The sequence below is a fragment of the Lepisma saccharinum genome, chromosome 7 (assembly GCF_977018435.1).
Source record: "Lepisma saccharinum chromosome 7, izLepSacc3.1, whole genome shotgun sequence".
In the NCBI taxonomy this organism is placed as follows: domain Eukaryota; kingdom Metazoa; phylum Arthropoda; class Insecta; order Zygentoma; family Lepismatidae; genus Lepisma; species Lepisma saccharinum.
The window spans coordinates 62984922-63260001 of NC_139235.1; the positions used below are offsets into that span (position 1 = coordinate 62984922).

The 275080-nt window shown below is 38.3% G+C and overlaps 2 protein-coding genes, 1 long non-coding RNA gene and 1 other non-coding gene across 5 annotated transcripts; all 4 read right to left on the minus strand.

The window, feature by feature from the left end:
* Nucleotides 1-924: 924 nt before the first annotated feature.
* LOC145990239 (uncharacterized) lies at nucleotides 925-22900 on the minus strand. Its single transcript, XR_014441950.1, has 4 exons — nucleotides 22845-22900; nucleotides 22606-22739; nucleotides 15478-15653; nucleotides 925-1315 (listed from the first exon to the last, which is right to left on the minus strand). It is a non-coding gene; the product is annotated as an uncharacterized LOC145990239 (long non-coding RNA).
* A 10873-nt stretch (nucleotides 22901-33773) lies between these two features.
* On the minus strand, nucleotides 33774-148688 carry LOC145990240 (uncharacterized). Its single transcript, XM_083125912.1, has 4 exons — nucleotides 148050-148688; nucleotides 83434-83542; nucleotides 80743-81549; nucleotides 33774-34145 (listed from the first exon to the last, which is right to left on the minus strand). Exons 2-4 carry the CDS (start codon nucleotides 83508-83510, stop codon nucleotides 34025-34027), a joined length of 1005 nt encoding a protein of 334 aa, XP_082982038.1. The 5' UTR covers nucleotides 83511-83542; nucleotides 148050-148688; the 3' UTR covers nucleotides 33774-34024.
* Nucleotides 148689-191044: 42356 nt separating this feature from the next.
* LOC145990566 (U6 spliceosomal RNA) lies at nucleotides 191045-191151 on the minus strand. Its single transcript, XR_014441984.1, has one exon. It is a non-coding gene; the product is annotated as a U6 spliceosomal RNA (small nuclear RNA).
* A 19003-nt stretch (nucleotides 191152-210154) lies between these two features.
* Nucleotides 210155-228292, minus strand: LOC145989871 (uncharacterized). 2 transcript variants are annotated; one of them, XM_083125339.1, is made up of 4 exons: nucleotides 227286-228292; nucleotides 224565-224704; nucleotides 222338-222420; nucleotides 210155-210557 (listed from the first exon to the last, which is right to left on the minus strand). In XM_083125339.1, exons 1-3 carry the CDS (start codon nucleotides 227691-227693, stop codon nucleotides 222342-222344), a joined length of 627 nt encoding a protein of 208 aa, XP_082981465.1. In that variant the 5' UTR covers nucleotides 227694-228292; the 3' UTR covers nucleotides 210155-210557; nucleotides 222338-222341. The 2 variants fall into 2 exon arrangements, with proteins under 2 accessions (XP_082981465.1, XP_082981466.1); XM_083125340.1 differs by having other exon boundaries at nucleotides 210155-210570.
* Nucleotides 228293-275080: the final 46788 nt, after the last annotated feature.

Below are 275080 nucleotides of genomic sequence, written 5' to 3' on the forward strand. Positions count from 1 at the left end.
CACTCTGTCCCCAGGGTAGAAGTGTAGAGCTGACCATCAACCTGGTGAAGATGGCAGACTAATTGAGAGCTGTGTCAGCACTGCTGGCCAAGCAATGTCCTGTGTTGCGACAGATTCTGCTTTCTCCCCAATCAGTGGCTGTTGCTGCAGTTCCAGTAATTTGTTGATGTGATGTGCAACAAACTACTGTGACCACATTATCAAAGAAGCGACAGTCATTTATTGGGGAGAAAGCAGAATGTTGCAACACAGGGATTAAACTGGACCCTGCTTGGCTAGCAAGTCAACCAGGAGACATTGCTTGGGATTTGTCTCAAAATTTTCCCTAGGTTGATGCCTCAGCACTTTTACCCTGAAAATCAGAGACACGTTAGTTCTTGAAAGATTTCTAGACACCTGGTTGATAGACATGGGGAGAATCTATTTATCATTCCCTACTTGAATATACTTCAAAAAATATTTTAATCACTATTATAATGGTGGCACTGGGTGGCTCAGTCGGTAACACGTCTGACTACCATGCTAAAGGTCCCGGGTTCGATCCCCGGCCAGTTTAAATCCGGGAACTTTTCTAATGTTGGAAGCGGCCCCGGCACCCACCCAGTGTCGAATAACATGGGTACCTGGGGGAAACCCTGGGGGGTAAAGGCGGTCAGGGACATGATGCTGATCACATCACCCCCACTCACGACCGGATCAAGAAAGTGTGGGGCGTTACCCTCTATACGCCTTCATGGTGTACACTTTACCTTTTTTTACCTTTTACCTATTATAAAAAAAATCACCCCAAAATCAAGAAAAAGACTTGGGTAAAAAGAAAATTTTTATTTTAAAAATGCAAGTAAAATATAATGTGGACACTGCTACATACAGGCAGTGTAGTAATACCATTTATTGACACCTGACTGGAAGGATGATCCCTGTATGCAACTGTATTCTATTTATGTCTACTTTCAGACCAATTGTATTAGTTTGAAAGCATCACAAATGGATGTTGCAAATCACACATAGCGATCCTCCTTCCAGTCAGGTGTCAATAATGGTATGTTACACTGTTAGTATTTAACATTGCAAGCTCAAGTTACAAAATAATTTACACTTTTCCCTTCCATGCTTAAAACCACATCTACTGGATAAGTGACAGCCTCTCTACAACAAAAACCTTTGAGGACAGGTTGAAACCAAGAACTTTACCATGCCCAAGTATGGAAGTTCCATTGTAATCAGCATTTCCACTCTTCCTTCCTTGGAGTGATGCTTCCAACCACTCTCCTTGCCAGGAACAACTCCTTGAATATGTTTTGATTCATATTACCTACAAAACAAAGTAGAAAAACATGTTAATAAATCTACAGTAAGTCTGCACTTTTGTGTTTTGTTTAATTTTATGTTTAATACACATGATATATTTCTGTTCTTATAAATCTCTATTTTGTAATGTTTGCAAAATGCTGAACGAATTAATATGATGTATAATTATTGATAATGTGAAATCACGATGTATAAATTTCTACAGGGTTAGTCAAAAGTATCGGGACAGGCCAGTAATAACAAGATGCATGGACGGAGGAAAATCACATGTTGCAAGTGGGTATGATGTGGAAACTGAAATGAATGGGGGTGTGGCCATCATGGATATCACACAATATTTTCAAATGAAAGGGGGTATGTATGATACATCAATTTAGGCTAGATCGTCCTACAAAGGACAATCCGAACTCATTTTGAACCTATTGCCATTCGTGAAAGAGATAGGGTGTGCTACGTTTGACTGCAAAAAATGAGATTTGTCTGAAAGAATTGTTTACTGTATTCCTGTGGGTAATTGTACACTGCAAATTTAGAGAGAGCATGAACAAGAAAACATGACATTGACTTACAGAATGCCTCAAAGCAAGTGCTCACACTGCTTCCCATTGACTGTCTGACAGTACGCCAACCTATCGTAACAACTGTAAAGTCCTCTTGTTTCGTCCACATAGATCATTCAGGGAATGTGGTTTGGTGCGATATACTTTGTCCTTCGTGTGCCCCCATAAAGTAATCTAGGGTTGATAGATCGGTTTTCCTCAGTTCCCCCAGGCGAATGCCGGAATGGTACCTACATCGAGGCCGTGACTTCTACTTCTCTTAGTTTCTTCCTTTCCTGCCTCTAGTCATTTTCCCAGGTTGTTTTGTTAGTTTGTTGAAAACAACATAATATCGCAACAAACATGGCAGTTTGTTTCGACCCAACACACAAAGGTTTAGAAGATGAACAGAAAGCAAAATGTCTTTTGAACTTCTAACTGGGAGCTTTAAAATGTAGACTGAAAATGGTGAAGTGTGTTCCAAACCCACAAAAAAATGAAGTTGAGATGTGGTGCGACAGTATGTTTCTAAAGCAGTGGCATTCCCGTAACGGGGCTTCTTGTGGCATTATTAGTGTTAATGTAAAATACACTATTGTCAATTCTTCCATTATGAATGCATAATTCATGAATTCTTTCATTATGAATTTATATGTATAAAACGTTGAGTCTCTTTAAATTCTTTTTATGCACAGAAAGAATAGCCAGGACTGGACCTACAGTTTAAAGTGAGTTCCTCAACACGATGTGCCTCTACCAGGTTTCAACCTCGGGACTCCTTGATTACAAGACGATGCCGTTACAACTATGCCATCGGGAAGGTCCACTAATAAATACATGATTACTAGCGATGACCAATAATATAAAGTTCAGTGTAACCAGAACCGGGTACATGGATCTGGATCCTAGAACCGAGTATCCATTGATTGACTGATTAATTTCATTATTATTCATTGCTTTCTGCTACTTTTGGATAATTGTGACAATGATGAAGAATGGGGATTAGATGAAATTGTTGAACGACCACTCACAAAGAACTCCTGTGTCTGGCCTGCTTTCAAACCCATGGCACCCGGCATTTTAGCATGCTATGGTAACCACTTCACATGCAGGTTGGCCCAAGTGTCCGGATATCGGGTTATGGATGTATGAATTTTACATAATTAGTTCATTAACACCAATTAACTATTGAATCAATCATTTCGAAAGCTCTTATTACTAACATTTCAGGCACAAAACACAAGTATTTTACCAATATAATATTTCAATTAAATTGCAAACACTATCAAAATGTAAAGTTTCCCATGCATGTAGCACAGTGCCATGAAGGCTCAGTTAGAGGATGTGAGGGTAGCCCCTTTTTCGTTGAAAATAGGCTGACACTTCATGATGGAAAATGTGTAAGAGTGGCAGTGTTGCCAGCTTACAGAAAATGTCTGGAATTTCACATCTAGCTTTGGCCCTATGGATGCTGGATACCAAATTTGGAGATAAGTGCAACAAAAGATCACTATTATATATATTGCACATACACCAATAGTGGGAAGAAAAAACCTAAGAATGCTGCAATTTCAGCAAATTTCGAAAATTGGACCCTTGCCCCAGGTTTCCCACTACACCCCCAATTGTCGCACGTTTTTAAAGTGTTCTTTTGTTCTCATTATTATATGTAAAAGCGAAATATATCAGGAGTTACAGCTCTTTTTATAAAATCTATCCCATAATACTCAATATGGGAACAAATGAATTTTTCAAACTCCTCTTCTTAATACTACTAATAATGGATATATTGTTTTGTAATTCCAGTATGTCATTCCTTTGTATATGCAAATATTGCATTTAGTTTTAAAAAAAATGGTTCATTAATTGCTCCCACATGGTGCTGTTGTGTGTATATACACAATCACCCATCTGCTAAAGATTAAAAAAGGTTTTTACTTGTTTGTTTTTTTAAGTCCATTTTAACCCTCTATTGCTCGCAAGGCATCTACAAGATGCCAGACAGTCTATCAGGAATGATAACTTCTGAAATGAGGTAGCTTGGGTATTCCCCAGCCTGGTACCTTTCTGGTATTAGGAAATTATTATTCAGAACAAGCTACGACAGTTCAAGTTTGTGGGGTGAGAAGTTATTAGTGATATTGTCTGCAGCCATGTGAGTACTCATGTTACAAAATCATACATACAACATCTGTTATAAAACAAGAGTTCATTTGTGCCCAAAACAAATAATGTGTTTTATCCAACTAAAAATGTAAGTTTTTGTTGTATTGCTAGAGTTTTGTATTTTTATTAAATATGTAGGTTTTGTATTTTAGAACACTCAATGAATATTTGTTGCATTTGTGCCCAAAACAAATAATGTGTTTTATCCAACTAAAAATGTAAGTTTTTCTTGAGTAATGTTCGAGTTTTGTATTTTTTTAATTAAAGATGTAGGTTTTGTATTGTTTTAATAAATATATTGTTTTGAAAAACAATTCTGTTCACGCTTTGGTTCATCTGAACCACAATAATCCTCAAAAAAATATGTTTTCAATGCAGATCATCAAGTGAATCTGTCAGATGCCACGTGAGTATCGGTGTTAGGAAATTGGCGCAAGCAAGAGTGGTTAAGCACAGATAGGTTAATCGGGACTGGGCCTACAGTTTAAAATGGGATCTGAACCACTGTACAATGTGCCCCCATGAGATATCAAACGTGGGACCCCTTGATTACAAAGTGACAGCATTACAACTACACAATTGGGAAAGCTGGTGTTCAGTCGTACATAATACACGAAACTGGCTTGTACATCCTGGACTAGGATGTGCTGTTGCCACATTTCACTCAAAACAGTAGCAACACATACAAAGTGTTGGATTGCAACATGGCCTGAACATGTTTAGTGTCAATGCAATTTTTATGTTACATGCAATAAAATAATTTTGGATATCAAATGGACATATCAACAAGTTCATGAACTTTGCAGTCTACTTCAGTGTATCTCGACTGCCAACCTCCTGGAAAGATGGCCTTTTGTTCAGATTTCCACTGTGAAAACAGGAAATGCTTTCTCGCCAATGCTGTTAGAATCAAAGCTGACAGGAGACCATCAACCATGCAGCCTCCAAATTTCAACCGTTAGGCCGTTCTCGAGTTAGGGAAAGATGGATATAGTGACTTGCACTCCGTACCTCTCATATAGTGTATACAAGGCCACATTCAAATTCCCAGTACAATTACATTGATAGGATCATCCAAAAGTGAAAGAAGGAACCTTTTCTGCCTGGGGTGCCACCTTCTAGGGGCATCCTTCTTGAGGAGTGTCAAAACATTATTTCTGATTACATAAGAGTGGCTATTTGTTTTCAAAAGCCTTGTTCCCATATTAAAAACACTAAGTTGCTGATCAAGGCAGTTTATTAAGATATAAAAACACTGTGTTTTTATATCTTAATAAACTGCTTTGGTCAGCAACTTAGTGTTTTTTGCAAAATCATGTAGCAATTTAATCTTAACCTCTTGAATCCCAGCCTGTAGATAGAGAGCATAATCCCACGACCTTGCTATACGGAGAGCATTAGGCAACACCCAGCGATAGTGCGAAAAAATCATCTATCACATTGATTACTAATTCAATAATTTTTGTATTCAATGATGATTAGAATTTTTGTTTTAAGTCCACTTTATGCACAGAAAGGCTAATCGGGACTGGACCTAGTTCAAAGTGGAATCCGAATCACTATGAAATGAGCCTCCACCAGGTATCGAACCCGGAACCCCTTGGTTACAAGACGATGACGTTACCACTATGTCATCAAGGAGGCCCTCAAATGATTAGAATTAACATTATTCAGTCTCCCACCAGACACATGTCAAGTGATGTTGAAAACTAAATAAACACACAAAAAAATGTGAAAATCTAAACTATATTGAGAAAACTGTCAATATTGGATGATCTGATTTAATGTCCATGTACACAAATATTTTGCAAAATGCAAAAAAAAATGTTTCAAAACACTTGCAGGTGTTGACAGTTCTTCAGCCATGACGGCAGGATGAAAATCATAGACACTTTCAAACTTATAACATGGATACTCACGTTCATCACTGAAAGGATCGTTCACATATGTCCAATTTCAGTTAGACTTTGCTTAGTCTTCCACATCGGATATATCTGAATATTCAGACTCACTACAGTCACTCTTCTCCTCTTCCGGAACGTAATCCGACAAACTACTGTCCTCCTTCTACATATTTTTCTGCTTTTGTTTTACAAAATATGCAACAAAACAAAACCACACAGGTCTCCTCAATAACACGGTTACGTACTTTCAGCAACAGATGGCGTAACAAGCATGCTTTGCTCATTGATCGCGATAGTCATGTGCTTGAAATGATGTCACAGCAACATGTAGACTTCGGTCCTTTCTGACCAGAGGCATTCGTACTTTTTCTTCGCCACTACCATGCAAGAATATTTCCTTTTCCAATAGTACCAGCTACGTATGGACCGTACGTAGTGGTAGGAGAGCATGGGGTAGTCAAAGAGGTTAAGAAATTACTGTCATTTTGATGTAATTATGTAGGTATTAAATAAGCACATGCCTACCATAATTGGAGGACGGAGGAAAGGTTAAAAATGGTCCACCAAAAAAATCCACCTCGGCTGGCTGAAAATTCTATCTTTCTGCCATCTTTGGCTTATAGCAACAATGAAAGTAAGATTAAATTCATGAAGGGTCACTCACAAAGAACACCCATTTCCAGGGTGGGAAACAGACCTGCAGCAAAACTTGCAGTCCAGCACAACTTCCATATTGAAGGCACACAATGTCAATGAAGACACTGCATTCAGCGTTTCTTGTAACAACTATAAGAAATTCTTCCAAGTTCTAATAACTATAAACACTGGAATATGATAAACCATAGCTTGCACCACATGCCAACACTTTCACGCTGCTGATGTCACTTTCTTCCTTGGCACGTAGTAGTTTTTCTTCAAGCTTTCACCACATCATGTAGCTTCCTCAGGCAGTTCAACATTGTGTTAAAACGAAACTGGCCATTTTGCAAGAAATTAGTAAAAACATCAGTCCGAGTGTACCTGAAGGCAATGGTAAAGCATGGTAGAGCTCTCTTTCAGCCAAACATGGAAGGAAAAACATCATGATGGCAACGACTTCTCTGTTAACTTCCAACCACCATTTTAATATTTTAACAATTTACCTACTACATTTTAACCCCAGCTTTGTTCAACTTCATCTAGTACTGCATGGGATCACTTTCGCTTGGTCATACTCATTGGAGTGCTATGCTCAAGCATTTTACATTCAAATATCATTTTAAAGGGAAAATAATAGTTCACACATATGTGTAAAATATTCATCCTGGCAACTTCAGCCCACAATCACCTGTTTCATTTTCACATATCATTATATTGGTAACATAGACTAAACTACATTTTAACATGGAGATAATGACTGTTCACTTAAGTTTCAATTTCACTGCGTCTTTCACTTCACAATCCATATTTCAGGGACCACTACCACAAATAAATTACGGTTGTACTGGGCTTTGAGCTTACACCACTCGTTTAGCCTGTCCGAGCGATATTTTCTCTAGTGAAGAAGCTGTCATTGGACATTTCCACTCTAACTTAAAATATGATTTTAACTGTATCGCTGCATGCCATTCATTTTATATCAACGTTGTGCAAAATAGTTTGTGTTAATTCGAAATAGTTTGCAAGAAATTGGCTTTAGAAGTTGTGCCAAATTGATGCTATACGTCACAAAAACCGAACGGCCTCTGATTGGATATTCCAGTTATGACGTTCTCGTTCGGCAGTGAACTCGGTCGTCTGCTTACCACTCTAGAAATCCATGCACGAAGGCATTCGTTGCTCCTTGTGTTTGTAACGCTGAATATTAAATAGGATTCTCTGTGATTTTCAAAATTAAAGTTTCAATTATGACATGCGAGACATGCACGAAAGCCAATTCCAGCAATCTAACATGTGGAGATGCATTCACAGTAGCTCCATATTTTGCACAACTCGTATTTGATGGAGCAGAGGAGCGAAAGCACGGAGTTACGTTTTGCATGGGAAATTTGACATGGTGTTTACTTTCATCGACAGCTTATTCAAGATCATTTAATATTATTCTGTTGAAAGATTTTTCTCAGTAGAAATCGTTCCTAATTTCCTATGCTACAGATGCACCTACTTGTACAAAATTGTAGTCCTTGGATGCAAATAAATCATCATCATCATTATTATTAGTAGTGCTGGTATTACGGCAGTGCAATAAGTTTAACTGGAGGAAAATGTCAGTGTCTCTTTGCTCGACGGTATAAACCAGCGTTTTTCTTTCTTTTTTCTTGCGTAGCTGAAAATAAATGTATGTAATACAAATGAGCATCCGGAAGGACAGGGATTCGAACTGGTCCGTTGACCAGCTCCTAGAAGTTGGTATCGTTCATTTCAAGTTACAGAAAACAGAAAGTATATTATTTTTATTGTAAATAATAATAACAAATACATTTCAGTTATATATTATTCCAACCATGGGCGTTTTCCATAATTTTTTGCTGGAGCTCAGGAAATGATAAAACTTGAATAGCTAGTAGAAATTATAACAATAATAAAAATTGATAGTAATAAAATTGTTATTTTACAATGATAAATATTATATACTAATAAAAATAAACATGATTGAATATCTATTACAAAGTTTTTTCATATTTTTTTCACATTTCACTCAGTGTACTAAGATTCACAGTTATTGTATTTGTTATTAACTTTTGCATACATCATTCGCGAAAAGGCTGTAAAAGGTAGGGAAAAAATTTACTCATAAGGTTTATGTTGTGACCTCTCCCATAAAACTATATTTTTTTGGAATATTAAAAACTGTGGAACCATTTATATCTTGGATTAAATAGTAGAACATGAAGATACAACTTGGTTCCTATATTTTCCTTTATTTTTTTTATCTAACACACTTTCTACTGTTGCGATATTCTGTTCAAATACTAACTAAATGATCATTAATTCTTCTATTAATAATAAAAATAACATGCTTTCTTCTTTTTCTACTTGAAATGAAGGATGCCAATTTCCAAAGGGGGTGACATAAAAAATTGGGTAGCTGGGAGTTACCATCCCCCTCACTCTGAGCACTAAATACAGGAAGAAATGTCCCCTAAGATAAAGAGACATTCAGGAATTGGTTGTCAATAGGAGCTCATTGAGAACAGTCTCCAGTCAAACGACCTACAATGGTCCATGGAAGTCCTGTCATTGTTGACAAAAACTGGTACACGAAGTGGAGGTCACCAACCTGCTCAAAGTGAGGAGGGATGATATCCATAGCTAGACAATTTTTTGCAAGGCATCACCCCAGTTATGTCATTGTCACCATGTTAAACCATAGGAGCATCTCCCCCAGCTAAGCTCAAGGCTCGACCAAACATCCTCCCAGCTAACATCTTTCACTTCAAGAGTTGATAATGACCTCCAATGTCTGAAGATATTCTTATCAGAATATTCCACCTTTAATTGTCAAGGTTGCCTGTCGTCAACAGTGATTAGTGCAGAAGCATGCCGTAAGGAAAGGCGGGGCAAGAGCTGCTTGCGTTGTTTTTTAAAACACTTTTGATATCTTAAGTTCGTATTTTTCAATGACTTTATACACATTAGGCAATACTTAATATATTTATTTGTGTTTATATTGTGTTATAGTTGTGATGTGTTTGTGTGTGTTTTGTGTAATAGTTGTGCTGTCTAATATGCTAATGTTTGTGCTCGTCTTGTGTAGTAATTATGCTGTCTAATGTGTTTGTGTTTGTCTTGTGTAGTAGTTCCTCCATTCATATTGGGGGTTAGGCGTAGAGCTGACAACTCTGCACTGTAAAACGACATGTCAAGAAACAGCAATATAAGGCCATGGATGTTCCCATGGTAAAATATTCCGGAGGTAAAATAGTCCCCCGTTCGGATCTCCGGGTGGGGACTACTTTGGGAGGTCCCTGGACTAAGGATAAGATCTACATTAGGAATAAGGATATTAAATTAGGCACCTGGAATGTTCTGAGCCTTTACCGGCCTGGGGCATTTCAGTGTACAGTTAATGAGATAGTTAAGTATAAATTAGATGTAGTAGCTGGCCAGGAAGTTAGGTGGCCAGGAGAAGGGAATTGTAAAACTAAAAATTATACTTTTTTCTATGGTGGTACTGAAAATCATAATTTTGGAACAGGCTTTTTCATAAATAATAGAAATATCTCGGCTCTTAAAACAGTAGAATTTATTAATGATAGGATATCATATGCAGTTTTACAGGGTAGGTGGTGTAAAATTATTTTAATAAACATAGATGCACCAACGGAAGATAAAGATGATATTACTAAAGATGATTTTTATACAGAGTTAGAGCAGGTCTTTGATAAATTTTCTCAGTATGATATGAAAATTCTGTTAGGTGACTGTAATGCACAGATTGGCAAAGAAGAGACATTTAAACCCACGATTGGTAAAGTCTTCATGAATTAAGTAATGATAATGGTATAAGATTGATTACTTTTGCAACCTCAAAGAATTTAATTGTGAAAAGTACCACTTTTAAACATAAAGATATCCATAAATATACCTGCTCTTCTCCAGATGGTAAAACTCATAATCAGATAGATCATATTCTCATTGATAAGAGAAGGCATACTAGTACAATTGACGTTCGTACACATAGAGGTGCTGACTGTGCCAGTTACCATTATTTAGTAATTGCTAAATTAAGAGAAAGACTCTCAGTGATAAATCATAAGCAACAAAATCTAAAAATTATAAAATTTGATACAGGAAAGTTTACTGATGAAAGAATTAAGAAAGATTACCAAATTAAACTGTCAAATAGATTTGATGTTTTGCAGAATTTAAATGAAGATGAAAATGTAAATGAGACAGACGTAAATAAGAATTGGGAGCACATACGTAATGCAATAGAATCAGCAGCTAAAGAAAGTATAGGATACCATAAACCAAGAAAAAGTAAGCCATGGTTTGATAATGAATGTCATAATCTAATACAAATAAGAGATCAGGCTAGACTTAGGTGGTTAAATAACTCTGATGATACAAATCTAAGCAATTATAATAGAATAAAGCGAGAAGTTAACCGCACGTTTAGAAGTAAAAAAAGAGATTACTTGAAAAGCAAAATTAACGAAATTGAAACAAACAGCAAAAATAAAAATATCAGAGATTTATATAAAGGTGTAAATGAATTTAGAAAGGGGTGGCAACCTAAAGTAAACTTGATAAAAGATAAAGACGATGATTTTCTAGCTGACCCAAGCGATATTCTAAATAGATGGAAGAACTACTTTAATGACCTTTTAAATGTCCATGTAGGAGATAAATCAGAAGTAAATGAAGTACACACAGCTGAACCTTTAGTTCCAGAACCTAACTTGACTGAAGTTAAAGATGCTATTAAAAGGCTAAAGAATAACAAAGCACCTGGAATTGATTTAATACCAGCTGAGTTAATTAAATATGGTGGAAAGTCATTAATATGTCAAATTAATAATTAATTTGTTTAATATGGAATAAAGAAGAAATCCCTCAACAGTGGAAAGAATCCATAATTGTTCCTGTGTTTAAAAAAGGTGATAAAATGAACTGCAATAATTACCGTGGAATTTCTCTACTCTCAACAACATACAAAATATTGTCTAACATTCTTTTAACAAGACTAACACCATATGCTAATGAAATTGTAGGTGATTATCAATGTGGATTTAAACGTAACAGATCAACTACAGATCAAATTTTTCACATCAGACAGACACTTGAAAAAAAGTGGGAATATAATCAAAATGTCCATCAGCTATTCATTGATTTCAAAAAAGCATATGATTCGGTCAAAAGAGATAAATTATATAATATATTAGTAGAGTTTGGAATACGTAAGAAGCTTGTTAGTATGATAAAAGTATGCACCAGTGAAACAGAAAGTAAAATTCGTGTGGATATTAATATGTCTGACAAATTTACAATTCATGATGGGTTAAAACAAGAAGATGCATTATCTCCATTGCTCTTTAATTTTGCCTTAGAATATGCTATGAGGAAGGTAAAAGAAACTAAAGAAGGACTAAAATTAAATGGCATGACTCAGTTGTTAGCATATGCAGATGATGTAGACTTACTGGGGGATGATGTGAATACAATTAAGAATAATGCTAAAATATTTTTCAAAACTGCTAAAGAGATAGGTTTGGAAGTTAACAAAGAGAAAACTAAATATATGCTTACAGGCCGAAACCAAGTGTTAGGTAATAATTGAAATCTAATTATTGATAACAACTCGTTTGAACCAGTTTCCAAATTCAAATATTTAGGAGTAATATTAACAAATGAAAATTATATTAAAGAGGAAATAAAAAGTAGGCTTAATTCAGGAAATGCATGTTACTTCTCTCTTCATAAACTTTTGTCTTCTCATTTAATATCTAAGAAACTAAAAGTTAAAATATACAAAACAGTCATTTTGTCTGTAGTATTATATGGATGTGAAACTTGGTCCCTTACATTGAAAGAGGAACATAAATTGAGAGTATTTGAAATAAAGATCCTTAGGAAAATATTTGGACCTAAAAGGGATGAGGAAACAGGTGAGTGGAGAAGGTTACATAATTTAGAACTACATAATTTGTATTCATGTCCAGATATTATTAGAATAATTAAATCAAGAAGACTTAGGTGGGTACGCTATGGGCCACGTGGCACGAATGGGAGAGGAAAGAAGAGTTTACAGGATTCTTGTTGGGAAACCTGATGGTAAGAGACCTGTAGGAAGGCCAAGACGAAGATGGAGGGACAACGTTGAGATGGACCTAAAGGAAATCGGTAGGGATGGAAAAGAGTATATAAATCTTGCTCAAGATAGGGACATATGGAAGGCCTGTATTGCTGCAGCCATGAACCTTCGGGTTTAAAAAGGCTAGAGAGTTAGTTAGTTAGTTAGTTAGTTAGTTTATACACATTAGAATGGAATTTATTTACTATAAGATATTTACTTTGCAGAATTTTCATTTCCCCTATTTTCTGTTCTTTTGGCTTGAGACATAAACCAGCTACACTCTTGATGACACTGGGCGATGCGGCACGACTGACCGCGTTAGAAGAAGAGGACTGCTTGCCTTTCTCCCTGCTTTTCGAGTGACTATGCAGTTCTTGCATTGACACTGTCCATCCCCGTTTACGAAGAAAAAAGGCCGAGGGCAAGCAACACCAAGACCGCATCTGTCTTTGGCAAGGGTGTTCGAAAGAATTTGTCCACACTGGCCACAAGTGTTGCTAACTTCCAGAATTTTCTGTGCATCCGTAGCACCACCTAACGCGGTACAATTTTCATGTTTGAAACTCTATAGTAATGAACAAATTACATTATGAAGTTAGCAAGTGATCACCAGTCGTTTGCTATTTATAAGAAAAGAGCACAGCCGGTACTTGAACATATTCTTCATGTGGTCAGTTACTCGGAAATATGGAGGGTATGTAACACTGCAGGTAGGGTGAAAAGGAAGGTTAATTTAGAAGTGTGGGTGCTGCGGATGCGTGTTATTTTTTACTGTGATATTGTGCTGTTTTTTTTCTGTTCTTTGTGTCGTGTTTTTGTACCTGGTGCAAAAGTATGATTCTACATTGAAAATTTCCACCATGGTTGACATACCAGATGAGCCATCGATTTGCAGTGCTGCAGGTAAGGACTTGATTAGGGAACTTCTTTCAAAACCATTCAGTTCGAGAACATATGGTGTAAAGTTGGAGCTTGTGATTGTGAATCATGAGCGACCGTGTCCTGAACTGTGCATAACCAAACCAACTAAGAAAGATGGGAAAGTTTTCATTAGGCAGTTTAAAACATCTCAGTACAACAATATTATGTGGCTATGTGGCAGCAATCATCTTAATAAATTATTTTGTTGTCCATGTGTTTTGTTCTATACAAATTTAGGAACATGGAACTATACAAACTACAGTGACTTGAGCAATTTTTATAATGCAGTGCAAAGACATGAACGTTCCCAGAATCACATCTGCGCTTGCATCCAACTGAAGACAAGTCATGATTCATAATTCTAGCCAAGTAAGAAACCGAAACCCATCCATTTATTTAAGATCAAAACTTTATGCTAATAGGATGTTCATTATTTTCAGGGTTAAAAAAGAACGTAATTTAATTTACAGTTGCCCTCAAATATCAAGTAAATCATTATTTTCTTCATGGTTGAAATTTACAAGTTTATATCGAGAGGTTGTTTTTCTTTTTTATAAACCATGCAGCGAAGATTTGATTTTACGGTATGTATGCACTTTTATGCACATATTGTAAGTAGGGATGTGTGTAGGCCTATATTATATTTTAAATTGTTATAATTAACCGAAACGAAAAATTAACCCATCGCTTGCCTATCACGAAAGGTCACGGCACGCCCCTGGATTAGTGTTCTGGTAGTTTTTACTTCACATTCATTTTCTCATTACAACTTGAATTTTCTATCGTGTAAAATCAGTGGATAAATATTTTCTGCAAATTGTGCATTTTGTGACTTTACTGTTAGTTTGTAGAACTTAGCAATTTATATTCTTAATGTCTCTCATAATACGGGGGGGGGGGGGTCGTTTTTTCTTCACTTCTTCCATGCCTGCAAAAGTTTTCCTTTGTGGACTTTTCATTCGGGCACATAAAAATCAAAGTTTCACTGATGGAGATTGGGTGAATATGGCAGGTGGCCATGCTGTTTTTGGTTAAAAATTGTTTCACACTCAAAGCTTTCTTTGCTGGCACGTTGGTGTGGTGAACCTACCACTCCCCACTTTGCCACAACTCGGGGCATTTTTGTCTCAACGCATCACGCAAATGTTTCAAAACTTGTGGTTAAAACTTCTGGTTAACAGTTTTACCGTTAGTAACAAATTCTGAGATCAGTTCACGAATTCTGGTGATGGTTGCCAAGAGCAAGGTTTGTCTGCAAGTGACAATTCACCATTCTTGAAACGGGAAAACCACTCTTAAACTCGAGTTTTCCCCAGAGCAGCTTCCTTGTAAGCTGTTTCAAGCATTACAACTGTTTCCCTGCCGTTTTTCCTTACATAAAACAGAACGTTGTTCAAATATTTCAGACATCAATTGACGAACAAGCAATAGGACCGTAACAAAAAAAAAAACTTTACATGTCACCACCACAACTTCACATGACGACTCCGGTCAGCAAACTGATGCAGAAGGCATCTAGCAGTGGAAGCATGTATTACAATGGGTACCCCTACGTAACTTGGCTTCTCTAGTGTGGACGAGCAGTGAACAGACTCAAAAAAGCCCAACCTACTACCTGCATATGTTTGATTGATTGATTGAATTGGTGTTTTAAGTCCACTTTATGCACAGTAAGGTTAATCAGGACTGGACCTACAGTTTAAAATGGGATCCGAACCACTATGTGCCTTCCTCGGGAAACCTGCATATGTGAGAAGGTAATAGTGTAGTGTAGAAATGGCCAAGGCAAAGTGTATGCAAAATGTAGTATCAATTTAGACACACGCTCTTCAAGATTAATGAAGTACATGTAACTTACCCAGAGCATCAACTGATGCAGAGCATTTAAAGCACACAGCAATGAACCGTTGATGGTGAACTTCTCTAGATGGCTGCTTACAATGTCTTTACCATGTGGTGTACATCATGAGTGCCTTGCTTCAAAGTAGAAAGAGCAGTCAGCATCCTATGCGAAAAGCAGGGACCATGAAGACCCTGAAAAATCAAGAAGTACAATCAACCACAATGGCTTGAAACACAACTGTTGGTTTCAATCAAATATTATGAACAAATTAACAGATGAGGCTGGTGGTCAACCATACATCTCAAAATTTCAACTTTTTTTAAGTTTACAAATTTCAGGGTTTGCTATAACAACATTTATTACAACATACTATAACCAGAGACATATTTAGGCCCAAAGTGTGTCCAGCATTTGTCCAATTCCAGATTTCCTGGAGCAGTTTGTTTTTTTAAAAAGATAAATATCATTGTATGGACACACAAAGTTAAAAAGCAAAACACTGAAATTCTATGTACTTCTAACATTAAACTTAACTCTCTCAACTAAAACTACCGTCAGTAGTGCTTTTGGTACCCTTGACCCTCTGTACCACCTGGAGAAATATTTTGCATGATTTATGAAAGTTTTCAGTTGATTTTTGCTTGAGGAAATGTGTTACTGTGAAGAAAAATGTGTTTGTTACCTTAGGGTCATTCAACGAGAAATCACCCAGAGCAGGTTGCTTCATAGTCATGTATTTCCTTCCAGTTTTTCTACTGATAGATACTTGGTCCAATATGACAAATATGTAACATTAGACTTGTCCAGCAAATATGTTGAAAATTTAAAGGTTTTCAGAAATTGGGTGGATGGACGAAAGCATCACATGACACAAAGTATGCAATATCTCGGAAACTATGTGGAATATTGTGATGATTCAGGTATTGTTGGAGAGAAGGACAGTCCTAACAGAAAATAACTGTGTTACCACTCTTACCTGCTCACAAAGTAGAAACATCTTTAAAGAAAGAAATATGTTGTGATAAAAAAAAACCACTCCACTTCGGGTAATCATTTGATAGGGGATCCCAGATTTTATCACAATGAAAATTGTTTAACAGCATAATCAATGTATGATCACAGTTTCACTATTCAATGTATGAACCATTATTTCCACTGGCACACAGTTATATTTTAGACAAATGGCCCTAAAACACTCACAAATTACCACTAATATGAGTACACACAATATTGTTAGAAATGTTGAATACATGGGAGAAGCATTACTATGATGTTTATCCACTTTTAGCTCACAGAAATTGTACGAAAACCAGAGTTTTTGTCCAGCATGCATATGGGTCAGTCCCTACCGAATGGTCCACCACTGTTCGCTTGACAATTTTTAAAGTTTTGTTGTTCTAACCCCTATGCAAAAGCAGTTCAAAGCAGACATAATTTTTCTAAAACTTGATTTTGTTTAAAAATGGTGGCCATTTTGTGTTTCTTGACTTCGGGTATTTTTGGTCTTTGCAGTCATGCGATAGTTATGATAACTCGGCTACAAAAAATAATAGGAAACTATGGTAAACAACATTGCTTTCAGTACATTTCAAGCTTTATTTTATGTCCTGTATCTTTTTTAACATTCACAAACGCAAATAGCTGGACAAGTCTAATATTACACATTTGTCATATTGGACCAAGTATCTACGAGTATCAGTAAAAAAAAGCTGGAAGCAAATCCTTGACTATGAAGCAACTCTGTCTTTCAATTGGGTGATTTCACGTGGAATGACCCCTAAGTGTGTTACTTTACCCTGTACAAAAAAAAAAAAAAGCCCCGAAGGCTTCACGCAAATTAATATAGCACCGAAAAAGGCTTTCCACAACAGCAGCTATAATTTTACATAAGTTAGGATTGCCAGTTTTGGTACTGATAAGTTACTTTTGACGTGTTCTTTCGCTATTTTTGTATGCATACAAAGAGTTTTTACTAACAAAAAGCTGCGAAAGTTCTCCGAAATTGCAGGTTTTAACTTACGTGTGCCATACTTTGGGATCAAATATCTCAGTTATTTGCACTTTCCTAATGCTGGAACTACTTTTATATTACGTAAAACACAGAAATCTGTCTATAAAAAAAAATCGAAGTGATCCTCAAGGGAGTACAGTGGGTCAACGTGGCCCCATGCTTTTTTCCTTGGACGAAAGGTTCCAGCACTCTCGGGAGTCTGTTCTTGTGTTCATCACAAGAACTACTCAAAACATTCTGGTATGTTCATAAATAATCATCTATAAAAATGTGCCAGTACAGTGTACCAATGCATACAGCCAGAAAAAAATCACTAACCAACATGTCATGATAAATAGTACCACATACAAACCATACATTATTTTTCTATAAAACATCCTTGCATGCTAAAAACAAAAAAATGTTCACATCAGTCAGGCCCGTACCCAGGATTTTTTTGAGGTGGTGGCCAAGCCTCAAACCTTGGTTGTTTTCATGATGGTGTAAATCTATTAATGGTCTCTCGAAAGGAAATATTTCCTTATGAGAGTTTGTAGCTAGAGATTTCAGCACCCAGGACGAGAATGGTTTTCGCACCCCTTGCACCGAATTAGACATTGTAGAAATTTTATGTACTTACTCTTTTCCACTGAAAAGAAAACTTAGCATTCAAGAAATGTGGCTAATAAAAAGACAGTCGGCTGTGCATCACCATTTTAATTGAAACAGTGTGTGTTATTGTTCACATCTGCAAAATCGCTTGCAAATTAAAGATAACTAGGTGGAGGGACAAAAAATGAGAAACTTTAAGAAGACATTAGTTTCATATTAAATTAACATGTAAATGCTATGTTTTATTCCCGACGAAAGCAGTGTTTCTTTCAGGCACCTTTCCGGGGGAGCAGAGAACCCCCGGAGGGAATCTACCACCCCCCTGGACAAAATTGTACAACGAAACCAAAGTATAAAAAAATTCTGCTACCGTTGTTTCCCTCGCATCAGACTGCATTACTTTGTGTGGTGAATATTTTTGCCTTTATATTTCCATCTGTAAATAAGAACACCCACAGTTGTCCAATCTTACAGAAGAAGCAGAATAAAACTGGCAACCGCACTAGCCTTATCTCCTCTCTCCCATCTAGAATGTGCAGTATTGCTTTCCACACAAAAAGCACCGACTCGTTGTCATCAAAGCCGATGTGGTATTTGCTTTGTAAGTGATACACAACATTATATTTGTAAACGATAAGAAAATCGATTCTTGAGTCAAAGGTGGACTGACTGAAAAGTGTTGAGTTAAAAAAATATATATTTATGCGATTGTTAGAATCTAGCTACCACATTGGTTTTTGTACCTTCCAGAATGTAAACGTTACAGACAAGTGATGGTCTACAAAAGACAAGATGGATTTGAGCTGCATTGCATTTGTAGCAGTGGGATATTACGGTTCTTTGCTGCATGAGGAATGAAGAGAACAGCAGCAGGACCTAGCAAGAAATCGCAGGAAGTTGTAGGCGCGTCTCCTTCAGCACAGTCTACCGTGGAATCTTCCAGTTCCAACCTGCATCCTTCGAAATCATCAGGTGCAAAAGAAGAACGTCACTACAACAAACAGTGGGCAGAAAAGTACAGTTGGCTGGAATATAGTGAAGAAAAAGAAGGCACGTTTTGTAAACTATGCCAAAATGTCATGAAGAATGATGCAAAAGTTCTGCAAAGGACAGGTGGCGTGTTCATAACTGCTCCTTTTACATCTTTCAGAAAAGCTATGGGAAATTAGAGAAACATGAACACTCTTCTGCTCATACTGTAAGTGTACAAACAGAGAACCTCAAAAGGCAGGCTATGAAGAAACCCGTTTATGCTCAAAGTTGTTCAACAGACTGAAAGTGAAAGAGTGTTAAACAGAAAAAGTTTGAAAATACTTTGCAGGGGCTTGTACTTTTTGGTGAAGGAAGAAGTAGCTTTCACTACTAAATACGAAAGCATCATTGAAAGTATTCTGGATCAAATGAGTTATGAATTTAAGGTGTGGAGAGAACCTCTGAGTGATAGATCGAATTACAGCAGCAAGGACACAGAATGTGAATTGCTGGTGTGTTTGGGCGAAGTATTGAGGGAGGAACTGAAGAAAACGTTGAAAAACAAGAAGTTTTCCGTTTTGGTAGATGAAACTGTCTCTTTCAGAAATGAAACGGAGTTAAGTATAATGTTCAGAATTGTTGAGGATAAGGTCCCCGTGGAAAAGATTTTGTCAATAGTCAAAATTCCTAATGGAAGGGCAGAAAGTATTGCAAATACTATTGACGAAGAGCTTGCTGCTCTTGAATTAACATACAATGATATTGTTGCTTCCAGCTTTGATGGTGCCTCAAATATGCCTGGAAATGTTGGAGGTGTGAGAAAGAAGCTTTCAGAAAAGGCTCACAAAGAGATGCACTGTAGAGCGCACATCTTGTCCCTTGCAGCGGCTTCCTGCAGGAATAAAAACCAAAAGGTAAAAAATATTTTTTCATGTTTTGAAAGACAGTTACAAGCTGTTTAGCAAGTCGCCTAAGAAGGAAAATATTTTGCATGATATTCAGGCAATAATCAATGACCCAGTTATCAAGATTCCAGAATGTATTGAAGTGAGATGGTTGTCGCATTACAGAATAGTCAACGCTGTCTCCAGAAGCTTGAAGTCAATCTTAATCGCTTGTGAGCATATCCACAATGAAGGGGCAGATCGTGCATCACTGGCAGCAGGCATCTTGCTGGATATCAGAAATGAAAGTTTCATTATTACCTGCAATATGATGAATGAAATCTTCAGTGCACTTTCTATCCTCAGCAATGATTTGCAAAAGGATTTGAGTCTGGCCAAAGTCATCCCTCTAATTACTTCAACCAAATTGCATTTGCAAGATATTGCAAATCAGTGTGAAAACATCAACAGTGATCTGCAAAAAAGTATTTGGACCGAACTGAAGGGTATCGGATCTGAAGCCCACCTGGTTGCTGATAAAGATGCTAAGAAAACTTTCTGTGGGATGAAGGAATACGCGGAAAGTGTAATTGAAGAAATGAAAAACCGGTTCAACGATCAATCTATTGATACCATGAGATTCACAAGTCAATTTGAAACCTTTCAGTCAGTAGTAGACTTGCAAGACACCGAAGTTAAAAGGTTTTGTGCTAGTTTTCCCATGCTTAAGGTGGAAGGCATTCTTGCTGACCTCAAGTCCTACAATTTTTTTGTCAAATCGATGCTTGATAATGGAATATATACAGAAGCTGACAATCCATTGTTGAAAATCTTAGGTGACGTGGGATATTACGAGTTGAAAAAAACTCTGTGAAATCCTTCTAACCATTCCCGTAACGACAGCTGGCATAGAAAGGTCTTCCAGTGCTATGAATAGGATACTAACTAGGACAAGGAGTTGAATAGGATACTAACTAGGACAAGGAGTAGAATGCTACCAGAAACTTTAATGCATTGCATGATAATAAGCATTGAGGGACCTAAGATTTCAACTGATGATTTTCTGGAGAAAACAGTAGATGTATATGCCACGAAGAAAGCTCGCAGAATAAGATTGTTGTAAATTCTTCATGCCATCTTAAGCTTTGCATGATATGTTCTATTGAGTTTAATAATTGCAATATTTTTCCTGGTTCACCATTGTGGAATTTGTTCTGGATGATAAAATGTAAAAGTAGGTGATGTTTTGAAATTTACTATTGTAATGCTAATTGACAATATAATATTTGTAACTGTTAGGCAACAGATTATTAAAAAGAAACAGAGACAAATAAAAAGAAAAATCTATGTCTTTCCACATTGAATTACTAAGTATACTTAGGTCACCGCATCCTACTTTATTTTTGTTACTGTACGTCATTTCCCACCTGTAACGCTCAGCGTCAAGTTCATTGACAAACCACGATCGACCACTGGTAATTCTCAATGTTAAACGCACATATGTTGTATTTCGCAGATGAGATTCGCAATGCCCTCCCAGCTCTCTGGAATGCCCCCACCCCCCACCCCCCAGAGCAAATTTTCTGAACGAAACACCTGACGAAAAGAGGTGAGAAATGGAGGTGAAATAACAGGTCAGACTAATTTCTATGTTCCAGGGGCCTAGGGTCACAATGACAAACACCTTCGCAGCTACGGCTTCATTTCTTACTAGTCCAATTTCATATAATTTTAAAATCTTATCTATGGCTGTACAAGTACATTTTTAACTCCCCCCCCCCCCATGCTGTTACCAGCCTTATGAGAGAGAGAGAGAGAACAAGAGATATATGCAACATTCACACACAGGCTGACATAATTCTTTGTTACTCCTTCTTTGTAAGTGTTTATGATGTTATTTTTGGTAAAGTATGTTTGAAGTCCAAACTAATTGCTTATCTTTGTTGTTATAACACAAACTCTTAACCTTGGAAAATTCTAATGGGGGAAAAAATTTAATAGAACAAGGGTTAGGTGGCAGAGCAGCCCTTGTTTATTATTATTATTATCGTTGGTGAGAAGGTGGGAGATCCTCTTCCGCCATGGGAATTCGTACCCTGATGCAAAAAGTCAAAACCAGGAGTAAATATGGTGAACTGTCCCAACAACATTTAGTAACTTCTCATAAATGGCTATAAAACTAAAATTACTAAATATAGTAGACTGCAGACTTCTGGAGTCTGCCTCTCTCCAGAGACAACCCATTCATTTATACAAAAGAAAATCTAAATTCTTGCAAAATCTTAAAAATTATCCAAGTTATTTTTGTAGGTTTGCATCAAAATATTTCATGACTCGAGGTAGGGGATGGCCCCCTTGCCCCTTCCCCCCTGGGTACGGGCCTGACATCAGTGATCGAAGTGGAAATTCCTAACTGGAGGATGATTGGTTGAGTTTGAGGATAGATGGTAACTTGCTATATCATCCCCTCCACTTCAAACACTGTTTCAATCCAAACTTCAACAGCAATACAAAATTTTCCGCTCTCACAGGTGTGCAGAGGATCACCAGTATCAGACCTACTCTACACAAAATTGTACACAAGTTACACCACAAATTAACAAAAAAACAATTCTGTTGTTACTCTGCAATTTTATACTGCCACAGTTAAAATTATGTATTCTCCTAAAAAAAATTGAAACTTACATCGCAAAAGGAATGGAAGAACACATCTTGTTTCCAGAAGGAATTTGAAGTTGCATCTTGTCAGAAGTCAATCCAGTGGCACACAATACATCAGAACTGTATACTTGGCCTTCTAGTATCATAATTTTATTGAGCTGCAAAAAATTGTAAAAAATAAACCTATTAATTTCGTTTTCAAGAAAACTACCTACGGTAAGATGCTAAGAACATCCAAAAAAAGCTTAGAAGCAAATAATTACGCAGAAGAGTTTACCAAAGTCCAGGTAGGTTTGAATCTTGGACATCAGCAGTATTGTTTCCAGGGATAGACAGGCAAGAATTTTTGGAAATAGTACTGCAGCCCGCTCTTCCAGAAAATTGCATCACATGTAAAGTTCACATTTATACAATGGCCTGCCAGTCAGGAAAGGAAGGCAGCCTCCCCCCTGGAAAATAAATGTTAGCATACATTATATATTAAACAGGAAAATTAATGTTAGCATACATTATATATTAAACATATGCATGTTTCATTTCAGTCACAGTAATTTATATTAACTATTGGAAGAGTGGGTAGGAATTTACAATACCGGACCTCATCCCGATTTTTGTAATATTTCGCATACTCACTAATTGAGGCCTCCTAATCATGAATTTAAAGTTAAAATTTGGGGGTCACGTTTAGGAATTGCAAAATAAGCTAAATTGAGTGAGGAAATTTTGCTGTTACAGTGCTATGAAACTAACATTTTTTTATCGGTCCGTGATTGCAATTGAGCCACGAACCATTCTCGGTAAGGTTAGGTTAGGTTAGGCAAACAGTTAAAATTTGGGGTCCTAGACCATTCTCTGTAATGTTAGGTTAGGCAAACAGTTAAAATTTGTGGTCGTAGACCCCAAATTTTAAGTATGTTTGCCTAACCTAACCTTACCGAGAATGGTTCGTGGGGCTATCCGTGAATAGTTTGTGGGTCAATTGCGATTTCTCTGAAGTTCTAGGTAGTGTGAATATGACAAGAATGATCTTTTTGTCCTCATTTTCTTCTTTCTCCATTCAAACGCCTATCGGGCTGGGTAGATTTAGATTTTGCTTTTCTGCTTTTATTTTACTCCAACTCCTCCTGGTGAAAGGTGTGAGGGTCAGTTTGGCGGCAGCGTTCACACTATCTATTAATGGTATCCCAGTTTTGTGTCTGTACTTGCAAAGAAGGCAAAAAAGTGGTTGTTGAATGCATTTGATGGCGCAGAAGATGATGTGCTTGAATCTCTTTCAAATCTTGGTTCTCCTGGATTCGATGAACAAGATGACAGAATGAAAGAATGAATTGAATTATTTTACTTCTTGTTTCTGCTACTTTTGGCTAATTTCAAAGATGAAAATTAATTAGAAGATGAAATAGATGAAAGGACAATCACAAACACATATGGGCAGCACACAACTCAAGTCCCATGAGTTCAGACGCCAGAGCATTGATTGATTGATTGAGTTGGTGTTTTATTTAAGTCCACTTTATGCACAATAAGGCTAATTGGGACTGGACCTATAATTTAAAGTGGGATCTGAGCTGCTATATGTGCCTCCACCGGTTAACGAACTTGGAACCCCTTGATTACAAGGCGACGACGATACCACTGTACCATCGGGGAGGCCCTAGACGTCAGAGCAATGTTAGTTTGCAAAATGCAGTCCAGGGTATACTTCGTGGAAGTGAGGTTGATATTTGGGTGTCTCTTACACCCCGAATATTTCGGCAAATTACCATGGTATCTGTTCGCGAAAAGGGATGTTCAAGGCTCACGTCTTACCCCAACCAAAGTTCCCTCACACTTTTTATCAGAAGGAGTTATTTTCAAGTATTGGAGTCAAATAAAGGCTGAAAAGGATCATCCAAATCTACACATCTCAATAAGCTGTGATGGGAAAAGAGAAAATGAGGATGACAAGAAGATGGTTCCTGTCATATTGACTCTGCTTAGAGCTCCAGAGCATGTTGAATGAGAAAGTCACAGCGACGTCATTACTCCTTTACCATGATACGGTAGTGTCCAAAAAGTAGAAAAACGGAAGGGGGAGACCTGCACGATCACCATAAATAATTACCAAGGAGTGTAACTCACCTTACGCGCATAGGCAACAGTACTGCTAGTATGAAAGAGGCCCGTGATTGAAAGGTAAACGAAACACAACAAGAGTGCCTCATTCTGTATCGAACGCTCATGGTGATCGGAGGACAATCTCTTGGTAAGGTGTTCAGTACAGTAAGAACATCTTACGAAGACGTCAGCGAAGAATCATCGAACGTCTGGAAGCAGGTCAAGCACAGACTGAAGTCACGGCAGCGTTGACTGTGCTACAGTCATTTCCAGGCTTTGGCGACATTTCCAAGACACAGTAGATGTTCATGGTAGACCATAACAAGGTTGTAAACGAGAAGCAACTCCACAACAGGGCCGATATCTAGCTTTAACTGCACGACGAAACCGGACGATACCTGCAAGACAACTGTCCTCTCGCCAAACTGTGTACCGGAGACTCAGGACAGCTGGTCTCTGTGTGTCCCGCTTGATCAAGTGCACAGAAGGGCCCGCTTACAGTGGAGTCAGCATAATCGAAATTGAACCCTGAACGAACGAAGGAACGTGCTCTTTCACAGATCAGTTCAGATTCAGTTTGCACATTTCTAGAGATAACCTCGATCACGATTTAATCCAAGGAATATCGTGGAAAGGGATCAGTTTGGTCGAGATGGAATACTGGTATGGGAATACATCATGCTCCATGGACGTACAGAGCCGCACGTCTCTGCTGGAGGTACTATTACTGCCCAGAGGCACAGAAACGAGGTACTCCAACAACATGTGCGACTTTTCAGAGGCGCAGTCGGCTCAGACTTCAACTTCAACGATGAAAAGATGATAATACATGTGCGCATCGAACCAAATTGTTAGATGACTTTCTTGAAGGTGGATAAATCCACCACATGGACTGGCCACCAAGGTCCCCAGACATAAATCCTGTAGTGTCTTAAGGAGACGAGTTAGCTCGCGATTCCGCTCGACCCTGTGGCCGAGTGGTTATCACATCGCGCTGCGAACGCCAAGGGTCCCGGGTTCGAATCCCGGTCGGGCTTGGTTGTTTGTCAGAGACCTGCACAAGACCCGGAGAAAACCCGTCTGCGAGGAGGCGCGCCTACAATAATATGCAACACGCACATCAAGCCCAGGTGTTCGACATCGCGCAAGCGAGCTTCACGTCACAGTTTTGCACAGGCATCGATGCCTGCCAGGTTTTTCTATTACCCGGGTCTTAAGAAGACCCGTGAGACTCAATGTAGTTCTTGCAGGTAGAAGGCGAGCACTACTGTCAGTGTTGCCAACGGCCATTATATTTCACTACGCATGGAAATATTTGAATTTCTGCTAGGCGCAGGTGCCTTGAGGTTGTAGAATCATTGGCGTAGCAAGGGGTGAGCGAAGTGGGCGACCACCCTGGGCCTCGCGCATATAGGGGCCTCGCGTCCTATGAGGTTGATACGAAAAACGTAATAAATGGAAGTGAGAAAGATAGAAAAGGCTAATTTTTGTGGGCAATAAAATTTAGAACTTTTTATCTGGCTTTATATTCTAGTTTAACGTTATAATTTGAATGAATACGTCAAATCAGAGGCGGGCGGGAGCTCTAAGCCTAAGGGGCCCCGAAAAAATCAAAATAATTCTCATTTCTCATGTGAAACATCAACGCAAAAATTGCTTGGACAATTTCATCCATTTTTCTTCTGTGTCGTCACCTTGCATAGCCTACCCGATTTTAATATGTTAACGGTAAAGCACCTCAAACTGCCACGGAGCAAAGTATGGGGCATTTAAATGCTTCTGGTGTTTTAAACTGAAGAAGGGTATGGATAATATTAGCAGTTCTTCCTTCGTTCCTACAACTTCAGACGCAGCTATTGCCCTCTGTAACGGGCACGAAGATGATTTATCTTCCGAATTTCCTGATCAAGTTCTACGTTTCAGGAATGTGCTTAAATCTGAAATCAAGTGCTTTAGGAAAGTTTCTTCTCCTTGATAGCTCTACACTAGCTTCCAGTGTTCTCTGTATCCTGTACCGCCTTCTGTTTGGGGGAAGGGATAAGTAAGTATTTGTATTTTCTTCTTTTGAATACATAAATGTCAAAGAAAGATATGTTGTAATATGTGAAAATTCAGAGTTAGAGCATCGATTTGTATAGTTATTAATGTAAGTGCAGCCACAACCAGCCATTCTAAGTAATTACGTAAACTTCCTGGAAGAAGCTGACTGTACTTGAGGGACCCAAGTTTATTTCTTGCGGACGCGTACTTTACGATTTTGTTACGCCACTGCGTCAAATATTTAATATTACAAGAACATTAAGACGTAACAACAAAATGAGATTCACAGTTATTATTATCATCTAAGTCCTAAAATTCAAAGTTAACTGGTACAATTTATGTGCAACAAAGTCAAAATTGCTAATGAAAAAAAGTCAAAATTGCTAATTTAAAAAAAAAGTCAAATTAGCTGTATCAGTTGATTACACCAAACATTTCACATTTATTGTGCAATTGACTATCGTTTTAAGATTTGCTGATGTTGAAACCGATTGTGTAGAAGAGCTTGTAGGTAGATACATTGGGCCCCTAGACAGGATTGTGGTTTAGCGCACTCCCTTCCCCCCGCTCTATCAAGCACTGACATTTTATGTGCGTCCTTCCATATTTTCTACTTAAGCCATGGTTTGTGACATTTACATCCTACAAACTTCGAAATGAGGAAACAAAGAACGACTCATTAAATAATATATAGGTTATATTTCAAGATTCTTAGTTTATATTTCTGATTTTTTAAAAAAACGTTTAGCACATTTAAGGATATTTCAGTTATCTTACTGCCTAAAGAACATCTTAAAAAACGTACTATTACTACTACTTTGGTTAATGAAAATTCCAGCAGCGTGTTACTGAAGCTCTGCCAAGTGTAAATTTCTCTGTCGCGTACTATTAAATATAATTTTCGTCAGAAATTAATTATTATTGTAGGCTATTATATAAATATGATAATTTGCTGACGTTTCCTTGATGACTGTGTATCGATTTACATTGATATTTCAAACTTAAAGAACGATGGGGCCTTGCATTCAAATCTCGCCCAGGACCTCGCGATATGTTGCTAAGCCACTGCACGTAAAATTTTGAAAATTCTCAAATTAGTGTCATTATTATGTCAAATCAACTACCACATATTTTCTAAATTTGTTTCGATGGTCTTTAAATAGGTTTGTGTGTCTTGTTCATTTTATGTCACCTTTCTGGTCTTGAAATGGTAAATCTTCTCTCGGTTTCATTTTTACGTTGTTTGTTTGTTGAAATGTGTAACTTGAGCAAGTAATTCGGATATTGAATTGGCAAAATTACACCAGAGAGAAAATCTGTTTGATTAATTGATTCATTTATTTGGTCAATTTATGCACAATAAGGCTAATCGGGACTGGACCTTTAGTTTAAAGTGGGATCCGAACCATCATGTGCTTCCACCGGGTATCGAACCTGGTACCCTTTTGATTACAAGGCGACGACACTACCACTGCGCCATAGGGCAGCACCCCCAAAAAAGTATAATGTAGAACAACCACCAGTCACACAAAGTTCCAAAGTATTTACGATGGCACTTTTTGCGAAACTTGGTTCGTACTCCTGTACAGGTGTCAGCAGTGGCAGCAATTAGGGGCGGGGCCGAGAGAGTGCAGTTGCCTCGCACTTTTTGCTACTTTTGCACCACGCTAACCTCATGTACCAAGGGAAATTAAATTATCCTTGCCCCCCGTACATTTGCACTTTGGCCCTCTAGTTTTGGAACCCAATCGCCGCCACTGGGTGTGAGTGATACAAATGTTTTTAGCAAGGAATAAATGTCTGCAATTTCAAATTGATAAAAGTGATGAACATTTTAAGTTCTCCTAGAACAGTTTAGAATCTAAAAGTTGGCAACGGTGACTGCGTGACTCATGTATCTGGAGACGGTGCAAAACCTGAATGAGCGTTCGCTGAAGATAAGCAAGCTTCGTCTTGCAAGGCCTTCCAGTTACCTGTGGGCTTTCGATGCTTGACGGGTCGAAACTCAGGTATATAGTTTTACTCGCCCGCCCGACCAGCCAGGCGGGCCTAGTAAGCGATTCTGGCCGTTGTGCAGCTTTCTAGTTTGTGAATATCCATTCATCAATTTCTTCATTTCATCACTCATCCCCATCTTCGCAAATTAGCCAAGAGGCACAAAACGCGAAGTAAAATAAACTAAATCAATCAATCAATTAGCTCGCGATTCTCCACCAAAGACATTTCCAGAGCTCCGCACTCCTCTTCATGGGAAATGGAACCAGCTGCCTGTAGAACTCTTGAACCACCTTGTAAATAGCGTGCTATGTCGTTGCAAGGTTGTATAGCTCTTAGGGTTAACTTCACCCCATACAAGCCCCTTTTTTTCGTCAAGGAAGTATCTTCTATTTTCTTATTTTTTGCATGTCTCTATTTGCACTAAAAAAAACAATTGTTAAAGTCATGCATTCTATTCTATTGTATATCATATAACGTTTTGATTAATTTTCACTGTTTTATGCAGTTCTGTCACATTATTAATAAAACATTTTCTCATATCTTAATTACGCTTAACTTTTGGACACTATTGTAGTTATAAAAAGTATAATAATATTTTCACTTTTTAACTATTAACAGAATATGCCTGTGGAAAAATCTGATAATCGAACTCTAAATCAGGATATGGACAGTAGATCATGTTCAGAATCTCCAAGGCGGCCACCTTGGTTTTCGGACGTCATGTATGGTCTCTGACACATTGTAATGCATGATTGCATGCCTCCAAATGAAAGCATCCTCCATACACATGTCTTCCCTTCGTGTAAAAACCCAACAAACTTACAAATGGTCAAACTTACTCCTAAAGGAGTTAAGGAGATAGGGTCGTTTTTGTTTGTTAATGTCTGCAGAGGCAGCCATCTTGGATGTATGATGTCACACAGGCAATACGCCACAATAGTAGGCATCAACAAAATATCACAGCCAGTAATTTTCCCTCTTTATATGCCAGAATGTCAAGTAAAGTGTAAAATATGCATAGAATCCTTGCAGCAAAGGAAACGAAATAGTTTCACCAGATATATCTCCATAACAGTGCGAGATATGAAAGAAACTGTAAGAATCAATTTTGTTCCGTTTTCAATTCTGAACAAAACATGTATCCATAAACATTTTTCCAAAACCACTATTAAAGGAGTTATTATGGATTAAATTAGTTAGTGCATGAAGCGATAGTCATCTTGGATTTATGACGTCACACAGGCCTTCTACCACAATTACGTGCAAAACACCTGGTAGATATTTCACGCTGCTTTCTACCTCGTCGACTAATCGCAACGATGTTGATGAACTGATCAAATTTTTAATTGATGTACTGTATTTCCTTAACTGCACTTGCCTGCACTCGGCTGATTGTGAAGTGAGGAAATTGTGATTGGACAAACACAATGATATATTAATGCATGGCCAGGGCTCGAACCAGGAGTCCTCTGTCCACATAACGAGTTACGTCTCCCCGGGTATCGAACCCAAGGTGGCTTAATCACAAGGCAACGTCAAAACTTCAAGTCGAGATCGTGAGTTGCTTATACAACGTGTGATGTCATCGCTGCCAGAGCATAATCATCGGTCTATCATACCCATTATAGTGCTTAATATAACGATAAATACAAAAATAAAATTGATATGTTTGCATACTACTAAATACTTTCTGTGACTGGCTTACCTATTGATTGAATCCAGGTGTAGTGAACTGAGAACGCATCTAACTCCAACATACCGTACTACTACTTCTTCTATGTAAATGTCGAATTGCGCCATACTATAACCGACTATAACCATATGCAAAGTGTACGAGTGTAAAAAAAGAGACATGTTTAGTTAGTTTGCCACCAGATGGCTTTGATTTGGAAAAAGGGGCGTGGCTAAGAAATACCGGAGGTCAGAGGAAAGCAAGCCTCGTGTGGGAACTTCACTTCCCACTGATTAGCTGAGGTTAAAGCACATTTTAAAGCACGTTAAGTTGAGTTATATTTGAGTGTTCAAAGGGGTCATCTCGGAATGGAACAAAGTACAGGGAGCAGTTGTTTTGTAGTAGTTTAGTATTTTAAGTTTTTATGTAGTGTATTTAGTTGGAATTTTTAGTTAAAGCACAGCACTCTTTGTTCAATTCTGAGATAGGTCTATTGGGGGGAAAATGAATATTAAAATGAAATTACTATAATCTCCTTTTGGTTAAATAAAGTGTAAGGAAGTCTTAGTTATGTAACAATTTAATTGTATATTTTAATTGTTTCTTTATTATTTATTGTATTTAGATTGGGGGTTTATATTCTTATTATTATCATTTATGTAGTCTCAAGCCCTTCAGGCATTATGTTGTTAAATAAAACTCTATACTGTCAAGCCTTTTATGTATAATTCCTCTAAACCTACAATTTTACGGCTTAAGCCTTCCACTGCCATATCTTTATATTTCTGCTAGGTTAATGTACCGACTTCATTTGCAAGCCTTGTGTCCTAATGAAGGACAATATTTATTAGTGAATAATTTTAAAAGACGTGCAATAAGAAGCTGGTCATAATACACATGACCACATATGAGCATACTAATTACGAAAACATAAAATATCCGCGAAAATTTCACCCAAGCACCAAAAACAAGATGGAATTCACAGATAGGTCCTTCGGAACTTTTTTATTTTCAGGTATCGGCTTATTCGCTTGTAACTTAGGTTATAGAAATTAGCTAAATTTGCACAATTTGCAGTTCTGGACTGCCTTTTTAAAATTAAGCCTTCTAAGGGATGACTGAAGATGTGAAATTTACACATGAAATACTATTGAAATTTTTCTTCACAAATGCACACACTTGATGTGACGTCACCTAATAGTCGACTAACTCTGAAGGTCCAAAGTCTAGGAATTCCAATCTGTGTGCATTGGATGTTGCCAGAACTTTACACTCGTAAATTTTCTAAAACCTGGAACTGTCGAGGCGTTTTCAGTTTGTTGTACGCACTTTGAGATCTAACGCTTCACCGGTATGGTGGAATTGTGTCAAGTTGGTAATGGTCTAGATATTCAATGTTCCTAAGCCCTTTGGTTCATAAGCAATTTCTGCAATATGATTACTTTCTATGTATACAAACCCGATGAGACATTTCTTACACGATATTATTTTTTGTGTATACTAAACATTTAAACCAATAAATATCTACTCGTGTAACAAACACATGATGTATTATTTTATCAATATTGTGATATTATACAAGAATTTGTTTCGTGAAGGGGAGGATATTAAAAGTAAAACAGATCGAAGGTTGCAAAGTAATGTAAAAAGTACGAGTCAAGCATCCCAGAATGGCAAGGCCATGCCATGAATGTACATAGGGCTCCACATATTCTCGATCTTGGTCATACTTGGAGGTGGTTTGGTCAGTGAAACACCCCGACCGGCTTTACGCCCCTGAGTTGCAGGTACCCATTGATTAGGGACTGAGTGAACCCCACAGACACTGAAACCACCCAACCAGGGAATCGAACCAGGGTCTCCCGCGCATGAGCCAGACGCCATACCGTCTGGACCACCACAGTTCACTATGGTTAATTATAATTTAATGCAAATTAGTTTTAGTAATATTTTTTAAAAAAAAGAACAAGTTACTGACAGTTTATGTCATGCAAGTTATTTCTTGCCTAAAGTAGAGCAAACCTAAAAGTAATTAAGTTGTTTTAAAGTTACTGTTGCTCAATTACTAACAAAAATTAATTTTCCGAAAACCGAAGTGGAAAGTGCATTAGTGGCGTATCCAGAATTTTCAAAGAAGGAGTTACGTATATTTTTTTAGTAGTCAGTCATTATTTTGCCATCTTTTCCTGCTTTTTTAAGGCGAGGAGTGCCATTTTCCCCTTGGTCTTTCTCGCTGGGGCAGCTGCTGATCACTGTTGCCAACTTCGCTCTTTTGAAGCCAGATCTGGCTCTTTCGTGCACTCGTTTGACTGTGAACTGTGGCACCCGCCCTCTGCCCCACTACGATGCCACCACTGGCTCCGGCCCATAAAGACCACCAACCTTTGCCATGAGTGTACATTTTGCACGTGACGTGATATTCATATATAGGCTGCGTCATCCACCCCCTCTTTCCTCCCCAGGTATTTTTATATGTAGCTCTGTGGCTAAGGTGAAGATGACAATATTATTATCCGGGAATACTTTATTTTTGATTTCATATGAGTGTCAATGGATTATTGAGATGGGTGATGCCGCCAAATCTAGGCGGTGAAAACTAAGAAAGCATAAATTGCCATCACTTTAAATCTAACGGTAATAGAAGAACCCCCACCCCTCTGACAATTAAAATTACCCTAGTAGGCACTTTATGCAGCCTTCGTTAATCTAGCTCCTTGAAAGTCCTCTTTAGCTATATTAATGGTGAAATTTAGCTCTATTATGCACATCAGGTTTGGCAACACTGCCAGGATGGCCGTAGGAGGCAAGGAGAAATGCACTAGGCTTATGGGACCATTATTTTATTCGTTCTCTCGGGAATATCAAACATCCGATGACGTAGAAAAGTACATGGACGGAAAAAGGACACGTAGAACTATGTCATAGCAGTAGGAAAAGTCGAAACTCCCATTTGATGAGCCGTAACTTGAAGTTGAAGTTGATGTCCCATAAGGAATACATGGGATTCGGTAAATACTAATTCATCATATTTTTCAAAAATCGTATAAGGCTTAATAATCAACTTAGGAAACCGCTTCCACTTGCCACATGGGGAGAAATTCATACTCTTCATTTCTGCCGGAGATCTTTTTAGTAGCATTGCTCATTCCGACGATATTGGAATAAATGCAATCCTGGTGCGTAATTGTCCCTCTTCGCCTTAAGAATACTGAGGCAAAGAGGAGAATATAACTCCCACCCACCCTTCGGCACGCCACTGGACATGGTAATTGGAGCCAACTGCCATCATATCAGGTTAAGTTGTAACAAAGGTATACTCTGACGCTATACCACACTAAAACTGGAAAACTATATTGCATAAATAATTAAAACCTTTGTGAACAATACTGAATATTTGGCACTATTTATTAAATCAGTGAAAAAAAAAGTCTGTCGTCTATTAAGACTGTACACTGTGCAATGAAAGCTGATTTCCACATGAAAGAACAACTGGGTACGAAAAATAGTAAAATTCTTTAAATAGATCTGTCCAGTGATGCTGATTCGCAATGTCAAATATTTAAGCAGTGATGTAGTTTCTCATGTCCTGAATTTGCTTTGGATATTTAATTGCGAATGTCAATGCTGAGTTTCAACTCAATGCTGAGTTTCAACTATGTCGGGCTTCATTTGTTTTTCTTGCCACCAGAATCTGTCTCTTCGCGATGCTTCCCTGCTTATGCCTGATTCCAGAAAGTCTCCGTGCCCTGCTGAAATTCTGCAAAGAATAGAAACAAGTCGTAAGTTAATAAAACATGTACATAATTGTTCGTCAATGCACAAACAATGTTAAAAATAATAATTATTGGAACATCAAGGTTGAACTGTTTCATAAGTCAGTTATAAGCAGACCTTGGATTTTAATTTTTTACCCTATTTTTTTCTTTGCAGGTAAATAAGAAATAACAAGTTGTGTCAGCGTTTCATTTATAAAAGCAACAACTGATGAAGTTTTATAGTGCCTAAAATAACCTATTTTGCTTGTTAGAACCTATTGTAGGTTTTTGTGCCTCCTTTCTTTTATGTATTTATATATTTTTTGAGGTTTTACAGGATTTTTATATCACACTATTTGTTGTGTCTGGTGACGAAAAAATCAATTGCTAACTTGTTTGAAACACACACACTGTCAATTTCCCATCCTTCAAGCCCATGGTGTTTTTTTTTAAAGTTCGAAACGAACCAAAATGTCTGGAGCCACTGTTGCCTCCACACCGTAGCATGTCTAGGATTTTCGAAATATGGTGGTGGGAGGTGTTATGTATACATTTTTTAGTTGTCAGTGCTCATCTCATTTTGTGATGATTTTCTGCCTTTGGTGTTCGTTTTTTTTTTTTCAATACTGGGCCAAAGTGGAATGCAGGGTTGTTAAAGAAAGGTCCAGGGTTGTTAAATAAATTCAATTCCGGTCCAGGAGAGAAAATCAGCAAGCGTAGATGGGTTCTGGACCGTAAAGAACCTCTTTATCTGTAATTCGGTCCAGGAACCTTTTCTCTCGATCGATTTAAATACGGTCCAGGAACCTTTTTTTTTTCTGAATGAATTTAAATACGGTCCAGGAACCTTCTTTCCGAATCAGTTTAAATAAGGTCCAGTTTCGTATTGAAATGAAACAATACGCAACTTGGATCGAATACGGATTTGACGATAAAGAATTATCCACTTGTGAGCATGAAAGACTAATCCAGGTGCTGGCTGTCTCCAGAATCTAAGGTACGTACAAGGTAGAAATGGGCGAAACGCAATCGCTGCAGTCACGTTACCACTCTCCATATAGCCCCATTCTCTTGCGCGCGTTCCTTCAATTGGTTGTAGCAGCACTGCCGTTCCCTGTTGTAATATCTGCTGGGAACACAGCAGCCTCACGTTACCTCATCGACGGCTCCTATTGGCTGCGGTTCCTGGATAGGATGCCGGAGCAACACGTGACGGGTTTGTTTGAACTCAATGTGACGCCATATAGTCCATTGCGTTATGTACAGTAACTCTTCGACAAGGGCGTTTTTGAATCTGGCCTACGAGAGAACAACAGCGTTTTGATTTATTCCCTGGGCTACGTTTTATACAATCGCAGTGTAACATTCCAATGTAAAACGTACTCGTGGAATTTTTTAGAAGGCAACTTTTAATCGGTCGAGCCTGGTCTGTAATTGTAAATAAATTCAATCCCGGACTGGGAGAGAAAATCAGCAAACCTGAATGAGTTCTAGACAGTGTAATAACCTTTTCATATTTAAATCATTTCAATTCGGTCCAGGAACCTTTTTCCGGATCAATTTAAATACGGTCCAGGAACCTTTTTTCCAGAATGAATTTCAATTGAGTTCAGGAACCTTTTTTACGGAAGAATTTAAATTCGGTCCAGGAACCTTTTTTCCAGAATGAATTTCAATTGAGTTCAGGAACCTTTTTTACGGAAGAATTTAAATTCGGTCCAGGAACCTTTTTTCCAGAATGAATTTCAATTGAGTTCAGGAACCTTTTTTACGGAAGAATTTAAATTCGGTCCAGGAACCTTTTTTCCCGCATCAATTTAAATACGGTCCAGGAACTTTTTCAGAAACAATTAAATACAGTCCAGGAACCATTTTTCAATGTAACAATATGCAACTTGGACCGAATTTAAATTGTACGAGAAAAAAGGTTCCGGTCCTGCAGCAGAACCCAATTGAACCCATTAGAATTTATGGGTTCCTGGACCTTTAATAACCCTGGTGGAATGGTTATTGCCTTTACCCCCTTGGGCACGCCACTGCCTGCACAGTCCAAAATGCAAACTTCTGATCCTTGTGATCTTGTTCCCTTTCTGTGCTTTGTGGCATTCACGATTTTCGAAGTAAAGTTTCAGCATTCAAATTTACACCACTGACTATGTTAAAAGGCGGAGTTTGTCTGTGGATAACGTGAAAAAGAATGTTTTGTATTGTGCTGGAAATTATATACAATTCATTTTTCATATCAACAAGTAACTTAACTTTTACTAACAACACAAGTATTAGTAGCCTATTACAATAACTTGTGGATAATTTTGAAACTGATGCACAGAAATGAAAATTTGGTTAGAAAATTAATAATTTGGTGGTTACACATTTCTTACGGTTCCTTTGAAATTTTGTTTTTTAACACTTGTACAGTGGGTATTACCGTGCAAATTGTCTATCACCATGTTCGTGCACATTATTTGACCCAATAAGAGCTTCAAGAATTCAAAACAAGCTGTTGACAACTTCTGCACCAGCATACATAAAAATCCATCGCTTAAAAGTACATAGGATGTAAGAGAGAAATTAATGAAAATAGTCATGGACAATTTGCACGGTAATACTCATGGATCCCACTGTACCTAATCAGTATTTTTCAGGAATTATGAACCTTTTTAAGTTTCTTGGAACCTCCAAGTCTAATTGGAGTCTAATTTAATATTTTTAGAACCTATTTTAGAATTTTTAGAGCAGATTTTAGGAACTTAAAACCACACTTTTAGAGGCTAAAAATTCGAGGTCTAGCTATAAGACGAGACAGGTAACAGGCAAAGGTTGTGCGTAAACAGCACAGAATCACATGCAACGCGCATGTATTGTTCGGCAAATTGTCCACGACCATTTTCATTAATCTTCTCTTCCATGCTATGGGACGCTGGTCATGATAAAAAAAAGATGTATTGTGTGTGTTCCGTTATTGGTAGAAGGAGTACTGCTGTGTCCGAAAGGTACAAAGTACTGACTTGACTTTAAGTATGGTCTTGACGCAAGTGACGTCACCTAGTACAGTTCGAAAGCGCCAAGTACAGAAGTACACAAGCGCACCGCTCGCAGCACAGATCGTTGCTCACTAGGTCACGTGATATCCGCACTCGTTGTTCATTTGTTTCAAATCAAGAGGTAGAAATCCAGCAACACAGGTTAAATATACGTTATAGGCTAGCAAGTTGTTGTTAAAGTTCTTCTAATGTGTGGAAATGTATGTAAGAACATTTGAAAATGCTATGTGATTTCTATGGTGAAAAACAAGTGTTTAAAAGGCGGGGGAAACAACGTATCCTCAGTTTTATCTCCTGATCGTATTTGGCGCTGCAGTCGAAGTGCAATTCGAAAGACTTTCACTTCCAGTCCACTACTTCAAGACCGAACTGCAATACCATACTCGGAGAATGCTCGCTTCAAGTACGGTCTTGCACATTTCGGACACGGCCTATAATGCAGTTTCTCTGCGGAATTGCAACTAGCAAAAGAAAAATCTAGAGTTGTGTGTCTGATATGTAGGCAAGGTTTTCGGGGAGATATATAAACAATTGATGAATAATAAAGCTGCTCGCAAGAAAATTGTCTCTTCTGCTAAATACTTCTGGCATTCCTCAACTTCAACCTAGGACTAACAACAAAGGTTGATCAGAAAGGGTGAGAAACGAGAAACTATATAAGTCATCCCAGATTGTAATAAATTATATCAACGGGAGATCCCGATTTTCAGGAGGTTGGGGAGGGGGGGGGGGGGGTAAACTGATCTCCTTAGGATGTCCCGTGGCTGAGCCCATACCACAATTTGCCGATACCGATACCCTGACCGATTCCAACCGATACCGATACTTGTATAATTCCAGTTAAAAATAACAAATACTTATTCATAAAGCTGATCAGATCACATTCTATTAGTGACATTTAAAAACTCCCAAATTATTCTCATGTCGCATTATACCATTTTAAAATGTCTTGTGATATTTTATGTGAACTTCTTTCTACCCCCACAGGATCCAAAAAAAGAAGAAGAAGTTTCTGAAATGTTGCAAGCATTTTAAAGTGTTGCAGTTACAGAGTAAAATCTGTGGATTACTGGTATAAGTGTCCATGCTTAATTTCATGACCCCCAATTTCATGTAAACAACCTTCTTGTCGTTTGGATTAGCCTGGAGAGGGAGGAAAACTACGTAAAACTATAAACAAATGCAGACATTGTAGATTAAGCACACACAGGAGATGTAGCTACTACGTAGAAATTTTCTGCGAAAAATGCAGGCTCTACCAGGACACGAACCCGGGTGGTTAGAGCAATGGCATAGTATGCCAGAGACCCGGGTTGATGTCCTGGTCGAGCCTGCATTTTTCGCTTAAAATTTCTACATAAAATGCAGACATGTTTATTAATGCTCATTTGGCCCGGCTCTGTATATGTTCTGCTGTCCATTATTCTCTGTCATTTGCAATAAAAGCAAGTCACTGTAGTGTCGGTATCCACCAGCGGTCACACATAAGGGTAGAGCACAAGAAGAACACAGCCCTCCCTCCCACAGCGACACTCATCCCTTTCCCAAGAACTCTGGAATGAGCTATCCCAAGTCACGACCGGATCAAGAAAGTGGGGACGTTACCCCAACACCCCCTATACGCCTTCATGGCGTGGTGCTATGCACAGGGGAGCACTTTACCTTTTTTGTTGTTACCCCACGAGTTTGCGAGCAAGAATTGGCAATGAATGGTTTCTTTTATTTGCGCATAGCTTTAACCACCACGTTTTGGCACAGCGCGTTCACTTTAGTCCTCCTGCCTTTAGTCTTGTCATCTGCTTCCCAGAAGGATCCAGCATATCTCGGAAATGTACATGGAATTCCTGAGGGACCCCAACGGAAAGGTGGACGAACCTTTGAAAAGGACAAATCTTGACAAATGAGTTGTTTCTCTTGGCCGCTGTAGTCACTCAAAAACCTTGGTATCGGCGATGAAAATTCAACCGATACTTACCGATCGACCGATACATCGGTATCAGCTCAGCCTCTCGTTTTGGAGTCAAAATATTATGGTCACCCTAGTTATACGGGAATTCAGTATCTTCCAGGGAAGATCGACTAAGGCGAGGGTGGAGTGTTAAATGAACTCAAGATTCCCTTTAACCAAAGAATGTAACGGGGAAAATACTGAAAATGTCATGAGGTCCACTACAATTATCCTAAGTTTCATTTACAGTAATACCTCGTTAATCCGGACTAATGGGGGGGGGGGGTAAGTTGACCGGTTTAAGGAAAGTCAGGATTAACTGAAATAATCTAAAAGAATAGTAGAAAGTCCTTTAAAATTCCGTTTATAGCAACAAAACACGTTTATTATAGTGTATTTAAAGGGTATAGACCTAAATACACTATACAGTACAGTAAAATTTAAAGCAATACGACAATGCAGTACGTAAGACATACGTTCTCCCACATAAGTTCTCCCATGGACGTTGGTTGTAGGCCTACGGAGCAATATGACGAATGCGATTGTTGTCTTCTAGCCACATTCTGCTTTCTTTTTTCCTTTTGCCTGTCCGGATTAAGCGAAGTCCGGTTTATAGGGGTCCGGATTAACGAGGTTTTACTGTACTATTATGTCAGATTTACACCTTTAAGGAAACTAGTGCCTAACTGCAGCTCGCTACAACTATGGTAAATCTAGGCAATCAATACACAAACACAACCTTTTAGGCAGATTTCCTGCCTGGTGATTCTCGTGCACACACAACAATGAATGAGAGCATTTTTCCTCAATAATGTTCGCACGGCTAACAATTGTCGGCGGGATTAAAAAAGGGGGGAGGGTATTATTGTTCTGCATCTGCTTTTAATTTCTTTATCCGTGATTTCCTTATCCTGCCATCGATAATACTATCCGTCGCGCTAAAGATACGAAGAATAAATTACAAAATAACCGATTATAATTATGCAAGACATTTACGAAATTACACAGGTATGTCTTATTACAAGAAAATTGAAGAAATATGTTGTAAAAACGCGAAACTGGTAAAACATGTCAAAACATGCCTTATCAAATTCGCCTATTTTGGGGGCCTCCCCGATGGCGCAGTGGTAGCTCTGTCGCCTTGCAATCAAGAGGTCCCGGGGTCGATACCCGGTGGAGGCACAAGTGGTTCGGATCCCACTTTAAACTGTAGGTCCAGTCCCGATTAGCCTTACTGTGCATAAAGTGGACTTAAAACACCAAATCAATCAATCGCCTATTTTGGCTGATTTGCATCAAATACGTAAAGATCTCTCCCCAGTATTCCATTCGATGCCAAATAAAAATGTTATAACTAGACCCCGGATTTTTATGTAATATCAAAGTACAATAAGTAACAATAATAGACAAAATATGTACCTAAATATCAAGGACGTATTTAGGGGGGTCCGGAACCCCCTCGAAAGATTTATCAAGTAATGAAAATGTTAGCATTTGTTGCATAATCGATGGTTATTAATTTCCTCTGATTTTTTTTAATCAGAAACTTGTTTTCTCCAACTACTGTAGATGTGGCATCATTTTTGTTATTCGATAAATAATCAATTATTCATCTACTGGACATTAAATTCATTGCCAGAGCACTTGCTGTTTTGTAAATTATTCCGATCTTAACTAAAGGTAAGCTACGTAATGAATATACGCTGTTATATCTCTATTTTTATAGCTACAGTCTTTTTACCTAATGGTGTAATAATAATATAATATTAATTTATGTATTGTAATTAGTATTAATTTGATTTAATATAATAATTTTAATTTAAACATTATTATTATTATTCCTGAGACACTTGGTTCAGACCCCCCGAAACATATTTCTAGATAGGCCTACGTGCCTGCTAAATATGTATTATCGAAAGGATATGTAAGGATATGTAAGGGAGTAAACCCTAACAGAAAATCCTGGTCCTCCAAAGAAATGGGGGTTGAGCACTAGGCCAGCACCCTGGTCTCATAAAAATAACCTTCCGCTAAAAAAGCTCAATTACAGAAAGCCGGATGGATTAATGGAAAACGACCTAGGCATATGAAAAGGAATAAGAAAGATATAATCTGTGTAGGAACATGGAATATCATGACTATGCTAAAACCTGGAAAAATGCAAGAAATAGCTGACCAAGTCTTAGCAACAAAGTTGCAGATAGTCGCATTACAGGAAGTAAGATGGAAAGGACAAGGAGAAATCAAGAAAGATAAATACTCTGTGTATTATAGTTGTAAAGAAACTACGGGTCAGCATGGAACTGGATTCCTAGTAAAGAGAGAAATGGTAAAACATATACTAGGATTTGAACCGTGTAGTGAAAGAATATCTAAACTTAGAGTGAAGGGAAGGTTCTGTAATGTGACATTTATAAACGTGTATGCTCCAACAGAAGAGAAAGATGATGACATTAAAGATAAGTTTTATGAAGAACTGCAAGTAGTGCAAGATAAAACCCCGAGACATGACCTGATAGTCCTGTTGGGAGATTTAAATGCAAAAAATAGGAAAAGAGGATGCATTTAAAGAAGTAACAGGTAAACATACATTGCATGAGATAACCAATAATAATGGAGAATTAGTATGTAACTATGCTATTGCAAATAATATGACTGTAATGAGTACACAGTATGAATATAAAAAGATACATAAAGGTACCTGGGTGTCCCCAGATGGGAAAACTACCAACCAAATTGACCATGTTTTAGTAAACGAACATAAAAAGGAAATGGTGCAGGATGTAAAAACAATGAGAGGTCTGAATTGTGATTCGGATAATTTTTTGGTCAAGGCAGTAATCAAACAGAAATTAATACCTGTACGAAAAAGTATTCCAAGACAACAGATAAAATGGAATAAAAGCAATATGCATAGTAAAGAAATTCTGAAACAATATAGGAAAAAAATGAGTCAAAATTTGGAAAACATTATTGATACCCAAGATATAAATGAAGATTGGAAACAACTCAAAGAAGCTATTCTGAAAACAGCAACTGAAGTAATACAAAAGCAAGATGGTAAACCAAGGAATGAATGGTGGGATAATGAATGTAAAATGGTAATAAATCAGAAAAATGCTGCACGACAAAGATGTTTACAGAGACACACAAGGGCAAATTGTGAAGAATATGAGAATAAAAGGAGAATTGCCAACAATGTATGCAGAAAGAAGAAAAAAGAATGGATAAATGATAGAATCAAAGAGATTGAGGAATACCATAGAAGAAAGGATTCAAGAAATTTTTTTAAGGCTGTGACATCTCATGTAAGGAACTACACTCATGCAACTTCATTATGTAAAGATGCATCTGGAGAAGTAATATCTGAGAAAGAAAAAGTATTACTCCGTTGGAAAGAGTACTTTCAGGAATTATTAAATTGGGAACACTTACCGTCTGAAGATGAAATACCCGAAAAATTGGAAAATGATACTGAAATTCCAATACCAACATATGAGGAGGTAAATAAAATCATAAAATCCTTAAAAATGAATAAGTCACCTGGTTCAGATAATATCACAGCAGAACTGATAAGACACGGAGGATATATGATAAGGAATAAAATTTATAATTTGATACTCAACATGTGGAATAAAGAGGAAATGCAGAAGAATGGCTACATGGTATCATTTGCCCAATCTTTAAAAAAGGAGACAGGTTGCAGTGTAATAACTACAGACCAATTACGCTTCTGAATGTCGCATACAAAATCTTTGCAATTCTTCTACAAAATAGAATCTCTGAAATTACAGAAAACAAATTGGGTGAATATCAAATGGGATTTAGACCAAATAGATCTACAGTTGATAATATATTCATACTGCGACAAATATATGAAAAATGTTATGAATATAATATTGAATTGCATAACATATTTATCGATTTTATGCAAGCATTTGACTCAGTAAATAGAAATATAATTCCTACATGTCTAAAGAAAATTAATGTCCCAAACAAACTAATAAGATTAATAAAGTTGACATTACAAAACACTACAGCAGTAGTAAAAGGAAACAATGATTTTAGTCAGAAATTTGCAATAAATAGAGGAGTAAAACAAGGAGACCCATTATCAGCAACTTTATTTAGCATAGTCATGGATGAAATAATTCAGAAGTTGGAAATCAGAGGAAACATTTCAACAAGATTAAGACAGATCTGTGCATATGCAGACGATATAGTAATTACTACAAGAACTAAGCAATCAATGGTGGACTCACTAGTGAAACTAAAGCAACAGGCAATGAAATATGGACTAATAGTGAACGAAAAAAAGACAAAGTATATGAGATGTACAAGAAGAAAAATCCAACAACAAAAAGAGGATATAGATACAATGCACATAGAGCAGGTACAGTCATTTAAATATCTCGGGTCAATAGTAAATGGAAACAATGAAATCGAAGAAGAAATTAAAGAAAGGATTGCAGCTGGAAATAGAGCATTTTATGCGAATAAGAGGATATTCCAATCCAAACTAGTTTCCAGAACAATAAAATTAAAGCTGTATAAATCCATAATAAGACCTGTGGTTACATATGGCTGTGAAACCTGGGTGCTGAAAGAAGATATAATTCGAAAACTAATGATATTTGAAAGAAAGATATTAAGGAAAATATATGGCCCAACGAGACAATCTAATAATATATGGCGAATAAAAACAAACGAAGAGCTTGAAACATTAATAAAGAGTAAGAATATAAGAAGATTTATCAAAACACAAAGATTGAGCTGGTTGGGTCATATTGAAAGAATGCCCGAAGAAAGAATTGTGAAACAAATTTACAATTGGAGACCTATTGCTACAAGATCACAAGGAAGGCCCAAAACCAGATGGATAGACGATGTCAGAAATGACATAAGAAAACTGAAGACACAGAACTGGAAGAAATGTGTGTTGAGTAGAGAAGAATGGAAGGATGTAATTGAGCAGGCCAAAGCCCATAAAGAGCTGTAGCGCCTTATAAGAAGAAGAATTAGTATTAATTTGATTTAATATAATAATTTTAATTTAAACATTATTATTATTATTCCTGAGACACTTGGTTCAGACCCCCCGAAACATATTTCTAGATAGGCCTACGTGCCTGCTAAATATGTATTATCGAAAGGATATGTAGCTAAATATGTAGTATCAAAGAATATGTAGTATAAATAATAATCGAGTATCCAAGCAATTTCAAGTATTCTGCTATATATTTATTTGAACATATTCAACATAATATTAAGTTCAAATTAAAATTTGTGTCAAATTTATAAACTCAAAAAAGAGCAGCAAAGTGTGCATATTTAAAAAAATGTCAACTATTAACTACTTTTAACATCGCAAATTATTGTAGAATATGTAAACATGTAAGAGAGCTCTTTGTGAATTTAGAAACAAATTGTAAAAAAAATACTACTGAAAGAATACTCGAATGAAAATAATACATATCTACTTTTGTATAAGGGAACATATTGTATAATTGATTGATTCATTCATTCATTTGGTGTTTTAAGTCCACTTTATGCACAGTAAGGCTAATCGGGACTGGACCTACAGTTTAAAGTAGGATCCGAACCACTATGTGCCTCCACCGGGAATCGAACCCGGGACCCCTTGATTACAAGGCGATGACGCTACCACTGCGCCACCGGGGAGACCCGTTCAACATATTGTATAACTTGCTACGTACAGAAAATTCGAAACATAAAGCGAAACGAAAATATGTATCCAGAAGGGAAGGGGGTAGAAACTTCAGCATCTTTCGATAAATAACAGTTCTCGCTTTTTTTTAATCTTCAGCCTGAATTTCCACTTGGCAGTCAATTTTATGTGACCATAAGCATTATGCATCTCATTGATTACAAAATATGACATCAGGTGAGCTACACATTTTTTTCTTCACGTTTCAGGGATCGAAAATATAGGGAAAAAGGAACAAGATAGGATAAAATTCTAAAATATGTTGTTTTATGTAAAGAAATTAGCAAGTATGTAAAATATGTAATATCCTGACAAATATGTGAAAATATGTAACATAAAACGTATGCAAAATCATGTCAGTTATATAATTCGTTGAAATATTTCTGTTCAATGTATGAATCAAGAAAGGCATAGAATATGTAATTACATACAAATCCTGGCTCTAGTTATAACAAAGTCCTGGCAGAAGGGAGTTTTACGTCACGAGTGCGGTGTAAACAATGTATCACTTCAGTTTTGCTTTTATTTGGTTTGGTTTATTTTACTTCGCTTTTCTGCCACTTTTGGTTAATCGCGAAAATGAGGATGAGTGATGACATGATGAAATTGATGAAAGAACACTAACAAAGAACAGACACACGCCCAGGAAAGAACCCGGGACCACATTTCACAGTTTTAAAATACGATAACCATTCAACCGAGAAGAAAAACGTTTCCTACCAAACTGTTTTAGGTACTACAAATCAATGGCGCTGCTTAAATACATAAATCACATCTCTTCTTCTTGAAATATATTATTTCCAGTGGCGGCGGTTATGGAGGGCAAGTGGGCGGGGAGTTTTGGCTTCGCAGTGAGAGAATATGACCCAATTTTTCTCCTGATACTGGTTGTCTGTAACACACTAAACAGTTGACAAAAATTGGATGAACTCAAAATTCCGAAAGATATGCAACATACAACTGTAATGTAATGTTCAGGGCCATAAACACATTTCAATTTCGAGTAAAGAAAACACAATACCAGAAGCTGTGTGTTCTTGTAATTTCAAAATTAGGAAGTGAGAAATCCACACGCATTTCAAATGTTACTCTTGAAAAAAAAAAAAAAACAATAATAATAATAAACTGTCCACCTTTGTCTTGTGTATTTCCATCTTTATTTATTCATTGTAAACCGGTTCTATCTACGCTTCCGCACAACAGATGTTAGTATCTTTTTTTACGACTTGGCAACACTTCGCAAACTTTTCTTCCTTTCTTCGTAAACTGCGAGAACTCAACTGGAAGTGACAACATGGACGACAAATGAGACGAACATCCGGTTTGGAAGCCGATTTTCGCCTTTTCAAAGGCATAAATTTCTTTGGCAGTTCTAATCCCCTTCTGTTGCAAGGCGAATTCTGTTTGGTGGGATAATTTTTCACTGAACGGATTGAAAAACATGTTGGAACTGCGTTTACTGCATGCATTAGCGCCCACATGTTCCGTGGGCGCTAATCACATCGGATTATTGGTTATGGATTTGTTAGCAAGGAAACAAAACTGACCAATGAGGATAAGTTATCTCCCACTCCTGTCGCCTGTCAGTGGCGTGCCCAGGATTTTAGAAAGGGGAGGGGGAAATTGTCGAGTATATAGCAGTGTTTCTCAACCGTTGGACCGCGGCCCGGTACCGGGCCCTGCATTATACCTAGCCGAAACTGGTTCTCCTGAAACAGTTTTTCTCCAGCCAACATAATTAAAATAAAATTAATAATAGCTATACGTTTTTCGAGTATAATAATATAATTATCCATTTCCCGATTAATATCGATTGGATTTCTTTTAGGTGTTGAAAGTGCAACGTGCCAATGAAAATTAACAAATTAATTTAGATGAAGTTGGTCTAAGGAAACTACAGGGTTTCATTACATTCAGTGGGAGAACCACTGGTACATCAAATCCGGATAAAATTTTATCGCGATATCGGATAATTTTTTATCTGGATTTCAAATATTCGGATATTCTGATATCGGAATTGTCTGGATATCCAATATCCAGATATTCGAATTATCTGAAATGTCCAGATTAGGGATGGTCAGATCCGGATCCAAAATGTTTCGGATCCGGTACCGTCGGCTCCGGATCCGGTACTTTTCGGATCCGGATCCGTTTTGCCATCCCACATGCGCTTCTTTGTAAAGTAAGAATGTGTTTATAACATATTGTTACCTGCAAATATACATACTATATATATAATATCATACATACATATATATATAGTGTGTGCGCGCGCGATTTATAATTAATTAATACACTTACAAGGGAGGTCTAAGTCTCCCCCTCCGATTTCCATGAAACTTGGCAGGTGTATAGAGGCCCCCCCCTCAAATGCCAAGATGAGGAGAGCCCGACCCTGTGGCCGAGTGGTTAGCACATCGCGCTGCGACGCCAAAGGGTACCGGGTTCGAATCCCGGTCGGGCTTGGTTGTTTGTGAATGTCCATTCATCAATTTCATCATTTCATCACTCATCCCCATCTTCGCAAATTAGCCAAGAGGCACAAAACGCGAAGTAAAATAAACTAAATCAAATCAAATCAAAATCAAATCAAGATGAGGAGAAATTGAAGTGGGGATCTGACCCCGAAACCACGTAAATATGGCATAGGAAGAATCAGGGGGCATAGGGCGCCTCTATACACCTGCCAAATTTCATGGAAATCGGAAGGGGACACAGGGGTCAGATGATCCCCACGTCAATTTGTCCTCATCTTGACATTTGAGGCGGGTTTTGCCCCCTAAAACAGTTTTTTAGCCGAAACAAAAAAACACGTATTTCTTTCTTTGGGCCCCTCTATAACCTGCCACGTTTAATGGAAATCGGAGGGGGACACAGGGGTCAGATCCTTACTTCAATTTGTCCTCATCTTGACATTTGAGGGGATTTTACCCCCTAAAACAGTTTTTAGATGAAACAAAAACACACGTATTTCTTCCTTTGGGCCCCTCTATACACCTGCCACGTTTAATGGAAATCGGAGGGGAACACAGGGGTCAGATCCCCACTTCAATTTGTCCTCATCTTGACATTTGAGGGGAGGTTGCCCCCTAGAACAGATTTTTAGCCGAAACAAAGAAAAAAACACGTATTTCTTCCTCTATAAATCTGCCAAGTTTCATGGGTAACTGTAGAAAAATTGTAAAATTTTTGTATAACATTTCTATCTTGTTATATGTGTTAAAGGTTTCATCCTGGAATGGAATGTCTCACATTTATGTGTGTTTCCATTTCCAATACATTCGAATGAATTCTTATTCGTTTCAATGGCATTTACAAAATCACCTCTGACATTTTATGTTAAACAAGTAAGATTATTTTTGTGCAAGAGTGTGTTAGCCGATGCGTAGCAAAGTATTTTAGGAACAACACTTGAAAAAAAATTCTTGTAGGACTAACTAATGAAAAATTTCTTTGTAATCGAAGATCATAATACCTTTTAAGGTGTGGTAATATTATAATGGGATTGAGATGCGAAACTCTCGGATCCGGATCCGGAATTTTCGGATCCGGATCCAGATCCGTAACTTTCGGATCCGGATCCGTTTGGCCATCCCTAGTCCAGATATCCGATGTGTGCAATATCCGTACAGTTTTATCGTTTATTCATTTTACGGGCTATCCACATATTATTTTATTCGTCATTTTCGTATTTCACTGTACGGATTTGTCCGGATATTCGGATTATCCGTTGCATCCGAAATCGGATAATTTGAAATCCGGATACCCGTTATCCGGATTTTGTGTTCATCCCTATAAACCACCACAGCATTTGAAACCATGGCATGGGAGCAGTGGCGCTAGAGACGCTAGGCCAGTGTTGCCACAATATGAGGACACAATTTACCTTTCCAAGGGGCAAAATTTCCCTTTTTGGACCAATTTTTCCCTTCGCCTAAGCAAATCATACAATAATAATAAGTATTATACGGCGTACGCTTTTAGAAGGAACATGAGTTCAGCCAATACGCAGAAAGTGCTGTCGCGCTGTTGCCAAACCAACTGCCAGCGGAAGGGAAACAGAGAATTCGTTGTGTCCAATATTCAACTTTTTATAGTATATAATGCATGCACGTAATATTTGAGTACAATGAAATATATACCTGAAAGAAGTTTGAAGGTATTTATTATAGAGGAACTGCAAGGCCATCATCGTTCTCGTTTCTGTTTTCTTGCATGTTTCCCAGGAGATTTGAGATAGGGGTTCACCGATTTCTGTGGTAGATATTTTACCCTGTTTTATAATATGCAACACAGTGTGCACACATACACCACACGCTTTAGCCGTAACGTAAGTTCTCGACTATGAGAAAACACTTTTTCAGCACGCATTTCTTCCGACGCCAATTCCTTGAAGTAAGAATAGACTTTAAAACTAAGATTTCTGTCTTGTGAACGTAATATTTTACCCCTGGTGCCTGTACTACTAGTACTAGGTTTCGAGAGCGACATTATTAATTTGATTTGATTTGCTTTGTTTTACTTCGCTTTTCTGTCACTGTTGGGTAATTGCGAAGATGGGAATGACTGATGATATAATGAAATTGATGAATGTGCATTCACAAACATCCATGTCCAAGCCGGGATTCGAATCCGTAACCCCTGGCGTCCCAAGCGCGATATGCTAATCACTCCACCATGTGACCGGCGCGACATTATGAAATAACACTCACGGAACACACACTATTGCACAACTATCGAACATAGGGGCTGTATTGCACAGCGCGCTACGACGCCAGGGGTTCCGGGTTCGAATTCCAGCCCGGGCATAGGTGTTTGTAAGTGTTCCTTCATCAATTTCATCATATCATCACCCATCCTCATCTTCGCGATTAGCCATAAGTGGCAAAAACGCGAAGAAAAATAAATCAAATCAATCAATAAGGTCTGTATTGAATCCTCCCACAACTGTTCTTCGTGGCGTACGAGCAAAATTATTTTACACGGCCCTTGTTACGAAAACGCTGAACTCAAACTGACATAACTGACTCGCAATGTTCGTGAACGCCCTCAACAATGAAGGGTCATTGTGCATATTCAGCCGAATTTAACACCCATAGTTTTACCAAGACGCAACAACTCAGCGGGGTCAACACGGTGGCAATGAAAAAAAAAAAAAGACGGAAGGAAAATGAAAGGGTTATTATGTGTGTGTGTGTGTGTTGAGACGTGATGTTACCCGCGTTTCTTCAAGAAATGATAACTCCGGCTGTAGGCGACAGAAATGCATGGGACTTGGACAGTCAGTTTCAAAATGTCGTGCCCCATCTTATGATGAACCTTACAGTGGCGAGTTATATGAAAACTTCTTGCGCGCAATAAAAATACAGAACACGGCGTTTAACTTGAGCGCCGCAGTTTCCTAACTGTACAACGTTGCACTCCTGCCATTGGCTGGTCGCCAAGGACACGCTCTCCATAGCTCCGCCCGACATCGCTTCTAAAACCGTGCGTCGTATATTAGTGGTAGTAGCAATAGCTGTAATTATTATTATTATTTGTGGTGGTGGAAGCAGTAGTAGTAGTATTTTCGTTGGTCCATGACAATTTTTTAACATACGTGTACATGTCACTTTTATCGCTTCCTGACCAGATGTCCCAGATTTGGATCCTGGTCAGGAATCCATTTAATCGTAAATCCTCACCATTACTATTATCCGAAGGTGCAGCAAAGCAATGTACTTAACAGAAATATAAAAATATATATAGAGGCTATATTCAAGGGAGCAGAAAAAATAACAGAAAATAGGAAAATGTGAATATGAAACTGGAAGTTAACATAAGCTGTAATAATGTAGTCTGTCTTAAAATTTCCCTGAAATTGTGGTATTTTTCATCGAAATTCCTTTTTGGCTAAAATTTCGGTCCAAATTTCCCTGTAAAAGGGAAATTCCCCTTCATGTGGCAACACTGCGCTAGGCTAAGTTACGCGGAAGCCTGTAGTTCGCATATTTTCCGCGGTTTCAAAAAGCTTAGCGATACTACCACTCGAAGCCAAGAGTGCAGCTCCAACTCCCTCACCTCCCACCTAAGCACCGACATGATTTACAGCAGTTGCCGAGTAGAACCTGCTTCCAGCTGCAACATGCATACTTCTGTGTCCCACGCTTTTTTATCTCGCCCAACTTCATGAACCAAGCGAAGAAGCATCCGGGTCGACTCACTTCATCCCTCGTCACCTCGGAGCAGATGCAGAGGGGATGCCTCTCGACATCTCCACCCCCGGACAACCCTGTCTGGAACCTAATGTCTTCCCTCTCGCTACCCAAAAGATATTGTGGGAACAGAGGAAAGGAAACGTATATATCGAACTTTTATGGGAGGAAAAAAAAAAATTGACTTCAGTGTTGACAGGAGCTGGTATATTTTATTACATTTTGTATATTTTTTAGTGTCGGAATTTGACCGCGTCTCCCTACAACATGCAGGAAACGAGTCCATGTGTGCTGTTTAAAAACTTCTCAATTACAGATCATGTTATTTTTCTAATGTATCATTGTCTCTGAATATGAAATAAAAAAAAATCCCCACAGCTGTTCCTAAAAAAAATGGTCACGCAATTGAATTTACGATTTCTAATGCCTTCCGCAAAGGCAACAAGTCAAAAAGTCACAAATCTGTAGCTTCAGTTTTTATTATTATTTTTAATTATTATATTGTAAACATTGTCGTGTAAGTTTAAATGTACATGAAGTTTTAAGTTCAAATAATTCTCAGGCAAATGTTGTAAACGGAAAGATTAAAATTCAAGAGTCTTACTTCATTCATATAAAAGTAACAAGCATCGATCCACTCGTGGAATGTCCAGTGTGTTTCAAAAGTCAAACAACCCTAAATTCGACTGATTATAAGATGAAACTAGGGTTTTCTGCATTATAAAGCTTCGTCATCTGAGATAAGGTTATTATGCACAGGAAACTTTAGAGATGGCTCAAGGAAGTTCAGCATGGCCATTTCAGAAAAGGAAAACGGATAAGAGATTATAGCAGGATCTTATTTAATGGTTTGGAATTGTATTCAAAATGTGTTCTAAAGCGAGACTTAGGGTGTAACTGACTGAGAAACGCTTGGCGTAAAGTTTACGGGAGCGAGAAAGCTAGAAATAGGTAGGGAAAGACAACAAAAGAGGAGGCAAGCAAAAAGAAACAGATTCTAAGGCATACGAAGGAAGGTGAAAATCTAAAGAAGTGGAAATTGTTAGATGGAGCTGGGGGGAGGGGGGAGATGTTCCACATATTTTTCCCCCATCAGGTGCAAGGACGTATTTAGGGGGAGAGTCCATGCTCCTTCCAAAAGACTTACTAAGAACTTAAATTAAATAATGAAAATGTACTTATTTAACATTTGTTGTGTGATCAATGGTTATTTATTTGAAAGCAAGGATTATATTGGGATTATCAGGCTTTGAAGGACAGTACATTGATTGATTGATTTAATTTATTTCACTTCGCGTTTTGTGCCTCTTGGCTAATTTGCGAAGATGGGATGAGTGATGAAATTGATGAATGGACATTCACAAACAACCAAGCCCGAGCGGGATTCGAACCCGGGACCCTTGGCGTCGCAGCGCGATGCGCTAACCACTCGGCCACAGAAGGACAGTACAAAAAGAAGACTTATGCACACTATTACTTATGATGATAATATGCATAAAATATTAATCAGGAACTTTACATTTCGCCAACTGGATCTAACATCATTTTTATTATTCAATAAATGTTCAATTCTTACCTGACATTAATTTCCTTCCCTGGACACTTGTTTCTATGCAAAATTTGGCGATCTTAAGTACACGAGTGGTGGAGGCACATAGTGGTTCGGATCCCACTTTAAACTGTAGGTCCAGTCCCGATTAGCCTTACTGTGCATAAAGTGGACTTAAAACACCAATTCATTCATTCATTCATTCATTCATTAAGTACACGAGCTAGATAATGGATACGTGCTGTTATAGTTCTATCCTTATACCGTCTTTTCACCTATTCACAGAATATTAAAAATACAATCTTAATTACTTTTCATATTTTAATTATTATTATTATTATTATTATTATTTCTGAGACACTTGGTTCGGGTCCCTTCCGAAATATATTTCTAGATACGTGCCTGATCTGGGAGGATTTTAACTATTAGGAAACGAAACTTTATAACTTATGTTAAGGTGACGTGTGACAATTTCGCACCAGGCATGCATTTATTTATATATCGTCGGAATGGGCATTGCTACTAAAGAGAATCCACGCATAATTTGAGAGTATGAATTTCTCCCCATGTTGCAAGTGGAAGCGGTATTTTTAAGTTGATTATTACGTATTTACAGAATCCCATGTATTCCTTATGGACAGACAACTTCAAAATGAAGTTACGGCTAAACAAATGGGAGTTCCGACTCTTTCTAGCGAAAATATCATCTTCAATAGATCCTCTAGCCGATCATTATGTTTTCCTGCCATCAGAAATTTGATATTCTCAAGAAAACGAATAAAATAATTTCCCCATACGCGTAATGCATTTCTCCTTGCCTCCTACGGCCAATCTGGCAGTGTTGCCAAACCTGATGCGCATAAAAGAGCTAAATTTCACCTCAAATTGAGCTAAAGTTGACTTTCAAGGAGATAGGTTTAGAAAGGCTGGATAAATTGCCTCCCATGGTAATTTTAGTTGTCAAGGGGGTGGGGGGTAAATTTAAAGTGATGACAATCTATTCTTAGTTTTCACCGTCTAGATCTGACGGCATCACCCATCTCAATAATCCACCGATGGTTGTATGAATCGAAAATAAGGAATTACCGGATAACAATATTGCCATCTTCACCTCAGCCAAGGCGCTATATAAAAGTAGCTGGGAGGTAAGAGGAGGTGGGACGACGCAGACAATATAATGATAATCACGTCACGTGCAAAATGTATACGCATGGCAAAACTTGGCCTGTGTGGACCGGGGCTTGTGATGGCAGCATAATGGGGGAAGGGGGTGGGTGCCACAGTTCACAGCCAAACGTGTGTACGAAAGAGCCAGGTCTGGCTCCAAAAGAGCTAAGTTGGCAACAGTGATCCTCAGCTGCCTGAGAGAGGACCTATGAAAATTGTCCCTCTCCCCCTTAAATTGATGAAAAATTGACCAAACAATGGATTACTGTAAAATCCCTAAAGGGATTTAGTCTCAAACAAACCAAATGGACGGTGACAAAAAAATAACCGTACACAGCACACCTTGGTACAGTACTTACCACCTACCTCTACCTTATAGCATTCTTTGTCTCAAAGTTTTCAGTGTCTCCCTTGGCCTTGCCACCCTAGCACTGTGAATGCACACAAAAGCCAGAAAGGAGAGCTGCGGGGGGTGCGAGGGGAAAGAATGCGAGATAAGAACTGAAAGAAAAATGGACGTCCTCTCGGGCACGAAAGGCGATGAGCGACGTTCCAGACTCACGCGCTGGGGTCACTGGCGACGGAGGACACTTGAATAAGGTACACACAAATATTCCTCACCATCACTCCCCTCCAACCACTTGTTTGTTGGACACATCTGGCTGTTGCTAGCAGCTTTACGTGAGCGACGATTGAGGAGGTGGAACACGTGGGACTGTTTTCGACTGGAAATGAAATTGTACTGATTGATGGATTTCATTTTACTTCGCTTTTCTGCCATTTTGGCTAATCGCAAAGATGACGATGAATGATGGTGATAGAGATGAAGAGACAACAATAACAAACATACATGGACGACACACCAAGAGACACCACAGAGGGTTATACTGGCTGCAGTTTCAGTCGCCAGAGCCTCGCTAGTCTGTAAAGTGCAGTCCAGGGTGTAGGCTACACCCATACCCAGGACTGGATTCGAACCCAGGACCCTTGGAGTTGTAGCGCGCTGTGCTAACCACTCCGGCATTGGAACTGGGAGGCAGCCGTACTACTTTAAGTCAACAATCGATAATTTGGCGTTAGTTTTAACTAAAACTAATTCCATCTTTAATGTCCTCTTCGTCAGGCTACCCTTTGACTTCATTAGCCTTGCTTTTTACTTCATTGTTTACCCTCTCTGGTCCCCGTATAATTTATTTCTGTCCAAGTTTGAAGAGGAAATGTCCCCGTGACCCCTGTGGCTGTTGAATTTATACTCGTACTTGACAAAGTAACACAGTAAAGTATGTGTGAGACATAATAACTTTAACTTGCAACACTGGTGCAAACTCAGTGGCGTTACAGCAGAATTCAATTTATTCCACCAAAGGCCCACTCACTCATCGTCGTCGGCAGGGGAGGGGGTCGACCCCCTAAAAATTTCCATCTACTTTTTTTCAATTTATGGCAATTTATAAACGAAGCACTTTATTTCACCTCATTCTGCGTCATTGTTTAAAAATGCTCTTGAGATATCGAATTTGGTACGAAACTTTCATAATTTGCAACACTGTATCTCTGTTAATTTGTAACTTTCACACGCTTTGAAGCTTCTTATACTATTGCGTTTGCTGCTACTACTGCTACAAATGTTAGAAGTAACTATTATGTAATCTTGGTTGTAACAAGTACTATATTATTCATATAATAAACTTATTGGATGCTAAAATAAACTAAACTAAAACTGCTACTGCTACTACTACTACTAGTAGTAGTTAGTAGTAGTAGAAATAATATACTTGTATTATTAATAATATAATAATAATAATTTAAAATACCGATAATGCAGTAATTTTAAAAATTAACCCCTCCTTGACAAACTTCTGCATATGCCACTGGTCTGTATCACAATATTTTTGAGGGGAGGGGATGTCCTCGACATCTTCGATTTGACCCCCCTAGGAAAATTTCTGGCGACGCCCATGCACTCACTCCACCAGTTGACAGTAGCATCGAAAACAAATCATTCAAAATCGAAAAGTAAACATTCCCATTTCCACGTTGCAGTGGGTGTGTGTGACCAGCGACAGAAAACGCAACACGCTCCATTCTCTGCTGACAGTCTTTTGTTTTCGGGAAGAGAAGCATGACGGGAAACGCTTAACCTTCTGCCTTGGAGGTCGTTGGGATATCTTCCGATGCACAGCAACGAGCAGGAAACAAATGCTCCTCCGTTACGGAATTACTAGCTTTACAACCGGATTAATTCACCACGCTCCAGTCGAACAAAAGGGTTACGAGATCAAGAGGCACATTTCTTACACTATGACGCTTGTGCCGCATTGACAGAGTGACACTGTAGAGTGAGCTGCACCATGCCAATTGCTATGCTTCTTCACTTTATACACTGTGGGCGCTTCAAAATGTCAACAAAGCGTTCACAACCTGTGCACCAGCATACGTAGACTGAAAGATTGAATTCTTGTTTAAGTCTACCGTAGACACAGAAATGCTAATCGGGACTGGACCTACAGTTTACAGTGGGATCTGAACCACTGCGTTATGTGCCTCCAACGGGTATCGAACACGGGACCTGTTCATTACAAGGCGACAACGTTACCACTACGCCATCGAGGAGGTTCTTAGAATGTAAGATTGAATTAATCGCGAAGACTGATGATATGATGTATTGATGAAGGTCACTCACAAAGAACACCCATACCAAGGCCGGGATTCGAACCCGGGACCACTGGCGTCGTATTGCTCTCGAGTTAACCACTACGCCACGGTGGCCGGTTTGGAATGTAAGAGAAATAAGAATGTGTACGGGAATGATTTCGAGAGGTTTCGCTATCGTCTCGTTCTCGTCTCGTTCTCGTCTATATTTCGAAGGACAAGGCTCGATCTCGTCTCGAAATATTGGGTTGATGCATAAGTTCGTGGCGTTTGTGTTTGTTATGGCAACACTGCGGTGTTAGGAGTTCGTTTAACGTTTATCAATTGGAGTGGCATTGTTGTGCTTGTAGAATACGCATTGAATTTTGCAGATTTGAAGGAAGACAGTGTTATTTGTGGGCTAAAGAACAATAGTTGTCGAGTGGGAAGAAACGAACACTTCCGACATATTCTTCTGTCCGAGTTTAACAGGCAGCGAAGGTGGCTCGAAGTATTCTTGTGTGCGGGGAGAATGCCAACGGGAAATGCAGGGCAAGAAAATGGTTTTGTCATTTCACAGAGGGCCATTTTGACTTCAGTGATTCTCCACGTTTAGGAAGACCATCGGGCTTTAATGAAGACCGTTTAAACACTTTAATCTACGTCAGTCGACCCGCGAATTAGCAAATGTGACGACCATTCAACCATCGTGCGACAGTTGCATTCCATGGGTAAGGTTGGAAAACCACAGAAATCGGCGAGTAGCCTAGGAACTGCTGCTGTAACGCGATAACGCACGCCCACATTCCACTAACATGACAAAAGCTGCTATCCAGGATCTTGGTTGGGAGGTTATTCCACATCCCCCTTACTTCCCCGATCTGGCGCCCTCCACCATTTCAGCTCTCAATCCACCAGATTTCAAGGAAACTCCTTTGGTAACGAAAATGATCTTCAAACTTGACTTGACGACATCTTTAACACCAAATTAGCTGATTTCTTCACGCGTGGAATCGAAAAATTGCCCCAGCGTTGACAGACAGCAATGGACAATGAAGAAAAATATATAACTGGTTAATTTTTTACATTTGTTCATATCAAATGAGTATCAAATAAAATAAAATAAACTTTGGCAAGGTGAAAAAACGCTACGAACTTATGCATCAACCCAATATATGGTACGATTATACAACTTTCGACCTACAAACTTTCACACGAATAAAGGCAGTGGCGGCGATAAGGGAGGGAGAAAGGCAGACAGTTGCCCCCACCACCAACTATGGGCTCTTAATGCTAAGCTTTGTCAAGAGAAAGTAAACTTTCATTGTCCCCCAGTTTTGTCACCTAATCGCCGCCACTGTATAAAGGTTAATAAAGCAAACATTTTGTTTTGTTTGAAGCTTCGACCCACCTCAGTACCAGTACAGTATGAGGCTTATTGCAACAGTGTTGCCACATGATTCGCAACAGACTTGTTGATTGATTAATTTGGTTTATTTTACTTCGCTTTTTTTTTTGCCACTTTCCGTTGGTTGGTTGATTTGGTGTTTTAAGTCCACCTTATGCACAGTAAGGCTAATCGGGACTGGACCTACAGTTTAAAGTGGGATCCGAACCACTACGTACCTCCATCGGGCATCGAACATCGGGCAACGTTTGCCACTTTCGGCGACACTTACAAGAATACCCATGCTGAGGTCGTGATTCGAACCCAGAACACCTAGCTTCATAAAGCCCTGTGCTAAGCACTCCGCCGCAGAGGTCGGCATAGACACATACGAATATTTCCTTCATCTTTGCTGTTTAATAGCTCAATGGTGGTAGAGAGGAATTATTTCCGGAACATCTCCAGTCGAGTCTGGGTAGCGAGTCTAGTGGGCGTGTAGGCGTGAGCGAGGGGGCTAGCGATTGATACTAGGTTGAGATGACGTCACCGGCTCGCTTGTTGATTGGTGCCTTCGCGAGTCAGGACTCGCTCCGAAGCTGTAAATACATAAGAGCAAGAAAAGGTACGGAAACAATCTATCTCTACCAGCTAAAGAGAAAGAAGAAGATATGGCTGCAAAAGAAGTAGCAACCGCGGTTATCGTTTGATCTGCCTTTCTTGCCAGTGACTGCCTCTTCCCGTCGACCTTCCAGCACCTCAAACATTTACACAAGAAAGTAGATTAACAAGGTACTAATTACTTAATTGACAAATACACAAGGATTCGGGGGGTGGAGGAGAAGCAAACATTTGCGTAACGCACTGGCTCCTCGATTCTCTTTTCGCTACTTTTTCTTCCTTTGTCGAAGCGGAATTTGCAGTTATGTACACACACCTCTTCCAAATTCCTTTTTGATCTTCAGCCGGCTTGTTTCTAACTCGAACTACCATCCAATGACGCTGCAATTTACGTCCCATGAAAAATACGTCATCCTTTTCAACAGTGTTGCCAACTTTATAAACACATTACTGACAGTGTATACTTTCCGTTTACAGAGTCCTAAATGCCTACACACCTAAACTGTTGGGCGTGGTTCAGGCTACTTGAAAATTCAATGTACCGCATTTGCCTATGTGCCTATAGTAATCTTATTACATTTCTGATCGAGAAATTTCTAGAATAACGTCATCCCCTTGTAATAAAGGGTACCCAGGTTCGATACCTGGTGGACGCACATTTCACAGTTGTTCGTATCTCCGGATTAGCCTATCTGTGCACAAACTGGAGTGGACTTAAAACTGGTGTGTGGAAGTGTGCATATTTTCGAGTGGCCCATCTGTTTGTTGTGATCAACAATTAATTCCGATCGATACCTACCGACTTCTCAGTAACTACCAGGGTTAAAAAGATAAAATTTGCCGGTCTGAAAACCTGGCTCTTAGTGTGACATAAATACTCCTAATCAGAACGTTGATTGATTTGGTTCATTTTACTTCGCTTTTCTGCCACTCTCGACTAATCGCGAAGAACATGATGAGTGAAGATATGTTGAAATAGACGAAGGGACACTCAGAAAGAAAACCCACCGAGATTCGAGCCCAGGAGATTTGGCATCGTAGCGCGCTGTGCTAACCACTTCGTAACGGAGGTCTGGATTTGCTTAATCAGAACGCCTATCACCAAGAATCAAAATTAAAATACGCAAGTCGGGAGACCATGAAACCTGTAAAGTTTAAAATACTTTTCTGGCATTTTGGTCTTTCGCAGGGTCCGCAAAAATGCCGCGCGACTTTTCGCAGTCTAATTATTCTAGAAAGTCTACAAAATTCAAACTTTCTATTTATTTTGCGTCAATTTTGCACGAAAAACTGGGTTTATGGTTATATAAAACCAATTTTAATATTCTGATGTAATTCTTGAATATTCTAAAGCAAATTTCATGGTAAAGTGATGCATATACTTGGAAAATAATATTTATGCAATTACATTGATGAATTTTGAGCAACTTTTATTTTTTGCAATTTTCAAAGTATCGGTATCGGTGGGAATCGGTAAGAGTATCGGCATCGGTATCGGTATCGGTTCAAAGTGGTATCGGCTCAGCCCTAATAAACACCTATTCTTATTTAGTCCATCCGTTCGTTTGTTCATTTCAAGAATCCACTGAATTTATATGCATGGCATGTATGCAGAAATTATTACCGACAGAAAGATAAAATGAATTATCACGGTTACATGTAGCACAGTAAACACATCTCGAAAGTATTTTTTTCTAGAAGGGGCGTAGCAATGATTTTTTTTTACGGGAAGTGGTGGCAAGAAAAGCAATTTTTTTCACCACACTGCTTCAGTTTGAAGTTACCGTGTTTCTACCAGCTTTGCTTCTAACCAACGGCCTCCCCCTCCCCCCCTCTCCCTTCGGGGATGCCCAAACTGAAAATACACTTCAGTGTATTAATTAATTAAGGTAAGGTAGATAAAGTTCCCCTAGCACATTGCACATTGCACATGGCATGAAAAGGGGGGTGGGTGTAAAGGTAGTGCCCAGATAACAGTGGCGTAAAAAACACCCCCGCACGAGCTTCGGTGGCGCAGTAAGAAAAAAGCCCGCTTTAGACGAAAGCATTTTCCTTAGCATTTTTCTTAACATTTGTTCCATAACCAAAAGGCTACCGTATAAAGTGAGAAATTTTATGGCATTTGTCAAGGATAGGATCCGTCCAATTTCCGTAGCATAACCAATCAGAAGCGACTTCTAGGTTCCAAGTGCAGTTGTAATGGCGGCCGCCTGAGATGTAAACAACGTATTATTCAACCGAGAGGAATTACGCTTCGTATTAAATGGTTTTAGGTAGAGAAGCATGGCGCTGATTAAATATATACTTTACAATGTTTATACTGTACACGTATGGAAGAATATTTTAGTTTTTTCAATTGTAAACACCGTACACTCGCCATATATGGTGTATATCGATGTGCCTATCGTGTTGTATATGTTATACATTGTAATCGAAAAAGCTAGCCGAAAAAATTACATGAAATGCTTGCGTGTAAAGTACTATCTGCTATAAGATTTTTGGAATTATTTACATAGCATTTATGCCAGCAAAAAAGTTAAAGAAAATGCTTTCGTCTAAAGCCGACTCAATAAATTAAGAAGGACCCATAGTTCGCAACAGTTTTCCTTTCGGCATTAAAATATATTTACAAACAAACATATTATAATGTTATGCACCTACAAATGGAAACAGAAAGTGTTAATCACTAGAAAAGTAGAAAGTGATTTGAATGAAGGTTAGAAGAAAACCTTTATTAGCTGAATTTTTCAAGTCATTGTTTACGTCGCCGAAGGGTAGTGGACAGGAAAGAGCATCCCCTACTTGGTGAGTAGATCTTTCATCTCCGATTGTACGCTAGCACTAAAACCGGACAGAAAATAGAAAGATTTGGGTTATGTTATTAATCTATTTTAGACGCTGTTCATTGTGAACCGTCTGGTTGTTTGCCGATTGGCAGTGGCGTCTCGTGGCCTCAAATTTGGCCGGGGCTTATTTTTTAAAGAATTTAAAATATAATGACAATTCACATGATTACAAAAGAAACAGGTATTGTTGTGAAACATACCTTTCTACGAACGTTGACTCCTGTTCTTCTGCTCAGCAAATTTTGTTATTACTTTTTCGTTGAAGCCCTCTATGTTTGAAATGTATTCTTTCTCTATTGTAAGCAAGTGCCAAGGCATTTAGTCTGTCTTGTCCCATTGCATTTCTTAAGCAGGTTTTAATACGCTTCAATGTGCTGAAACATCGTTCAGATTCAGCTGTTTCCACTGGAGTTATTAAAACTATGTTTGTCATTTTTACTGTTTCTGAAAAGGTACCCTCTAAATAATTTTAAATAAAAAATGAATGCAATCTACTGATAGAGTTTTTGTTTTTCAACTCTTCACTACAATAAAGAACACTAAGTTCCCTCTTTAGTTTTCCCTCTTCAATGAAGGGATAATAAATCTGGGAAGATGCCTCTGTTTAAAGATTGTTATCTTTCATTATGTCCTCGTAGAGCAAGTTCATGTCGACCACAGAATTTTAAGCAATCGATAATTCTATTTAATATATGCCTATTTTTCCAGACAAATTCATTGTGTCTTGTAATTGACAGCCTATGTCCTTCATCAATTTGTGTTCGAACATCAACCCTGCCAAACTAACTCAAGCATAGCGAATGAAAGCCACCAAAACACTACAGAACAACAAGAGAGATCGAACGCGACGCGAAGGAAGTAGCCCCGATTCAGCACTCAAATCCATTGGACTCTCCCCTTCTCTCTTTGCTAGCACGTGACCTTCACTGTAGCGTAGGTGGGTGTAGGCCACGCCTTCCTTTGCGACGTGCCCCGGAAAACGATAATTGACATCAATGCCGCTAGGAGCGCTGTCGTATCCATTGCAACAGACGATGAATTTACGTGGGTAAAAATCGCCTTTTAAAAGACTGTGTGATAGTTATGTGTTATGGTGATTGATAATTACGTCAATACGTTCGTTTTTCTTTATGGGCTAATCCCCGGAAGCCCCAAGGCACGAGACGCCACTGCCGATTGGTTCGATAAACACTTTAATAATGTATGGTGTAAAGGGAAAGTTAATGATAGGAAAGGTTTAAGTAAAAAAAAATTAAAGACCACAAAATGTGCGAATTCACTTGAATGCATTTATGCCATATAGTGCCTGAAAAAAATCGTAAAGAAGTTCAAACAGTGTTGCAACAAGTTCTGGATAAGTGTCGCAAAATCATTAAAAGAATTGTATATGCAATAACAACATATCCACCTGTAATTTGGCTCTCAGGGGACATCGAGAAGACATAATGAACGTACATAGTAGTTCTGGGAATTTTCTCATCATAGACTTGTTAGCGCCAGTGATGTGCGTATACGCGTAAACAACGATAGCCTACATTCTACACGTAGACTATTTTATGCGCGTAGATGACGTAAACAACATGGCGAAAGGTGATAACTTAGCAAAGGGCGCTGTAGAAATCAAACAAAATTGTACTGCGTATCAGTTGCTAATGTGTGAGAAGCAACTTTCGTACTCTTCCTTGCAATTTTGAACAATTTCTCACCTAGGAAAACCTAACGTAGGAAATATTCTAGTGTTTTACGGGCAAAAGAATACTTTTGCCTCACGACTGCCATCTGTTGTTTTTCTTGCATATGATTTATCTTCTTCCATAGTTGATGAGAGAAGAGAAGATTAAATTTTGTTGCAAATAGGATTCTTGCCAGTTCGTTAGGAACAAATATAGTTTAAAATGTCACTTTCCGTTCATGAAAGCCTTGAAAATTAACTTTAATGTACTTTAGATCGTCTACGTAGTCTATGTAAACTACAACCCAATGTAATCTACGCGTAGATTACGTGTAGACAACGCATGTAGACGTAAACTTATAGTGTATGGTACATCACTGGCCACTTCTTAAACTCATGTATTTTCATGCATAATTATAATATACACACACACACACAGAGAAACAGTACCAGTTTTTACACTGATTCAAATTACATGTATCTATGTATTTTCATATTTGTATATACCTAATATAAATGTAGTAGTGAATCAATATTTTAGAAAGAAAAGTTTTTTAACGGGTAGGGGCGGGGGGGGCGTTAGCACAGCTGAAAGTCGCGGGGGTGCGCAGAGCGTGTTAGCTACGCTAACACACATTCGGATAAATGGATGTCTCACACACATAGGCGCCGACTCCATGGGGCTTGGGGGGGCTCGAGCCCCCCAATGTTAACGATGTGGGGGCAGAACCCCTCAAATAATTTTGCTTTAGAGGATCTAATGTATTATTTTGCTTCTCTTGTAAAGTTTACTCAGAATTGTGCCACATGAACTTAACTTTAAATACACATTTGAAATGTTCTAGACCATCAATTTGGGGGGGGGGCTGAGACCGCTAAACCATCAACTTTGGGGGGGGGGCTATGACCAGAGACAGCAAAACACATGACTTATTACTATATACTAAGTATGTAATTATGAGTATTGTTAAAATGTTTTGCTAAAAAGAGTTTCAAAAGACGATGTGCATGAACTAGGGTAGTGGATGAGACTTTTGGGCTACAAATGGCTATAACATGACATTCAAAACGAGACCATTGATATATTAGGGAGATCTGTTTTGCGCTCCGTGGTAGCAGATATTAAAAGTCGGGAATATTTTGCTATTATGGTTGACGAAACTTGTGAAATATCCATTCGTAGACAATATTAATATTCTGCATTACAACTGTGAATAAAAATTTTGATATTTTTGAGGAATTCATGGGCTTTTACGTGATTCCGAACACTGAGATCAAAACTTTAAAAAGGGAAAGAGTGAGTCATTCATTAATTTATTTCAGTGATCAGAGCCCCCTAATAATTTTGACAAGTCGGCGCCCTTGCTCACACATCCAGAGATTTCGGATAATCCGTTTGTTTATTTCTTTCAGTTGGATTTTAAGTCTACTTTGTTCACAGATAGATTAATTGGGACTGGATCTACAGTTTAAAGTGCACTGTGCAATGTGCTTCCATCGGAAAATCCGTAAATCAATATATCTGATTACTTTAAATCCAGATAGAAAATTATCCGGATTTGTGCATTCCTATCCTGGAGTAGATTTTCGTCCATGGTTAGGAACACTCATCACCAGGGATGCCCGACCGGTTCAACCTCCTAAGCGGGCGATTGATGGTCATGAATAATTCATGGCAATGCCGAGAGATGGCGTCTTGTTAGTTCACGTCACGGGCAGTCTCGTCCGATTCCCTCCTGCCTGGTCCAAGGAGAAGGGGGGGGGGCGGAGGGGGCAGCACTTGCACGCTATTTTACTGCGAGGATGCAGCGCCACGATACGGGCAATTTAACGGAAGGATGTTTGCTGCTTTTTTCCATTAAATTCAATCGTAGAAAAGTTGTTGATGATTTCATCCACGATCCACTTGTTATTTCCTGCGTCATCCTTCAGAACACTTCTCTAAGTAGAGTGCATTTAGATTTCAGTCAATGTCCTTCCGTCTACCCGTTTACTTCATGCCTGGACATGAAATGGCGTCGTGCATGCTTGCTTGCTTGATTGATTTGGTTTGATATACTTGCTTTTCTGGCACTTCCGTCTAATCGCGAAGTGAGGATGAGTGATGATATGATGAAATTGATGAGAGGACAATCCAAACACACGAATATGAGGCAATACAAATCGCGTAGAGGATTATTCTGGATGTAGATCAAGACGCCAGAGCCTCGTTGACCGGCAATAATGTTTTTGCCGGGATGAACTACGTAGAAGAGAGGTTGATATTTGTTCTATTACGTGGAAGAGAGGTTGATATTTGATGTAATACGTGGAAGAGAGGTTGACTTCTGGGTACCTCTATACCAATGGTTCTCTAACTGTGGTTCGCGTACCCCCAGGGGTACATGACCGACTTGAATGATGTACGCGATCAGCTCGGAAGAGAAATGTCGATAATACCCCCACGAAAACATTTTTGCTGCAGACTTCATTCTTTCAGACTTCATAGCTTTAACATCCAACAGAAAAATCAGGCTGATTTTGTCACTGACACTCTTATCTTTGTTTCATATGTTTTGAAATAAAATACTCGTTCGAAATCTGTATAATACACTAAATTTGGAGCCAAATCTCCGCTTGAAAGTTTTAAGTGCACAACCAGACATCAAGAAACTATGCAGGCACATCCTTCTCACAGAGAAACTCGGAGGATTTACAATAAAGAAAAATCCAAAATTGTGTTCACCATTTGTTTACAAACTTATTTTTGTTCTAGGGCCTCCCCGATGGCGCAGTGGTAGCGTCGTCGCCTTGTAATCAAGGGGTCCCGGGTTCGATACTCGTTGGAGGCACATAGTGGTTCGGATTCCACTTTAAACTGTAGGTCCAGTCCCAATTAGCCTTACTGTGCATAAAGTGGACTTAAAACACCAAATCAATCAATCAATTATTTTTGTTCTTTACTTGTTTCTCAATAACTCTGGAAAAGTACATGCATTTTTTTATGTATACTTCTTAGCATACATGTGTTTCAAATTTTTATTTTCGTGACTAATTAAAAAGATTGTAAACCTAGGAACACCCAATAAAATAATAAATGTATGGTTCTAATCTTGTTTGCCATCTTTCCACATACAACCCGACTGACATTTTGCTCTGTTGCAGATACAAGACTCGAACACATCAAAAACGCTCCATCAATCAGGGAGCCAAAAAAATCCCCAAAACCCATGCTTCGGAGAAAACTTATGGTGGGGGTACATTAGACGTTTAGTTACAACTAAGGGGTACAATGAGGAAAAAAGTTTGAGAATCGCTGATCTATACGAAGGTTTACCCCTTTACATCCCAGCACAGGGGATGCAATTGAAGCATGGGAATACTATGTATATAAATTATATGTACAGTCACGGAATTGACATTCAATAGAATAGTTACAACCTAGAAGTGTCCGTGACTGTACATAATTACAGCACCATCCCTCTCTTCAAATACCACCTTGAATACAAACAAGTTTGACTTGGGGATGTCGCCTAGGTCTCTGGCACCACACATCGATTGATTGAATTACGATAATTTACGTCGCGTCACCGGCCCCCGTGGCGGAATGGTTAACACATCGCGCTACGACGCCAGGGGTCCTGGGTTCGAATCCCGGCCTGGGCATGGTTGTTTGTGAGTGTCAATTCATCAATTTCATCATATCATGACTCATCCCGATCTTCGCAAATTAGCCAAAAGTGGCACAAGAAGCGAACTAAAATAAAGCAAATCAATCAATAATTTACGTCGCTTTTCTTCCACTTGTGGCTAATCACCAGTGGCGTAGCATGGGCATTTCGGGTGGGAACGCCAAGTTCGAAGGAAGGGTCGGCCCTTTTTTGCTTAATAATTTACTTATGGAATTAGTCGCCACAGGTATTGTTTATTTGCCTGAAGTCAGCTGGGTTTTCAATAAAACATCATCCATGCATGTTTTAACTAGGAAATGAGATGCCTCACTATGCCACAAATGTTTTGAACTCTGGTGTTTTATACTTTTCGGTATTACGTAAGTAATTAGAAAACCTACCTGAATCACAAGCGCCTCTGAACAACAGTAGACGTCATTGTTGTGGGCGATCCAACTACTGATTGATTTGGTTTATTTTACTTCGTTTTTTTTTACCATTTTTGGTTAATAGCGAATATGAATATGACTCCCCGGTCGCCAGGTCGCCATGGCGACTAAAAATTTCAGCCTGGCGACTGTGATCTTTTGCTGTAATATGTACGAAATTTTGATGATTCTAAGTTCAAATTGCAGTAGAGCGTAAGTTAGCAAATATTTTTTTTCTTTTATCGACGTTGTGAACATTCATAGAGTCAGTAATAATTTCTTACCCTTTGCCCCAACACCCCATTTTCTGCTTTCTCAAATAATTTAGTGATGTTCTGAATATCGTGATGCTCAGCATCATACAGTATACAGAGTGTTTCAAAAGTCGCACAACCCAAACTTTGGAAATGTATATCATGAAAACCGTAAGAGATATTTACACCGGGTTTTCTGCATTATAAAGCCTCATCCATTGAGATATTTTTCAATGGTTAAAATTCAGTTCACTCCGTACAGAAAATTATATAAATTAATAACTGACTGAAAGCAGCATTCATTTTTTTTCAGAAATGAACTTCTGTAAGAAAATATGTAAGAAATGATCGAAGGGTCATAATTAGACATTTGATGACTGATACCATGTCAGTCTGTCATTTGCGACAAATACTGGTCATGTGCAACATTTGATGAATTTTTGACTGGCGATTTTATGGGTTGAGTGAAAAGTGCCATTTTTGGGACATATCTCCGTATATGGCAACACTAGCAGGTCGAAATATTGCCAACAGTTGCATGCAACATGTGTCTAAGTACTGGATATACATTTACGTGAAAAATCGTAAATCAAGATTTTGTGCCGAAATAGGACTCTTGAGAGAATCCTAGCCTGCCTCTGGTTACATTGAATTCTCTTGGCTCACTTTCGCCTCTACTGTGCCTGTTTTTTTTTTTTTTTTAATTGATTCAGCATGGTGTATTCATTGGAGCAGTGTGTGTGCATTGCTGAAGAGTATTTTACTACTCATTCTTACACTCATGTGCAAGAGGTTTTCCAATAAAAATTCCCTGCTTCTGCTGTACCTCACAAAGCAACTGTTTTACAACCAGTCAAACACCAACAAATGATCCCACAAATTGTTTAAGAGTTGGTATTTATTGTTGAAAATCAGTTCTCAAATTTCTCAGCAAATTAACAATTTTTTAATAGATAATGTAATTGCATTTATTTAGATAAATGCTAACATAAATTTATGAACCCAGTGATAGCCAACAGGATTAGTTTAGTGCAGAAAACCCGGTGTAAATATCTCTTACGATTTTCATGATATACACTTTCCAAGTTTGGATTGAGTGACTTTTGAAACATACTGTAGTATGCACAATTGCTACCTGGCGCCTGATTTTCAGAGCTGGCGCCTAACTTTGAAGAAAATTTTTCGAACACTGAATATGAGTGATGATATTTATGAAGTTGATGAAGGGACACTCATAAAGAACACCCGTGCTAACACCGGGATTCGAACCAGGGAACTCTGTCGTCTTGGCGTGCTGTGCAAAACACTCTGACACGGAGGTGGGTGGATGATCCAACCAGTAGCGTACGCAGGATTTCATCAAGGGGGGTGTTATCTCGAAAACTTTCTACAAATTCACATTACCATTGTTTTATTATACTTTAATTAATTAATAATAATAATAAATTAATTAATAATTCTTGTAATTAATTAATTAGTTTAATTACTACTAATGCAGCTGCTATTTATGAAAGAAATAGAACAAAATTACAATTCTTTTGTTTCAAAATAATTGTCTAGTCAACGGTTATTTGTATATGATAAGTGAGACATTTTAAGTGTGAAGAAAATCCATAAAAACAAGCAAATATATTAAATTTATTGAAATAATCGAAATATGAAACTCATTCAAGGAGCCGCGCTGGTCTAGTCTGACAACTTCGTGGGATATCCGGGTTCGATTCCCGGAATTGGTTGGAATTTATCCAGCCTTGTCTCCGCACCCAGCCTATGGGTATCTGAGAGCAACCTTGGGGGATGAAGGCTGCCGGAGCATGGTGCTGATCACATCACCTGCAAAATAGTTCGAGATCAAGAATCTTTGGGGCCCACCACACCACTATGTGTGACTTCATGGCACGGTGCTATATACACGGGGGAATTTACATTACCTTTACCTATGGAACTCACCCAGGGTGATGATGAAGCGCGAGAATACATGTTTCTAAATTCCACTGAGTCTATGTTTTCGTTGTAAAGTAAGTTTATAGACATTCCAACACATTTATCCCTTCTAGGTGATTCACAAAAGACTTCTTCGACATTATTTAATGATGTGGATGTAGACTCAGCATCACTTGAGAGTTCACAAGGGGATGTGAAATCAGTACCGGGAAGAACGTTTGCAATAAGGACGAAGCAAGGAATTTTCACAATTCTCGCAAGAGTCACTGCGCGACTTTTTGCAAAAGAAAATTTCAAAATTGAACTTTGCGGCCGCTTAGATTGTGTTTGGAATGTTGTGTTTTTCTTCATGCTGCATGGGAATAATAATCCAAATTATTATTATTATTATTATTATTATTATTATTATTATTACTGTCGCAGATCTTTGACTGTGATAATTTAGCCATTTTTAATTTTTTCTACAGCATTTTCCATAATATTGCAAGAGCTCAAGGGGGGGGGGGGGTTTAAACCCGGTAACCCCCCCCCTTGCGTACGCCACTGGATCCAACTATCGTACACTCTACTGACGTAACAGTGCGGATTAGTAATTCAGACCACTGTTTATTGCATCTTGGAATGGTGAAAAACATTTTAAAATAATGTTGTCCACAGACCATTCGATGTTAAGAGTTTTCAAATGAATGCTAAACATTTCCATTGACACAATATTAAGCAGTTAGATACTAACGAAAAAATAGTAATAATAAAAAAATAATAGTTTTGCGGGTTAAGTGGTAGAGCAGCCACAGGCTGAATTTCTACCGCGAGGAGTTCACCTATTTGACAAAAGCTGTGTTGATATTTTAGTTTTTAATGCACATCGCTCTTCGTGCGATAAATTATACAATGCAGTGGCCATTAAGAATGGTATATTTGAGTTTGGTAAAGTTACATCAGTCAATATTGCGTATTGTAGCATCACATAGCACGAGTGGCACGAGCGCGAAAAACCGGGTAGGAATTCTACCGCTGCCGTCTGCTTCAGAAGGCAGGAAGGGTCACATGAACCAATCACCGTAGCCCTCTGCTCCGTACGCTGGCGTACGAGAGAGCATTTGCGCGCGTGCTGTAGAGATCCAAGCTTTCCATACAGAAAGGCAGCAAGGAATATAGAGTTCTTTACGCCAAACCTGCCCGGCGTCCAGGCAGGAAAGGCATTGAAAAAAATGCTGGAACGAGTGTTGTTAGTGGAGCGTTGCAAGCGGATCGCGAAAAATAGCTATTATACATCTGTAATGCCATGAAGGTCAAACATATATGAAATTAGTCCAGATTTACTTTATATTTACAGCATTTACGTATTTTTGAAATTTTAAATCAGGGAACGCCGGGCGTATGGGCGTACTATAACGCTACGCCACTGCTAATCACGACGATGAAAATTAGTAATGGTGTGATGAAATTGACATAGGGACATTCACAAAGAACACCTATGCCCAGGCCGGGATTCGAACCCGAGACTCCTGGGTCGTAGCGCGCTATGCTAACCACTCCGCCACGGAGGTCCGTTCCCCAACCACAATCTGAAGCCCCCCCCCCCTCTCTCTCTCTCTCTCTCTCTCTCTCTCTCTCTCTCTCTCTCTCTCGTAATTTCACCAAACACTGTCACATCGGTGAAATCCATCTAAGGAGAATGGGTTTCGAATTGTGCGAGCTGCAAACAGAGGCGCAACCTCGAATTTTTGTCTGGGGGGCAAGTACCAGGATAAACTTGCTAATAATAATAACAATAATAATAATAATAATAATGGTAATAATAATAATGTGATATGCTTTATTTTACTTCGCTTATTGTGCCACTTTTGGCTAATTGCGAAGATGGGGATGTGATGATGATATGATGAAATTGATGAATGGACACCGGAATTCGAACCCAGGACCAACATTATTATTATTAGTAGTAGTATTAGTAGTGGTGGTGGTGGTGGTGGTGGTATCAAAGACGTTATTACCCTCGTAAATTATGCAAAAAGGGGGTAGAAGTTGATGCTAAAGCATTTGTTCGAACAAAAGATTTGAATTATTTTTTCAACACGTTCAATTTGACATTAATAATCGAAAACAAGTATACAAACTATTTTTCAAAGACAGAAAATGCGTGATAAATTCATTTCAAATATAGTTCTTTTTTAAATTTACATGTATAACTTTGGTGCACGATATATGCTTCACATATATGCAACATGGAGCGACGTGGACACTAAATTGTGTACGTACCTATTCAAAGTTTATTTAATACATATTATATTATTTAAATACATTACACAACCAATTCATCCATCTCACAATAAACCAACAGGAAAAATTACATAAATTGTCTCTCAGATATGCACGTTCACTTTCCTCAAAACAATTGTTCATGTATTTAAAACATAATCAATGAAGACAAGTCTTATTTCTCTGTCTGGTAATTTAGAATGCCTTACAGAGAACAATGAAAGAATGCGAGCGAAGCGAACAAGACAATTTTTGGATCCAACTTTTTTGCAGGCTGAAATCAATATTGATTTAATAGGGCGCAAATAATTTCACGAGACTGCAATGCATTCTCTCTTTTACAACTTTTGTGCCTCCCTGATGGTGTAATGGTAACATTGTCAGCTTGTGATCAAGGGGTCCCAGGTTCGATACCCGTTGGAGGCATCTGGCACAGTGGTTCAGATACCACTTTAAACTGTAGGTCCAGTCCCGATTAGCCTTTATATTCGTAAAGTGAACTTAAAATCACAAATCAATCAATTTTAGAACTTGTTTCCATTTAGATCGCGCCCCCGAGCAACGGTCCTAAACTTGATGAGACTAAGAAAAGAATGTAGTGCGAGCGAAGCGAGGAAGAAAATTTTACGAAAAGTATTTTTATTTGCATAAAATTTGAAGTTGTGGGCGGTAATTGCCCCCTACAGGTACACTTGGCCGTCAATGTTTGACCCCCCCCCCCCTAGAACTCATTTCCATCCAAGATTGGGGGGGCAATGCCCCCCTGTGGTTGCGCCACTGGCTGCAAATCGGTCGTTGGGTGTCAAAAGAGTCCAAATTAGATGTAAGTGGGCAGTGTTTGTTGAAGCAATTCTCAACCGCATTTCACCGATTAACACCTCATCATTGCAAACGAAGCAACGACTCCGAGTTCAAAATGCACGTGGTCAAGTCGACCTTGAGCAAAAAGGAAGAAAAAACACTGGACTGTTGTATGGTGTCACATCATTTTCGCACCATCTGCAAGTTTGCGAAGGTAAACGTAGTTGCTACGTCTCCGTGTCCTTAGTAAACACGACATTCTTTGCGTTTGTCACGACGTATTTACCTGTTCTGTTGGTTAAACATTTGCTACTTTCGGTTGGCAATTTTTTTTTCTAAGGTTACAAGACAAGGATAAGTTTTAAACTATTTTCCTTAAACAGCAGGGGCGCCGACTTGTCAAAATTATTGGGGGGGGGGGCTCTGATCATTGAAACAAATTAATTATTGACTCACTCCCTCCCTTGTTTAAGTTTTGGCCTCAGTGTTCGGAATCTCGTAAAAGCCCATGAATTCCTCAAAAATATTAAAAGTTTCATTTACAGTTCGAATGCAAAATGTCAATTGTTCACGGATGAATATGTCACAAGTTTCGTCAACAATAATAGCAAAATATTCCCGACTTTTAATATCTGCTACCACGGAGCGCAAAACAGATCTCCCTAATATATCGATGATCTCGTTCTGAATGTCATGTGAGAGCCATTTGCAGCCCGAACGTCCCATCCACTCTCCTAGTTCATGCACATCTTCTTTTGAAACTCTTTTTAGTAAAAATGTAACCAATGCTCATAATTATACATTTAGTATATAGTAATAAGTCATGTGTTTTGCTGTCTCTGGTCATAGGCCCCAAAAGTTGATGGTTTAGCGGGTTCAGCCCCCAAAGTTGATGGTCTAGAACATTTCAAATGTGTATTTAAAATTAAGTTCATGTGGCACAATTCAGAGTAAACTTTACAAGAGAAGCAAAATAATACATTAGATTCTCTTAAGCAAAATTATTTGGGGGGCTCTGCCCCACATCGATAACATTGGGGGGGCTCGAGCCCCCCCAAGCCCCATGGAGTCGGCGCCAATGTTAAACAGTGCATTTGTTCAAGAAGCTAAAGATAGTTTTAAACCAAAACCAGAATAGTCTCACTATTTTCTACTGAGCGAGGTTCAACCTAGGGCTGCTCTACTACCTAACTCAGGACAAGGTATTACAAAGTAGAAAAGATTATACCATGCAAAACGTCAAGTCGACTGCAAGATCTTGCATGTTTAACCTTTGGCGGAAGTGACGTCATATCTTTCTGTAGTTGATTGATGCTTAGTCCTGCAGCAGCAGTGGACAAATACATAAGGGTTAGAAGACTAAGAAACATGCAAATTTGTAAAATTTTTATTTTCTATCTTGACCTGTACATTATATAAAATGTAAATTAATTATTTCGTTTAATATTAACGAGTCCATGCACATTTGGTGGCGTGGTGCCGCGCCGCTAAAAATGAGCAAAATCTGTCGTGACTAAATCTCCCATAAATTCAATGCCGAAATTTGGAATTTTCCCTTAAATTGATGGCCGAAAGTTGGTCACTAACACACACGGCCACACATACACGTATGTGTTTGTGTGTTTGTATGTGTGTATGTATGTATGTATGTATGTATGTAGTATATGGAGATTGAACTTTGTATACGTTCGTGCGCTACTAATGTCTGTAATAATTTTTTGATGTGACAACCCTATTTTCTATCACATATACAAGTATTTAGACAAAAGCATATATGGAGAGCACTTGATGTGCTAGAAGAAATTCTGAACAGATTTGATTTTTCAAATTTTGGAATGTCGCCGAAAGGAAAGAAATTTTCGGAAGAATCTTTCTATTCTTCTGTCTTTGTTGCTAATTCCCGAGTATATATTAATTCAGCGAAAAATACATTCAGCAACTTAACTTCGCCGCTGGCACAGAGATATGCCGACAGCTATTAATGTCGGGTGAACATGGGTTTCATCAAACTGCGCTCTTCTGAATAATTCTTCGGGGGATCTTCTGTGAACGATGGCCATGAAATCAGATGCACGGAAATCCCTTTGAAGTCTGTGGCGGTCGGCTTACAGATGCAAATCCGAGACCTGAATCATTCAGAAGCGACGTAAAAGCCGGATTGGGTTTTCCGTCGTCTTTGCGTATCAAGTAGTCGCCGTGGAAATAAACAATTAGTTCACCTGAATCGCAACAAGTTTCCTGTTTCCCTAACGGTATGTGCAGGCCCTTCTTCCTTAAGACTTAATTAGCTAAATTGTTATAACATAAATGTCTCTTTTATGTGTACTGGATGACGTATTAATTACCGGTAATTCGAAATTACTGCACACATTTGCAACTGAAAGTATACTACATAGTATGGTGTGGTGAGACGTGCGGTTGGTTGCCTTAGACCAAATCCAAACCACAGTCACATGGGACAACAGCTTTTTTAGCTGGCTAAGGTCTGTCACGTGGCTTTTCCTTAGAGTGACGTGTGATCAGATCATCGAGTGCAAGAACGTTGTTTTGTAGTTTTCGATTGGTTCCCCAGTTGTCCTCGCACCACAATGGTGTAACTCGCACCAGGATTCGAACACGGGACCGATCGGGAGAGCACACACCATTCGGCTACGTGGTGGATCCTCATTTTCCTACTTGTACGAGGGACAGCCAAATGAAAACCTTGTTGTTGTTTTTTTTTTGTTGTTTTTTATCTAGTAGACTTCTGATGTAAAGTTGCACAAGTTTACTGCATTTAAGCATAGACCCCATTGCTGATCTACATACATTTTCAAGTCTGAGTTAGTGATTGTATACCTCAAGAAGAAGAATATTTTAAATCTATGTGCAGTCACTTATGAGCCACTGAAAAGTCTTTGAACCCATCTGCCTGTGAACTGAGGCCATTTTCGAGCTTCCTCCTCCATTCGTAAATTTTCTGGTGTGGTAAGCATGCATAGAGATATTGAATTTTCATTTGCAGTAGAACAGGCATGTCAAACTCAAAATATGAACTGGGCCAAATAGTCAGTAGTGTTAGATAGGGCGGGCCGCAAGGAAAAAATTAAATTATCTTTAATACTTTATTTTAAAGAATGACTAACATAACACTTAATAAAGTATAATGAACATTCATTGAAACTTGATCATTGCTTCTTGCCTGACAGCTGGCATCTTTTTTCTGCCAGCAACTTATCAATATCAGGAGACATCTTATTCAAAGCAGCTACTTTCAGAACACAGCTAAGATGAACGTCTGAAAATATGGATCTCGTTGGTGACTTGTTTCCTTTCACGAGTGAGAAAAGTTTTTCACACTGGTAAGTGCTACCGAACATGGAAATTATTTCACACGCAAATTTGCGGGTTTCTGGAAAACGTGCAGGCAAGTACTCAACTTTGAAACAAAAGTACAGCGAAGTGGGTATCCCTGACTTTTACAAGTACTTGTAAAAGTCGGGGATACCCACTTCGCTGTACTTTTGTTTCAAAGTTGAGTCGCACTGTATTTCAATTACTCCCATCTGCAAATGTGCTGCATCTTTTTCTACGTCAGTCGTAAACAGGGCTGAAAACAGGGATATCTTGTCTTCGAAAGAACGAACATCGTGGAACCTTTTCCCGAATTCAGTATTCAAAACCTGAATTTTTTCGGCGTACTTTTTGTACAAAACAGGGTCCTTTGAACTTGATCTGTATTTACTATTTAGAACAAGTTGGAAAGTGCGTCAAGTCTTTGTTTCTTAATTATTTTTTTTCCAAAGCAATAACTTACGCTCGAATGTTTTGACTTGATCATTCATGTTGGTGATTAATTGATCTTTTCCTTGCAGTTTCAAATTTAAATCTCAAAAGTGTTTCGTTATATCAACAATAAAGGAAAGATCTTGTAACCACGTTGGTTGCGAAAAAAAGCTGGTGTCTTGTTCATTCCTTTCCAAAAATTGGCATATTTCATCTTTCAAGAACCATACATAGAACACGATAGCCAAGCGCACTTCTGTGTAGTAGGGCACTTCAGAATATTCGCTTTCTAAATCTGTTAAGAAAGCAGAAAATTGTCGCTGGTTTAAGCCACGAGATCTTATGAAGTTGATAGCTTTTTTCACAGGCTTCATCACACTTTCCATGTTGATTACTTTTGAACACAAGACCTCTTGGTGAATGATGCAATGCACATGATGGAACATGTGTTTATCACAGGTTTCACGAAATTCGTTTTGCAGTTTTGTCACAAAACCATTGTTTTTTCCCGTCATTGAAGGGGCACCATCCGTAGCTACACAGGATAACTTTGACAGAGGTAAATCATACTTCCGTAAAAGTTCACGAACAGCAATAAATATATCCTCACCGGTAGTAGTGTCATGCAACGGTGCAATGTCCAATAGCTCCTCATCACAAGCACGAAGAAACACAGCTAAGTGAGCTAACCACCGATGTCTGTACTCTCATCACAAGCGATGGAATAGGCAATGAAATTTGACACTTTTGTTTTAATTTGATCACTCAAATCACAGGCCAGTTTGGTTACTCTTTCAGCAACCGTGTTGCGGGATAGTGAAATGCCTTGAAAAGCTTTTACACTTGCGGGATTAACTATTTCAGCAGCTTTTACCAAGCACCGTTTAATAAACTCGCCTTCGGCAAAAGGTTTTGACTATTTAGCTATCAACTCCGACAATGCGTAGCTTGCGCGTACCGCAGCTTTGCTTTCTTGAGCTACTTTAGTAGGTTTTCGGACGAAGGCAGCTTGTTCCCCTTTCCCTTCAACCCTCCCCTCATTCTAGATTACGGAGGGAAAACTGCGCAGGCAGACGACTTAGCCTTGGACTCTGAACAACAGGTAATCACCAGATTCGTCAACCACCCCAATAAAGCAACACGACCCCCTTTTTTCACCTACCGACGGGTATATCCTGTCCAAGAGGAAAACGTGTGAAATTTCACATCGTCTTATATAAAAACACAGATATTTTATCAACTACATCTGAAGGCTCTACTATTTAAAAACAGGTAATAGCAAAGGGGCCGCACAAAAATATATCAAAGGCCGCATGCGGCCCGCGGGCCGCGTGTTTGACATGCCTGCAGTAGAATGTCTCTAAGTTTAGGCTTCCAGAGACCAAGAAACCAGTTCTCTTCACTGGTGCATGTGTGTGGAGAAGGCGCCATCTTTAACCCTGGATCACTAACATGAATTTTACTATCATTAACACTTACATGAGGTTACTGATAACCCCAGACATATTAAATGGTTATGAAAAGTATTTATCGCGTAGAAAAAATATATTAAGCTTAGAAATATGTCACTTTGCATATCACTGTTGTGTAGGTGTTCACTTGCAACCGTTATCACATATATAACATTCAATAATAATTATAATTGTCTAATAACAATGTGTAATATTCAGTAGCATGTGCAATGAATGATGACCACAGTTATCGAATCGGTGCAAAATTGTCATCTGGATCTCTTGTATCTCGATCGTCAAAGCGTATGCATGTAATTATAAACCCAAAACGTGCTTTAGACATAATACTTCTATACATTTCTGGTCCAAAGCATGAAAACATTTCATTCGTTGTGAAGTGTCCATCTTTTCGGCAACCAGAAATGTATAACAAACCTATCAAAGCATACATTTCAGAGTCACTTGTGAATCCCATGTAGCTAAAGTTCATATTTCGCACTTCTTATTTCAATTTCTTTGTTCGTAAACAACACTACACTTTCAATCATGGTATGATCAAATAATAACTTCCATGCCTCGCATCCAGTACTCACTTGCTTTGCAGCATTTTTCGGACCCGGTATTCGCAACACAATATTCCTCCGAACAGTGCGTGTTTTTGCTGGTTCCTTCTTTGTCCACATATGCCCATTTCTGCCCTTTAACACATCACTTGAACAAATTTCATCACCATCACTGTCAGTCGCACTTCCAGCACTAAATTCATCACTGTCTACAGTAAAAGATGAAATGTTGTCTTGAAAATCTGATCCTCCATTGTCGGAATCATAGTCATCTTCTTCGTCCAATAACAACGAAAGTCAATAGCAAGTATAGATAAGACATCAGCGTTGCCAACTCTATACTTTAAGAATTAGTAATGCTTGAAATTCTCCCTGGGGTTACTGGTAACCCCTGTTAGCGTTCCAGGGTTAAAATGACAAAAATGGCGTTTTGATCAGTGGTGCACCTTTGAGTTCGTTTTGTAAATAAGAGTTGATCCCTGATGTAAATTTGACCTTCATAGTCTGCTCTATATTTTTTATCGGACTAAGGTTTGTTTTTGATTCTCCCTTGTATTATTGCAACTAACACAGGATGTTGGGTGTACAAGCACACCTGAAAATCTTAAGATCTGGGCAGATAATGGAATCAGACTGTTACGCAGCATCTGCAAGTAACATATGGAGAACCACCGCACCTGGGCAACCACAGCATGTAAATTAGGCAGAGAAGAAAAAAGTTAGTTCTTGCTTATGCTGGAAGGTACGGACGCAATTGGAACTTAGGCATACTTAACTGCTCGACTCAATTTCCATGCTTATATTGGCAATCTTTTCTTCTTCTTTTTAATTCGCGTGTCTAAGACGGTCCTGCACCCTATAAGCTCTCAGGATCATAATGGCCGTCAGAAAACTCCAAGTTGCAATTACATGAGGTTCCCTCGGGGCAAACCTCCCATGAAGATGTGGCTAGCTTGTTATCGTTTAACAACACCACCTGGTGGACGTTTTTAGAGTTATTGAATCTCAGCAAGAAAGAGAGTCATCAACTCGTTAGCTCGGCTCTTCCTACCGCAAGAAACAGTGCTAATGACGTCATTACGTGGGGTCGTGATGTGTCTTTTCAGCAATCAGGGATCCCAAAGAAAGTTCATTTGGTCAGGATGTGAGGGCGAGAGTTCGGAAGGCCCAGACGACTTTCGACACCGAAGAAAAGCACTTGGCTGCAATGACGTTGATCTCACTAACGAGTCTTCTGATGATGGCTTCTACGAGTACGAAACCAGCATTTTCAACCAAGTGCTGACATCGGAACATTTTTGGAAACTCGCCACAAATAAGAATCTCGGGGTGGAATAGAAACGGAATTATATGCGGATAATAAAATCACCTGACCGCAACAATTGTGATCTCTTAATTCTTTCAGGAAACAATCCACAAACTGTGAATCTTTGAATCATTTTGTATATGGGGCATTCCACGGGAAGTGGTCCTACTCCATGTAAATAGCAAAATGAATTAATCTGCAAATTATTGTTTCTAATTGCATTAAGGTTTGAATGTTTGTGAATGCATGTAATTTGCATATTTTACCCTATAAAACAGTTATTAGCAGCTGTGGCCTATATGCTTCACGTAAAATTAAGTCAAACTTTGCTACATTTTTAAAGCATCACACACGCAACACATTCTTGTTAATGCTTTTCATGCAATCAGGCCATACTTAAGTTGTTTCGTTTTCATTTGTTAACAGACACCACAAAATACTTCAGAATTCTAAGAAATCAGCTCCAATCGCATGTCTAGAACCTTATACTTTGTCACATACGTAACGCTGGAATGCCCCATAAGGATTATACAGAGTGATCCATTGAAGTGTAGACCGCTGCGTCAGTGTTTGCGCTATCGGCAAGCGAGGCGCTCGCGGCCGTATGTCGGCACTGTAGACTGTTCGTGAATCAAGCGCGCAAGTTTCCGTAACTAGTTTAAAAGAGTGATATATTTACGACATGGAACTTTTTTATACCCGGTAATCTTGTTTCAAATCGCCTTTGAACTTCACACATATGATTTATAAATAAATACACACTGTGCATTACATTTGCTGAGTCATAACACACTTTGCGGTTGAATACACTAGAAAAAACAAAGCACCCTATCACTTCACAGTCGCCAGACTGATAAACAGCCCACGCAATACAAAACAAGGACTTTTATCACTTCACAGTCTGGTGTCTACTTTAAGGACCTCCGAAAAAATCTGTTTGTAGCCCCCGCTCGCCAGCTTACGTTAGTGGGTGTCTTAATAAAGATGTATCAAAATATGTGTGCGCATCGAAGGCGACTAGTTTGAACACCTCCTTTTATAAATCTGTTAAGTAAATCACTTTTTAAAATAATACGGAAACTGTTTTCCCATGTCTTCATCGACACTCCACGATGCCAACAAACGGCCGCGAGTGCCTCGCTTGCCGATAGCACAAACACTGACGCGGCGGTCTACACTTCAATGGATCGCTCTGTACTTATTTTATGTTGCTTTTATGTTTCTATAGGGTAACTGCAACGATGGGAACGGAAATGTAATTAATGAACATGTAATCGCAAAGGAAAGAAAGCGGAATCCCTGGATACATTCCCAACCATACACAATAATTTGTTTTACTTAGAACACCCACAACAGCAAATGGGAAGGATTAAAAATGAACACTGTCTTACCTGGTCGTTTGTGTAGGCTGTGCTTGTCTTTGGCATTCGTGATGACGCAGCGACTGGTAGGCCGCTTGGTGAACCCTTGGAGCACCGAGGTTCTGCATAGGCACCGCATCCAGACTTGATATCCCAGGAGCGACGCCACGACTCCGAACGGCCCTCTGGCGTCTCTTCAAGTTCCTCCGCACACAACACTGCACCGTGAGAAGTAGCACCGACACTAACGCCACCATGCACCCTATGTACACCAACACTAAAAGCTCCCCACGTTGACTATGCAGCACGCTGCCTGCAATGGTTAAGGATAGTCCTGTCAGTATTCCGGCAATGAACATCACCTGAAGACAGTAGTAACAGAAGTTCTCGAAGGCTACGCAGCGCCCCCCGCAACCGTCCACCCCGCCCCCGGAATCCAGGGCTCCCGGAGTCCCGGAGCCTCTGGACAACATGGCGGGCCCCGAACCGGAACTCGAGCCGGAGATTCCGGTGACGTGACTGAGCGTGGATGGCGGTACGGAACCCCCTGCGCCACGGATGTAAGAAGTTCCGCCGTTCCCGCCGATGGAGGATGTCGGTTGCAACAGCAGCACCGGGGGTTCCCTCGCCGGCAGCAAGGGATGATGAGGTAGTGGTCCCACGGTGAGCCCCTCCACGAGGCCGTACTGGTGGGGCAGGAACGTTGCACCTGGAGGGTCCGGTTCGACGCCCATCCACGGCACCCTCGCATGGTGATGGAAGGGGTGGGTCCCGGCGCGACTGCTGGATGAGCTCGTTGACTGAGATTCCCGGCTGTCCTGTGCTGCCCATGGATTTCTGGAAACAGAGAGAACAAGAAATGTACAGGGTGATTCAGAAGTCAGTGAAACATTTTAGAAATTTCCTGCAGATGAACGATACAACTGATGGTGGTAATTCTGATGCCGATAGAACGACAAATTCTTTAAGTTTTTGTTCACATGTCACGCATTTGCTGGTGCGGTAGATATCTAACCATACCGCACAGGCACGTAGCCAGGGGGAGGGCTCGGGTGGCTGAAGCCTCCACCGAAATCCTACAAATATATAATTAAATATAGTGTATAGTGGTAATTAATTTACTTCCTTACGAGGATTGGATTACATACTTGTATATTAAGTTGTAATATACTGAGAAATTCATCTGCAGGACTTGTAACCCCACTTTTTCCCCTTTACTTGGCGGCTGCTAAGGGATGAGACCCCTCCGAAATAAAATTCTGGCCTCGGGCATGATACGACCGTTTTGACCCCCCCCCCCCCCCTATCCTTTCCCGATGCTCATGCCTAACGAAAAAGCAACGCAATATAAGAAAAAAACATGAAAGAAATGGCCAAAAACCTCAACTGGTACTATTAAATTCATGGTATAATACTATGTTTTCGTCTTCCAAGAGGCTAGATTACCATATCTCCATATTTTCATCTTGGTGTGTCGTTTGGCAGCAAAGTCAGAAAATTCAGACATGATCTTCAAACCATTTCTTCCCATGACTGTACAGAACACCACGAAGTTTGATTTTTAGGCCCAAAAAAATACAGGAAATAAAGAACCATGAACAGGAACTTTACACGTTGCGTTTCTACTTCTACCCTACGTGGGGGACCCAAAAGAAACCGGAATCGTTCTCTAGTGGGCAGGCCCGTTGTAGTACATGCTTCAGCCGCTAGATGCCTTTTACAACGTGCGGCTATGAAATTCTATTTTCTGTTAGGGAAAATGGCAGGGGAAACAGTTGTAATGAACCTAGGTATGAAGCAGCTTGAAAGGAAGCTGCTCTTGGGAAGACAAAAGTTTACGAGTGGTTCTCCCGCTTTAGGAATGGTGAATTGTCACTTGCAGACCAACCTCGCTCAGGGCGACACGTCAAAGTAAATGCTGATTCCTTTTTCTGATGCAAACGGCATTGTTCACGCAGAATTCATTCCTAACGGTCAAACTGTAACCAGGCGCTTTACCTACAAGTTCTGAAACGTTTGCATGACGCGATGAGATGAATACGCTCCGAGTTGTGGCACAGTGGGGAGTGGTGGCTTTACTACGACAACCTGCCAGCGCACAAAGCCTCGAGTGTAACACAATTTTTAACTAAAAACAGCATGACCCAGATTATCCACCCGCCATATTCACCCGATCTTGCTCCGTGCAACTTCTTTTAATTCTCCCAATGAAAAAAGACCTAAAAGGAAAACGTTTTGTGAATGTGGAAAAGGTGAAGAAAAACACGACGGAGGCATTAAAAGGCATCACTTTGCAAGAGCTTCAGGACTGCTTCGAAAAGTCGAAAACACGTTTACACCGGTGCATTGCACCAAACTGATAGTTCTTTGAAGATTAAATTTGTAACACCTACACATTATTTTATTACAAAATTCTTGTCTCTTTTGGGTCCCCCCACGTATATCAGAGTCTCCTTCAGACCGAGAACTAAACTAAATATACATTTTTTCTTTTAACTGTACGTCCAGTCCCGATTAGCCTTACTGTGCACAAAGTGGACTTAAAACACCAACTCAATCAATCAACCAATGAAGATGACCCTGATATAGGGTAAATAACGTAACGTGTAGTAGTGTTTTTAGTTTATAATAAAACTGCCTTGGTCAGCACCTGTAGTGTTCTTAATATGGAAACAAGGTTTAATAGTGTTACCAATGAACAGGGAAAAGAATGTAACTCACCGCAATCTCTGTTGGCCTGACTGGACTCTCTGCGTCGACTGTGGCGCCTGGTAGGGAAAGCGGGAGTGCCTGGACATATCGGAGTCTCATTGCGGCTGGATCCCTACACCTGGAACAGATAGAAAACATCTTGATTTAAAGTGTGTACCGTTTTCAGTCACTTTGGAATAGGGAACATGGTTTGTGGAATACGATTTGCAGCATTCACAATCATATGAACTCGACGCTGATATAAATTCTGTTAATATGTACTGTCTTAATTCACAACTACTATAAACATAAGAAAAAGGAGAGAGATCAACCTAATGAAAACATACACATGTTTGTGGTAGGTAAAATATTAAAATTTCGGTACAAAATATTGATTTTCGGATTCTAATTAGGTATATAAATGACATTTCGTTGTTGTAGTGACAGAAGACAAACGGCTTCTGACTAACCACTCTTTAGCGGAAGCGGTGTTACAACACAAAAAATTCCAAACCTATAAGCATAATAACCATCTATATGAAATGCAAAGAAGTCTAAGGGTCCCGGGTTCGAATCCCGGTCGGGCTTGGTTGTTTGTGAATGTCCATTCATCAATTTCATCATTTCATCACTCATCCCCATCTTCGCAAATTAGCCAAGAGGCACAAAACGCGAAGTAAAATAAACTAAATCAACCAATCAATCAATCAAGCAAAGAAGTCTATTTTCATCCCACATTGTGTCACACCAATGTTTCATGAGCGTTCAATAATATTCAGAATAATCTAGACTAAGTGTCCAACCCTTTGAAATATCTTAGAATGAACACTAAAGGGGAACTTTCATAAATGTCAAAAACCAAATTTCATATCCCTACTAATGACGTAGTTATAAGTTATAATAATTTATAGAGCAAATTATCCATCACCACGTTTATTCTATATTGTTTATGCAATGAGGATTTCAAGAATTGAAACAAAAAGCTTGACAAGCTGCTGACAACCTGTGCACCAATATACGTAAAAACACGTAGAGAATGAAAGAGAAAAATTAATGAAAATGGTCATGGATCATTTGCCAAGCAATACCTGTGCATTCACCATACCTTTTTCGAAAGAAGTTAGACATACATAGGAAGCTGATAGTATAATATTTGTATTGCTTTGCTACACACTGTGAAATCGTTCTCGAACAACGGTAATGGATTATGAAATAATCAGACATTACAATCACTCACCTTTATGTACACATTCGACGAGAAGAATTGGATACGAGTGCAACTGTTGCATTTCATTTTGTCTTTATTTCAGCAGCTGCTTCATTCTCGCTGTCACATGCGAAGTGACATTAAGACTCGAAACTTACGAACCTTCCAAATGGAGAGTGACATTTCGGTGACCTTCAGCATGTTAATTAGTTTCACGACTGGGGCATCTGCTTTCTCATCTCTGAATGTCAGAGTGACATTTACAAAGCAATGATCATTAGCGTGCTCGGTATTGTTCCTCACTAAAGGAGCACATATCACAAAGCAGCCAAACGTTTTTGCTTACTTGTTTTAATGCTTGTTCATTTTCTGATACTGCTCACACAACTCGCATTAGTTTTCTCGTATTGTAGACCACAAGGGAAAAAATTATCTTGATGTTTACCAAAGAAGCAATTAACATTAGTTACATACATGCGTGTAATATGCTCAGGAGCGACAAGTTCATCATTTCTAGGGGTGGAACTAAGGTTAAGTTGGGGGTGGAAGCAAATTTACTAGTGTTATTTACTGCAATTTATGATAAGGGGAAGTATTCTTTACGTTGATCATTAAAATTTCCTCTTTTTTTTCTTTCTTGTCATTTACAAAATGAATTATGTATTTCTAGGGTGTTCGGAAAAACACATACGTCACATACTGCAAATTTATGTTGCTTTCATCTAAGTCCCACTGAATCAATAATAAAGAAAATTCCATAACTATAATCTAATATTGGGCATGTGTAAAGATTTTAAACAGTGATGATTCAACATGTGCAGCATGTCTGTAATGTATGCTATTAAAATAATAAACGTAAAATAAAATGTCTGCTGTAATTTCATGCACTCCTTTTTTTTAAACTGTTTTGTAACTACGTCTGGAATATACAAAGTTGCAATCTATCAACTTTATCTATTAACGCTATTGCCATATAGAATGACAAATCTACGTCATGTAAATTATCTCGGACAAAACAGAACTTCAAATCACATGATAAAACCTTAAAATATCACGTTTGAAGCTTCAATTTAAGAGGCACTAGCAAGTTAACACAGCATAAAGATATAAACATGATTTACTTCGATTCAATTGATTATTTTCTTGATTATTGACTAGACTTTTTTCTCAGAATTTGCAGGAGTATTATTTTCCAAGCTTTTGCAAATTCCTGATCCTGACCTTTATTATTCTCTCAATATTGTAACGTACAACAAACTATTGGCACTATATAGACAAATTAGAGTTACCAATAACCCCTTCTACGACTGAAGAGTATCCACTTCATGTTATTTAAGGAAGGTGAAGGTACTAGTCAGCAAATCTTATTCGTATGTATATCCATCCCTCTAACATTCAATATCTGACAAAATGTACGAAAGGGGTCACATTCATAACATGTTAGCAAAGAACTAATTCGTGTGGACACAAATGATTCTTCCTTCCTATTCTATCATTGGACTGAAGAGTCAATTTCACTCAATCACGTAGAGCTGCCTTTCTCTCTCTCTCTCATTATGTTATCGCGGATAAACTTAGTTTTGCATCTGTGCAATTATAACTTAACCCACTATTTTTTATATATATATAACCTAAAGCTCAAGCAGAGAGCTTACACATCGAATTGTACGGACAACAAAGTTAGTAATAAGATGTGTTTTATATAGAGTATATTGATACCCTTATAGGTTTAAAAGTATTTTCTACAAATATGGTGTATAAAGAAACAAACTGCCGGACTTCTAAGTTAGGTGAGTGTACACGAATTTCGAAGCAGACTGTTCATTTTTAAAACACGCAAAAAGAAATGACATTCACACTCAAGTCGGGTAGCGATGATGAGAAGTTTTCCAGGCACAAAATGTGTTCCGTGACGAAGAAAGAAGGATCCAAAGCTTTAATACAATGTTTCCCATGTATCGCTTTGGTGTGGAGTGGCGATAACAAGATCTTCCCGCTCAGTGCACGAGCCACATGAGGCTTGTTGAATATGGCATTTCCTTCTGGCCGTATTCTTTGTCCTTGTGCAGTTTGACGCCTTTCGTTATTGCATCTAATGTAATGGCCAGACAACGAAATGCGTCATCTATACTGAACGCAACTCCAACTGGCGGTTGGGAAACAGCGAATCAGCGATCAGTTGAATTTTCTTCGACTGAGATCGAGCATTTTCGAGTCACAAGGTACCGAACGTTGTTCGTGGGACGAAACAAATGAGCGTTGGGTCCACCACATGTTGCCAAACGTACCGTAAGGCGAGACAGAATCTTCTCGGCAACGGAATTGTCAGCACCAGAAATCAGCGGGAGTTAATGGTACAACTGCACAGGCGGTCCTGAACGATGCACTCTCAGGAAGGACCACCAACAGGTCGAAAGACAACTGGCAAAAACAGAAGCACGCTTGGAAACGTTGCTTTGGGAGAGCGATGCGATCCCTTCGGCTTTCACTTCACAACTGAGTTTGTTGACACCCATCGGACCACACGCCCCAGAAAATGATTGGAGGGCAAGACGCGCCAGAAATAGCCATCAAGGTCAACCGCCAGTTGGAGTTGCGATGAGTATAGCAGTTTACAATGCACCAGCACCAAGAGTTTGGGGAAGGATGGGGGACTCAGGTGAAGGAAGAATTAAGCCGCGTTTAAACGGCCGCGTCTACCAGCAAATGTTGGTAACATTTCGAAAAACGCTTGTGAATTTTTAATCAACATTTCATGCTAGCAACAGAAATTGTGTTATCCACAAGAAGTCGGTAAAGATCAAATAATGTTAGCAAGTTAGAAAGTGTCTCTGGCGCTGCTGTCATGTGGGCAACTTGTTTGTTGGAGGGTGGGAGCCGAGAGGTGATTTCAAATGTTGTTAAATTTTTTGACAACGAAGCGAGAAAAGGATGTTACACGTTTCCGGTCAATCAAGCTACAAAGCGAGCTTTCGAGAGCTAACGTCACTCTCATCTTCACGGATTCCCTTCAATCCCTGAAGATGAGAGTGACGTTAGCTCTCGAAAGCCTATCCGGAAATCACAAGGCTGATTGCCAAAGAAAACCTCTTCAAATCATTCTTTGTTTTTAAAATGTAAGCTGTGTGTACATTTCACGGGTTATTTATTTACATAAATATTGTTTATGCGAACCTTGCCCCCCCCCCCCAATTTATCTTAAGTTATCGCCTCTGCCCTGGTCCCCCCAATCGCCGCCACTGTCTGTAAGGATATAATTATAATTAATAATTAAATTAAAGATAACATCTGTTTCTTAGATGGTAATATTTACTATCGCATAGTAAGAATCACAACCATGACAATAATTTTATTGTTATTAATTATTTAAATGGGGAATCGTCACGAACGCTATCCATACTTTTTCAACCACTGACCACGCCACCCTGAACGTCGCTTTTTTTGCGGCAGGTCCGCGAGAATTCCATCTGTCAGAGTACAGCTGTGAGGTATCGTGGCAACAGCGTGCCATTTGAGAGCAGAGGAAAAGAAGGATTTCCCCCAGATCCTCGTCTGCTGCCGTTCACCGGGTCAGAAACAAGTGGGGGAGGATTTTAGTTTGCATATTTTCCGGGGGTTTTCTCTTCTTTGCTGAGCAGTACCAACACATGTTAACAGAGCCTTTTCGATGTTAGCAACATTTCCCCGCTTCCCCTCCCGCCCCCATCACGCTAGTGAGTGCGAGAGCATCGTTAAATGTGAGGTGTTTTTTGTTTTGTAATCTATTTATCATTGAAAATATTTTGAGAGAGATGGAGTGGTCAAAGGATCAAGTGTTGAACTCAGTTGAATTGTTCCGCGAGAAACCTGTCCTCTGGGACCAAACTTATCCACAATTTTAAAGACAAAAACCAACAGGTCACTTCCGCTACAATTACATCTTGCCTGCAGTGAAGGTCTCACCCAGAATCTTCTTGGTCTTCTCTCTTGCGCCAAAATGACACATGCTGCCACAGAGAGTACAACTTCCTCCACAGTCGGCAGCCAAAATGTTAACAAAAGTTATTAACAAAAATAAAGTCAAACTAGTGTTCTGGTTACCAACATTTGTTGACAACATCTGTTGTTAACCGTGTTGTAACAAAAAGTTGATAACTGTTGTAACAAAAAGTTGATAACATTTGTTGGTAACATTCGGTGTAAACGCGGCTTTTGACACACGCACAAACCCGAGAGATAAAGATAAAAAAAGGGATAGAAGGAATGACAGAGAAACAGATGAAGAAAGAACAAGAAAATGAAAGAGATAAAAGAAACAGAGGAACAAAGAGAGAGAGAAGGATAGAGAAAAAAGACAAAGGAGGATGACAGAGAGAATGGGAAATAAAAAAGAAAAGACAAAGATAGAGAAAAGTAGAGAAACAGAGAGAAATGGGAACAAGAGAAACAAAGAAAGAAAAGGAGAGACAAAAGTAGAAGGATAGGAGAGAAACGGAAGAGAGAGAGAGGGAAACAAGAAGAAAAGAAGACAAAAAGAGAAAAGAAAATGGGAGAGAGAGAGAACAACAGAAAAAATAAAGACAGAGATAGAGAAACAGAAGAAATGAAAGAGAGATGATAGGAGAAACGGGGGGAAGAGGGAGAAAGAGAGAGGATGAGAGATATGAGAAACAGAAGAAAAGATATGAAAAGAGAGAAATAAGGGCAGATAGTAAGAATGAGAGCCAGAGATAGAATGGGAAACAGGTAGGGTACAGAGCAAAAAGTGGAAAATAAATACAGAGAGACGGACAGAAGAAGAAAAGAAAGACAGAAAGAATGAGGACAAGGATAGGAGAGATACTTTTGTAGTCACTCATGACTAGATCCCGGATTTTATGTAATATCAAAGTACAAAATATGTACATAAATATGTAAAAATAATTGTAAAATATGTACCTAAATATGTAGAAACTCAATATGCTGAGCAAGGCAGAAATTTATTTTATTATAAAACATAAATTAAACGTAACGTTCTAAATATGTAGTATCAAAGAATATATAATATTAATAACTATCGAGTATCCAAGCAATTTCAAGAATTCTGTTAGATATTTATTTTATTTGAACATAGTCAACATAATTTTAAGGACATAAGTTGTTCAAATTAAAATTTGTATCAAATTTATAAACTCAAAAAAGAGTAGCAAAGTGTACACATTAAAAAAATTGTCAACTATTAATTACTTCTAACATCGCAAAATATTGTAGAATATGTAAATATGTAAGAGAGCTCTTTGTAACTTTCGAAACAAATTGTAAAAAAAAGCGTCTACAGAAAGAACAATCGAATGAATATACATAGCTACTTTGGTAATTTTTGTACAAGGTAACATGTTGTTTAACTCGCTACATACAGGAAAGTAGCTTTCTTATCAACCGATGCCAAGTTTTTAGGTGCTTTGCCTAAAAGCGAAACGAACATATGTAATCATAAGGTGGGGGGGAGAAACTCCAGTATCTTTCGATAAATAACAGATATCGTTTGTTTTTGTTGTTCTTTTGTTTTTTCATAGCCTGTCTTTCGACTTGGTAGTCAATTTTAGGTGACCGTAAGCACTATGTATCTCATTGATTAAAAAATATGACATCACAGAGCTACAAATTTTCTTCATCATGTTTCAGAGATCGAAAATGTTGGAAAATAGGATCAAGATAGAAAAAATTACCGAAATATGTTGTTTTATGTAAAGTAAATTAGCAAATATGTAATATCCTGGCAAATATGTAAAAAAAATGTAACATAGAACTTAGCAAAGTCATGTCAGATATGTAATTCGTTGACATTTTCCTGCTCAAAATATGTATCTAGAAATGAATAGAATATGTAATTACTAGGGGGCGGATTTTTGCATATTTTCACGTTCATATGCTCTCAACGGATTTATCCATTTCACTTGATGTGGATTACTTCGGTAAAGTTTTATAGTGCACATAAATGCATATTTGGGACGATAGTGCATATCTTACCTTAACGTGCATACAATTTGCATATATTTGAAAGAGTAAGAAGACACCTTTTTGGCTATGAATAATGTGAATCAGAAAAAGAAAGAAAATGCATCCACTGTTTTTAATGCGTGAAATGTGCAAATGGAAATCTTGATGGCGATGAAGTGGATGTGGAGTAGAGATATGAAATAGATAACTTTAAAACAAAAACTGGAGTAGTAAGCGTAGAAAATATACTGCAATTGTAAATATCTGTTAGTATCATAATTTTCTTCTCTCTAAAACATTTGCATCAAACCTATGTAAAATTATATTTGTTTCATAATTACATTGTATTCTTACAATAATAAAAATGAAGAAGAACAAGAACAATTACCTATTAAACTTTTGAAAACTCTCAACAGTTTTATTCATTGTATTAAAAATAAAAATATATACAAGAGAAAGAAGGAAACAATGAAATACAAGAAAACTAATTTTCAAATATGATGAAATAAACCCAATAGACCTAAATATTCAAGCGCGGTCATTTTGAGCGCGCGCGCCTCCTCACATAAAATGTCACCGCGCGCGTTCTCCGGGGTTAAGTGAAACAACGACTAAAAGTTTGAGGACAGTAAATCAAGTGAACATTGAACCAGCAAACAGCAAATGAGTTTGCTGGCGCCAGACGGTACATTCATGTTGTCAATTGTGTTATTTACAGTGCAAGGGCAACGCTTCCCTGAATGACCACTTCATGTTCTCGACAATCGAGGTACTTAACATGGTTAAAACGTGCACGGAGCTCACAGTACGTGATGCGGCGGCCTGGAAATTGACAAAGAAGCAAACCAGATTCCGAGACCAGCAAAACAGCGTAACTGTAGAACTTACGAGTATAAGAACAAGTCGTGACTCTTATTTACATACAGTATCTTCGTATACTTCGGTTTATTTGTCTAAGCTATTAAATATATTAAGCAATATAATACCTATCGCACAAAATATACAAAATGTGTATTCAGTGAATGAAACGTAACGAAAAACAAGTAAGTACCTCATAGAGTTTGAATATTTGGGATGCATAGGCGTGCGCATGAGGATTTGTTTCCCCCCTAATCATAAACGTCTGCAGATTTTTTTCCATGGAGGGAGATATCCAAGGGAACGCACGTACTTCCAAAATAATAAAAAAAAAATGGGTTGTGACGGATTGCCAAGAAGAAGAAGAACGAATTGGAACAAGACGTCACAAACTATATGCCGAAGGATGTGGCGAAACGGGATAAACGAGTCTCGATTCACCACAAGGGATAAGCAAGGTATTTTTCCATAGGGTATAATACCCTGATATAGTGTTGCCCCTCAAAAAACACCACTTGAATTTGAAATTATCGCATTAATGTAAATTACTATGACTGAAATCAAATTATACGTGTGAAATATATACTTTTAGGTTGACATTCGATTTCTAAAGGGGAGGTGTGGCCATCCTTGCCCCCCCCCCCCATCCAGACGTCCATGTCCCTACATTATTATACTTTCACCTAGAAATTTAGTGTCTACAGAGGAATCTTATCGCCGTTATTGAACGATATTATACTCTTAAAGAAAATAAAGTATTAATCGTCTTTCTACAAGATAATCATGTGTCAGTAATTCCTGATTTTCTTTCACATAGTTAATGCAACAGGGTGGCTACAAACTAGCAGAAATAAAATTCCCTGACCTTTCCAGGACAAAATTTAGCCTACATTTTTTCCTGACAATTATAAACTAAATAAACTAAGTAAAATCAATTACTACTGATATTCTTGTTTTTCTTATGCCTAATCGGTAGGGCATAAATCATTTTTCGTCATTTTTTTTCTAAATTGGTGCCATCCCCCCTTCACATTTTCATTTTAGTGCATTTTCTGGGGAATATACCTAAAATTAATATACTGTATTAAATTGTAGGTCACATGAACCTCTTTTGTGAGACTTTGATACCTTGGAAGTTATTTTGGGAAAGTTATTTTCCATACCCCATTATAATTTTAAGGTAAGGGTTTTAAATAAGGGGATTTTCCCCATATATACTGAAGGGTGCAAAATGGCCATACGTGGCGACGCACCTACAAATTCTAACTCAATCAATCAATCTCACGTGACATGTACCAATATATTATGGCACCAAAAATTGGCATTATCTTTTTTTGGCCTTTTAGTGTTATATTTCCCAAAATTCGTGTTTTTATTTTAGAACATTTTCCTGCCAAATATACCAAAACGTACACTTCCATTGTGTATTTAAACTATTATTTTAAATTGTAACTCACATTGTCTACGTATTTTCGTGAGTTTGATATGTTGGAACAGATTTTTGAGGAAGTTATTTTCGCTTTTTTTCTCACTCTACAAATGCCGATGTTACGACTACTCCCTGTGGCGGTAGGTGAGCACTCAATCCATGCCAAAATTGTACCACTTAGCACTGTAATTCAAAATATTTCTAGCGCGACAAATACTAATGATGCGGCTCCGGTGTGACTGTAGATACGCACTCTATCTCAACTCCTGTCAGACCCCGCCACTTTGCTCTGTGGTTCAAATTGTTCTGATAGAAGTTAAAAAACCGTGGGAAATATGTGATCTAATGTGTATATCGGAATTTTTCCATGTATAACGTGCATTTTCTCTTGGATAAAATGTTGGAAAACTTGCACGTTCTGTACACACAAATATGGCACATTTTATTTCTATAAGCCTAGAAAAATACAAGTAGGCCTATGTTAGATTTCGCGGTATTTTTTTTTTATTTAAGAACATTCTTTAAAATTGGCGGAAAATGTCAACAACGCATTTTATGCCATGTTCGCGTTATTACGCAATTTTGAATGGGTGAAAAATGTGTCCAGACATCTCTGCACATTCATAAACCTACTTCGAGCAATTAACATTGTACACTGTTATCGCTTTTGCGGGTCCCTGCTAATTGGAACTTACTTTCTGGATGCCCCTCAAATAAATCAGTAGATGAAATATGAAAATTTAGCAGGGTTGGCAATGAAACGTCAATTACTGAAGAAAGATATAAGCTTTTAGGATTGAATGATTTGTAAAATTATAATATTAAAATATTTATGTATTTATTATTAGTATTTTATTTCAGAACATTGCACATTAACTTCGCGACAGATTAATATCCATTTCTCAAGAGTTTAAACAGACAGGACAGAGGAAACGTAATTGCAATACGAGTGTTGCAGAAAACTTAGGAGCATGCGCTTGTCAAATTTTTATAACGTTTACCAATGCAGATTTCTGTTTCACTTTTTGTGGTACTATTCAACATATATCGCGATTTGTTGGATTCTTCTTGATATCAAAGAATAGTTCAATGTCATTGTAAACGCGTGGCAATTTGTGAAAAACCAGTATTACGCCAAGGGGAAGAAAGAAAACCTTCGTACGGATTGCTGCATTAAAAAAGGTTAAGTGACCCAAAAAGAGTAATAAAATTCCAGTGGTGCAGCAGACTAAGGCTCCAATTATGCATGCGATTTTTGTTGGATGTTCCATCCGACAAACGTCGTAAACTTCAACAAATATCGTAGTGGAACATCCAAGAAACATCTGATTGCGCAATGAATGCAATTTTTGTAGGCTGTACCAGAAAGACAAATATCGAACTGCTACGTTCGACAAAATTCGCATGCATAAACGGAGCCAAAAAGTTCGTTCAATGAAATGTGGTACCACAGCAGACAAACTCGGATATATAAGGCTCTGTTTACATATGCATGCCATTTTCGTCAGATGTTCCAGTCCGAAGACATCCAAAAACAATGAATTCTAGAAGAGAGTTATGCATGCGATTTTTGTCGCATGTTGTAGTGAGACATTTTGTCGAAGTTCAACGATAGTTGGACAGCAATACTGACAAAAATAATATGCATCACTTGAGCCTAAAATGTTCATCAGAGAAATGCTGTACCGACATTAGACAAATTACAGGGTTGCATAGTGCCCCTATTTGTTTCCATGTCTCTTCAGAATATCCGACAAAATGCCGTACTAGGACGTCCGACAACTATCGGACTGTGCCAGTAGTCTGCCCCCACCCCACCCATCCATCCCCTCAATTTGTTGACAGACCTGATCCCCAATGCTCCCATACAGACAAGAAGAAATTATAAAATTTCTCTGTCCCTCCGGAAATGTGTGTGTGTGTATATATATATATATATATATATATATATATATATATATATATATATATATATATATATATATATATATATATATATATATATATCTCTCTCTCTCTCTCTCTCTCTCTCTCTCTCTCCCATCACTAGTTTCTGGCACTGTAATTGTGTTCTGCATAAAAGGGGCCTAAAAGTTGACGCTCAGACTTAGCAACAACATTTCCTGTTCCCATGCAGCACTTCATAGTGACATCTTTCAAAGCAAACGGCTGACACATTCATTCCATTGCATAAAAAAAGTCAATCAAGACAAAATTCTCTGACATTTCCCTGACTTTTCCCGGTTTTCCAGGTCTGTTGCCACCCTGATGCAATGGTCATAAAAATTATGCTTTGCTTTTTCTATAATTTAAAATTATATATATAATTTTATATATTATAGATATGTATATAATTTTATATTATATGTATATATATTTTTTTAAAAATTATAGAAACCAAAGTATGTGTGTGTATGTAAACAAAGAAAAATCTAAAAATGTATTTTCTTAGACGAACAACAATGGTCATAGTTTTGCGATAGTACTTCTATTTGTTCGAGTTCGATTCACACTTCACATATTTTCGTTTAGGAAATTAAAAAGTAAATTTGAGATTGACCCAACATAGTATCGACAATTGGGGGCTACTTGTTACTTTAAACACTGTTTCAAACATGTCAACCCTTCCTCGTGCAGTATAAATTATAATTGCATGCTTCAGTATAAATCATAATTGCATGCTTCCGTTCTGCCATTTTGCTGTGCCACTATGTCTCGTGTCTTATGAAATCCACAGTATTTCGTAGTTTATCTTCATGCTCAATTCATAACAACACAGATTTATACCTCTGCAGACACTAATTTGTGTACATATCTTCATCGCACACGCCGGATATGACGTCACGCCTGGAGGAACACATTAAATTACAGCACGAAACGTGGAAATTGTCCCCGCGCGTTCTGTATGTTGGCAATATAGTGCACCACCGCTTTGAAATACTAAATTATCTCGCTAACAAGGAGCAAAAACACCTGCTGCCAGGCCATTTTTCTTATTCGCCAGTTCACAACACGGCGAAAACGGCCTTTTATGATAGCATTAAAAATAACAAAGCGTTGAACATAAACCGTTATATGAAGTAAAATTACTGTCACTATTGCCAAGTCCTGTTCCTCGACGTTCTTTTTCTTTTTTAAAGAAAAATCGAACTGCACGTTCATGCAGCAGTTGTACGTACAACATTTTGCGTCGGTTTCAGACTGGCTCAAGTATATTGCAACTGGAACTACTACTTTTTCTTCCTCTTCACGCTCACTATAAAACAATTAGTGCAATTTTACAGTTCCTTTCATGGGAGTGGCATGTTCAGCTTTTCACAAAAGAAGAAGAAGCAGGAGGGCTTAATCAAAGCAACAGCTACCAGTTGTGTACAAGAAAACGCAATTCTACTAAAAGCACAGATGCATATGCATTCTCCTGTAAAGAACAATGAAGCATTTTTAGTGCAATATACGAATGGAACTAAGCGTCAAGTCAACCTTGCAGCAGGTTTTCGCATATTCCAAACGTGCGCGCAAGAATATAGTTCCACTGTGACGGGTTCTATTCCGACACAACTGCATACTTGCAAGAAAACAGTTATTTTATTTGCAATATACAGACAAAATAATACATCCATTAACAGGTATGGACTTAATTGGTTGCAATCACTGTGCAGACGAAATTAGAACCGCAGATTCGCCAACTGCAATGTGTATTACGTTGAAGAGACACTGAAACTTTAGAGCGAGTCGAGCGAGACTGAATGCGTTGCAGAACGCGTGGAATCGGTGATACCAGTGTTGCACATCCCACTATTTTAACCCTATGTTTATTGTAGAGCGGCGAGAATGGCTGAATCTCCTGTTCAGCGCGAGGTTTTACCCGAATGTCATTTTGGGCTTCATCCGAAGGGAAATGCTCTTCAAAGTCAAGCAAGTTGTTTTAAATGCATAATCCTCCTTGCGGCAACAAAATCAAAGTAAATCAGGGCGTGAGCTGAATGTGCGCACGAATTGTATCACGGGTCTTGAATGATTTGCGGTTTGAGTTTAGTAAGAGGAAACGATTGTTTGTTGTTTGACGACAAAAGAATATCCGCGGTATTAAAAGATATTGCAGTGAGAAGAAACATGTTTATTATTTGGACGAGACGTCCTTCAACTCGGTGAGTGGGGGAAGGGGGAATAAAACATGGAAGGATACCACCATGCAAAACCACCGCCAGGGCTGAAGAAACCGACAATGAGGGGAAGGGGGAGGCTTATTGTTTCACCCACTGGCGGCAATGAAAGCTTTGTTGAAGGCGCATATTTACTGTTCCGTGCAAAGAAAGGGTGATTTTCAGCAAGAAATGGACATACCAAGATTTGAATCCTGGTTTAGTGAAGTGATTCATAAATTGAAACCAGAGTAATAGCAGCAGACAATGCACCTGATTGTATATATCACCAATAACAAATCATGCTTTTTTGGTGGTATAACTTGAATTGCGTGTGTCTTACAGGGACGGATGTATTGCGGACGAAGCAGCCACGTTTTTCATAAATGTATTTCTTTCTAAACCAAAAACAATAATTTGTCATTAAATTCAAGAGGGACCTATTGTTGTTTACTTTTATCTCCGTTTATTTTTCGTTTTGCGTGCTCGAAATATACACACATGCTCTCATGTTTAGAAGTTATTTCGCTCTTATATTAAGTAATGACACATTTATTAAATAATATATGCGCAGAAAGTACTTTTAAAATTTTATGTTTCAGGAGACAAAGAGAAGCAAAAATACATTCCACTTGACATGCATGCGGGTTTTGATGTGTTGTGCGGTTGGCAATACTGTGGATTTTCTCAGTGTCTGCGATGTAAGCAGCTCGGCGGTCGGCGGTTGAGGAAAGACTGGCACGGAAGATTCTGAGCTCAGTTCTCGCGCGGATTGATACATAAAACCTGCTGCAAACTTAGCCTGACGCGCGGTAGGCTGTAAATAATTCCTGTGGGATTTAGTTTAATGTAAGTTTCGTGGAGTGATAGATTATCTCATCTATTCTGAATACCAAGCACCTGCAAGGGTAAAATATATCGAACTTATTTGCCAATAAATTATGCCATCAATTAGAAATTATTTAAGAAATTATTATCTGAATGTGAAATGTATACTTTCTAAACGTGTGTGTGTGTGTGTCTGTGTGTGTGTGTCAGGGACGGCGACAGGGGTGGGCACGGGTGGGCAAGTGCCCACCCAAAAATTCCTGTGCCCACCTGATTGCCCACCCAATCAAATTCAATAAGTACATATACTCGGGGATATATGAATGATTAAATATTTAAGTGTAACCTGGTGTTCATATCATGTATATTTTACTTGTGAATATTATCTATGCTGGAAATGTTTACATATTATCAACCCATAAAAACCCACTTTTGTCATTCTTGAAACAAAAACTGTGATCAAATGAATACTTCCATGTTTAAAAGCAGCTAGTAGGCTTAGGAGGCTCAAAATTATGCAGGGTATGATCAAGATTAAATCAGAATTCAGGGTGAAATTGAGGGCTGCAGCTCCGGGCTTCCACTACGTATATACCGTATATTCCTGTCTGGCTATGGTTAAAAAATCTCCAAATAAACAAATCTAAACATCATCTTAGCGTTACTTCCTCCAGCAACACAATATATTATTTCGACTTTTTAATTAATATTAGAATAATTTAATCAAGAAGACTTAGTTAGATGGGCAGGCCATGTGACACGAATGGCAGAGGAAAGAATAGTTTACAGGATTCTTGTTGGGAAACCTGATGGTAAGGGACCAGTAGGAAGGCTAAGACGAGGATGGAGGGATAACGTTGAGATGGATCTAAAATAAATCGGTAAGGATGGGAAAGATTGGATTGATCTTGCCCAGGATAGGGACAGATGGAAGGCTTGTGTTGCTGCAGCCATAAACCTTCGGGTTTAAGTATGCTATAGAGCAGGCATGTCCAACGCGTCGATCGCGATTGACCGGTCGATCGCGGGGCGTTTGTTGGTCGATCGCAGTTATCTATTGTAATTATACGAATATACGTTATTTGAATTCAACTTCTCCAATTTATAATGGCTGAGTAGGTACAGATTTTTCCAAAGATTAACGATTAATCGTAGCTCACTGCCTGTTGTGACAATAAAAAGTAGATCACTGCTTGATTGAAGTTGGACATGCCTGCTATAGAGTATAATATAATTTTAATTAGCTCCGCATTGAAATTCCAGAAGTGTCCCTTTTTTTTATTACAATTTTTATATACCTATCATCTTCAAATATCAATATGGTATACAAAATATCAACTTTATATTCGTTCTACTAATACGAAGGAATCACAACAATCACTATAATACCGAAGTGAATAAATTTTAATAAATCAGATATATATGGAAAAAGCTACAGAATTATTCAATTGCTAATGAGTGGCTTACCCTATTTAGAAATCCTCGTTCCACACTTAAATTTTGTCACATGAACAGCCGAAAATGTCAACAGAATCTGTAGATGCAGCTGAATTAAAGAAAAGAAGTTATGTCATGAAGTATATAGGAGACGATTTTGTTAGTTTCTTTCTAAGCCCACTTTTATGCTCAGATAGGCTAATCGGGACTAAACCTACAGTTTAACGTTAGTTCGAACCCGTGTGCATTGTGCTTCCACCAGAGAAGGGGGAGTCGAACACAGGACATCTTCATTTTTAATGAGACAGCGTCATTAAACATGTCATTTTATCACCACAGAAGATGCGTCTATTTTAAGAGGGTGATTGCCTGAGACAAATATTTGAGACTTTCGGAAAACAACGTCATTATTCACGGAATTAGCTGCCTTGATCCACTAATGAAACGCTGTGCAATTGAAACTACCACCCCAACTTTCTAAGAGCTATGGACTAATGAAACTCGATTTTTGGAAGAGTAAGTTGTGGTTGATTTGTTTTATTTAAAGTCATATTTCTGCTAATTTTGATAGTGACGACGATAGGGTTCAATGGTGATCAGTGGCGGTCCCTCCATGGAACAGAGGTAACAGGCTGTTCCCTCCTACTTATCGCCCATTGAAGCTATTTTAATTATCTATATTAACATAATAAGAACACTTCTTTCTCCCGAAATCAACACGCCGAAGAAAACTTTCACCGTGACTGGACGTCACCCACCCTCATAGTTGTATTTACGGTACTATAAACCCGAGAAAGTATGAACCCCTCCTCAAGCAGATTTGCTATACTTAAAACAAGCTTAACATGAGCATATGAGCTTTTTGTTCAAGTGTGGAATCTTGTCTAATCTAAGATTTTTGTGAAAATGCCCTCGGGAATTTCCTCAGAAAGTATGACCCTCTCAGATTGATTTGTTTATACTTACAAAAGGCACTTCTGTGAGATTGTTATCCATAAATTTGTTAAAAATATGCCCCTCTTGTGGCCACACTTAAAACTGGCCATCCACACACATACACACACACACACACATATATACACACACACACATACACACATACATATTTATTTCTGGTTTAAGTTCTTGGATACCAGGTTCAATTTACATATCTAATATTAAAACAATGTAATTCTTCTAGAATTGCTCCGTGACAACAGACCCATCTATGTGCAAATGCCTGAACTCGGTGAATACTTGGGAACAAGTCCATTTTTTTCATTATGTCAACATTTTTAACTTCTTTTGCCAGTAATAGGGAAATGGTAGCAAGCATTAGACAAAGTACTTTGGAGCTGAATATTCCTTTTCTTAGACGTCGTATATTACTAAAATATTTTCAATTCACATATTTCTCATACCGCTGTATCTTGTTCTATTAGGCCTCTTCGAGAACATTGCCTATTAGGACTCTTCGAGAACATTGCCTATTAGTGAAATAATAGGACAAGCATATTGCGGTATGGGGATATGTGAATTGTTGGTTTCTTCAATTCACATAAAAGGATTGAATAGAAACTAGGATATTTTGCATTTGTTATATTCAATTTATTTGTTGTAATCTGTTCATATATAAAATCAAGCCCCGAGAAAATATAAGATCAATACTTGAACAATATGTGCGCATGACGGCCCCAAAGCGGTGGGATCGATACTTTCTGCACAGCGATCAGTTCATTTCGAGCCCAGCACCGGCGTGTCGATCAATATTTGGAGCAGCGATCCTTTACAAATTAGTTCCAGACAATTCCGCTCCCCTAAGCGTGGAGGCGCTGCGGTCGGGATTGCATGTACGCTCAGCAGAAAAACGGGATACACTCAGAAGAAAGTACTTCGGCAAAAATGTTAGAGAATAGCTCATGTTTCTGAATATACCCCTACAGTGTTTCTATTGGCTCTGTAAAACTATAAAAGCCAGGGTACAGTGCAGATTCTTCACCATTGCTGGATTGGCAGTGGAACCCACTGCTCCACCAAAGTATAGGAGACTTGAAGCATATAATTTGGCGGAATAATCCAAGTAAGGTCATATATACATATACATACAAAGCACAGTGCTGAACTCAACTGATCCAGCATAGAGTTTTGAATTTAAACCCCAAGAAATTGTATATAAATACCAAAGCCAAAACTATTAATACACGTACACACATACACACACACACAAAGCACAGTGCTGAACCCCAACTGATCCAGCATAAAGTTTTGAATTGAATCCCAAGAAATTGTATATAAATACCAAAGCCAAAAAATATTAAGTGTATACACGCATATATACATACACACACACAAAGTACAGTGCTGAACCCCAACTGATATTTTTATTCAGTATAAAGTTTTGAATTGAAACCCAGGAAATTGTATATAATAAACAACAACAAAAATGCCGAATCAAAAATATTGTAATCAATGCAATAAAAATATATCCAGCCCCAATTGGGCCAAGCATCAAAAAATTTGTAATCCAGACAAATACAAAACTCCCACAAAAATTTGCCCCAAATGCAATAGAAAATACAACATGGAATATTTCACATATAAACATAAAGATACTTGCTCTGCATTGCCCTCTCAACCATCTACATCTGGTCTGAAAAGAAGGCACGAAGCACCTGTTAATGCCAGAGCAGCAAAACAGCCACGCCATGAACCTACCCGTAGCAGTTTTAATGCCCAACTTAAGGATTACCAGTTTGTATCAGAGCTAAGATGCGGCATTGAGAATTTCTTGAACAGTATAAATTCTGATCTGCAGGCAATTCTTAATGCACAAAATGGCTCTTATAAGCTATCCCTCAAATTGTTTGTACAATATAAGAAACCAAATGGCACAAAATTTACACAGCCCCACATAACAGAAACTGTACCGGTATATTCAAATGCAAATTCAGACAAAATAATAAGCAGGTTGATTGATCAATTAAATATCAAACACTCTGAATTTGCGGCAAAAGAGTCCGGATGGAGCCTATGCGGTTCATCACACAAGTTATATGTTAATATTTCTGAATTCACTCCATTACAAGGATCCACTTATCTGCCTTTACCTGCCAATATTAAAAACAGAAGAGCCGTGGTTAATATAGAAAATACCGACCAGAAATGTTTTCTGTGGTGTATATTAGCTGCTTTGTTTCTAGTTTCAAGGCATCCTGAGAGAATAAGTTATTACAAACAGCATGAACATATTTTTGACGATGCAATGAAGGGTTTAGAATATCCAATGTCAGTTCAGAATATTGATAAATTTGAAAAAAGGGCCAGGCACATCAATGGCAAACAATTATCTATTAATGTTTTTATTTGTTCTACTGGACGTGGCAATTCTTTGATAGAACCTCTCAGAATCAGTACACTTGATGATGAATCTGCAATTCCGATTGATCTGCTCTTAATTGAAGGGGATGGCACATATCATTACACTCTGATACACAGTCTTGAAGCTTTAGTCAGAAAACAACTAGACAAAACTCATACAATATTCAAGTTGTGCAGAAGATGTTTGACTGTATTTGATGGTCAAAAAATGGTGAAGGGGGTTCGGGAAGAGAATGCAGAAATTGCAAAAAACAAGTTAAAAGAGCATCTGAAATACTGTGGCAACCATAAACCTGTTCATATGGTGATGCCCAATCCAGGTGAAAATTGCAAATTCAAAAAGTATGAAGCCCTGTTGGAACACCCAGTATATATTGTCTGTGATTTCGAATCGAACCTCAAACCTATTGCATTCTGTAGCCCAGATCCAGAAGAATCATCAAGTACACCATACCAGCAACATGAACCATCCAGCTTTTGTTATGTGGTTATACGGGACGGTGTTGTTATTAAAATAGATTCATACATGGGAGAAGATGCCATCAAAGAATTTGCACATAGAATGGAAAATATGTGTCGTGACATAGCATCTAACATCTTATTAAAATCAAAGCCTATGTTGCCTTTAACAGAGGAACAGATTGAGGATTTCAACAATGCAGAAAAATGCCCGGTATGTGATTCTGAATTTTCAGATACAAATATCAAGGTGAAACACCATTCTCATACAGATGGTAAATTCTTAATGGCCCTGTGTAATAGCTGTAATATTAAGATCAAGAGACCAAGATTTATCCCCATATTTTGCCATGGAGCATCCAATTATGATTTCCATCATCTGATCAAGTACGAGGGGTTTGAGAAGCAGAATTTAAATATTTTAGCTGAAAATGATGAAAAATATATATCTATTAGCAAGATAATTAAAATTGATGGTGTTCCTATTCAATTAAGATTTCTTGATTCTTACAGATTTTTACCTGCTAGCCTGGATACACTGGCCTCTCAATTATCTGATGATGACTTGAAAATCACACGTGCATTGTTTCCAAATCAGGACCTGAAATTAATTAGGCGGAAGGGTGTATATCCATATGACTATGTCACAGATTCTTCTAAATTTGATGAGTGTTCCCTGCCACCACAAGAAGCATTTTACAGCAAAATCAGAGGATCTGGAATCAGTGATGAAGATTATCACCATGCCCAGTTGATGTGGGACAATTTAAATTGCCAGACATTTGGTGATTATCACATGGCTTATTTGAAACTTGATGTTACCCTCTTAGCTGATATAATACAGATATTCAGAAAATCTTCCATGCAAAATTATGGACTGGACCCAGTGTATTTTTACAGTGCCCCGGGCCTAGCATGGGCTGCAATGTTTTTCAACACCAAAAAGCCATTGGATCTGATCCACGATCAAGAAAAGTATCTGTTTATGGAGGAATGTATAAGAGGGGGGATGGTGCAATGTTCCCAGAGATATGCCAGAGCAAATAACAAATACATGCCTGATTATGATCCAACACGGCCATCAAATTATATACTGTATGGAGATGCAAACAGCCTCTATGGTCATGCCATGATGCAAAAACTGCCATATGCAGGGCTTGAATGGGTTGAAGATTTCAATATTGAGGATCTTCAGAACTATGATGACAGAGAACATGGCCTGTTCTTAGAGGTTGATCTGACAATTCCAGATTATTTACATAACAAATTTTCTGATCTGCCCCCAATTCCCGAGGTTCAGTGCTCACCTGGTTCTAAACAGAAGAAGCTCATGATGACACTGGAGTCAAAACAGGGTTATGTCATATATTATAAAAACCTCCAATTCCTGATGAAACATGGTGTCCAAGTGACCAAAGTTGGCAAAGTCTTGAGGTTCAGGCACTCAAGATGGTTGAAACCATACATTGATACAAATACGGAGCTTCGAACATCTGCAAAGAGCGAATTTGATAAGGGCTTGTTTAAATTGATGGTGAATTCAGTGTATGGCAAAACAATTGAAAATGTCAGGAAACATACCGATGTTAAAATAATTACTGACCCCAGCCGGAGCAAAAAATTGGTTGCAAAGCCCAACTTCAATTACAGAAGAATTTATGATGAGTACATGGCACTTTTCAACATGATGAAAACAAAGATCAAGTTTGATAAACCTATTTATGTAGGGGCTGTGATATTGGAATTGTCCAAATTACATATGTTAATATTGTATTATGATGTGCTGAAACCTTTTTACGGTGATCGTGTAAAATTATTGTACATGGACACGGATAGTTTTATTCTTGAAATTCAAACAGAAGATGTTTATCAAGATATGTCACAGCCTGAATTGTTTCAATACTTTGATACCAGTGAACATACAAGAATTCAACAACACCACAACAAAAAGGTGCCTGGCAAGTTAAAAGATGAGACACTTGGTGATGTTATTGTGGAATTTGCTGGGTTAAGAGCCAAGATGTACAGTTTTGAAACATGTAGTGGTGCTGTTGCCAAAAAGGCCAAGGGCATTGGCAGAGTAACTGTTGAAAAAGAGCTTGTATTTGAAGATTACAAAAATTGCATCAAATCACAGAGTTCAATCAGAACATCAGAAAATAGAATTCAGAGTGAGGATCACTTGTTGACTTCAAATGTTGTAAGAAAAGTGGCCCTGGACCCACATGATGATAAGAGATGCATTTTGTCATGTGGCACACATACTTTACCTTGGGGGCATTGTGATTTGAAAAATGGAAATCAATGCCCAATTCCAGAGCATGATTTGAAATAAATAAACATGCCTATGAACTTATTTGGGTTCAAAAAACAGGCTATTATGGACCTGCCGACACCACTACCCTCTCCTGATTTACAATCTGTAATGTCTAAACTGAGTGGCTTGTTAATTATTCATCTGAACAGCATACTTACAGATAATGATGAAGAAACAGGCAAAACATTGTACATATTTAACAATAATTTAAATCACTACCAATTATTTGTAGGTGGGCAATTGCAATTTATTACAACCCCCGAGGGTGATGTCAAGATTTCAGTAGGGAGAAATATTTACAGAATTAAGCACTCAAACATGGTTTCTGGCACTGTATATACTGTTTCTGCTGGTGACTGCTTATATATTGAGGTCCCTGGATCCTATGACAAGCTTATACCCTTTTTTATAGAATTAAGAATCAGATACTCTATAATAAATAACCAGTAAAACAAAATGCCTAATGATATATTTGGCCATACAAGGCATGAAGATCACAGTGATGAGATTCTGATGCTTGATGTCAGAGTCAAGAAATTAAGAAGTGATTTACAAGCTTTACAAACCACACTCAATGCCAGTCTTCAATTAGAAATTACAAATTTACAATCACAATGCATGGACCCTCTTCTCAAAATTGATTCCGAACTCAAAGTGTTGCTTCAGAAATATACTGATCTGGCTACATTGGATAATTTTCAAAGTTTGGAAGAAGCTGTAGCAGCTCTTCAAGCCAAATTTAAGACCCAGGCTACCAACTCTGAGCAATTGAAACAGCAATTAGAAGAGCAGATAAATAATGTCCAGGCACAGCTCCAAACAATTGTCAAAAGCATAAAATCACAAGAAGATTTTGATCTAGTGATTTCCACTCTAAAAGAACAGATTCAGTCACTCGAGATACCTAATCTGGACCCTCTGAACAATGCCATAGCCGAGGTTAAAGGAAAAATTGAGACACTTGAAAATTTTATGAACAATTTGCCATCTTCTGATGCTTTGAATGCAATAACTCGGAGTGTTGCCAACATCAAGCTGCAACTTGAAACATATGAAGATTTTGGAAAAATTCAAAGTTCCATAACCCATCTTGAAGGTACAATAGCAGCAGTGCAAAATGATTTGACAAATCTACAAGAAACTCGCCTGCCCGGGATTGTAGATACTCTTGTCAGTGTCCAGCAACAAATCACAAAGCTTGAAAACCTCAACACTGAATCTGAGCTATCTCATTTTCATCACTTGATAGATGATATCCAAACGAAACTTGAAATTTTACAACAATCCACACCCTCTCAGGCAGATATAGCCCTGCTCCAAAATGCCATGCAAAATGTGGCTGATGCTTCTGAATTAAACAATGTGAAATTGGCACTTGAATCTTTGCAAAATACTGTATCAAATCTGCCTACATCACAGGAACTTAAAAATATTAAGAGGGCAGTGAATCGCATATTGAAATCAGAAGATATCAAGAATATCCAGGCAGAGATCAAACATCTCACTCAGACAGTTGCCACTCTACCAACCAATCAACATATTAATGAACTGCATGCCCTGTTTGAGGATATCAGAAGACAGGTCCATGATCTTACTGCTCAGAATTCAAAATTGGCAGTTGTTGAAAATTTGCAACAAATTGTAGCCAATATCAAGCAACAGCTAGGGACCATGGAATCCAATCAAGCAAATGCTCTGTCTGTTTTTGCCACCCAGCTTCAAGAAATTGTGCAACAATACAAGAAACTTGTTGTGGACGTAAAGATCAAGCCAGGCCATGATGATGTTGTTAGGACCATCAATGAGCACCTTGAATCTGTAACAAGCAGATTGCTCACAGCAGAAAAAGAAATAACAGGCATAATCGAGAATCCAAAACATACAGTAATTCTTGAATTGTACAGCATCCCCAATAAAGAATATGATTCACCATTTACACCAGGTAGCAAAATATATATGCTGTCCCCTGCACAATTTTATTACCAGTTTTTTGTTGGAGGCACATTGAGACCAATCAAGATCAAATATTGGCATCAGCCACAGGCACACCACTACCCCACCTTATCAATAACAAATGCTGACAACAAACCAAAAATCACCAATGTAGAGTTAGAGGATTTTACAGATCCTAATACATTAGAAACAGCCTATACTGAAGATGATGGCTCTTTGGAATTTAAAATACAAATAGGGGACAAATTATATTTAGAAAATCCTGCAGTCTCAGCTGCTGAACACCCTATAGTTGCAATATTCTTGTTTTCATACCATGTCTAGACAAATTATTGTTGATGAATTACACAGACAAGCCCGACATAATTATAAGAGACTCCCAGTAGTTACAAAAGGCATAGATGATTTATGGCAGAGCGACTTGATTGAAATGGCAACTGGACAGTTGAAAAACTTAGACAAAATCAACAAGGGCTACAAGTATCTACTCACTGTAATAGATACATTTTCAAAATTTGCCTGGGCTGTGCCACTCAAATCCAAGACTGGAAAATGTGTTACAGAAGCCTTCAGGACAATCATCAATCATTCAGGAAGATCACCGCGCTATTTGCAAACAGATAATGGCAAAGAATTTTATAATTCAGTGTTTCAACAATTTATTAAAAGCCAGGCAATAAAACATTATTCGAGTTACAGTGATCTCAAAGCCTCAATTGTAGAGAGATTCAACAGAACCTTAAAAAATCTTATGTATAAACAATTTACACTTCAAGGTAATTATAAATGGCTTACAATCCTACCAGAACTTCTACATAAATATAACAACTCGGTCCATTCCACAATCAACATGAAACCCTCTGAAGTAACTTCATCTGATGAGCAAAAATTGATCAGGACTGTTTATTATCCTAGATACCAGCCAACAACAAGAAGGGCCAAATACAGGGTAGGCGATCAAGTAAGAATCAGCAAATATAAGCACTTATTCAAGAGAGGCTTTACGAGAAACTGGAGCACCGAATTATTTACAGTAGTTCAAGTTAAACCCGGGACCCTTAACACATATATAATAAAGGATCACCGAGGAGAAATTCTCAAAGGCAGGTTTTATGAACAAGAGCTCAGCAAAACTAAACAGCCTGACACATATCTCATAGAAAAAATCATCCGCAGAAAAGGCAACAAGTTACTTGTCAAATGGCTAGGTCATCCGGAAAACAGCTGGATCGATGCAGACAAAGTGATAATATGAGCACCTGGGATGTTATAAAAAGGCTGCCAGAACCTGAACAGCAGAATAAGATAAATGGAGTGCTGCTGCCTGATAATATTAGGTGTCTTATTGTTGGGCCATCTGCTTGTGGTAAAACTACACTAATGGTTGATAATTTTTTATTGGCACCCAACTGGTTAGATTGGAAAAACAGGCACTTGTATATCTTCTCTAAGAGCTTGGAACAATTAAAATATCAGCAGCTGATGAAGCTATATGATGGACTGGATATTGCCACTTTTGAATCAGATGTTAAGCCACTTGATGAATGTCTCGATAATTCTGTTGTTGTGTTTGATGACGTTATACTGGATAATCAAAACAAGGTTAGAAACTTCTTTACACAGGGCCGACACAAAAACATTGATTGCTTCTACCTGGCACAGACTTTTTCAAAAATACCCAAGCAACTGATCCGAGACAACAGCAATTTTATATGTGTGTTTCATCAAGATCATACCAACCTCAAACACATACATGATGAATATGTAGGTGGGGACTTGAGCTACAATGATTTTTCCAAGTTTTGCAGTAGGTGCTGGAGCCAGGACAGTTATGGGTTTGTCACAATTGATATGACAAGAAAACCCAATAGTGGCAAATACAGAAATAAAATCAACGATTTTCTAAACGTTGAGACATAAATAAACAACCATGAAACGACCAATCATTGATGATCTTAAGTTAAGAGATTATCTTGTAAAAAGATTTAGGGGATGGAAATCAGAGAACCGTGGAATTTATGAAAAACACAAACAAACAGAACAGCCTGTCATTGATGCTATTAATAATTTAGGTAAGAATATCAAAACTGTTACAGAGCAAAATCAAAATTTGATCACAGAGCTTGTACCTGTAGCTGCTAGGAACATATTAGATTATCCATTCACCCCACTTTCCAGTATTCATACACCTAGTCCTGTTGCTCCTAGAAGAATTGAAGCTACCCAGGATCCTATTGAATTGGGTCTTCTTGCTCAAAAATATTTAACCACATCTAAAGACAACAAAGATGAGGTGTTTGGCTTATATGCTGACACAGAGCTTGATGGCAGCATCATACATAGAATTGGCAATTTCAGAGTAACTTTTATGGGAGATGATCTGATTGTATATTCAGAATCTCGTCTCGGAGAAAAAGGTGCTTTTGTTAAGTATCTCGGAACACCTGGATTGTGGGAACTGATGACTAGGAAAAGGCCTGGCAGCTATACAGATCAAGATTATGAGCATTACAAAGAAATATTAATAAAATCAGATGCTCTATACCAGAACAATGATCCCACACAAAAAAGAGTCAAGTCGAGCAGTGGAGCAAAATACAACAACTTAATCAAACCCATATGGTCACAGATCAAGACTGGCAGTGGAATCAAACAATACAACACCCTGCCTAAAGAATTTGTGTGGGTTGATGATGTCAGGAAACTTGTAGATAGGTTGCTGGTGATAGCTGGGGAGGAAAATGCTGGCAACCACAATTTTTACAATGAAAAGGTTGGAATTATGGACATGATAAGCACAAAATTGTCTAATTTTATAGTGAATGACCCTAAGGGGATTGGATATCTTATAAAAATTATTAATACTCTACCACCTAAATTTTGGAATATTTCTGAGGGTCGGGGGTTGGTTAATGACATTATAAACAAGCTGCCATTTGAACTACACATTCCAGGCTATCAGTATTGTGGTCCCGGTACAAAATTGGACCATAGATTAAACAGGGGTGATCCTGGTATAAATCCCCTAGATGCTGCTTGTAGAGACCATGACATAGCATACAACACACATACCGACCTTGACAAGAGACATGTTGCAGACAAGAAATTAGAAGAGGCTGCATTTGGTAGATTTGTAAGCAAAGATGCTTCTTTGAGTGAAAGAATAGCAGCATTGGGGACCACCATAGCTATGAGCACCAAACAAAAACTGGGGTGGGGGTTGTGAACATGTATATAATAAACCTACAATGAAGGCCAAGGGTGTTATGTATCAAATACCTTATGCAGGTCTCAAATCTCTTAAAACTATTGACAGTCTTTTAACCAAAAAGCAGCGCAAGAAAAAAAATTCTTGTATTGCAAAGGGCCATGGTATGAAATTGTTGCTTAGTACCCCCCAATTAAAAAAATTACAGCAATCAAGGAAAAAATCACATGTGGGGGGTTTCATATTTACTATCCCGGCCATCTTAGCAGCTCTCGGGGCTGTTGGGAGCTTGGCTGGGGGATCAGCTGCCATAGCAAAAACGGTAATAGATGCCAAGAAAAATAGGGCAGAATTAGATGAGCAGAGGCGCCATAACCTGGCCATGGAGAAAAAGGGCAAAGGTCTTAAGAGAGCCATGAATAAGTTTAAAAAAAACAAGAGGCGCTTACAAACCAAGATATTGAAGCTTTAATCAAGCCATTGGGCATCAAACATTTTAGAGGTGTGTACATGTCTGATTCTTTACCGGAACAACCACTCAACAAAGAGTGTGGCATTGTTAATTTGGATGAGTACAAAAATCAGGGCACTCACTGGATCTGTTATCTTAAATATTTAAACAATAAGGCATTTGTGTTTGATTCATTTGGAGGTGTTCCACCTGAAAATTTAGTAAAATATCTAAATTCAGCTAATCTTTATTACAATAATGCCCGTGTTCAAAACTTCAAAGATGTTAATTGCGGACATTTGTGTTTATCTGTTCTCAGATATATGTCTCAAATAAATAAACCATCAATTGAAAATTTTCAAAAAGCCTTGTGGTATCTGAAACATCATGGGGGTATTCCATCTCACCAGCCAAAATTCAATATTGAAACTCAAATTGCATGATGACATAGTGTATCCCAAAACAATAGCTCTCAGAGCATTTTACGGCATGTACCTGATCCCTAATATTACGCACCACAACAATACAATTGCAGTAGGGGATCAAAAAATTGTCATCACTCCAGGGCAATATAATCTGTCCACTCTAAATGCTCAATTACCCAGAGGTGTAGTGTTAAGTCAAAATTCTGTCACTCACAGAGTAGAGATTGTATCTGCTACGGAGACAGTACATCTGGGTACTATAGGAGAGCTGTTAGGATTTGAGAACAACACAAAACTTGAAGCAAGCATCAAACACACTGCTATGAATATACCTAAATTCTTAGCCATAGAGACTCTGAATATTCACTGTAATGTGGCTGAGGGTATGATCACCAAATCAAATGGCATAGGCACTCACAAACAAACCGGCATCATTGCAACATTCAAACCTAATTCCGAATTCATGGAGCCAATCATCTACAATCCATCCCCAACATTATATTTTCCTGTGTGCCATAATAGAATAGATTATATTGAATTGATGGTCACTAATGAAAAAGAAGAATTAGTTGATTTTGCTGGAGCCACAACAACTGCTATCATAGAGATTAACATTTAAATAAAAATACATACAATGGAAAATATTGAGAGTTATGAGCTACAATCATTCCCTCCAAACAGGAGGACATTTGCAAATTTAAATCAACCCAACACAGAGATTGAGGTTGATCTTGATGTAGGGGATGGCTTTATACACCCCCACAGAGCAGATCTATACATCAAATTTGATGTTGTAAAGCTCGATGGAACAGATTACCCGGCAAATTCAAATATAAGATTGGTGGATAATTTTGTGCCGCATCTGTTCTCTGAAATTGAGATCAGAAAGCATGGCGTTGTTATAAACAGAATAGATTATCCCGGCATTACCTCCACGGCTTTGGCCACACTAAAATTATCCAAAACCGAAGCTTCTTACTACAAAATAGGTGGATTTGAGGCTGGTGATAAAATATTATCTAAGAACCACACTGTGCTGTTCCCGATGCGCCTGTTGCCAGGATTCTTCTCGGATTACAAAGAAATTATGTGGAAGGGTGGGTTAAGAATTACATTTAGAAGAGCTGCAAATGATAATAATGCTTTGATGAGGTACAGCACATTAAACCCTACGGGGGAAGCTATGCCTAATACTCTACCTGATGCAGGCAAATGCATTATTCAGACTATGGAGCTAAGAATCCCCGTTGTTGAATATGAGGCCAGTTACGCTCTTAAATACAAAGCAGATATCCTAAAAAATCCACAGGTTCCTCTGCAATTTTATACATATCAATGCGTACAGAAGCCTGCCTCTGGTACTTATTATGAGTTTGATGCCACAAATTCATTCTCCAGTATTCAATTTGACATGCCTGATTTTGTGGTGGTACTGTTTCAGACTGGGAGACACAACAATCAGGAAAAAAATTCAAGTAGATTTGATAACTGCAACATCAAGAACATTTATCTTAAAAATGGCAGAAATGAGGTCTTTCCTAGAGAAAATTACAATTTAGACATGTCCAAGGATGATTTCCTCAAATTATATGAGGCTTTTTCGGCTTTCAAAAGGGTCACTACTGGCAGTACTGATATGTATTACTCACCAGATGAATTCAAAACACGGAGACCCATGTTTGTAATCAACACTTCAAAAAGAAAACAAGTTGTAGTGAACGACAGGACAAACATTAAAATTATCTGTGAATTCCACGAGGCATTACCCGATGACACCATTTGTAGTGTCATTCTCATAGGTGAAAAATCATATGTTTATGATGTAAGAAATGAGAGAGTCACGGAGCAATTCTAGAAGAATTACATTGTTTTAATATTAGATATGTAAATTGAACCTGGTATCCAAGAACTTAAACCAGAAATAAATATGTATGTGTGTATGTGTGTGTGTGTATATATGTGTGTGTGTGTGTGTATGTGTGTGGATGGCCAGTTTTAAGTGTGGCCACAAGAGGGGCATATTTTTAACAAATTTATGGATAACAATCTCACAGAAGTGCCTTTTGTAAGTATAAACAAATCAATCTGAGAGGGTCATACTTTCTGAGGAAATTCCCGAGGGCATTTTCACAAAAATCTTAGATTAGACAAGATTCCACACTTGAACAAAAAGCTCATATGCTCATGTTAAGCTTGTTTTAAGTATAGCAAATCTGCTTGAGGAGGGGTTCATACTTTCTCGGGTTTATAGTACCGTAAATACAACTACTCACCCTCTACAAAAACAGTGCCTGACGCCGAGTATTTCCGACCAGGTGCGAAGGTAAACGATCCTCGTGGTCCCACCACGGAAGCTAAACTCTATAGCTGTTCCCTACGAGACACAGCGAATTCGTTTTCCTTCGAGTTTTTGCTATGTACTAAAGTTTAATTGCGTCGTAGTGATAGTTTTGAGGGTAGTAAGTCTATAGTTTCCTAATCTCATTGCAAAATTGCGTCTGACATTCATAACGAACTGGAAAAATCTTCTACAGTTAATCGTCTGCTAAATGCCTTGGCTAAATGCTGCGAAATAGCTTCCGAGGGAACAGCTCGCATCCACCTGTTCCAACAGCCCCAAGACCAGGCGCACGCAGAGGCAGGACAAGAAAGCGATTGTTGCGAGCGTAGGGTTGAGAATGTTGTATGATTGACCGGCTGAAGACGAAAGCTTTTAGTTCATTGAACTTTACACAAAAGACAGCAAACTAAGACCTACCCTAACCGAATTAAAAACAAAAACGAAATCGTACACAAGGCATTTTATACAAAGTTACTACAACTCTGTAAAATGATTAACTGGATACTCTTCCAGTGGCAAATTATTGTTGTCCTTGTTTGTTCACGAGAAGGGAGTTTGGAACAGTTCGGGTTTTGTCACAATTTCTACAAATCTAGCGGACGTCATGAAAAAACTCGGCCATTTGAATGCCATTATTGCATTGAGGACGTTTGAATTACAAGAATGCTCAACTCTACAAAAAAGTCAACTTAATCTACAAATAGAGAGATGAAACAGGTTTCGACAAAACATTTTTTTTTTCTGATCACTCATAAATTGCTTTTATTATTATTTTCTTTGTTGCGCATCAACAATTTTGTTTTTAATGTTATTTTTACATTATAGTATCATATATGCTTTAACATTATTATTGTCCAAATTTTAACGTGCTTCATGTATGTTACTTCTGACAATTTGTAACATATGTATCGTATGTTTATTTGGTCAGGAGGAGTGCCAACTGGGGGATTATGGCGCAGGTTGCGCTATCTAGATTTTTGGGGGGGTTCCCTTCAAATAATATAAAATTCAACATTTATATCTTTTTCCAAAATATACGTAAAAATTTTACACCTTAAATGCACCATACTTAATCCATTAGATGAAGAAAAGAAAGTGTTTAAGGGTATTATCGAAGGGGGGGGGGGGGAGAAATATCCAACTGTTACATATTAGGCCTTAATTGACACGGGGTTCTGGGGGGATTGTGAACTAAACTTTGGGAAGAACAGTATCCAACTCTAGGTCTTAGATTATTGCGGGTATTTTAGTTAGATGGGAATTGAGCCTTAAATTGAGGGCAATTATACAATTATTGTGTATTACTATTGTCTTAGACAGACTATTCGAGATTAAAATTACCACCTGAGCGCTAGTGTCGCTTCCAATATGGCCGCTCTAAGTAGGATAAATCTTTGTTTACATTCAGCAGTAGTACAAAATAGCAGCGTGTTGTCATGACTGGTATGGTAGAAAACGTTTAAATTACGCATTATTTTTAAATATTGGGAATGCGATGTGAATTCCAGGTACTCTAACAAACGTGAAGCTGTACTGAGAACGAAGCATTTAATAATGATAGCCGAAAATAACACGGAAAATGCAGACCAAACTATGTATACGCACTGGTTATCCAAAGCAGTGCTGTATCATCTGCACGTCATGTTGTAACTGGGGTTCTCGGAAATTATTTGAAAATAAAGGAATTGAAATTGACCTGTACTTGAAAAGCTGGGACAGGAGAAAATTGCGAACATATCGTTGTAGTTCTTTCTCGAAAGAGAAAGGCTGGTTTAATAATAATATTCACGATTTCATGACCAGGCTATACTCACTGAAAAAGGACATCATACTGAATGAAACAATAACATTAGCATGTACACTTTTTTTTCTGGTTACATTTGACATTAATTAATTCTCAAACTATTTTCATCTTCTCTCTTAATCGATTTGCACCTGTCCCAAATTTCACACATACGTAATACCGGTAATACATGGACGCATTGGGTAAGACGCTTCATGATTTTTCGGAAAAAAAGCTTTATTTATAAAGTACAATTTAAAACTTTACTCTCATGGTAATATATATTTATCTCTCGAAAAATAAAGTAAGCGGACTCGTGCATTCTTCGTAATTTCCTTGCCGGATTGCATTGTTATATCCCCCATACTAATCTTCTGTCAATTACGTTTTCCCAGATTTATTAACAAATTTCATTTTGTTGATTGCACGAGGTGGAAACACATGAAAACTTTTAATTTGTTTTGACCCATAAAACGATTTAGAGCAAAAAAAAAACCCTGAACAGTAGACCTTACTCCCTCGCATATTCCCCATGCTTTAATCGACTTCAACACAACGTATCCTACTTAGAATACTTCCTGAAAATCCCACCAGATGACATATCGGTTAATTTTAGTCGCGGAAATTCTGATGTTGAGACTGAGAAATAATATTTTGGAGGAGGCATAATCCAATCTTCAATATCAACAGTAAGTCTAAACTTCGCATGGAAACTTTGGTGAAATCTCAGATTGTCAAAATATTTCTGTAGTGTTTGGTTTTGGTTTGAGTTGGTGTTTCAAGTCCACTTTATGCACAGTAAGGCTAATCGAGACTGGAACTACAGTTTAAAGTGGAATCCGAACCACTATGTGCCTCCACCGGGTATCGAACCCGGGACCCCTTGATTACAAGGCGACGACGGTACCATAGCGCCATCGGTGAGGCCCCAGATTTCTGTAGTGGAGAGAGAGTTCGAAAATTAAATTTTGGAGACTGTATTAAGCGATATGATATCCACACGTTTTCGACCCCGAACGTGCCAAAGGGGAAGCTTATAAAGACTAAATATCTCGGGATCTTAAGAAAGTATTGACATCCCATTAAATTAATATTCTTGAAAGCCTGCAAAGGAATGGATTTAAAGATTTTTTTGCTCGCTTCGATCGCAATGATATGTTACTAGGATGCATGGCGCTTGAATGAGGTGAATGTGAAGTTTATGTACTATAGCTGCATTACAAGACAAGCTATATTCTCGATTATGATAAACGATTTTAGGGGTGGTCTTGAGTGATGGGCTCCCTGTTTGGGGAGGAGGGGCAGATCAAGTATGGTGTTCAGTAAAGCTAAGAAAGAAGTTACTTTCAGTAGACACGCTGTTGTAATTAAATACGTTGTGGGGATTACGTTATGGTTTAAGGGCACAGATTATATGATTTGGAGGGGATGCGCCATTGGCCTTGAGGGGGCACCCCTGTATTTAGTTCATTTCAATAAGGGTTGAATTTTACTTTGTCTACTGTATTATATTACGACGGGTATGGGGGGGGAGGGGGCAAGTGCAGGTCACCTGTTCCCCTGTCTGATTTAGCACCGCACGCCACTGATGGTGATTAGATGAAAGTAACTAAGGGGCGAAAACAAACACATGCTGACACTCAAAATACAAACCCTCATAAATTATTACTTTGACAGTGGTTCCAAGCGCCAGGGACTCGTTGCCCTGAAGGAATAAAGTTTCCAGGGCATGCTGCACAGGATATAGGTTGACATTCTAATGTGTTCGAAACGGTCACCCCATACAGCCCAATGAAAAATAGATGATGGTACGATGATCAACTTCGATGAATTCCTTGTGTCCTAAATCATTTTGTTACCTCAAAAAATATGTTAATGTAACCATACGTGTATTGCTTCTCCCGCATTAGTAACATGACAGTTCTTCAGAAAACGAAGAGCAACTTAGCTAATAATCTCTTAAATTCTGAACAGATTTCTCAATCTTACTTGTTTATTACTTATGACGAGTGATATTTTGTCAAAATAGCCTCTCATTAGCCTAGGGATACTTAATGGACAATGAACACATTTTTTTTTCCGTGTGTGTTTTAAATAATTCTTAATAAGACGTTCATTTTAATCCAAACATTCAGTGGCGGCGATTAGGAGGAGCGGGAAGTGGGGGATGCAGTTCCCCAGCCACATTTTGCCACTTTTTGCCCCCGCACTATGGCCTCTTTATGCTAAGCCTTTTCTACCAAGAAAACGTATATTCAGGGGTGCCCACAGGGGGGATTATGGCGCAGGCTGCGCCATCGAGATACTTTGGGGGATTTTTTCCCTTCAAATAATGTAAAATTGAACATTTATATATTTTTCCAAAATACAGGTAAAAATTTTCCACCTTAAATTCACCATATTTAATCCATTAGATGAAGAAAAGTGTTGGTGTTTTAAGTCCACTTTATGCACAGTAAGGCTAATCGGGACTGGACCTACAGTTTAAAGTGGGATCCGAACCACTTGTGCCTCCACCGGGTATCGAACCCGGGTAGATGAAGAAAAGAAAGCGTTTAAGGTCATTATTGAAGGTGCGAGGAGGGGGGGGATAAATATTCAACTCTCATATATTAGGCCCTAATTGACACGTGGGTTCTTGGGGGAATTCTGAATTAAACGTTGGCGGGGACAGTATTCAACTCTAAGTCTTAAATTATGGCGGGTATTTTAGTTAGAGGGGCATTGAGCATTAAGGTATCCAATTCTTGTGTATTACTATTGTCTTAGAATGTTGCAGAAATTCTGACGTGGAGACTGAGAATTAATTTTTTGGAGGAGGCAATATCTACTCTTCAATATTAACAGTAAGTCTAAAATTGGCATGGAAATTTTGGTGGTAGGATTGTGTATTAAATTTAAAGGGGGAGATAGGAAGCTCTTGATAAAGTCTTAAATCTTAGATTTTCAAGGGATTTCTGTAGTGAAGAGAGTTTGAACATTAAATTTTGGAGACTGTATTTAGCGATATGGTATCCACACGTTTTCGACCACGAACGTGCCAAAACAGAAGTTGGAAAAGACTAAATATCCCGGGATCCTAAGAAAGTATTGACACCCCGTTAAATTAATATTCTTGAAAGCCTGCAAAGAAATGGATGTAAAAATGTTCTTGCTTGCTTCGAACGCAATAATGTGTTTGTTACAACAATGTTTGGCGCTTTACTGAGGTGGATGTGAATTTTTATGCTATAGCTGCATTACAAGATATGAGCGATATTCTCCATATTCATGAGTAACATCACTTCTTAAAATATAGTGCTTAATGTTGGTATACTGCTTATTTTAAAGCAGGTGCATCATTTGTAACAAAAAGCTAAGGAAAAAGTTACTTTCGGTGTAGGGATTACGATATAGTTTCAGGGCGCAAATGATATGATTGGGGGGGCGGATGACATGGACGTGATTTTTGTGGGGATGCGCCATTGGCCTTGGGGGGGGGGATGGGCACCCCTGCGTATATTGTCCTTGCCCCTCAAATGTTGGCACCCAATCGCTGCTACTACAAACATGCAGATAGATTTGTCAGTTGTACAAACCTTGTAAGCTAAGAAAAGTAACCCCCAAGGAGTAAGAAAACTCTTTCAGTCAAAAACTTATACGATGAAAATACTATGCTCAGGAACATGCATTTAAATTACGAGAGACTTCACGATTGTCTACCATCGCACTTTCTATCATTGACGCCGAATACATAAAATCAAGTATGTGTATTTGCAACACAAGCTTAAACCTAATTCACATTTATTTCACTGTATTAACATGCATGAAATAATGTGATTAGAATGTATGGCTGGGGTATGGCTGCGCATGTGTAAACACTTCCTTGAAATAATTGTGACCATCAGAGACAAAGCGAAAGGAAATGGAACAAGATGCGACAATAGATTAGAAAAGATAGAGGAAAACAAGAAAAGGAAAGGGAAATTAAGTAAGAGGAAAATCGGGAGTGTAAGAGAGAAGGGGATACATACGTCTTAGTATTCTACATACACATATATACTACATATGATCTTACATTTATACTGCCCACCCTAATCTATCACTATGGAGCTTCTGCCCACCCGGTCGAAAATTTCTGGCGCCGCCCCTGCTGTGTGTGTGTGTGTGTGTGTGTGTGTGTGTGTGTGTGTGTGTGTGTGTGTGTGTGTGTGTAAATAAAATTATTACATTCATAATCTTTCAACGTGTTCTAATTTTATGAACAGTAATGCATAATCATTAATTAAATATAAGGATACATTTAAAATAATGTAGAGAACGTGCTAGAATTTTAGTTAACTCTCTCTTCTACTTCTTTACGATAATTGCGAAGATGAAAATTAAAGAATTAAAAAATAAAACACAGTTCCCTGCCCAAGTGGCATCTTGGCCGCTTAGCCACCGGTAGAAAATACTCTGGAGTTCGTTACACTGGTTGCACATAAATTTGCCTGGAATTACCACAGACAGGGTAACCTTGAACAGCATTACCGACTGAAATTCCTTAATCTTCATAAGTTTTTACAACATCGTACTCTGCTCCCATGAACATTATGCAACGAAGTTCTTAGAAGCAACAAAAGACGTGAACCGGCATTCTTCAACAACCACGATACATGCTTCCTTCCCTTTTTTCGCTGGATGTCATTTCCAACAGCAAGGTGTGCGATGTTCAAGTCGCGTTCGAACACCTCTAGGATACTAAATGTAAAAATAGACATCAGCTCACAATCCACGGCACCAAACAATTGAAACCTGCTGCTAATACCGGAACGCAAAAATTAATTCCCGCCAAGTCATACACACTAACAAGACTGCTACCTTGTTCCTCTTCTTTATTCTCTTTTTCCTGATGCCCTAACAACTTCTTAACGATAACAGTTTACCTTTTACCTTGTTAGCTTACGTCAGTCATGGAACGCCTACTTCGACATTCTTTTTTTTTTCACTCTCTCTTTTATTCGAATGCAAGTTGCTTTTAGGTGTGCAGTTTGGCAAGCCGTGCGAGATTGTCTCCAGATTTAGCTCCAAGAATTTCTAAATTTTCGAGGATCGACTTCTAAACAAATCCGGCAGCTTGTTTTAAGGTTTGTGCCAACTAAAGGTATGTGAAGTGTTCGGGAAGTTCAAGTATCACACCCGTTTCTACGTCTGTACAAGAATGGTTGATGATACTAGGCAGGACTTTAGCTGTAGTAAAGGTTCATAAAATAAGTACGGAACGGATTTTAAGGTGCAAATATAGCTGTTTTCATACCGATCGTTTGAGCTATGTATTTTAACTACATGAAATCAAGTAAAATGAACACACGTTTAGCACATTTATCCCCTTTTTACCCCTTCTTTGATGCTACAACACCTTTTTCCATCCTTTTCTTTCATGTTTCGTTAAAAAAAAAAATTGGACAGAAAAATAAATTATTTTCACTCTTCTTGAGCAGCTACAGAAAATCTTACTGTCTCATTTTGTAGAGCAGAACGAGAACTATAAAATAGTATAATATAAACATTGCAGCCCAAATAGTTCCCAAGATAATGTAGCAAAACCCGCGAGAGAAAACACAAACTTCAACAAAACCTATTCGGCAGAACCACAGTTCTCTACGCGGTCCGCGCGCATTATATACAAAAGGCGCAGAAAAAGAGAGTATTGAATGAAGGTATTTATCAGCACCTTTTTTTAAAACATTTTAAGAACCATTTCTTCCCTTTCCCGACCATAATTTTGTACCTTAAAATCCCTTCCCTAATAACAACCCCTAAGTGCAGCACACACCTTTGCCACCCGTTCGAGAGACAACTCTCTCCTGCTGGCCATTCCCTCCCACAAGACAACGTTTTATAGAAATCCCTTAACGGTTACTGCTACCAAAGCGTGGAACGACCTCCCCAATGACATAAGAAACTCGTCTTCCCTCGGCCAATAAAAATCAAAATTAAGAAATAATCTTCTGGAGTCAACTTACCAGTACTGAAAACAGGGAAATAAAATTAAACCTTCATCTAAACTTGTAGGACCAACACCCACCGACTTTTTCTGTAATTTGAGTATGTTTGTTGTGTGTGTGTGTGTGTGTGTGTGTGTGTGTGTGTGTGTGTTTTTATGTTTTACGTGTATTTTTTTTAAACTTTTCTTAGTGTGTAGGTATTTTTTTTGTTTTTCTTTTTTATGTCTTTTTGCGTGTTTTTCTTTTATTTTTTGTTGTGGTCTTAATGTTCTTAGTTTTTATATATTTCATTTTTTGGTATCTTAATGTTTTTAGTTTTTACATATTTCACAAACAGTTAGTTACAAGAAATAATTTATAAAATGTAAAGTAGAGATGGTTAAGTGGAAGAAAAGGCTTGTGCCTTAACTTCACCATCCAAAACAAGGGATAAATAAATAAATAACATTTCTACTCTAGATAATGTCGGCCTCCGCGGCGAATTGGTTAGCACAGCGCGCTACAACGCCAGGTGTCCCGGGTTAGAATCCCGGTTGGGTGTTGTTTCTGAGTGTCCCTTCATCAATATCATCATATCATTATTTATCCTCATATTCGCAATTAGACAAAAGTTGCAGAAATGCGAAGTAAAATAAGACAAATGAATCGATCTATTGCAGATAAATTAAACATTCGAGATTATTTGAATATTTGAAATAATAATTATAAGCAAATAATAAATGTATTATGCTGTCATTTTATTGCTGTTATTATCATATCTTTGAGGAAAATGTTCTGCCCCATAGACCACGTGAATGTTATCCGCCACAACTTATTTTCTCTATGTCTCGCATATTATACGTTAATTTATCGAAATGTATAGTTATTAAATTTTGTTATTAACTTGTACACACCTCATTCAAGAAAAAAAGTTTAAAAGTTAAGGGGGAATATTAATCATAAAGTTACGGGGTGTAAGGGGTGATCTCCCATGTAGTATACCCAACTGTCAACCTCACTTCCACGTAGTATACCCTGGACTGCATTATTCAGATAAACGAGGTTCTGGCGACTGGCCCTATGGCCAGTATAATTCTGTGTGTTGTCCTGTTTTTTCTCCTTACGTGTGGCGAGTGCCCGTTTACAGCCTCAGCTTTTAATGAGTCCCAAGGCCATTTTCACATGTAAGCCTCTCGGTCCCGAGCCGATTTTGAGCAAAATGCAGAGTTTCAATTAAATGAGTGTAGATCGGAGGCTAATTGCCCTAGAGAGATGAGTGATATACCAGAGATTCAGACTATATGAAATTTATGCAAATGTGGCGTATATGTGGCGGGGAGAGGGGGCTAACTCTCAAAATTCCAAAATTTCTGGGAAAAAATTTGGTTCCCCCACGCTCCCCTCAAGAAAAAAGTACATGACAGTGTCGACATGCACATGGAAATGATCGCTGACATGTAAGGAACACAAAAATATTTGCATTATTATCATATGACCAATGTAACTTGAGTTGTAGCCCCAAAAGGAATGGTCGGCACGCCACTGATTCAAGCTTCAAAATGCAGCGGTACCTTGCAATGACTTTAGCTCAGAGACTATTTGCCCTGGAGATATGAACGATATACCGTTGTACGCAGAATGAATCACAGAATCAGACGATATATAATTTATGCACATTCGGCGTACATATGGAGGAGGAAAGGGGGGGAAATCCTCTCAAAATCCACCACCGAAAAAATGTCAAAATGCACAAAATGCAAAATTTATGCAAATTTGGCGTATATAAGGAGGGGGAAGGGAGAAAACCCCCCAAAATTATTTTAAAAAATTGTCACTTCACCCAAAAAATGTCCTCGCACTTGGGCACAAAACGACACCTACGCACAACATTCACGGACGAAAAGCTAGAACGCAGTGAAAAATGAGCGCCGATTCTTGCAGCTGCTTGAAATTATATTTTTAGACAATGCAGGGTAACCCCTGTCGCAACTTGTGGACACTTGTGCTAGAAAAACAAAGGTTTCCTTCAGCGCGCTTCGAAATTCCATTCTCACAAAGCAGATTCAACAACCAGTCTTCCCCCTTCCCCACCCCCCGCGTGCACCCTCACGGAAAACTTTCATTTTGACATCGGATACTGATAAGCAAGTTTCCTTCGAATGCAGTTAACAGGCGGGAGTGAAAAGCATTGCTTTAGAACAACAAAGCCCGTCTTCCTCTGTCGGCAAAAATTTTCCCTTGAAAAGAGACGCAAAAGAGAAGTCCCTTTTCCCGCCTTTTCACCTCCATTTTCATGAAGAAAAAAAAAGGTGCAAGAAACATTACTGTTAAATACATGTGTTAGGAACAATATTAAAAAAAAATCGAAATTCTAGCCAAAATAGAAAAGTTATAACGTAAAAACTACGACCTTGACACAGCATCTCGATCGAGACGCTTGGGACCGTGAGGGTTACATTTGGGTATCTCGATCGAGACGCTTGGGATCCTAAAGGTTACGGAAGTCAGAATATTTTAAGACTTTATTTATGCCACGTTAGAGTTCTTATTTGTAACTGTAAAGGGCTGGACCCCCTATAATGTGACGGGTGCAAAATAGCCTAAGTGCTGACGCACGCAAAATTTTAACATCAATTTTTTTTTAAAAAAAACAACATCAGATTAATCATAAAGTTACGTTATGTTACTTGACACATATTAACAAATCTAGTTTGGTGGGAGGGTGCTCGAGAAACTCGTGGACATTTATGTTCATTGGATTAAATTTGCTGTAATTTTCATGAAGAAAAAAAAAGGTGCAAGAAACATTACTGTTAAATACATGTGTTAGGAACAATATTAAAAAATCGAAATTCTAGCCAAAAATAGAAAAGTTATAACGTAAAAACTACGACCTTGACACAGCATCTCGATCGAGACGCTTGGGACCGTGAGGGTTACATTTGGGTATCTCGATCGAGACGCTTGGGATCCTAAAGGTTACGGAAGTCAGAATATTTTAAGACTTTATTTATGCCACGTTAGAGTTCTTATTTGTAACTGTAAAGGGCTGGACCCCCTATAATGTGACGGGTGCAAAATAGCCTAAGTGCTGACGCACGCAAAATTTTAACATCAATTTTTTTTAAAAAAAACAACAACATCAGATTAATCATAAAGTTACGTTATGTTACTTGACACATATTAACAAATCTAGTTTGGTGGGAGGGTGCTCGAGAAACTCGTGGACATTTATGTTCATTGGATTAAATTTGCTGTATACCCATTTTTACGAGTTCATTTTAATCAGACCGGAATTCGAATCCAAGACCACTAGCGTCATAGCAACAATTTAATTTAATGTCATGATTACGGCTGGAATTAAGTTGTTGACGTCATATGTTTTTTTGAACCTTGAAAACAATACTAAAACTGATATCTGTCCGTTTCCCTTCAGTTGGAACCAGAAAACATCATCTTCGGCATTTCTTGTTTTTATTTCATTTTTCTTCATTTTTAGGCTTATTTTTCTCCTCCCTTCTTGTTTTGTGAAAATCAAATGCATTTGCTAGCATGACTTACGTATTACATATCTGACATGGTTCTTTTAGCAAGTTTGCCATTAATGGAAAATACGGTCAATGGGAAGGTACAATATTATTTTAACTGAAATGTTTGGCAATGGATTAAATAATTAAATGTGGTAAATTTATTTCTCCTCCAGCAAACTTAAAATACTTTATATGAAGCCTACTGTGAGGTTCCCTTGGTGGCCTGTATTATCGCTTTAATCTGTGGTTTTACAATATTTAAAAGAACATAATCTGATGTAAGCTAAACACAACTGCCTTTTCAGATCCTGGCCGACTACTGTACTCGTATCGTGGAAGGTTGGTTCACTCTGAAAGAAGATGAATGACTTATACAGTAAAAAAAACCTTGCGGTGTATGTAACCTTGAAGTGAAAATATAGAAAGCTACATTAACACTTAATTGCTTTTATCCATTTTTTCTGTAGTTTAAACCTCCAAACAACGAGTTTTATCTAATTATTCAACTACTCTCTTGTAATTTATGAAAAGTCCAGCTCCCATTATCACGGAGAAAATTTTAGGACATTTTAAAATAATTTAAGGTCATTTTTTTACATTCTTTAGGTCATCAACTTGCGAGCCCTAGTCAGTGCTTTAAAAGGTGAAGTTATTGAAGTTCATAAATAAAATTTCATTATTTTGGTTTCTAATCAGGTTAGAATATAGCAGAACCTGAAATGTTGCCTACGTGAAGAATCAAAACAAAAAGTACAAAGAATATAACGTAAGAAAGCTGGCCCCAACAAATACGGAGAAATAAAATGGCGCTGTATAAAGAGTAAGTTATTCGTCCGTAACAAAACTGTCCAACAACGCCCTCTACTATTTTCTGCCGTCGCCTTTGATGTTTCATCTACTGAAAAGCGTGAAACCACTTCCTTTAATCTTTCCTCCACAAACTGCTTTGCAGTAATTACAAGATTTTCAAATATCCTGTTCTGCTGCTGAAGAAGAAAGTGATATAGATGGTACTCCTAGAGCAGCATCGTGGGTTAATCGGCAACTGTTTAACTTCAATATCTCCAGATCCCACAAACAGATCACAATATTTTGTGTATAACGTCAATGGAATTCTTTATCTTCTGTAATCGTGTTTTTGAAGTATGGAACATGTCTTTTTGGTTGCTTTTCTCTTGCATATTTCACACTGTTGTTGTATTTGTTTGTTAGTCCACTTTATGCACAGATATAGTAATCGGGACTAGACCTACACGACTCCACTGGGTATCGAACCCGGGAATCCTTGATTACAAGACGTTATAGTCCACACGTTTACTTCAATAACGTCGAAGAACTTAAGAAACCTCCGCCACAAACGTGGGTGGGGATATATAGCGGGCGAGTTGTTTTCGTCAATGACACTCAACCTTCAGCCAATGGGCGCAGCTGTTATTCTGCTCGTCTACTCCACGTGGAGTCTCAGTCACATGACTGCGGATACGCTGTTGCCGTACTTTGCAACTTCAATATGGAGACCGTGGGAAGGTGGTTGTGCGCGGAGGGACAAGGTGGCGCGTAGAGTAGATGTGGAGAATAGATGTGTGGCAACACTGTGCGTTGACTTTGATCGTTGCAGCTGGTGGGCGCGGTCTGTCGACTTCAAAGCCAGCCGATCGTTAACGTAGCTAGCGCGTCGACTATACCACATCATCGGAGAGGCCCATATTTCACAGAACTACGAAATATGTGTAAACAGAACTCGTGTATATGTTATATCCTTACTCCTCGTTTATATTTCGAAGCGTTTGAAAAACGGTTTCATTTATTCCCACCAATGATGAAAAATAAGTCTGCCAATTACTCTAAAAGAAAAAACCTGTTTCATGATTGTATTTTTACAATTGCACCTATATGGCACCTAAGCAGATACGTTTTTTGAAGCATAACAAGCACAGCTGTCAGTCTCTTCCAACTGAATACACTACTGGATAACAGAGCTCTGGCGCTTGGGAGTTATAGTGGTGGCGCCAGACTTTCTGGTCTGTTGGGCATCTTGATAGTTGTGAGATATTTGGGTGGGCAACATCTTCAACGAGGCTCTGGCGTCTGGACCTACGGCCAGGATAATCCTCTGTAGTGCTGTGTGTGTGTTGTCCTGTGTTTTGTTCTTATATGTGTTGAGTGCCCCTTTACAGCCACAGCTTCTAATCCAGTTAAGAATATTTTAGTCGTCAGACACGTGTTTAGTTAAGTTGTGGTAAAGGGCTGGGCCCTGTATAATGTGAAGAGTGTACGTACGCACCCAACATTTTTATTTCAACTATTCGAATACTTTGGAAAAACTTTTATTTGTCTTTCCTTAAAATTACTTCAATCTCATGGCACACCATCGATGTTGAAAGTTAAATATTCCAAAATCAATAACGCCGTCGTTCCGAACTTTGAAACAAACATATACAAATAAATAAAATCCTGACTCCCGAGCCACTTCTAACGCGAGCCGTACATTTTTTACGCATGCAGCTTGCAACATTGCAAAGCTATTATTACCGAGTATAACCGGAACCTCCCGAAGTCACGCATCCGAAAGAATACACAAGGTCACAAAAGATTGTCTTCTCTTTTTCAACTTCCCAAAACGCGAAGGGGAGAGGGAAGGGGCGGTCTTCACAGTTTGTTTTTGCCGACACACGCTCACAGGTGATTATTTACTCAGGAGCCATGCGCCGCATATATTAAAAATAATCAGGTGTCAAAGAGACAAAAAGAATGAGAGAGTGCATGGCCATGTGTCAAAACCTGAGAAAATTTACAGGAATTGAAAGGTATATTTTTCATGGCATGCCGTAACAGAGAGATATATCACTTTTAACTAACCCACTGTTGTCTTTCACTCATTGATTATGAAGCTACAGTCGTGCCCTATTTGCTGTTTCGTGCGAATTAGTTTCACGTCGATTCAATGTCTAAAACTGAACTCCGCAGCACCAAGCCCACAAATGGAATTTTCATTGGATGACGCGTTCTCAAGGCATCGGATTTCGTGCTCCCCAACTGCCCTCAGGTAAACGCTGTAATTTTGAGTCTTTTTCAATAATCGAACTCAGGACTGGTCGCACTGGAAATCCTGATTCAATACAAATGAAACTTTTTAATGAATAAATACTTGAAGGGTTCTTCGAATTTAAAAACAAATTCATTGCCCTTCCGTTTTGTTTTCTTTTTAGAAGTTGCACATATCAACTGTATTTCTTGGTTTTACACGTGATTTTATTTTATAATCAAGCATGTCTCAAACTGTATCACAATTTGTACCAAGCACATCATTATTAAATCATCGATATTAATACAATTTTGTTTTGACTGCATTGTTTTATTTTATTATTACCATAATGATTTCTATTCCTCATTGGGTTCCAAAACTGGGGGGGGGGGGTAAGGACATTTTAAATTGCCTTGGTAGAAAGGTTTAGCATAGTCCGGGGGCAAAAGTGGTAAAAAGTAGGAGGGTAACTGTCCCCTCGCCCCTCTAATCGCCGCCACTGGATACAAAAAATAATATTTTTTTCAATTGAAATCTAACTGCATTGCACCAATGTAATGTATGCAGCCAGAAATCTAATTATACCTACTGCAACTTAGTTTTATGGAAAATGACTAGTTACTCAAGATTTTAATTTGCATGGTCACGCTATGTGAAGTAAATATAAGCAATCAATATCTTATTCAAACATAGCAGATTTATTCATTCGAACAGCAACTGACAAGTTAATGGTTTCCAGGTAACGAACTTAATTATCGGGGCACAAATGAAGTACAGCCTTAAGAGTATTACAAGAAAGCCACAGACTAAAGCAAATTTCTTCCAATTGCTCGTTAGTGAAGAAAAGGAAGGAAAAATGCGACGAAATCCCTGCTGAGAGATTAGGTGCGCCGTAAAACAGGATAAATTACTCGTGCAAACTCTTGTTAGGAACATAATCCGTCTTCAGAGCCACCTAGTGGTGCCAGTGAAAATGATATCGGTAAACAGATTATGCATGCTGCTTGCGTTTACACAGCCGCGGAGCAAGGCTACAAATCTTTCGAAGGTGGCGCCTGACTTCATCGCATGCAGATGGGTGGCTGGTTTTCTCATGGGACGCCTAAACTTCCCCTTGATAATCCCAGCATTTGTTAAGTTCAATCATTTCCCGTTCAAGTTCACGCATGCGCGATAGAACAAGAACATTGTATCCAACTGTTCAATTGCATTCAGGCTGCCTCCGTGGACGAATTAATGTCTCGTCAGGGTAGGTTCCGACTTCGATTCCTAGATATGGGCGGATTGAGAGAATTGGATGAAGGGCCGTAGTTTATATCCCACTTTAAACTGTAGGTTCAGTCTTGATTAGCCTATCTGAGCATAAAAGTGGACTTGGACAAACTGGCACGTAATCCAACAATAAAATGTCAATTAACGCGTCTAAATTTGGGTGATCATTCCCTCTTCTGGTGGAGGGTGAGGTAACGCCCTACGAAGCCAGAGACCCTAGTTTCGAACAATGGGTAAGGTTAATAATTAAGGTGTATAATTATTTAAACCCATCGTCCATTTCATCATTCATCCTATTTGTCGCTTTTAACACAAGATGTACAAGCGAAAAAATAAACAAAATATAACTAGATAGCAAAGGATAAATCTGGAAATAGCGTTAAAATAAAGTGCGACGTCTATGAGATGATTGTCAGGTATAAAATTATACAAGAGATCACCTCAGAAATCTCTGAAACTTTCACCGCTTGGAAGTAGTGACGCTGGCGCTAGTGTCGAACGCTGTTGAAGACAAATAATTTACTGCATACAATCGTTTTCGTCCACTCAGTTTCGCTAAAAGTGAAAGAAAACGGTTGAGCAATATAAAAAACGTCGAGTCACACACACAGTGTTGTAAAAAAGACAAGCACTCCTCCCCCCCCCCACACAAATGCCCAAGGATTGAATTCACTCAAAATTTACATAATATATACTTTGATCACGTAAATTTCTATTTTTTATGCTCTTCTAGTGGGCGTAGGTAATGTAATGACAAGCAAGTCAGGTAAACAACAATGGTAAGCCTCAACAAGTGAGGTGTGGCTTGCACGGTTGTGATTGACAGTATAAAGTAGGAACGTGCAGTTGTATGGGAGGTGGTCGGGTGCGCTGGGTGACATCATTTACCTTCTCCCTCAAGAAACATAGGATGACGTCACCGAAGCATTACAAGCTTGAATTGGAGAAAAATTTTCATGGCTGCATTGAAAGAATATTATAAATAGAGCCTAGAAGTTGGACAAAATGGCCTTCTTTTCTTGCTGCATTTATTTATATATTTTTGTTGATATACATTTTTCATGTTGTTGCTAATGTTTTAGAAGCTTTTTAATTTTGCCTATTTTGTACCCTACTGCCTATTTTAAAATTTAATACCCTTCTTTTACAATTTTCAATGGAATTTTAGGAGGTTTTTAAACAATTTTATACAACTTATTTTTCTTTCAAATTAGCACAGTATGGTGTTGCCAAAGACAATTACGACGCTGGAAAAGCGGTGAAACTCTTATTATAACTAGACCTCGGATTTTTTGGTTTTAAATACTATGCTTTTTAGGTTCCTAAAGTAGGCTCCAAAATTATTAAAATAGGTTCTAAAAATTCTGAAATAGATTCTAAAATTAGGCTCTAAAAAAAACTCTCTCGATCTCTCTCTCTCTCTCTCTCATCTTCCTATATATCTATCTATCGATCTATCTCAATAAGAGAGAGAGAGAGAGGTCCTTCCCCTTTCACCTGCGGGGAGGAGGAAAGAAGAGTTAGTAGAAATGAAAGGAAAGAACCTACCTCTCTCTCTCTCTCTCTCTCTCTCTCTCTCTCTCTCTCTCTCTCTCTCTCTCTCTCTCTCATATTTACATATTTGTGTGGGTGGGTGGTGAGATACTTGAATTGAATTTTATCATGGTGCTAGTGATCATTCTGAATGTTATCCACAGTAAAACTCCATTTTGTGTCTGAGAGGATCATTTTACATGCTCAAAATTATCTCTCAACAGGAATATAGTCAGTAGTGCAAATATGAATGCTGAAACATTACTTTCCAGGGCGTGAATACCACAAAAGGACCGAACTTACGGGAAAGTGAGTAAGACCACAAGGATCAGAAGTTTGCATTTGGACTGTGCAGGCAGTAGAGGTGACTGGGTGCCAAAACTGGTGGAGGGGGGGGGGGGGCAAGCATAGTTTACTTTCTCTTAGTAGACAAGGCTTATCATTAAAAGTCCATAGTAATGGGGGGGGCACAAAGTAGGGTGTATTGCCCCTCTAATCGCCAACTCTGTGTGCAGGTAATAGTGGAGCCAGCCATTTTGCTTTGTTTAGAGCTTTGAAAAACATCATTGACCTGTGGGGCGATCGACAGAAAACATGTTTCAAACAAGCCAGTCATTGAATTGTTTCGTCACCAAACCGAGTAAATACCTCTGTGAGATATATCAATCCTGTAAAACCTTAAAAAATACATAAAAACCTAAAAAAAAAGAATTTAATTTAAGTGCATATACCTAAAATAGGTTCTAACAAGCAAAATAGGTCATTTTAGCCACTTAAAACTTCGTCAGGTGTGTTTTTTAATGAAACGCTGACATAACTTGTTATTTATTATTTACCTGCAAAGGAAAACATAGGTAAAAAACCTCAAATCCGAGGTCCAATTATAACACCCGTGAAAGGCTTCGAGGAATCAATGTAGCAGCTAAGGTGAGAAAAGTTAGCTGTTGCAGAAAAGTGCAAACGTTTAATGAGTGTAAATGTGGAATTGGAAAAATTGAAAAGAATTTCAGATATTCTTCTTGATATGAATTAAGTTACAATAGCCTGTTTAATGTATGGTCCAATTACTTCTGTCGAAATAGAGAGATCATTTTCTGTTATGAAAGTCTGACAGACGGCTATAGAATGTACAAAACTTAAAAAGAAGAAGAAAACTAGTGGTTATGTACAATCAATGCAACAAAGGAATGTTGTTTCCATGTAGATTTTAACTTTTCGGATGTAATTATAGATATAAAAACGTGAAATTTGTGACCTTTTCGGATTATTGGGCCTATTTTGTTTTTCCTTTGGTGCCTATTTTCCACATTAAAAATGCCTTTTTGCCTGCCTATTTTAACCAAAATAAATGCCTGAACTTCCGGGCTTTAATTAAAAATACAGAGCGGACCGAAGGGGCTGCAGCCCCCAAATACATCAGAGTTTAAACTTATAGAAAATTTTTGTGTGCAAATTTGAAGGAATATGTAGGGATATGTTAGGAAAAGTGTCATATTAGCAGCTAAATTAATAATATTTTTTTAGACATCTTCAAATCAGCGTTTTGTGAGACCTGTCTAAACAGGGGTTTATCTAGTTTTCCATAGGGGAGGGCAAATGTAGAGCCAAACTGACCATAATTTGCGTCTTCGTGGAAAAATTTAGGGAATGTTGAGGATATTTTGGCGGTGTGTGGATAAATCACTGGAAGTAATTCTCATCTCTTCAAAAGAAAATGTTTGACAGGAGCTGTTTGGTTGGCTCTATGGACACATTTATAAGGAAATAATGAGAGAGATTCAACTTTAAATAGTCAGAGGTTATTAAAATTTAAATACCTGATATTAATACTAACTATTGATTACGGATGATATTCACTAATGGTAAACTAGTTAATAATTTATTATTATTATCTATAAACAATTTTTATACATTGAAGGGTGTAAAATGGCCTAAAGTGCCGACGCACCCAAAAAAATTTAGCTCAATCAATGAATCAATGTGTAAACAGTTTAAACAGAATTAACAAAATGTTATTTTCTGAATATCCGTCAGTAGATATTGAACGTGCACTAATATATTAACAATAACAATACTATTTTTTTCATTTAAATTTTTTTTCCAGTTATACATCAAACGAAATATATCTGTTTTTTTTTGTTTTTTTTGTGAAACTTTAAACGAGTTATTGCCATTGTACAGTCTATTTTCAACAATGCATACTAATACAGTTATTCTGAAGATATGTACTTCTTCTTTTGGATGGCCAAGTTAAGGCACAAACCTTACATGAAGAACATAATACCATTCATTATGTCTGTGGAACACCTCTAAATTATAAGTTATATTTTCAAAATGATTTAAAATATTATGCTGGTTTGATCAAATGTTGATGCGATTATTCAATTAATGCAAAATGTTTATTAAACCACCCTCCTTGTGTACGGCTATGGTTGGTTCTGACACGTGCATGCGTAGAGTTTGTACCTTTCAATTCGGACAAGGAAACGCACATTGGGAGAGCTTCGTAGCCAGCCCTGGCAACCAAAGCAAAAGGGGGAAAAATAGAAAATACAAAAAGTAAAAGAATGGCCATGTGCTGATACAGTCTTCTACTCACAGATGGCCTGCCCTCTGGTGGCCCGCGGTAGACACGTCAAGGTCAAGAAGACAAATCACAACAGGGTTGCTCGCTTTGACTTGGAAAGGCGGCGGGAAAAGCATTCCAGACACAAGAGCGGGAGAAGACCGTAACTATTAGTACAGCACTTCAGATTCAACTGTGAAATTAGCTTAATTTTACAAATTTCGTACGATCGTCCTTTCTCATTAGCGTTCGTTTCTTGTTGAAGTGTTTCTTCTCGGAAACCGCGCCTTTCTCTCGTTAAGTTGAAAACGGTTCTTTTTTCTGAGGCGTTTTTCTCTCGACCAGTTTCCCCACGCATTCGTTCGATTTTTCATGGAATTCTCACACACATATCGCCTCCCTGAGGGCAAGTCTTTGCCTTCTAATCAAGAGGTTCGAGACCCGGTGGAGCAACATAGTGTTTCGGATTAGAGATAGTCAAATCCGGGTAAGATATCGGATAATTTTCTATCCGGATTTCAAACATCAGGATATTCGGATTATCCGAAATGTCCGGATATCCTTGTGTGCATTATACGGAGTGTTTTATCGTGTGTCTGTTTCACGGGCTATCCACATATAGGGCAAGGAAGGGTAAAGTGGCCACTCCAAGGTTTGATGAATTCTTATCATACCTTTTTAATCAGCAAAGTTATAGAAACATAGACCAATAGTAAGTATAATAACATTACTTCCAATTTCTATTTTATTATTTTTAATTCTTGTTGTTTAGAAATGTACACGTTACTTTTTTTAAAAAAAGTACGAAGTGGCCACTTTGCCCGCTTAGCTTGGCTAAATTAGACAGCCCCTTCCCATTTTCGTTTTCTTTACCGCTGCAATCACAAAACCAGCCCTTCTGATTTTATGCGGTTTGTAGAGTAAAGAAACTCTGGCAATTAATCAAAGTGAATTGTATAGTGTAGCTTTCAGACTTTCTTAACTTTTTAAGTTGCACTGCATGAAAATTGGTTATGCTCGCGTTTCTACTTTGGAGCAAAATTTGAATCTGCAATTGGATGCCCTAAAAAAGGCTGGTTGTAAAAAAAATATTATTACACTGGCGTCTAAAAGTTGATGACGTGTTTTTGAATTATTCAATTTGTCTGAGATGAGTAACAGGAAATTATCATTGGAAATATTGTTAGAATTGCGTAAAAAAGTAGTATATGCAGTGATACAGCATGGTGTAAAAAAACAAAAGCAGCTAAGTTATTTGGTTTCAGCCTGACATCAGTGAACAAGTATATCTGTGAATTTTAATTGTATGGTGAAGCAAGTTTTCATTATAAAAAGCGTGGCGTAAAGGAGTCTGCACGGTGCTTTTTATCTGCAGTACAAATTGAAGAATTATTAAAAACGTTGCTCAACAAAACTCCTGATGAGGTAGGTCTTGATCACGCATTATGGAACAGTAAAGCGATATGCGCCTACATTGAAAAGGTATTTGGTATACGGTATTCAGATCGAGGACTAAGAGATTTCCTGAAACGATTAGGTGTTTGGTCTCTGCAAGTAATGGTTTGGATTAATTATTGATAAATGAACAAATCACATTGATTCAGTGTGTATTTAATCAACACATTAAGAATAAGTATTATGTTTTTTAAGTATTCCCTTAAGTATGAAATCTTTACAAGATAAAGTCAATAGTAATTCGTAATCAATAGTCTATCAATAAAGGATTAGGCATAGGCCTATTTGCAAAATTCGCACTCAAAATCATCATCATCTTCGTCACAACCGGCGCACTCTTCATGTGTCCACTTCTTACATTTTAAACATCTAATCCATCCTTCATTGCCTTTCGAGTGTCTCTGTTTCGTGGCCACTTTGCCCGGAATGACGCCATTACAAAAACACTGTGGTTTGACGTCTAACCTACACGACTTAGCGTTTTCAAACACACATCATTTAAAAGGTTATTTCACGCTGATCAAACAGCACAAGAGCATATAATTATAACACTTACTATTATTTAGCTATAATCAACAATTTGTACCACTTAGCTAAAATCAGACTTGAGAAAAAAACAATAAAATGAGTTCACATCTAGAAAAGTGACGTCTCCCGCTTCAAAGTCACAGACAACACTGACAGACAGCATCCGTGGACTGTTTCGACCGGCTCCCGCGTGGGGGAAGCACTATACAGCGAAGAAAACTCACATGGCCACTTTACCCTTCCTTCCCCTACTTTTATTCGTCATGTTCGTATTTCATTGTACGGATTTTCTACAAATCCTTCAACAAATCTGTACTATCCGGATTTTGTGGCCATTCCTAGTTTGGATCCGACTTTAAACTGTAGGTCCAGCCCTTTCTGTGAATGAAGCGGACATAAAACACAACACACATCAACTGCCATATGCTCCACGCAGAGCGCGCTACGACGCTGGGGGTCCCGGGTCGGGTTCGAATCCAGGCCTGGCATGGATGTTCTTTGTGAGTATCCATCAAATTCCATCACATCATCTCTCATCCCCATCGTCGCGGTTAGCCAAGTAGAAGAAAAGCGTCGCAATTTATCCTAATTCAATCAATGTACTTCACATGCAGAGTAAACGAAATATGACAGAAAACCCAAAAAACTCGATTCCAGCCATGGTTTACAGAAATTTGTATTCTTCTTGTTTAATGTCGCCTAAGGCAATCGCGACGATGAGAATGGATGATGATTAGATGAGACTGATGAAGGAACACTCATAAAGGAAAACCAATGACCATTGCAAGCCACGAATCGGTGAGTTGATATACAGGGTGTCTCAAAAGTAGTAGATCAAACTGACACAGGTGAAAGTACACGATAATAGAAGCAAAAAAGTCAGTAAACATGGGTCTGCAAACGAGCCGTTTTCGAGATAATCGCGAATGTGTGGTTACAAGCCGCCACAGACTTCATTGTTTGTAAACGTCGTCCCAGTTGGTAAAATGCTAATAATACAGTAAGAAAAGTGACTTCCACAGTACGATTAGACTGTGTACTGATTGTATCCATCCTGTTTGATAACAAAGCCACTTCTTGGAAATGTTCTCTTTTGTAGACAAAGAGCAAACTTCGGAACGCGCAAGGAGTAAAGCACTCGCTGTTAACAAAATGCAATCAATGACGGCTTCTAACCGCACATTCGCACACATTATTAGTATTTTACCAACTAGGACGACGTTTACAAACAATGAAGTCAGTGGCGGCTTGTAATCACACATTCGCGATTATTTCGAAAACGGGTCGTTTGCAGACTAATGTTTACTGAGACTTTCTTGCTTCTATTATCGTGTACTGTCACCAGTGTCAGTTTGCGCTATTACTTTTGAGACACCCTGTGTATATGTGTATGTATGTATGTATATATATATATATATATATATATATATATATATATATATATATATATATATATATATATATATATACTTGTCTTACTTTGTATCTTTTCTATTAGATAATCGTGACGATTATGATGATTAGACGAGACTGATGAAGGAATACTCATAAAGGAACATCAAGGCCTGGAAGAAACAAGACACTCCAACCTTCCCTAACGTCCTCGTCCCTCGTCCAGGCAAGACAGGCCAAGTGGTCTCTGTAGTCCAGGGATATAGATCTGCCATTTTCATGTGACCTTTCTCATTTTCATACACCAAAGAAGCTGCTGGTGTTGTCATGACTCCCCCTCCTAGTAGGTGTTGTCATGACTCCCCCTCCTAGTAATGTCGTTTGTGAAATACCGCGGATCATGTTCGCAAGATTGTTAATTGCGTAAGTTCTACCTGCCATAAATAGAACGAATGAATGATTTGTTTTAATTCACTTCGCTTTCCAGTTTTGGCTAATCGCGAAGATGAGAATGAGGGGTGATAAGATAAAAATTGATGAAAAGACAGTCACAGACATATTTGGACAAGAAAAGACAACACAGAACACAAAAATGATTACACAGCGTGTCCAGAACAACATTCCGTGATTATAAACGAACACAAAATTTTAATTATGTACCGTATATTACGAAATTTATACAGATACCATTCGAAAGAACAGCTCAAAGAATTTTAGCGGATGTGTAATTGTTGGCGTTAACTACAACAATAGATGGCATAACAATAAAAGAATGAAAAAAGGAAAACAATAGCCAAAAGTAGCAGAAAAACACATTTTAAAATGTGAGAAAATTAATTGGTAATGAAAATAGTCATGGACAATTTGCATGGTAATACTCATGGATCCCACTGTACCAACCTAAACTAGTGTTGCCCACGAGACTAGACTTTGGCCTGTCTCGTCTCGTGGAAGTCTCGTGGAAATGCTGTCTCGTCTCGAAAATATTAGTTTGTCTCGGGACACATGATCAATCTCGTCTCGTCTCGAATTTTTAAAAGCCTGTCCCGTCTCGTCAACACTAACGAAACATCCAGTAAACATCAACTCAACAGTAACACAATTTGCTTCTAACAGCAATGCCATTTACAATAACACATTAACAATCGAAAGATATTTTGGTGTGTTCTCTCTTGTCCACCAATACATTTCTTTTTATTATTATTATTATTATTATTATTATTATTTGAAGTTTCTTTGCAACACTCATTCATACAACATTGTACAGTGGGATCCATGAGTAATAACGTGAAAATTGTCCATGACTATTTTCATTAATTTTTCTCTTACATCCTAAAATGTGTTTTTCTACTACATTTGGCTATTTTTTCTGGTTTTTTTATTCATTTATTGTTATGCCTATATTGTTGTAATTAACGCCAACAATTACACATCCGCTAAAATTCTTTGAGCTGTTCTTTCATGGCATCGGTATAAATTTCGTAATATACATAATTACATTTTGTGGTCGTTTATAATCACGGAATGTAAGTCTATATGTATACAAGGGAGATATCTGGAAAGAGTTAATGTAATTCGAATGGTAAAATTGTAGCAATATTTTACAACAAAAAATATTGGATTTTGTGACTTACAGGCCGTAACTTACAACAACAATTACTATTACTATTGAAGTAGGGTTACATTTAAGCATTCAGTTTAATATCTAACTATAAAAAACAGCTTTATGTCCTACATGAACTAATATGTTAAGTATACAGTTATGCAAATATAGATATACACAGTGGCGGCGATTGGGTTCCAAAACTAGGAGAGCTAAGTTCCAAAACTGGGGGGGGGGGGGGGCAAAGACAGATTACTTGCCCTCGTAGATAAGGTTTAGCATAGTGCGGGGGCAAAAGTGGCAAAAACGGGGGAAGGGGCAACTGGCTCCCCTAATAGTCGCCACTGGATATACAGAATATGAAAATTATAAATGTATGTCATTTTTTAAAATATATATAACAAGTAGTAGTAGTAGTAGTAGTAGTAGTATTAGTAGTAGTAGTAGTAGTAGTAGTAGTAATAATAATAATAATAAAAGTTTCTATGACTCTGCCCCCTGAGATAAATCCTGCGGTCGCCCTTATATATATTATATGTGTGTGTGTCTGTGTGTGTGTGTGCGCGCGCGTGTGTGCGTATTTATGTATGTGTGTGTCATGTGTTATAATAATAATTTTGTTGTTCTGTATTATTGCTGTCAAAACAGTGACATTAATAATGAAATACGATCTTCCTTCTTTTCAAAGTTTTGTCATCATTTCAACAAAATTGTGATAGTGATGATGAAATTAACGCACAGATTTATTTGTACCTTTTATTAAAACAAAACTGTCAGTGGGGTCGGTAACCCTTCCCTCCTCTACCCACACACAGTAAAAGAACTGGCAAAGATGCTTTTACTCTCAGGAACACCCACGACACTGCCTCGCGACGTAGACTAGATATCAAGAGGAAAAAATCGCTCTTCAAAAACAGCAGCTTTCAAATTTTTAATGGATCGCTGCCGAAAGGGGAGGGGAGTAAAAAAAAAGAACTAGATTCCCCAATTAGGGTTGAAGAAACACGAAGGGGCTGCAGGTTGTGTAAACATCCACTCTACCTGGCCATGAAAATAACCTGTCCCACGCTTTAATCGTCTTTCACTCTCAATTTACTCGGGGAAGCGTTCAACCCCCTCCCAGCAACGGTCTTTATAAAAGGTGGGAAACGCCCTGTTCGTTCCGGAAAACGTCAGGGAGAAATCACCTTTTTCACCTAAAAAAACCAGCATTTACAGGAAAAAACAGAGAGAAAGTTAAATAAATACAGCCGGTAAATGAAGGTTTTATATAGTTTGCCGTACGCTTTTGTTTCTTTTCATGCACTTTTATAATTAGTTAACAAATCCTCGACTTTGCAGCAGCTGCGATTTTAAACAAGTCAGTGTTACCAGATTCTTGCTTTAAAAACCACCCACATGTTCTTCAAATTCCCCGTTCCACAGCAAATTTTGTCTGCAGCTAATGGCTGTAAGTATACTATGTATAGACACGTACCTAGAAATATATTTCGGGAGAGATCCGAACCAAGTGTATCACAAATACACTACTCACAAAAAGTTTGGAATATTGTTGTTATATTATGCAATAGGTGATAGGCACGGCCTTGGAATGCAACAACACATGGTATCTTCTCTGCTGGATGTTCTCGTGGTTTCGCCTACATATGCCACTGTACCTATCACCTATTTCCTACTATAACAACATTCCAAACTTTTTGTGAGGAGTGTAATAATAATAATCATAATAATAATAAAATACGTTAATAATGGTACACACATTACATGAATAGGTAAAAAGACGGAATAAGAATAGTGATACAACAACACGTATTCATTATCTAGCTTACTTGTAGTTAAGATCGCCAAAATTTATAGACGAACAACTGTACACGAAAATCGGGGGTCATTAAAGGGATTTTGCATTTACCACTTTGATTTTACCCGAGTTCTTTGACATCTTCATTTGTAAATTGCTTGTTTTCACAAAATTTCCGAGGGGGCTGTGGACCCATCAGTTTCCCCTTGCGTACGCCAGTGGTATATAAATAAAGTTTCAATGGCAATTGAATCGTGTAGCCCTGCTTAAAGGTTACGTCATATTATTAGTGCGGGATTTTGCCTAGAATATTATGTTATTTTACAATGAGTCTAGCAGTTTCACCTTTTGGATTTTCTTTCCCAATCTAAAAGATCTTTAGGGACCGTCTCATAACTGATTCTGAGCCTGATGTGCAGTAACTTCCAGCAGTAGCAAATTAAGACAAAGTAATTGTGGGTGGGGCACTGCAGGCGCGTAGCCACGCAGGGGTCAGTGGGCATAGCTCCCCCTGACAGGGTCGCCAGCCGCTGCCCTCCATGGCACTGCCGCTAGCCCCCTTGACATTAGGTAAAACTATTTTGTACTCTAATTTGTTGAGGTGAAGAGCGAAAATGTGGACAGAATATATTATTTTGTTCCCAACTTCGTTCGTTCATCTTGTTTATGAGCAGAAGTCTAAGCAGCGGCAAGTGTTTAGAAGATTCTCTAGAAAGTTCTTTCATAGAGAACCTTCTTTATCTGTACCGTCCCTGTCCCTGTTGCAGCCTCTCGTTTGACAGAAATCTGTGACTTTGATGTCATTATCCACATTCCTTCCGCATCTGCGTCAAATATCAACAGATCCCAAGTTATATTGCTTTGGCCGCGGGAGGAACGTACGGTAGGTGCTAGGATTGAAGCGAATATTGTACATTTTAACATGTATGATCTAAATATCTGTATCATCAAAACTAGTATGGAGTATGTATTAAGGAATGGTGTCAGTAGCAGTCATTAGCACTTCAAGAGATGTTTTAGAAGATATGGGGGTTATTCCTGAGCAAACAAAAAATAATCGATCAGGCAATTCGATTATAGATGACGGAGAAAGAACTTCCGGTTTGGGCAATTTTCCAATGTAAACAAGTGGAACACAGATCGTCACCGAGCTTATTTTTACAAAAGATCGGATACAAAATGGATCACTTGAAATTGGCCATTTCCCGGATCCTTTGGATACAGATTTACGGAAAAATAGTAGTATTTTCCAAGACAATGTTGATCTTCTACCAACAGTTTCGTGTTAAGACTTCTACAGGTTGAAATAAAGCTTACATAAATTATAAACATTGAAATACTTCAACTTTTCAACAGTAAAATGTACAATTTTGGACACTGTGTAATCAAACACAGCCCCTATATTTTTAGAATAATTTTATCATATGGCTTGGACAGAGTATCGTCAGCTTTATTAAAGCTATTCGAGTGCATATCCAACACAACAGTTCCAATACTAAAATACACAGTTGTTGTATTTTATTATTAACTTTTGCAAGTGTCGTTCAAGAAAATACTTTATTTTACTAATAAAGTTTACATTGGTTACATTAAATTATAAAATTATAATTCTTGGAATTCTAGATGATTATAAACATTTTTTTTAAAAAAATATAGTCAACACATGTGCGTTAAACGATTATGATTTTCGAAACACATAAAACATTTTCATTTGAATTACTCCGGTGAGGGTCGACTATAAGCCTATTCCCTAGAGTTTGTGTCCAATCTTCTCGCTTTACAGCCTGAATCCAATGATTTTTCCGTATCGGATCTGTCGGAAAACTATGTAAAAAATATTTGTTCCCAACCTTGTGTTGTAACCGCAAGCCACACAATGATTGTCGCCTTTTCTCAAGACCCTGCCTTTACCCCCTTTGAACTCCATGCTATTCTATTGAAAACCGGAAGTAAAGTTCTCGCCCGCGTCAAGGAAGCACAGAAATGTAAACATCCGGTGAATAGCCCCCATAGAAAAAAAAAACTGTCGTAGTTTATTAAACTTTTGAAAAATGGACTTGGTTTACAACCCCCCCTGATAACCCGTGAGTCCCCCTCCCCCCTGGAGGTCAGTTCTAGCTACGAGCCTGGGATACTGTATGGTTTTGTTCACGATCACCAGCTCTCGTCTGGGCCTTATCTGGTTCAGTTGGTTACAGTCTTTCTGATCAATTTCCCACAGCTCATAGGGGAGATTAACATGTTTCAAACTTGATGGAAGTGGCATGATTTACAAGCCTTTGTTGACTGGAGCTTGCACGAAAGTGAAGATATATCTCTCTCTCTCACACACACACACACACACACACACACACACACACACACACACACACACACACACACACACACACACACACACACACAACAGCATGTAACTACAGTTCATTAAAAATTCTACATGTTTAGAAAAATCGACACAAGAACGAGACACTCCCGCCAAGGGCGTATAAAGGGGGTGGGTCCATGGGGTCCGGACCCCCCCCCCCAAAAGAAATATATTTTTTTTAATACTATGGTAGATTCAGCATACTTCCCGATGATACACTTTTATGTAGCAGGTATAGTATAGAACAATTATCTCTATGTGCACGGTTTGTGGATTTTGAAAATAACATCCACTAAGTTTTCAAGTTTCAAAATTGGTAGTGATATGTCAGCTGAAAATCTTACTTCAGTGAGAAACTCTTTTGGTTCAGTAAGTGAAGTTTGTGTTCTTCACTAAAAACAAATACATTGCATCATGTACCAGACAGTAAAATTGAACTATTGTCAGTTTGAAACCACAGCTGGAAAATATTGTAGCTAATAAAAAGACTGTTTCCCTGACACGGTGACAGGGTTACAAGTTCAGCGAAATATTTCACACTGCTTCTGAAAAGTGTCAACAGACATTTAATTCCAAGAATAAGAAAACACAAAGAAACGAGATAACTATCCTCGTACTATTATAGTGGGGGAGCACCATTGTCCTTCAAGGATGGGCAATCCTGGCTGGACAACCTCCAAATGTTATTTCTGGATACGCCCCTGACTCCCGCATCCGTTGCAGAGTGGTTAGCGTAAAGCATCTCGAAACCACAGGCCTATACAAAATTTGATAAAATGAAAAGTACAACCTGGATTTGTTTAATCTCTATTGGTTCTAAATTTTGATTATCCCAAATAACAATGCAAATCAATTGACTTCTATCGATTACACATAAATCTCAGTTAACAATCTAGGAATTAATATGTACATGCATGATTGTTCTGAATAGCAAATATATAATAGTGTTATGCACTTGTAGGTAATAGCAGGTCCTTGGGGGAGCATTTCTAAAGTAATGCTTCTACGTTGGCCCACGACATCAGAGGCAGATTTCTGTGTAAGTAGTGCGGATTAAAACTTTCCGCCAATATGCAACACGTTTTGATACATGTTAACAGGTGGCAGAAGAGCAGTCGAGCACAATTGGGGTACACACACGTGGAGATCGCACAAGCTTCGAATGTCAGCATGTAGACAATGAATCACCAAACCAAACTGTACAGAAGTGATATATGAATATTGAAAATGATGACCTTAGTCAGAAAAATGCAACAATAGAGGATAAAATAGAAAGGATAATACGTTATAGCATGAATTCAAAGTATGTACAGGCATGGACACTTCTGGGTTGTAATGATCCCATTGAAAGTTAACGAGGATGTTACAACCCGGAAGTGTCCGTGACTGTACATAGAGGAAAGTCACCAAAACTGACTTAGGGCTCCTAAACCGGCACACCACTATTTCACAGCCGAGAAGTCCTGACACTTTGCGGCAACAGGGTAAATCTATTCTTTAGGCTTCCAACATAATGTGCGACCAGTGAAACGAGCGCTGCTGACGGTTTACTTTTCGTAGGGAGAGATTCTTGTTTTGGGGTGATTTCAATACTTTTGTTTGTCTGTGCATAACACTATATTATTCATATTGGAAGGGTGATTAAAGTTTTACAGTTTTATCAGGTCATTGTAGATAGAATAACGATTTCGAACATGCATTCTTTCAGTTGTGAAGATGTGGTGTTTGTATATTTTTGAGGTTATTGTTATTGATGGCGTCGTTCCCAAAACCGACATGTCAATAATTGGGTTCTCTAAACCGTTGCGCGAGATGAATATTGTGAATGTATTTCCGTGAAGGACTTTATTCTGAAGATGCCAGTGGTGAATAATGGATAATGTGTATCATGTGCAATCTTTGGGCTCATGTTCAATGTGCACGTGCAGAATGTAAATGACATGCAATCGAGGGCTAAATAATCCAAAGAAATTGCATTTTGTTCATGATGATTAAAGGAATTGCTTTATTCTCTAATAGAAACCATTTACATATATTTGTTTGTGTTGCTTTCTAATTTAATTACGTACATGTACGTGTATTCCACATCGGAAAATTCCTTCCTTACTCCGAGTTCAGAGTAAAAAACAAAATGGTATGTCGGTTTTGGTGACTTTCCTCTACAGTCACGGACACTTCTGAGTTGTAATGACCTCATTTACTTTCAATGGAATCGCTACAACCCACAAGTGTCCATAACTGTACATACATTTACTTTGAATCCATGCTATAACATATTATCCTATTTTATCCTCTACTGTTGCATTTTTCTGACTCAGGTGATCATGATCAATATTCATATAACACTTCTGCGAAAAGAAGAAATTTAACCTCGTTAGGCCATGTTATTAGAATCAATAATTAAAATAGCGAACGTAGAGAGGAACATCAGAACATTGGAAACAATAGATGGGAATGCTATACTCAAAGTATCTGAACTTAAATAAAGTATTACAAATGCTGATACTTTTTGGTTAGTTTGCATTTGCTCAAAATAAATAAAATAAATAAAAACACATTTAAGGAGGTTTCAACGACTGGAGGAATGATGTCAGTTTCAAACCACATAAAAATCAACGAGGAGTTTCTCTTGCTAATCTATCAATCCCTTCTGGCACAAGTTTCTCTGTTGCTTCCGTTAGTCTCTCCCTAGGTAAATGCTACTATGGAAGCAGTGGCAAACCCAAGGGGGATTGGTGGTTGTCATAACCCCCAATTTGGCACAGTATTCCTTAAAAAAGAACGTCAAAGGCAGGCAAAGATGGCAAAATTAGAGTTGACTGCTAAAAAAAAAGTATACACCCTCCCCTTCGAAAATCCTGGGCACGCCACTGCTTCTAAGTTTCTTATGCTTCTTATTCCATATATAGTGAAAAATACCAGTTGGGTAGCTCAATATTCGCATACCAGGAAAATGTCAGGGGGAAATTATCAAATCAACCTAAGGTCGTTTAATTCTCTTTGACAAGACTTATCTCGCACGGACATATCTGACAGATTTATAGTGGTGTGTTTGCACTCGTTCGAAAGACTTTGTTGGGCCTTGAAAAAATTATCGGAAGTTTCAGAAAAGTGTAAAAGTGCGCAATGTAGCCATAAAACAAATTCCCAAAGAAATTACGGCAGATTAATGTATTAGTTTCCAGTGGCGTGCCCGAGAGTGGGGTGTCGAATGTCGATGAGGTTCTTATAACGCTTCCTTAGCTCGAGTGTGTTTCATCCCACCCAAAGACCGTTACGAACACCTTGGGTGCCCTACAACCAATACTTACTTACACGACTCGGGAGAGGGGCTTTCACCCCACTGCTCACGTCTTCCAAAAATACATTTATTTCCACTGAAGTGTTTTGAGTGGAATGTACCACTATTTGGCGCAGAAACCTGGACGCTACGAAAAAGTGAGAAAAAGCTACTACTTATAGAAGCTTTAGAAATTAGGGATGGTCAATCAAATCCGGATAAAATTTTATCCGGAAATGGGATAATTTTCTATCCGGATATCGGATATTCTGATTAACGGATTATCCGGATATCTGAATGTGTGCATTATCCGTTTTACTGACTCTTCGCATACTTTTATATTATTGAATTTTGTATTCGCATTCATTTATTGTGCAAACGTGATCGCGTTAGAATAGAAGAAAGAAAAGAAAGGATATAGCTCGATTTCTTCTGTTGATCAGTGGCGTGTCCAGGATTTTCGAAAAGGATCCTTTTTTTGTAGACAGCCCTCATTTTCCCATATTTTCCTACCTTTGGCGTTGTTTTTTTAGGAAATACTGTCCAAAGTGGAGGGGGTTATGACCCCCACCAACCCAACCCCTCTTTGGCACGCCACTGCTGTTGGTACTCTTTTGTTAGTGTAAAAGTCTCATATACACTGGAAACACTTGAAAAATACGCAATAAATTTTTAAAAATAAATATACTAGGGTCATACTGTAATCTTGTGTTTGGTATGGAAATAATTAAAAATAATTAATCCAAAACGGCAAATGGCTTGTTTTACACCGCCATCCTGACCATGATCCCTTCGGGTTCAAAAATCTTCTTTCCTACGCCCCCGCCATCGAAGTTGTATTACCTGACAAGCTTTGCAACGACAACATTAGCAAATCACACAATGAATAAAGAGTCGGCTGCATGTCATAAATCCGTCAGCACATACAACATCCGAAATGTATGTAGGCGTGTACAAGCGGAAGAAATTAGTCAACATACTGTCAATCAAAGCTTTGTTGCCACCTATGAAGTTATCGCATTTGTCAATCTCTCGCTTTCTGACTGCATATATTTCCGTCACTTTGGCACCTCTCTTTCATTGTCGATATTAATTTATTCTATCCCTAAACGTAAAGACAGTTTACCTTGTTAAATAACCAAAGAAGCACACAAAATATTAGTTTTTTGTTACGTTAGGTACCAATGGTCTGTGATTCTGGATTCACAGATTCTACGTACAGTGGGATCCATGAGTATTGCCGTACAAATTGTCCATCTCCATGTTCGTGCACTTTATTTGACCCAATAAGAGCTTCAAGAATTAAAAGAAAACCCAAAACAAGCTGTTGACAACTTCTGCACCAGCATACATAAAAATCCATCTCTTAAAAACACACAGAATCCAAGAGAAAAAATAATGAAAATCGTCATGGACAATTTGCACGGTAATACTCATGGATCCTACTGTACAGGGTCAACGAAGTTAGTAATAAGTGTTGTGGTTTATACAGCGTATATTGACACACTTGTATTTTGAATTGAATTGCAAATATGCTGTATAAAGAAACAAACTGCCAGAGTACTAATTGTGGCGAGTGTACGAACTTTACAGATTGTTGGATCATAATCTAGTTATTCCTCATTCAGTGTACCTTATTGATACAATTTGTAAGTTTATGTACAGTGGGATCGATGAGTATTACCGTGCAAATTGTCCACATTATTTTTTCTCTTACATCTTATGTGTTTTTAAGCGATGGATTTTTATGTACGCTGGTGCAGAAGTTGTCAGCAGCCTGTTTTGAGTTTTCCTTTAATTCTTGAAGCTCTTTGGGTCAAATAAAGTGCACGAACATGGTGATGGACAATTTGCACGGTAATACTCATGGATCCGACTGTACAAATTGGAAACTGACTTCAGTTCCTTGGTTGCTGGTTAAATGGCACGAAACTGCAGTGTGAGCAGATAATGTCTCCATCCAAGTGAAAGAAATATAAACTAATATTAGTTGATAGCTACAAATAAAATTATAAATATGAACAACGAATTTCCCAAAAACACATAATAGAACCAATAAATAAAAGTCGTAAAGAGAGGAGGTGCACTGTCGTAAATAGTTGAAATGCCCATCTATTTACAATTAGCCTATTTATAGTCCGAACCATAAAGTACAAGCATTTTTTTTTTTTACAAATAAAAAAGAAATAAAAACTTACTTGCAGCTACGGAAAATGCAGCATTTCTCGACGAACAGACTGCAACCGATTCCAAGAAGAAAATAATCCTAACCGCGGTGCAAAACTTCTTGCCCTTGTACGATCAGGGTTTGTCACAATTTCACGCACACTGGATTGTCAAACAAAAACACGTTTCCACAACACTGTCCAGTATAACATTTTTCCTAAACACGCACACTTTCCAACATCATGACAGATATTTATTCTACTTCTTGGAAATCTGACCATATTTTAGACATTATAGTTATTTCGTTTTAACTGGCCATAGTTTCGCAAACTGATACAAGACTAAGAATTGTGCCTTGCATTTCCAGGTTCGATTAAGTATCGACGTTTGGATGTATTCATTGCTCAACTATATTCTGAATGTAGTTGAAAATTAACTATTTCTTTACCTATGTCCACTAGTTCAAGAACAATTTTCTAACGTTTATACAGAATTCGTTCTCACTATCCCAAACAGGCCATTTCAAGGCACACACACACTCTATAAATCCTCACATGTACGAACAAGCAGTAAACCGAAAAATCACACGTTTGCCCTCGCACAAGTTCAGACACCACAGTCGCCGTGCGCCAGACATCGAAAGCCTCGTTTCACGTAGTACGTTAAGTTCGTCTGGGTGCGAGACTAAACTATTTGTATCCTAGCAACGGGGGAGCAGCAGCCGCCTTTTCTGTACCAGTGGTTTGGTGGGGAGAGGTATGCTGTTCATTTCAGCGTTTGAGTAAGGGTTGCCAGGCATAGAGGTATTGTCGTGAAATGACAAAGAAAAGTTCTAAGGGTGAAAGACCTGTGTGTGAAGTGCTGAATTGAATTCGTGTTCAGATGAAACGCTTCGAAAACGCATATTTTTCCATTTCGTTATCCTCAATAACCTCTTTCCACCACGTGACTTCAACTTACAACTGTGAAAAAAGGATAACACTTTTTCAGTGTTTGAATCAAAGAAAATGTAGTGGGAAGGGGCGGACTTTACAAATGTATTGTTTCGCACTTATTTATTTTTTTGAAGCGTTACTTATACCAAAAAATAAACCAATTCGGATTGTGTCATTACAATAACAATATCAAAAAAATGTTATTTAAGGTGTGTTTATTAAAACCAACACATTATTTTTATATTTTAAAACCATAGCGTAATCTTCGTTAGTGTGGAAATTCAACTATTTGGTTTGGGAAGAATGGATGGGACCATTTATTGAATGATTCAGGCGTAAACAAGAAATTCATATATTTGGAAGGAAATCTTCACTAGTTTTGGGAGGCGGGGGTAACAAGAAAACCAAAACCTCACGGTGAACCAACCATTCATTTCCTCAAAGACATATCTTTTCCGAGTACCACCTGCTGGTGCGGCTGAACCTTTATTTTGCACTCATTGTTTGACGTTGTCAAACGTCTCATTTTACAATTTTATCTGTGTATTGTATATTTACTATTTAAATTAAATTATGAAATGTATATACGAACTTCCGATTGATTAATTGAGTTTTGTTTTAAGCCCACTTTTTTTAGAGATTGTGATTGGGCCTACTGTTTAAAGTGGGATTAGAAACACTATGTACTTTTCCAACAGGCATCGAACCCGGGACCCCTTGATTACAAGGCGACGACGTTTCCACTGCGCCATCGGGAAGGCCAGGAACTTCCGAAAACAGTTAATCAACTTCGTCTTCTTGTGCAAATATTTAGTGTGGGAACGACCAAATGTGAGAAGCAGTAAAATGGAATATGTCTCGTCCTATGAACTCCATGCATTAAATTTATTAATATTTGAGTTGACGCTAACAAAATATGACTATTGTATTTAGAGGGGGAAGAACAGATTCGTCCCTAACAGAGAAAAATACCTTAGTAGTTGTTGGAATTAAAGATAGCCGACTGTTTTTCACGCTTTAACCCTGAATTATTGTACGTACATATATGCTCTCAAAAGGAAATAAACTTTTTTTTTCACCCAGTTTCTAACATATTGAGAAATGTAGTCTGAAATTGTTGCACTTTTACCAAATATTCCCACTCGATTTTCAAAAGCAAACATTTTTTCAAGTTGAAACACCAGTGCAATCGCTGACAACACATCTGATTAATGAAAAGGTTTACAAAATGATAAAATCCATAACAAATTATCATTCTGCCATTAAATCCTTGCAGACGTATTTCGTAGACTGTTCTTGGTAATTCATATCTAAAGATCCATCGCATGTTAATTTAAACACTGGTTACTTTAGTAAAATTGACACAAATGCCTGGTATGCAACAACAATTTGTGAATAAAACTAAATAATTGTGAAACAATTAAAAATTCTGTGGGAGGAAACAAATGATTGATTGATTGATGCACAGTAAGGCTAATCGGGACTGGGCCTACAGTTTAAAGTGGGATCCGAACCACTATGAGCCTCCACCGGGTATCGAACCCGGGACCCCTTGATTACAAGGTAACGACGAGTTAACAAATAAGCCATTGTAGTTGTTATTTTAATGTTTTGGTATATTGATTGATTGATTGATTGATTGCTTTGGTTTATTTAGCTAGTCGCAAAGATGAGGATGAGTGATTGATGAATTTGATAAAGGGACGCTGACAAAGAATACCCATGCCCAGGTCTGGAGGACCCCTTGGTTTTGGTATAGTTGTTGATAATAATAATAGTTATTATCGTGAAAAAAGAGTGCATTTCCTTGCAAATATATCCATTTTCCGTTTACCACTGAATTCAGCAGAGGATGGCTCCCCTTCCCCAGAAATATTTCTCACGCTGACTGTGTGTGTGTGGGGGGGGGGTCATTGTTTTCTGCCCAGGGGCAGGTCTCTCCTTGAAACAAAGGGCGTATATAGGGGGTCCAGGGGGTCCGGACTCCCCCGAAAGAAAATGTACTTTTCAGCATAATGCTGGACTCGATTGTACTATTACCGATGGTTATTTAGTTCCTATTACATTATTTATTATTATTATTATTATTATTATTATTATTATTATTATTATTATTATTATTATTATTATAGGATATTTGGATCATATTGCCTTGAAGGACAGTACCATAGAAGATTTATGCACACTACCACTCATGATACCTAATATGCATAAAATGTTACTCAGAAACTTTACTTTTCGTCAACTGGACCTATCCTTTTTCTTATAATTCGATTTCAATTTCATATCTATTTGACATTAATTTCTTCTTTTTTGGAAATTTGTCGATCTTAAGTATACGCAAGCTAGATAATAAATGTATGATGATATATCTTACACCATATTTTTAAGTATTCATGTAATAATAAAAATGCAATATTAAAAAATACATATTTTAATTAACATTTCATTTAATTATAACTTAATGATTTCAATTTAAACATTTATATTGTTATTATTATTATTGAGACACTTGCTTTAGACCCCCTCCGAAATATATTTCTAGATACGTCCCTGCTTGCAACCCACATGCTATTCGATCTTCAGCTCTTACCTTTGTAGCAGCGTAGGAGCCCTTTATTTTGTTGTCGATCATTTGGAATCTTCTTCTTCCCTGGATTTTCTTTCCCTCGACCATCCCTTCAATAGCATCCCTTAGGATACAGATTCTTCTCATCCAGTAGCCCAACCAATTTATTTTTCTCTTCATGATTATCTCCAGAATTGATCTCTTTTCCCCAACTCTTTCTAGCACTTTCGTTTCTCACTTTTTCTGTCCATTTCACCCGTTCCATTCGTCTCCATAACCACTTTTCCAGAGCTTCCAGTCGCTTTTGCTCGCTGGTTCTCAGTGGCTATGTTTCCGCACCATATAGAGCTACACTCCATACAAAGCATTACATTAGTGGTTTCTTCATTTCTTTGTTCATAGATCCACAGAAAATGTTTTTCTTTCTTTTGAATGCTTCCATTGCTATTCTTACTTTTTATATACAGGGTGATTATAAAGTTTCGATCCATTTCTGTGAAAAAACATATATTAGAATCAAGCCAATAATGAGAATAGAAAACCTAACACTTAGTAACACATAATCCATCACAGGTTGCACTGAGCCTTATTCTAAATGACATATTCTAAATACCATATATATATATATATATATATATATATATATATATATATATATATATATATATATATATTCTGGTGAGCGTAGCAGCTTTTCCAAACTGGTAATTACATTTGTGGGAAATGACACAACAAAAAATTTTAAAATATGCCATTCACATTCCGATTTTTTCCACACATGGCCTGGCAATGCTGAATACATTATTCCTCAACATAACTCTCGGACTCGACTCAGCTCTATTCGGCCGAGGAAAAAGAACGTGGTTTTAGAAACTGACCGACTTTCGCTATGCTTTTTATTTCGCGTTCACCACGTCATAACGAGGTGTCGGGGTTCATCGCTCTCTGTCAAAACCATCTGCTAGGGGCGCTGGCGTCGTTCGCACGCTCGATTGTCAAGTGTTGCCTACCAGCTGATAATCTACGAGGCGGCACATCAAAGAGAAGCACCTACTCTCCCCCCCAACCTCCTGAAAAACTACCTAAAGGTACGTGAGAGGGGAAATCGTGACTTCTATGTGATTGGTTCTCCCGACGAACGCTGCATCAACAAGCCAGATCTTATTTGAGATTCAACTTTCTTTCAAAACACTCCACAAAGCAACGGCGAAGATATAGTACAAGCAATGCAAGCACTGCTTGCACTATTATGATATTATTTAATATACTTAATGTATAGCCTTATTTAGTTTCCATCTCAATCGATTTCACAAGATTTTACGGCCTCAAACTCCTGCAGCAGACTCTCTGCTTGCGCAGCCCACACGGGGAAGCAATGCACCCAAAGGATCATATGGCGAGGCGTGAAATCTTGTTGGAAAAACGGGCCTCAACCCTCACAGAAAAGCTGAGCTTCTATGCTTCTCGGAAAGCAGAAGGAAACGTTGCCAGCAGACCAATAACCAATGTGTGTCTTCATGAGCACATAAAGGTCAGATAATTAATAATCATAAAATAACTTAAAGAAACCATAATCATTACTCTAAATTCCATGTAGGTCACTTAAATTGCAAAATATTTTGTATTTCGCGAATTTTAAAACGCGTCAAAAATTTGACATTGGGGGTAGGCTAACCATATTTTTTTGTGTCCAACCCAGGACATATTCGCGATCAACTCGTTACTGCTGAATTTCAGGGTTTTTTTACAAAAATAAATTGAAATTACTTAAAAGCCTTAACATTTTATTGGAATATTAAACTATAAATTGTACAAGAAAAAAATATTAACATTATTTTCTAAAATCAATCAATTAATTTTCAAATCTGATGTTTAGGAAACCTCTCTGTTAGTTGACTCAGTTGTACTTTTCACTATAAATAGACATGACTATTTTCAGAAATGGCTTGTTTGTTTTAATAACATCATAAAATTCACAACATGAAAGTTCTGAATTCATTTTGACATTCAACAGATGTTTAACATTGGATACTAGAAGTCTACTTCTTTCTGCAGACCAAATATTTCCCATTACTGAAAATACTCTCTCAACTGGAGCAGATGTTCCTTGTATCAAAAAAGTGTAGACGAGTTACTTCACACGCTTGCAAGACCACCAAGACTGTCACGGAAGTACGGAAAAGGAAACGCTCGGTAGTCGATATCTCGAAGAAAGAAAAGGTATAATCGATCCTTATAATCCATCGATCCTTGCTGGTCATAAATTCTGGTCGTGAATATTCAATACCGGTAGCTATTTTCACGTTCAGATTCTCAAAACCCCGGACATTTTGGTCCGGGCTAATCCCGGACGTATGGTAAGCCTAATTAGGGGTTGAGGCAAAGGTGGTAGGGGCGAGCGCTTGTGTTTCCGGGAAGAGGAATGTCTGCACCCTGCGTCCAGCTCGAATTATGTCACCAGTGTTGAGAGCTACAGTGTTGGCAACTGTCAAATTATTTACACGGTAATTCGAGTGAAATGTTTAACATATTTTACAAGTAAATTCAATAAATTGATGGCTTTTGAATAGAAATTGGGGTGGGAAAAATTATCTGAAAAAGGGACTATCTTCTGATATTTGTAAACATCACAATCTAAATCCTATACATTGTTCACATTAAGAACAAAGAAACATTTTGTATTATCATGGCACTTTATTACATACACATTGTACACACTCTTTCTGTTGTAATGATTCTGATTCCACAGCGTAATTTCTATCTCCAAACTGATGTATATTCTCTCCCGTGAGTGATAAAATTAAGGAAATAGGTTGGTATCACTTTCTGTTGTTTCAGAATTTTTTCAAAGTAATCTTGTTTGGATGCTTTGTAGCTGGGGAAAGAATTTGTGAGGAAGTGAGTGTTTGTTGCTGGTGTTTGTGTCCTGAATTGATCGAAACGGACATGGATTTGGGAGCGCTTGATACGGAAAAGTGCGGGTGCTTTACTGTTTGTTTGAGTTGGGTTATTAAGTTCACTTTTTGCACAGATACGTTAATCAGGACTGGGCCTACAGTTTAATGTGGGATCCGAGCTACCGTTGAATGTGCCTCAACCAGGTATTGAACCCGGGACCCCTTGACTACAAGGCGACATTACCACTGCGCCATCGGAGAACCCAACGAGGTGAACGTATTACTTAGCAATTTATATCTGCTTCGTTTAACTCGAGGGATAAAAGTGTAGAAATGAAAATCATGGAAGCGAGGCGACCAATATCCGATTTACCTGACTTTAAACAATTATCTCATGGAGGCTTTGTGCGACAGGAGTTTATTGTGGTGAGTACATCGTCCATGCATGTGTTTCTCTTGGATAGAGATTTTAATGTTTATGTCCCCTGTGTCAGAAGCGCTACCTTAATATGAATTGGGGGGGGGGCAAAATTTGAATCAACAATTATATATATTGATTCAAATCCCCCCAATTCATATATATGTATAATATTTGTCTATAATCTCTTGCCTCCTTCGTCAGTCCACGCTTCGCTACTGCCACAAAGTAAGCAATGAATGTTGTTATCACAAGTATCACATACTTGTATTGCAGTTATTTTATGTATTAAAAAATACAAATTTTACTGCACTTTCCGCACAGGGAGATAGGGTGCAATGCCTAAAATAATGTTTATACAAACACGTTAGATTTTGGTTAATAGCTATATTCACAGATCCGATTTGAAGATTGTCTTAATTGCCGATTTCAAAAGTAATAATTGTACATTTTGTGGTTGATACTTGTTTTTACCTATTTGATCGTTCGATAGTATGTCTTCGTCAAGAGCATATAATGAATTAAACAATGCACTGAAAATTACAACAACAAAAGAAATGTGATCTGAATAATAATAGATCAAAGAAATACAGGGAAAGCTTAAAAATCAGTTCCATTGTTAAATGCATTTTTCAAAAAGGTACAATGTTTACATTAGTGTTTAATGCAAAATGGCTGCGGTTGAACGGACATGTGCAAAGATGTAAATATTAACATAATTCCATCAATATATTAATATTATTGTTGACGGCCATTAGGGGAGAGTGGGGAGACATTCCCACGATTTTTTGCCTCTGACATATATGCCTATGCCCTCTTAATGGTAAGCCTTGTTACCAAGAAACAAGTAAACTGTCTTCCCCCCTAGTTTTGATACCCAATCGCCGCTACTGTTTATTAACGTTCGTTGATATCATTATCTAGATTAAATTTCAATATCTTGAAAAAAAAACGGAACTAATTTTATATTAGCTGAAAATTATATATGAAAAAAGTGAACTGAAAAATCAAAAAATTAACTGAGAAAATTTGGGATTTAATGTTTTATACTGAACGTTATGTATAAGCAAGCCGAAAGGATCCTAGTTCATGTGTCCAGTCAACTTAATGCAGAGGGGACGGTAATATTTTCTGGGGACACCTCGAAATACCATACAAAAATGCATTTATTTACCTAGTTTTCTAGAAGGGTCTAGTAGACAGCGGGGTGGCTGCCCCATCGTCCCTCCTCTGGTGCTGGCAATGGTTCGGATGCACATTCTCGCTTGTAGTTGTCTGTCAAAAAAGTAAATGGTATTGACAATCTTGAATTTGTATCGCTGGGGTGCATATGAACAGGATAAAAAATATTTTCGACAGCTCATACCGTTTGAAGAATATGTTTATAAATAAATCTTAAATCTTGTTTAACTTTCACGGTAGCGAAAGCCTAGATGATAATCCTGTGTTGGTCCCCAGCGTACACAGGATAGTTTCGGAGGATGCTGGAATTGTAAAGGTGGATATTGCATAGCTGCGTTCTAAGGGGTGGGCGTTACACACTATATAAACTATTTCGTAACTAGCATTATTATCCTTCTTTTTAAAAGATATTCAAAGATAAGAATTGTAATCGGAGTTATTTTAAGGTGGATTCGCATTTACCATTTTGGATTTTCCCGAGTTTTCATTTGAAAATTTTGAGTTTTTCAAAATTTTTGGAGGGGCTGTAGCCCAATAAGCTCCTCGCTGCGTACGCCAGTGGTGTTGCTGTTGAATCATGATCTTGGTTTTATCGTTCGTTGTTACGTCCTGGCGTCAACATGTCTTGAAAATATCCCTCTCGGATTTGTCTTGCGTTCCTCTTGCTAGGCTCTACGTGTCGTATCTTTCAAAAGAGAGAGAAAACGAACGCTAGGAAAGAGGAAAACCGACAAAGGGACAAGGAAAAGCGGTCGTTCAACTGCCGTGGAGGAATATTAATGTTTCCTTACAAAAGAAACGCCTCGGGCGATTTTAAGGGCATTATTTACATTCCCGCTGTGACAAGACTCACAGAACAACATGTGCTGCTGAAGAAATTCACGTGGACCAGCGGCGCCCCTCCCTCCGCTAGGGGATGCTTCGAGATGGAGACCCAGAAAAGAGACACACTGGAGACGAGACTTTCGATCTCATTCGAGACTTCGGTAAACTGTAATGCATCCTTTGTCATATTCAATTAATCATACTAAGCGAATATCTGCATTATTATTCAGATAGGTCTATTTTGTTTACCGTAACTGCGATCAGCTCTGAACTCAGGCCCGTAGCTATAGAATTGATCTCCATGGGGACGAGAACGTTGTGCCCTATGTTTATCTGAGGATTAAACTTTGCCTTAATATTATTATTATTATCACCATTGTCATTATCAGTTGAGAGGGGATTTCTCCTCTAGAAATTTTCAGCTATGGGATAACACACACAATTACTCACCCTCCCCCCCCCCCCCCACACATATCCATTTTTATATATTACAAAATTACACATGGGTCAAAGAAGACACGAACACCTTAATAAGGTTAAGAACACCATTGAGGTTTTGATATTCCGAGAATTGTTAGAGAGTTTGAAGATGTCTGTTTCACTGGATCTTGTGCACTTTTCATGAAAACAACTAACACATAATATTACTACAATCAAACCAATAACTTCCATTTTTGTCCCCTCGCGTAATCGAGAATATTTCTAAACATTAAAACCCTGCCATCTAAATTACATTAAACAAAACAAATTCATACACTATAGGAATAAATGTTACTGTGTCCAAGTAACAAACGTTATCTTCTTTCTCTTCTAAGAAAATGCAGTTCATTAACTCGCGCATTGAGAGTAATCATTTAAGAGTGGCGGTGAATTACTATATTTAAAAATGCTAATTTAACAATGCAATCTAACTCTCCTTCTCAATAATACAAGAGTTATCGAGTTTCACGTCAAAATTTATTTTTAAGTCTTGAATACATACTATATTGTAGGATTGAGGCTCTGTTCCCTTTCACTCCCCAACAGGCTTCCGGCCAGAGACGTTCCGAATTTTCACTTATAGCAACCCTATACTCAACTCGTTAGTTTGCTGTAAATGTAAGTTATTGAATGCTATAGTGATATTATTTGATTGTTTCCGATAATGTCATCTTAGAACGATAGTTAATTGCACCAAATTACACTTAATATAATTTCATTTCATTTCATTTCGGAGGCAATTTTAAAATATTAGTACTGTTTTATTAGTTTGAAGCCAATAACATCCCCGTTGTCGCTTTGTAATCAAGAGGTGCCGGGTTCGATATCTGGTGGAAGCAAACATAGTGGTTCGGTCCAGTCCCGATTAGCCTTACTGTGCATAAAGTGGACTTAAAACACCAAATCAATCCATCGATCAAAAAACCAATGACATCCCCCACTTGAAGTTTGATTTCCCCCGGAGGAAAGTGTCTGAATTCAACACTGGTTCATAGTTCCAAAAGAATCTGTGCTAGAAGAATTAAAAACGTACTCAAATGTGTTAAAACAGTAAGAAGGATACATCCAAATTTGCCTCAGATTTCAATCCATGGCATCACCAGCAGAAATTATGTTAAGATATTGAGTAATGCTCTAGTAATGGTTAAGTTGAAGTGGAAGTCAAAAATTGACGGCCTGCGAAGAGATCGTAACATTTTCTGCAAGAGTATCACGAAAATTAGAAACGGATGTCAAAACATTTTTCCCCGCGCGAAACATTTAATCTTTTCCGCAAGGAATCTCCCACTTTCTCTTCTCTCTCTCTCTCTCTTCCTTTTCTTTATCTCTCCCTCCATTTTATCTCCTTCCTTTCTCTATCCCTGCCGTATATCTGTCTCTCTGCCTTCCCTCACTCCCACTCCACTCCCTTCTTTCTAATCACTATTCTCTCTTTTTTGCTTCTCTTTTACTATCCCCCGTATATATTTCTATTTCCTTCTCTGTGTGTTTCCCTTCTATCTCTCTCTCTCTCTCTCTCTCTCTCTTTTCTCTAATTTTTCCTTTTATCTCCATTTTTCTTTCTTTTATTTATCTCTCTCTTTCTCCCTCTTCCTCTCTTCCTTTCCCTTTTCTCTCTCTGTTTCTCTCTCAATGTATCCCTTCTCTCTGTGTGTTTGTGCATGCCCCTACTTTATCTCTCTCTCTCTTTTTCTCTCTTCCTTTGCATTCTCTTTCCTACCCTTTCTCTCTCTCCGTTTTCTCTGTCTCTCTCTGCCTCTCTGTCTGTTTCTGTCTCTCTCTATTCTCTGTCTCTCTTTCTCTCTCTCCCCCTCGCCAACTCCGTGAATTTTCTTCTCTGTAGTAAAATGTTTCTCAGCTTACCCTTTCTCGTACTACCATAAATCATGACTCTAATATTTTACGATCCCTCTCTCTCTCTATTTCTTTTTCACTACATCTATATTTCTCTGTAGCCGTCAGTGAATAATCCTAACACCCATTTCAGGATTTTAGTTCAACTTGCGGTGCTGTATATGAAAATTTTAAAACTTTTTAAAATAGTAAGCTAGTTCCGGTATCGCTTAAAAATGTGGTCTCTACTGTGCAACTACTAAGACGCCAAGTCTACAAAAGTTGATCGTAGGGATTTGAAGGCCGTCCTTCACTTTGCTAAATTTCTCGGTAGCTACTGCAAACACTTGGAAATAAAAGCAGAATTTCAAAATCTCAAAATTTTACTTCTTTACTGATTCCAGTCTCTCTCAACATGGCTCTGAATTTGATCTTTTCTTCTCTCTTCCTTATCTTCTCACCTCTTCTCTTCTCTCCCCTCTTCCCTATCTTCTCCTGTCTTCTCAGATTGTGGTTGTACGCTCCTTCCCAACTACCTCCATCTCTCTCTGTTCGGCGAGTGGTACGCCTCGGAAGTAAATGGAGAAAATAACAATTAGCAATCCATGTAATTAAAACTAAGAATCAAACAATAACATGACGACAAAGATTACAATATTTGTTTACTAGTTTTACTTTTATTACCGTGTAAACTAGACAAAACTCTCAATCCAGTGTCTATTCAGATAACTTTAGAATTGCCGAAGTGGTTATCACAGCGTGCTATGACGCCAGAGGTCCCGGGTTCGAATCCCGGCCGGAGTATTAATGTTCATTATGAGTGTTCCTTCATCAAATGCATGATAACATCAGTCATTCTCATAATCACGATTGGCCAAAAGTGACCGAAAAGCGAGGCTAAATAAAAGAATCAAATAAAAAATGGAACTGCTTGAAATTAACGTGTCAATTCATCAATTTTTCTAGTACGTAGCTACTTCTTTCTTTTTACTTTGGTGGAATAGTTTGACATAGTTTGTGTCAGTGAGACTTTAATTCCTTCATTAGAATGACTTTCCACAAGCAAGTTCAATTTCTGAAAAGCAATTCTCAAGAGGTTTTGATTAAATACGTTTTTTTTAAATAAAGATAAATGTTTTTCTGCAATACGAATGAGGGACAAACACATCACATGAATGCAGATTTTAAAATGCTGAGGTAATTCTTCTTACAACAGGAAATCATTTTAGCCATTATTTTATATATCTAGTAATCATACGTTTCGATCATCAGTGCTACATACTTACTGGCCTTATTACAAATATGACTTTTAATAGACTATTGCGATAGCATTACTTTGCAGTAAATATGTCCTTACTTCTCATGACGAGTTTCTTTACGAACCTGTTTAAGAAAGACGCAAGGTAATTAATAAAATGAGTTTTTGTTTACGTATTCGGATACTTTTTGAAGGGGTGAGAAAGGGCAGCCACAGTCACCTTACCACAAAGAAACTAGAAGTGCTGATGTTAACTTGCTCTACTATTGCAGTAGGGGAAAAGTCCCGATATATCTCCGTAACAGAGCTGGAGAGGAAATAAATATATGCATTCTCTCTTACTAAATCCGAAATGAGTGGGTCTCATCCTATGAGGAGAAGAGGCAGTTCTCACTGCGGAGAGTTCAATTCATTGATTCTACTTCGCTCTTCTGCTACTTTTGGCTAATCGCGAAGATGAAGATGACATGATGAAACTGAAGGGACACTCATAATGAGCACCCATGCCCAGCATGGGATTTGAATCCGGGACCCCTGGCGTCGTAGCACACTGTGCTAACCACTCCGTCACGGAGGTCGGCGCTGATAGTTCGAGAATGGTGAGAGGGGTATAGAGGAACACAACCAAATTGTAATAAAATGGTCAAAAGAATGAATGGAACTATTTTTTTCTAATTGCAATGTACCAGCACTTTCTTCCTTTGCAGTAAGGTGTTGAGATAAAAAAAAAACACAGAGCTTCCACCGGGATCCAACCCGGGAATCCTTGATTACAAGGCGACAACCTTAACCACAAGGCTGTCGGAGGAGGCTCAAACAATTGTCTCGAATTATATTTTGCTGAAATAGAAGCAAATTATAATTACACAGTCGAATGTTTATACTATCCCAATACACCACAACATACCTTTCGTTATATACTCACGTATGCGGGTCAACGTCTAGATGCGAGAACCCACAGAAATGTTTAAATCCTTTATCCTTTCCCCTCGGCTTCTAACTCTGTTGTATCCAATCAAATAGGCTGACATTTCTCCTTCTAAAATGTGTTGTCTGGTTGGCCCGCCGACGATTCCTATAATATTTTCAATGTAGGGTAAGGGTGGCGTAGACAGATATCCTAAACAGATTCTTTTACAATATCCCTCAAACCTTCTGTGCCAATTTGTTATTTTAAATATACGCCTATGCGCAACAAATTCTAACTTCTGGCTTCGAATATTGCCAATGATGTCTTAAAATATATTTAATTATTTGGAAAAAAGTACCCCATACACGACTGTCCGTTTTAACCCATATCAGTAAAACGCACAGACTGAAAATTGGTTTCCATATCAGATATTTAAATTAAATTAAAAGTTGTCTGCAAATGGGCGAGACAGATACAACATTTAAAGGATTTCCTGGAACAAATATTAATTAAAAGTATTGAGATAATACAGTGGAAAAAAGGAAGTAAAAAAACGTAATGGAATAAGTTTTGATTTGCAAGCTCTTACAACCTGCTGCACGATATACAGTATTAGTTCTACCATTAAATTAGGCGCACACAGGAGATGTACTATGTAGATTTTCAGCGAAAAATGCAGGCTCGACCAGGACCCGGGTTCTGAAAATCTACATAGTATTAGTTCTAGTTGAGAATTCTCAATTATCCTCCATTTACCTTTTCCTAGAGGAGTGATTTGCAGAGAGATCTTGATTTCCGCAATTTGCACCGTTGGAATAAAGAATATGCTCAGTGGACAAATGATAGCATCTGGAAAACTCTGTCCGTGTTGCTTCATATTAATCTATATAGTGTTTCCATGGCAACAATAAGTAACACACAAATCATTACCTATTGTCGAAAGTTTAAGTTCAATTGTAAGAGAAAGTAGCTTATGATTCGCAATAAGTTTTTTTTTTAACAATGAATGATATTGCAAAATTAGAATAAGCATCCTACATTATTATTAGTATTATATTAATTGCATTACAATTAAACCATAGAACATTTCTTTATATAGGAAAATACCTTGATGCCCTGTACAGTATCCTGGATTCGTTGTCAGATTTTTGCTATATGGAGAAATAATTGAATATTATATATATAAATATACCGGGTGATCCGTTTGAAATGTCAGAAAAGTAAACCTTTATACACAAGAGGTTAATGTACATATCTCCGAGCAGCTTGTTGCAATAGCTATAAGAAAAAAGGATGTAAGTTTTCAATGAGCGGAGGTTTACAGACTTTAGCCACTTGGCGGCGCTAATGTTCATGGTAACAAAGGTGAGGATCTCGTCACAAGAGCGCACGCAGTATGTCGTATATATATATGTGTGTGTGTGTGTTTGTGTGAACAAAAATGCTTGAAATATCCTGGACTGTGCAGGATAAAGATTTTACATGATTACGCCTTAACTTGTAATTTTTTCAGATATTTAAATCAACAACAGCAGTTAATAGACTTACAGTCAGACATAGCAGTCCTAGTCAAGACGACCAATCAGCTGAGAAATGAAGTAGGCAACGTCAGGGAAATGTTACGAACAAATAAGTTAAAATTAATTTATTAATATTTCAAAACGGACTACAGTTGAAAAGTAAAATAAATGTGATGGAGCTTTGGTGGTAATGCAAGTGAAAAAATAATTCTGCAGTAAATATAAGGGGGTGTTAGTATTACAAACGTACTCAATTTCGAGAAAACTTGATGGAAAAACAAATTTATTTTCAAAATAGAAGTAACGTAATGAATGACAATGAAGCATAGAAGGAAAATAGTCACTCTCGAAAGCAATACATAAAGTGTGAAAAAAATAATTCTAAATTATGCTGAGAATGACGAGTCGATATTCAGTCTACTACCTAAGTATATAAATTGAGATCCGTAGCACTGTATTCTGTTCCCCCTGAGAATCGAAGCCGAGAATAGTAGTCGCAATATAATTTAGTTTCATCAATTGAAATAAAAGTACTTTTCATTTAACTTATTTTGCATTTTTGCTACTTTACTAATAATGCTTTATAAAAAAAAAAAAAAAAGATTTGCCACATAGAGCATATTCACCGTACGACAAATGGCTGAAAACTGTTATGATATGAATATAACATTTAATCCATACTATATCATAGATTTTAGACAAGCATTTGATAAAGCCGCCCCGTGGTGGAATCATTTCCGCGACGAGGCGAGGTAGAGAGCAGACGTGTCTAGCGAGCGCTCCCCGAACATTCGTCAAGTAGAGTAGAATGAACACGCGCAATTAGTTTCTACAGACAGGTGAATATTATACTAACAACAGAGCGAGAAGCTCTGTAGCAGTGAAGTTAAGTGAACGTATGTAATTTCTCAGACAAGCCGATCAAATATTCTTTTGCAAGAGTGCAGCAAAGGCCGACCGACCACGCTCGCCATTCACGAATGGTTGAGAGATGTAGTGAAATTGCGCGTTGCGGATGTTTTGAGTATTGAAGTAGACTTCGTAAAACACCAAGTGTTTATTAAAGTAAGCACCGAGCAATTTTGCAAGGAAATAATAGCACGTAGTACGGGAACTTTCGTATTCTCAGACGATACGGGAGAATATGAAATTCCAGTACACAGAGCAGACAAACCTGTTACAATCGTTCGTATTCATCTAGTTCCCATGTAATTACCAGAAAGTGCTATGACAACTGAAATGTCTAAATACGGAATAGTACAAACAGTACGAGATGAAGTGTATTCCACCTCCCTCCCCTATCCAGTCAGAACGGGCAGGAAGATAGTCCATATCATTCTACAAAAACCGGTGCCTTCTTATATTATGTTAAATGAAGAGCGTTATTGGACTACGTATGAAGGGCAACCCAAACTCTGTTTTAGATGTGGTGCACAGGACCACTTACAGCATCAGTGTCAGCATAGGGTGGCAAGGTCGACATGTACTACAGAATATGCTGCAGCCGTGGAAAATACACTCCCCAGTTCTTCACACCCTTATACGGAATCAACTGTTAAGGACCAGAATACCAGAACCATTTTACCAGTACCGGCATATCGACAGGCCACTCCAGAGGACCACAAGGAACAACAGGAGCAGATGGTAGTCACTGAAGACAACGAACCAAAGGCAAGTACTACGATTCCCAAACCCCCACAGTTAAATCAGCAAGAAGAGAATGCAAGTGATGGTAACATGGAAAGTGTGCACGGAAGTGCAAGTGAAAGTGTATGTGAGAATGAATCTATAGTTCCAATTACTCTATGCGAATTACCGAATCAAAACCGCAAATCCCTACAAGTTTGATGTTCGCAGAAGCAGAATTTCCAGAACCTATCCCCCAAAAAACCCGCTCACGATCCGCCAGGAAAGCGAGGAAAAATGCTACAGACCAAATGACCTTACGTCCGAAGAAACAAAAAAAGGATGACGTGGTAAGTACAGCAGTAGAAGTACAGCTTAAGTCCAAGAGTGAAAAACCTATTCAACCGACCCCTTTTTTAGGAAAAGAAGAAAAAAGTTTAGAACTAATAGGGGCAGGGACAGATAAACCAAGTGATACAGTAATGCGTACAGTTCTTGATTCGGGTAGTGACGAAGAGATATGAGTGATTCTGCCCAGCGTCAAAAGTGGAACAATTGCAAAGCGTAAAGTACTAACAATTATTAATGCATTGCTTAAATCAGATCCTTACAGACATAATGTACATAGTCACATTAGTAACGATTAACCTTAACAAATTACAAAGTCAGAATAAACTAATGGCGTTAAATTATTTTTTGACACAGTCGGATATTGATATAGCCTTCCTACAAGAGGTAGGCATTGACAATTTTTCATCTCTGGCAAGGTACAATGTTCATAATAATTTTACTGCCACATATCAAGGCACAGCAATAGCAGTGCATCAAAGAATTGATTTACATAATGTTACCCTCCACCCATCAGGAAAACTAATAAGTACGAAATTAGGTCCTTTGTTTTTATGCAATGTATACGCGCCTTCAGGAAGTCATAATAAGCATGAACGAGAACATTTTTTTCTACAATCCTAAGTCCAGAATTAACATCGCATACATTAAATGCGTTAGTGGCAGGTGACGTCAATTCCGTCCTAGATAGGCAAGATCAACAACCTGGTTTTAATTTTTCTCGGGCACTCTATGAATTAACAAAAGGTTTACAGTTAAAAGATGCATGGAGTTGTAAACATAGAGCCCAACCAGGATTTACACATTTTACAACTCAAAGTTCTTCACCCATTGACCGATTTTATATAGCTAAGGTGTAATAAGTCCACTCACGGTCCCCGAAATGACGTATCATTCATACCCCGGCACGGGGCCAGACGTCATTATGGGTACGGGAAACCGGTCGTGACTTTTACTTACGGTCCAAGTTTTTTTAGTTCGGTACTGAGACGGTCGTTTATTGTCGTACTAGTGCGAGGCGGAGATAAATACCTTGAAATGTTACACTTTTCGGTTTACCTTAGATATGTAGACTCGAACAATAATAACACACTAATAGCATTTTACCAGATACCTGAAAAACGTCAAATAATAACACTGACGAACGGTAAAAATATGAATATATTGTATCAACAAAAATATTGGAATCAACAAACTGTTTACATCGCCTCCTCAATCACTCTCTCTCATTCTCTCTCTCATTCGTACTTCTGAGGTATTTTACATGCGAATATACATACAAATCATGGATGTGATCAACATACCATTTCCTTTCTGTTTGAACCTTTACGTGAATTTAGGTCATTAGTCTGCCCGCTCCTGTGCTCTTTTAAATCAAATACTCGCCAGCCCTCGGAAAGCAGTTATCTAAAACAATTGGGTCGGCGTAGTTAAACCTTTCGTTCGAATGAACGTACGCATCAAGTTGTAAGCATGACATTTAGCAAGTTTCTCGGACGGGGGTAATACATACAAGCCTCTCTCGTCCATTGAGAACAAATATACCATTACATAGTGATGCAAAACTTAATCGGCTCCAGCTGCCGGAATACACAAATCAATCGTCGGTGCGAGCAAAAATTACAACAAAAACCACTATGCAATAAAGAATACTACACTCGCACGACCTTGCAATATAAAATACGCTTTCCACAAATAAAAAAGGCCAATCAGTCAACTATTGACAAGCTAAATGACGCGACGGGGTGGTCGGTTACACAAAAATGGAGCACACTTTGACAATTTACTAAAATTTAAAGTAATGAAATGGAGCTTCTAACTCTGAATGCAGACAATCTAATTATTACATATGAACATGAAATGACCTTTTATATAACATTACTAAAAAAATATCAGTTCGGGGTTCCTGAGTCACTTTGAAAATCAGTGAGACTTCGGCTTTTACGGTGCGGCGTTGATACAAACAATACATGCCTGAAGAATACTCTACCAAAACTCTGCTACATCGTGTGACCGTTCATCTTTAATGGATGCGGGGTTTTGTACAAGGTTCCTTTGCGGCGAAAATGTTCTTCGAGGTCGAACGCGGCGAAGGATGATGGCGACGATATTGGGCACTTTCACTTTCATAGAACGACACGTGTCCCTCTTCTCACAAGCGTCGGCTGCACGTGGTCACGCGTCGGTCCGGAATCTCTCTAATGTGTCGGGCATCTTTCAAACGTCGTCCTGGAATCATCTCTCTCTCTCTCTCTCTCTCTCTCAATTGGGCTTCCGTCGGGCGCTGATCTAGAGTCATCCTTCCCTCTCTCTCTGGTAACGGGCTTCTGTCGGACGTCGAACTGGACGTCCTTCTGGGCATCGGGCAATGTTGGGCTTCGCGGCGCTGTGTGTGTCGGTCGTCGGTCATCGGCATTGGCCTCTCCGCATGGTGGCGGTGCATCGTTGCAGGCGTCGGTGAAGGCGACGGCATCCCTTCTCTATCTTTTTAGCCGCCCATTTTTATGGTAGTCCACGCTTGGTAAAAACAAACCACCGCGTAATGCTTCACTAAATAAAGCGCACACTGGTAACTCTCTATCGGCAATTCGCTCACGGTACGTAAGAAAAACAAAGTCCACGGAAACAAAACAATAGTCACGCGAGAGTGTAGCGCGGATATGCTCTCTCTACAAAATCCGGGTAAAAACTGTGTGGTGAACTCCAAGTCCTGCAGATTTTATAGCAGATTCAAAATTGCCCGTTGAAAAACACGTTAGAGTGGGTTGGCTTGGGTTTCCGAAGAGATGGAAGTGACCTCTGTCCATTGTCTCGAAATGCGGTCACAAGGCGTGTCCTCTGTTCTTGCTAGCTTGGGCTCCAGCTGATTATCCTGGTCATCCGTGAAAAATAGTTTCGGCCTCCCGCGGCGAATTCGCCGTTGGTCCCGACGAAAATAAATCTTCCCTTTCTCCGTGACGACTCGTTTTGGTGCAAATATGCCAAGTACTTTGCCGTATTGACAGTTCGGCTGTCAGTCAGAAAAACCCGTCTCCCAACTCCCGACGCCTGGCTCGGATACCAATTTTGTCACAAAAGAAGCCAAACCTCACACTTTACATTTAAACATAATAGAATCAATAAACAAAAATGAATAATATCGAACGGTGTTTTTTCACATGTCACTGGATACCGTGACAAAGTGTTATAAAGAAAATGTACATAGTGTAAGTGTGTTTCCCGTCAGTGACCACAGTGCCTTAATTTTAAAAATAAACTTGGAACAAAACAAATCATGTATGGGAAGAGGATACTGGATGCTAAATTGTTCAGTATTGGCGGATAAAAATTATGAACTGCTAATAAAAGACACTTGGCTAAAGTTAATTAGGCGTAGATCACCCAGTAAGACCCTAACAGACTGATGGGAATTCATTGAAAAACCAAAATTTCGATATATTAGTAAAATGTATAGTATAGGAAAAAGCAAAGATTTTAACAACATGCATAATTTCTATTATGCCGTGTTACACGATTTACAAAGTCTAGCATTACAAGGTAATGTAAATATGCCTTACATTAACGAGATGAAATAAAAATTACTCTCTCTACACCGAAAAAAGTGAATCATCGTAAAAATTAAAAGCAAAAAGTTACCTTTGGATAAAGATGAAGAGGCCAATTTATATCATTTTACAAGAGCATAGACAAGTTAAAAGTCACCTAATAACAGAGATAACAGATGACACAGGAGAGATTACAACTGTGAGGCAACCACCAGTTTAGTATTTCTTTTTCAATAATAATATACATATTATTTTTTTTGTATGTGTTTCGTGTGTAGTTTGCGCTCTTCTTTGGAGTATAAGAGATCCGGGCATGGAGGACTCTGGCGAGAAGGTGTGGGTAGAAATTTCGTATTATAATTTTATATATATATATATATATATATATATATATATATATATATATTCTTCTTGGGTTTATATTCAACATTAATCTATTCCTATTCTCCTGGGGTATTTGGGTTATAGTTAGGGATTAGTTGAGGTCCAGTACTACCAGTGTACCCTCATATACGGTCCATAACAGATTACGGGCAGCTAGATGTGGAATTTTAACATGTAGTGTAACAAAATACGCAAGAGGGCAGCACCTCGTGTGACTGACCAAAAAGGACTTTTGTTGGACACCCCCTCTGACGGTCAGTCCAAGAACCACCCCAGGAGGAGAAGGGGGAAGTTTTTTTTAATGTTTTTTCTCTCTCTTCGAGAGGAGAGTCTACAAAAGGACAACAAAGATATAATATGGCGGAGTAGAAGGACATAGTAAAACAGTCTGTAGAGAGTGTGCAACTGTGCATTATGCAAATAGTGCGGATAAGGATTTTTTGACATGTGTAATATCGAAGCAAGGATCTTAGGAAAGGATTGGACATAGTGAAAGAAAGAAGCCGCCGAAGGAAAGTGTGTAAAAGAAGAGGACTGGACTAGCTTAGAAGGAATATGCAGGTGAGAGTGCAGTGAATAAGGGCCCCAACGAAAGGCGCCGGGACTTAGTTAGTGTGTGTGCATGGGATAAGTAAAACAAATAGTAGAGGCCTCTAATAACTAAGACTGAACTGTAAATACAACAAGAAGCAAAAGTATATACTTATAATGTTCACAATCATTTAATTATATTTTTTTAACAACGCAGAAATAATAAATTCAATAGTTGTATAACTATTATTGTACTAATTGTTTTTTTTATGAACAAATTATAGTGCTCACGGCAGCGAGGTGGGGAAAGGGTTAACACCTACGTAAACTTTCATAAGAGCCTCATGCCATCCCTTTCGCCTCTCCCCGTTGTGCGTCACAACAACTAATCCCAGAATAATTCAGAGTACATTTTTACAATATTATTTAAAATTAATGGGTCCAGCTCATAATCCCGTAGAATCCGATTGGGACTTTACGAACCAAGTAACAGAAAGAATAACTGAAGAAGAGCGAACGGAAATTAGTAAACCCTTTACGAACACCGAAGTAAGAAATGCAGTTTTCAAAGCGGCCAGAAATAAATCAACGGCAGAGGATGGCCTGCCCTCAGACTTTTATCAAACCTTTTGGAATCTCTTTGGGGATGTTTTCACGCAATGGGTCAATGATGTATTACAGAGTGGGAAATTAGGGTCCTCAAGTCAAACAGGAATAGTGGTTTTTGTTCCAAAAAAAACGAAACTTAAAGTGGTTACTGACTACCGCCCGATTACAATTCTAAGTAGCGATATTAAGATTATCAGCAGATGCATAAACATCCGCCTAATTCCTTACATGCATAAACTAATAGGGGACACACAATATGCATGTAATCCTGAAAGAACAATTCATCATTTATTACAAACTATACGTGATGTAATTATTACAACACAAACCCAGCAAGCCAACAAAGCAATTTTATCAGTGGATTTCTCACAGGCTTATGATAGAGTTAGTCATAAATATATGTACAGGGTTTTAAAGGCTTTTGGTTTCGGAGATATCTTTATAAAATGGATACAAATTTTGTACGAAGACACTAAGTAAAAACTAAAACTTAATGGGTGTCTTACGAAAACATTTCAAATGAAACGAGGTGTTTTACAAGGAAGTCCACTCAGTAGTGCATTATATGTATTAACACTGGTTGCCTTACTTAAAAGATTACAAGAAATAAATGAAGGCATTTCTGTCATGTCAAAAACGATTCAAGTTAGTAGTTATATGGATGACATTACGTTATTGTTAAATAGCGAAAGGGATTTGGAGAATGCACAAAAGTACTTGAAATATTTCGAAAATGTCTCGGGTGCAAAGCTAAATTTAAACAAAACGTTTTTGTTACCCTTGGGTGTTGTTTAGTAATAACACTAGTGTACGTATAGCACAGAAAGTGAAAATACTAGGTATACATTTTTATACAAATATCCGAGACACCATTGAACATAATAGCCGGTTAGTGACCAAAAAAGTGATATATACTTTACGTGCAAATCAACTCAGGTTTCTTTGTTTTAAATCGCGATTGAGATACGTAAACATCTACGCTTTATCGAAGCTTTGGTACCTATCCAAGACATTGACCTTGGCAGCGAAGCAAATAGCTAGGGTAAAGCAACAGGTTGGCAAATTTCTCTGGCATGACTTGGTGTTCCGCGTGGCTATGAGCGAGCTATATCTCCAGGAAAAGAGGGGAGGCATGAACTTAAAGAGTGTGGTGATACAATCAAGAGCTTTATTTATTCAAAGCGGTCTTTCAGCGATATATTCTCCAATTGACTCCACCACGCAACAAATAATAACTACATTGTTAAAAGATGTACCATTAACAGCACCAATGGATATAAAAATTATTCCCAGAGAATTAATGTTTTATACCGAGATCGCTATTCATACATTTTATAGAACTGTGCAACATACTTATGACAGTCCTTCTGTCAAACAGATTTACAGAGAGCAACTTAACGCAAATATAATAACCGTTCGAATTGAAAGAGAAAATCCAAAATGTAATTGGAAACAAATATGGAACAATGTAAAGGCGAAACATCTAAAGAACAAGGCATTATCTATATGGTACAAAGTGATTCAACAAGTAATTGTAACGGCAGATAGATATTATAAATATGGTTTTAGTAATTCTCCGAATTGTCATAATTGCCAAGTTCCAGATTCGATTACCCATAAGATAACAGAATGTAAGAAAGCAGCCACAGCTTGGTCAAAATTAAGAACAATGCTCAGTAGAATTTGTCGTACTTCACCAAACCAAGTATCAGCAAAATACATTATCTTACCAGAGTTTCATTTGTTCCCAAGTATAAAGCAAAAATCAGTTCAGTGGTTAATAGCACAATATCTAATGTTTTTATTTCCTGTGGGAAAAAATTATAATTACTTGGATTTTGGACTAACTCTAATACAAGATTATGAACAAATGTCTTTAGATTATAGAAAATTACATTATGCCAACTTTTTAAATGTAATACTTGAATAACATACCTGTAAGAGTTGTAAATATTTACTGTATTTGTTTGATTTAAAATGGAAATAAAAAAAAGAGTGGTTAGCAAATCGCGCTACGACGTCAGGGTTCCCGGGTTCGAATCCTGGCCTGGGCATGGATGTTTTTGAGTGTCTATTCATCAATTTCATCATATCATAACTCATCCCCAACTTCGTAAATTAGCAAAAAGTATCACAAGAAGTGAAGTAAAATAAATCAAACCACCCATTTGATAAAGTAATTCCAATCAAATTACTTGAAAGACTAAATGAGCTCCAAATGAACTCATTAGACTTGTAAAGATGACTATTCAATATTCACAAGAGTATTAATTGAAAATCTTGACACGGAAATACTAATGGTTTCATCATGTGCATATAATTTAGCAACCTTATTAAATATAATTAAGAAATTAGCTTCAAGCCATCACAAATCATGACGTATTGTCGATGAAAAATGCCTTAAGTAGAAAATTTCAACAAACAGGCATTGGAAGTATGATTAGAAATGAACCAAGAATAGACGAAGTATATGCATACGAATATAGAAGACAAAATATCGAGAAAACACTACAAATTGAAAATTTCTTAAAAATAAAGTTGAAAATGTTAACGATATGCCACATATGGGAAAAGCAACGCGAGAGCTTGGCAAAAGTCACTTGTTCCCGCGCACTGTGTGGCAACGTCAACCAGCTGCGTTGACCTTTCTAAAGAGTGTCACTTTGTAACACATGGATTACAAAGACCAAGTCTACAGCGTTGAAACAGCGCGAACTTCTTAAATTTATATATCTGTCATCTTTCAAAGCTGCCTCTCCATATTGTTAGAATGCTGTACCACAAGATGCTACTACGTGTGCTACGTACAGTCTTAGAAAAAAATACCTGGGCCACGGGACGTAGAATTTCGTAACGTCTTAAAGCCTGTTGTTTATGCAACCCAAATAACAAAATATTCGCTTAAGTTTGCCTGGTGATTCTGAGTTCTCGGGAAGGATTGAGCTTTGATAGCATGAGTCACATGACTCGTGCCCCAGCCACAACAAACAGCTGGGTGCTACGATGCCTCCAGAAGAAAATTTCAGGAACTGGTTTCTTGACAAGACCTACTCGTAAAGAAATACTATTCTTTCAAGTGATATTAGAGTCATTGTCAAGAGGTTCGCTGAAATGATGGTTCTCATCACAGACCACATGCCACACGTTAATTGTTTAACTCCAGTTCATGCACTGGACCTACAGATTAAAATGGGATCCGAACCAAATGCCTCTCTATTTGATATTGAATTCGGAAGCCTTTCATTACATGGCGAAGACGTTACCACTACGACATCAGAGAGGCAATGGAACCCCTTGAGAAAGAGATAAGCGAAAATTGCTACGTGACAAACCATATTTGCCCGTAAATTTTAAAAATAAGACAATATTTTGTACTGACAGTTTCGAACCGTGGGAGAGGCATATATTTTTTTGTACCATCGTCCATTTCACGAGTTTATAATTCTTCCTCACCGACACGAGTAACGCGAGTGGTAGAAGAAAAGCGAAGTAAAATAACTGAAACAGAAATAAAATGAAAAAGCGAAATAAATTTTATTCATAATATCCTGCAGTCACTTGAGTTGTATTCACGGGATGCTATCTTTAAAGAAAGCCGTGGTCTCTTCCTTGTCTTTTTTGCTTTCTTTGTGCTCTTGCTTCCCCCGTCACGATTGGTCTAAAACTAATTAATGCGACGTTAATTAAACAATCCAAACAAAGAAACAATGCACAATCAACTGCACAAAACAACATTCCAAATGTTTTCGAATCGGAAAACAATTGAGATGCTGTAAAATGACTTAAGATGCAGTAATAAAGTGGGAATTCGGTACCGTATAGAATTAAATCGGTAGAGATGTTCGATTTGATTGGATGTTTGTTATTTTGATTTGCTATTCTTTCACTTTTGGCAAATAGCGACGATGAAGATGAGTGATGCTATGATGAAATTGATGAAGGGACACTTACCAAGGACACCCACGCCCAAGTCGAGATTCTAACCAGGGACCCATGGCATCGTAGCGCGCTGTGCTAACCACTCCTCCATGGAGTGGACATTATAGCATATTTTGTGTGCTCAATTGGGATCAATCAATGGAATGAATAGGCATATTATATGATTAATAAATTCATATCATAATACCACGTCATATTATTCTGCACGAAGTAACATCAGAGACATTCAATCTTGCATTTTTGCCTTTCAACTAATTCTTTGAATTCAGGTTAATCACAACAATAAGATAAATTATGAAGCAAATGATAGTGAATGTGGGATATTATTACGAATTACCTGACAGAAACAACATTAAGCAGGCTCGGTGGTCAAGCTCATTAAGTGATTGACATTCGATATCGTCGCCAAAGTTCCCGGGTTTGAGTACCGTCCTTGTCGGGGGTGTTTGACTATTTCGTCATCAATTTCATGTAATGGTCACTCGTCCTTATCGTCGCGATCATCGAACAGGGAATAAAAATTATAAAAATAAATACGATGGAAGAGTACTTATTTCATCTCTCACGAAATCTCCTACAAAACCGGAATATATAAAATACATGTATATTCATTCACATACATTTTCGATTTCTATATTTAATTAATCGAGACCGAGAACGGGAGAGCAATTTTCAATTCGACAAACCGAGAGACGGAGAAACTGTCAAGTCTAGTTTCTTCCTGGCACCTCCGTAATCGAGTTGTTCTGTTTGTCATTGGCTTTGTATTGGCAATTATTGCCAGTATTCTTCCCCTGCAGGTAAACCATAACGATGAATTATGATGAAATGAAGCAGATAAAAGGGCAAGAACAAGAAAGTCATGCCTGTTCGGGACTCCAACCCAGAACCTTATGTAACGAGATTTGAAATACTGGAGAAGGCGTCCGTGTTTCGCTTGGTTTTCTCTTTCCTCTACTTCTCTTATATTATCATACATGTATAATAAAAATGGATCTGATACGATATGTTGCGATTCATAATTGTGCTGGTTAGATGCTACAGATGTGAACTCCAAACTGCAATATATTATTCCCTTGTGTTTCGTATGTGGTTGAACATGAAATTTTCTTACACTGTGACAATTTCTTTCTTAGTTTTGGTTTGGTGCACAGATATGCTAATCTGGACTCGACCTTCAGTTTAAAGTGGGATACTAACCACTATGTGCATCCACCGTGTATCAAACCCGGGATCCACTGATTACAAGGCGACGACGTTATCACTACGCCATCGAGGAGGCCCCATGACAAAATGTTATTCACTCGATCTCTACCATAATTTATTTCAGCATTTACATTTTCGATTTCTTCTTCTTTTTTCCTTTTATTAACTACTCTTATACAACTCTTTTTGCGTCTTCGAATTTCTTCTTGTTTCAGGAAAAAAATAATACATGCAGGCTGTATAAAAATCCCCCGTTCAAATAGATAAAACGTTCACTCTCGAGAACTAATTTACATGTTTATCACTAAAGTAACCATTAGGAAGGAAACTATTGAAATGGTAACTGATATAACTGCAGATGAAACAATACTTACAGCCACTAACGAAATATCTATTCTTGTGTAGCCTCACAGACAACAAGTATATGGTGAGTCATTCACTCTTGCTGACTACGGGCGAAGGTCACTGAACTAAAGGGTGGTGGCAAGCAAGCAGGCTTCTGCTCTACCAAAGACGAGGTCACGTGTTCCAGTTATCAATGGCGTACGAAATAAGGAGGAACACAGCTATCTGCCGTATGTTTTGGTCCCGTCATTGCACTTTATCGTCGTGGCCTTGAAGTTCCCTCAGGGCACTCCTACGTAAAGGCTTCTCAGCTAGAAGGATATCTTCCCCATTGAGTGGAGGAAAAGTGGGTGCGTATAGAGGTCCTTCAACTTTCGTATTCTTTTTCATTTCAGAACCCGTGCTGTATCGTCGACTTAATCCAATCTATCCGATGTAGGTTTTAGGTTCTGTTTCTGTTCGGTTATTTCACGTTGTCTTCCTGCTTATGTTATTCGCGACGAAGGTTCTGGATTCGATAATCTGGACAATAACGGGATTGTGTTAGTTGCTTGATTTGGTGTCTTAAGTCCACTTTATGTCCTGTTAGGCTAATCGTGAATGGACCTATAATTTAAAGGGGGATCCGAACCACTATGTTCCTCCACCGAGTATCGAACCCGGGATCCCTTAATTACAAGGCGCCCACGATCCCACTGCGCCATCGGGGATTGTGTTCGAAACGAATGAATCAAATTTGAGTGATATGATATGCAACCATTGGAAGACTATTGAAAGAAAAGCTATGGGAACCTGCCAGTTTTTCTACTGCAGACAGGAAACCATAAACATGGAAGAGAAGCTTATATTCTATGAAACCTGACGCTATGTGCTCGAATACTGGCTAAATATAATTCATAGAGGCATAGCAACGTTAAACAACCTCTTATATGATACATATAGGTTTAAAAAGGTCAAAATACAAAGATTGTGTGCGCCTCACTGATGGCGTAGTGGTAAGGCCTTGTAATCAAGGGGTCTGGGATACGATACCAGGTGATCGCACATAGTGGTTCGGATCCCACTTTAAACTGTATGCACTTCAGATTAGTCTATCTGTGTCGGTGACTCAGTCGGTAACGCGTCTGACTACCATGCTATAGGTCCCGGGTTCGATTCCCGGCCGGTTCAAGCCCGGGAACTTTTCTAACGTTGGAAGCGGCCCCAGCGCCCACCCAGCGTCGAATGACATGGGTACCTGGGGGAAACCCTGGTGGTAAAGGCGGTCAGGGGCGTGATGCTAATCACATCACCCCCACTCACGAACGAATCAAGAAAGTGTGGGGCGGCGTGATGCTGATCACATCACCCCCACTCACGAACGAATCAAGAAAGTGTGGGGCGGCGTGATGCTGATCACATCACCCCCACTCACGAACGAATCAAGAAAGTGTGGGGCGTTACCCCCACACCCCCTATACGCCTTCATGGCGTAGCGCCAAGCACAGGTGAGAACTTTAACTTTTTTTTTTTTTTTTTTGCATACAGTGGACTTACAACAAAATTTCAACTTGCGATAAAGATTAATATAAGGTATTAAAGAATTGGGTCTAACACATTTTTTTATTGTTTACCAATGACATTATTAACTAATATTCTTAATTTCAGTTTCAAGATGAAATCGGCTACGAAATAAAAGGAGTGGGTTCATATTTCTGTTACGAAATTCCACTTTTGTAGTAGACCTGTGCCACACTAAGTTGTGACAATAAACAAATCTGAGACACTTTCAAAGTATTAAATTTCTATCTACGTACTTGGGAAAAATCTTTTTTTGGACGCGTCAAATCATAGTATTTAATTCCTGTTTTAGCAGCTTGAAGAAACCTGATTTTTTTGGGGGGGGGGTTACAAATGCCCTTTCTGCTCCCGTCAAGTTACGCCTATGACAAACAGGAATTCAAAGTAAAAGACTGTCCCGACTAAATCGGGAGACACGTCTGATAGATTTACAATTGGGAAAATCATAATTAAGCGTGTAGTTGAAAACAACCTATTTTCATATATTGCATGCAGCTCTACTTTTTCTGCAATGTGGATCAAGAACTGGGGACGTGGAGAAGCACAACACTCCACGTAACCAATAGTCACGTGACCCTCTTTGCTTTCCTGTCATGTTGACCTTCGCGTGGAACACATTTCTCGGTGTTAAGACAGGCAAAATCACCCGATCATCGAAGGGTGCAATATGTGTTGCCTACCCTCCTGCATTACTTGCTCCTATTAAAGCCTTATGGGGAAGAACTTTTTTCCATGACTGTACAACAGCTTTAAATTGGCAGTAACAAAAGTACTTTTTTGATGTGCAGGGACAGAGCTTCAATACAAATAACTATAGCTAAACAATTAAAACAGTCCAGGCAAGTTCATGTCCCTCACCTACATTGTTGCCAATATGCAACAATTTCAACCGACGAAATAACCGCATTCCTTAAGTGAAGTGAGTGTACGTACAACGCGCGAAGTGTCGATTGAGCAGCTTAGAATAAGTGTGGCAACCCTGGAGAGCGAGGGGAAGCTCCGACCTTGAGTGGACTCTTTTCGTGGAGCGAGCAATAGATTCAGCATATTTGTGTTGAAATCGAAACCCAAGACATAAGCAGATTTGAACCAGAAACGAATAACTTTTGTGTGAACGAGTAAAATTGTCTATCTGATTTATACTTGTAGTGTTGTTACTGAAATATTTAGTAGGGATAAATGTAAGTGAATTCTTGTATTTTTATATGTTTTGTTTGTTTGATTGAATAATCGGATTAAGTAGTACAGAACTTCTAATTCTAATTTCTAATATTTTAGAAGTATTTTTGTGTAAGAATGTTTACATTATTTTACAGGGTTGGAATATTTGTCCATGATTACAAATTCAAGACATTCGTCTCTTCGAATCGACTTAGGGGACTTCGATGGGAATAAGCGATATGCTTTCTACAGGCACTTCTACATCTTAGGAGAGGACGACAAGTACAGAATTGAGCCTCGGCTGGATGTTTCTCTCAACAGCTGAACACTGCTTCTTATTCTATTGAAAAAAACTCCCAACATATGCTTCCAATTTCGGTGATACTCTGCAAGGCTTTTCTAGAAGGATACACAAAGTAATGAATACAAAATCAATTTGGGATTCTAGTTTGGCGTACAAAAAATTGGAAATGCAGCATTAATTGGATGTAAAAGCAGCTTTAAATGGGGCGTTTGAAGAGTTTTAAACAATTATACCATTTAGGTTCAATATTGTGCATCTTAGTGTAGTGAATTTACATAGATAATTCCAAGCGTTTACCCAATATTTAAACAGAAATTACATAATTTTATAACAATAAATACAAGGATTTGGTTTCCTCGCGTTCTGAAAGTTCGAGGATTTCCCGACTGTAGCGCTGGTGTCGTTTTTCAACACACAACCCTCCTCGTGCGGTTCTCGCATCTGAGGTGTCCCTCGCAGCGCAGCGGGGGGAAGGTTTCACCCGCCAGTCTGTAAGCGTAGCTTATATCTTTTTCTTGCCATCTGAATTTGTGTTGTTCAGGTGAAATCAGGGAACTGCATTACTTCAGTGGCTCCTTTCAAAAAACAAGACAGACAGTTTTGAAAGTCGAAGCTCGAAGCAGTGAATCGTCAAGATTATAATAGTCACACAAATTACGCCAGTTTATGAGTCTGATCCGAAGGATGAAGGCAAGTAACGTCGTTCAATTATTCTGTGATTAAAACTCTTCGCTTTTGTTTCTACATATCTACTTTAAGCACTTGCAACAGACTGCCCCCCCCCCCCCTCCGCGCAGAAACTACACACAGGGGCTACGCAGAGCCCTTACACAAGGAGCTACACAGAACCTTACAAGATGGGGGGAGCGAGGCAAAAGTCTACCCATAAGTGCTAACTTCCTTCCAGTCGGAGAACACAGATTCTGGATATCTCAGGGCTTGCTGGGTGTAACTTGAATAACAGTGAAGCTCAAAATGAAAACCATGAATATCCTTTTTGAGTGTGAGCAATGGTCATTTATATTTTACCGCAAAAAGTGAATACAAGGTATTTACAGAAATGTTGTGTTAAATGATAACCAGTTCGACCCCCGGGTAAAGCATTGACCCGTTAACAAACTTATTACATGACAAAATAATTTACCTTACATTTACTCTGGTGGTTGCATACAATTTTATCCCTGATAGATTAGAGTTAATTACAGTACCAGTTGGATCCAAATAGCCAAAGTTTATTTCAGTTAGGGACCTCCTGTTTTCATGCCACGCGACAATTTTATTCAACTTAGGCACCAATAATAATAATAATAATAATAATAATAATAATAATAATACAACTCTTAGCCCACATGGGAACAACACACTACTCTACTTTATCCCACTTGATACAAATACGCGAGTTCCGTAATGTACTAATAATTATCCGGGGCCACGTGACTAATTAACAAAAACCAATTAACAGTAAAAAGGGTCCCACGTGATTACATAAAAGAAAACCCCACGTGACCAAAAGAAACGCCCTCTATCAAAATTGCCAACTTGGGGGGGGGGGGATAGAAATAGAAGTTAGAGAGACAGGATGCACAGGGTCCGCGGGTACCTCCTTTTGGGCGTGAGCCAGGTGACAAGCGTCGGTACCTCCCAACGAATCAGGACGGACGGTGTGCGAGAACCTGGTCGGGTACTCGTCCGAGGTTTGAACCTGGAACCAGGATCTACGGGGAGAACCGGTCGGGGGCTGTCCAGGGTTTGCACCTAGGAACCGGTTCGTGAGGGACTCATCCATTTCAGTTCCTTGGTCGGGGACCTTCCCGGGGTTTACACCTGGGAACCAAGGACCCGGTCGGGGACTTGTCCGAGGCTTGAACCTGGAACCGGATCAGTAAGGAGGAAACATCAGTTAGGGAAGATCTGGCCGGGGACTTATCCTAGACCGAAGTCTTGGGGACCAGATCTTCCGATCCTTCCGCAGTTGGCATCTGGCAGTCAACTGAGCTCTCGGCCCGTCTGCGCTGCTTTTATAACGTTTGGGAGTGGCGCATGAGCGGCGAAAAACCTAACTATGAGTACGCGTTGCCAACTCACTTTAATCAGAGATACAAACCGTACGTTCAAAATTCTCTCAATCCTACTCGGTAAAAATCCCTAAACATAAAAATAACTAAAAGCACATTGCGTTGTACCGATTCTATACAGAAGAAATAGACAATTCTTTATCAGTTACAAACCAACAACAATGGGAAGAACACATTCTTTGACCGAAAGAGAGATAACTTAAATCAATAGCGTCCTTCTTACAAAACTAACATGTGAGCCATCGACAGTGTGCCGGCAGAATGTTTCTAAATATATATACATCATTATACCAAACCATGCCACACTTTACCACACCACCATGTAACGGTGGGCACGTTACACACTATAATGGAAATAAATATTCGCAGTAATCGAATTGAATAAAATATTAGAAAAGAAGGGACAGAGATTCCTATTTTGACATTTTATTATTTTACTTCATATAGTTAATAAATACTTCGAAAGTTCAGAGCTTCAAGAATCTTTTCAGGCGGAAGGCTTCAAACAATCGTACTGATTTATATTAATTTATTGAAACTCAAATTCAATAATAAAATATTCTTTTCGTTGCATAAAACATTATATTTTTAGTTCGAAGACAATCAACGCGTGTGTACACACACACACATACAAGCACGCACGCACGCATACGCACACACCTTGGTCAGGGGTGCCCATCCCTCCCAAGGCCTATGACGCACTCTCCCCAAAAGGTAGGACCCCCCCTCCTTTTATGCCGAATTATTTACTCAAATTATTTTGATCAGAGAAAATTTGCGGAACAATATAATAGATTGTGTTTAATTTACGCATGAAATTAAAATACTAAATAAAGAAAAAGCACGGCTTACTTTCATGTTTATTTTCAGGTCATTTTTTACTATTTTCCTAATTCCCCGGGATAATATAAGTATAAAATTCAGTCAGCACTTCTAATGCCGTAACTCAGCTCCAACATAAGGTAGTTATTCCATTTTCAAGAGAAGACGCCATTTTCTGAACTCCCACGAACGCAAAACTATTAAAAAAGAAAATAATAATACCTTAGATAACCACAGATCAAAAAGCACAAAACGAGGCAAGCGAGGAAAAATGCACGACGGCGAGCACAGCAGTGTGCCAGGTCATTACATGTTTTTTCCTCTTGTTCCACCGGAAGGGTGTAATTTGCTTGTTAACTCGGAGACAGGAGGACTGCAACACGTCATCACTGCACGGTCTATTACCTTCCGATTTGTTTAGGCGGCAGAAAACAGCGAAGTCGCTATAGGCTGGCGTAACCAGTCTTTCTTCTTTCACATTGGAACCAGTGACGGGAAAAACGGTGATTTATCAGTCACTGGTGATTCCGCGAATGATTTCCGTTGCAGCATAGGCGTAACTTGGGCTTAATTCTGAGGGACAGAATCAAGCCTGGGGGTTAAATTTGGGGGGGGGGGGGGGGCAAGGGACTCGAAAAACTTTCCATCTAAAAAAAAATAGATTCCAGGATTATTTGCTAAATAACTGTCACGTTTGATAAATCACAAATATTAATCTTTATTGGTTTGATCCTTAGGTCCCCTAACTTGTAAATTTTAATAAACCTGAATATATTTTTGGGAGGATGCCACCCTTGACTCCGCCAAGTTACGCCTATGCGTTGCAGTATTGGTGGGAGCTTTGATTAATTATTTTATGGCGCATTTATGCCACTTTTCGCAAATCGCGAAGGTGAGGATGAGCGATGATAGATGAAATTGATGAATAGACACTCACAAAGAACACCCAGGCTGGGATTCGAACCGGGCACACCTGGCTGGTGTGAGCTTTCAATATTGAAGCTTTCAACAAATACTTTCGAAGCTTCGTTTCAAGTCCATTTCGTGCACAGATAGAATAACCGGGACTGGAGGTACAATTAAGAACCGAACCACTGTGTGCCTCCATCGGGATCGAACCCGGCACCTCTTTACAAGGCGACAATGGATATACGCGTGTTTCCGAGGGCCTAAACATTTCCAACCACAGAGGGGAATTCCTCTCTCATCTGGTGAGTTGTTTTAAGTTCACTTTTATACACGGAAAGGCTAATTGGGGCTGGGCTTACAGTTTAAAGTCGGATCAGAACAATACTATGTGCCTTCACCGGGTATCGAACCCGGGACCTCTCATCTTATGATGATGATGATGATAATAATAGTAATAGTGCAAAGTTTTTTCCTCAGATAAACCTTAGGTGAAAAACGGATAGGGGAGAGTGGGTGCTTGTATGATTATTCAGAATTATGAGAATATGATGAGCGAGGTATGCTTCGCGCAAGGCGTTGGGTTGGAAGCCCAATATGAGAAAAATATGGATGTTGGAAGCCTACATTTTCAAGTATTTGCTTACTTTCCACAACAATTGCAGTAAGAATTTGCCTCTGGAAGACATAGGTGGCTCTGTAGCCTAGCGTTTTGAATAGTCGCCTCCTGTGGCGTGTCCGAGGTATAGAGCGACCACAAGGAAAATAACTTTGGACGAAAAGTCCCCGCGCAGTTTCCTCTTCTTCCGTTCAGCTTGGGCCATCAGGAAGAATGGTCCACTCTCCCCCTCCCCTTAACGCGGGAACACGGTGCATAGGAGTCGCGGGTCTGCGCAGGTTTCTTTGCTTGTGGTTCCACTATAGGGTTGGTGAGAGCCATAGCCTCCTATTCGCGATTAAAATTAACCGATATGCCATCTGGTGGGATTTTCAGGAAGTACTCTAAGTAGGATACGTTGTGTTGAAGTCGTTTAAAGCATGGGGAATATGCGAGAGAGTAAGGTCTACTGTTCAGGTTTTTTTTTGCTCTAAATCGTTTTATGGGTCAAAACAAATTAAAAGTTTTCATGTGTTTCCACCCCGTGGAATCAACAAAATGAAATTTGTTAATAAATCAGGGAAAACGTAATTGACAGAAGATTGGTATGGGGGATATAACACTGTAATTCGGCAAGGAAATTACGAAGAATGCACGAGTCTGCTTACTTTATTTTTCGAGAGATAAATATATATTACCATGAAAGTAAAGTTTTAAATTGTACTTATAAATAAAGCTTTTTTTCCCCGAAAAATCATGAAACGTCTTACCCAATGCGACCGGTATTACGTATGTATGAAATTTGGAACAGGTGCAAGTCGATTAATAGAGAAGATGAAAATAGTTTGAGAATGAATTAATGTCAAATGTAACCAGAAAAAAAAAGTGGACATACTAATGTTACTGTTTCATTCAGTACGATGTCCTTTTTCAGTGAGTATAGCCTGGTCATGAAATCGTGAATATTATTATTAAGAGAAAGAACTGCAACGATATGTTCGCAATTTTCTCCTGTCCCAGCTTTTCAAGTACAGGTCAATTCCAATTCCTTTATTTTCAAGTAATTTCCGAGAACCCCAGTTACAACATGACGTGCAGATGATACAGCACTGCTTTGGACAACCATTGCGTATACATAGTTTCGTCTGCATTTTCCGTGTTATTTTTGCCTATCATAAGTAAATGCTCTGTTCTCAGTACAGCTTCACGTTTGTTAGAGTACCTGGAATTCACATCGCATTCGCAATATTTAAAAATAATGCGTAATTTAAACGTTTTCTACCATACCAGTCATGACAAGACGCTGCTATTTTGTACTACTGCTAAATCTAAACAAAGATTTATCCTACTTAGAGCGGCCATATTGGAAGCGACACTAGCGCTCAGGTGGTAATTTTAATCGCGAATTGGCACAGGATTCCTAAAAGAAAAAAAGAGAATGCCAGGCGAGAAAGATAGCAAACTATAGGACTGACAACTAAAAATGATTGTTTTTTTGTTATTTAGCGTCGCTTTTAGTCCACTTTTGGCTAATCGCGACGATGAGGATAAGTGACGATATGATGAAATTAATAAATGGAAACTCACAAAGAATGACCATGCTGGGATTCGAACCCGGGACCCCTGTCATCGTAACGCGCTGTGCTACCTACTCCGCCAGGAAAATATAAATGGAAGCCATAAGCCTCCTTACGAAAATCCTGGATTCGCCACTGGTCTAGTCACAGTCTCACCACCGAATGTTCAAGGTTCGAGTCCCGGAATGTTTGTCCTCTTTGTGGTTATCTCTTCATCCTAAACCTCAACGATGCGAAATAAGTATAGTATTGAATAATACAAATAATATATACCATGTACAGTCACCGGCAATAAAATGAGACACCAGCCTCGTTTTCCTGCAAAGGCGTTATGTGTGTTGCCTAACTCTACGGCGGTGGTAGAAGTTGCTATTGAAAATTTACCATTAAACTCCAAATATCGCCCGCCTTGCAGGGAAGCGAGTATTTCAGTAGCTAGATGTCCCATTTTTATTGGCGGTGACTGTACGTCCTTCTTTTCCCTTTTCAAATTGCTTCTGAATTATCGCAGGGGAAACTGTCCACCCTCTCCAGCCATCTTTGATCACCCGATAATATGATCATGACTGTAGCGAATGTAATTCTCTGCTTAACTTCTTATCACACGTTCGGAAGCCACACGCTAACGCTAAAGCTAAGGTCTTTGTTTAACTCCGCAATAAATAAATAAATTTGTCTGGAGCTCAGAAGCCATAAAAGTCACTTTTATCACACTCTTAACAAGATAAGAATGTGTTGTGACACACATACGGATAAAAAAGGGAAAGGAAAGAATCTGAGCATAAATTAAGAAGAACAAAGTGGTGGAAATATGGAAGAGAAACACAGAGAAAGGAAGAAAGATAGACACAGGAACGAAAGGAAAGAGGAAAATAAAGAGAGAGAGAGAGAGAGAGAGAGAGAGGAAGAAGAAAAGAGAGAGAAAAATATAAAACAGGTGGAACAGAAACGAAGACAGAGAGAAAAAGGAGAAAACCAAAGAGAAAAACAGGAAAAATGAAAAGAGAGAGAGAGAGAGAAAGAGAGAGAAATAGAAAAAGAAAGAATCTTAGATGCTACCGAAGCAGAGCTCTGCCTATTTTCTAAGAAATAAATATCAATAAGGCATGAAAAAATAGTTTTGCGTTCATTTTTAAAGAAGCCCTTAATTTGTAATATTCGTTAACACCAGCAGAGTAGCAAAACCTATCAATGTTCACAGAATCACCAAATTTTTCATTGCCTTCTCTATGCAAATATATTTCTTACAATAAATAATATATGTACTGCTAACTAACTAACTAACTAACTCTCTAGCCTTCTTGAGCCCGAAGGTTCATGGCTGCAGCAACACAGGCTTTCCATCTGTCCCTATCCTGAGCAAGATATATATATCCCTACCAATTTCCTTTAGGTCAATCTCAACATTATCCCTCCATCTTCATCTTGGTCTTCCTACTGGTGTCTTACAATCAGGTTTCCCAACAAGAATCCTGTAAACTCTTCTTTCCTCTCCCATTCGTGCCACATGGCCTGCCCACCTAAGTCTTCTTCATTTAATCATTCTAATAATATCTGGACATGAATACAAATTATGTACTTCTAAATTATGTAACCTTCTCCACTCACCTGTCTCCTCATCCATTTTAGATTCAAATATTTTCCTAAGGATATTATTTTCAATGTAAGGGACAAAGTTTCGCATCAATATAATATTACAAGCAAAATTACTGTTTTGTATATTTTAACTTTGTTTCTTAGATATTATAAGAGAAGACAAAAGTTTATGAAGAGAAAAGTAACATGCATTTCCTGAATGAATCCTGCTTTTCATTTCCTCTTTAATATCATTTTCATTTGTTAGTATTACTCCTAAGTACTTGAATTTGGAAACTGATTCAAACGAGTTGTTATCAATAATTAGATTTTGATTATTACCTAACACTTGGTTTCAGTCTGTAAGCATATATTTAGTTTTCTCTTTGCTAACTTCCAAACCTATCTCTTTAGCAGTTTTGAAAAATATTTTAGCATTATTCTTAATTGTATTTTCATCATCCCCCAGTAAGTCTACATCATCTGCATATGATAACAACTGAGTGACATCGTTTAATTTTAGTCCTTCTTTAGTTTCTTTTACCTTCCTAACAGCATATTCTAAGGCAAAATTAAAGAGCAATGGAGATAATGCTTCTCTTTGTTTTAACCCATCATGAATTGTAAATTTGTCAGACATATTAATATCCACACGAATTTTACTTTGTTTCACTGGTGCATACTTTTATCATATTAACAAGATTCTTAGGTATTATTCCAAACTCGACTAATACATTATATAATTTATCTCTTTCGACTGAATCATATGCTTTTTTAAAATCAATTAATAGCATTATATGTACTGCACGAGTTATATTGGATAAGTTAATTTATGTGAGTACATCTGCCGACCTGGGTGTTCTTTGTGAATGTCCCTTCAGATATTTCATCATATCAACACTCATCCTCATTTCTGCGATTAAGCAAAAGTGGCAGAAAAGCGTTGATAAATAACAAAAATAAAATGTTCATCAAACTGTGGGAAACTTGTGTTTGTACGTACCATTAGGCTATGTATTAGTTTTATCGCAAGTCAACTGAACATAACAGAAGAGGCTTTTTTCTTTACATACATCGTTAAAACACATATGCCAATTTCCTTTCGAAAAGTAACACTTGAAAACCTCAATGCATGACTTTCATTGTTGCTGGCTCAATTAATTGCTTTCAACGAAAAATTTGACTGCAAAATTACTCTACGCAATTCCTTAAGTAACTACGTTTGTACAGAGCTTTTGAAATTCTAAGTAAAACGCCATATCCTTCAACATGACACAAAACAGACCATCACAAAATGATCTTACGTTGCAGAAACATGCGACCATTATCAAATGGCCCAAAATATCGAGACAGCTATTTGATCAATTTTCAAAGGGTGCGGCTCTTAGCGGACTAAATATATCAAAAGCCAAGCCTTGGAGAGCCACACAAGTATCTTAACTTCAACCCACGTAAAAAAAAACTTAAGAAAGAAATCTGCCTGCCTGCACGAAAATTGGCCCTTAAGTAAATTGGAACAAATTAACTGAGGCAGAAGATAACAGAAGAAGAACGGTACAACTTCCATTGATCGTAAGGTTCAATGTCGTGTGCCAACCCAATCAAGAAAAGCACTTAACGACAACGGAGTGATGGAACTTGATTTCACTGTGCTGCAGCATATACTGCCTCCGATAACAGCGAGGTATGGCCGGACCCTGTGGCTGAGTGGTTAGCACATCGCGCTGCGACGCCAAGGGTCCCGGGTTCGAATCCCGCTCGGGCATGGTTGTTTGTGAATGTCCATTCATCAATTTCATCATTTCATCACCCATCCCCATCTTCGCAAATTAGCCAAGAGGCACAAAACGCGAAGTAAAATAAAATATATCAAATAAAAAAATAAATCAAACAGCGAGGTATGCAGGTTTGGGAATATGATATTGACTCTGTACCGGCGAAAGCTATCTTCATTATCGATGGCTGGATTTTCCTTTAATTTGAATAATTACAAGAGCCGGTTTGTCTTCAGTCGGGTTGCCTCACAACCTGAGCAATTACGCTTGTTAAGCCCGGTCTGACAAAATAACCGCGTTTTATTTATGTTTGCTTACCTGTCAGTTCAAAACGAGAAAACCGCACGGACATTACAACGAGTTGAAACTTTTGATACAGACAATACAGTGGCGTAGCGGCCGCCCCCGCAACCCCCACAATGCAGGGGGGCCCCGAGGTGTAGGGGCCCCGCAATGTTCTTTCTCTGTGTTCTGAAATTTTATGTAATCCCTGAAATTCAACAGACGGTATCCCTTATTAAAAAATGGATTTACGAAACAGAAATTTGGTTATCACGACGTCTGCGATAATACACAGTAGCGCATTGTCTTAGTCTCATACCTTTATAGCTACTCAGTTTGTCGTAAACGTAGTGTGGTGTAGTACAGTTGGGAATCTAGTAGAAAGATTCAGTTGCTCAACCAGTCGATGCCTTATTGCTACACAATAAATAAACTTGATAATGCATGACCCTTTACCAGTAATATTAAGTTTTGCACGTGATATTTAAAATGTAATTTCCCCCAAATATTTTCAATATGATGTTGAAATAAGATCTGAGAATGAGATAAATTCCCCACATCGTCCACACCTCTTACGTGTTACTTGAAAGGGGCTAAAAGAAACTCAGTAGGAAGTGGAGCCCAGGGGCAATTATCCCTTTGCCCTTAGGGCCAGTAACCCCTCTTCTGCCACGCAGGGTATACAGCTTATGAGTTAAATATCACCATTACTATGGAGGATTTTGTGTAGTTCATTTTTCTAACATATTGAAATTTTGTGGATATTCTGTCAAACCAGTTCTTCATTTCCAGTGTGTTACGATTTTGTGATCCAGGCTACAGTGCTCCAAGTGAAAATTCCTAGCTGTGAATTTGCTTGTTCGAGCTTGGGGGTAGAATAAACTAGGAAGGATCCTTATGTGGATCAACTTGAAGACAATGCAGTAGGTGGAGAAGGATACTCATGCAAATTATCCTAGCTCCGGGCGGGGAGGGGTGCTTTTTGGATTTTTTCTTATTTGGGAAATAGCATCCCTCCGCGTCCCTTCCCCCCACACACACTTCGAGCACTGATGATCTATTAATTAAATGGCTCTTGTTTCATGAAGAAAACGTCTTCAATAAATATCAATTCTCTATCGGAAAGAAATGACATCGTTAAAATTATGAACAACAATATTGAGGTCCACTAAAACCAAAATTAAACACAGTGTTCGTGTGACAACAACCTTTGGGGGGGGGGGGGGTGGAGGAGGTTCCAGTCCTTCCAATCGGAATTTCGTTGAGTGACAAATTTTCAGTGAATAGAGTTCCATCTATCTATGAAGACTGGGGTCCGCTGCTATTTCTTCGTAGCAGATTGCAATTATCCTTAATATGATGTTAGGTCACCATCGACAATCTAGCTAAAATGATAAGTTGTTTGAGTATATTACTCACTATTAATACTCGTATTAGAAGCCTAATGTGAGCTGCTCTTACATTGAATATTCGCCTGGTGCAGCCTGGTGATAGCTTTTGGGACCTCAAAGTCCAAAAAAGGAGTGTTTACTATCAAATCAAACAATTCCCCAAACAGTATCTTTGGAATGTCTGTGTATTATACAAGAACCTAATTTTTTTAAAAAATTCAAGCAAAAAATACAAAGGATCACGATCAAAAATATTTAGCTGCGTGAAGCCTCCTCACCCTTCAAAAAAGAATCCTGGCTGTGCCGCTGCGTTGAAACGAAAATATTTCTAATTTTTTCTTCCATAAATTTATCATAGATTTAGACCATCCTGACTTAGTTTCTAGAAGCTACTACACTGATATACAGTATAAGTCTATAGGGAGGGTATTTGGGATAAAAGTTTATTTCTTTTACAACTGGGGGGGGGGCAAAAAGGCCCCCAATATTATACTTGCAGGGGGGCCCCGGAGAACTGCGCTACGCCACTGAGACAATACCTAGGGACGTTCGCAGGATTTTTTCGGGAGAGGGGCAAGGAAATTATTTTTTCCAAAGGGGTGCAAAGTAGGCATATTTGCTCCCTGAAAAAACAATCCAGTTCGAAGTTATGTTCCTGGTTCCTTCATCATGGCTGCTCGAAACCAAAATGAAAGAGTTTATGACGTAGGTGATATGCATAGCGACAGATACATTGCGAGCTGTTTTTCAGTACTGTTTACAGTAATGTAATTATAGCAAGCTCTTTGCTCCCACCCAACCTCCGGTTGTTAAAAAAAAATGTTTTCTAAAGTATTAATTTACGCCTACATTTATATTTGGTTTTCACAAATATGTAAAATACATAAAAAAGGAATGAATCTTAGGATATTTATTTGCCTTTTCTTCCTTTTCGAAATTCAGCACTACTACAAAAGGTAACTTAATACACAAGAGAGCAGCACGGTTTCACAAAACCTCGATGAAATGTAGTTCCATCCACCCCTCCTCCTCCTAAGAATATCACAAATCACATTTGGCGTAAAAGTCAGCGTTGCCGGTGCATTTTCCTGTCATCTGCAATTCGGACGGTGACGTAATCAATTAATGTGTGAACTATTCGGTTTCTCTAGTGATGAATAAATATGTTTTGTTTGGATTTGGAGCGATAAATGTTGCGTTAAAAAATATTTTATGAAAGATTTTTGACTGATAGAAGCTACCTCCTCCCCCCGAAACCCATAAATATCCAATTTAAATAGTGTATAGTGGTAATTAAGTTTACTTCATTAGCAGGATTAAACATCTTGTATGAAAAGTTGTAATATACTGAGAATTTCGTCTTCATGGTTTCTATTCTATCCCACTTTTTCGCCTTTAGAATGCGGCTGCTGATAAGGTATAAATAAATAAATAAAATTCTGGCTATGGGCCTGGATGGTAGGAAAAAAATATTTTAAAAAGTAGCATTAAAACTCTGTAACCTCCCAACTTTTGCGTCCTTTCGCTAGGACTGTTTCATGTTATTTACGCCATTTTCCTAGCACAAGCACAAGGAAAGAAATATACGGCAAAAGTTTAATACGTGCCAGACGATTAATCAATGAAAGAGAAGAAATGTTAAAAAATGTGGAACGCTTCACGATTTTGCGTGTCATCCTTGCGCAGGGGCCATGCTAATCTTCTCTGTATCGTTCCAATTTTAGTATATGTACCGCCGAAGCGAGTACATTCGCAACTACTCGACTTGCAGTATATATACCACAGAAACGAATAGACGTTTCACTCGCGAGAGGTAATCTGCTTATGTTTAATAGTGGAGTTAAACAGTAACAAAATATCAAATAATTATGTCAAAAAATTGTATATTTATATTATCCGTATATCGAAAGGAGATTGATTATGAAATAATCCAAATGTAATTTTTTACATAAGTATAACTGTGATTTTTAGGTATTTCTTGGGCATCGCTGGAGACAGCATCACAATTATCTCGAAATTTCGTGCTAGGAACTATAAGAAATAAACTACTTACCAAATAAAAGATCTCATTAACTACTAATACATCCATAATCGTTAATACACAATGTTTATTAGTTGGAATGTTCATCCAACTACATAGTTAGAACAGGCGCCGCACGATGCCGCTAGCTTCCATACTAACGAACAAAACTCGTCCATTCAGTGTTGCCAGTCGATGGAGCATTACCTGAACATTCGAAAATTTCTTCCGATACTTATAATTCCTAAGCAAAGCAAGTTATCGCCCTTACGGGCTGTAAAGCCACGGGTTATTATTATAAGCAAGTGATCGAATTAGGAGGAAACCAGGAAATTTCCCCATCTGAATTTTACCTCTACACTATATTTCTAAATCCATTCCCAACCGGGAAATAAAAGTTTCCTAACATCTGAGAACGTGTGTATTACTATTATCATACTTATTTTATTGTATGTTATTATTCACCAATAATTTTCAGTATTGGATCCCAACTTAATGAGGGGGGAAATCAGGGTGATGAGGCTCTTTGTTGTCCATTCTTTGTATATGTTTTGGATCTTATTCGAGTAGACTCCCAAACTAATTGTTTGTGTTTGTTGTGAGAACCCTTCCCCCCCGGAAACATTTGGTGGGGGGGTTTCAGGACAAAATCGTTAGTGGGGGAATTCCCCCTGCCCCCCCCCCCCAGGATTTCGCACCCTGGAGGAAATGATAATTTTACTCCTGACATGACATCCAATCTTTGTAAAAATCGTGGAACTTCGAATAGAAAACAGATTTTCTTTTAAAAAAGAAAGGTCTACTGCTTTAAGTAAATATACCCAGTTTCAGATATGGGCCTATACCGCGTTTGTTACAACCTGTCCCGGTTCCCGCGCTATTTGATCGCTGGCTTTTCAAGGTGCTGGGGAAAGTCAAAGCCAGGCAGCCAATTAAAATACGCAACGTGGCAACAGCGTCTACGTAAGCGCCTCTCTTCTGGCTTCCATTCGCTCCTCGCTGTCCAGCAGACGATTTTTCCCTCGTTTCTCATTGGCACCGAAACTGTCTAGCGATCCCTATCGCGGGAAACGGGACAGGTTCTAACAAACGCGGTATAGAGCATGGGCGTCCGGAAGGGGGGCAAAGGGGGGCCGTGGCCCCCCTGGAAAATGAAAGTCAACCAAAAATTATGTATTTCGCACATATAATTTCATTTTAGCCACAATAATATGTGTTAATTATTGCATGAACACCATAAATTCAAATTTAAGCAATGTTTTTTTTAGGGAACAACACTATTTTTGGGGGAAATGTGCCTTGTTTGCCCTCCCCTGGAAAAAATAACTTCCTTGCCCCTCCCTGGAAAAAAACCTGCGGACGTCCATGGCCTAGAGGTCCACGAATTGCCCTATCTTAATGACTGACTACCCCTGGCATAATACCAATAGTTAATTTTAATGTTTCCCGTGCTCATATTTTAAAATTGAATATTAACATAGTTGAAAACTAATTATTGTGACTTGTAAGTTCCAACAGTTGAGAAATTTTACTAACTTCGAATTCTATGAAGCCAACGGCAGAGTGATCATCACAATTGCTGCGACGCTAAGGGTCTAGGGTTCGAATCCCAGCCTGGGCATGGGTGTTCTTTTTAAGTGTGTCATTTCACAAGACTAGTAGAGTAGAAGGCTGGGGCCATACCTGATCACGTGGTCCTTGACGTCAGGCGTGACGTCACGGGCGGACAGATCGCTCTACGCTCCGGTTTCGCAGCCGAATCAAAGCAGTAATTATGAACAAAAAAGAGCCGCAATTATGCCCAGAAGCTAATTGGGAGTGAATACACAGACTTACTTAGGATCCGACATAACGTATGTCCTTACAGATGGATTACACAGCCATTTACGCACACATTTTATCGGTAGTTTATATGTCGTCACATTCCTCTGTGAAACATTAGGTTTCATGTAAAATTGGGTTAATTCACCTAGTAATGCGTTTTGTTAGGGCAGAAAGAAAAATATATGTTGAATGCGTAAAATAATTTTGTTAAATAAAGAAAGGCAGAAAGCCAAAATTATGGATAAGTTGAATATGTAAAAGAAAACATCCTCATCTATGCTCTCTTTTAGGAGTGAGAGAGGAGCTGTTTCCACTTAACTTCTTCAAATTTGGTAACTTTGCTTCAACTATTGATATTTATTTCTTCATTAATTTTCCTTATTCAGATTACAATTCTGAGTCTTATGAATCTTTGAACTACACAGGGAGGAATGTGAGGAAGTTCCGTGTGTATTATGTCACAAACACTTTAAACAACTTTAGACTGAACAAAAACTTGAGACATAGAACTGAAGAAAGTCGAGGCTCACTTTATATACGTATATATATAATCAGTGGGATGTCGAACAGGGGTGCCCACAGGCGGGTATGTGAAAGCTGGTTGAGTCCGCTTAACTTTGGGGGGGGGGGGGGATTGTAATGAAAATTTGACTGAATAAATAATAGAACAATGGAGGACGGAAGTTGAACTACGTTGTCATTTAAGCATCACTCGTATATAAATAGCAAGTTGTGTATTTCCAAGGGAATTATAACAGTTACTATGTATTAGTAGTGATGTTAACGAGACTAGACACGAGAAGAGATGGCATTTTCACGCGACGAGACATACCAGTGTCGTCTCTCGGCAACACGGTATCTACTATTTGAGGTGCACAATATCCAGCCAGCTATTACATATTAAACCTTAAATTTTTATCGTGAATTCTGATGTGGAATTACCCTTGGTTGGGGAAGTTTCCAACTCTGTAGTAAGGAAATTGAGCACTAGGATAGGAGATAGCCAAGTCTTGCGTATTAATTACTGTTGCGCTTAGACTGTTGTGGGAATTTTGGTATGGCGATTGAGAATTAAATTATTTGGAGGAGGTCGAGATTGAACTCTTCAATACCAACAGTGAACCTAAAATTGACATAGGAATTTTGGTGGGGGACTGGATATTAAATTGGGAGGGGTATGCTTGCAGTTTTTATCTTACGATACACGTGAGAGCCTTTATTAAAAAATTACAATATTATTATTTTTTATTCTAATAATTGTAACCCAATTGAAGTGTATGGTAGCCTGATGTTGTGTAATGAGACTACTGGTATCGCAATCCATTAACAAGTCTCGTTAGATGCGATGTGTTCAGTTTTATATTGTCGCCCGCTGTTTTTATTTTTTCATCGGAGATCACGACACGTCGCAACACCTCACTCAAGGTATTGTGAACTGCAACACCTCACAACCCACCAGGGTGCGAAATCATTGGAAACTGGTGAGGGGGAGAAAGTTCTTAACCTACAACCCCCTCCCCACAAACATATGTGTGAATTATACGATGTACATATTTATAATGTTATTAAAAGTAAAAATAAATTACTCAATTAAAAGAATTATTATGATTATTAATTAGAAATTAATTTGTTACTTTCATACATATCAGATAGTGTAAAGCAGCTAACTAATTCCATTACTAACCGGTTAAAGATGTTAATAAATTATGACATAGTTGAAGTGGTTTTATTATGTGTAAGTTTTTGTTTAGTTAGATTTCATAGTTATTATTGTTTTGCATTCTTGTTTTACTTTTACTGTGCGTATTGATGTAGATTTGTTAATGATCTCTTGAGGCAGAAAGCATTCAACACTCACAACCACACTAATTTGTGTGTGTTTTCGATATTATTCTTAGTAAAGTATATTTGAAATTAAAAGTAATTGCTTATCTTTTCATTGTTATAACAAAAACTCTTTCCCCGGGAAATTTTTGAGGCCAAGATTGTTGGTGGGGGGGGGGAAATCCCCCTCGTCCCCTCCAGGATTTCGCACCCTGAACCCAACAATCCAGAAATACAAGAAAAAAGGAGCGAAAAGAACAAAACAGATCAGCCTTTCCACGTTTCTTTCCGTATGGGGTAAAGACTCATCTGGGTTTTGTCCGCCCATGACGTCACACCCGCGGCAGTCGCGAAAAGAGGCGTGTCTGACCCCAGCCTTTCCTTCTAGTAGTCTTGGTCATTTCATCACATCATTTCACTCATCCTTATTAGCTCAAAATGGTAGAAAAGTGAAGCTAAATATAAAAAATCAAATCGAATAGAAAGATTGAAGGGAAAATATCTTTCATCTGAAAAAAATAGGCGTTGAATTAATTTATTAAAAATAAAAAAATGAGGACGTCTGGCAACCCTTTATCTCCAGCACTACTTTAACTTTATATTTTAGGTCAAGCAGGCACCTACCCGATGGATTCTAGCCTCGAGAAATGTTTCATTTTGCTCTGGAGAAAATGGTCTGTGGTCTCTTTAAAGTGTGAAATAAATGAATGTGTCCATAAAGAGAAATAATTATCACCCATTCATATTTCTGATTTCATGTCCAACACAAGCTGCTATTTCGAGATGTTGATGATAGTTTTCACCGACTTTCCAATATCAAAATCACAAGGATGGACATTTTTGGGCACTGTTAAGGCTTTGAAGACAGCAGGCAATACCCAGTGTTGTTATAAGAGAACATTATTCTAGTGTCTAGTTATCCAAACCAAAGTGATAAATTCTTGTAGTGGGCTTTCCCTCTCACAATATATATAAATGATCTCGGTTCCAATCCATAAGACAATTGTTTGTATTTGTGTAAATTGAGAAATGATGTCTTTCCCACACCATGTCCATGCAGTCTAAGGCACTCTGCTTCAGGTATTGGTGGCAGGTGGGCAGGGCCGCCGTTAGGGGTGTGTAACGCTTGCCACCGCACAGGGCCTCGCGCTTCCGAAATATATATTATATTATATAATATTAATAATAATTTAATCACATTCATTTCTTGTGCAGACGTGATCACATTAGAATAGAATAAAGAAAGGAAAGGAAACCTCTATTAGCGATAGAGCTATAACAAGAATTTTGAAACTGGGACAGCAAGGTGGAAGCCCACTCTGTCCGACGACGGAACCCGGTTGAATTCCTTGTTTGTGACCACAACCTTCGACCGATTTCCTGTCATAAACTATTACCCGAGAGAGAACAGGCGCCATGACGTCATTCTTTGTGTAGCCTATATAGTGGCCGAGACCCAAAATTTTAGGGTGCAAATGTTAGGCCACCCGCGCTTGGATTTTACGACACAGCAAAATTAAGAATAGATGAAAAGAAGATTGGCCATGACCGGGAAACTTGTCCTGGGTCGATATTCCCGTTCCTGTGAAAAACGGTCGAAACTGAAATCGAAATAAACATCTGGAGATACTTTTATTTTTATTCCTCACAACCCCTCCTAGAGAAGACACGTTTAGGGATTTTGACAGATTTTACCTCGGAGCTCGAAGAACAAATTTGGAGTCCAAGTCATTATCGCTTGAAACAGTAGTATGTGCGGTTTGCATGGACATATTTCATTTTCAGTTCATGTAATAAAATAATAACAATAACAATAATAATAAAAAGAACCAGCGTTTGAGATCAAACAAAACTCATTTGATAACCACGTATTTTTAAATAAAACGCTCGCCACGTTATCATTAGATTGATCGATTGATTTACTTTATTTCATTTCGCTCTTGTGCCACTTTTGGCTAATTTGCGAAGATAGGGATGAGTGATGGTATGATGAAATTGATGAACGGACAGTCACAAACATCCATGCCCAGACCGGGATTCGAACCCGGGACTCCTGGCGTCGCAGCGCGCTGTGTTAACCACTCCGTCACGAGGGCGGGCACGTTATCATTAGAAAGCACAGCGCGCTACGACGCAATGGCGTCCGGGTTCGAATCCCGGGTGATATTTGGGAGTGTTACTTCATCAATTTTATCTTATTATTCAGCCTCATCGTCGCGATTAGACAAAAGTGGCACAAAAGGGACACTAAATAACTAGGTTACATTGTGAATCACCAACTAACTTTCACGGTGCGTACAGGTCGACAATCCGAACAACTTTCCTTGATAATCGTTTGTTCCTTCCACTTCAGCCCTCAAAAAAAGCTCAAAAATAGTATTTCTTAAATCTTGCATGCTTGCTGCCATGCATCTCATTCATGGTTTCTATTAGAACAGAATCTTTAGTAGCTGTGGAGACACATGAAAGGATCGCCCTCAGTATATAAATATGTTTGAATAAAACTTTACGTGTCTGTAATGTAACAATAATTAGCAGCGTAACTTAGAGCCGTACATGAACCTTAGGCTTCCAAACATGTAAAAGGTTTTACATTCCAAGGCATGTAAATTTTAATAATCCTTGAAATTTTGCCCCTGCCACGTTACGCCTATGACGACAAGCAGCAATGCATAAATTGAGCGAAAGGGAAATCTCGGGGAGTTCCATCCTGTCTGCTGGCATGATCCCGTTTACATGGAGTACTGACGTATTTTGTATGTTATTTGACAAAGAAATATCACCTACATATATACACAAGATCAGCGCTCGAAGTGGGGATGGGTGTCAATCACAGCGGTATGTTAACCCCCTCAGTTAACCTTTTCTTTACCAAGCCCATTTTGCCAGGTAAGCTCCTTGCTAGCGGGCCAATTTTAAACAAAATCCAGAGTTTCATTTATATGACTGTAGATCGGAGGCTAATTGCCCTATACAGGTGAATGATATATCGTTATACGCGGAATGAACCATACATTCGGACTACATACAATTTATGTACATTGAGTGTATATATGGATGCGGGTGGAGGGGAGGAACCGGAAAATCTCAGAATAAATGCCCCTCCGTCCCTGGACAACAAAGAACAGGACATTGTCAAAATACACATGGAAATGATCGCTGCCATGTCTGGAACAAGAAAATAATTGAACTATTATGATATGAACAATACAACACGACTTGTACTCCCAAAACGATATGTCTGTACGCCACTGAGCCATTCAGCAAAATGTGCAATTACCTTGAAACGACTGTAGGTCCGAAGCTAATTGCCCTAGATGGACAAATCAAGTACCGTTATACGCGGAATAAACTATAAAATCGGACTATGTAAAATGTATGCACATTGAGTGTATATATGGATGCGGGGGGAGGGGAGGAACCGGAAAATTCCAAAATTTCTGAAGAAAAATGCCCCTCCGCCCCTGGACAACAAAGTGCAGGACATTGTCAAAATACACATGGAAATGATCGCAGGCATGTTTGGAACAATATGAGCAATAGAACACGACTTGTACCTCCCAAAAGACATGTCTATGCGCCACTGACTCAGTTTCAAAGGAAGCCACCATTCCCCCCCCCCCTTTTTATGGGGGAAAGAGTATTTACGAAGCAGTGTGTGTGTTAACAATAATATAAAATAAGAAAATCGCAATTCCAGCGAAAAATAGCGACATTATGACGTAAAAACTACGACCTTGTCGAGAGCATCCCGCCAACTTGGACAATTTGAGTAAGTAGCTCCCCCACCCTAGTGCATTATCTCAATGTTGATCAACATAATCACCCCTCCCCTTCTATCTCCAAACTCGACCAAGCATTCCTCAGTTACGATTTCCACATCGAAAACTGCACAACATTAAAAATATATATATTTTTCGAAGGCTGGTAGTACCGAAACAAGACCTACCAAAAGTTTATTAAGAAAAATTGTTTGTCTTGATACCATCTTCACTTCTTCCAAACTTCGCGCCGGACCCTGTGGCTGAGTGGTTAGCACATCGCGCTGCGACGCCAGAGGTCCCGGGTTCGAATCCGGCTCGAGCATGATTGTTGGTGAATGTCCATTCATCAATTTCTTCACTCATCCCCATCTTCGCAAATTAGCCAAGAGGCACAAAACGCAAAGTAAAATAAAATAAATCAATCAATCAAGTCTTCCAAACTTCGCGGTAAAAATCTGTGCTGAAGATGTGGTAAGGAGGGAGGGGGTAGGAACTTGGAGTGTATAATTTTAGAAGGAATTAACAATGTCAAAAATTTTACTTTTCAAAATACAAGGGCCTCGCGTTTCCTAACGGCTGCCCTGTAGGTGGGTCTCAATTAAGTGAAGGGCTAGTAGGAAAAAATGGGGCAATACAGAAAATTAGATTAATAGTTACACATATGTATTAGAAAATGGGCTTTCTAATAAGTACGTGTAACTATTGATCTAATTTCCTCTATTATCCCTTTTTCTTCCTACTAGTCCTCCACCTAATACGAACACACCAGCTGCCGCTGAATTCAGGTCTCCTAAGGAAAGTGTAACAACTTTCCTCATGAGATTTTGGCCACTACGTGGGACCCGCTGTCCACCCACCATCGTGAGAAAATTTGGGAGCTATGAATAAGTAGCGTAACCCCATCATGGAAAATCTACGACTGGCGGTTCGTCATGCTGACCACACATGACCCTGTAGCTGGTTGGCAGTCTGTAGGTATGCCCAGGCCCTCAAGGGCTGTTGCACCAAGTGTTATTATTACATTACTGACGTCTCTCACGTGTGACTTAGTTGAGCATGTGAGATTTCACGGTGTGTCACAGGACCGTCACAGTTATGTAATGAAAATTCAATTTTATTTGAATGTTTTGTTAATGTCAGTAAAACATAGATGCAATGAAACAGGGTGCAAAATCATTTAAAACTGGTGGGGGGAGAAAGATCTTAATCTACAAACCCCCCTCCCACAGAAACATACATATAAATTATACGATATACATATTTATAATGTTATTAAAAATAAAATACTAAATTAAAAATATTATTATTATTAATTAGACAAAAATATATTTGTTACTTTTATATATATATACGAGGGATGATCGAAAAAAAAGGTTACAAAGCATATAAGTTTTGTTTTATTCACTGTAACATAACGAAAATTTATGTGTAAATTAATAACATGTTTGTATTGTTGCGGGTTTGAGGACTTCGGATTCTGACCATGTTTACCCGAGAAACGGACATTTAAAATGGTGACTCGTCTAGAAAATTGGTCAAGAGTAAAAGTGAAGGCAGTGGTGCGGTTCCTGTGGGCCAAAAACACTACACCTGCTGACATTCATAGGCAGATTGTGGAGGTGTATGGAGAGAGGGCATTTCAAGGCAACATGTAGCAAAGTGGTGTCGTGCCTTCAAATAAGGACGGGCCAGTATTGTTAATGACAATTCTCGACACAGCTGTAGACCCAGTACCTCAGCCACTGACGTGAACTGTGCTCTTGTGGATTAGTGTATTCGTGAGGACAGAAGAACAACATTATGCTCAATATCAGCTGAGCTGGGACTACCATTTGGTTGGCTGGCCACCATTATCTGACATATGATGATGTCAAAAGAGCTGCCTCGCGGTGGCTACGAGAACTTGACGCGGATTTCTGAGCAACCGATATGGAGAACCTCATCTACCGTTGTGATAAGTGCTTGAACAAAAAAGGTGATTTACATCGAGGACTAGTGTCGAGTGTCCTCCATCATCAGGTGTGTTGATCTTCCAGCTATGTCTAACACATATGCCATAATAGGCTTTGTAACCTTTTTTTCGATCATCCCTTGTATATCAGATATTACGATACGTATAAAGTACCAAACCACTTCTTTTACTAACTGGTTGAAGATGTTAATAAATTATGAAATAGTTGAAGTGGTTTTATTATGTGTATTTATTTAGTTTTTGTTTTATGTTAATATAACTTAATTAGATTTCATGGTTGTTATTGTTTTGCATTCTTGATTTACTTTTATTGTGCGTATTGATGTAGATTTGTTAATCTCCTCTTGAGAAAAAAAGCATGGAACACTCACTACACTAATTTCTGAATGTATTCGATATTATTCTTAGTACAGTACACTTGAACTTAAAAATATAATTTTGATAAGTTTGATTCTTAAGTACTTGGCCACTAGAGTTTTATGTCGATTAGCGTCCACTTCCCATAGAAATTTTACCTTCTCGCCAAGCATGTAACTTTTCCTCTTTCTGTTCTCCATGACCGACCAGTAGCAACTGACAACTTTCACTGAAGGAACCGCTGTTGTGCTTTTATTATGGAACACAGCAAATCTCTGCTATTGGCATCTTTTTAACATGCGAGCTTTCGTATCATGATAACGTACAAAATAAAATTTGTATTGTGTTCTGAACAACTGCGGCAAATCTTTCTTTTCTGATTTCATGCTGCCTCTCCTTGCCTTTTCTGTGACACCGTCTATAACGATAACATGTGTTTATCGTTATTATTCTTATTATTAGATTAAGCTTTGCTTTTTAGCTACAGTTCGATTGAGATAATAAACCGATATCAAATATATATGATATATACTTTTTAAGGTATGAAGGAAAGAATAACCAATTACCTTTTCTTTCCTTTATTACAGAAGAAAACTAAGAAATAACTTCACAGAAATTTAAAGTTTCATGCTGATTCGCTGGTGGTTCTTGGTTTATATGAGTAAACCTCAATACAAGAGTTGACACCAATACTTTAGATTATCTTGGTAAAAGAAATATAAGAAAAAATCACTCTCTCATATATTTATAAAAATAACAAGATTAACCTTTTTAGTTACGATTGACTACCTTGCTGGCTGGTCTTTAGAAAGAATTAGCGCTTTTAGAACTTTAGTGGCATTTTTCTTCAAAAGGTCAACCTCGAGGGGATTAAAAACATGAGAACACTGTACACTGGTGACCACTTCACTAAAATCCTCATTGCTCCGACTTCTTTTTCTGATGATCCTCGGTGTCTTGTAGTTGGAGAAAATTTATCTCTGCAACCTCAGCTTCACTAACTGAAAATCTGTAAAACTGCTGCAGACAGAGTACACTCCCGCACGATCTCTCTTCTGGAGAGCCTTAATGCCAATTTTAAGTTTCTAGTGCTTCAGCAAAAAATGGCATACTAGCGTGGTCTTCCGACTGAAGATGCTACTATCCTTTCGCCAGAAGTAAATGTCCACGGAGGTCTACAAAACTCAACAGACAGAGCACTAACTTGCGGGACCACCTTCCCATCAAAATCTCCACACCAACTGCTGCAACTGCTCAACGTGAAAATCCACGAGCGTTTACTTCCCTTTGTGTACCGGACTCAGTCTATTATATCAAAAAGGGGTATTTTGATTCCTTTTGCTTCTTTCTTACTGGAACGTTCTGTAAACAATCGGTTGCTGCATTCATCTTTCTTGCAACTCAAGACCAACCATCGCCATGTCCACCTGTCCTGTTTCATATTTATGTTTTTGTAACAAGAATGTATACTTGTTACATTGTTGTAGCTTCGTTACAAATCAACTGTATTTTATGAAAATTAGTATGTGTAACACAGAATTATGTATAAATGCATTACATACAAATAAGGTTTAATTAACACGTTTTTAAATTATATTTTGCCAGGACCTACACTAATTTACATATAAAACAGAATTACGAAGAACTGAGTTACGTATAAAGCAGTCTCAACTGTATCTAATAATAACATGACAAATTATAAGTTGGAACCATTGAAACCAACAATCCTAAGTTAGAAATATTCCAAGACTTAAGTAATAAACAATTGAAATACACTTATATAAAACTAAATGTTTCAGTAAAGCACAAACATATTTGTTTACTTAATTTATCCAGGAGTCAACATGAATAAATAAAATACCAATAACTTGCTGAAAACTTTAATATTTCCACATGAATATACAGCTTTAATAATGCAGTAATGTTAAGTCACTTTGCAAGTAAGTCTTTGAGTTACAATCGATTGCAAAGTACCTTGTATTTTACAACAAATGGATTCACATATTAAGCGCAACTTTTATATTTAGTAACAAAAAAGTCTATGCATTAGTATCATGCACATATTCTTTTAAAACATTGACACTAGGTTAACAACATTCTTCAGTCAATCTTTATATGAACCTAACAGAAACAATATATCCAGAACAAATGCTCGGGATTAAGAGAGCTCATTTTGACTAAGATTAAATCATGTTTTTTCATAGCATGCACAACAAATTATGTACTATTGTTAATTCCATGTCTTGCAAATGTACTTGCTGTACACGATATTGGTTTTGTACAAAGTTTTCTACAATGTCACACCATGTGTCCGCTCATTACTTGTTAACAAGTCAGTGTTCTAAAACAATCACACATCTTGATTCCTAGATTAAAATAACAGCGACAAGTAGTGGAAACAGTCAATTTTCAAAGGGACAAGCATTGTTTATAGCATAAAAGCTGAAAAAAAAACTTTCATGTAAATATTCCTTTATTTAAAAATATTCATTAAAGAGATGCACCACTAATTAAACCATTCCGTTTGTGGTCTTAATGGCATTTCATTGCATTAGACGTGTCCAAAATTTCACAAAATATCCTGTTTGTACCCTCTAACCCCCTTCCCGGTTACCGAAACTGCGTTTCTTACTGAAATGTACAAAGAATGCAAGGATAGAGCATTTTTCTTGGTCAGTTCTCTCTAGGAACCACCATAAACACACTTTGTAGAATTTCCAATGTCTTAAGAAACAAATAATTTGTAATATAGAAAAGGAAATGATTTCTGCTTCTCACTTGTGTGAATAAATCCTTTTCCTCAATTCATTTCAACTGGGAGTGTAAAATTTGTAGTGTTCAGATATGTGAATAAATAGGTCACAAATACTTATGAGATAGCTGACAATGGTAGTGAGGAGTTTCAATCAATGGAAGGCATTCTTCCTATAACTGTGAAAAGTTAAAAAAAGAACTGACCAAGGAAAATGTTCTATCAGTGTTGAGGCATTGATAAAACAATATCTGAATATTGAAAGAAATTATATTCAGAAATATTAAATGAAGGTCTCGAGTGTAAAACATAGTAAGTGAAATTTTCGTCATTCTTGAGTTGCAAAGTAAAATGTGCCATTCTTCAATTTTCGGGTGAAATTGCCATGTCATACAATATGTATTAGCCTCGACGAGGCCTTCTGAAATTGGTAAACACAACACAAAAACAATTATCTACAGTATAGCTTTTAATAACCATTTTTCTTATTGAACTCGGAAATGACCAAAATGTCACCATGTTTTACACCCAAGCCCTTCAAATGTTCTCAACTTTGTATCCCACATAGTGTTTTGTCAGCGACCATCTGCGATCTATTTACTGAGATCCCCTCGTATAAAAATAATAGATCTTAAGAAAATAAGCATTGTATTGTTATAACGTAGATCATATCCATCCACAGTAGATTTTGCAAATATTACATGATATAATAAATGGATGCACAGAAGTTAGCACACTGAGCAGTTATAGGCTTTGAAGAACTTGCACCACATATAGTACAGGAGTCATGTATAATTTTCATATAAACACAAACAGATCACAACAAATATCACAACTGGGAGATATGTTATATAAAAGCATTTAACTCTTTTACGAAAAAATTTAAGATTGTACATTCCTAAAGAACAGTATGGAAATAGCTATGCGGTTGTTTTGAACTTAAATTTGTCCTTCCAAATCTCTTTTTGTAGGGGAGCTTTCAGACTGACACGACACGCAATAGGTGACACATGTCACTCAGCCTAGGCCATTCTCTTAATAACATGCATTGTGTCATTTCAGTCTGCTGGTCGTGCACACATAGTGAATGTTTTTCTAGACTGGATGGAAAATTGCCTATTCCAGTGCATGCAGTTTGTAGTTGCGCCTCTTATTCATTCCAGTCTGAAAGACACCCCCTCCTCCCCCCCCCCAAAGTTAAACATACACAAACAGAGCTTCCATCACCTGAAATATTTTCGAAATAACTAAATTTTTATTTACAACCTGCGAATAACAATGTTGTCTTTCTATCCAATACATGAAATAGCACCCACGTTTCTTAAATTTGAATTTCATGGTATCTTGCAACATTTGTAATCATATCTTGTTTTGCGCTAGTGTGGCTCAACTACAGTGAACACAGATATATATTATGTGCTCGTGAGCTTATTGCATGTCTTCAATTTCAGATTGTATTATTGTGTGTGTATTAATTGAACCACATGATATTCACAAATTTAAAACTGACATACATTTCATAACTGTTAAATATATAAAGGAAAGCTCAGTTAAAATTGTGTTTATTGGCCAAGTCTATGAAAATGCCACCAAGATATGAAGACAACTTCAGCCTCCCAACAATTTCCACATTTTTATGCTCATTGCAGGTGTAAAGTGGTACAGCTAACGGCCCCCAAGACTTCATATCCTGAGGGAGAACACCCACTGATAGCACAAAAAATGAATAAATGATGTTATCAAATTTTTCCTGCATAGATTACTCGATGAATTTTGAGTAGCTACTTTTAGTTCCTATGCTACATTTATGAAACTTTATTTTGTAAACCTAGCATTGTTCATACATAAAAAACATAAAATATGTAAAAAAAAATCTTTAATGGAATTGCATGGCCACAAAGTCCCAGTAACAGTGTAAACAAACACCCCAGCACACTTTAGATCAAAGGTTTGATGCTGTACTGGAAACAACAAACAAATCTCTCTAATAATGTTTTAAAAAATAACGATTGGATCCATCAAGAAGTTTCGTTATGAAGGAAACCTGTCGATATAGTTTTTCATGCATCCTTAACTCACTCTTGTGTACTTTGGTTATAGTTTGTGTTTCTCTCATTTAGTACAATACTTCAAACTGAGACTATTTGAGAGTGCAAAAGCAAGACAGATTTTAACATCAATATGGTAAGTTACGATTTTCTTCTAAGTCTATATTTCACTATACATGCTCACTATATCACAACTACACTTTTAAAAGGATCAGGAATTAAGTTGAAGAAATTTAAGACTAAGGGGTCCCTTAAGGTCCTATGTGGGAGTGTCTCAAAATCATTTGTTACGCCACTGACTGTGTTACCATTTTAACATCCTGTGGAAATTGTGGGGGAGGCTAGATGTTGATATCATGGCTCAGTAGTACTGTACAGGATGCTAAAGACCCATTATTTTTAATAAGTTATAATATACATACTGTGTATGAATAAGCCAGAATAATCATGAAATTCCTTCACTGTTCTTGTCTATTTGTATTATGTGCTGAATGAAAAAAAGAAATGGAAAAAATACTTATTGTAATGATACCACACTAGTGATAACTTCTGTGAAGGGAGTGCAATTGTTCAGTGATATTCAATTTATAAAACAACAAAATAAAAGTATCAATGAAATATTGTCAATAAAACTGAATAATTCTAATTCAGCTTACTGAAGTAAGCTGAGAAATTCAGTTACCAGGCCAACAGAAAAAGTCAGGTGCACCACTGAATGGAGAAATGACAGAACAGTTGTGTATGTACAAGTACTTTATACAACACATCCCAGTTGAATTTCAAAATTAAAATATGTATCCAAAAGCTAATTCATTTAGGAAAATCTTTCTAATATTACCAACCACAATTTCTCTACTGTGAAACATATACACTCACTCAAACCTTTGATTGTTAATAATGTAAATATAAGTAAATGAAATATGAAAAAATTAAAGGATGTATGTATTTCTACTTTAATACCAATTAAAATTATCACAATATAACTAAATGAAAATATATTTTTATAATATTTAAGCACAATTTTTTCATTAGAACACATTATTCAATGAGTGAATCGTATAACACTAAATTTAGCATGGTAAACCACTATACATATATATATGAGATAAAATTTAAAACATATGTAAACATTAGTAGATATGAAGAGATTCTAAATGTGAGAACACACATGCATCTGCAAGCAACTAAGCCTAAAGTTATAAAAATGATTCTATTAATATAAATCCAGATCTTATATTGAGAGTACAAGCCACATCAACATTGTAAAGAAACACAGAATACTAAGTTACTTATGGAAGGAAAATGGACGGTCTAATTTTCTAATACTTATACACTACTAGACAATTGAGGATTATACACCATACAGAAATAGCCCTTACTTATGTACGAGATCTTATGCTGAAAGTTTATGAGTCGTCAAAATAATTATTCACTAAATATACACAGAAAAACAAAACCAAATGATGCATTCATTTTCTGATTTAATATGAGGGTCGTTCAAGGAAAAAGTGTTTTTTTTTGTTTTGTTTTTTGTTGAAAAAGTGCCCCAGGATAAGAGCTTCGTTCATCACTACACTCCAGAATTCAAACGGACGTCAATGGAATGGAAACAGCCGTGAAAAGTGTTCTTCGTTCCCTGGACCCCGAATTTTTTGCAGATGGCTTTCAAAAACTTGTGCAACAATGGGACAAATGTTTGTGCCGCCTTGGAAATTATGTTGACAAGTGAGAAAGGACCATGTTACTTGGTGCAACTTGATTTTTGTCTGTAACTTAAGAAATACATTTTTTGCAACATAGGGAAACTTTTTCCTTGAACGACCCTTGTAGATATTAATTATAAACAAGACTTGAATTTCTTACAAGAAAATTAAAAAAGAATTTTCAATTTACCAAGGGCAAATGTGCGATAGCTGCAATAATTACCATTACAGAAAACAACATAAAATTTGTCTACAGTAATTTATTTACTACTACACATTCTTAGGTAAAATTATGATAGCTGCATCACCTGACTAGAAAGATTTTTTGAGTCTGTAAACACTTAGAAGATTTTACCAACATTAAAACACACTTCTGGCCTACTTATGGGAATTTACCCACCAGGATATATTTCATATGGCTGATAGAACATTGGAATTTTTCACATAAAATTACATAAGCCCTAAACTTTTATATCACTGATTGAATAAGAGTATTCTCAAAATTCATTAAACATTTTTGAAAACTAAATCACTGTGTTCAGATTAGACATGTAGCTGCTGTACGCAAACACTCTTATCCTATGGAACAGAGCAATTTAAGTCTTCATATTAATTTAACAACTAAACTAATTAATTTCTCAGTGTATTTTCTAAATTACCCCATAAACGTGCATTTGCAATTGGTAGCTTATCCTTTAAGTGCTTAAAGAAAAGCAAATACAGTAGAGTCTCAGTTATCCGACATAAAGGGAGGTGTTATGAAAAAGCCTATTAAACATCAAACTAATGTTATAATTTTACACATTACGAACCTAATACAGTAATCACGTTTTACAACAATACAGAAATAGAGTTGCACCATGCAGTAGAGTCGGAAGAAACTAAAAATAGACTATGCTCACGCTTGCTCAACTTGCAGTTCTTGTTGCCAATTGATGATTTTTTTTTTTCGGTTGTATGTCGGATAATACGGAATGTCGGATAACGAAACACTACTGTATGCTCGTTGTCATTTAAAAAGGTAAAACAACATTTCAGTCATGTTTTTTAAAGAACAACTTCACTATATTAAATTTAATGTTGTTAGAATTATCGCACCACAAAAACACTTTCTGAATTTTACTATTTTTGAAGTAAAAGTCATAAATACGGAGAAACTAGTACTCACTTTTATATACTACCGCGTCTCTCTTTTCCCAATCATGAATAAAAGTCATATTATTGAGAAAAGTATGTGCAGGTAAAATTAAATTTGACACCATGTTGGAGGAAATAACACAGTTTAGCCTCTCAAAACAGGATAGTCCGTCCATTTCATTACGAACTACGAATCACCATTTCCAAAAATTTTTTAGCAAAGTACATTTTTTACATGTTTCACAAGAATAGATGTACATGAAGTTGATATAACTAATAGGCCGAATTAAAAAGATTCATATATTGTTTCTATTGCAAGAAGAACACTGTCGATGTTATATTTCAAGATATTCGGCAACCTAAGAAAAATGCAACAGATAACTTGGTAACTTAAAATAACCAATATGTCAATAAGTCTGATCCTTATTTTAATTTAGCAAGTCACATACTTCTATTATCTTCTTCCATAGTGACATAAGTCAGTCTATTGATGTAGAAATTTGTCTCATGACTTTCAATAACATTACATGTATCATACACGAAAATTTAGTCGAGTTAAATGCTTATGAACACAGACTTGATTTGTGTAACAATGAAAACCTAACACCACACAAAATTCACAGCATCTTTAAAAATAGAACTATTTATTAGCACATACTTCAAGTTATGCCACACTAAAAGTTACACTAAAAGCATCCACACTTGCATGATTCATTCCTAAAGAAAAAATAACTTGCCCTACAGTAGGTTGTTTACTGAAATGCCATTTAAAAAATTTTGAATTTACTCTTACCAAAACTCTCATTAATAAAACTTGCGTTGCACGTTAAATCCACAGTATTGGGAGTTGATCACATTAGTATATAATTGTACACATAGAGCTCTGTAAACACACACACACACACACTATATGCATTAAAGTAAATGCATCACAGCAAACCTTTTAATATTTTGATAATGATAAAATCTCAAATTCTGATATGAATTATTTTTATATACATCTCTTCATCAATATTGACTTCTTTACAGTAATTTTTAATAGGCCTATATAGCATGATATTTTATGTACAGTAAATCCATATTAAAATAGCAGCCATATCACATGGAAACAAGGAGTATTTTTCGACAACTATTAAAGACACTATCAAACAGCTGGCTACATTGTCAACATGCAACAAGCTAAAATTTTAATATTGCCTATGCTAACTTCTTGACTATGATGTACAGTAAAACCTCGCTTTTACATTTTTCAGAGGGACCAAGACGGAAAAATGTGAGAAAATGTACAATCTGGGCAATTTTTGTAATAATTTGTTCTATTGGGATGATGAAGATTGAATGTCTAATGTAAAATCAGGGTTTCCATGTACATCATTTAACTCGGCTCACTTTCTTCAAATACAACAAAAAAAAGTTCCACCTATAGTTAACATCCTCTACAAGTGAGTACAATGTGTGTTATACAAATGTCATGTACATATAATAAGCATTTCATACATTTATGAATGTCTTCTTCGAGGAAACGCCAAGTTTCTACACAGATTCTTGCCAAACTGTCAGCGTACAAAATAAGAGATGAGATGAACTGAACTCCTATTCACTGCAAACTGTGTCCAGAGACAAATCAGAATCATATGGGGTTACGTCATAGTATACACTGGCGAAAGAAGATCGCAGGGAAGGGGTCACTTCTTCCACTGTTGCCAGTGGGGCTCTTGGGCTTATGCTTCCAGCATCAGGCTGGGTGGCTTTGCTGCAAATAGAAACTAATTATTATATAATAACCTCAACGACTTGTAAAGGACTAACATAAGTAATTTAAAATAATATATACATATATACAGGGAGGTTATTTCAGTCGTCTACCGTCAGACCGTCGGCTGCCAAGCGGCCCCTTCATGCAACAGGTCCCGGCAAATTGACTTACAGGAAGTCCGTAACAGAAACTGCTTGTTTTGTAATGTTTCCACTTTTCACAATTACAATTGAAATAAGCACGTACCTTGTCGCAAGGATGCTGGAAAAGGTGTCCTCCCATATACAAATATTTCTGGCACCTTATTTCTGACATCTAATCTTAGATTAGACATCGCTACTTTATCCTCAGTTGTAGCGACAGCGCAGGCAGCTTATCGGGGAGTTGTCAGCTGTGAGAGGGCACTTCATACTGCACCTGTCGGCAGTGATGCCAACCGTAGGGACTTTTCACTATATTTCGCCTGCGTAGGGACAGATTTGACCAAATAAGGGAAAACATAGGGACTTTTTTCAATCTTGGAAAACAACATTTTATTGTGCAAAGCTTACTTGCCAGTCAGTTGCACTTTCTTCGTGCTCAGTTTGGAATGAATGGATTAGTTTATCTGGATACTTTAGCGAGGAGGAGAAAAAAGAACCAACCAACAAATCTCCATCAGAATTTTGAAACATGTTATCGGTTACCAAGAACTTTCGAGGCAAGTTCTTTTTTGAAAACATTTCCACTCTCGCGAAAATAGTGCTAACATTGCCACATTCTAACGAGGAAACGGAAGGAATATTTTCAATGTTAAGTGATACAAAAACAAAAAAAGATAAATGAAATGGGACCAGAATTGTTCAAGACTGCAGGAAATACAGCATCACCAACCAACATCTATCTCTTCACAGCAGCAGCATGTATGACTTCAAATAACATAATCAACAGTAAACGACTCAACGTTATTCATTAGGGGTGTGGGGGATCCCGAAAAGTCAGGACCAGGATCGGAAAACGAATTTCCCATCCCGATCCCGACTTCGGGAAATGACTTCCCGACTTTTCGGGATCCCAAGCAGTCGGGAAATACCGAATGGTCACTTTAAAAAGTCGTTAATTCTCAATGTTTTCTGCATTGTAAGTTTCTGGAACTTATCGGAAATTGTAAGTTTTTGTTCTAGAAATGCAAAAACAATCACTTAAAGTGAAAAGCAAATTTTTTCGTCCCGACCCAAAAAATTCTGTCCCACACACCCCTATTATTCATTAAGGCAAGAATTTACAATACCGGACCATTATGTAATTTCTATGCTACGTCTTATACTCATAAAAAAATTAATCGTGATGATTTATCTCAAGTTAACATGTTGGGGTGAGGTGAAAAAATTGTTCATTAACGTGTAGAAGTTGTAAAATTAGCTTTTCAATTCTCGCAATGATTCTCCATATACAAGTATAGAATAGAATAGAATGGTCTTCATTTAAGCAGGCGTGTTTCGGCCTCATGGGCCGTTCTTACAACCAACCCTTGTCAAAGATACAAAAATGAATAAAAACAAAAAGAAAGAAAAAAAAACACATAATGATCATGATAATACAATAAAGATAATATAAAGATTATACAATGATAAAATAATACATTGAATAGATTAGTATATATACTGTTGAGTAAAGATAAGTAATAAGTCTTTGGTAGTTCAATGTGTATGCAGGGGGGAGGGGTTAGGTTAGGTATGCATTATATGATGTATAAGTGCAGGTGCAATTGTTAGCATATGAAGGTTAATTAAGTTGTTGGGACAATAGTAAGTTCTTCAGATTTTTCTTAAAACTATGATGGCAAATAATGTTAGTCAATGGTGCAGGCAGTTTGTTCTATTCCCTGATCCCTGTAACAATGAAGGACTTGTTATATGTGGCGGTTTTATGTTTGGGGATTTTTAGATGTGCTTGTTGCGGATATTATGTTTGGCTGATGTTCTACGAGAACAAGTATGGTAGCCATATTTGTTGATATGAACAAATTACAATTAGTTACGCTGTCTACAGCGTTGCCACACTGTTGATTTCATACTTGGAGAGCATGGATTGTGTAAGAATGGCGGAAGAGAACAGTAAAAAGGTTGTTAATGTTGTACAGACTGTTAGGTGGAGTGTGCAGGAGGATGGCCATGGGCTAATAAACTTATGGATTTCGGTATATTGCCCAAAGAACGTGCTTACATGTGACAGCGACAATCACGATGTAGAACATGTGGAGTGTGGACTGATTTGATTACAGGTAAGTTTGGCAATAGTGTATCGATCGTAAAATTGCAGGATACGAAAATGGCATCTTCGATGATGAACGTTTGCCGTTAAAGTGCTACGAAAATAGATTTTTTTTATCGGTTCATAATCACAATTAGCGCAAAACCAAGGATAGCCCCACTGACCATTCTCGGTAAGGTTAGGTTAAGTTAGGCAAGGCAAACATAATTAAAATTTGGAGTCGAAAAACCATTCATGGGTAGCCCCACAAACCACTGACTGATAGCCCCACGAACCATTCAGGTAAGGTTAGGTTAGGGTAGAATAGGCAAACGTAGTTAAAATTTGGGGTCGTAGTAATATCAGGAATGTATATTTTGTTTTTTAAGTATTGGAAACAATGAGCAATCGCGATTGCAGACCACTCATTTCACTTATTTTGCAATTTCTACACGTGACCCTCAAATTTTAACTTCAAATTCGTGATTAGGCCTCAATTAGTGAGTATGCGAAATATTACAAAAAACGGGGAGAGGTCCTGTATTGTAAATTCGCTCCTTCATTAATTGTGGAAGCACCGAGCAGAAAGATTTGGTACGTAAATCTGTATATTTTACCTTCTGTTTTGCATGCTCATGAGGTGTTGTTTTTCTTAGTTGCTTTACTTGGCATTTGGTCAGTTGTGGGGACATTGCCGAAAAATGGTTAGCAACACTGCGTGTTCTTTATACTGTCTTATTGAGTTAGTGCTATTCAGTGCCAGTGCTTTATTGTGTGTTAATTGTTATTCATTCATTAGTTATGCTGCTAAACAAATATAGTCTTGAACAAAGAGTTTTTATGTACAATAATTACGTGAAAACGAATTCTTGCAGAAAAGTGGTCAGGCAATTACAAGAGACAGGATATCTTGAACCTAAAAAACGTGTTGTATTGCTGTTGAAGGAGGTAATTTTCAACATCGTGATCTTCATTATTATTACTTTTAAATATCATTTTACGCTTTCGGTTTTCTTTATGCGCCGGGATGCTGTCTTCCCTTTCTGTCAACTGAGGATAGTAGCGATGTCTAATCTAAGATTAGATATCAAAAATAAGGTGCCAGAAATATTTGTATTTGGGAGGACACCTTTTCCAGCATCCTTGCGACAAGGTACGTGATTATTTTAATTGTAATTGTAACTGTAATTGTGAAAAGTGGAAACATTACAAAGCAAGCGGTTTCTGTTACGGACTTCCTGTAAGTCAATTTGCCGGGACCTGTTGCATGAAGGGGCAGAATGATTTCTTCAAGAATCTTCAGGTGAGGAAGACAAGTTTGCATTTGTTTTTATTTGCTATCATGTAAGTTCAAGTGAATTATTAAAATACACGTACTGTAATGAGTACGTAAGTTTTTCTTTGTATTCCTCAAAAACATAATAAAATAATTTAGAAACTTATAATTGGTGTTTTAGGCCACTTTATGCATATATAGGTTAATTGGGACTGGACCTAAAGTTTAAATTGGGATCTGAACAACTGTGCAATTGTTACTCCAAAATTAATTAAATAATCTTACCGAATAAAAATAAGTCAAAACAATTAAAAATAACAAAGTATAAATAAACAAATAAAAAACATAGCCATGCAGAACAAAAAAAATTAAGCTTGTGAAAGCAGCTAATTTATGTATGTTGTAAAAAGTAAAACACGCGACTGCTATTGTACGTGAAATGAGCGCACGTACAAATAGATTAAGTAAGTGGTTCAAGTCCAGTTTAGACATGCACTTATGTTTTCAGTTACTCAAGTTTTCACCACATCATGTGGCTTCTACGGGAATTAAGACAAGAATAGTCAAAATTTAAGCCTTTCTGGATGGAACTTAGAACATAAGAGTTTTCTCCAGGAGACTTTTTTTACACCACTTCCTCTTTCCGCAGATATATATAATATGTTACATTTTATATATTTAAATCAAGAAGGCTTAGGTGGGCAGGCCATGTGGCACGAACGGAAGGCTGCAGCCATAAACCTTTGAGTTTAAGGCTAGAGAGTGAGTGAGTTAGGTTTTATATAAATTTTCTGACTGTTATGAATTATTTTCTATAACAGTTTTCTTGAAAGTAAAAAAATATATAACACTGAATAAAAGTTATTGAAAACATATTTTGAATAGTAAAGTAATTCATGAAAATAAAGTAAAAACTTTCTATTAGGATCAAAAACTTCAAAATCCGAAGCGGAATAATTGCAATTTCTACAATGTGGATATAAATTATTAAATGCTTTTCCTATTGTAAACAATAGATGAATAGGAAAATAAACAGTTCTTGTACTAAATGTCAGTGGGCAACCTGTAGGTTACAGGTGCCAGGCATTTCAGGGCAACCTGTTTATTACATATTAATTATTTCGTTGGATAGTCCTCAAATGCCCAAAGCGATATGCATGACTTGGAAGAAAGGTGGATTTCCCAGAAGCAAGAAGATAAGCTTCTAGAGAAGAATTCTTTCCTATTGCTGTCAGTCAATTAACCATTGTGAGTTGTGTACTGTGATAAATAAAACCACTTAGAAACAATTACATTATTTTATGTCAATTCTTGATAATCTATATATGGAAGTAAATATATCAGGTTAGAATTCGCTTATTTACGAGTTACGATTATTCACAGTTTTCAAAATTTCAAAAAATAGAGTTTTATGTGAGAGGCACACAACAAACTTTAGGACTAAAATGTCGCTATTTCCTTAGGACTAAAATTTCACTATTTCTGGAAACTTAGAAAAATAACATATTTTGGTAAGTGCTATTCCTTTAAGATGTAAATGGGAATCTAATTTCCTGAAATGACTCACGTGACAGACTTTGTATGTACATTCAGGAACACTAATGCCATTGTTATCTTAATACGTTATTGTTATTATTAGTAGTACCAGTAGTTGTTGTTCTATTCATATGTGGTCGATTTTCTGGCTATTGTCTGAAACCACTTTAAGCACTGAGAATACTACTACTATTATTATTATTATTCAAATAGGTCAATGGCCTGACCACCTGTACAGAAATTTCTGGGAACATTCATGACTATATATATAAAGTCCCGCTTTTACCCTCGAAAGCGTTTTGATTCGCTTGGGATAGTTTGGAGGTTTTGAATGTTCAACACTGCATCAAGATTACGTTGCAGACTAAACCGTCACAAGTCAATGGTTTTCGTGGGCACTGTTTGCAATCTGAAAGATCCGAACTTGAGTTGTTCTTTCCTTCGCGACTACAGGTGCTGTGGACAGAGCCACGAATGGAGTGAAGAACAGACCTTGAACCAAGAGCGTGTTAATTTTGTACTGTATGATAAGAGTGTGGTTTTTGGTTACTTGCCGTGCTACTTCTTTGTGTAATTGCAGTGTGTGTGTGTTGTGTGTAGGCAAGGCAATTGAAATGCCAGCCGCCAAGTACAAGTTAGAACAAAGCATTTTTATGTAGGACACCTATGTGAAAACAGAAACGTGTGTAGGAAATTTGCACAGGAATTCCCTGGCGTTTCACCTCCAGGTAGAGAGACGGTTAGTTGTCTTGTGCTTATATTACGAGAAACCGGATCGTTAAATTTTAGAACCCATAAGCAAAAATGACGGATTCTAACCTAAGAAAACTCGACGTAATTGGGGCAGCTTTTAGAACGCTCGCCAAACAAACCTCTAAATTTCATCAAACGATGCCAGGAATGTGTGAATGTAGGTGGACATCACTTTGAATAGGTTAGTGCTTTATTATTTATTAATAAATAGGTTAGTGCAATATTAATATAAATATCTGCATTGCTAAAGATATGCCCATAAAAATAAGCGGGATGTTACTGGTCGAATATGCACATTCAAAACCTCCAAACTATTCCAAGCGAATCAAAATGCTTTCAAGGGTAAACTTAAGCAGGATGTTACTGGTCGAATATGTCGGCATCTCCACTAGACCCGCCACACTTCTCCCGATCTCTCGGCCTCGCAAGGAATTGGACGAACTATATTTTCAGGGTGATTCAAAAAGGTATTTACAAATTTGAAATATAGAAATTTATAACTTACAGAGTCCGTTCGGTGCCATTCCAAAGAAAAACACATCAAGTTTTGACTCGTGTACTCCATTAGTACAGAACTCACCCACCAATAGCACTGTCAGCACTGTTCTTGAAAATGGCTACTTTTTGACTCACGCAGTCCATTAGTGCATAACTCACACACCAGTAGCGCTGTCAGCATTGTTCTTGAAAATGGCTACTTTTCCTGGTGTGGAATTTTCTAATTCCTCAGTTCGACGAGAATGACCAAAATGAATGCCTTTACTATCAGCAAAATGGGGCACAAGCACATAGAAGTTCGAGATTTTCTCGATACCCGATTCCTAGATTGGTGGATTAGTTGTGCAGGCCCAATTGCATGGCCACCTCGCTTCCCAGATTTTTTTCTTGTGGGGTTTCATTAAGATTTCACCTAACTTTTGTGTGTAAAATTTATAACAAACTAGAATAACTATGCACTTCAGTACTTCAACTACAGGAAATGTGGAGGTGCATTGTGAAGGCAAATTATGAAAACCAGTTGTGCTAGATATTCACTCATCTTGTGGATCAAGTAGAAGTATCTTCCCAAAGATAAAATAATAATAATTATTATTATTATTATTATAAATATTATTCTGGAATAAAATTGGTTAATATTTATGAGATTATAACAGTCATTGTATAACAACAATCATAATCATACTGAATGAATACGTCAACTATTTAGTGTTTTAAATAAACCAGGTAGTAGCCATCTGATTTTAGAATTTTCAGGAAACCAAACAACAGAAAATTGGTGAAATTTCTTTCGAAATGTAACCAATTACCATTTCAGACGTACACAATAAAATGAAATTCACAATAATTATCCACGTTCTGAAATTCAAAATGAACTGATGTCAAAATGGCTATATTAAAAAAAAAGGAAAATTAGCTGAATCCAGACATTTACTAACTTCACTACTATTTACTTTCTTTCAGTTCAAAACATCTTTTACATTCTGGATAATTTTGTAAGTGTACGTGACCTAACACAAAACAGCACAACAAAGTTTAATATGAAACAGCTATTGTTCATTGTTAGAGCTCGTTACAGTAGCTATGAAACTACATCCAAAAACTGACGACCAGACACGCATAAGAATTATATTGTAATAAAGCTTCAACATCGGATTTCCATTCAAAACTGGAGATGCTGACAGCTGCAGGACAGTACGTAAGTTTTTAATTTTTTTTCATTTTCAGTTGCTTTTCTGTAATTTCTGGCTAATAGCGACGATGCGAATATAGTGATGATTTGATTAAATTAAAGGAAGGACCCTTACAAGGACACACACGCCCAGATCGAGATTAGAACTCGGGAACTCCTGTGGCAAGATCGAAAGTAGGCCACTTAACACACTCGGTCACCAAATCGGCGTGTTTATATTATTAATTCTACATTGATTTGAAGAGCCGAAGATATAGTACAAGCAATGCAAGCACTGCTTGCATTATTCGAATATATTTTAAATGTACATAATGTTTTAGCCTAATTTAGTTTCCATCGCACTCAATTTTGCAAAAAATTACGGCCGCAAACTACCTCAGTAGCTCTGTATCAAACACCAGCCTCAGTGCTTGCGTCCGCTCTGTGGAAAAATAATGTACCCAAAGGAGTCACATGGCGAAGCGTGAAAGTCTGGTAGAAACCGTCCACAACGCTTCAACAAAAAGCTCTGCTTCCTGAGCTTGCATGATTCCCAAAAACAACCGATCTCAACCGAAAGCAGAAGGATATATTGCCACCAAAAACTAGTAACGAATATTTGTCTTCATGAACACGTAAACAAGATTGCAAATATAATAATAATAATTCTTAGTCATAAAATAACTAAAAAAGTTATTATCACTGTTCTAAATTCCATATACATCATTTTATTTTACAATTTAATTTAGATTTCGCGAATTGTAAAACGTGTAAAAAAAATGGAGATTGGGAGTTCGGCGAGATGGTAAACGGCCAGCATTTGTGTTTCCAGGAATTGGAATGTATACTGCACCACCGTGAAGAGTTCTTCCATGGAGGGAGGGAAGATTCGACGAACCTTGGTTAACGTAGTGTGGAAAACGACCCAAGAAACTGGTTCCCCGAGATGATGACAAGTAGATGGCAGTGCGATCGACCCAGGTGCTAATTTTGTTATGAAAGTAATGCAGCTTAGTTAGTTTTTGGAATACATTGTGTAGATTTGTTTCTCTAGAAAGGCGGTAAGTGAATTGATGGAAACAGTTATATTTGTGGAGTAATTTGCAGTCACGAAATGGCATTAATTTGGAAAGAAAAGTAAAATAAAATTAATAAATAAATAGCATGCGTAACACAAGAAGAAACATCGCAATGTGATTCCGGACGTCAGGTCTTGGACTGTGTATTAGAGTTTATTTTTCTATGTTATTAGAATATAAATAGTATCCTGAGAGATATTTCATACCGAGGCGACAAACCACAAATGTCGCTTGAAAGTGAGCAGTCGGAAATCAATGCAGCCTTTCGAACCGTAGGGACAAAAGCTCTTTGACTGCACTGTTTCCTCAAGGAGATTTTACACCAAAGTGACACGCGACAAACCATACGAGGATTTCACACCAAAGGAACATGGATCATTCGGTCCAAGGCAACTTTCATACTGAAGTGACACATGTTGCTTGGAAAGGAGCCAATCAAGAGCAACATATCACATCGTAGCGGCATGACGGGAAGCACAGGCCAGTGTTCGGTTGGTGAAATCCTCAAGCGATAAGTGTCGCGTGCCGCTTGTCGCTTTAGTGCGCAATCTCACTAAAGCAAGACACTTATTGCATCGCGTATGCGCGAACAACAAACCACGGCAACATGTTGCAAGCTATTGAGGAAATGGCCCAGTTTGAGCGATGCAGAAGCGACAAAGTGACATGTGTGGCTTATCGTGTCGCCTAGATCTGTTGTTGTAATGTGCCGTTTATCGTGTCACCTATCTGTTGTTCACAAGCAACGCTTGCTAATAGACTGAAGGCACCATGTCGATTGTCACTTAGTTGGGAACTCCCCCTGTAGCACGTCACTTCGGTCTCAGCACCCTTCCTTTAAGGAGCTTTCCGACCGAAGTAACAAGTAGCACGCGAATACGCCATATGAACGTGTCGTTTGCTGTTTGGACCCTCATATGCATTGAATGCTATTTTACAGTCTGGAAGTGTGTGTCACTAGTGTGACAGTGTGAACATCCCGTGTCGCTTGTCCCATTGGTTTGAAAGTTGCCTTACACTCATTAGTTTAAAGCGGAAGAAAAGAGACAGTAAATATCAAAAATACAAATGCTTCAGTGTGTATATCTTTAAAAGAAATGATGATGATGATAATAATAATGAACCTAATTCATACTCAAAAATTTAGTTGCCAAGAACATTCCACGCGTATATTTTCTCCTGTATTATTAACGAAAGTATGACGATAACAGGACGTGGTTGACTGTCTAGAATGTTCGTTAATATCTTCACGACCACTGTACCAAATATCATAGCAATTATCACATTCATAGAAATGTTTCATGTAAAAGAATCAGACGTTGCAGCGAAAACTCCATTTACTTCCATTATAAGCAGTCGAACACCAAGCACTGGGGTCAACACCAGTGCCTCTAGTGGATCATTTTCAAGTGGAACCAGCCAGAGCGTGCAGAACCATGCCGTTTTCCACACTACGTTATTCTAGGCACTCTAGTCTGCACCCTGTGTCCAGCTCAAATTACGTCAAAAGTGTTGACCACTACCAGTGTTTGCAACTGCCAAATTATTTACACAGTAATTCAAGTGAGATGTTTCACAAATTTTACAACCACATTCAATAAATTGACGGCTCTTCAATAAACTTGGGGTGAAAATAAAGCTATCTAAAAAGAACTCTCTACTGATATTTGTAGTACACAGCACAATTAAATCGTATACATTGTGCACTTTATGAACACAAGAACATGTTTTAAGTTTTATTAAGTTGTGCTTCCAGGATTTTTTGTAGTAGTCTCCTCATTTTGTCATCTTTTCCTGCCTTTGACTTTCCATTTCTTAGGAATACTGGGCGAAAGGGGGTTTTTATGTCTCCCACCAACCCTCCCCCATCCCCGGGAACGTTTTTGTATGACACTTTATTACTTAAATATTATGTATATACTCTTTCTGCTATAATGATTCTGATTCCACCGCTTCATTTCTATCTCCAAACTGATATATCATTCCTTCCAGTGGTGGCTGCTTAATATGTGCTATAGCACGTTGCTAAATTTGTTAAAATGAAAGGAAGAAAACAGCAAATCTCACAGATGCAAGAAGTTGAATGAAACCTCAAAGTGAAATGAAACTTCTCATGTTAAGAGAAGTTAGGTTCATGAAGGGCTTCCTATGTGCCAAATTTCAGAATTTTTAAAGGGGACCCATCTGAGATAGTGAACTGACATCTACCTGTACCAACACTAGTTGACACCAGCTTTAAAGGACCTTGACAGACATAGATGCTCATGAACCATATCATATGCAGGAAAGCACATCAGACATCTAACCTCACGGCCTCAAAATCAACAATGCAAGGATCCATTCTAGGTCCCGAATTCTGGAATCTAAACTTGGGAGCCATCAAAAAATTAGGAAATATTTCGGAGATCAAAAGCACAATAGACTTTGCAGATCACATAATAACTGTTATGGAAGGTAATTCAAGAACAGAGTTGGAAAGGAAGTCCAGAATTGCAATAAACTCTCTCGAGGACTTGTGTGATAAGGCAAAATTGACGATTGTCACCCAGAAGACCCACTTTATAATCCTAAAGGGTAAACTGAATGCTAATAAACATGCACAGATAAAACTCAAGAGAAAATTCTTAGAAGAGTAGAGGAAACTAAATATCTAGGTGAGAAATTACAAGAAATGCAACGATGACATGGAGTTCGTAGTGCTGACCACACGTCACCCCGCAACTGGTTGGATGATCTTCCACTTCTGGTGGGATTGAGGCTGGCAGTTGGTAGCTATTGGCACTCGTGGACTGTTACGCCACGGGCAGGTTATTACGTCACATATGGCTCATCTATACAGAAATAAGCTAATTTGAAATCTGTTGATGAATCATTTTGAAATATTTTTTTTTTTGTATGTACACATTGCTTGGATTTCAGAATTATTTTGGTTGTAGTCTACGTCTATTACAAGCATAAAAACACAGTGTTCCACTGTGACATTTCAGGAGAACATATGCTGAAGAAGGGAGTGTGTTATCCTGAAAAGTCAAAACAAAACACTGTGTTTTGATGCTTGTAATAGCCGTAGACTACAACAGAAATAATTCACTTTGAAATACATTGCAGTGAAAATTATGCATTCTGCAGGATATTCCAACAAGTACTGGTGATTAAATTCACACCAATACTGCAAATCGTGAGCTTAATGTCACTATGTATACAAAAATATAAAAAGGCATGAATACTATACCTGTTTAATGTTCATCAACATGCCTCAAAGGACGAAGCACTATACGAGGATCAGCTTCTAGCATACGTTCACTTTCTTCCACACTGAAAAACATTCATTGTTATAGTCAAAATTGTACATGCAGTTAACATGACATATATAAATATTTAAGTAAAGACTACAAGAGTGAGTATTCTATTACTGTAAACATGCCAATATTATTTCTACATATAATTAGTCGCAAACTATTAATATGCATTATATAAGTGAAAGCATTAGAAACCTAAATCATTACATACATCTCATTGTTAACATTCATCCTTTCTAATTGATAAACCAGAAAGTTGATTCAAGTATGTCAAATATTTTTGAGAAATTGTGTACAGAAGGAAGTAGGATTTAACTAGCTGTGTTACTATAGTAATTTTAATGATTTAATCTTTGAAAACGAATTGACAATTTAAATTATGGTTTATTTTATTTGTTTGTGTGTTACATAAAAAAGATCAATACTTACAATTCAAACAAATTGAAACTAAAATGGTAGTCTTATTTGATTTATTTGTTGTTTTAAGTCCACTTTATGCACAGAAAGGCTAATTGGGACTGGACCTAAAGTTTAAAGTGGGATCCGAACCACAAGGCGATAACGTTACCATGATGCCATCGGGGAGACCCTACATCGGTGAAGGGGCACTTCACAAAGAAACTAGAATGTTAGTCTTAGAAAAAAGTCAACATTCGTGGCCAAAAATATCCATCCCATGAAAATAGCATTCGGGACACTTTTGATAAACAACCGTTTTATTTATGAAATCATAAAATCACTCTGTATTACTTTGCTCCTCAGGTTCGAGGAGATTAACAAAAATCCCTTTAACTTGTACAGCCAAGTAGGTAGGTAAATTGTTCACCACTATTTTTCACTACTTTTTTATTCTACATCCTGTGTTGTTTTAAGGAATTAAACTATGTTGGTTCGAAGCAGACATTGTTCTCCGCTTATTGACGTCATTATTTCAATTCATTGTCATCACATTGTGTAATTCAGACAGAATGAAAATGGTGGTGGACAATTCGCCTACTGTTTCTTTCGCCCTTGGGTGTACATATTAATAATTGAAAATTGGGGGTGGGGGCAAGTGTCCCCTTGTCCATGCCAAGTTACACCTATGCCAGTCAGCCATGGAAGTTGGCATGTAAGCACATGCAACAATAAGGATACAACAATTGTAATGCCAGCATTCCTAAGAGTGATACGAACCTACTGAAAATACAGTCTGCAAGTTGCTTTGCTGATAGAAAGAAAGAAAAATCACTTTTATGGATAGACCCATGCATGGGTTATATTCATACACTATGAATACACTTTTATATGTTGGAAGCATAAAACATGTTATCTACAATGTTACTGTGGGTGCTTTCCAGAATCCACTGGTACAGGTTGGCACACCGCTAATGCACGCTTTGGCATTCCGTATTTCACCAGTGTCCACCACAGTTTTCACCAGGTTAAACCATGACATCATCATTTTACACTGAACCTCCAGAGCTGGTAATTTGAAATGGCATTGTCTACTTTGAAACTTATTCTGATTCACGATATCCGTTCCATGTGCAATAATATGGAATGTCACGCTGATTTTGTTGCACTGAGGGTGAATAAACTGGATACAGGTATAAACTGTTGACATTTTTAATAGCACTGCTCCTTCCTTCACTTGCATGCAAAGTGAAATAAAATATTATAAAATCCAAGTTCTGCTACAACATGCAGGAAAGCATCCATTTGCAATATTCAATATTTTTACAAACTTAAATTCACAGTGCACATGCAAAATCAGATGATGTTAAGTGAAAATAAATAATACTCATGAAATATCTACTGTGATTTATTCACTATCAGTGGCTTTTCCTAATAAATGTGAATATGCGTGCGCTTTCCAAATCTAGTCTTCACTTGTTTCAGTAAAAGCTTTCTGGATTTCACCGAACTTTACGTCATTCTTGATTCACCAGTCTGATGCACGTTGGTGAATTCTGAAAAGCACAGTCTATGTTAATAATTAAAAACAGAAGAAAGCTACACAAGTATGGATTGCAACAGCAGTTACTATTTATTGAACAATTTAGCTAAACAACTATCTTTTAAAACTACAAAGAAGTACAGCAGTGGCAACATTATTGTTGGTAGTGGCCACATTTACATCCTAAGACACAATGATAGCAAAAGCAGGACAGTGCTCACCACTCCTTATTTTCACTGCCCATCAGTTCCCTAGTTTCTTCCTCTTCTGTAACAGCAGGAGGCTGATATGCTATTTCTGACACAGGCGCATACTGAGCAGTCACCAGCAAGTCAGTTGTTGATGGTCCCAGAGTGAGAACCTGTAAATAAAATCATTCATGAAAAACTTTCACTAGTCACACAAAAACAAATAATGTTATGCAGTATTTACATGTAATGCAGGAGAAATGAAAAAGTGCTTTTGAGACTGAGGAGTGTAAAATAACCACAGAAGCCTTAATGTTTTTGTGTGGTGTTCGACAAAAACCAGAGGTCTTGAAAAACCTCACTTTTGAATATATTTGGTCTCAAAATTAAAGTAACCAGTTGTGACTTTCTTCTAGACTCAAAAATAACAAGTATTTTCTTCCTTTCTATTATTTGCATCTTGTAAATTAACATGGAACCATTGAGACTAAGGATGCTGTATGAATGTTAATATTTTTAAAGTTGTTGATTTCGATTTGTTACTGTTATGTAGGACAACTTATTTTAAATGTCTTGTGTTAAAAAGTTGCAAATGAGTTTGTATCAGATTATTTAAAGTGAAATAATATATTAAGAAGTCAAATTGTTCTCACTTAATTCTTGTAACGTAAGTTATATAATATTATGAAAACTCCATTGAGCACTGAGGATTTGAAATTTAATTTTTAAATTGCATAAAAGTCTGCTCATCCTTCGCCTACTGTATGGACTATATATTCAGTGTACTGTACAGTTCCAAAGCCTTATTTATGTTTAAATAATATTGTGCGTATATACTCATTGATTGATTTGGTTTATCTTACTTCGCTTTTCTACCACTTTTGGCTAATTGCAAAGATGGGGGTGAGTGCTAATATGATGAAGGGATACTCACAAAGAAGACCTGAGGCCAGGCCAAGATTCAAACCTGGGACCCCTGGCATATGTAGTACGTACTTGAAGGACGAAGTGCACATACACAACATACTACTGTGAAGCCCAGACTCAGCGACCAAAATACTGAAAAAAAATCTATCAGAAAGTGTGCATAAAATTGTTCACTTTAATAAGATGAACCTGATTTCTTACGAGTCTGAAACTTTGCCTGCTTTCTTTGAATTTGCAAGGCAAGGCAGCTCCAGGGGGCAACGGGCAAGGCCAGGGGCCACATGGTCGCGACAAAGCTACCACAAGAACCCAATCAATGTAGCAAACCAATTTTTTCCAGCATGTAATCTCCCCAAGAACGGGAAATTGTGGAGCCAAACTATTAGCCTACATGAGAGGAGAAAAGGGTTGCATATGGCAGGGAAATTACCCTCTGAACTTCCTCAACAATCTAGGTCAATGTTGCAAACCCATTGTTCCCAGCATGTAATTTTCCCAGGAACGGGGAATTTTGAAGTCAAATGCACACAAGCAAAGGGAAAGAGACAGGGAAATTACCCCTCTTGGAAGAACATCATTGAGTGCTTGCAGACTCTTTTTTACGTAAATAAGAATGAAATTCTTGAAATCCTTTCCTTACTGACAGTGTACATTTCCACATTTTATTTACGAGGTATGAATTTTTAATCACAAAGTCACATCACATCAAGCCTCCTCCTCCCAAATGAGCTAAAAGAACCCCCTCCCCACCAGCAATATTTTGTCCAATCGAACACAATGATATGGTGAGAGCCCAGGATTTTAACCCAGTATACGCCACTGCTACATACATACATGGGCATGCAAACCTCATCCATATCTACATTTAATGCAAGTAGTTAGCACAAATAAAAAAACCTCATTGACTGAAATCAGCAATATCAAGATTCCATTCTGTTACATATCTACATAATCATTACACTAGTGACCATTCGTATGTAATAGTCAACTACATGCTACGATAATTTTAACTCCCGTGTGCATCTCTCCTTTGCTTGTGTTAAAAATATATATGTAAACAGTATCATGCCACTACAGTGTGAAACATTGCTGCTGATTGGTTTTCTTCGCAAGTGGCACATGCCACTTGTTGTTTCAGTCTGAAATATCTCTAACAATTCTAGTCAAATAACCATGGTAAGCACATATGGTAATATACCATACTGAAACTCGCGCACCTCGAACGCGCATGTGCGTTTGTCGATGGGGCATAGCTCCAGACACTTGTGTTCTCAGTAGTGAAAAGGAAGTTGTACTTGCTAATAGTGTATATGTTAGTGTTTCTTTCAGGATAAATAAACTCACAGATGACAACAATGTAATGTTTGTCTTTTAATTTCAGTACTGTATATTTTGGCACATACTGTACAAGCATAATTATAATACCAAAATCACCAAACATGACCTACCTAGCCTACTCACATAAGCACATATAAAAGAAGGGTTCATAAAAACACAATCCGAAACTGGATCATCAGGGATCTTAAGCTCGAATACTCAAAAAGATATGGATGTGTGTTCCAGCATGTATTTCATCAGTTTATCATTATGGTCAAAATTAACCTAGAGAAGTACCAAAGAAAGGCAAACTAGCCTATACAAATAGTGCAGTCAGGCGATTTTTTTTCGAAATAAAGGAACTAATTTATAACAAGCTGATATTTGGTATGTAGCATCTTTATAGCATTAATGTAGCTTGTTGAAATCTCAATAAAACAAAGGAACTTGAGCCTTAGTCTCAAACAAGATCACTGGCACATAATCCAAAATACCAATGATCACACTTACCTGTCCATTATGCATTTGAGTCTCCCTCAATTGCCTAGCTAGCCTCTGATCCTTTGTTAGGAAACAAGGAAATCCTTTCCTCCGCCGAATCATTCTCACGTAAGCAAAAAGGATACACACTCCAGCCGTGATCATAAAAGCTCCTGCAATAGCAATCACCAACTCTCCTGTAGGATCTGCATCAGGCGTATTAATTTCTTGTGCATATCTGTAATTTACTGCTCCTGCAATAGTCATTATTAAACCAGCTCCCAGTGTGAAAACGCCTGATGTCAAGAACATCCACTGAATGCATCTCGTACGATTTAAACCACTGCTGATAGTTTGGGACAAATATCCTGTAGTCCAATCATTTTGTTGTTCGTAGCTAACTGTTGTCGGCTGATAGACAGGACCACTTTCAGGCATAATTATGGCTAATATTAATTCAGAGATAACAACGATAACTTCACACACACACACGCAATTTTAAACCATTACATCAACAACCAAAGCTACTATAAACGTAGCTAAGTGGTATGCTCCTTTCAGATTACAGCACTGTTATTTCAGAAGTCCGCATTAAGGTGCTTTTCGTGTATACCTGTGCAAGCATTAGTGCATAAATAACACCCTGGTATATCAGCACTCCTATCAAGGCCTTACAGACCACAACACATGCAGAACTGCGACACAAAACTTGTAGATGGGAAAATCGTATCTATATTTGCGTATTTATGTATATACGTAACTCCACGGGTAAAACACAGCAGCAAACTAACAAGCGTAATCGATTTGTGGAGAACGCTTTGTTTACTACAATGGAGTCGATCTATCTTTTCTTAGCAGAAGAAAAATAACAAGAAATACGCACTACACATCAAAAGAGGTATAAAACAAACAAATAGTACGCGTGAATCGAAGATAATTTTGTTGTAGCACACAAACACAAACGGGCACGGACACTAATACACGATCCTTTGGTAACTTGCGTAAGAAATAATGCAGCACGCACCTTCCTTCGTTCGCTGACATACAACACTAAATATGGCGTCAGATGTCGCTAGTGATGGCGAAGTACTGACAATTGAGCATCGCATTGCGACATCAGAAGTAATTTCTCGTTCTTTTAGGGTTTTTTTATTCACACACAACAAATTCACGAAACGCAAATACGTAAGGTAAAACATAACGAAAAAGAAGCAATGATTGCTTATCAATCAATTATCTATTTATAATCTCCGATAATTAAATGTTAAAAGGTATGGTTAGTTACCATACATGCAGGGCTTGATGTTGCACATCAAACTGAAATTGTATAGTAGTATAATATCTTGATGTGCAAGGGTTATAATACACCAATATATATGCGTGTATCTTATGTTAAAATTACCAAATGTTATTATCATGAACTTCTACTTGACATGTCCTATACTACAGATGTATATTTGTACAAAATTGTAGTCCTTGGATGCAAATAAATCAGGGACGTAGCTAGGTTGATCAGTTCGGGGGGGCCCAAAACTTAAGATTTTTTTTCTATCAAACCACATTAAAAACTAACAAACTATTAATAATAATAATAATAATAATAAAATCGCCTTTATTGGAGCGGGCGTGTTTCGGCCTCTAGGGCCGTTCTTACAACAGACCATATAAGCAATATACCATATAGGCCTACATAAGTATATGTACAGTATGTGTATATATATATATATATAAATATATATAAAATTTTGTTGGAAGAGAACATTATTTTCTCCTGTAGCCCCCAAAAATTTCTAGACAGTCTTTAAAAATCCATTTATTTTCTTTTATGTCAGATTTTTGAGACACCAAGAACAATTTCATTAGTCCTTACTCCTTAGATTTGTAAATTTGCTCTAAGAAAATTGAGAAGTACAGAAAACCCTCTTCCGTCAGTTTAGATATAAAAAGGTGCTGGAATCAGGTGCTCAAGTATGACAACGGTTCGAAAATGAAATGTTTGTGTAATGAGTTCAAGATAGGCATCCCATGTATATTGTTTATACCAGAATAGAATCCGGCGGCATTAAGTGCAAGCCGACACCCTTAACCACTATTCTATGGGACATGCACCAGTCTTTTGTGGCGTCGTACTGTACACATTGGAGAATGATGACGATATACGAGTATATGAAATTTTATGCACACATCTAGTTTCTTAAAAGTAATCTTCTTTGCGCGTGCAAAACTGAATATATGATGGCAATAGAAACAACAAAATTTCCGCGCGCTCAAATTATTGCGCTCTAGTCTTTCCATGAAGACAATTGAGAAGCTACTTGAAATCAATATGTAAGCGAATTCCACTCTCAAAACTAGATGGGACTCGATGTGATAACCACGCGTCACCGAATGGAAAAACACTTCGGAGGCTTTGTCCTTCAATATTAATTTTACTGAATAACTGTAGTTTTCTTTAGAGGACCTAAACATGGTTTTTTTGCACAGTACAATTTGTTTTCTTTCACCCTACTTTTATAGTTTTTCATTCAAAGGATTCCACTCTCGAAGCATGAGCATGACACACTGCGAAACCAGAGGTCCAAGGTTCGGACCTTGGACAGGTGTGGTTGCATCATGTCTCGCATCGCTATACCTTCGGATCACCATTCAATCTCATCGTCGCATCTAACCCAAGAGGTGAAAAAAACGGCGTAAAATAACGAAATAGAAATTATTGATTGACTTGGTTCATTTTACTTCACTTTTCTGACACTTTTTGGCTAATCGTGAAGATGAGAATGAGTTAAGATTAACTTGATGAAAGGACCATCACAAAGAAGACACATTCTCAGGCCGGGATTCGAACACGGGACATTAGAGTAACCTGCTAACCACTCCACCACGGAGTTGTCGGCCCAAATAGAAATGAAAACTAGGAAATGCCGTCTTGAATTTGCAGGAACCGAGTTCACCACCAAGAGCAAAAGATTTTCGCACCCACTAGTAAAGGCAAATAACAGAAAATGCTTGATAAGTAATTTGGCTCTCCATATTTCATGATATTAATATGTAAGTAACTATTATTCGCTATATAACGTTGGATTAATTTTATTTGTATGTCTAGTCAACTTTCCCGCAAGCAGCAGCCACAGCGTCTGCATTTGCGGATGGAGGCCAGAGTTGCTAAAGGTCCAGGAATTTTAAATAAATTCAATTCCCATCCAGGAGAGAAAATCAGCAAGCGTAAATGGGTTCTGGACCCTAACGAACCTCTTCATCTGTAACGTTTTCAATTCGGTCCATGAATTTTTTTCAAATGAATTTAATTTCGGTCCAGGAACCTTATTTCCTGAATAATTTAAATACGGTCAACGAACAGTTCTTTTTTCGAATCAGTTTAAATAGGGTCAAAGTTCAATATTGAAATGAAACAATTCGCAACGAATTTAGATTGTGCGAAAGAAAAGGTTCCGGTCCTATAACGGAATCCTATAGAACAAATTAGAATGTTTCCGTTCCCTAATCTTTAACAATCCCAGGGTTGTTAATGGTTTAGGTATTGTAAATAAATTCATTTCACATCCGGGAGAGAAAATCAGCAAGTGTAAATGGGTTCTAGGCCTCAATTCGGTCCAGGAACATTTTTTCCGCATGAATTTAAATACGGTGCAGGAACTCTTTTTTCGATAAAATTTAAATACGGTCCAGGAACCTTGTTTTACGGCTGAATTTAAACACTGTCCAAGAACCTTTTTTCCAGGATCAATTTATATTCGGTGCAGGAATATTTTCCGGATCAATTTAAAGACGATCCAGTAACCTTTTTTTAATGGAACAATACACTACTAAGACAGAATTTAAAATTATGCGAGAAGAAAGGTTCCGGTCCTGCAACGGAACCCAATAAAACCCATAGAACTTATGGGCAGATGGACCTTTGACAACCCTGGTGGAGGCTAAATGAAGAGAAATCACGAAATATGCAGAATTTTGAAACGCATTGTTTCTAGAGTATGCACACTACTATATAAAGTTGACTACATACCTCGTTTCCTTCCTTAATTGAAATGTGACTTATTCTTCATCACATGTGAGATCAACCGCCCTGGGAGTCAAACCCGGTCTCCTGTGTGGCACAAATTTAGAAAGTCAATGTGTTGGACATTTGGTCGATCAGTTGATCCTACTTCAAATTTTTCGAGCTTCACACTCGAAATTTCACTCCGCCTAACCCCGTGTCGGAGTGGTTAGGACATCGTGCTACGATGCCAGGTGTGCCGGGTTCGAATTCCGGACTGAGCATGGGTGTTTGTTGTGTCCATTGATCAATTTAATCATATCATCACTCATCCCCATCTTCGCAATTAGCCAAATGTGGCAGACGAGCAAAGTAAAATGAACCAAATCAATCGAAATTTCACTCGCAATGCATGAAAATGAGATCTCAAGCACTCCGTGATCCTACCGGAATCTCACGTTTACAGAAGCTAACTATGAAACCACTTCTTGGATCAAACTGTTTTTCGAACTAGCTGACAGTCATCAATTGTCGACGACCAATCAACACAGTAGGGCAAAAAGAAGCAGATGTTTCCTTGAAAATGAGTGGAAAGTTACCAAGGAAGGATATAAAGTCCCTTCCTTGCAGGTTATGAGCACAAGGGTTGAGTGTGGGAAACTGAAGGAACCGCCACATCTTTGTCATTCATCTCCCGCCAGAAAAGAGACAAACAGTAGAATTTTGTCTCTTGCAATTTGAAAAGCCTATGTCCATACTGAACCATAAAGTAATTAACCCAGAAAGTCCTAGCTACCTGCAGTGCGTTTCGGCGCGGCCGATAACCAGAGCCAGATGAAGAGAAGATTTTGTGGGAAGGGGTGACCTGGCTTAGGCCCCCTGGTGTGGATGAAGGGAAAGTGTGTTTTCAAAAGGTCCCCGACTTCCCAGAAAGGGACGGCCCATAAAATCACTGCATTTCCTACCAATGCATCCGTTTGTGTTCAACCAAAGTGTATGTCACCGTAGGACTGAGCGCTTCGAGTTCTGTCGGTTGCGGGACTTCTTGAGTCTTTTGTCAACATGGTGCCAATCAGAGTTTCTTTCTGCCAAGGTCGTTGCACCTATGAATCGGCTCTTCAGCTTGAGTGGCAAAATACATGTTCTAGGGCGGAAAGTTGCACCGGAAAAATACCTTCTTAAATACGATGAAACCTGTAAAACATCCACAGATATTTATTCGGGGGTGGCCCCTTTGACAAAACATCAATATTTTCAAAATTCTTCGAACGATACTCCAAAAACTGAACCTGCTCTGCAACACAAGGAAAATGCCTCATTTAGCAATCAATGTGCCACTGTTAAGTTGGTAAGTTCAGTATGGCACTACATTTTAAATAATGCTGATGGAATAAATCAATAAAGTTTGTAAAATGACAACGACTCCTTACCACAAGAATATAATTATTCTTTACGAATATCCCCTATAACGGTTGGGGGTTCGACGTGCTGACCCCACGTCACCATTACTGGTTAAAGATCTCCACACCTCTAGGTAGGATTGTGGGAGGGACTGGCAGTCGGGAGATAGACCAAGGCCCTTCCGGGATTGTCGAACCACGGGTTATTATTTATTTATAGATTCTTAAATATATGTGCAACCTCACATGTCTTTCCAGTGACTTATTGCAAGGGTTTGTTAATGTACTTGACTCAACAAAATAACCTTACTGTGTGAGGCTGATTCATATGAACCAAAAATACCCAAAATAATAACAATAATAATAAGTTACTTCAAAATTACAAAAATGTATTTACTTGTTCTTGTTTAAATTTTCGATTCTTCGAAAAGTTTGTTAAGGAGTTGAGTTGGTGTATTTAAGTCCACTTTATGCACAGTAAGGCTAATCGGGACTGAACCTACAGTTTAAAGTAAGATCCGGACCACTGTGTACCTCCACCCATGTATCGAACCCGGGACCCCTCGATTACAAGGTAACAACGTTATCACTTCGCAATCGGGGAGGCATCGTTAGTTAAGGAGGATTCACTATATCGAGAAAAATATGCGACTCGAGAAATCGTACAGTTTGTGAAGATAATTACTAGAGCCCGGAAGTTTGGCAAAATGCCTCTTTTTATCTACTGCATATATTGATAATTTTTTTCCGGATATACGTTTTTTATGTTGTTTCGAATGTTTTAGAACCCTTTTCATTTTGCCTATTTTGCCTATTTGGGACCCCACTGCCTATTTTTAATTATAATGCCTTTTTTTGCCTTTTTCAATGAAATTTGACCATTTTTTTAAAAAAATATGTTGGCATTTATTTTTCTTCCGTTTATTATGTGAATAATTTTCGCCTTATTTAAGTAATATTGAACTCACGCATGTTTCAACATTGCTGAAGGAGAAAAGTGTGAGAAAAAAAGTATTTCATGCTGAGTTCGGATATTGCCTTTCGGTTAACATTTCCTTGTGCATGATTGACTGCTGAAGTGGAGAGGTTGATTTCGAACACAAAGAAGATATTTCTGAAATCTCCCTCTCGAACCCGAACATTTCAGGAAGTTGCGCCTGAGCTTAGTTTACCTCCGCAACCAGTCTTGACAAGATGGGGAACCTGGATATTAGCAGCTATATATTATGCTAACAACCTTGAAAAAATCAGTGAGGTGATCTATGCTCTTCCAGAAAATGAAGCGGGTTCAATTCGTGAAGTGAAAAACTCCTGTGCTATTCAGAACTGAAGAATGAATTGTCGTTTATTTTTGCACATTATGGTGCATTGCCAGAGACAATTACAAAGCTAGAAAAAAAGAGGTGAGACTCTTGTAGCATCCATGAAAATCTTCGAGGAATTTATGCAGCAGATAATGGAAGTGCCAGGAGAAAAGGGGTCAGCTGTTGCGGAAAAGTGCAAACGGGTAGTGAGTGCAAATAAGGACTTGAAACAATTGAATACAATTTGTGATATTCTAAAAGGTGAAAATGCTGTTACCAAAATGAGTCCAGCTACATTAGCTTGTTTTCTGTATGCTCCAATAACTTCTCTCGAAGTAGAAAGATAATTTTCTATTATGAGAAATATTCTCTCTGACAGACGACTATCAATCAATGAATGTTGAGAACTTAAAAAACACCTTGTAGTTATGTGCAATCAAGACGGAGGAAAGTGAAATGCTCTTCCCAATGTAGATTTTAACATTTTACCAGAAATTATAGATAAAAGTAAGCGACTTCCAAATGTGCCTTTTTTTTCGGTTTATTTTGCCTTTTTTTCATTTTTAGTGCCTATTTTCCACATTATAAATGCCTTTTTGCCTGCCTATTTTAACGAAAATAAATGCCTGAACTTCCGGGCTCTAATAATTACTTTTAACACGTTGCGTGTTTTAGACTGTTTTAATAGTAGAATAGATATTTGGTGCGAATGATACTACTTACCCGGAGATATGAGGCATCCTGCCACCATTATACTTATTTAGCGTGTATTGGGCTCTGATTCGGGACCAGTTGTAACTGTTTGCATATATGTGGTTTACCGCTGCACAAGCGGTCGTTCTTCAATCTACTCAAGCTCAAAACATTGTTTGGACGCAACGGCAACACTCAACGCCCAACCCTGCCTGTTGTTGACCTGTGACTGCTAGGGGTGGAAAGACCGCTCCCTCAAAATTCCGAGAAACAACGAAGTTCTAAGTTCGTACACTGACATCCACTATAGCTAGAACCAGGAAAACGAGAAAGAAATGTGGTTTTGGGTTCGTGCCACTCAAATTAAGAACAGTGTTTCTAACTGAAAGAAAAAAATACTGAAAAACTATTTTGCAATATTTGTCATGAAAGTAAAATTTTCAGTAAATGTAGAACAGTTTGCCGGGGCCACGTGAACGTTTCGGGGGGCCGGCGCCCCCCCGGCCCCCCCCCCCTAACGACGTCCCTGAAATAAATCATATCATATCATATCCAATGTTTCCATCCTATCTCAATGCTGCAACTTTTTCCTTCATTATATTGATTATATATATCATTGGGAGTGACACAAAAACCAGAAAGCAACACAAAATTATGTTAGGAAATTGTGAATCCCTCCCCGCCCCAAATGAAGAAATAACAGTAATAATTTTCCTGAAAAGTACATATCGCTACCCAACATGCAGTGGCACTAACAATAGTTTTTATTACTATGTATTACTAACAGTGACGTACACTGAGGAGTAGCTAGTCTAGCGGAGATAGATTAATCAATCTCACATCTATAATTATTTTCAAATCACAATATTTATTGTCTTGTTAAAGCCACAGTTCTTTTTCACGTGCTTCTCGTCCCTCTGTGTGATCCGCGGACAAAACTAGCTTAGCTCGCTATTCTTCCGCCTTAGCAGTTTTGTATTTGTATTTATTTACATTTTCCTTGTGCGAGCTGTACGCTGTACGCACTACATTAATTTTACATTACACACACTTTCTCTTCCCTCAAAGTCATGTATTAATATTGTACCTTCTTTACGTTAGTATACAAATAACTCTTAGCAGTTGATCAGATACAAAAGAAAAAATTAAACATAATTAGTATATTTTAACAATCGAAATATTGCACATGCAAATAAAGTTGTGTGTCCGGTTCATTCGGCCTCCTGTCTGGAGACTTACTTGAATTTGAATTTCTTTGTTGAAAAACAAAACAGAACAGAACAAAACAAAACACATATACATTGCACACTGCTAGACCCACAGTACACGTATTACACGCTCGGTTCACTTTGTGCGGTTTCTTCGTTCTTATCGCTGTCCGCTAACGCCTTTCCTCGTCGCTCCCTCACTTCCCACAAATATCTCCCCACTCGTTGCACTATCTCACTTATGATTCCTCTTCTGTCTTCTACCACTTCCATTATTTCCCTCTCTGTTACGTTCTCAACCCACTTGTCTCGTAAATCACGCGTAGAGGGGCAGGCAGAGAGCAGATGCTCGCCCGTCTCTCCCTCCCCGCACAAAGAGCATATAGTTTCCCCTGCTTCATTCTTAATTTTTACTTGTTTCCAACCCCCCAGTCTGAACCATGCTATCCCTCCCCTTTCTTTTTTGCCTACCAAGTTTATGTATCTTGCTTTCCCCCAATCCCTTGAATTCAAATGATCTCTTAGTGAAGTCTTCGTCTGACAGTCGGCTAGTATTTCTTGTCTGTCTATGTCCATAAGTCTCCCTCTAATTTGATTTTCAACTGATGTATCTACCCTCCCTCCTGCTTCCCAGACCCACCCCATCCCAATAGAGTTCAACATGTTTTTTATATCCCTCGCCCAGTTCCGTGTATTTTCTTCTCTTACTTGCATTATCAGACATTGACCCTTAAGTGTCGTGTTACCCTCCCTTGCTAGCTGAAGCCAATACTTTAAAGTTCTCATCCTAGCTTGTACTGTCTCTTTGCTTAGACCTAATTCTTTAAGTACCCCACAATTGGCAGTACTTCTACTTACACACAACACTTTTTTGTAGTATTCTGTTTGAATGCTTGCGACTGTGCTCCCTCCTCTTGCCCCCCACAGTTCAACCCCATAGTTCAAAGTTCCTGTTATTATTGACTTGTACAAACCCTGAATCACTGAGAACGGCATTTGCGGTACTTTACTTATGGTACGTATTACTTGGTCTATTGCGAGCTTTGCTTTGCTTTTTCGTGTCTGTATATGTTGCGTCCAACTTCCAGTCATAGATAATGTTACTCCTAAGTACGTGAAACGCTTGACAGGCTCAATTACTTCCCCCCCGTAATTCCATTTTTCTTGTTTGCTGAAAGTATACCCATTTTTGAAAGCCATGATTTTAGTTTTTTTAATGTTAACTGTCATTTTGTATTTTTGGCACCCCTCGTATATGCTATTTAGTCCCCTTTGTAGCCCCTCTATTGTCTCCGACATGATGACTATATCGTCCGCATACAAGAGTACAGGTATCTCTTGCTCCCCTATAGATGGGGTTGCGCCCTGCTCCCATGATACTTCGTTCGCCACCCAATCAATGAAGAGAGAGAATAAAATTGGCGACAGGATACATCCTTGTTTTAACCCGGAATGCGAGGGTTGTAATGATGATACTCTGTGGCCATCGCATCTCACACAAAATTGTACGTTTTCATAAATAGCTTGTAGCGCCCTTATCATGCGCGCCGACATTCCTTTTTCTTGCAGTTTCCCCCACAAAATACCCCTGTGAACTTTGTCAAACGCCTTCTCGTAATCAATGAAGCACGCGTACAACTTTTTTCGTTTCTCTTTAATTCGCTCAAGTACTAATGTGTGCAATATGAATATATTATCTAGGGTACTATGCCCTTTCCTGAATCCTGCTTGTAAAGGGGAAATTTTATCAAATATTTCTGACCACTTTTGTATTCTACGGTTTAAAATATGCGTATATATTTTGCTCCATATTGGAAGCAAAGAGATACCCCTAAAATTGCCCGCGTCGCTCCTATCCCCCTTGCCTTTATATATAGGGCAAATTATTGATGTGGCCCAGTCCTTCGGGAAATGTCCCTCTTTGAAAATCTTATCTAGTAGTCTACGGATATTTTCTAACATATTAATGTCTTCCCCAATTGCTTTAAAGAAGTCCGTTCCGATATTATCCAATCCAGCCGCTTTCCCTTTTTTCAATTTCCCAATCGCCATTCTTAGCTCATCCACTCGTATATCCTCATCAAGTATCGGTATGTAGTCCCCTAGGAAGTAACGTTCCCGTGCAATTTCTGTTCGAGATGTCTCCCCCTCCCCTCCAAGTAAAGAACGACAGTGAGATTCCCAAATATGTGGCTCAATATGCACCCAGTTGTTTTTCTGACCCCTCAATGTGCGTAGAACTCCCCATAATGCCGAAATATTCCTCTCCGAGATTGCCTTTCTAATTTCTTCGAATTTTTCAACTTGCCATTTTTCTTTTTCTTGCTCTAAAATGTTGTTATACGCTCTTCTGACCATGAGGTAGTTATTTCTGCCCTCTTCGCTATTTGTGTTTCTGTAGAGTTTCAAAGCTCGGTCCAACCTTTTCTTCATTATTTTGCATCTCTCGTTGTACCACCCCCCCTTAACATGTTTGCCCCCCTTCCCCTCTCCCTTTATCATATGACTTCCGGCCCTTTCGAGAATATGATATCCTAATCCCACTGCTTCCTGTATATTATTTCCCTCGATGGCTGTTTTAAAACGCTCTTGCAACATTTTTGTTACGTCATCGGTCATAATTATCTTGTATTGTTCCTCCCCCTCTTTAGTCCACACGTATTTGCGTAATATTTTCTCGGGCTCCAACGCGAGTTTGGGAGTGTCTACGTTACTATGAGTATCCCACTGAACGTCGATTTCAAGTGGCATATGATGCGATTGCGTTTGCGCCTGGACGTGAAAACCCTTAATTCTTTGTAACAGTTCGAGGGAGCCAATAGCATAATCAATAGTACTACTACCCCCCGCCCCCACGTATGTAAAGTGCCCCGGACAGTCTGTGAAAAATTTCCCATTTAATATTTGGAGCTTATGTAACCCGCATAGTTCTAGGAGCTGCCTCCCTCCCGCGTTTACTATTTTATCCCTGCTTTGTCTAGGTTGTCCTAAGTACATGCCGTCATGAGTCGTTTGGTCACTATCTTGCCCCCCATAGTCGTCCCAGGATACCTCCTCTTCCCCAATTCTGGCGTTTAGGTCACCAGTCACCAAGAAATTGGCCCCAGGATGTTCTTCCGTCAGTTGTTGAATAGTTGCCCCTAAATTGTCAAAATGTTGCTCTGAATAGAACTTGGAGCTTGGGGGTTGTCTGTAAACTGCCAGCACGATTAAGTTCAGGGACCCCGCTGCAAAATGGATCCCCAGGATTCCCTCCTTATCTATACATATCTGTTTTATAAACTTTTTCCATTTTTGTTTGAAAATGATTGCCAAGCCCCCCGGGTACCGCCCTCTGCTGGCCCTTCTACGCGTGATTTTTGAGAACCCCTCCCCCCATGACTCTGGCATGTTATTAGAGCTTCCCCACGTTTCTACGTAACACCGTATATCAAATTGCTCCACATACTCCCTAAAATTCTCGTCACAAAATCTTTTTGCTAGCCCTTCTACATTCCATACTACCACCCGTAGCCTGGGATCATCGTTCGGGTAAATTCCCTTGGGACCCTCCCCTTGAGACCCGAATAAACTGTTCCTGCACAAACTTTCCCCCTCTTTAGAGTCATTGACCCTCTTACCTTCTCTGTCGGTTTGGTCACTCTCTCCTGCCGCCTGCAAGTTTCCAAAATTAGACGCCCCCTCCTCCTCTTCTTCTACGTCCGGCGATGGCCATCATATGTGCAACCCTCCGCGCCCCCTGCGGGTGGCGGGTGGGATCCTTTCTCCGTCATCCTGTCTTCGTTCCCTGAGGCGAGGGTCTCTTTGCGAGGCACTTCTTCTTTGACCCTCCTGCTGTGAGGTAAACTGTCCACTTGATGTCGATCTCCCGTCCTGGTTGCTCGGCGTTGCCACATTGCAGTCCAGCGTCGTCTCCTCTTGCCTCTTTCGTAGCTCCTCCAGAGTCCATGGCCGGCCGTTTATATATAATGTCCTGTATTTGAGTTGCACTTTGCTGCCTTCCTCGCGAGCTTGGGTCATGAATGTCTTGAGTTCCCTTCTGTGCTGGCGCGTGTCGTACGAGAAGTCCTCTGCCACGCTCACTCCCGCCTCCCGGATATCCTTCGCTCTTCGTAGCACCGACGTCCGGTCCTTGAAATGTCCGAATCTCGCGATTACGGGCCGCGGTTTGTCCTTCTCTCTTCTCCATCCCAGCCTGTGGACACGTTCGAAGACCCTGTCGTCCATGGCGATGCCCAGACTGTCATTTAGTACTTTTTTCAGGGTTTCTTCGGACTCCTCCCATGTTTCATTTTCCTTCTCCGGCACGCCATAGAACACAAGGTTCGATCGTCTGCTCTGGTTCTCCAGAGCATCCAATTTCCCCTCCATCTCGTGAACTTTGTCGAACAGCCATTCTGTTTGCCTCTGTGAAACCGCGAGTTGCTTTTCTAGTTCACTATTCCTGTCCGTCAGTGCCTGCACGCTCTCCCTCAGCTTCTGAATTTCCGATTTTAGGCTTTCTTGACCCGATTGGACAAGGTTGTAAATGTCGTCCAACGACCTCTCCGGGCCCGGATTGGGTTCCACGCCTGCACACAGTAAGAGCACAAGAACCACCACGCCATACGCTAGAAAACAGTTCACTTCCTTTTGTCCCTCTTTCTGTCGGCCCTTTCGCCCGAAGCCGCATAGACCGATTCGCATCCTCCAAGTGTTGAGGTCCACCCCCATCACGAAAAACTGGCAACGTCGCACTCAGGAGCACTTTTCGAAACGTCCTTCTCCTTCCACCGCTAACACTGAAGTCGCCTTAGCAGTTACAGGATAGAAAAGTTTTCTATGGTTACGGGTAGAAACGGCCGCCCGAAGGAAAAGGGAAGATTTCTGCCTCTACCTCCATTGCCCTCTGGCCCCCGCTGAAATGGTTGAAAGCCCGTGCTTTCAGGTCCCCCAGTCCATGGTTGCCACTTGAAGGGAAATTTCCCTTTTGCAGGGAAATTCGGACCGAAATATTAGCCATAAGGGAAAAGGAAATTTCGATTAAAAATACCACAATTGCAGGGAAATTTTTACAGTTATTACAGTTTATGTTAATTTCGGATTTCATATCCACATTTTTATGTTATTTATTTATTTTACTATTCCTACTTGTTACTGCTCCTTTATGTTTATTGTACGTTGCTTTTATGCATCTTTGGATAAATAGTAACGAGGAGGTCATAAGGATTAACCATTAAACCTGGGACATCTGGTCAGGAAGTGATGAAACTGAAATGTGAATTTTTTTAAAAAATATTTTTTTTATTCAAACGAACAACAAATTCAAAGGCATACTTAACTACGTATTACTACTGCTTCCACCACCACCACTAATAATGCTGCTACTACTGCTACTAGTACCATAGCTACTACTAATTATTATTATATACTTTACTTAGGTGAAGGGAAAAATTGGTGCAAAAAGGGAAATTTCATATCCATATTTTTATGTTATTTATTTATTTATTTATTTCCCTTGGAAAGGGAAATTGTGCCCTCATATTGTGGCAACACTGCCCCAGTCTATCTCCTATAGGACATATAGGGGATTGGTTTCCATTCGATTCCTTTGTAAATCCTCTTAAAGAACTCAAGGGAAAATTTTTTGCAGTACTTATGTTTTCTGTATTTACACAACCTTTTACACGTTGTACAATATGTATGCATAATATGGGATGTAGTTTTATTATTTATGAAATGGGAACGTGTTATGTGCAGACAATAATGTTATGCTTTATTTATATTTATTTTTTCAAATATGGAATATATAATGATTAAATTACAAATATTTGCTCAGGTTCTCTCTCGCTCTCGTTTTAGTAGTGTTTTTTTTTAAAAAATATACTAATCTCTTGGCTTCCAACGGATGTATTTATTTGGGCAAGAGAACGCGCGTTCATATTGTTGTTGGTTTGGTTTATTTTACTTCGTTTTTCTGTCACATTTGGTTATCGCGAAAATGAGGATGATGTGATGAAATTAATGAAGGAACCTCGAACAATCCAGGCCGGGATTCGAACCCGTGATGAACGTGCATTCTTGTTCCTGTGTTGTACTCAGCAGTGAATAATGAAATAATTTGAAATGAAAAATCTATCTCAGAACTCAAGAAGCCAAATGAATATTATTTAAGAAACTACAAAAAAGTGTGTTTTGTTACCGTGGGGGAGTGGTTATCACAGCGCGCTAGGACACCAGGAGTTCCGGGTTCGAACTCCGACCTGGGCATGGGTGTTCTTTGTGTTTGTCTCTTCATTAATTTATCGTACCATCTTCGCAATTAACCAAATGTGAGAAAAAAAGCGACGCTAAGTAACAAAAATCAAGTGAAATCATTGATTGATTGCTTGATTTGGTTTATTTTACTTCGCTTATCCGCCACTTTTGGCTAATCGCGAAGATGATACAATATAATTGATGAAGGGACACACTCAAAGAATACCCATGGCCAAGCCGAGATTCGAACCCAGGATCTCTGGCTTAGTAGTCAAATGAAATCTTTTTTATTTTCAAATGGAGTGGGGGTTACGTGTATTTTTCTTAGTACTCATTCATCATTTTGCAATCTTTTCCTGTTATTGACGTTCTATTTTTAGGAATACTGAGCCCTAAAGGGGGGGAGGGGTATGAGCCACACCAACCCCCCTTGAGCACGCCACTGATTGCTACCCCAAGTGTCGATGTCACCGCACGTTACTGATTAATAAAATAATTACATTTACCCCAAGCAGAGGGGGTGAGTTCTTTGAAGCAGTAACCGTATTATATTCTCGCCACGAGCAGTGGCGCAACCACAGGGGGGGGCATTGCCCTTCCCAACCTTAGTTGGAAATGAGTTATAGGGGAGCAAACATTGACGGCCATGTGTACCTGCAAGGGGCAATTACCGCCTAGAACATCAACAAATTTTATGCAAATAAAAATACTTTTCGTAAAATTTTCTTGCTTTTCTTAGTCTTAAGTTCAGAACCGTAGCTAGGGGACGGCGGGAGCCGGCCCTGCGCGCCGAGCGATCTAAATGGAAAAAAGTTGAAAATTGATTTGTGTTTTTTTAGTCTACTTTATGCACAGAAAAGCTAATTCAGACTGGACCTACAGGTTAAAGAGGGTTCCGAACCACTATGTGCCTCCACCGGGTATCGAACCCAGGAACCCTTGATCACAAGGCGACGATGTTACCACTACTCCATCGGGGAGGTACAAAAGTTGTAAATGATATAATTTCATGGCTTTCCGTGAAATTATTTGCGCCCTATTAAATTAATATTGATTTCAGCCTGCAAAAAAATTGGATCCAGAAATTTTCTTGCTCGTTTCGCTCGCAATTTATATTTGTTCGCTGTAATGCATTGTAAATCACCAGACAGAGAAATAAGACTTGTCTTCATTGATTTTCTTTTAAATACATGAACAATAGTTTTGAGGAAAGGGAGCGTGCGCATTTGAGAGACAATTTATGTAATTCTTGCTCTTGGTTTATTGTGAGATGGATTAATTGATTGTGTAATGTATTTAAATAATATATGCTGTATATAATATTTATTAAAGATACTTTGAATACGTACACAATTTAGTGTCCACGTCAATCCACGTTCCATATATGTGAAACATATGTCGTGCATGAAAGTTATATTAATGCAAGAAAAGAATTATATTTGGAACGCATTTATCAAGCATTTTCTGTCTTTGAAAAATAGTTTATGTGCTTGTTTTCGGTTATTAATGTGAAATTGAACGTGTTACAAAAAAAATAAAATCGTTTGTTCGAACACAAATGCTTTAGCACGAACTTCAACCCCTTTTTTGCTTAATGTACGAGGATAATAACGTCTTTGATATTACCACTACTAATAGTAATAATAATGTTGGTCCTGGGTTCGAATCCGGGCTTGGGCATGGATGTTTGTGAGTATCCATTCATCATTTTCATCATGCAATCGCTCATCCCCATCTTCGCAACTTAGCCAAAAGTGGCACAAGAAGCGAAGTAAAATAAAGAAAATCAATAATAACAATAATAATAATAATGTTATAATAACACTATTAGTAACATTATTGTTATTATTATTATAGTTCGTCCTATTCTTGAATATGCAAATGAATTATGGTTTCTGACTGCAACCAGTCACCTTCAAAAAGTTGAATCAGTTCAAAAACTTTTTATCAGGTTATAATGCGCAAAGTTTAAAAAAAAATTACTATGACCAACATTACTCTGAATGGTTATCACACTTGAATATGTTTTACTTAGAAGAAAGAAGAAAAATGAAAAGGTTAAATTTTGTAGAGAAGATATTAAATTTCCAAGTTGACAGTGAATACTTTTTGAATAATATAGCTTATAAAATTCCCAGATATTCACATAGGTATATCTCAATTCTCACATGCCTAAACAAGGCAAGAGGTTTAGTAGCAGATCTTGTTGAAACCTACAATTTGAATTTATGTTGATGTATAAAATTGTAGGATCTACTGCTTTATTTTATAATTATGTATTCAATTTTTTAATTTTGTATAACATAGTGGTTGTTTAATCGTTATCATCACTTCAATAAATATGATCATTATTATTATTAGAACAATACACAGTTAATTGCACAATATTATATGACAATAAACAATTATTAGTATCAGAGATATAATAGATCTCATTGAAAACTGTAACTTGAAGTGTAAATATGCTAACTTGTTATGTTATGTTATTCTGCAGCTTATGTATTTTATTCGTGTAACTTTGTACTTTTGTATTTGACTTAGTGCTGTATTAGGTTTCATACTGTGCTCAACACTTAAAATAAACTATTATTATTATTATTATATTTATTAACATTGTTATTATTATTATTATTATTATTATTATTATTATTATTATTATTATTATTATTATTATTATTGGTGGGTTTATCCTGGGACTTGCCCCCCCAGACAAAAATTCATGGTTGTGCCTCCGGCCCTGAGCTTAAGAATTTCTAGCTAAGGAAAAACTTAGGGTTCTGTAATGTCTCGTGAAACAATAATTGAATCAGTCACAGGGCTACATGTTGTTTGGTTTGCGCAGGGTGAATTTTATACCTTAAGTTGTTTAACAATTTGTATATAAAAAACAAGGGTCCCGGGTTCGAATCCCGCTCGGGCTTGGTTGTTTGTGAATGTCCATTCATCAATTTCATCACTCATCCCCATTTTCGCAAATTAGCCAAGAGGCACAAAACGCGAAGTAAAATAACCTAAATCAATCAATCAATTGTATAAAAAAACTCAAATTGTGAGTTTTATAAATCTTTCTACACTCACAAACACTGTTCAAGTGCATATTTATATAATTTAATTTAATAGATTTAACCAATTAATGGGATAGCTTTCCGTTATTTCGAAAATTGAACAATTAAAAAATTATGTACAGTTTAACATGCCATTGTAAATTTTATTAATTCATCCAAACTATTTTTGAGGGATTATGATGAAAGATTTTGGGTGGTAATGCATCCACGGTCTTGGGATGATGGTCATCTCTGTTTAGGGAGGAGGGGCAGATCAAGTTTAGTGTTCAGTAAAGCCAGTGGCGGCTCGTGGTGAACCAACGTGGAGGAACGATAAGTCACAAATTTGTTCTACTATATAGTAATGTGAGTTTAAAAGACGAATTTCTCATAACAGCCAACGTGATAAGAAATGTATATAGGCCTATTTGTGTTTACCGAATATTATGTTACACGTTTGCACATATTATAATAAATTTAATAATAATTTAATAGTAATAAGATGATCACGAAAGATGCAAGAACAAATATAGTTAATTCTAACCGATTTAACCATAATATCTTATAACTTAACAGAAATAAAGAAATAAAGAAGGGAAGTTGCCAGACAACTTTGCCACATTATCAGAATATTTTTGAGACGTGCTAATAAAAACATGTTTTTACATCTACATGATGTAGAGGTAGTCTACATCATTGGAATCCAAATGTATTTTCCACTAAACACATAGATCGAATACAACGCATAAATGCGATAACATTGCAAGTATCAAGAATCTGTAGCCGACTACTGTGGCTAGCATACGGCATTACAAAGGCAGTTGTCCCGGGTTCGAATCCCGGCCTGAGCATGGATATTCATCAATTTCATCATTCATCATCATTGTCGTGATTAGCCAAAAGAAGCAGAAAGCGACGCTAAATAACAAAAATCAAACAAGAGTCTGTATTTTTTCAATTACCGATGATTTATGTTTTCCTCATTGGAAATTACGTTATTATTTCTCTATTAATTATGGAATATGAAATGTTTTTTTTCAAAGGTTGGTAATTTATTATCTTATGTTAACTTCCCTGCTTCTGGCAACTCTTCATTGTTTACAGCTTCGGCTAGGTGGTTGGTTTCGGATGACGAATAATGATAGCCGTTTCGTATTCCAGCACAGTGTCGCGGAAGAATAACTACAAAATCGACTAACCAACGAAATATTTCCAATTCAGACAATGCGAAAGCTATAATATATAAATGTTAATGTAATGTTTGTTCACTTGTGGTTATACACGGGCGTCCGTATCGTGCTTATGAGCGGCCGCCCCTGAGTAAAGCTAAGGAAAAAGTTACCTTCAGTAGACACGCTGTCGTAATTAAATACTTTATGGGGATCGAATGATATAATTTGGGAGGGAGACACATGACATGATTTGGGGAGACGCGCCATTGGCCTTGGGGGGGGGGGGCACCCCTGATAACAAATATAGTGATATTCCTTCCTTATAAAATAATCAAGATACCAGAATATGAGGACGTGTTTAGGGGGTCTAGAGGACATTTATTTCAATTACAAAAAACGGATGTAGCCTAGCATGAATGTGATGGAGTGTGTACAGAGCTATGTGTGATTTAGAACATTTGCCTTCTACCCACGCAGACACCATTTTCTTTAGTGTTTGTCATCCACCGTTCTGTCAGTGTCAAGAACACAAAAAGAACCTTCTTTTGTTTACCCTTCCTTCACGCCAGCCATCATTCAAGAGGCGATAACCTGTTGCAGCCTCAACTCTGTATAACGGCATTCTGTCACGAGTGCAGATGGTTAGCCCCAAAAGCACAATACCTCTATCTGCAACTGCCGCAGTGGAATGAAAGGATGAGTCATCCCATGTGAGCAGGGTTGCCAGTGGAAAAAGCTGGCCATAACGCAGGGCAGAGATTCGGAAAGGCCAAGGCCGGTCGACAGACAAAGGGGGCGCCGTACGAACAAAAAACAGGCAACTTTGAAAAAGAAAACGTTCAGGTGCCCCGTCCCCGTGAAAGTACTGGGGCGGATGCTCGTTTGCAAAGAAACGGGCATAAAATTTTCGTACTCGCTTAGCTCGCAATGCTACCATTTCTTTGGTTATTGTACAGGAAACGTCAAATATAATAGTGGGCAAATTGTCCATCAATATTTTCATTTTCTACTTTCTGTTTGAAAATATAGAAGTCTGTTGATGTGAAGCAGATGTTATCCTCTATTTATTGACGTTTTTATTTCCATTAATGACAATCACATTGTGGAAAACAGACTGACTGGAAAATGGTGATGAACAATTCATTGCTTCATTCTAATTGTTGTGTTTAATAGGTCCTATAATCACACGACAAGTAATGGCATAAGTTAATTTATAATCACAAATTCGCATAAATAAATCCTCAGACTTACCCAGTTGTGTTAATAGTGAGTATAGAAATTAACAGTATACAGGAGGTAAAAAGAACAGGCAATGTTGCTTTTTCTGTCTTTGTAAAACGTGCCTACATGAAACGAACATGCTAACCGAAAGCGTTTCGAAGGTAGGATACAAACTGAGCTACTGTAAGTGCCCTAATACTTAACCATAGCTTACCCGTGCCGCACCCTTTTTTTTCATCACTAAAATTCAAGATAGCATAATTTTGATATTGAATCACTGCTTCCTTTGTTGTCCATATAACTGAAGTTATTTTTAAATTAGCTATAATAATTACAAAAATTACCATCATTATCAACCAAATGCACTCTGTCACTTGCATGAGTGTCTTGAATAAGACGCCCACCAAGTGAATTTTGCCTCCAATGTACGCCATAGGCGTGCGCACGGGGGACAAGGGGGGCAATTAATTGGCCCCCTTAATCAAGGACGTCCGTAGATTTTTTCCACGGAGGGACAAACAAGGTATTTTTCCATGGGGCATATTACCCCGATAATAGCGTTGCCCCTCAAAAAACACCACTTGAATTAGAAATCATCGCATTCCTGCATCCCCATTATAATAATGATTTTAAATTGCCCTCCCCCCACCTTGGACGGTAATCAATTCTAGGGGACAAGGGGGCAAACACTGAAGTAAAAGAAAGCAAGACTAGCAGAATTTCTGAGTACCTGGACAAAAGGACACTCAAAATGGTATTACTTTTCACGTCGTTCTTGCATTATTTCTTCCAAACGGCCAAGAGTACCTGCAGAGGAGCACAGAGGGGCAATGGCCCCCACGATTTCAAATTTTATCGGGAGTTGGCCCTTGGCGCTGAACGATCAAAATGAAAAAAAAGTTGTAAAAGAGAATGCCATGGCCCCCATGAAATATATGGGCCCCCATTAAATCAATATTGTTTTCAGTTTGCAAAAAATTGAATCTAATATATATATCGCATCGATGCAATAAAACTAAAAGAATGAGATGAAATGATGTTCTTCTTTCTCGACTGAACTTTCATCGAGCTTTTGCCCCCCCCCACACCCCCCATCAGAGGATCTGCGCACGCCTATGATGTAAGCTATATTAATGGTTTTGTGATCAAAAGTAATACAGAAATATTGGGAACACCCTAGAGAACAATGTAATTTATTTTCAGTTTTTATAATTTTTTTCACATTTGAAAAATCGAGAAACTAGATGTGGTGGGCCTGAGAGCCTCCCCTCGGGTAAGCTGCGGTTAAACTTGAGTTTATTTTACAGCCCAATTCCTTTCGCCGAAGCAAACGTTTCCCCTTTCCCGTCGTCTGTTTTATAATGTTAAATGTAGCACGCATTACATTTCACTGCACATTAACTTGAATGGTATGAATATTCATAAATGCAGAGTTTTCATGCCTCGCGTCGTACTTAATTCTGCACGACGAACATATGACTAACTTCTACGACCCCCGACAGTTCAGTGAGCAGCTAGCGTCTGTACGTGAACGGATCATTGACCGTTGAACACAAGCGTTTGAGCAACATTGGAACGATATGGAATCTTTATGAAACTTTCACCGACCGAGAAAAATAAAAACACTTTCTAAGCTTTTATTATTTCTCTTTTTTCGACATACATAACTTCCACACGAAGGCGGATTTTGTTTTTATGTAATTTACGCTCACGGACATATACACACTCTCGCCTTCTATTGTTCCGATAACATTACAACCTACTGGTGCAGAAGTTTTATTCGTTTATATTGCCCTTGCACGCAGCTAGCACAAAGGAAACATGAGTAATACACGACAAGGAAAGCCCATACTGTTCCTCTGGGTAGTGAGCGAATTCGTTCTACTCATGATTCATATATGAGCATACTCGTAGTTGGTTTATTGGGAGACGGAAAAGTTTGAGATTACCTAGCATAATATATGAATAAGAGCTGGTAAAACTTATTAATCTTGAGCCTTTGGTAAGTACTAGTAAGAAGTGGTGTAATGAAATCCCTCAACGTAAGTTTCTCTTTCAACATTAACTTGTACAATCGAAGACATATCCATCGGCTACATCATCTGCATAAACTAAATACATTACACCTGCTTTCGAAACAAAGCAAGTAAAGTAATAAAGTAAAACAAAGAGCTATTCCTATTCTTCGTCCACCGCAAGAACGAAATCAATGTAAACAACACTATGTGCCTTGGGGAGAAGTAATTGCTTCCCTGATGTTTAATTCTGAAATTAAGCCCGTTCGTACATACATCCGTGAGGGTCAGTCTTCCTACTGACTGTCGGCCTCCTCATCAGGATATTTGCCTAAGGGTCTTAATTTAAAAGTAAAGCTCTAACGTGTAGCCTATATAAGTTTGAGTTTTTGTTTGAAGTTACTTTATGCCTAGATAGGCTAATCGGGATTGGCCCTAAAGTTTAAGCTGGTATCCGAACCACTATGTGCCTCCGAATCCGGGACCCCTTAATTACTAGGCGACGACGTTACCATTGCGTCACCGGAGAGGCGTGTTCATATTTTCTCATATTCATATGTATTATTTTGTATAATGAAGACATGAATGTGAGTTTAAGAATGAAAATGAGGGTGAGAGAGAGAAAAGAGACAGGAAGGGAAAAGTTGCATATCGCCACGATGTGGATGAATGATGATAGATGAAGTTGATGAAGGGGCACTCACAAGCTGTGTTCGAACCGAGACTCGACCCCGGAACCTTCGAGCGGCAAGAAAGAAAGAGAGAGTGGGGGATGAGAACAGGAGATAAGTAGTAATCTGTAATCTTACATACCACACAATTATGTATTTAAATGTATTGGCGCGTGTTATTGTATGCCTACCATTTACTGTCACTTTTTAATTTACTGTAATTTTTACTTGAGTCGCCTTCAAATCGGTCTATTAACGTTCGATCCGTCCGATTATGTTGTGCAAGAAAGCACAGCGCTGTCGCCAAAGCAAGTGGAATAATGTAACACGCTTCGGGTAATCACCATTACTCAATTACACAGTAGTTATAAAAGAAACCGTTGTGCTTTCATTTTTTATATAACTAGTAGCAGGAAACGTGAAACCTTATGACGTGTAACTAATTGAAGAGCAAGGCTTGTTTGTAATCTAACTGGAAGTTTGCTTTGTCTGGAGAAACAGAATTGATAAAATGACTATATAAAACGACATTAAATCCGATTGCAATGGAAGCCAAATGTCAACAATATTGCCAGGCCGTTGTCAGATAAGACAGGGTTGCCAAGCATATGTATTTCTTTGTACAGGTTATTTCATGTTGTTTTTCCTATGCGATGGGGAGGTTGAATGATGAATTGATGAAAATAGGCGAAGGATTCGAACGTAGACTTTGCAACGTGCCACACTTTGGGTTCCTAAACGCCCCGTAAAATAAGCAATGTCCTGTTTTCCCGACAAATGTTGCCGGGACAGGTTTTTGTTCCGTATTTCGTTATTTGAAATTGTCGAGTCAGTGTGACCTCATTTCTGAGAACTGCTCTGAATAATCTTGGTCTTCTCTCTTCCTGCGTAGTTTGGACGTATACTGCGATAAAAGTTAAGTAATTGACCGAAAAACATGTTCCTTAATCTACAAGCCGACCTCGTGGCGTAGTGGTTTGCACAGTGCGCTACGACGCTAGGGTTCCAGGGTCCCTCATCAGCTTCATCATATCATAACTCATTCTCATCGTCGCGATTATTCAAAAGTGGCAGAAAAGCGACGCTAATAAAAATCAAATCAAATCATAATCAACAACTCCTAGGGAGCTTTCAGACGCAGCAACACGCGACACATGCTTCTTGGGAAAGAGCCAATCAGTAGCAACAGCGGCATAGGCCGCACGCGTTTTATTGGTGAAATCGTCAAGCGATATTTATGTCGTTTGTCGCTTCGGTGTGAATTCTCATCAAGCAAGTTTTCTGACCAAAGCAATAAGCGACAGATGTACCTTGGGAACGAACCAATCAACAACAACGTTTCACACCGCAGCGGCATGACAAGCCGCACAAGTCTGCGTTCGATTAGTGAAATCCTAAAGCTATACATGTGTCGCGTGTCGCTTTGGTCTGAAAGTACGCATACGCCTGGCAAGCACGAACAACAGACCGAGGCAACACGCGCTATTGAGAAAAGGCCCAGTCCGAGCGACAGGTGCAGCTTGCGTCGCTTCGGTTCCAAATGTTGCATTTATTTCTGAAGGTTTGTTTCCAAGAGACACTTGTCGCTTCATTTTGAAGGCTCCCCTAAGAGCGTGTAGATGATCTAACTCTGAGGACTACTTCTTCCGTTCATACAACATATCTTCTCAAATAATTATCTTTTTAATTGTTTGATTGATTGATATAGTTTATTTTACTTCGCTTATCTACCACATTTGGCTAATCGCAAAGATGAGGATGAGCGATGATATGATGCAATTGATGAAGGGACACTCACAAAGAACACCCATGCCCAGGCCGGGATTCGAACAGGACTCCTGGTGTTGTAGCGTGCTGTGCTAACCACTCCGCCACGGAGGTTGTCAATCATCTTTTTAAGTTCGCTCTGTTATTGTATCGCCGTGAATTTTGTTCATTCAAATTACAACTATAATTACGATTTATTTATTTATGTAAAATGTTGAAACTACAGGCGCCTTTACAATGTTGTACATGATATTATAGTTTTATTTCTTACAATGAAATTATGGAAATCAACCAGGTGAGTTCTGGCCACTTCTACTCTACCCTGAAGATGAGAGCAGAGATAGTAGTTCTGGAAAGCTTGCAAACCTCCTGGTCGATAGCCCGAGAGAATCTATTCATCATTCGTCGCCAGGAAAGCTTCAAGACTTACGTCAAACTATGGTTTGTCAAGTTGCACCGACTTGGCTGATTAGCATAGCAAAAGTGTGCATCGAGACGTTGCGAATTCAGAATAATGCTGATGTCATTACCGAACTTGATGGCCTTGTGGTAAGTTCATCCTCAACATGCAACTATTCACGTCTGGGTTCATAGAACTTCCCACATGTCGAGTTTTCACCTCACAAAGCATTTTGGGTTGATATGATAACCAAACCTAGCTGTGTTTACTACCAGGGTGCGAAATCCTGGGTAGTGTTGCCGACGAGACGAGACGAGACGAGACTTCGGCCTGTCTCGTCTCGTGGAAATGCTGTCTCGTCCCGTGCCTCGTCTCGAAAATATTCGTTTGTCTCGTCCCGTGTCTCGTCTCGAAGAGCTTTGACCCGTCCCGTCTCGTTTTGTCTCGTCTCGTCTCGTAAAATTAATGTAGGATATCATGCCAACAAAAGTTAAGAGTGGGAAAAACATTATTCCCTAAAGTGGGTTAAACCTTTAAAACATTTTGTTCACTGTACAGTCAGGAAAAATAAGGTTTGTTAACTACAAGAACATAAATATTTAGTCTAAAATAAAGTTTGTTCATTACCAATAGCTAGATAGTTCATGGAATCCGCCTTGTATTTCTGATGCCCATCCACTCTTTATCCATCGTACACTAAGGGAGCTTTCACATCGAAGACACACGCGACAGGAGACAATTCGCACGGTGGGGTTGTAATCTTACAAAGTTACAAGCGACAGGAACGAACCCGTTCCGTCTAGGTAAGTATTCGCCGCATATGCACCAGCAACAGACCGAGGCGGCACACCGCACAATGTTAAGAAAACGACCAAGTTTCCTACACGTGCAGCTTGTCGTATTGCTTCGGTTCGGAAGGTTACATTTACTGAAGTTTCTTTTCCAAGAGCCTGTTGCTTTGGTCTGCAAGCTCCCTTAAAGTGAGAGTTCAGAGCCTCTTCAGTTTATAAGCAACTTTCATCGCGCATGCACAAACAACAGTCCGAGGGAATACGACACACGGTATTCATAAAACGGTCTAATCCGTACAACACGCAAGCGACACGCGACACATGCCGCTTTGGAACGAGCCATTAACAGCAATATTGCACACCGTAGCGGCACGAGAGGCTGCACAAGCCTGCGTTCGATTGGTGGAATCTCCAAGTGACACGGGACTATTGCACCGAAGCGACAAGCGACACAATCTCATTTAGTATATCAACGGGCATTCCGATACACTATAGCTATTAGAAAACGACCAAGTCTGAGCGACACGCATGCGACAAGCGACACGTGCCGCTTGTCGTGTCGCTTCGCTACAGAAGGTTGCATTTATTACTGAGTGTTTATTTCCAAGCCGCAGATGCCGCGTGTTACCTGTCTCGTGATTCTTCTTAATTCTTTGACTTCAGGCAAGATATGTTATTCACGTCAACGCACAGTATCTAAAGCCCGAATCACACGGAACTGGATTTCCAGTAGGAATGCCCTAGTTGGCGCTGGACTGGCTATACTCATTTGCTTGTTTTCGCCTCACACGATACTTGTTAGTTGTTTTGTTACCGTACTTATCGATAGACTTTTCTTCCCATGATTCATTGCGCAGAACAGACAATCTGTAAAGATGGACGAACAATTTGAAGAATACTGCTTTGTGAAATATAGAGAAATGAGAGAATACTTCACCGATGAAAGAAATTACATGAAAGTGAGATATTGATATGGACAGTCACAGAAAAAAACTGTTTCCAGCAACACGCAAGCGACAAGCGGAATGTGGTCGGAATGTGGCACCGAACGAATGTGTTCGTTTCTAAGCGACATAGGTTGTTGGTTTGGTCTGGTTACTTCTATCTGACCTATGCGACAAGCAACAAGCAACAGGCGACAGGCGACATGCGACAGGCGAAAAGAGAAATGCGAGAAGTGTCGCTTCGAAACGAACCTACAGTAATCTGAATGCAATCTTTCGAACCGAAGGGACGCGATCACCCAGTGAAGTTATGTCACAAATCAGTCCCTTACTTTTAATTGATTATATCTCTTCACTGGATTTAGGTGTTCTTTTGCTCCATCTTTAGTGGTGTGGGGGAGGGATTACAAACAGCAAGGCAGATTACAGACCTTGCTTTTGGTCCTTAAATAACACGATTTTATGTGGAATTTCTGCAATTCCTTATGTTGGAATATATCGTGTTATAACGATAACAATTATTGTATGCCTGCCTTACTATAACTTACGCGTTATAGTAGCAGTTTTTTTTAAAGCGTTAAAAAAATTCCAGCTGTTTTAAGGATAATCAAATAATTTCATTAATATGGAAAAGCAAACAAAGCCCGCAACTTTCTTCGTAAGGTTTACAATATTTTTATAAATTTCTCACTCAAAGAAATTATCGAGAACAGTTCTCTTATTTGTGATCTATTTTTACAAATAGATATCTGAATCGGTATTTTAGTAATGTACTTGAATCTGGAGTACTATGAAAACAAAATTATTAAGCTTGAATACATTGAAAAATTGAAGTAGTGCTGGATTTCGAAAGAGTGTTAAAAATAAGTAGGATAGCCTCTTTTGGATGTAATACACGCTGAATTGGGTTTCAAACAAAAATACTTTGTTTCGAGTACATAATTATTTGCAACTGATTAATTATTTTGTTTGTATTTTTTCGAGACTTCCGAGACGAGACGAGACTTTTCATGAGCCGTCTCGTCCCGTGGGAAACACTAAGGGGGACAAGGAGAATTTTCCCCCACCGACAATCTTGTCCACAATAATCCAAACTCAGAACGCAAAGAACTTGATAAAAATTAGATTCTCATTGATTGAGTTGGGTAAATGTTATAAAACAGTATACAATGATTATTCCCAAAACTTGCACGGTGATTGGTTCTTTAAAACACAGTATTTCCACAATATAATATCATTGGTGTGTTTAATATGTTATTCAACAGAAGAAAAATAAATAAATGCCATTAGCAACCGTGAATCTATGCCGCGTAGTTGCATTACTCAATACAGAAAATGTATTTTTTGGTGGGTGTGTATCGAAAAGAACCTTCAACAGGGATTTGATTGATGTTATTTAGCGTCACTTTCCTGCCACTTTTCGCTAAACGCGACGATGAGGATGATTGATGATATGATGAACATCCATGATCAGGCCGCGATTAGGAATGTCCACAAAATCCGGTTCCGATGTCCTTTTCGGATGCAACGGATAATTCGGATATGCTGATAATCTGGATATCAGAATATCCCAATATCCGGATAGAAAATTACCCAGATTTGGCAATCCCTATCCGGGATTCGAATCCGGAACTCCTGGCGTTCGTAGCTCGCTGCGATAACCACTCCGCCAGAGAGGTTGGCCCTTCAACAGGGAAAAAAATATCTAGAAAAGTCTTTCACCTTCACATCTTCTAAAAGCTTGTCGATATGGCGACACTGCATACGACATAGTCGCGTAAGGTGACGTCACGACTACAAGGAACTGCATGCTCGATTCTATTTAATGTCTGCAACGGGAGTTGCTTTGCATATCTATTTCCGTTTCATTGTTCCTGGAAGACAATGGGATGTCCAGTCCTTGATGAGGACACGTGAGCGTATAACACGCATCTGCTACGTCATATCGGATGCGAATGATTAGCGTGACCCGCGTGCGTAATAAAATGTCCTGTGCACACAGCGGCAGCGCCAGGATTAATCATCTAGGGGTGCTGAGGGTGTGCGGAAAGAAATTTAGGGGGTGCGACGTTGAAAATTAGAAAAACATTAGACACGCATGCAACCTTTCAAAACATAAAATTTAGCATAGTGTGGGAGCAAAAATAGCTAAAAGCGGGGCGTAACTGCTACCATAATTAACATATACTGACTGAAATGAAATTGAAAGTACAGCTGACCGCTCAGGAGAAGATCCCTGACGGAAGTGAAGTGACGTAGCGGCAGGCGACTCCACTATTAGGGTCGGGGGTGTGCACCCTGAGTGAAAAACACATGTGGGCTCGCTGTAACCGGTGCAGCGACGCAAGTCGTTTAGGGTTACCAGAAGTTCTCTTTTACCCGGACAAATCCTGTTTTTCTGGTACTAAAAATTCTCCGGGCGGGTTTTTAGGAAAATTTGGAAATATCCGATTTTTTGGGGTGTAGAGTCCTGCACAGATATTTCTGCCGTGCGATGCGCGAAACAACTAAAGAAGCAGTGTTGCTAATGGAGCAGATAGAAAAATCGCTGCAGTGCGCCGATGCACAGCTGTTACGTACAACAAGGAAATTAGAGAATTCAGGTCTATCTAACGTTTAGTTTTAAACGTCATGCATTATACCAGGACTAGGATTAATATGTACTAACAAGTGGCTTTGTATGTAGCTACATACATATGGACTAAAAATTCGCAAAATATGAACTAACACACGTAAAATTACCAAAAAATGCTGCAAAGAAGACTTCTTCATACGATTCCTTATTTGAGTGATTTCAAACAAAATAAAAAATATTATTTTTCATTGCATTAATGCACTGGTGGCGTTCTAACTGTTCACTCCCAAAACCCGTATACTCTGGTACGGAACTGCAACGGCAGATATTAACATGCCAAAGTGTTAAACCGGGACAATTGGACCACAACACTCATCCTCAAGCAGTATTATTATTTCCTCTCTGTGATCGCCGAAAGTCGGTTGCCTTTGTTCTACATTTACAAACGATGCCGGCTTCCACAACAATAACAAGTACATATACTGCCACTAGACGATAAGCTGCGCGGCTTTTTCTTTTACTATGAACCAGGGCTGGCGCTAGTCATTTTGCCTCCCTGGGCGGTGGCGGTAGATGCCGCTCCATTTCGAACCCCCCCCCCCCCCCGCCATTACGCAGCAACGGGAAATTGAAAATCAATATATTCCTAAGTAAAACATCAAAATATAAAATAAATAATGAGACTTCTTATTCTATTTCAATACTATTAAGCGCAAAAGAATATCTCGCTCGACCACAGTTTTCAATAGGCTTATTTTTTTCTTCTCTTCTAATTTTGCCGCCCTGGCCGGTGGCACGGTTCGCCCTCCCCTTCTGCCGGCCCTGCTATGAACTCTTCCTCCACCTAAATCCCATATTTCGCAGCAAACGTCGCAAACTCTCTTGACTTCCCGCAAAATGTATGTCCGTCTGTAATTTGACATGCAATTTGTTCAATGTCGGCACTTCATTTTCACGCAGAGCGTAGTCGTATATGCGCCTACGGATAACGTTTTCATCGAAAGCGTCCACTGACGATTTGGTCGCTAGTCTTTGTCGTTCTTTCCCGGGAGTGTGGAATGATGTGGAGGGGTCTTCTGACATCTCAAGAGATTGTCTTTCTTTCATGATAGCCCTGATCGTTCGTTCAGGAACTCCAGTCGCTGCCGCTGCTCTCTTGCCAAAATGCTCTATTGGGATGCTAACACCTTCACTGGCTTCCTTCTTCATGAACTCGTGCATGTTGCTTAGAATTTCCCGAGCTTGGCTATGCAAGGTTTTTGATTTCAACTTTGACAGAACTGGAGGCATTATGGAATTTAACGTTCATTAACAAACACACACTTTCACATACACACACGCAATACACGCACACAACGTCAAACCGGTCAAATGCTTAGTATAAAATAAAAATATGGTGCTTCCAATCCAACAAAACTCACCGTCATTTTACCTGCCTTTCCCCTTCCGTGACAGAAATAGTGCTTCATTATTACAGTTGGCAACACTAGTTACTAGCTAGCCAATGAACATGCACTGCATAAAAGAAGTAACCACTACGCCGTGCTATATTGCCACATTACCGTCCCTGCCGAACGGTGTGAACCTCGAGCTGGAGCGCTATTCAATTGTTTTCAATGATGTTTGCGCGAGTGTGTCCAGGAATGAAATGACAATATGGCAACAATAGCGAAGGTTTTCGAGCAGGGTAGAACACGTGATACTAAGAGAGAGGTAGACGAAACGAAAATTGGTATCTACGCAACGGCAAATTTATGTGTGTTGTACTCTAGACAACTCAAGATTAGTAACAAAATGTTATTTGTAAATAATTGTTAATATTGTTTCCGTTTTCAATTTCAAAGTAAAGAAATACAACACTCTCAGTTGCAAGCGCAAAGAAAATAAACTTTTCTTGCAACAAATAAAAATTGTTGGACCTTTGCGTCTCTTCTGTTGTCACCGCCGCACCGCGTGAGGTTTTGATTTGAAAGCAATTGTGACATCTAACGCGGCTCTTGGTGAGCACCAAGTTTCTGACAATAGGTAAGAATATGCAATTAGCCGCGGCTTACTTTGATTTGAGTTTCATGACAGAATTCAGAAATAAACAGTATTTTTTAACTGCCCTACTCTTAGTTGTTATATAGCAGTGGAGAATTGAAGAACTTCTGTCGATCAGATATCTGAACCATGCCAAAATGCAAATATGTTTTTAGTGACGTGTTACAAAAACGGTTTCCTGACTTTAGGCCTGGAAGAAAAAACTCCGACTCCGAGGCAGAATGTCAATTTATGTTATTCTTCTAAAGTAAGAGACCAAGCTTCACAACCGTATAATATTAGGAGCATAGTGAATAAATATTAGAATATTCAGACATTTGCCTACAATGAGCCTATTATTAGTTATACGAAAACGGTGTAAAATTATTTTACAGGGCTGTGTGATCTGTAAACCCACCAAAACACCAGTAAGCACAAAACGTGTCTCTTCGTCTAAAGTTAACAACATTTTGCAATCTAAAAATGCCTTATTTTTTAAAGTTTGTCATGTGGTAACCCTAAAGTCGTTGCCGTATATTCTTTTTAAAATTCTTTGAAATGCAGTCTAAATAATGCACAGGAGAGGCAATACAAAAGTATTCTGGCCACTGAAAGAAAAGCAGCAAACTGTTCCTGTGGACACACGCTCTGCGTGATTGACGTAAATCAACTCCCACGCACTTCGAAAAGGCGCAGCGGAAGGCTTTCTGCTATCCCTAAAATCTCCAAACTCAATCAATGTTGTTGAGGGATGGGATAGGAAATTGGGAGGGAGGGAGATGCCCACAGTATTTGATCTGATAAAGGAAGTGAGAGGAGATTATTACACCAGCTGCTTTTCTGCTCATATGGGCTAATCGGGACTGGACCTACAGTTTAAAATGGACTCCTTGATTACACGACAACGACATGCAAAAACAAAAGAGTAGAAACGTCGTACCCGCATTGCCAATAACTGTTACGATACACACACACATCCCGTCCAACAAGTTAAGCAGGTCATCCACAGAAATCGTGCCGTGTAGTGTGTCAGCGTCACGCTCTTTGTTCGTGGAAGACGAGGAACGAACGCTGTAGGCTGCCATGACTCATTCTGCGGGTGCCATTACTTTCGAAGAACTGGTTCCCCTCGCGTCTCTTAGCGCCTCTTTATTCGATAAGAAACGAACATAGGAAGCAGCTCGGTTCGTGACGTCAGAAGGTTAGTGTACCACTCAATGACAAGAGTAAAATAGTGTGTTGCCAGAGCAGTAGTGTAGAGCCCTTGAAAATGACTGACTGTATGATGAGAAAATTCCACACAATCAATTATGGCAGTGAATGGATCGCGCACGTAGATTGGTAGAAAGAGATTCAGAATACAAGGAAAAATTGAACCACACACAGGAAGAGACAAAGAGGGAAGAGAGGGAGATAAGCAAAGGACGAAAAATATAACACGGGAGGGACGAGAAAGAGATATAGGAAAGAAAGCGGAAGACAGCAAGAGGTAGACAACTTGGAACAGAAAGGGGAAGGTTCGGAAGGGGGAAAGAAAAACAAATAGAAGGGTAAGGGAGAGAGAGAGAGAGAGCTAGAAAAGACAGAGGAAGAGAAGAAGAGAGACATAAACAGAAATATAGAAGGAGATAGATAACTATAGAAACGGAGGAGGGAATAGAGAGAGAGAGAGAGAGAGAGAGAGAGAGAGGAGGAGAAAAGGATAGAAAAATAGATGACGATAGAAAGTGAGAGAGAGAAAGAGAGTAGACTTAGGAGAAAAAGAGAGAAAGACAGGAAAACAGAGGAAGATAACAAGTGGGAGACAACTAAGAACAGGGGAGTGAAAACAGAGAAAGGATAAATAGAGAAAGACATGGGTAAAGAGAGGAAAAAGAAAGAAATAACTACATAGGAACAAGGGTAAGCTAACTAACTAACTCTCCAGCCTTCTTAAACCCGAAGGTTTATGGCTGCAGCAACACAGGCCTTCCATCTATCCCTATCCTGAACAAGATCAATCCACTCTTTTCCATCCCTACCAATTTCCTTTAGGTCCATCTCAACATTATCCATCCATCTTCGTCTTGGTCTTCCTACACGTCTCTTACCATCAGGTTTCCCAACAAAAATCCTGTAAACTCTTCTTTCCTCTCCCATTCGTGCCACATGGCCTGCCGTCTACAGAAGAGCTGTAGTTAATGCCACAACACCTCTACTTGACCTCATCGAAGGTGTTTTCTCTTCATTATATTTCATCGATCCAGGTAAAAGATTGATGTTCGTGATATGCATATCTCTCTCTCCGAAACAATGTGATATTCTTTACTGTATAATAATCAGTAGGGCTCGGATAGTTATGCACTAAAAAAACTGAAAATATGCATGCAAATATGCACTAAAAAAGTGTAAAATATGCACTTTAAAACCCCGTTTAATTTATAAATGCGGTATATTAGAAACTATGACAGATTACATTCCAAGTAATGAATGTGCATTATTCTGAATGCTCATTCGCTACACAGATTTTTTCAATGAATATGGTTCTGCGTTAAATGAAACACAATACATTTCATATAATCCATGAAAAAGGAAAGAAGAAAGACAGAGAAAAGATAAAGAAAAAAGAAGAGAAGCGAGGAAAAGAAAAATAAATACGTATCTACAGTATATGCTCGGTGTTGGTTGTGGGTACAAAAATATGCATAACATCAACTAATTTTCATACAAATATGCATTTGTAGTTAAAAATCCTTAAATATGCAAAATACATAATTATACTAGCCCTAATAATCAGTACTCACGTAGCAAAGATGTTATTTCACTTTGTAAATCGCACAGAGCTCGTCCACAAATCGGTATTAACTTACCCCTCTCCCGAGTACAGCGTCGATTGCTATTGAAACCTTCAACTCAAAAGTCTTATTTGTTTATTTACATTCATACATAACAAGGCGGTTGCAGTTGTGCCATTTTTACAGTCATATTAATAGTGGTTTAACCCTTTAAGTGTGGAATTTGTTGAACAAGTCGCTACTATTTAGGTTTCTTCGTCAAAAAATTCCACACTTGGCTAGTTATTGGAATTCCAGAGGGGGTAGGAAATGCACAGGGAGTAGGAAATGCGCAGGGGGTAGGAAATGCACAGGGAATAGGAAATTTCACAGAATGTAGGAAATACAGAGGGAGTAGGAAATACACAGGGACAACTTTACTGGCACCTAACTAATTTTTCCCTTCTTCTTCCTTTTCGTCTTTTCCTCTCTTGCTACTATTTTTTTGTTTCTACTACAGCTAGAACTATCTCACCAAACGTCTGTATGACTATAGGGAATAGGGAATACACACGGAATAGGAAATTACACAGGGAGTAGGAAATGCACAGGGGGGTAGGAAATGCACAGGGGGTAGGAAATCCACAGGGAGTAGAAAATGCACGGGTACAACTTTACTGGCACCTAACTAATTTTCACCTTCTTCTTCTTCCTTTTCGTCTTCTTTCTCGTTTTTTTCCTCTCTTGCTACTATTTTTTTGTTTCTACTACAGCTAATACACAGTGGTGTGACCGTACAACAGACAACTTTCACAGTGTGCAGAAGATATCAAGGCAAAAAAAAAAATCGATGCTAAGAGCCGTTGATAATGGCATTTTGTATCCCACATGTATGCGCCTCCTTTTAATATCTTCTTGGTTGCCACAGGCATTTATTTTTACTGTCGAATAAGATTCTAAAAGCGAAAATACACCATAGAAACAATATTATGCCAGCAGACACACTGCCAGGGTGAAGTCAGCCATTCCCTTCAGATAATTTATTTATAGGGTTCGCACTGACTCCAAAGTTCTGGACAACTGGAGGAGTCAGGAAAGCAAGACTAGGACTGAGGTAATCAGAAACAAATGATTTTTAAAAAAATCTTACAAAACCTGGAAAAGTCAGGGGAATTAAATGATTTTTGCTTGACAGAAGTTGTAACCGGAAACACGTTTCTTTTTATCTTCCCAACAATTTTCCTTTTTGGGTAATATTGCTTATAAAAATGTTCTTTTGTTTTATTTTTCACTTATTTTCAAAAATGTTCAACAAACGTGATTCATTTGATTAACTTACAAAGTTGAAGTGTAACTCTTATTTTTTAGCATGTTGAATCATTACACAGTTATGTAAAATACCTGGAAAAGTCAGGGAATTTGCAAAATGGGTGTGAACCCTCATCTATCAACCCCACACACATATGTTGCTTTTCGGAGGCTATTTGAATTGTTTGTATTATGCACATATGTAGTCTACCCGTATCATACATTTTTTTTGTCACGTGGTTGCATACATATAGGTTAGAAAATGCTGTTCTTCAACATTTCGTAACAAAATGAGCCAATTTCTCTACCCACCCTCTCCTATACACACCCACCCCACACACAACATATACAGATATGCTATGCTATGATTGTTATGATCAGAAGACGACTGCTAAGCCCTGTAATGCAGGAAGCGATGAGAACAACCCCTCGTACGAAGAGCAGTGCGTAGGATGATATTCCTCGAGGTGTATGAGTCTTCGTATAGCCTTCAGTTGAACAGCATTCACTATTTGGATATAGTAGAAGTTTCGGCGGAGTACTATCTCTCGCATGGTGGTGCAATTATCACCGAGAGCCAGAAACTTACTATGTGGACATAGCAAAAAAGTATGCCACAGACTTTTTCAAATTTCAAGTGCGGAGTTTAAGCAACCGATGCAAATTGTTGATGTGAATAAGCAGCTAGTAATTAGACAGAAAAGTTTTGGACGAAACGAAGTAGTGGTGAAACGTCTAAATCTCGCGGAGTTGGATAACGGATTTCACAGTTTAAGTTTCTGCACGTTGACACATTGGCACATGACAGAGATGTTCTTAGGATGCGGTAGTTATGAACTAAAGTATGTTGCAGTGCTTGTAATAGTTTTTTTCCGAGTGTTCCGAGCAAGGTCTTAGTATGCAAAGTGAAGATAGAGTGAAGAATGGAACGATTCTTCATTTTCTTGCTAGGCAGCCAGCTCCAAAGGACATAGTTGATTCGCATTCGCATAAAGATGGCGAAAGAAAGTTCTGCAAACATCCGCAGAAACTGGACTTAAGAGTTTCAACAGATAAACTCAGAGAAATGATCTACAATGTAGGATCGTATTCAATATCGTTGTGGAGCAGAATCAGAAATTACGTTGGACAATATATATATACACTATGTGGAAGAAAGTCATTGGACACCACATGTCAGCGGATACCATCAGTTTTCTTGCAATCAATAAGGGGTCGGTCCGTCTTTGGCAGCGATAACAGCAGCTACACATTGTGTTTCACTGGCCACAAGGTCGTGTAGTACACCGAGTGGGATATTCCGCCAATCCTCCTGCAGTACAGTCACCAAATCTGGAAGTGTAGAAGGGCGAGGCGATCGCGACCTCAATTTGCGCTCCAGTTCGTCCCATAGATGTTCAATAGGGTTGAGGTCAGGGCTCTGAGCAGGCCAATCCAGTCAGGTGACATTATTTTCTGCATATCACTCCGTGGTAGCCTTGGAAACATGACAAGTCGAATTATCATCCTGGAACACATATTCTTCGTTTCCATGGAAACGCTACAACTTGGGGAGCATGGAGTTGTCGAGAATATCTCGGTAGGATGCAGACGTCATGTGGCATACACCGGTACCAGCGGACTCACGCCATGCCAGCTGAAACAACCCCAGAACATGATGCCCCCACCACCATATTTCACTGTGGGCACTACACACTCAGGTAACAGACGTTCTCCGGGTAATCGCCATACCCACACTCTCCCATCTGTTGGAAACAGTGTGAAGCGTGATTCACCGCTCCATAGGACTTTCCACCATTGCAACACCGTCCAGTTTCTCTGCTCTTTACACCAGCGTAGTCTCTGCCGTTTATTGTTTTCTGTTATCAGGGAGTTGTGGGTAGCGGCTCGACCATGATAACCGAGCGCTTGGGCCTCCTTGCGAAGTGTCTTGGTCGAAACAGTCAAATTGGTCGCACTTTGAAACTCTTCTGCAATCGAATGCATTGGACGGGTCCTGTTTTTCCGAATCTCCCTCTTCAGCACTCTCCTGTCCCGGTCGTCCAATTTCGTGGGTCTTCCACTTCGTGGTGCATTGCTGCAGTGTCCCTTTTCCTTCCACTTCTTGATGACAAAGGCTACAGTTGATTTAGGGACCTGTCGGGCATCAGCTATGCTATGTATACTCATGTCTCCTATGGAGCAGTAGGGCGTGTTGAATTTTTCATTTTTAAAAAGCCTGATTTGAGGGGTGTTAAAAAGTTGTGGTATGATTAGGTAATTTGAAATATATTTTGTTTACTTGTAAATATTTAGGTCTTGCTTGGTAAATATCTATATGAAAAGTTCCTACTTTTTAGCATTTTTTAAATATTTCTGTCATTTAAACGTATGGGTTATTCCCAAATTTTCATGAAAACAGATGTTGATAAGTGCCTAAAATTGATTACAAGTTATTGTAGTTCTCTTATATATGTATTGTAGTTATCTGCACTATTAATATTTTACTATTATTAGGTTTAATTTGTACTATTAATATTAATATTATACTCCTTTCTTTTTTTCAACTGAGACTGAAGAATTTCCATTTTGAGAGTTGCAATTGGTGTCAACTGTGTCAATGACAGTGTGGCTGTGGCTTGGCACAGACGGTATGTGATATCTTTTTGCTTTCTACAACCAGTGACAACTGCTTCAGAATGACTACAAAGAAGAGAACAAGACAGGGAACATTCACACATATGAGCAACCTTATTGGAAGTGGAAGAGACATGTTGCCTTCTGATTTACCAACTTTGCGAGACGTGTTAAGATATGGACTGTTGCTGATAGAACAAAGTAGTGAGGATATGAGAAATTATCCAGCTGCGAGTGTTGCAAAAGACATATATCCTAAAGTACTTGAAAAATGGGAACGAGCAAACTGTTCTTTTGTTTTCCCTGTTGTGAATTCAAGAGTTACAGTATTAGCAAAGATTCAAGAAAGTTGGGAGCAAGCAAAAAACATATCTCTTGGAAGGGGCAATTAAGATATTAAAGAAGCCTTTGCTTCAAAACTTGACAAACTCTTTGACATTCTCAATTGCAAATATGAAATCATTATGTGCTCTGAATTTGGCTGTGCTACAGATTGCACAAAAGAAGCTCACATTAATTGACAAGAAGATCCCAGTGACAAGACTTTCTTTCATTAAAGGCCAGAGAAACAAGATTGGTTCTATTGGATCACACCAATTTGGTTTGCCAGATTCTCCAGAACATAACAGACTGATAAAGAAGCAAAAGCGAGGAGAAGTTGAGAGAACAAGACTTGCTGAATAAAAAAAGGAATGCTTGCAGACTTCTTCACTTCCATCACATGAAGAAAGTTCCTCTGGGGTTGGAAATGAGGAGAAAGAATGTGATACAGAAGACGGAAGTAAATCAAATTATGATTTAGCAGCTCCTTCAACTTCTAATGAAGAGAAACAGTACAATACATTAGATATACCTAATGTTGCTATGCAGAGCATCAGATACGTTGTTGGTCTTCGTGCCACAGCTGCAATCACCACCGCTGCATTTATTAATATCGGCTTGATCACTGAAGAAAACATGAAACTTGTTGTTGACCATAATAAAGTAAAGAGAGCGCAGGAGAAATTGATGTCATCATTAGACAATGAATTTGAAGAAATTTGTAAGAAGGGTCAAATTGATTGCAAATTTTTTGATGGTCGTGAAGATTCAACTAAAGTTATGCTAAAGGCTGAAAATTCAGAGCAGCTGTTTCCCAGTACTATGAAAGAACAACATTATTCAGTTTGTAGTGAGCCAGGTGGGATATACCTTTATCACTTTACACCAGAGAAAAGCTCAAAGAATTAAAATCCAGCTGAAATAATTGCTGACAATTTACTGAATTTCATGAAAGAGAAAGGTTTTGATAAAACAATGCAAGCAATTGGAGGTGATTCAACAAATATTAATACTTGCTGGGAAGGTGGCACCATGCACTACGTAGAAGTCAAACTAGGCCGCAAACTTAACTGGCTAGTTTGTGCTCTTCACACCAACGAGTTACCTCTTCGCCATTTAATCACAGCCCTTGATGGGAAGACTTTGTCAAACAACAAGTGGACAGGTGACATTGGTAAAATGTTAGATGCAGCTACAGAGCTTGATATTAATCCTAAATTTCCAAAAAATTCAATTGGAGTACCTGTTATTGAACTCGGTGACAGTATTTTGAAGGATCTGTCAACCGATCAAGCGTATGGATATAGAATTACACAGGCCATAAAAGCAGGTAAACTTCCCAATAATCTGGCACTTCTAGAAATTGGACCAGTGAGCCATTCAAGGTGGCTTACAACAGCAAACAGACTTTGTCGCTTGTGGGATTCCAAACATGGCGTAAAAGGCAAAAACCTCGAGAATTTAAGGCTGATTGTGGAATACATCCTTGGTGTGTACTATCCGTGTTGGTTCAATATCAAAGTAAAACATCTGTGGATAGAAGGCCCACGTCGTTTGTTGTTTCAATTGCAACAGCTTAGACTGCAAAACAAGGCTGTAGTAAATGCTGTTTTGCCGACTATTAAGCGTTCAGCGTGGTATGCATTTAGTGAAATGTTAATTCAGACACTGCTGTGCTCAAATAATAAGGAAGAAAGGAGAGCTGGAATTCAAAAGATCATCGATTTGAGAGGTGGCAATGATGATACATTTGGAGACCTTTCAGTACGTCCAAGGAAGACACCTTCTAGAAACACCTCTGCTTCAAACTTATTGGAGTTGATAGACTGGTTTATGAACCTCCATTAACATGCAAAATGACCTTGACAGAAATAAAGGAATTTATTGACAAGCCTATGCAAGTTCCTCAGTGGCCTTGTCATGGTCAGGGGATTGAAAGATGTGTGAAACAAGTCACGGAGGCTGCAGGAAAGGTGTATGCACAGGAAAAAAGGAAGGGCTACATCAGAGGCCAAGAAGCAGGTCATCGGCTTTTGTCAAGAAATGAATCAAAACAGGACTTGATTAAACTTATTATTAATTCTAATTAATGTTATTATTTTTTTTACTATAATAGGACGTTATAAGATAAAGTAATGATATGTTGTTACAGCTGGAAACAAAATTTCTTTATATTTTCGCTTGTACAAAATGATTAAAAACTTCAACTTCACTTCAAAATGAGAGTTTTTGGCTTTTTTTTAGTGCATTTCAAACAAACCTCAATTTACCAAGCTAATCATCAACCAATCATAAAAATAATTGCAGATTTGGATTCCTCATATCCAATAACATATTTTCAGAACCCCTCATTGAGCAAATTCGCAAAAGAAAATTTTCCGTCCTTAAATGACACGCCCTAATGGAGCAGCCTACTATGATCCCCCTTTCAAACATGCTGAGCTCTTTCCTGTTCGTCATTTTAACAGCGATTGATCTGAGAAGCCTCCTGCTGCCGTATATATACCGATCTGTACTCTCTTTTCCATGAGGAGTTCGTTTCAGAGTTGAAATCGGGGTGTCCAATGACTTTCTTCCACATAGTGTATATGTGCCTTGAAGTTTGCTTTCAGAGAATGACAGCAGAGTGAGTTGAGTTACAATTCGAGAGAATGGCAGGTAAACAGTGACAATAAACATTGTGAAATGAAAGACTTTGAAATAGTGGAAAAATACATGGCAAAAGACGTTCATAGAGAACACCGAGCAAGGTCTTAGTATGCAAAGTGAAGATAGAGTGAAGAATGGAACGATTCTTCATTTTCTTGCTAGGCAGCCAGCTCCAAAGGACATAGTTGATTCGCATTCGCATAAAGATGGCGAAAGAAAGTTCTGCAAACATCCGCAGAAACTGGACTTAAGAGTTTCAACAGATAAACTCAGAGAAATGATCTACAATGTAGGATCGTATTCAATATCGTTGTGGAGCAGAATCAGAAATTACGTTGGACAATATATATATATATATATATATATATATATATATATATATATATATATATATATATATATATATATATATATGCCTTGAAGTTTGCTTTCAGAGAATGACAGCAGAGTGAGTTGAGTTACAATTCGAGAGAATGGCAGGTAAACAGTGACAATAAACATTGTGAAATGAAAGACTTTGAAATAGTGGAAAAATACATGGCAAAAGACGTTCATAGAGAACCTGAGGACAAAAGTCAGGCAGACGATGGACTAAAATGTACAGAAATATGGTATGGAATGACGAAAGAAAGAAAAGCTGAATGCAGAAGGAAATAAGATATCCCCATTTCAAAGTACATGTACGAGTCTACCCAAACGGACTTCACAAAGCGAGAGAAATTTTTCTTGGAATATGACTACCTGAGCACATACTTTCAAAGCATGAAAGAGAAGGAGCATAACTTAAATGGTACGGAGGAATTAGGATCGAAGGAAAGGTGGGATCTGGTGCAGAAGTTGCACACTAAACACCGAAGTAATGAGCCGAGACTGAAGAAGATAAGGAAAACGGCTGCGGAACTCATCCAGAAGTCTCACAGCATCAAAGACACGGTGTCGATTTTCATAAAGATCGTCGAAGGTCAGTATCACATGATTGGGCCAAAGATCGAACAAAGCACCGAAGATGTGAGGTAGTCAGATCTTCCAGAAGACGAAGGGCTCAAGTGGAATTTCTCTAGACTCGAACATCAGAGAGACATTTCTGAACGCGCACGAAGCTTCGTAGAGGTACGCAGAGGGTTGCGGCATCGTTACCAATATACCACGGAAGGAGAAAAGCGAGAGAAGGCAAAACAGGCTGAATATATTTCCGAAGATGATCTTTGTGACTTCTGCCTCTGGACCATGGAGACCCTCAGAAGTTTGGAGGACACCGTCGAGAACGTTGAGGAAGTCCCGGAGACAACGCCCGACGAAAACCTCCGAATAATGTACGACGCGCGAGATCAGTACTGCAACGTTATGAAGAACGTGGTGTCTAAATTCAAGAAGTCCGTGTCGGACAAAGTGAAAGAAAAGGAAATTCTATGTCGTACAGTTAATAAGCTACTTGAGGAGGCTGAAGTGGATTATAAATTATTACGCAGGCAAATCAACATCAGATACAAATTAATGCTGATATCAAAGCAGGAGGCTGAGGCTCGGACACGATCAAACTTGAAGCCAAAATCTTCGGATCAGAAGCAGAGAATGAAGGATGAAGACGCTGAAATGGATGCAAATTGTTGCAAAATGAAGGCACAATTATCAAATGAGACTAATGAAACTAAGAATGGAGCTGCTACGATGGATGAGAGGGCTTCCGAAGTGAAGACAGCATCATTGGAGAGGAAGCAAGGAACGAATAATGAAGATGGTGAGACGGATGCAAAATGTTGCAAAATTAACATAGAATTATCAGATGAGACTCATGAAACGAAGAATGGAGCTGCTAAGATGGATGAGAGGTCTTCCGAAGTGAAGACAGCATCATTGGAGAGGAAGCAAGGTACGAATAAAGAAGATGGTGAGATGGATGCAAATTGTTGCAAAATGAAGACACAATTATCGCATGTGACGAATGAAAGGAAGAATGAAGATGCTGAAAAGGATGAGCAGCCTTGCATAAACGGAGAATCTTCCAAGGACATAGAACTTGCGGATAACGAAGAACCAGTTGAAGACGACAAACCAAGCATTATCAGGAGAATTCTAAGACTATTTTGCATGCGTTAATTGAAACTAGAAGCGTGTATCAATATAGTTAATGTGAAATAAATTACAGTAAAAGAGCAGTATTAAAATGTTAATTCTACCAGTAATGCGCAAAACTTCGAAATTCAAAAATATCTTTGTTAGCTGATATTATGTAAATAGTTAAAAGTGTATGGGTGGGTTTTTGTTCTTCAGGCAATTTCGGTTATCTTATGGTGATCTTATACGACTTGGGTTATTCTCCATAATGATGATGATTGATGAAGTGATGTAATAGAGGGTGCAAGTTAGTGGTGCATTTGTATACCACGAGGGCACAACATTCGCCACTCACTTGTCATTTATACGAAAGTGAAACGCATTGTCAGAATAGGTTATATTTTTTTACAAAGTGGATTCATTTGCGTCACCAATGAGAACATTAAACTGTACGTCCCAGAGGCGCAACCATGAATTTTTCTGGGGGGGGGGGGCAAGTACCAGGATAAACGTACCAATAATAATAATAATATAATAACTATAACAATAGTGACATTATTATTAGTAGTATTATTATTAGTATTAATACTACTACTAGCGGTAGTAGTAGTAGTAGTAGTAGTATCAAAGACGTTATTATCCTCATAAATTACGCAAAAAGGAGGTAGAAGTCGGTGCTAAAGCATTTATTTGAAACAAAAGATTTGAAATATTTGTTCAACACCGTCAATTTCAAATTAGCTAATAATGGAAAACAAGCACATAAACTGTATTTTTGAATGGCAGAAAATGAATGATGCATTCCGAAGATAATTATTTTTGTACATATAACATGTATAACTTTCATGTACAAGATATGTTTTACACATATGCAACATAAAATAAAAAAAATACATATACAACATGCTACTCTGTGCCCCCCCCCCCCCCTCCCTTTTGCAGGTGCCCTTGGCCGTCAATGTTTGTCCCCCTAGAATTGACACCCGTCGAAGGTTTGGGGTTCGATGCCCTCCCTGTGGTTGCGCCACTGGACTACGTCCAGTCCCGATTAGCCTATCTGTGCATAAACTGGACTTAAAACAAGAATTTAATTCCAATTCAACACTCACACAATATACATATTTAAATTTACAAATCATTGCATGATGAGACGTTAAATGTACTAATGTTTAATGATCCTTTAAGCATTTTCTTTAACTACCGAACAGTAACGTTTGATTCTCATTGAACTTCTAATAACTGGCTACGGGAATTTCACCGTTGCATCAGTTCCTAACTGAAAGGTAATGAGTGACGCAGTAGAAATAACAATTGCTCCTTTTCAGACTTGACAATTAAACAGTGGTTAAAAATAATCTTCCTTGCTTTGGCCGAGATTAACAAGAAAATATCATGTAGTGACACAGGATTATTATTTACATTTCCTTAACAAAAACAAGTTCTAATTATACTGTATACCAGTGCAAAGAAGTCAAGTAGTGTTGAACAACATTTTTACCTTGAAGAACAAGTTTATACAAACAAGACCAAGGTCTCCCCATTGTGTGGTGTTGTTGCCTGTTGTTTTCGCACAATTCTCCCGCGGAAAGTGAGGACGTGTAAAAATCGAACTCATAGGGAAATTTATCATCAATGGTCGATTGAAAACATTTTGCATAAATTCCTTCACGAGAGACAAAGCAAAACAAATCTCTAAAAATAAAATCTTCCAATTCGCAAAAGTAGTTGAACAAATGTACCGTATTTGTATTTCTCGTTATTTATCGTCGCATTTCTTTCACTTTTGGTTAGATGGATACACAAAGCCTAGTCTGGTCTCGTACACGAGAAGTATTATTCGTGTATTTGCTTCCATATGTTTTCACCTTTTTTGTTGTATTCAATGAGTTTAGGTGGGGAAACAGCCACAGGTTGACCCCGTCCTTCGTTAACGATGAATTTCAATGCCAATATAGCTTTCCAATATGGAGGCATTGAAGACATTCCATTAACTTGGAAGTGTCGCATGTAGCGCTTCGGTCGATCAAGAATGTAAATGAACTGTACAATGGGATCCATGTGTAATGGGGGCTATTCACCGGATGTTTACATTTCTGTGCTTCCTTGGCATGGGCGGGAACTTTACTTCCGGTTTTCAATAGAATAACATGGGAGTTCAAAGGTGTAAAGTCAGTGTCTTAAGAAAAGGCGACAATGATTGTGTGGCTTATGGTTACAACACGAGGTTGGGAACAAATATTTTTTCTCGGCTATCTATGCATAGTTTTCAGACAGATCCGGTAAGGAAAAATCAGTGAATTCAAGCAGTAAAGCGAAAAGACTGGGCTCAAGCAAGAGGGAATAGGCTCTATAGTCGACACTACATCACCCGAGTAATTCAAATTAAAATATTTTACGTGTTTCGAAAATCATAATTGTCTATCGCACATGTTGACTATATTTAAAAACTGAAACTATTTATAATCATCCAGAATTCTAAAAATTATGATTTTAATGTAATCAATGTAAACTTTAGATATTAGTAAAATTTTTACTAATAATAATATTAATAATATATCTTTATTGAGCGGGCGAGGTTCAGCATACCCTGTTCTCTTTTCTTCAACGACACTTGCAAAAGTTAATAATAAAATACAATAACTGTGCATTTCAGTATTGTAACTGTTGTGCTGGATATGCACGCGAATAGCATTAATAAATAAATAATAATAATAAATTTAGAATAAAATTTGTTTATTTCATTAGTTTAGTAATTATTTATTGTATAACATTTATAACAGTTGTAATTATTATTATTATTATTTCTACTATTCTCCTTTTATTACTGGCCTTTGCCCCCTACAAAAATTTCTGACGACGCTCTTTCTATCCCATATGATAAAGTTAAAGAGGTTGTGTTTGACTACACAATGTAGAAAATTATACATTTTGCTGTTGCAAAATTGAAGTTTTTCAATGTTTATAATTTATGTAAGCTTATTTCAACCTGCAGAAGTCTTAACACGAAACTGTTGGTAGAAGATCACATTGTCTTGGAAAATTCTACAATTTTTCTGTAAATCTTCATCCAAAGGATCCGGGAAATTGCCAATCTTTTTCTAGGTATCTTTGTTTCTCTATATCACTCAAAAATTTCGAGTGATCCATTTTGTTTCCGATCTTTCATAAGAAAATAAGTTCGGTGACGATCTTTATTCCACTTGTTTACATTGGAAAATTGTCCAAACCGGAAGTTCTTTCCCCGCCATCTATAATCGAATTGTCTGATCGATTATTCTTTTGAGTTTTCTTTTAATTCTTGAACCTCTTATTGGGTCAAATAAAGTGCACGAACATGGTGATGGACAATTTGCATCGTAATACTCATAGATCCCACTGTACAGTGGGTGGGATCCATGAGTATTACCTTGCAAATTTTCCATGACTATTTTCATTAATTTTTCTCTTACATCCTATGTGTTTTTAAGTGATGAATTTTTATGTATGCGGGTTCAGAAGTTGTCAAAGCTTGTTTTGAGATTTCTCTTAATTCTTGAAGCTCTTATATTAGGTCAAATACAATGCACGAGCATGGTGATGGGCAATTTGCAAGGTAATACTCATGATATCACTGATGATATATCATGATATCAAATACGTACCTTTGAAGATGGAAGACTGTAGTAATGGATAGTGCATTGGTTCTTATGACGCAGTTGCAAAATTATATTGGCATATTTGATTGAGTGATAAATAATGCAGTATAGCTTGATTATAATTTTCATTTTGAAGTAATCTCGACGCCAAATAGAAGTATACAGAATTGATGATATAAAATGAATTGATAGTCTAAGTCTAAAGCCCACAGTGCGATCTAATGATAAACTTTTCTTACGAATAAAAAACATGTTCCTAAAACGTTTCTTCTGCTACTCCGAGGGACAGGTGTTCAGTTATCCCACGCTGCGTGCTATCTCTCAATAATGTCCTTGACCGTAATTGGACTGGCTCAAGAAGCAAAAACAGAACAACCATCGCCCACAGACCACACATGGAAGTTTTCTGCGTTCGAATTTTGCCATTCTTATCTTTGAATGTGAATATATGTCGATGAGGGATTGGAAATGAAATTTAAATTCTGTTAACTCTCATCTTGTATCATATTTTTAGTGTTGCTAACTTCTTAATACGTTTAAATCTTAGTCTACATAAAATCTCGGATGATATGCCACCTTCGTTTCTAAAGCACATGATACTACACGTGTTCGTGCGCATACCTAGCGAGTGTTTTCAATCTCCACCATGAGCGTATCCAGCGGGGGACGAAAAACAAATGTCAGGTATCATTCTGTTCATTGTATCTTTTACGTGCAAAGTAAAGCAAATATTATTCCTTTTTCAAATAATTGAACTAAAGTATTACTCTTCCTTGAAAAGTGCTGTTTCCCCCGGCACCCAGAAAAATATCTGGGTACGCTCATGATCTCCTCCCCTACACAAAATAGGATTTACTGGATCGAGTGCAATACTATCTACTCTTGTGAAATATTGGTAGTACTCCTCACACATCTTACCAGAGTATGACTTTTGATGCAATTTTAGAATGGTACGTACTTAAGACATCTAGTTCAAAACTGAACCAGTGAGTTATCCAGCACTGAATTCACATGGAAAGTAGATAAA

Coding starts and splice junctions, on each gene's coding strand:
- LOC145989871 (XM_083125339.1), bottom strand. CDS start 227,693: ATGCCTGAAAGTGGTCCTGTCTATCAGCCGACAACAGTTAGCTACGAA. Junction 224,705..227,285: donor CTCAAATGCATAATGGACAG/GTAAGTGTGATC, acceptor TTTTATTTACAG/GTTCTCACTCTGGGACCATC. Junction 222,421..224,564: donor GGCAGTGAAAATAAGGAGTG/GTGAGCACTGTC, acceptor AATGTTTTTCAG/TGTGGAAGAAAGTGAACGTA.
- LOC145990240 (XM_083125912.1), bottom strand. CDS start 83,510: ATGTCCAGGCACTCCCGCTTTCCCTACCAGGCGCCACAGTCGACGCAG. Junction 81,550..83,433: donor TCAGGCCAACAGAGATTGCG/GTGAGTTACATT, acceptor CTCTGTTTCCAG/AAATCCATGGGCAGCACAGG. Junction 34,146..80,742: donor CAGCCTACACAAACGACCAG/GTAAGACAGTGT, acceptor TATTCTTTGCAG/AATTTCAGCAGGGCACGGAG.